This window comes from Fundulus heteroclitus, chromosome 20 (assembly GCF_011125445.2).
Source record: "Fundulus heteroclitus isolate FHET01 chromosome 20, MU-UCD_Fhet_4.1, whole genome shotgun sequence".
NCBI lineage: Eukaryota > Metazoa > Chordata > Actinopteri > Cyprinodontiformes > Fundulidae > Fundulus > Fundulus heteroclitus.
The window spans coordinates 43,601,574-43,884,073 of NC_046380.1; the positions used below are offsets into that span (position 1 = coordinate 43,601,574).

General features: G+C 40.6%; 5 protein-coding genes and 1 long non-coding RNA gene across 17 annotated transcripts in view; 2 read left to right on the plus strand and 4 right to left on the minus strand.

Moving 5' to 3' along the window:
• Positions 1-26,662: 26,662 nt before the first annotated feature.
• Positions 26,663-29,823, minus strand: LOC118556637. Its single transcript, XR_004927260.1, has 2 exons — positions 28,140-29,823; positions 26,663-28,042 (listed from the first exon to the last, which is right to left on the minus strand). It is a non-coding gene; the product is annotated as an uncharacterized LOC118556637 (long non-coding RNA).
• A 17,169-nt stretch (positions 29,824-46,992) lies between these two features.
• usp48 (ubiquitin specific peptidase 48) lies at positions 46,993-148,614 on the minus strand. 9 transcript variants are annotated; one of them, XM_021312774.2, is made up of 29 exons: positions 148,462-148,612; positions 147,856-148,037; positions 147,213-147,333; positions 146,915-147,056; positions 146,595-146,722; positions 146,082-146,206; positions 133,817-133,925; positions 128,326-128,459; positions 127,945-128,030; positions 122,272-122,451; positions 121,526-121,663; positions 121,202-121,351; positions 118,484-118,684; positions 115,314-115,425; positions 115,075-115,208; positions 100,438-100,512; positions 100,170-100,294; positions 89,574-89,696; positions 89,410-89,471; positions 88,683-88,793; positions 85,932-86,062; positions 83,916-84,022; positions 83,686-83,793; positions 82,890-83,072; positions 82,683-82,808; positions 82,535-82,583; positions 64,381-64,477; positions 61,820-61,846; positions 60,973-61,692 (listed from the first exon to the last, which is right to left on the minus strand). In XM_021312774.2, the coding sequence occupies exons 2-28, from the start codon at positions 147,987-147,989 to the stop codon at positions 61,834-61,836; spliced, it is 3,204 nt and encodes a 1,067-aa protein (XP_021168449.2). In that variant the 5' UTR covers positions 147,990-148,037; positions 148,462-148,612; the 3' UTR covers positions 60,973-61,692; positions 61,820-61,833. The 9 variants fall into 9 exon arrangements, 8 of the variants coding, with proteins under 8 accessions (XP_021168450.2, XP_021168449.2, XP_021168446.2 ...); XM_021312771.2 differs by having other exon boundaries at positions 115,075-115,211; positions 147,856-148,007; positions 148,462-148,611; XM_021312770.2 differs by having other exon boundaries at positions 115,075-115,211; positions 148,462-148,611.
• On the plus strand, positions 147,948-199,295 carry zbtb40 (zinc finger and BTB domain containing 40). Of its 4 annotated transcripts, none has more exons than XM_036151456.1 (12): positions 147,948-148,026; positions 151,409-151,591; positions 151,847-152,280; positions 153,390-153,583; positions 156,463-156,661; positions 156,738-157,121; positions 171,121-171,327; positions 171,461-171,625; positions 176,923-177,137; positions 177,331-177,487; positions 178,060-178,304; positions 198,161-199,295. In XM_036151456.1, the coding sequence occupies exons 2-12, from the start codon at positions 151,440-151,442 to the stop codon at positions 198,368-198,370; spliced, it is 2,562 nt and encodes an 853-aa protein (XP_036007349.1). In that variant the 5' UTR covers positions 147,948-148,026; positions 151,409-151,439; the 3' UTR covers positions 198,371-199,295. The 4 variants fall into 4 exon arrangements, with proteins under 4 accessions (XP_036007349.1, XP_036007348.1, XP_036007351.1 ...); XM_036151455.1 differs by lacking the exon at positions 147,948-148,026 and adding an exon at positions 149,704-149,799; XM_036151458.1 differs by lacking the exons at positions 147,948-148,026; positions 151,409-151,591 and adding an exon at positions 149,704-149,799.
• A 146-nt stretch (positions 199,296-199,441) lies between these two features.
• On the minus strand, positions 199,442-233,008 carry LOC105920685 (cytochrome b561 domain-containing protein 1). The gene is made up of 3 exons (XM_036151459.1): positions 232,439-233,008; positions 214,206-214,243; positions 199,442-208,221 (listed from the first exon to the last, which is right to left on the minus strand). The coding sequence occupies exons 1-3, from the start codon at positions 232,593-232,595 to the stop codon at positions 207,715-207,717; spliced, it is 702 nt and encodes a 233-aa protein (XP_036007352.1). The 5' UTR covers positions 232,596-233,008; the 3' UTR covers positions 199,442-207,714.
• A 14,489-nt stretch (positions 233,009-247,497) lies between these two features.
• The window catches only part of atxn7l2a (ataxin 7-like 2a), a 68,932-nt gene continuing 33,929 nt past the window's right edge, over positions 247,498-282,500 (minus strand). The window contains exons 6-10 of the mRNA XM_036151493.1: positions 280,013-280,224; positions 279,330-279,510; positions 275,688-275,809; positions 258,867-259,761; positions 247,498-247,640 (exon numbers count right to left, since the gene is read on the minus strand). Coding sequence (XP_036007386.1) covers positions 247,623-247,640; positions 258,867-259,761; positions 275,688-275,809; positions 279,330-279,510; positions 280,013-280,224 — 1,428 coding nt within the window. The 3' untranslated portion in view covers positions 247,498-247,622. The remainder of the gene's footprint in view (positions 247,641-258,866; positions 259,762-275,687; positions 275,810-279,329; positions 279,511-280,012; positions 280,225-282,500) is intronic.
• Positions 270,779-273,622, plus strand: LOC118567149. Its single transcript, XM_036151494.1, has 2 exons — positions 270,779-271,029; positions 271,223-273,622. The coding sequence occupies exons 1-2, from the start codon at positions 270,842-270,844 to the stop codon at positions 272,802-272,804; spliced, it is 1,770 nt and encodes a 589-aa protein (XP_036007387.1). The 5' UTR covers positions 270,779-270,841; the 3' UTR covers positions 272,805-273,622.

Below are 282,500 nucleotides of genomic sequence, written 5' to 3' on the forward strand. Positions count from 1 at the left end.
AACAGTCTCTCAGTTTGTACATCTATAAAAAGGTCTGTAAAAAATATATTAAAAAAAACATTTTAGTTCAATGATGATCAAATACAACTTAAGCTATTTCCTTTGTGTAAATAACAAGTAAAGGTACCTGACTTTATAAGGGTCCGTTTCCTGCTATCTAAAGTATTTTCATCGGTTTAACATTTAATGTATTAAAAATAATAACTAGCCTTTAGGAAACAGAAAAAAAAAACATACGAAATTAAAATACAGGAGATTGAAGATTTCGTTTCAAAAGACTGAATCATGTCTGTCAAACAGAATTTGTCTTTATTCTGTCCTGGTCAGACGTTTCTTCGACTCACAAAACGTAGGTTAACTAGGTTGTATCTCAGAAACTTAACGTTTTAAGACACTTTCAAACAAAATATCAACAGTTTCGAACATCAAACCAAGAAAATGATCGCATTCACGAATCTCAAATTCAGGGTTTGGATATGTTGTCAATGTGGCTCTTACCTGTCGAGAGTTGCAGACGCGGTGATTTCAGGTACCCAACCGTATGCCCGTCGCTGGCAGCCCTGGACTGTTGCTGCTCTTATCAGAGGGGTGATGGGGCGGAGCCTCATTCATTCAGGTCGCTCGGCTTGAAAATGTGCTTATTGTATGAAGGTTATTTTGTTCCAGAAGTATTTGTGCCTTGTAAGCATAGATTTGAAGTTGTAGAGAGAGTTTCATTCCAAGTTTTGTATTTGTGGAATAAAAAAAAAAAATGACAAGTACATATTTTTTTTTACACCGGTTCAAATAATTTTTTATATTTTTTTTCCTCCACACAAATACAAATCAATAAATACAACTGCACAAATCTGCTGCTGTGAGTCACAAATTCAACGTTACAAGCAGGGGTGGACTGGGACAAAAAATCGGCCCTGGCATTTTGGATTAGACTGGCCCACCACATTTTTTTGTGTACTGAATGTGTATACCAACTGTGCAATACCAACTGTGCAATACCTTGAGGCCAGGTTAATGGAAATTAGTGAGAGTGGACACTTAAAATACTTCCAAAATCTTAATTTATTAACACTGTAAAATGTAAACTCCACCACAGCACAGCAACAATTCTTAGATCAGAGAGAGAGAGAGAAAGAGAGGGTCACTCACACATATTATCACGTTACATCATTTAAGAAGTTATTGTAAGTTGCTCATCAGATCTATTCAGTCTTCCAGATACTGTAGGGTAACATTGGACTAATGTGCACTCACTGTGTAAAAAAGGATGCCAATAACAAAATGAACCAGAGTAATGCCTCACTTGTCATCATGGAAAGAAAGAAAATATATAATAAACAATATTAATATTAATACTCTAGCATTTGTAGTATTTAATTTATCTAATTTAATCAATTTTTTTTAATATTAATTTTTTTATAATTTTCTTATCATATTTTCTATTTTTCATTTAATTTTTTGTGAATAACTTGGTGGCGCTTCATAATGAAGCCGGTGAGGCCAGCGAGCTTGGCCTCCCCTGGGATTGCGCAATCCCATGTTAACTGCGCTGACTTCCATTCTGTGAATGCATCTTCCTGTCTCTAGATCATAAATTAAATTGTTCAAACAGTTATGAACTGATTTTCCACAATTTAATATATGTGGATTACGAATTGTGTTTTGGTCATCAAACTGTGTGCAGATAACATGTTTTTGTGGTGCTGGCCGATCATAAACAGCAAAGAACTGGTTGTAGGTGAGGCCGGCAGTTCCTTGACCGCTAGGCAGGGGGCGCTCAAGGGGCACCGCTCGTGATCCCCAAATAGTAGAGTCAAAACAAGTTATTGATGTTTTATTAGCGAGTTTTGCTAAACAAGTAAAGCACTAAAAAGACTCTAAACATACAGCTGGAACAGGACTGATCAGGGAAGGCTTTCCTCCCTGGCAGTGAGCTCCATTGAGACTGAGAGACTTTTAAAACTGAAGAAGATAAAGAGAACTTTTACCTGAAAGTGACCGATATTTTTGTTCAGAAAGAGCGCAGCTGTACTTCATTTATAAGTAGAGGTAAGACAGCGATAATTATTCATGTTTGTTTTTGCAATGAAATGTGCGTAATGTGGGTTATAGTTTTAGAATGTGTTACAAATGCAGAATCCATCATAACTCATAAACTGTTACCAATCAAATGACAATTTTTTTTCATCAACGAACCAACATTTTCCATGTATCTTGGTGAATTTATTTGGCTCAATCAGTCTCCTTCAGCACTTTGCAACGAGTCTACTCTGTAGAGTGTATATATTTGTAAATCTGACTCTGATGACGTCAGTGCCTCACCAGCTAGGAACCCTACCGCACGTCACTGACTACAACCACCACCACCACCACCATATTTTTACATCAGAACACCGGAGCAGATGAAGGGCCTGCTGTTAGGAACATGTCAGTCAGTTGTGACACATTTCGCAGCATCCGTTTGAAGAACTCGTTTCTTTTTTTCGTGCAGTTTCTCTGCGCCTCCCTTGCGTTTCTTATCCATTACTATTGTTGACACCGCTGCACAATGTTCCACATGGAGCGTGAAGGTGTTTTTCTACTTTTTGATTGGCCTAGCCCTTTAGACTGTCAGGGATGATAACTAATGGGCTGCAGTAGCCTGTGGTAAGGGCCGGATGATCGGAACAGACTCTTGCGCTGCTGATTTTATTTTTCTTCATGCATTATGCAAATATAACGAGGCAGATATATAAAATAATAATAATAATACATATTATTATATACATGTCGGTTCTGCCGGCCCAAACAGCACGTCGGCCCACCGGGAAAATGCCCGGTACGCCCGATTACCAGTCCATGCCTGGTTACAAGTTACGCCTTCATTTTACTTTTGACACAAATGTATGAGGTAAGATCACTGTCTAAATAGACTTGTACATAAAAGGATAGTTGTGTCCATATTAGTCAGAAGTTGTGCATAACAAACATTTGTAAACTCATAATAATTGAAAATCGCATTCAAAAGATACAACATACAGTTTATATGCATCACATCAGTTTTGCATCAGTAGTGAAACCCTTCAACAGTTTGAACGGATATTTCAGGCACTGTCACTTCATTTACAGGCTTTGGGCAGATTTGCACACTCTTGAAAAATGTCCAATTTTTCACAGGTGTTACATTTACAGTCTTTGGCAGGGCATGATTTATCGTGGCTTTGTGGGTCTGCAGAACCACATCTATAGAACGTGATAGCTCCGTCATTCTTCTGAGCGGTTTTGGCTTTTGGCTTGCGCGCCTTCTTTTGTACGTGAACGGCAAGCAACAGGCTTAGTTTCACTGACCGCTATGGCCTTTGCATCGGCTATGGCAGCTTCAGTGCGCCTAGCTATTTGCAATGCTTTGTCCAACATCAAATCTTTCTCCATTAACAGTCTTTCACGTATGCGGGGGTTAGTTGTTTTCTCTACAATCTGATCCCGTAGCATTTCATCCTCCATCCCTCCAAATTGACATTGTTTCACGAGCTCTCGTAATGCTGCGACATACAAATCAGTTGACTCACCCACAGCTTGTGCTCGTTGCCTAAAACGGTATCTTTCAGCGACAACGTTCAATTTGGGGCTGAAGTATTTTTCCAAAGCCTGTACTGATCCATCGTAATCATCACTTTCGAGTGGTAAGGTGCTGTAGATTCGGTTACCCTTCGTTCCCAGGCAGTGAATAAGCAGGGCCCTCTTCCTTCCTCGCAGCAGAAAAAACCGTCGCCCCCAATAGACCCTTTTCACGGTGACGTCATGCAACTTCCGTTCTGCGGTGAAGCAGGGTATCTTTATTTCAGCTTTCTCTCCGCGAGGGTATCTTTATTTCCGCTTTCTCTTCTATGTGTTTTTACATAGGGAATTCACACAGTCCCCTCACCAATCTACCTAAATTTCATTTGGGAGACGTGCACAGACTGGCACAAAAGCTTTTGGCCACAACCAGCCTCCAAACTCGACAAAGATTACAAGTTCTTTGTGGAACAATACCTTTTCGATTATGAAGGTAAGAGCTTTGTCTTCTTAGCCAGACCTCTCAACTTTTATTCAAAAGTTAAGAGTGAGATTATGCTAATTTTGGGGGCGTGGCTTGTTTGGGGCGGGGCTAACTGGACCCTGGAAGAGCCGGTGGAGTCTCAACTCCATCTCATTTAGACATGTATTACTTTTGTTAAAACGAGAAAGAGACGTATTAATACCTTATTGTTCAGTTAATGGATTAAAACATAAAAAAACACACAATTGTTCAAATAATACTGAATAAAATTAAGTAGTTTTAAGTTATTCACCGAATTATTACACTGTTACACATTAATCTATGGGTTTGTTTATCATTATCATCATAGATCTATAACCTGATTGGTGAATCAGGCTGAGTTTCATCAAGTCTTTGTGGTTAACATTACCCCTCAGCAGCAACACTAAAGCACACAGAGGTTCCCGCTGCGTCTTTATGCACGATCCAGCTGCTGATGTCTCCCTCTTTTCAGCTCAATGCACTTCTAGACTGTTACAGTTTATAACCAGCCCGTTGCCAAAAAACGCACCCCCCTGCTGTTTCATTGAAATATACACTTGCAGTTGATGTAACATTTTCTACGTGTTTACACATGTGTTCTGAACTACTAGTGTGAATTTCAGGTGTGGGGAGAATTTTTAGATTAAAAACATAGGGGGATGCCTTTTTTGGCAGCATCCCCTGCTATCTCAGAGGAGTTGACACTTGTATGACTGTATTCCTGTATATCCATCTGTAATTAAAGGACAAGGGTCAGCAAATGCAAATTCTGCCCTGTAAAACAATTACAGCGCAATTGTTGCTCTATGATCTGAAGCCCCATTTGGAGCTTTTAAACAGGCTTTGAAAAACTTTGATAATTTGCTGCTGTAATATTATAGATTTTTCAGAATAAAAAGCTAGCAGATGTGCAGAATCAAAACATAACAGAAATACAATTATAGAGCATTCAGTATTGTAAGAAAGCCCACATTGTTTCTGGATAAATACATTATTGTATGAGTTAAGTTATATTCCGTTTTATGCCTCTTTCCTTGTAAGTTTGAAATGTCCCATGCACCTGAATGCACCATAGCTTTCTGACGCTCACGAATGCATCCCACTGGTCTATGAACGCTGTGCTGTTTACTGTAGAAGCAGTCTGATCTTCCGTTTAAGACAAAGCTTTGCAGTTTCAAAACTCACGTCGGCTCTCACGGTTTATTGTTGTGTGTGAATGACAAGAGACCACAACAAATAAATCAGCCGTACCTCGGATAAAAACTTTGGATTTAATGTTGTTCATAACACCCGTACTTTTGTAAACGAATCTGCCAAATACACACAGTTTTTTTTTCACACTAGAAGTACATTTAAACGTTTTTATATAATTAATATAAGAACAAGTCGCTCCGTTGGTCGTATTTTAATTCGTTTTCCGTCGATATTCATTTGTACAGAGCGAGGCGCGCTCCCGCGACAGGGGATGCATATCTCAGGTAGGCATGCACACCGGCTCACTTTCACCACTGTGATTCTGCACATCTGCTAGCTTTTTATTCTGAAAAATCTATAATATTACAGCAGCAAATTATCAAAGTTTTTCAAAAGCCTGTTTAAAAGCTCCAAATGGAGCTTCAGATCATACAGCAACAATTGTGCTGTCATTGTTTTACAGGGCAGAATTTGCATTTGCATCACCCTCCATCCCATCAAACCTTCAATAAAGACTTTCATTTTAAGTCCCGTGTGTGTGGTTCTGGGTTCATCCATAGACAAATTGTGACGATTAGACTAAGACAACTTTATTTGTAATTTTTATGCACAGAGTGTGAATAGAATGAAATTTCATTTGCATACGGCTTGAGAATTACAGTAAACTACAGGATAAAGTGCAGCAGTGATTTAACAGTAAACAATTGAAATGTAAACAATGCAGGAGAAAGATACAGTGTGCGATCACAGTGTACAGGTCACTATTTTTAAAAACCATTTGTATGTGCAGAAATTAATTCATTTCTCAGATTAATTTCCTTTCATTAACAAATTGATTTTGACAGCTCTAATAAAAATGTATGTGGTGACTCACTGAAATTATCTTGGGAAAAGCTAAATAAACTTATAACTCAATTATCTTTAAGAAATAAGATGGAGTTTAATTTGTTAAAGACCACTTGCAGAAACGTAGGTCTCCTCGGAAGAGAAGTGCTGACTGCAGACGTAAGTGCTGCCGCGAAGGATTCTAAAATTTGGCCCCTCGTCTCTTCTTATTGCCGTCACCCAACAGGCACGAGTCTCAGCATCAGCCGGGAAGTCGTGAACACTGAGATATGGAAAGTTTTTTTTGTTGTTCGAACACTGTGGGACACTGCAGTAGCAGTTTCTCTGTGATTGTGCCATGCTTGGTGGATATGATGCTGCTGAGAGATGGACACAAGGAGGACAAGGGAAGAAATAATAGATTAATTATAATACTTTTAAAAACCTTTATTTAACCAGATAAACTCCCATTGAGATTAAGATCTCTTTTTCAAAGGTTGATCTGACTAAGAGGTCAGCAGCACATGTCATTACTAATACAGTATAAAAAAACAAATTCAGGCTTCTACTTAAAATATACAGTATTTTGCACAAAAACTAAGAAAAAAGTGCATTAATATAAGTGCAAATAATATTATGAAGAAAATTCATAATAATACACAGGAAATTTAGAAACAGAAGTACTGTCCAATAGACCCACGGCAATTTTTTTTGGAATGAACAAAAATATTCAAATGGAATAAGATCTTTTTAATTCAGTGACTGCAATTATATATAACAGGTCACCATGATCAAGTAAGGGGAACAATGTAGCAGATAAATGTCTCTTTTTTCACAAGAACAAGATTTATTTATATAATAGCAAAGCTACAGTAATCATTTTATAACATCTACATCAGATTAATGATAGGTAAAGTAAGCTAACAAGCTGCTGCATGTTAACTTTGATCTTCATGTTACTGTTCCAATCAAAGCATCTATATCACAGCAATGATCGCTACCAATACGAAGGGGGAAAAAAGATAGTCAATAAGACACGTTTAATATTGTGCTTTCAGTCTTACCTAATGAAATCGCGCTGATTTCTGATAGGTAAAAGTTTGGTAAGGTAAGCTAACAAGCTGCTGCATGTTAGCTTTGATCTATATGTTACTGTCCCCGATCAAAGCATCTATATAACAGCAATGATCGCTACAAATACTAAGGAAAATAAAGATAGTCAATGCGACACGCTTAATATTGTGGTCTCAGTCTTACCTTATGTAATTGCGCTGATAATCAGTGAAACAAGTCTTCACCTCCCAAATTTTCTATGTAAAAGTATGTACCAGATGTAAAGATACCCTGCTCCGCTTCAAAACGGAAGTTGAGTGACGTCATGTGAATAGGGTCTATGGCAAGAAAGTAGTTGTCGAACAACTTCTTCCACGTAGCAAATGGAAGTTTAGGTTCACCTGGGCAATCCAGGAACACGGCAGGCGGTTGCAAGGAGAGAAGAGCCATCACGTCTCCACTACTACTCTCGTCGCCAATTTGTTGTGGTTTTAGCTCGTCTTCAGACTCGGAAGAAGACATGAACACACACGCAGTCAGGAGCGGAGGGCCGCAGCCTCTTTATTCTTCTTCTCTTCCGCATCTCCTTACTTACAGTAATCAATGCAGTTAGAAACACAATGCATACAAGGCTAACAGACACAACAATGAGCCACTCTAACTATAAGCTTTGTCAAAAAGGAAAGTCCCAAGAGCCAGCTTCTAGTGGAGGAGTTCAAGTATCTTGGGGTCTTGTTCACGAATGAGGGGAAGATGGAGCGGGAGATCGACAGGCGGATTGGTGTGGCGTCTGCTGTGAAGCGGGCGCTGTACCGGTCCGTTGTGGTGAAGAGAGAGCTGAGCCAAAAGGCCAAGCTCTCGATTTACCAGTCGATCTACGTTCCTACCCTCATCTATGGTCAGGAGCTTTGGGTTGTGACCGAAAGAACGAGATCCCGGATACAAGCGGCCGAAATGAGTTTTCTCCATAGTGTGTCTGGGCTCACCCTTAGAGATAGGGTGAGGAGCTCAGTCATCCAGGGAGGACTCAGAGTAGAGCGCTGCTCCTTCACATTGAGAGGAGCCAGTTGAGGTGGCTCGGGCATCTGGTTAGGATGCCTTCTGGACGCATCCCTGGTGAGGTGTTCTGGGCACGTCCCACCGGGAGGAGGCCCAGGGGAAGACCCAGGACACGCTGGAGAGACTATGTTTTCTCTGCTGGCCTGGGAACACCTTGGGATTCCCCCCGGAGGAGGTGGCCCAAGTGGCTGGGGAGAGGGACGTCTGGGCCTCCCTACTGAAGCTGCTACCCCCGCGACTCGACCCAGGATAAGCGGAGGACGATGGATAGATGGATGGAAAAAGGAACGTTTTAAGATTAGTTTTAAAAGTAGACAGGGTGTCTGCCTCACGGAACAAAACTGGGAGTTGGTTCCACAGGAGAAGAGCCTAATAGCTAAAAGATCTGCCTACCATTCTGGTTTTAGAGACTTTAGGATAAACCAGAAGACCTGCAGTCTGAGATCAAAGTGCTCTGTTAGAACCATAAGGGGTAACCAGAGCTCTGATATATGATGGAGCTTGATTATTAAGGACGTTATACATTAGAAGAAGAATTTTAAATTCTATTTTTGATTTAACAATAAGCCAGTGAAGGAAGGCTAAAATTGGAGAAATATGATCCCTCTTGTTGATTTTCATCAGAACCCCTTCTGCAGCATTTTGGATCAGTTGAAGACTTAAACTGCATTTTGTGGACTTCCTGATAGTAGTAAATAATTACAATAGTCCAGCCTTGAAGTAACAAATGCATGGACTAGTTTTTCAGCATTACTCCTGGACAGAATGTTTCTAATTTAGAAGGTGAAAAAAGGAAACTCTGGAAACCTTTTTAATATAGGTTTTCAATGACCTGTCTTGGTCAAAAATAGCACCAAGATTTTTGACTTTATTACCAGATGCCACATGTGGAATATTGCTTAAGTAATATTTGACCTGCCTGGTTAAAAGGTTAAAATAAAATTTATTTGGTTTAAAACGGGTTGATTTACGTTGTCTATACAAACCGTCTTTTATCTTGAAAACCGGAAGTTATCGTGACGGTAAAAGGAAGTGATATGTAGGAAGAGAGATGGTGTTTTTTCCCTCGCTCACTGATGCACAGAGCGCAAGTCTACTCTCGTGTTGGTTGAAAAAAAAAAGAAAGAAAAGAGTACGTAGAGCGTTGAAGAAACACGTTTATTGCTGTTTTTCCTTTTTTAAGTTAAACTTCTTGGTAAGCTGGCACACATGTTCTTATTTAATGTGTTGGAACTGCTCCTAGCAGATAAGCTAACTTATTGTTTCGGTTTTTGCACATTTTCAGTTTTTGAAAGAATGTTTTGTGTTTAAAAAGCATTTATTTGATAATTTAACAAGTACATTCATAGTGATAAGCACTGCATAAATAAAAAGTGGAGCAAAAGAGATTGAAACTTTAAAGGAACTAGTCACACTTGCAAATTGTGACTGCAGCCAAAATACAAAGGTATTTTGGGATAAATTTTTAATTTTAAGTTATTTAAAATGGAAACTAAACAGCTAAGCTGTGATTTGTGTTACATTTTGTTTATTTACAATCTAAAATCCTCTTTAGAAGGGTTTTCATAAGAACTGCTGGTTACACATTATACTGTAAAAAGTAATGTGTTCGCTAGTGATGGGTCCGGCAACACCGATGCGTCGGCGCATGTGTCGGTGTCATAGAGCGAAACCCGTGTCGATGTGTGTACACAGACATATATACGTATATATATATATACTCTTATATTATGTCTATTTGTGTGTATTGCTACGGAAAAGTCACGTGACCGATAAAGGAACTGTTTCGGTCACGTGACCAATACAGCACCTGTTTCGAACTGGCTGACGCGCCAAACTGTTTCTGTTCCCTCTAAGCTGCACGCGTGTGCATTCGCGCACAGCAGCGCGCACAGCAAAGCTTATGCTGCGCAGTAAAGAAAATCCAAGCTGAACTGTAAACAAAATAACGGTTAATAATGGTTAATTTTTAACCATTTTGCCACTCTGGTGTGACGGTGTTGTACCACAGTCTCGCTCTGTGAGCGCAAGGTGCTGATCGGAGCGCACCACTGATGAATGGGTTGGGCAGACGCCTTTTTGGATGGGCGGGTTGTGTTGTGCGTCTTTGTTCTGAGCGTCGTTTCAGAAAAAACGGCTGATCTACACTGAGTAGAACGCTGCTACTCTGAGTAGTTCTTCCTCCCTTTGTCATACCCAGCATGTCCGATTTCAGAACAGATGATATCAGTCAGGTAACTAAACACAGCGCCCGATCAACCATTTGTAAAAAATAAAAAAGCCAGTCCACAAGCATCCTCCTTCACATTATTTATTGACTGTATCTAAAAAAAATCAAATATATGTTTAATTCAGATGAAAATATAAAATAATACAATGCAACATACAATGATTTAAATTGTATTGTGTATACTTAGTCATCAAATCAGTGTCAGTTAACTCTGTCAACCAGGTTGCCTGTAGGGGTTTTTAATGTCCAGCAGGTGTCAGTATTCAGTGACACAGTATCGGCACAGTATCAATACAGTTTGCCAATGTGTCGAAACGTTTCATGACGCCTCATCGACCCATCACTAGTGTTCGCCATATGTAAGTGAATTCATTGGTAAAATGTTATATTTCATTTTATTGTACATTTTATTTGTTAGAATTACATTTTGGCAACAATGGAGATTATATTTTGGAAATAACTCTAGTTAACCGATGTTAACTCCTGTTGGTTATTATTCCAACTGAGAATTTGAATTTCTGTTGTACAACACATTTAAATGATTATTTAATAATTTTTCTGAGCTTTAAGCAATTGCATATTGGAAAATTTGGACTATAAAACCTGTTTTGTTAATACAGGTCAGGTCTTTTGACTACGTAGAAATTGATGAATCCAGCCTTAATGTCCAACGAGGTTGATGAAAACTGATCCATTAATGGCGAGCCTTCCCAGTCGGATCGTGAGCTCTACAACATCATTCACCAGGGGTCCGTTCTTCGTACGTCGCTAACTCAGTTAGCTGGATTTCATTGTTGACGATTTGGCATGATCTTGGATCGTTTGGTTCTTCGAAACTCATCCCGGACTTGCTGTCATAGCAACATGTGCGCAAAGTTGAGCCTGCTCCCGAGCAGGTTTATTTCATGTAAACAGGATTAGATCGCAGCAGAGGAGATAGGGAAGTCTGTGTCTAGCCAGTGCACTTGGACCACCTAGTGGCAGAGGAAGGGACAGAATTGTGGAACACCATTTTTTTATGTTCAATAAAACACGAAACAAATAATGCTTTGTTCCTGTCGTTTTATTTAAACAATTATTTATAAAGAAAAGTCAGCAAGTCATCTTTTGCCTGCAGTAAGAGATAGTTATGTAAAGTCAGTAATACTACTATGTGCAAAATGGTGTATTAGAATTTACTCTGAAGGTCCTTTTGAAGCAACTAGATCTCTAGTGCAGTTTTTCTCTTTTTCACGTTGTGGAGTTCAATTTCTCCTCTTAATTTTTTTTTTTTTTTTTCAGGTCAAAATACTTTTTCTTTTGTTGAAGATGTCGTTAATATAGGGAACAGATGGCACCTTGAGTCATTTTGTGAAAAAAAAAGAAAAAGGGTTAAACATGTAAAAGTAAAAAGAACCCGATTTTTTTTCAACCTTCTTATTGGTGGCTGTTAAAAACAGACAAACACATAATTAAACAGTGGCTTTTAAAAAAGTGGAAGAAGTTGTTTTTTAAAATACAGTATAATTAAAGGCTATCATTTTGTAGAATATTCTTGTACTTCACTTTTTTCCCCATGTTCTAGTGGCTCCCATGGAGGCTCTGACATAAAAGAACAAAGTACTTATGAAATTATTAAAATACAAAAAATATATACTGTAGAAAGTGATAGAAACATCTATCATGGACAGTATTTATAATTTAATTTGTCTGCTGCTGTTTCCCAGCCCTCTCTCCTGGCTTTAGCAGTCTTTGAGGTGTTCCCTGTCGTTTTAATTGACTTAAATTCGGCATAACCTTCTTTTAAAAGCTCTTGTTCTGCTGGGAGAAAAACTGTGGGCGTTCTTTGGCCATGCTGAACAGCCAATAGTAGCGCTGCTGATCATTGTTTCTACTATCGATACATTTCCCCTTTTAAACAAATGCATGAACGCGCAGTTGTCTCAGATAACTCAATCCAGTGATACTAATCGTAAACAGCAGGTGTGTTCGAAGAACCCAATTAGCCGGATCATGATTAGCCGGATGAAATCATCTTGGATGTCTCATTTGATCTCGGATGTTTTAAGCAACGTACGAAGAACGGACCCCAGATTCTGTGGTAGGATTCTGTCAGTTCGTTGACAGACATCAAGAGAACCTACTTTGGATACAATCCCTGACTTGACTTATTCCCCTGACTGACTGACTAACGAACTTGAACAATTATTGAAGTTTGAAGCTACAAATTCCAGAAGAACATTCTCCAGAAGGACATTTTATTTTCTTAGTTTTATTTTGGGCCCATAGGTATTGTTGTTTTTGTATTGTACACTTTTAAATATCTGCTACTACAGGTACTATTAACTACAAATACTTGTGTCCATCACTTATTGCTATCTTCTCAGCTCCTATGAACCTAGAGCGTTAGACGTGTACATACCCTGAAATGGGTTACAAATACTTTAGCAATATTTCCAATTGATAAAGTGTTACTGTTACAGTATTTCTTTTGGGTGTTTATCCACCAATTTAACTGTCAAACGTTCATAAAAGCTGTTTTAATGCAAGAAACGAAACCCTTAAACACATGAAATAACAATTAACTTTAAAGAACTAAAAAGGTTTTGTTAACTTTTGACATAAAGCTGGATTACCAGCTAGTAAGATACCTTTGATTAAATCGGTATACTAATGTTTAAACCAGGGGTGTCAAACGTACGGCCCGTGGGCCGAATCCGGCCCACTGAACGCTTTAGTCCAGTCTGGTGGCCCAATGCATTTTCATTATTCAACGGCTGTACCTCCTCGCTGCATCGACCGATTTTCACCTGATTTTTTGTGAGTCGTGGGGGAGTGCTGCCCAACGCGTTCGTGTGAATCGCCTGGTGGACGGGCCGGAAAAATGCGTGACAACTTCTGTGGTGGCTGGCGACCGGCGGTGCGCGAACCCCTGCGGTGGCCAATAGGCCAGAGCGGCGCTTGGCTGCGAGGGCCGATCATCACTGCTTGCGGTTTTAATTTATCTTAGCATGGCAAACAAACTTCTTACATCATACATCTGAAGTGTAGATAACAGCTTCTCCTTACCAACATCCTCTCAGACAACTAATTATTTCCCTAACAAGAGTGAGTTGTCAATGTTTAAATGTGCAGTAAACCTTAATACATGAGGAGCATGGAGGACCCAATACTGTACTTTGAGTTTAGTGACACCAAAACTGATCTGATACATGAGTGGTTGTCCATTTCATCATTGAAATGAGAACATATTAATGTACTATTGGTATATACCAGTAAGACCATTAAACAACAGCAGATTTAAACTTTAAAATATGTAAAGGCCTATATCAACAGATTAAATCATTTTTACTTTTTTGGTGTACCAAATTACCCGTGTAATGATGAAATATGTTGTGGACTAAATCCCTGGTGATGAGAATGTCTAGCTCTGCCACTGGTTTGTACTCATTTACTAATGGACAGTGTGGAAACCTTTGCACAATAAAACCAATGTAAATGGTGTTCCTCGGTTTTATTTGTCTTTATTCTAATTCTAGAAGTAGAAATTGTGAAATAAATAGCACTATTATTATGTGGAATCCTTATTAGTCTAAACAAAATATAGCAGTTGTTTAGGTGGCATCTAGTGTTCTTATACTGTATATTATGTAAAATAAATTACACGTGCTATTAATGCCTGAACTGCCTCAAAGGGTCGACAATCAATGAAAGCAACAATAACAACGAAATATGGTAAAAAGGAAACCCTCACCTTTTCTTTTTCATGGCTGTGGCTAAGAATCTGAATTTTTAATAGCCTACAGTCTTTGCTTTTCCATCTTTCCAGCAGTCTTCAGAACTCCTGCCTGGCACAGAATATTTAGTTTTATAAAAGTGATAGAATTATTATTACTATGTCTACATATTTTATGTTATTTACTATTTTCATTTCATTTATCATATACATTTACTCTTTACTACTAAGAAGTTTTAAGGTTTTAGATCTCTCTCTTATATTTGCAGAAGGCCTGCAGAAAGCAGAGAAATATTTTGTGACTATGATAAGTGTTTTTTTTAACTCTATTCAGCCATCTGAAAAAACAAAATAGGATAACGGCGTCCTGATAATAGGCCGTGTAATTCGAGGCAGGGCGGCAGAGTCCTACAAAATTAAAGTCTGCATTGTGTGTTTGTGTGTATGACTGGAAAATTAAATACCACTAGGTATTTTCTTTTCATTTAAAAACAGTGGGATTGGAATTAACAAGCCTTTGTGGAGGTGTAGCAAGAATTCTCCACTCGAAAAAGTTGAAGTGAGAATTACCACAACAGGTATTTTATTGTTACCCCACGGTGTAAAAATTCCAGCCTATAGAATGTTGAAACAGCTACAGAGTAAAGACTGGAAATTCATTGAACAGCAGGACCCTGATAAAATAAAACCTTTAGCTTCATGGGTAAAAGAATACAATGCGGGTTTAAGGGGTGATTCAACAAACAAAAATAGCTAAAATTCCAGGAAGGTATTATTAATAAATGAAGAGATATTTTGGATTAATTTTCTGTAGTGTTAAAAAAGACGATACATTTGAACGTACTTGTGGACCAGCTCAACTATGACAGATGCGGGAGGGGGAGTGATAGATCATGTAGCCTAATCTTGATTTATTTATCATTTATTATTATTGTGACATCAGTGTTCACAAAATGAATAATGCATGGTCTTTCAACAATTTCAAGTAAATAATATAACAATATAAGAAAAATTTATTTTTGAAGCATGTGTCATGTGATAGGAATGTGCTAACAGAGAGATTTAGTCTCTTTTTAGACATTCTCAGATGCGAGTGAATACCAAAACGGTGCTGCAGTGACATGAGGGCTGATCCATGGGACAAAAGAGAAAAGTTGATGTCATTGACTTCAGCCTGATCCAGTTTTGAGTTTTATTTTGTCAGAGGCAAAGTTTGATTTATTTTTTAAATTATTTTATTTATTTTATGTTTGTCATGTTAGAGGGAACACAGCGGTTAAAATGTTTGTGACTGCTTTGCTGTAATTTCTTTTCAACCTATGGAGCGTTTCTTTGGCAAAAAATGCTGGCAGAATTCATTCTGTTTTTCAGTTGCGAGAACTGGAGGATGGACTCTTGAAGGGAAGGAGAATGTTGTGCTAAAGTCAGACATTGGACTGAAAATGGACAATGAAGGACTATGACCAAAGCATTGGACAACCTTCGACAACAAACACAGATGAGTTCTGCAGACACGACTTCATGCATTTCACTTCAGATTTTCTTGTACACAATTAAAACAAAACACACATTACGAAACACATTAAGATTATGTAAAGGTGAAAACTTTTAAAGAAGCAACTTGATGGAATCATAGAGCAACCTAATAAATTAAGTGGGTATTATATCAACAGTTGAATAAATAAAAGAATTAATTAGTTTTCACTATATAAGCAGAGTAACCTGAACTTTTAAATTAAAATTTAATTAAATGAACATCTTAGAGTATGCAGATTTCTGCCAATCCGGCAGGCATCAATAAAACAGTAACAAAAGGTTACTGGCTAAAATGGATAAGGTTGCAATAAAATTAGCATAATGACACATCCTACTAACTAACATGGGTAAATTTAGGATTAAAGCATCAGTGTACAATGGTTACAATATTTATGGAGATTTAATATCTCTCGACTAGAACAAATAACTCAATAGTTCTTTTAACTGGTTGTTAAAACATCCTAAGGGGAAAAACACATAACACTGAGTTTTAGCTAACTGTTAACCTGAGGGCTTTTAGATCAGGATAATTTAATGGTTATCGTCTTACATACAGAAAAGAAGTAAGATTAATTTAATTAGATTAAATTATGGGGACATTTTGGATCTGGTCAGGATTGCTGGGAGGCTGTGATGATAAAAGGGTAACAGCTTGAAGATGTATCAGTGAATGAAGGTTTTCTCTGAAGAACATCAAAGCAGCAAAAGACATACCCCATTGGAACTCCTGTTGTGTAAAGAACATCTTGAACGGGACGTAAGGTGAGATCCTTACAACGAGAGACGTTCCACACAGGGGGGGTGTGGAGACCCCTGGGGCATGGCACCCAGGACGAGCTGCTGTGGTCTGGCCCTGTTGTAAACTTGACACAGCTGGTGGAACCAGGTTGGAACCAAAGGAGACAATGACGTTGTCCCACAGGTTACCTGACACCTAACACTGACTGTAAAGGGTTCTGGGTTTTCAGAGTTGCTGAAAACAGAAAGCTTCAGAGAACCCTTAACCTTTCCTGGCCAGGCACTCACAACACATAGATCAGATTACCGATGACTAGACAAATAGGAACGCAGAGACACGTTCATACAATAACTTCTTAATCAAAGTCATTAATCCTCAGTTAAATAGAGACAAATAATCACATGTATGGTTTACTTTATTTTAAGATTAAATTGGGAACTAATTCTGATTTGCTTAAGTAGCTTTAGTTGTTCAACAATGTAAGAACATTTTCAAAAAGCTCTCCTGCTCACTGCTTTGTTTTGTAGAACCTTGGCATCCTTGAAGAGTTACAGAATGGTATAAATATTTTGTCTTCTCTGTGCAGAAAAAAAAAGGAGAGAGAGAGGGAAAAGCTTTCACATGGAAAGGCTTCCTTTTTCTCAGTTGGGGTTTTAAAATAAAACGGGAAATGACATGAAACGAATATGTTGATGAAATTATGTTGCAGAGAACTTCAACTGTCACACAATGAAAGTTAAGGCAAACATTGGATGCATTCTGTTAAGAATTATTAGGAAACTACTGCAAACACATTTGAACTTAAAGATTACTCTTTTAACTAATAATAAATTGCATAATTCTGGGAGCTAAATAATTGTGCACGGAAATATCTTGAATGTGAAAGTGCTTGGAGGATGTTTTTAAATACATGACACATGAATGTTTTTTTTTTTTATAAGAACACTAATTACACCTTGTTTCTGTTCCCCAATAGAAACAAGCTCTCGTGTCTGCAGACCATCTTCACAAAGTGTTTTATTAGAGAGAAATGCAAAATAAAATGCTCAGTGCCCATCCAGAACTGAACTCTTATTACCATCCAGCTCAATCGTCCAGCCTGCGAGGAGGAAACAAGAAGAGGACTGGGGATGAAGAAGCCAGAGAACTCTGATTTCTTATTCTTCAACGGTAGGAGTTGCCTGAAGAGACCCTAAGCGCGATTAGATTAATTTCTGCCTTGTGCCTGAAAGGCCTGAAGGCTTTCTTAACTTTGCGTTCTTGACGTTTTGGACTCTTCTCATATTGTGTTACTGTTTGTTTAACTGCTCTTTTCTACTGAATTACTTGTTTGATTTTTGGGTGTTAAGACATCTACACTGTGATGTTGCATTATGTTCAATATGATTTTATGGTAAAGAATGGAAACTGTTTGCTTCAGACACACAAAGACCTACGGTTTATACGTTTTTTTTGCTTTGATATAGGAAGAACCAGGGTCTGATTGGCTCTAAAGATCCTTTAATCTTAGCTGGTAATGGTACTTCTCGCTCAGATTGGCCGAGAGCGGGATTTCACCTGGGGTCAAATCAGTTTTTATCATCTTTTAGATAGGATGAATTTTTCTGATGACAAAGACCCAGCCTGCCCTCTGATGCCCCTCAGTGGTACTCCTGGATTTGTAAGGTATGAAAGTGATGGATGATTGTCCATGGGAATGGTAAATGGAGAACCAAGTAAGGGGTTTTACAGGGTGGGGGAAGAGTAGACGGATTCGACCTTGGTTACTGAACAGTTTTTTCTTATCTAGTCTAATGTAAAATTCAAATAATGTGCGCATAGGGACCTAAAACAGGCCTTACTTAATTAGATGAACCCTAAATTGTAAATAAAAGCTAAACCTTTCTTCTTGTGTGATGCAACTCTATGAAGCATTCATGTTGATCTGTACTAAAAGTTACAGCACTGCCTGGTTCCAACACGGGAACCTTCAATGTTGTGGAAAATATTATTCAGCTATACGGAATCTCATTGTTGTCTCTCCTTCTTGTGTTGTTAATGAATGTTTTAGGTGTTTCAACCTGACAAAAAGAGATTAGGTTTTTGCTGATAAATGCATTATACTTCAGAATTAGATGCTATTTTGAGATGCTAACGTTGGTTACTTACATTTCTCAAGTTCCACAAATTCAAAAAAAGTCTCTCCTGCTTCTTTACAGATCTAGACTGAGCTCTGGATGAACAGAGCTGTGAACGGATCATCCGCAGCCCAGATGGGTTTTGTTATTTTTGTTTTATTTGTTACAAACATTTGTTGGTTCTTCTGCAGCGACTCTCCTACTATTTCCACGGGAACCTCTGGGCTCCTCTGCATCATCTGCACCTTGTGACTGCATCTCTGCATAAGTGTTATCTTACTTATGAGAAAAAATAGGAGACAGGAAACATTGATATCAAGCTAACTGGTAGCCACACTGCCCCGCTCTGGCCGAACGCAGAGAACAAAGAGGCTCCGCCTTTATTGATTTTTATAAACACGTACGTAACCTTCCGCTCTACAAAGTAGTGCCAAAACATATACAACAGTGGCAAGCATCATACTCAACACCCCCACTTGATGGTGCCACAGACTTCAGCCATAACACTGTTCTCCAAACATATAAGAACAAAATTTTCCAATCTTGGCTCTTGTGGCAGATTTTGTGAACACATCTGCGACCATGTTTTCTGTTGGACAATAAGCCAAAACAATTTTGCCCTGCAAAACGTTTGATCTTATGAAGTGGTATTTAATGTCCACATGCTTGCTCCTCTGGCGATTCACAGGGTTCTTCGCAGTGCTCTCAACTCTCACGCATTGACCGTGTGACACACGCATTTCACTAACTTCACACGCTCACACGCAACACATGGCATTTCACACGCAAACATGGCATTTCTCACGCATAAAAATCACAAAGCCCGTCAGGGCAGCGGACGATAAAAACTCCGCCTTCTGCTGAGATGTTTCAGCTTCTTTCACAGCTTGTGGCCATCAGTAATTCCTGCTGCAGTTCATGTTAACAGAGCAGCAGGAAGAGTGATCAGAGTTATGAATAATTTTAGTCTTAACAGTGGTGAAAGTGAGCCGGTAAGGTCCTGTACCGCGTACACAGGAGGGGAGGGGGCGAGGGGAGAGCTGCTGCCAGATGACCGATTCATTCAGAACCAGTCATGGCTGCACGCTGGATCATAAAACAGTTCTGCTAACCAGATGCAGTTTAAAACGCCACTTGGTCTGTTTATACGTTTCGTTTTTATTAATTCTGCATTTTTTAACTACATGCACCGTATTTCTGTGCCTCCGCGCTTGCTCCCCCCCTGCTTTTCCCTCGGAGCAGGTGCTTTTATCACCGTTCACCATTCAAAACGTGAATCACTACGTTTAATTCCCTCACATCGGTAGCAACGTGTGCCAGTTAAAGTCAATAGGAGAGTTAGTAGCTGTGTTTCGCTGTTTTGTTTTTAACAACATAGAATCAGTGGCGCTTCGGTGGGCTGCTGCCTCGCGCTTTAATTCAGGTGCGCACTTTTAAGCGTCATTTTAAAGAACTTGTAACATCAGGGGCTTCATCTCAGATCTGTTAGTACCCCTGTTCCCTTTATAGAAGCACTTTACAGTATTTAGTTATGCATTTCCCCCGCAGCGCAACAACGGGGGTAAAATCCGCCCACCTCACCGCACCGCCGCACTGACGAGAGCAATAGAAATTTGTCTGGTCAGCGCGGCGACTGACTGAGAAACCTGTCACTGTGAAAGGTGATGAGAATGTTATAAACTGTAACAGTCTAGAAGTGCATTGAGCTGAAAAGAGGGAGACATCAGCAGCTGGATCGTGCGTAAAGACGCAGCGCGAACCTCTGTGTGCTTCAGTGTTGCTGCTGAGGGTAAAATGTTGACGATAAAGGCTTGATGAAACTCAGCCTGATCCACCAATCAGGTTATAGATTTACAATGATAAACAACCCATAGATGAATGTGTAACAGTGTAATAATTCGGTCAATAATTTAAAACTACTTAATTTTATTCAGTATTATTTGAACAATTGTGTATTTTTTATGTTTTAATCCATTAACTGAACACTAAAGTATTAATACGTCTCGTTCTCTTTTTAACAAAAGTAATACATGTCTACTTCATTGTCTGGTGGGATAAAAATGAGATGGAGTTGACGCCACCGGCTCTTCCAGGGTCCAGTTAGCCCCGCCCCCAAACAAGCCCCGCCCCCAAACAAGCCCCCCCCCCCCCCCCAAAATTAGCATAATCTCACTCTTAACTTTTGATAAAAGTTGAGAGGTCTGTTCTTCGCAAGGCGTATTGTCCCTTGGTTGTCTTCAAACACCTTTGCTGTTTGTTCAAAACTGTGGTCCATGTCCTTTAGTAGTTGGGATAGATAGAGCGCTTCTTGGATAGTAGCTGCTAATGCTACATACTCAGCCTCACATGTTGACAATGAAACTGTTTTCTGTTTCTTTGTTTTCCATGAAACAACAGCTCCACTTGAACTCAGACTAAAACAGTAGCCTGTAGTGCTCTTTCTGTCAAGAACATCGTTGGCCCAGTCGGCATCAGAGTACCCTATCAGCTTGAGTTCAGTGTCACTCTTATTATAACACAACTCATAGTTCTTAGTCCCTTGTAAGTATCTGTACACATGTTTTAAAGCTGTCATATGTTTCTCTCTAGGATCAGACATATGTTGCGACAGTCTGCTTACAATCCAGCTTATATCAGGCCTGGTGCAGGTCATGACGTAGATGAGGCTGCCCAGCATTTCTCTGTATTTTCTTTCGTCAGTTTGTTCACCTTCTGGAACCAGATCACATTTGATTTCACTAGGAGTGGCTCTGGGGACTTCCGGTTATGGCGTTGGGCTAGGTGGTCGCATAGCAGAGAGCTCCCGACCGAAAGTGTCAATACTAATAGTTGGACAATAATAAAATACTGCTTTGAGCACAAACATTCAGCCACTCTTGTGTTGAAACCGATTTAGCGACTAATATGCCGTCAAACAAGCCTCCTAAACCTCCGAAGACGACTACAAAGTTGGACGCCCCTTCTAGCCCAGCACGAGCAACAGATGCCGAGGCCAGTGGTAACTTGGCTAACTCCAGTGGAATCATCACTGCTATCGAAGCGATGAAACAAGATTTTGCGTCGAGATTTGATGCTCTTTTTGGCGCCATTCAAGGAGTACGAGGCGAGCTGAAAGAATTATCAGGACGCACGACAGAAGCCGAGGAGAGAATTAGCAGTAATGAAGACGAAATCACGTCCCTACGAGGTCAGTCTCAAACAATGAAAGCGACGTTGGAAGAGTTGACGCGAAAAGTGGATGATTTGGAAAACCGGGCTCGTCGTTCAAATCTTAGACTGGTTGGCCTCCCTGAAGGAAAAGAAGGGACTGATATGTGTGCTTTTCTTGAGAACATGATTCCCGAAGTGCTTGGTGAGTTCCCAAGGCCCTTACTTATCGAAAGGGCTCATCGAATAGGCAGCATGCAGGTGCAGTCTGACAACGAGCGAACCCCGGTACGTCCGAGAGTGATTATAATGAAGTTTTTAAACTATGCTGATAAGGAACGGGTCATGAGAGCTGCGAGAGATGCAGGCGAGATCAAATACGAGGAGAAGAGGATTATGTTTTTTCCTGACATCTCTGCTAACCTGCGCAAACGGCGGCAGGTCTTTGATCCGGTGAAAAAGCAACTGGCCGCCCTCTCCTACCCGACACTCCGCTTCGGTGTCATTCACCCTGCCACACTGCTCATCACCTTCCAGAAAAGACGACACAAGTTCGACAACGCATCGGAGGCAGAGAGGTTTGTCCAGCGGCTGATGGACACTGAGCGAGCTGACACGGAACAAGTTGATACTAGCGAAATGGCTGAATCAAACGTGGAGTAACCCCTTTTTGATGACTGTGCTGGCCATTTAAGGTAACAACAAAATGGACGATATAAGCGTTGTATAGCAGTACTCTTCAACTATCTGGCTAAATATGCTCTAAAACTTTTAAAGTTTGGTTGCACTTTTGGTGGGGCTCTGTGGAGCTCAACAGGTATGCTGTTCCTCACTGTATTTTGTGTATGGGTGGACCAGTTAACCTCCATAACCTGGCTCCACTATGGAGTCATTGAGAATATTCTTTGTGGGAGGGTTGTGTGTATTTCATTTGGGGAAATGCACAGGTTCAAGTTCATATTTTTCAGGTTCATAGGCACAGTTTATTTTTTGTGTGTATGTTTTTGTTTTTCTTCTCCCATCTCCCTTTGGCTCATTAGTCACTCTAGCAATAGGCCCACTACTTTCATATGAGGGATAAAGCGGTTTAGAAAATGGATGGATGGATATAATATTTCTACATGTCTTCTAAACTACAATTTACCTCCTGGAATGTAAGAGGTTTAAAAAAGCTGGTGAAGTTAAAACAAGTCATGAGTAGAATTAAACAAATCCAGGCTAAGATAGTGTTTCTCCAAGAGACCCACTTGACCCCTGATGATGTAATTAGAGTTAGAAGACGATGGCCTGGCCATGTCTTTTCTGCCTCATTCAGTTCACACGCACGTGGGGTAATAACTCTGATTCATAAGTCTGTGCCTTTTCAACTTATTAATGTGGCTGAAGATACATTTGGTAGATACATCATAGTTCAGTGTGAAATCCTGTCACAAAAATTAAACCTAGTCAACCTATATGGCCCCAATGATGATAACCCTTCTTTTTTCAGACACTTATTCTTAACCTTGGCTGAACTACCTGGTAGTTATATTATAGGTGGGGATTTCAATTGTGTTCTTCAACCTAAAAAAGACCGGTCTACAGGGATGGATGCCTCTCATAACCAGACCAGAAAGGAGATATTTTACTTTATAAAAGAACTCAATCTTATTGACATATGGAGAAAAGCTCACCCTGATAAGTCAATATATTCTTGCTATTCGAGCACTTATCAGGCCTTTTCTAGAATAGATTTTTTTTTTAGTCTCTGCCAATTTGACATCCTTAATTTCAGACAGCTGGTATGATAGTATAGTAATATCGGATCATGCCTCTGTTTCACTCAATTTAATTGCACCCAAAGCTTTTCTTTGGCCCACTAGATGGCGCCTCCAATCATTTTGGCTGAAGGATCCAGATTTTTTGAATTGTATCGGGGCACAAATTGATTGTTACTTTGAAATGAATACTCATCAAACGTCTGCTGCTGTACGTTGGGATGCCTTTAAAGCATTCTTGAGAGGTCAGATGATAAGCTACACTAGCTTTAAACATAAAAGTTGGAAGAAAGAGATGGAACAATTAGAACAAAATATTAAAAACATTCAAACAGATTATTTTAGAAACCCCTCTGAGGCATTATTTAAAGAACTGAATGAAAATAGAGCTAAGTATAATGTGCTGTCAATAAACAAGGCAACCAAAAGCCTAATGAAACTGAAACAATCTTACTATGAGCAAGGTGAAAAAGCCAGTAAGTTGTTAGCCTGGCGCATTAAACAGTTGGAAACCGAGAGAACAATCAATACAATTACAACTGAAGATGGTGTAGAAACTAGTGACCCACAGGAAATTAATAGAACTTTCAAAACATTTTACGAAGAATTATATCACGCAGACTGCTCATCTGCAACTGCTGTAACACAAAAGGAATTCTTAGATTCATTAAGTTTTGCAACTTTGGATGACGATTCTGTAAAATCCCTAGACCTGGAACTAAGTGCTGAGGATCTATCCCTGGCTATTTCCAGCATGAAGGGAGGGAAAAGTCCTGGACCTGACGGAATTCCTATTGAAATATATAAAATATTTAAGGATAAACTAATATATCCTCTATTGGATATGTATAATGAATCTTTGAATAATGGCTCCCTCCCTCCATCTCTAAACATGGCAGAAATCTCACTCTTGTTAAAACCAGGAAAACCATCCTCCCTGTGTACATCATACAGGCCAATCTCACTTCTTAACAATGATCTTAAAATTCTCTGTAAAGTGTTGGCTAGACGACTTGAAACACTCTTGCCACAGATGGTCCACTGTGACCAGAATGGGTTTGTTCAAGGAAGACAAGGTTTTCATAATATACGAAGAGTGCTTAACATACTCTTTGAAAAATCTGGTTGTCATGACACCGCCATTTTGTCTTTAGATGCCGAGAAGGCTTTTGACAGGGTCTCGTGGCAATACCTATTTGAAGTTATGCAAAGATATGGCATTAAAGGGAAATTTCTTAGTTGGATTAAACTAATATATGCTGATCCACAGGCCATGGTTTTAACCAACGGACTAACTTCCCAGCCTTTCCATCTGTTAAGGGGCACAAGACAAGGCTATCCTTTATCGCCACTGCTATTTACCCTGGCTATTGAACCACTGGCTATGGCTATCTGTAAAGATCCAAAATTAGAGGGCATAAAGGTTGGAGATGTAGAACATCGTATAGCACTTTACGCAGATGACATTCTTTTAGTTTGTTCTAATTTGAAATATACATTCCCCACCTTACTAGAACTGATTAAGTTATTTGGGTCTTTTTCAGGTTATAAGATTAATGATTCTAAATCAGCAATTATGTTCATGAATGAAAATGAGGCACAACATCCTCCAGTACACAGTCCTTTTCTGGTTTCCCCTAAAGGCTTCACTTATCTGGGCATTAAGATTTCTCCAAGCGTTGAAAAGGTTGTTCCTGAAAATTATAATCCAATTGTGGAAAAGGTCACTCAGCTTGTGAACAGATGGACAAAACTCCCTATCTCTATGATAGGACGAGTGAATGTTCTTAAGATGTCAATATTACCTAAGTTTTTATATCTCTTTCAATCAATCCCACTTGCGCCACCATCTTCTTTTTTTCCCTCATTACGAAAGCTTTTTTCTAACTTCATATGGAACAATAGGCGCCCCAGGCTCAGGTTATCACTTTTGTATCTACCATATGATAGAGGTGGACTAAAGCTTCCAAACCTTGAGTGGTATTATTGGGCTGCTCAAATCAGGGCAGGGATGTGTTATTTTGAAAAAACTAATCCTCGTCCTGGATTTCAATTGAATCACATCAAATCAAAATCTCCCCAAACTTATATATGTACTCTGCCAGTAAAAACACACTAATTAGCAAGACAAAAAATCCCTACCTTAAAAATACCATTTCAGTCTGGTTTAAAGTTTGTGCTCATTTAGCCGAGCCTCCACAAGCATTATCACAGTTTTCCCCCATTTATGGCAATAATGACTTTCAACCTGGTAGGTCTGATGCAGGATTTAAATTCTGGGCATCTCAAGGTATAGCTATGGTAGCTGATCTATATGATGATGGATCTGTCTTCATGTCATTTGAAGGACTTCAATCTAAGTACACAATCCCTTCCAAACACTTCTTTAAATACTTGCAACTGAGAAGCTTTATTCTAAGTTGCCAAGGTAGTAGCCTACAACTACCCCCTCTCTCTACTTTAGAAAAAATCATTCTCAATTTCTTACACTCCAGAGGACAGGTGTCTTTATTGTATAACCTCCTTGTGAATAAATCCTCAGAATCATCACATAATATTCTTCAAGCTTGGAAAGCAGACTTGCAGGAGGATATCACAGGGGAAGAATGGTCTGAAGCATATACTTTAGCTCAGTCACAAACCATAAATACAAATTCCAAATTACTACAATACAAATGGTTAAATAGACTATACATAACCCCAGCCAAGCTACATCGATTTAATCCCAATATTCCAGACACTTGTTTTAAATGTAAACATGACAAAGGGTCTCTATTTCATTGTATGTGGGAATGTCCACATTCCTTATCATTTTGGAAGAAAGTGACAGAGGTTGCTAGTCAGATCATTGAGGAAGAGGTGCCCCTTAAACCAAAACTATGCCTACTGCACATCTATCCAGAAGACTTTACCCCCTCTAATAATGTACAACGTCTGCTGAATATTTGTTTTTTGGAGGCTAAGCGCTGTTTGGCCAAAGAATGGAAAACAGAAGTGTCTTGTGTTTTGGCGCAGTGGTTGAAAGGAATGTGCTTTTATTTTGCTTTGGAGAGAATTAGTTATACCACAAAAGGCAAGCTAGAAAAGTTTTGGAAGATTTGGTACATATTTTGTGACTTTCTTGAAAATAATAATATTAAAGTAGAAGGCTGGGATACTGTTGGAATTTGAAATGAGCCCCCCCCCCCCCCCCCCCGTTTCCCTTATTTTACTGTATTCTGTTCTATTATTACTATTATTATTATTACAGCTTTGTTTTTTGTTTTTTTCATTGTATTTCTTTTTATGTATGTATGTATTGTCATGTTCTCTTTCAAGAATCCACAACCTTATCAGTACTTCACGGATTGTTTTTTGTTTGTGTATATTGCATTGAGGCTGAGACATGAATCAGCTAGACATATTACGTAAAGTACTCGAGCATACATTTGCATTGTTTTTGGACTACACAACAAGGACTTTCTATCTTCATGAGACTTTGTACCTTTATTGGGTATAAAGGTGGACTGTTATTAGGTGGACACTTTTATGGAGCTCATGCTTTCAGGGGGACTTTCTATATTATTCCAGTTTGTGCCTGGGGTTTGGGGTTGTTGTTTGTATAAAAGAACAAAACCACAATAAAGAAATGTTTAAAAAAAAAAGGAGTGGCTCTGGGTTTACACTCAGCCATACCAAACCTTTCCAGTATCTTCTCAATATATTTGGACTGGCTCATTTTGATAGAGCCTTCTTTTTGTGTGAAATTGATCCCGATAAAATGTGTGAGATGGCCAAGATCTTTCATTTTAAACTTTCTTTTCAGTTTCTCTTTGACCTCTCTTAAACACGTCTCATTGCTTGCAGCCACAACTATATCATCAACCCACACTAATAAAATCACTTTTCCTTTGTCAGAAAAGTTTGTGTAGATACAATGATCAGCTTGGCTCTGCACAAACTCATTCAATATCAGGAAATCATGGAGCATCATATTCCAGTTCCTCCCAGATTGTTTGAGCCCATAGATAGATTTGTTCAACTTACACACAAGTCACACGCCATTCTGTGATTTAACCTGGAAACCTTCGGGTTGATCCATGTATATTTCATGGTCAATGGGTGCATGTAAGTATGCGGCTTTAACGTCCATCTGGTTAAGTGTAAGGTCATGTTGTGCAGCTAATTGCATCAACATACGTAGTGATGTCAAGTTTGCAGTCGGAGAGAATGTCTCTGAATAGTCAAGTCCTTCTACCTGACTGTATCCCTTCACTACATACCTTGCTTTATATGTCTCATTCCCTTTATCATCCTCCTTGAGAGCATATACCCACCTTCCCCCCACTGTCTGCCTACCCTCTGGTAATGGTAGAAGTGTGAAGGTTGTCAGGATGCAGCGTGAGGGCTGCATGCTGAGCCTCTCTCCCTCTCTCTCGTTAATGCGCAGCCTGATGGGTTCCACCTGTCAGGCTGCAATTAACCCGCAACTGCCTCCACCTGGTCCCACCCCTATTTAAACATACCTCTCTCTGCTCTCGTTGCCGGCCCGTAGTGTTCACTCCCGTTCAGTCTCTGTCTGTTTCATCCTCTGTTGCGCCTCTGTCCAGAGATCCTCCCACGTCTGGTTGCCAGAGTTCCTGCGCCCTCACCTCCAAGAATCCTCTCGGCTGCACGGTGACGTCTTCGGCAACCAGAGACTTTCCCACGTCTGGTTGCCAGAGTTCCAGCGCCCGCTCCTGTCTGCACCTCCAAGAATCCTCTCGGCTGCACGGTGACGTCTTCGGCAACCAGAGACTTTCCCACGTCTGGTTGCCAGAGTTCCAGCGCCCGCGCCTGTCTGCACCTCCAAGAATCCTCTCGGCTGCACAGAAACATCTTCAGCAACCAGAGATTTTCCCACGTCTGGTTGCCAGAGTTCCTGCGCCCGCGCCTTTCTGCACCTCCAAGAATCCACTCAGCTCCACGGTCTTCGGCTCAGCTCAGTTCCACAGTCTTCAGCTCTACGGCTCAGCTCCACGGTCTTCTGCTCTGCAACTCTGCTCCACGGTCTTCAGCTCAGCGACTCTGCTCCACGGTCTTCAGCTCAGCGACTCTGCTTCACGATCTTCAGCTCAGCAACTCCGCTCCACGATCTTCAGTTCAGCAACTCCGCTCCACGATCTTCAGTTCAGCAACTCCGCTCCACGGTCTTCAGCTCTGCAACTCTGCTCCACGGTCTTCAGCTCCTCAGTTCTACGCTCTCCAGTCAGGCTACTCAGCTCAAGCCTTCAAGTCCTCCGCTCCCGAGTCTCCTCCGGGTCAGTCTCCCGTGCTCCTCCTGCCAGCCAGCTTCCGCACCCTTCACCTCCGTCCATAAAGACTCTGGTTCCACTCGTCATTCACTCATCATTCTGTGCAATAAAACTCACTTCAAGAACTAGCTCTGTGTGTGCGTGCTGTGTCCGGGTTCATCCAAAGACAAATCATGACAGTTACGGGCCGGCCCAAAGGATGAACCCGAGCACGCACAGAGCCTAGGTGCGGAAGCTGGTAGGATCCGCCCCGCCTCAGTTCCTGTCTGCGTGCTCAACTTCCTGTCCGTGTCTCAAGGTCCCCGCTCTCAACGTCCTGCGTGTCTCAGTTCCCACCTTAGATCTTAGTTACCTAGTTCAGTTTTATTTTTTCAGATTCTCGTTTTAGTTAGACTTCCAGTTCTCTAGTTGTTGTTTTTGAGTTATTTTGGTCCCGAGTTTTTGAATTACTTAGTATTCTTTGGTTTTACAGTTTTCTAGTGTTCCTCTAGAGTTCTTAAGTTGATTAGATTTTCAGTTTTTTGATAATTTATATAGGTTTGGTTTTTCTAGGAATTTTGTGTTTTGGAATTATTTAGCAGGTTTTTGTTCTCTTTAGAAGTATTTGAGTTTCTGTTTTGCTTTGGGTTTATTTTCTGTTCGGGTCAAGTGTTCTAGGTTTCCCTTTAGGCTTTCGTATTCTGGTCCTGAGTTTTAGTTTTCACCCTAGATTTCCTATCTTTCTCGAGTTTCTATTTTTTAGCTGTAGTTATTTAGTTTTTCTTCAGTTTAGTTGTACCAGCCCTCGTCTCCTTGTTTTACTTGGTTTATTAGTATTAGTTCTGGGTTTCGGTCCCTCTTCTAATTTTCGGGTTTGTTTTGGTTTTTCCGTTAGCCCCTGTAGATCCCCTCGAGCCCTGTCTTAGTCTTGTAGCCCCTGTCCTAGTCTTGTAGCCTCCGTCTTAGTTTCGTAAGCCCCCGTCCTAGTCCTGTAGCCACCGTCTTAGTCTAGTAGTCCCTGTCTTAATAGAGTAGTCCATTGTTTCCCTGGCCTAGTCCTCCTGTCTAGTCTTCCTCTGTGTTTAGGCGCTGCTTGAGCCCTCTGGCGCACTCGCCTGTTGTTGCTCGGCGCATTCCCTGAGTCTGGCGTGTTTGGACGCCCTCCGTTCGTGTTTTTGGGCGTGTTAGGACGCCCTCCGTTCGTGTTTTCTGGCGTGTTAGGACGCCCTCCGTTCGTGTTTTCTGGCGTGTTAGGACGCCCTCCGTTCGTGTTTTCTGGCGTGTTAGGACGCCTTCGTTCTTGCTTCCCCTGACGTTCCCATACGTCGGTTCTTTCCCCAGGTGTTACCATACACCAGTTGTGCTCCAGCGTCTCTATACGCTGTTGAGCCCTAGTGTTATGGTCCGCCTGTACCTTTTTCTGGCGTTTCCATACGCCAGTTCTTTCCCTGGCGTTTCCATACGCCCATCCTCCTCCTTGGCTTATCTGTATGCTAGTTGTGCTCCACCATTTCCGTACGCTGTTGAGCCCTAGCATATCAGTACGCCTGCACTTACCCCTTGGCGCTGCCATGCGCCTGTTCTGCCTCGGCGTTTTCCTCACGCCCCGGCGGTCTCTCCTTTGCGCCCCGGCGTTTTCCTCACGCCCCGGCGAGTTACTTACCCTTGCGCCCTGGCGTTTTCCTCACGCCCCGGCGAGTTTCTCCTTTGCGCCCCGGCGTTTCCCTCACGCCCCGGCGAGTTGCTTCCCTTGCGCCCCGGCGTTTCCCTCACGCCCCGGCGAGTTACTTCCCTTGCGCCCCGGCGTTTCCCTCACGCCCTGGCGATCTCGTCCCTTGGGCCCCAGCGCTTCCCTCACCCTCCGGCGTACCTTCCCCTTGGCGTTCCCATACGCCCGTTCCTTGCTCTTGGCGTTTTCGCACGCCCGTTCCTTACCCCCGGCGTCTCTGTACGTTAGTGGTGCTCCAGCGTTTCCTTGCGCTGTTGAGCTCCGACGTGTCAGTCCGCCTGTCCTTTCCCCCTTGGCGTTCCCATACGCCCGTTCCTTGCCCTTGGCGTTCCCATACGCCCGTTCCTTGCCCTTGGCGTTCCCATACGCCCGTTCCTTGCCCTTGGCGTTCCCATACGCCCGTTCCTTGCCCTTGGCGTTCCCATACGCCCATTCCTTGCCTTTGGCGCTCCCATACGCCCGTTCCTTGCTCTTGGCGTTTTCGCACGCCCTTTCCTTTCCCCCGGTGTCTCTGTACGTTATTGTGCTCCAGTGTTTTCTTGCGCTGTTGAGCTCTGACGTGTCAGCCCGCCTGTCCTTTCCCCCTTGGCGTTTCATACGCCCGTTACCTTCCTTAGCGCTGCTGTTGGCCCGTTCCTTCCCCTTTGGCGTTGTGTGCGCCCGTTCCTTCCCCTTTGGCGTTGTGTGCGCCCGTTCCTTCCCCTTTGGCGTTGTGCGCGCCCGTTCCTTGGCGTTTCCATACGCCCGTTCCTTCCCTTTGGCGTTTCCTTACGCCCGTTCCTTGGCGTTTCCGTACGCCCGTTCCTTGGCGTTTCCGTACGCCCGTTCCTTGGCGTTTCCGTACGCCCGTCCCTTGGCGTTTCCGTACGCCCGTCCCTTGGCGCTTCCGTACGCCCGTTCCTTGGCGTTGTGTACGCCCGATCCTTCCCTTTTGGCGTTGTGTACGCCCGTTCTTTCCCTTTGGCGCTGTGTGCGCCGTTCCTCCCCTTTGGCGCTGTCAAGCGCTCGCTCTTTCCCCCGGCGCTGTCAAGCGCTCGCTCTTTCCCCCGGCGCTGTCTAGCGCCTGCTCTTTCCTCCGGCGCTGTCAAGCGCTTGCTCTTTCCCCCGGCGCTGTCAAGCGCTCGGACCTTTCCCTGATGTGCCACGCCCTAGTCGTGCTCCGGCGCATCAGTGTTTTTAGCTCCTGGGTTCTCCCGTGTTCTCTAGCTCCTTGGTCCCCTAGTGTTCTCTAGCTCCTTGGTCCCCTAGTGTTCTCTAGCTCCTTGGTCCCCTAGTGTTCTCTAGCTCCTTGGTCCCCTGTATTCTCTAGCTCCTTGGTTCCCAGTGTTCTCTGACCCCTTTAGTTCCCCTAGTGTTCTCTGACCCCTTTAGTTCCCCTAGTGTTCTCTGACCCCTTTGGTTCCCCTAGTGTTCTCTGTCCCCTTTAGTTTCCCTAGTGTTCTCTGACCCCTTTGGGTCCCCTAGTGTTCTCTGACCCCTTTGGGTCCCCTAGTGTTCTCTGACCCCTTTGGGTCCCCTAGTGTTCTCTGGTCCTTTTGGTTCCCCTAGTGTTCTCTGGTCCCTTTGGTGCTTGCTGGCTCTTTGGTCTCTCAGTTTGACTCTTGCCCGCCTTCCTAGGCCCCCTCCACCCACCCAGCGTGGAGATTCTGGGCCGTCCGGTGTCCGGCCTTGGGGGGGGGGGGTACTGTCAGGATGCAGCGTGAGGGCTGCATGCTGAGCCTCTCTCCCTCTCTCTCGTTAATGCGCAGCCTGATGGGTTCCACCTGTCAGGCTGCAATTAACCCGCAACTGCCTCCACCTGGTCCCACCCCTATTTAAACATACCTCTCTCTGCTCTCGTTGCCGGCCCGTAGTGTTCACTCCCGTTCAGTCTCTGTCTGTTTCATCCTCTGTTGCGCCTCTGTCCAGAGATCCTCCCACGTCTGGTTGCCAGAGTTCCTGCGCCCTCACCTCCAAGAATCCTCTCGGCTGCACGGTGACGTCTTCGGCAACCAGAGACTTTCCCACGTCTGGTTGCCAGAGTTCCAGCGCCCGCTCCTGTCTGCACCTCCAAGAATCCTCTCGGCTGCACGGTGACGTCTTCGGCAACCAGAGACTTTCCCACGTCTGGTTGCCAGAGTTCCAGCGCCCGCGCCTGTCTGCACCTCCAAGAATCCTCTCGGCTGCACAGAAACATCTTCAGCAACCAGAGATTTTCCCACGTCTGGTTGCCAGAGTTCCTGCGCCCGCGCCTTTCTGCACCTCCAAGAATCCACTCAGCTCCACGGTCTTCGGCTCAGCTCAGTTCCACAGTCTTCAGCTCTACGGCTCAGCTCCACGGTCTTCTGCTCTGCAACTCTGCTCCACGGTCTTCAGCTCAGCGACTCTGCTCCACGGTCTTCAGCTCAGCGACTCTGCTTCACGATCTTCAGCTCAGCAACTCCGCTCCACGATCTTCAGTTCAGCAACTCCGCTCCACGATCTTCAGTTCAGCAACTCCGCTCCACGGTCTTCAGCTCTGCAACTCTGCTCCACGGTCTTCAGCTCCTCAGTTCTACGCTCTCCAGTCAGGCTACTCAGCTCAAGCCTTCAAGTCCTCCGCTCCCGAGTCTCCTCCGGGTCAGTCTCCCGTGCTCCTCCTGCCAGCCAGCTTCCGCACCCTTCACCTCCGTCCATAAAGACTCTGGTTCCACTCGTCATTCACTCATCATTCTGTGCAATAAAACTCACTTCAAGAACTAGCTCTGTGTGTGCGTGCTGTGTCCGGGTTCATCCAAAGACAAATCATGACAAAGGTGTTGTTCTCTTTTAATGAAGTCATTTCATCTTTCATTGCCTTTTTCCACATATCAGATTTAGGCGATTCTAAAGCTTCTTTATAGGTCTGTGGCAGCCCAACTGTAGCTCTGTAACAGTAGTCAATGGTTAAGTTACTGTTCTGCACTGTACATTCATAGTCCTCCAAATACTTAGGTTTCTTTCTGACTCTACCTGTAGTACGTGTAGTTTGTGTGTCAGTAGTTGAGTCTGTGTCCATTTCTGAGTCTTTCTCAATGTCTGTGTCCGTCTGTCCTGTTACTTCAATCAGTGGTTGACTGTTTTCACTAGGTGTATTTACCCACTCTATGTAGTGGTCCTCCGATTGGTCCCAGTCAGTCTGTGTCTGCCCCTCAGTCACATTCTTTTCCATAAAGTGGACCAGTCTGTGTTTCTGAACCTTGTTCATCTCTGGAAAATAAACCAAATAAGCAGGTGAATGACGATCAAAACCAACAAAAATTCCTATTTTGCCTTTAGGATCAAGCTTCTTTCTGTTTTGTTCATACACCATACATTCGGAACCAAACTTTTTCATCTTTGACAGATCTGGCCTCTTTCCGGTGAAAAGAAAGTAAGGTGTTTCCCCTGTTCTCTTACAGTAGCACCTGTTCCTTATGACTGTAGCTGTCCTGGCTGCATAAGGCCACAGCTCTTTGGGTAAACCTGATTCAATCAGCATGCATCGGACCATTTCAAATAATGTGCGCCAATTCCTCTCTGCAGTCCCATTTTGGTGGGGAGAGTAGGGGGCTGACCTCTCATGTTTGATAGCATTGTCCCTCAACAATGACTGGTACTCCTCTGACACAAATTCTGTCCCGTTATCAGATCGGAGGCGTTTTACTTTACCGTAAGGCGCCGTGTCTGCAAAGAACTGCTTAGTTGCCTCAACTGCCTTGTTTTTGTTCCTAAGAAAGTATACATAAGTAGCCCCAGAAAAGTCATCAGTGAAAGTGATGGCATACTTGTAGCCTTCAAAGGACTCTGGTGAAATAGGTCCACCCAGGTCTGTATGGACTAGCTCTAATGGCTCTTTGGCCCTCACATCACTTTGCCTGTTTCTGCTTTGTGAAAATTTACCCTCTAGACAAATTTCACATTGATTGGGTCTGGAGGTTTTGTCTTTGATTTTCATACCATTTACAACTGTTTCAAGTTTTACAATATCATCATAGTTGCAATGACCCATTATTTCATGCCATGTTTTTAGACCCAAAGATACATTGCAGGAGTCCTCACCATTTACATTATCCTCTGTGATAACGTCTAGGTAGTACAATCTGTCTTTTACCTTCATTTTACACATTGTGCCATCAGGAAGGATCATTTTGTTGTTATTCTTCTCAAAGTTGAATCTGGCTCCTTTTGAAGTTGCTGCATCCACCGATAGGATGTTTTGTGGGTATCCTGGAATCAGGAGTGCATCCGTGAGTTTGACACTCACAACTTTCCCGTCGCAGTCGGTCAGCTTGATCTGTGCATCTCCTTTCCTCAGGACATTGCCGGTGATCCGGGTCCCATCCGCCAGCTGCATGATGTGGTTCTTGGGCTGGAAAGTCTCATCAAATTTGATGAAAGCACTCTCATCAGTCATGATGTGGGCAGATGCACCACTGTCCACCAGTAGACCTTGCTGCTGTGTGTTGTGGGGTTGCCATTCACTCACCTGAAGCACAAACGTCTCTTCTTCATTTGTGGTTTTATGCTTGTCCTTCACACGAACAGTCCGTTGTCCAGTGTCTGTAACGGCGGCCACCTTGTTACTGTATTGTGCGTTGGTCCCCCTGCGCTGAGTTTTCTTCTCTTTGTTTCTGCAGTCTTTTGCTTTATGCCCCATTTTCTCACAAATAAAGCATTCTCTGTTGAAATATTTCTTCTCTTTAAACTTAGGCTTGGACGCTTTATAGTTTGCAGTCATTACTTCATCTGTTCGGGGCCTGCTACGGTAGCGCAGTGTGCATTCAAAGCTTCTCAGCCTCGCCTTGAACTCGTTGAAAGTTAGCGTTTCTTTTGTCTGGGTGACATGCACAGAAAATGGGTTGTAATCATTCGTGAGACCTTTTAACACCATCGCCGTCAGAAGTGCATCACTAAGGGTCTCTTTAGCTCTGTTTAATGCGGCCACTATCTTTTCAACACGGGCTAGATAGTCCGCTAATGCTTCCCCTTCAGCCATTAGCACATTGGTGAGCTCTGTGTATAGCCCGACAATTCGCGGCTTTTCTTCTGACTCAAAATGGCGCCTCAATATTTCCAGGCTTTTTTTGCTGTCATCTGGTGCTTCATACAGGATGAGCGTTAACGTCTTATCGTCCAAACAACCACACAGTTCTGCATACGCCAGTTCATTTCTCCTACCGATCTCTGTAGCTTCTTGTGCATCGGCTCCCGCTGTTGGCTCACTTCCCAGGATAGCATCTTTGAGACCGATGGTTTTTAAGTATGCTAAAAACCTTGCTTCCCAAATGTGGTAGCGGGCTTCGTCTCCGTCAAACCGAGGCGGCAATCCCCTTCCGTGCATTGGCATACTCGGAACTTGCCTGGGCCCATAACCTGTTGGTTCTTCTGCAGCGACTCTCCTACTATTTCCACGGGAACCTCTGGGCTCCTCTGCATCATCTGCACCTTGTGACTGCATCTCTGCATAAGTGTTATCTTACTTATGAGAAAAAATAGGAGACAGGAAACATTGATATCAAGTTAACTGGTAGCCACACTGCCCCGCTCTGGCCGAACGCAGAGAACAAAGAGGCTCCGCCTTTATTGCTTTTTATAAACACGTACGTAACCTTCCGCTCTACAAAGTAGTGCCAAAACATATACAACAGTGGCAAGCATCATACTCAACAACATTTACTCGCCATGTGGCAGCTAGCCCTCTGAAATTCACTCGCCAAACGGGAAATTTATTTGCATTTGGCGACTGGCAAGTGTTAATTTCGGACACTGCCTACAACTATCAGGACAGTGTTAGGCAAGCTCAGCAGACCCCTCGCAAGGTTATGCTGTCTTTATGCAGAACTCAGATGCCTCCGACCCTACCTCTGCAAGAAGAATGGTCCTTGGAACCCTATGGAGCTCGCGGTAAATGGGGATACCTCTTCAAGTACGAAACCGGCGAAATGTGTCTGTATCAGCTGGATGAAGGAGACGACAAGCTGCAAACTATCCACTCCTTGTGCATGTTAACGTCAAACGATTGGGCTGTTCTGAGACTTGTCATGCTCCGCAAACTAAACCCAGAAGACACGTACGCGGGATACCCCGCTGTGAATCATGAAGCCGATGACGCAATCGTGGATTCACCCATCGCTAGGCATTGCAAACGGGATCATCAAGAAACCATGGATGGGATCATGGATTCACCCGTCGCTAAACGCCGTAAGCGGGCTCATCAGGAAACCAAGGACAGAATCATGGATTCACCCGCCACTAAACGCTGCAAGCGGGCGCTGACCCACCTGAACGAAACTGACACAGATTCAACAAATAGGATCATCTCAGCAACATGGCAATCAAAGACAGGGGTTACAGGCCGATGTTTTTTCAGTGCAAGTCTGAGACAGGCTTAAGATAAAACAACCCCGGTTATCTTTGTGCTCGACTGTTATAATGCAGACTGCAGCGTGTTCAGAACCTTGTTAACCATTCCCTTTGATGCATGGCGTGACAAGATGACTGCAATAGCAGACCGGATGTCAACGCTGTTTCGCGACTGTCGCAACTGGAGAGACATTTTGGCGAACAAGAAAGCGCTGGCTTTTCAGACCCTCTCACAACATCCGATACCACCCCCTTCAACGTTAACCACACCCCTTCTCAGTATAAAAAACAGCCTAGCAGGCCGATTGGGACTCCATCCAACTTCACTGACCAGACTTCTAACATCTGAAACCATGAGCAGTGGTTTCAGATGTTAGGAGTGGTCCTACTCCACCGCCGTTTCCCTCAGCCCCTTCAACCGCTTCAGTATCATCACAGCACGGCTCCCCGGACAGCCATGTCGTCTCTGTCAGAGATTCACAGCTTCAGGACTCACAACTTCCCTCCGGTCAAGGAGATCCAGCCTCCCCGGGGGTATCCCAGGACTCGCAACTTCCCTCCGGCCAAGGAGATGCAGCCTCCCTGGACCTTTCTGAGCCCGAGGACACGCAAATTCCCCACAGCCAACCAGACGGTGAGAGCGGGGCGGTTGAATACGACGGATGGATTCGCTTTGGCTTCATCAAAGCTGTAAAAACTGTGGTGTTTCATCTTTTGAGCGCCGCCATCGAAATATACATGCATGGTAAATGTTATGGGTGTAACAATGACCGTCCTAGTCAGAGAGACCATGAATGTTCAGAGCTGCTTCAGAACGGATTATTTGAACGCAATTACTATGGTGTAATGCGAGTACTTTATAACGCGCATTTCTTCGATGCCGTTCAACGGTTTCTAACCGCTCGCAACATCCACCAAGACAACAACACAGTCAATGCTGTCGGACAGGCCCATCTGTATGAATTGACAATGGCCAAGCAGTTATTTCATACAATCGTTGACGGGTATGATCAGCTAGTTGAAGAAAACCATGAATTAAAAGATCAACTTGAAGCCATCATGCAGTACTTGCAAGGGGTCTTTAAACCAAAGCATACATGTTTTCTCTAGTCTTTCTTTTTATATATATTAATATGTTTTATCTACAATTAGTTAGTGACATCGTATTAAAAAGAGTGTCTTTTGAATGTATCTGTTTTATATATATAAAATGATTGTTTTACAATTAGTTTGTGGTATAATGAATGAATGTATTTTCCTTCCTAATTATGTTAATAAAAAATATAAAAACCCGATTACAGGCTTCTTTTCCTTCATTCAGCATCACTATGTGTGTGGGAAGGTATGGCTGAAGAAAAGTTAATGAAACGGGTATATTACACACCTGCTCACCCTGGTTCTTTTGGTGGAGTAAATAGATTACATAGAGCTATGGAAAGTGAAACTGGTAAGAAGGTACCGGTTGAAAAGGTTCAAAGCTTTTTTACTGAACAAGATGCTTATTTTTTGCATAAACCCACAAGAATTAGATTTCCTAGAAATAGAGTGTTTGTCACCAGGCCTCTGAAACAGTTCCAAGCCAATCTTTGTAATATGCAGAGCTTGTCTGAAGAAAATTACTGATGATAGGCGTATCATTAGTCTATTTATCTATGTTGGTTCCTATGGTTTGAACCAGTTTGGAAACTTTTTTCTCAAAGTGCATCAAGTGTTTGGGTCAGAAGTGGTAAGAGTAGTAGTAAAATACTCTTCTTCCAAAACAGCTAAAACCTTCCCTCCCATCATTTCTACAGTTTAGAAATCCTTTAATGAGACGCTTGACAAAGTGTCAGGGAAATGCAGTCATGCCCCTCCTTAACTAGTTGACTGAAAGAGGGCTTCTACACTTTTCTTTCAACTAGAAAAAAATCATCTGTTTGCAAAAACATTTACAGCCATGAGGTGGGAACTAACATGGCACCACTCATCATTCTTTTTGATGCAACAGTGTTTTGAAACTCCAAATGGTCAGCTAGGAGCACCGTGTATTTGTCATATGTTAAGCAGCTTTCTGAGTTACCACCCTCCCCTTAGATTGGTGGTGTCTAAACTTTTTCGCCCCACCGGGGCAAAACGGTCAAGTGGAAATTACTCCCGGGCTGCAAAATTGTATTTTTTATTTTTAAAATAGTATTCTCTGTTTCAGTTTTACCTGCTGTACAAGAAAACTGAGTTGTACGTAATCTGTGTCCATCTACCTCTAGTTTTGAGTTTTGGTTTCAAGCTAAATTTGTGCCATTTCTTGAATTGAGGTTGAAGAGAAATTCTTTTCAAGGGCTTCAAATGGCCCCTGGAAATAGTTTAGGCACTCCTGCCTTGGGCCGTTGCCTACTAGGCAATCCCGTGGAGGCGGTGTGGACAACTAAGATAACATCTGCAGATATTAGAATCACAACACATGTCCTCCACCGCACTTCTCCCCTTGCGCCTGTTCTCCGTCTACAAAAGTTACAAAAGAGAAGCCGGCATGCACCTATGCAAAACCCAGTAAAATAAATTAATTAATAACAGCTTTTATCTGCAGCTCATTTTCTGTTGTCTCCCTAGAGAGCTTGTCCATAAATTTGGGTTGTTTCTAAAAATTCCCGACTCCATCGTTCCACTTCCAGTGTTACTCCACAAAGAGCAGAATGACATAAGGGAATATTGTTTTGCACAACATGATATCTAGTGAAAACTTGAATTAAGTTTGAAGGGGTGTTTATTTAATAGCTTTTTAAAGTGAATGTTTTAAAAGAAAAAATAACTTGATACAAGCAGATCTGGAAATCAGTTAAGAGACCGGTGCAAAGTCTTAAAATCAGCATCTCTACATGTATGACAGCTATCCCGTCCCACAAGCACATTAGGGTATCAGATATTAAGCCTTTATTTAGTCTAACTGAAGCACAACTTCTCTTTTACGAGAGAGATGTGAAAGTGGGGTGGAGAACATGACAGGACACGTGACAGCTGTGTTTTTGATATTGATTTCAGAAGTCTTCTTGTTGCAAAACATTAGCGTTGGTTAATTATGAATGTAATTATATAATTAATGAATATAGGCTAAATATATTTCCTTTCATTGCTTGACGTCTGAAAACACTACATATCTTTTTTTTCTAATACCGACTACTTGTCATTTTTATGCAAATTATGATAATTTTGTTAGTAGTTCATGAGATAAACCCAATCAAGCAAATACTTCTAAGTATAAACATGTTAAAAGTTGAAGAACCTTTGCAACGGTGTATTTCTTTTCTAAGATGAAAATAAAACAGAGATAAAGACATAAATTCAGAATCAAAAAACTGTAATAATGCTTTGTATTATTTTTACCTCGGTAGAAACTGTCATGGTTTAGTTTTTTTTCCAGTTCCTCCTCTCACTCAGCTCACCCTCCACTCCCTCAGCAATCTGTCACACCTGTTGGGCACTAATTAGTCAGAACTCACTCCACCTGCAAGCCTCCCTACATAAGCCTCCCTTAGTCTTATTCTCTTTGCCGGTTCGTCTTCGGTCTCCACTCACTTCATGTCTGTCAGCCTGGTTTATTCCCTCTTTCAGCCGCTGGATTTTCCTGCCACCTCTGAGCTTCAATAGACCTCTGTTAGCTGCTGGGTTTCGTGCCTTCATCTTTGCCTCAAGCTTTGCTCGCTGCTTCATTGCCTGGATCTCTTGCTGCCCCCTGTACTACAACAACCCTACATCTCATCTACATTTCTCTTCTCATCTACATTTCTCATCTCATTCTGATTTCCTCATCCACTAATCATCTTTCTTTCAATAAACTATCAGAAAATAGTTCAGAAAAAGTTCATCCAAAGACAAACTTATGACAGAAACAAGTTTGTTTTTAGCTGAAAATGAAAAACTGCATTAGATCTGCCATATTTGTTTTAAGTATGTGGATTTAGTATGGTGAAAATATTTTAATTAAATGTTGTCAATGGAAAAAATAATGAGCAAGGTGGGACAAGAGAAGGTGAAAAAACATCCCTGCCATTTTTTAACACCAGAAGTAATTTCAATCATATATTAGTTACCCGTTTTTTTCTGTCTCCTTTTTGTTTTTTGTTTTTTTGAAAGCTGAACTGCACCACTTTTACGAAAGCATTTCTAAGCTTTACCAGAGCATAATTTTTTGTTATAATGTTACTGCTGGCTGGATTTTTCTATAGTGTTTTATGCAGTGTAACTACAAATACATGTAGTTTGTACAACTCAATATTGTACGCACAGTTTGGTAGGTTAACAAATTACTCCTAAACCACAATGTTGTTGGATTCAAACAGCATATAGGAAAACCAAAACCAGCCAGGTTAAACTTATTGAACGCAACTTCAAATATGTATTATGAACCATTACATTGCATATAATCTGTACACACACACATATATATATTTATATACCATAAACATGTATATGTAAATCTTAACAACTAATTTAATAACTCAAACTAATCTCTGTGACAAGATATAAACTCTTTTGTAAAAGCTAAAATGAACAGGAATTGGACATTTTTTAACCACTTTTCTTCGTGTATAATGTGCACAGATGCAACTGAGAACACATGAATGCTAGCCAACTTACAATGACTTTTGGAGTTCCATAAATGCAGCTGTATTACGGAAGCTGCAAAGAACTGCCTGGCAAAACAATGTTTTGAAATCTCGGTTTCGAAATCTGGAATTGCAAAAACCCTTTTGTTCATTCATGTTATTTGATGCAGTGATGGACTCACGATTGTATCATGAAATTCAATTGTTATAAGCAGGAAAGTTAAAAAGTCTGGCAAGTCCTTAGTTGTCTGGCAATAGATGTATAGCTGTGACCAGAGTTCACTGTAGCCAAAGCCTGAAGGACACAAAGACGGGTCTTAAAAAAACCCTACCCATAAAGAAATAGGCTACTTCAGACACCAGAAGTCTGGTTCTATTGCTAAATAGCACAAACATACATTTAATCACAGATTTGGATCGATGCTCTCATGGAACTAACATTGGGAAATGTGGTAGCAACCCCTCAGTTTTTGAGATTGCAACTATAAATCACAATTAACTTCCCAACCCCTCTAAAAACCACAATAAACAACGTGCGAATTCCCTATTTTTCTTTGGAAGGGAACCTACAAAATTTCAACATTTCTTTAACATCAGTGCTATTACTTCTGTTGCTGTCAGTAGGATGGTTTAACAAGAAATATCTATATTTGTACAACCTAGAAGAATCATGGAAGATTTACCTGTTTTATTTAGAATTAGGTATTTTTAGTTTGTGAGATACTTTTGTTTTTTACAATGGGTGAATGGTTTGTTTAAAAGTCTTTCCCCTGTTGTTTATCTGCCTTGCAGATATAGCAACTTTTATAGCAACATTATAAAAAAGTTCGAGTTTAATGCATCTGGTACCGTATTTCAAAGTTGACCTGCACGCTGCACATTTACCCCAGCGCTACAAAACAAATAGGTCCTATGCAACATTTGCATAGGACCTATTCCGGTACCCTATGCAGTCACTCTGCACAAATGAAGAGCAGTTTGCCTCGTCATGCTAAATACTTAGCCTGATAAGGGTGTGTGACTTATTTTGGGCAATAACTATTTTATTACTCAGGGGCATTAATGGACTGTGCATAATTATTAAACTTTCCATCCAATATTGTCAGTCAAAGAAACAGGAAACATTTTCAACTTTCTAATATGATTGCAATATTTGCTATACCCTGTCGTGCAATTGTGCATCCGCATTTTGTTTCGATAACATAGGAAAACCATGGGACGTTCACAGCAAAGGTCCTGATATAACATTTGTTAATCTCGCACTATGTCATACACATTCTTCTCTGATGCCAACATGCTGGATTTCTTAAAACTGCAAATAAAAGTGAGGGTAAACCTACTCTTTGATTAAGCCTGGTAATAATAATAGTACTTGGGGGCACTCACAGTTGCCAAATGGTCAGTCGATGCTTAAATATGAAAAAGTTAAACATGATTGTAATGTCCCAGTAAAAATATTGTACAATGCCTGACGTTGCAGGTCACTGAATTCCACACCCTTGATCTATACACATGCACTATTCAGAATAGATAAAACAGGAATGAATGTTTAGCAAATGTTCTTTTTTAATTTTGTTTGAAGGCCTGATGGACTCCGTACATTACATTTAAGAAAATTGTGATTTTCTTAAGCTGTACATGAGCTGTACAGGAGAGTTGATGTAAAGGAAGGGATGTTTTAAATCAATATGCTGTCCTATATTTGTTATCTAGAGAAGCTCTGAGTGAACCATGGCTGGTATGTTTGGCAATTTGTCTTCGTCATTCCAAATGGTTAATAAAGTACATACAGCAAAAGTTAATGCATGCAGACTAACCATGAATCATTGTTCTACCTGTCTTTCTCTCTGGAATTAAATGACAGGATTTTATGGGATTTCAAATAGTCCTCTTTTGACTTTTGTAAAAACTCTCCTTCATAAAAGTATGTAAGCACTTAACATAAAACACATAGGAATAGTTTTAAACAATTAGCCTACTAGCCTAAAAACGGGGGGAAAGTCTGTGACTCTGTGTTGTGCTTGACGTTGTGCCAGTTTGTTTGCCGGTGGTCAGAGTGACTCAGAGTGACTCAGAGTGACTCCTCTTTTTTTTCTGACCAACTACATGGATAAAGAAGATGCTTGGTGTTGTAAATAAAAGCTAAGCGTAATAAATTTGTCTAAATGTGAGGCTCTCACACAAACAATCAAGTTCAATATAGTTTGGAAGCAGAATGAACGGCGAGTTGATCCAAGCCCACACCACAATGTGAAAAATGTGTATGGAGTCGCAGAATTAGACATGTAAAAATGGAATATGGTAAAACTGGGATCTTTTTAGATTTTGCCTGTGAAACACAAAAACATTCACAGAGGAAGGGCAGTAAAAGAAAGCCTCTCTGAGTTACTCAAAGCTGCATGCTGCTGTAACACTAATTAATATTCATGACGTCCAAAGCAAAACGTTTTATTTATAAAGAGGACAATAATTCTTTCTGCAGGTTATGCGCACACATAAAATATTGGAATATGGTAAAACAAGATCGACCAGCAGGATATTATTCAGAAAAGTAGCCAAGGGCCCTTGGTAATACTGGAGGAGCTCCAGAAATCTGCAGCTAAGGTAGGAGAATCTGTAGATAAGAGAAGCATTGGTTGTGGATCAAACCAATCTGCCCTTTATGGTGAAACGGCAAGAAGAAAACCACTGTTCAGAGGATGACATAAGATGTTTGTGTTTTACTAAAAGCTGCATGTTGCTGTAACACTAATTAATATCCATGACGACCATGTTAAAACATTTAGCTTTTCCATGATGATAGCTCGTGTTAAGTTTATTTTTTCATATTTAATGCAGTTTCTTCATTAAACTTCACAACTGTTTTTCAGCCATTCCTCATAAATTACTTTCATTTATCTATATAACATTTTTCTCTCAGTTTAGTTATTTCTGCAGTTTTTTATGCTTGTCGGTTTTAACCTATGTGAGGCAGAACTGAAAAGTGCTTTACAAATAAAGTTTGTTTGGTTGATACTGCAGGCCAGAGATGAACTTTTAATAACATTTTAACAGAAACCCACTTCAAAAATCTTGAGCCACTCTTTTAATGTATAATTTATTGAGAAATAATGTCTGGATATTAATGCAAAATTGAATGAACAAGAAACAGCAGTAAGCACCATAAAGTTAAATAGCTACAATAACTTTTCAACAAGGATGGTGAGACTGTGCAGAAAGCTTAATTTTATACTGATTGTGAGCCTTGATGCTAACGATGCATGAATAAATTGGAAAAGAATAATCATACAATGAATAATAAAATCACATTTAAAGTGTTTAAGTGTTTAAATAACCTATACAGGTTACTATCCACACTCGTATTGTACGTTGGGTTCTTAATGCTAATTTTGGACTGTTCTTTTTCAGAGTGGACAGAAAATACAACTTTAGAAAATAAAAAAAACACACTCAGGTTTTCAAGTTTAAAATTGATATTTTTCCATTAATCTACATACAATACAATTTTACTAACACTATCAATCTGGCAGAAGCAGAGATACAAAAACAAAACAGAAACACTGATCCACAAATGGTTTTTACGTTAAAGAGGGTAATGGCGTCACAGCTAAACAGAATGCCAGGGTAGATGAACCTACTATGAAGAGAAAAAACAAAACAGAGAGAACATAAAGTTGAAATAACAACAAATAATGTGAAAAATAAAAAGGACCCAAAAGGGTGTAAGTGTTGACATGTTCACCTAAATGTTTCAACCAATGGTGCTGGTTCTAGATGTGTTTGGAAAGTAAATGAAAACTAAGAGAAACTTCCATCCACCACAAAATTCCCCCCTTAGTTCAGGGTTTGCAGCACTGGTTTGGCTGTTAGAGAGTCTGTTGTTCTGCGGTTGCCACTGATTTCCAAGCAAAATCCAACAATTTTTTGTTTGTCAAATAAAAGAGGAAGTTTAGACAATTACTGCCTTTATTCAGCAAGAAAATAGCCACTTCCAAACCGACTGATTTAACCTAAGTCAAGATAAGTGTTAGTACAAACAGACTGCGTGGTTTGTGTGACGACAGACAGCAGTGCCAATGTTGGCTCTACGGATTACCCACCAACAGGTATTGCTGACAGCAACCTCTGCAATGTTACTGTGCTGCAGGCTGGCCTGTACCCTGTATGGTGTTCTGTTGCTGCTCGCAGCCGCCTGATTATCAACAGCCTTTATATCCACCAAATAATGGATCAATGTTTATAACCGTAAAACCAAAAGATACTGACTCGATACTTCTGCCATCACAATTAGAAATCATATTCTTCTCACTTTGGTTACCTAACTTTTACTTGTCTGGTACAACACTATACTGTTCTGCTGTTTTTAATGGTGAAAAAGCAATATTTTGGTAAAAATCCCGCCGGCACAGTTAACCGCACACACCCCTCAACCCACCAAGACACCTACTGCAAAGATTAGCCCAAATACTGGGGAAACCCTGTGTCCCATAAAATTAACTATTGGGGGGCAGGCGAAATCAAAATATCTGTTTTTTAGTTTAAAGATGGAGATGACAAAGTGGAGCTCTTTCACTGCAGCATGAGCAGGTTCCAGTGAAAACCTGCAGAGTCTTATCAGAGCAATATATTTAGAGAAAAGTCTGGTTCTGTTCTGTGGAAGTCTTTGCAGTTTTTGTTAATTTGTGTAACAAAATATGTTTAATATTACATTACTCTGCAAATCAACTCGTTTTTTTAATTTTTATTTGACTTGGCGTTATGTATTAATAATTGCAGTTTGTTTTCTGTTTCTTCTGCTGTATGGCTTAACTTTAAATTGAGCTGTGTTCCATTTTAATCAGTATTGTCTGTAAGTCTGCTGTCACCTGAATCTCCCCACTGTGGGACGGTACAGCTATTTCCAAGTTAAAACTTGGTCAGAATGATATGAAATAAAAGGTAGTATTTATCATGCCTTAATTTAAGCTAGATGTTTACGTTATTTGATAAATGTGTCATTAACATTATATTATCATTTATAAACTAAAAAATAAGTTTAACTTTGCCCCTGCAGTACACTAGAAGGATCTGTTTTATATAAATAGAATAAATTCTATTCTAATCTAAAAAAGAAAAAACCCAGAATGTAAAGTACAGGTGGAACTTGATACTTTCTGTGACTATTTTCACTACAGAGGCTTCTGCACTGTTAAGTCAACCAGAAAGGGCTGAACTTGATCCTAGAACTTTTTTTAGTATCAGAGTGAATTATTCTCCGATTAGCAGTTTTTTTAATTTCTATTACTCATACAATAAGCTTAAGTACAGACGTATTAGTTTTAGGTATAGCTAATAATTCACAGATTTTTCCTTGTTGACCAGACTTCTTTAAATTCCACATCACATTTGGCTGAAACCTGTTGAGTCACATCTGGAGGTGTTCTACTGTCCTGCTGAAGTGGCAGCATCGATTGATTATCTACGGTTTAGTTACTACAGTGACAGCAACTTTGGTCAAAATTAGTTTATATGTAGAGATTTCAAGTGGCTCTTATTTTGAAAGTCCACATCACATTTGAATGAAAGTTGTTGAGCAATATCGGGAGGTTTTTTATTGTCATGCTGATGTTATAGTATTCGCAGAAAACATCCAATTCTATAGCAACATTTACAACAAAACAGGTCAAATTGAGTCAATGTAGAGATTTTTAAATGCCTTTATTTTTAAATCCCAAATCAGGTAGATGGACTTTGATGAATAACCTCTGGAGATCATCATCTGTCATCTGTAGGAGAAAGGAGTCACCTGTAAAGAAAATAAGTTGTTTTGAGTAATTTTTGAGGGTAAAGAGTGTGACCAAAATATACATTTCCATTTTCACCAGCAGACCAGAATAATAGAAAAAATGTCACATAAAGCATGAAAAAAATATGTCATAACTGATGTAAATATGTGTAAAAACACTTGGTCGACACACCGCGAGCATGTTGCTTTTATTTTGAAAAGTAGTCTCAGCCATCACTGCTGTAATCCTTAGTGTTTGCATGATTGTTCAAATTAATATGGGCCTGCTCCTGTTTATTTCTGAAGGCCCGTCTTACACCAGTTTAAGATTTGGCAGCAAAGGAGAAACAATTATCAGAGGAAAACATTTAAAATATGTATAATTCATTTGGAATTCCAAGAGACAAAGACTTACAAGCTAGTTTGTTACCCACGTCCTTCTCCCAGGCATTGCAGTTTTTGTCTATTCAAAGGTTCGCAAAGACATCCTTTTTATCACGCTAACTAACCCCTCCTGATTAGGTTGGGGGTGTGTGGGCCCAGACACCATGGCTCCAGGCACTATCTGCTCTCAAAACAAGGAAGCTCTTTTTCTCAAGGTCTTACATGCAGTACGGCTGATTTAGTACCCAAAATGTCGTATCAGGGGTCAAGCCAAATGACCTCGACAACAATAAACCAACAAACATCCTGTGAGCTGTGTGCTTTCTGCCTCAAAGGGGAGTTACAGTTTAGAGGCCAGGAGTACCTTTTATTATTCTCCATGCAAATACCTGATTAATATAACAACTATTGATATTTTCCACAACATGACCAACAAAAACAAGTGAGGGCTCCCTTGACCGCAGTCTCCTCTGGTACGCCACGGTTTGGCAGGAATCGCAGCAATGGGCTGTCCTTTTTAACCATCCTCTACACTTCAAGCAAAAATTTATTTGGAACGCCAACTGTCGCTTCCTTCCATGTTCTAAAAAAAACCTAAATTCCAACATAGGCCGTGGGTGGTAACAGGTGGTTTGATTTGCACGCACTTCAGACTTCATTGATTTGTAAAAATATGTGATTTATTTCTTGAAAGAATATAGACAAAATAACGACTAAAAAATGTCTTGCAACTTGTTGAAAACGAAAAATAATCTCAATTTACTGTTTGAAGCTCTAAAAGTGGTCAAAAAATCATTTACAAAACCGTACATCTTCCTAATATATTAAATAACACTACTATAAACCAATGTAACAGTGATTTTCCACAACAACTCACCTCTGCAGCAATCCTCTCATGGTCTTCTACACTGAGTGTCCGACGCTTCTTCACTGGCTGACTACTACCTACACTGCTTTGTCCAACCATGGAGTGGAGAGATCACTTGCCTGCTGCTGAATTTGTAAATTGGGACGATCCGGTCCAAGCTCCTTTATCCTGTTTTTTTCTTCAAGTGAACGCTTTGTAAAAGCATTTTTTTGTAAAGACAAAACAGAATTTTCTCTCATTTTGACACTACTCCACTTTGCAAACGTAAACGTGAATTGACCTAATGAACTGCAGCTGCGCTAATGAGTCGAATCGGGGATTGTCCAATCACACAATGTTTTTTAAAAAAATTAGCCAGTACTGACACTCTACCAGTAATGACACAACAGAATGGGTGTGTCCGGGACGCAGAGCGCTGCGCCCTGTGGAAAACCTTAAATAACCAATTAAAAGTCAGCCTCAGATCATGTACTTGCCAAAGTTGATGCGCCTACATACACTCTCATTAGAACGGCGCCCTGCACATAGGATAGGAAGTGTGCACAATGTGAGCAATTAAATAGAATTATGTATTTGCTATTATAATAAATTCTAACATGTCTATTGAACACACAGTATGAATAAATACATTTCTAAGTATTTTGCAGTTCAGAAATCATTTATTATCAAAACTATTTAAAGGGGGCGGCGCCCAAGCGCCCCCTACTGGCTAGCCGCCACTGCTGGGAGGATTCAAAACTCTTGTTCCAAGCTATTGAAGAATGTGTTACCAGGAAAGAACTTATGGAAACTATGAAACAAGGCAAAATAAAACTAATCCCCGATTAAAATCTTGTTTATTTGATCTAATTACCATAGTCCTACAAAATCTGTGTTTCTAAAAGAAAGATCTAATGGGAAGAGGACTTATCAGTCTGCTTTGAACAAAACTTCTGGGCTCAGATATGTCTAAGAACTTTCAAATTGACTAGAAGCACCAACTTACAACTAATACAATACAAAATCCTTTACAGAGTACACTACACAGGACATAAATTATTCAAGATGGGTTTGGCACAATCTAATATCTGTCCACACTGCATAGGCAATCATCCTGATAATTATATTCATGCGTTATGGTTATGCACACCAATCCAGAGGTTCTGGACACAGATATGTAAGGACTTATCAAAGTGCCTGAGTTGTAAAATTTCACCTTCCCCATCAGTTTGCTTGCTCAGTAACTTTGAGGAAAGCCCTCTGGAAAAAAAAATAGTTTACATGGTGTTCACTGCATTATGTATCGCAAAGAAAACTATCCTCATGAACTGGAAAAGTAAGGAAAATCTCAGTATAAATCAGTATAGAGATCTTTTGTTGGATCATATTAATCTTGAGACAGCATCTGCATCCACATCTGATCGATCTCTTTGGTCTTTGGGCTCTTTTGATCAGCACTATCACTTAGTGGAATGGGGGGGCAGTGGGTTGCTTCCTGCAGGGCGCAGTGGCTTGATGGGGGGGGGGGGGTTTGCTGGGGCTCTGGGGGGCACTCGGAGTGGGGCACTTGGTGGGTCTGACTCTGGGGTCTGTTGCCCCCATCTGGGAGGGGCTTGGGAGGCCTACGGGCGGCCTACAGCAGCCGTTTGCGGCGCTCCTGGGGAGTTCCATGGTGACAGACGTGGGTTACTGACCTGGTAGCTGTGCTGCCGCTGGGTGGGTCCGGGGTCTGCAAAGACCCCGGACTTTGCAGGCGTCCGGGGTCTTTGCAGGCGTCAACATCTGAGCAGGCGTAGGGAGGATCGGGGTCTTTTGCACAATCTTTTGCTCGTTTGGGCTGGCTAGCCAGGGTTACCCCTCTTATTTATCTATTTACTTACTTTTTTTGGGGGGGGGGGCGGCAGTAGGCTTTGTGGGTGGGCTGGGGGGGGGAGGTGTTGGTCCTGGTGGGTGGTTGGCTCGCGGGCCTCGTGGCCTCTCCCTGGCCCCCGGGCTATGGTGGTGCCACTGGCGGGGCCCCCTTCTCAGGGTGGGCTTTCGGGGAGCGGGGGTGCCTTTTGGAGTCAGAAGGGGAGCTGGCTCCCTGGGACGGCTCCCCAGTCCTTTTCTCCCCATCCACGGACTCCTCCCTCTGCCTGCTCCATCACGCTGCCACACATGTAGGGCCTTAAGGAGGGGGATGTTACTGGAGGTTGCCACTTTCTGATGACGTCCGTCTCCCCAAATTTATCAAGCATTTTAGAAACTTTCACTCCAAACATTTTCATATTGCACATTCAGGTAGGCCATGGTATGAGGGGGTGGGGGTGAAGACGTCTGTGTGAGCCTCGCCTCGGAAGGCTCCCTTCACCCCCTCTCGCATTTAGACATTGAGGGTTCTGATCAGTTGCTTGGAGGGGGAGCGCCGGCACCAGCTTTCTTTCGGAGGGGAGGTGGGCTGTGCTGGGCACCCCATTCAGCCCTCCCAGTTTTAAACACACTTGAGAACAACATGCAACAACACAACATCTGAGCAGGCGTAGGGAGGATCGGGGTCTTTTGCACAATCCCGATCTCCGATCACGGCACGGAGTCTGGGGCCTGGAGGAGGAGTGGGCCACCGGGTCCGGGGTCTTGGCGGGGGGCTGCTGTGGGGAGCGAGCGGCTTGCCGAGTCTGGGGCTGACACCTCTGCTCTCCCCAGAAAGGGGTGGGGGTGGCTAGGGTAAGGTGGGGGAGGGAGGGGGTTATTAGGTATTTAGGGGGTGAGGGGGGTTCTGGTTGGGTGGCCAGTATGGGTCGTGTTGCCCCCCCCCTCCCTGGGGGGCCTTGTTCGGGGGTCGGGCACAGGCAGGCGTATAGTTGGATTGTGGTGACCCCCCCGCCCCCCACTTGGGATTGTTGGTTGGGTGTGTTATGTGGGAATGTGTGTACAGCATCTTTTTTTCCTTTTTTTTGTTTTTTTGTAAGTCTGTGTGTGGTGAGTGGGGCACTAGGGAGGGATGGTGTGAATGAGTTTTTTTTTTCCAAGTTCGGGTCTAGTCCGCTCCCTCTCCCAAGAACATCTCAAGTCTCCGCTAGGTGCGAAGCCCATCCCCCCATGTCCTGCCCCCCTCTGCTGCGCTGGCAGGCGCCTTGGCCCGCTGGCGCATTGGCGGCCCTCGGGTTTGGGGCGGGTTCCCGGGTGGGTGCCGGCCCATTCCCAGTGGCTGCTTCGCGGGGCCTGGCCCCCCGGGGCTCGGCCGGGGCCCCTGCCGTGAGGGCAGGGCGCCCGTGGCCCTCGAGGCCCATGGCCGGGACCACTTCAGCGTAGCTGGCTGCCGGCGGAATCCACGGGCTTGTCCCTGTGGCTCCTGGGGGCTTCGGCATTGTGGTGGCTGGGGGGTTTCCTCGGGGTCGTCTCTCCTCTTACCTTGGGGGGGGGGGTGTGTGTGCAGATTTCCTGTGTTGGCCCCTCTTGGGCGCGCTGCTTTGGGAGTCCGGGGTTTTGGGTCCCCTGACTCCTGCCTCGGTGCTCGGGGAAGGCGGGCCTTTGGTTCTCCACAACCACTATCGAGCAATTTCCTTCTGGATAATTTTCACAAAAACTAGTGCACTCTTACAAACACCCACAGGTGCTGGGTTCCAGGTATTAAGTGTTCACTTATATACAGAAAGCCCATAATTTTTTTTTTCTTTCACTTTCTTTTCTCAGGTGTCACTTTACACATGTCAGCTTAAATAATAATACAAATGATTTAGCAATGGCATCAAGGTGTTGTTCTATTGTATCTGTTACAATATGCCTGTTTGGTTGTGCTGTTCTTTTTACATCTCTCTTTACAGGTGATGAAGCAGACGGAAGACATTTTATCATTCTTTCCCTTTTATCTCTTCTTTCTTTCACCTCTTCTCTTTCTTTTTTCTCTTCCTGTTCTTCCTTTACTCTCCTATTTTTCCATTGTAGTGTCCATATAATTTGAAATTCTCCCTGCAGGAATCACAGTAAAACTATTACATCCATAAATCAAGCGGAGCACTATGGCGAATGCCGATTGCTCCACTTGTGAAAGCAAAATCTGTCGAGCTCTATTTGGCATTAAAACATCAATTCTTATTGCCACATTGCTAGACAGGACACTGGGGGAAAATAAATAAATAAATAAATAAATAAAAGGAAGATCCATCCTTAACAGCATTTGCCTGGTTCAGGATCTTATTAATTATAGTCATTTAATTAAACACAATGGTCTTATCTTGTTTCTTGATTTTCGCAAATTAGATTTGGTGAAAGATATATTCATTGTCAACACATTGAGACATTTTGGATTTGGAAATGGGTTTCTTTTTATGATTACAATGTTAAACACCAAAATCAATAGTTGTTTCTCTGTCAAACGGCACATGTCGTAGATTTAAAGTATTTAAAGTAAGTAGAGGTATTAGACAGAGTTGCAGTATCTTGCCTGTTTTATTTATTTGAACTTCTAGTAATAACTATAAAAAATTTAAACATGAAAGGGTTGAAAATAATTAATTAGAAAACAATTATAAGCCAGTTTGCGGGTAATACAACAATATTCGTAAAGAACAAATACCGCTGGCTTTGAAGGAAATAGAGACGTTTTCTCAAGCCTCAGGCCTTCAGTTGAATCATAATGATTAATTTACAATATTCCAGTCAAAAAAGAAATTAAGTATTTGGGAATTTGGATCACTAAATTTACAGTTACTAGTGAAAGAAAAAACTTACAAGATAATATTGATAAATGTAGAAAGATTTTGAATAATTGGCTTCATAGAGATTTGACATTGTTTGATAGATCATTGTTGACAAAAACTGAATCTTTATCCATGCCTACATATCCTCCATATTCTCTAGCTTTCCCTCTGAGACTAATTAGAGATTAACAGAATACATTTCAGCTTTATTTGGAAAAATAAATATCACTACATATTTTTGACAAACCACTAGAAAAAGTGGTTTGTCAAAAATATTGAAGAAGGTGGTATCAAGGCAATTGATTTTGAATTTAATTATGAATGGAATATTAGATGGCTCCAATCCAAAATGGTAAAGCCATGATGAAATAATTGATGTCAGATTGAATTCTGACCATGTAACCGGAGGACAAATCAAAATGGATTGTGAGCAAGGAATTTCACCACACTGCTATGCAAGCTATGCCCGCTGCTGAAAGGACCAACGTATCAACTGCTCTTCCTTGGATGGCCAAAATGAACCGAACTCCCACAAGACACAGACAGGTTCGGCAGAGAAACCACAGGGAAAGTTGAAGGGTTTATTTGGGAAGTTTTGGTGTGATGTGGTTACATTCTGTTTTTACACACAAAGAGCTAACGGACGTAGCTCATGCTAGCATTCTGATACGGTGGCCTCCTCCCTGCCGTCAACCCTCCACACGCCTCCAACCACCAGCCCTCCAGAGACCTACCATACCCCCTTCCGCCACCCTCACCAACCCCCGACCCATTCACACCTTCGGTTCTGCCTTCCTCCCCCCTCACAGTCACACCAATGCAGGTGAGAGGTCAGCTGATGAGGCTTACACAGAGGAAAGCCTCAGGACCGGACAGCATCCCCCCCAGGCTGCTGAGGACCTGTGCAGATGAGCTCTGTGAGGTCCTCAGCTACATCTACAACCTGAGCCTCAGCCTGGGGGTGGTGCCCACCCTGTGGAAGACCTCCTGTGTGGTACCGGTTCCCAAAAACACAGCACGCCAGGGAACCGGCCCACTTCAGACCAGTCACCCTGACCTCCCACCAGATGAAGACCATGGAGCGCCTCATCCTAGCACACCTGCGCACCATGGTGAGCCCCACCCTGGACCTGCTGCAGTTTGCCTACCGGCCCAACATTGGAGTAGAGGATGCCATCATCTACCTGCTGCAACGGGTGCTCACCCACCTGGAGACCACCGGGAGCGCTGTGAGAGTCATGTTCTTTAACTTCACCTTGTCCTACTTTTGGCATCTTCTTCTGATTACTGAGCCGATGTGACAAGTGAATTTCTCCAATGTGAGATCAATAAAGCCTATCTTATCGTATCTTACAATAAACAATCATTTTGAGCAGAGTAAAGTTCAGGAAATTAAATATGAGAGGATTGGGCTCAGCAAAGCGAGTAATGCCACATATAATAATAAAGGGGAGAGTAATGCCCCCCCCCCCCCCCCCTTATTAGTTTTGTTAAAGAAAATATGCCAAAAATAATAATAAACATTTTTCATAAATATTAAACTATTGTTTTTTGCAAATTCATCAGCAGCTGCTATGGGGCAGAAAATCAATAGAGCAGACAGGAAGCATAACTGTCGCTTACCTTTTTTTGGAAACACAGCCACTTTCATCTGAATATTTTTTATTGAATTTCCTGTAAAATAAATCACTACCAATACACCAAGAAACAACCACAAATCCACACATACATAGCATGAACATATTAAAAAAAAACTTTAAAACTCGACTTTATGCAGAATTGTCTGGGAGTCAATGATATGGAACAAAGATATGGTACAATGGAAAGGTGTTGGCAGACCCCTGTATCACAAGTCTGTTTAACCTTGCGATGTGAGATATATCAAATATTGCCCTGAGTGGATTTGGGGGAATATTAATATTCCACGATCCAGAGTTTTAAAGACTGTTCTTCAGAAGGCCTGCACAGCCACTTCCAGATATAACAAACTCAACAAATAGACATGCAAAACATTACTTGCTTGCTTTCAGACATTTTAAAATGCAAACAAATGTCTGAAGAACGAATGTGTCATCTTGGAGACGTAATCTGTTTTACAGCATGTGTTAGTCTATAGGTGTCTTGAGCTGGTTAAGTGTAAGCATGCATCTAAATCACAGGGAGAGTTGTTCCAGCAAGAACTCCACACAGCCTATATGTAATTAGACTAGCTTTAGCTTTTAGCAAACGGTTACCCAATTTAAACAAACATTACAGAAAACAAGTAAAAAATAATAGACATTTGATATTTTTCCATAAATATTTGTTTATTGTATTTTTTACAACTTAGCTGCTGTGGAGCAAAACAAATCAACGGAGCTGACAGGAAGCATAAATGGTTGCTTATTTTTTTGGAAACAGTAATTTTCAGATAAAGCCAATAGACATGCGATACATAACTTGCTGCTTTCAAACATTTTACCTTGCATGAATCAAATAAACGTAACAAAACAGATAAAATAAAACTAAACTAAACCATTCTCTAAGGTCCTCTACTGCACTCTCATTACTCTCTCTTCCTTTACCCTCCAGTTCCATCATTTATAATATTTCACTGCAAGAGAAATACATATATTAACTTTATATTTAAAATGTATTGCTTTATGTTTAAAACAACATCTAAATTGAATAAAGTTAAAAGTCATTTCATCCATCCTTACAAAGGAAAGGGAACTTGTCATATATAAAAATAACCACTGTATGTGTTTTAAGAAATGTATATTGGTTATCAGTCATTTAATGTGCCAGTATGATTTTAAATGTAGTATAGGTCTTTTTACATTTAAAACAAATTGCACAACATATTTGGCTATTCAAATATGTTGTAGCTTGATTGCTCTCCATATTTCCACCTTGGTGTTCTATTTATTTTGGTCTTGCCCCTTCTCTACCAAATTATGGGAACATGTGCATCCTGATTTCTACCTGTGTTGAACCACATATTTCCTTTGCTTTGAACATATAGTTTGGCTGCTAAGAAAAAAACTTTTATTAATAATGTTATCATATACTTAGGGAAATGGTATATCCACAAATGCAGTTACACTAATAACATTACCTGTCATCTCCATTGTTTTTAAAATAAGGTCAAACAATATATTAAAACTATTACATATTATACCAATATGAAATCTGTTAAAACTTTTAATTCAAAGGATCTCTTTAATGTTTTTGTGTAATCTGATATTCTAATTTTGAATATTTGTAGCCCCCTGGTAGTTGTAATAAAACTGTATTCAACTGCACTGTCCCTGCATTGCATTTCTAAAAAAAAATCTTTACACAAAAAAATAACAACCTACTAGTTAAAAAAAACTTTACATGCTGCAATAAATTGTGGGTAGTATACTTCAACAAAGTTCCCATTGATGCATGCTTGGCCAAAGTGTGGATTAAGGACGCCAAGCGGGACGAGACGAAAGAACATTCTGGAGAATTGGGACACTAGGACTGTTGTCATTGAATCCATTTAGGGAAAGGATAGTCATTCAGCTAAATTTCCGAGCTGACTGGGTGAAGAGATACTGGCAGCCTCCTAAAGTTTGGTTTTACTAATCATGGTATCAAATGAAAATGCAAACAGCAGGCACCATTAGAAACTCCAAGTTACGCTGGTCAAGGCACTTTTTGCTGTCCTCCTTATAAAGATGAAATTGTGGATTCTGACAAAACACGTGATAGCAGAAGCTACACGTGCGTCTTCCAGCAAAGTCATATTTGTTTTGGTTCAGCTGTGGGCTTGGAAGCTCTTGCTTTCAACAGCTGTATGTCCTAAAATTAAACCATAATACTGCAACGTGATTGGCTGACTCGTGCTGGGTTGGTTCTCGAGTGGGACCAGATGGATTCATGTATGTAATACAGCAAGAATTCAGTTTGTAAGGCAAGGTTGTGTCACAACCCTGCTTTCAATTGTGGCTGGAGCTTAAAAAGAACTGTTTTGCACAGCTTCTTCCATGTGCCGACACTCGGATACTTAATTTTGTAATGTGATGCTGCCTTAGTTTGTGAAATACAGAACCAAAAAAATTACATAAGCATGAAATGATGGTTCTCAATTCTGAATTGGGTTTCTGCTCACCGAGTAAAAACATATCTTCTGAACCAATCTCAGCCCAAAGGAAATGATGATCCACACCGCACCATCTCCTTTCAATACTACATTGGTTTTGCAACTGCTGCACTATAGAGTAAGGCAGCTCTCAAAAAGATGTGTGCATGGTTCTAATCATTTGTACTTTTTATGTCAGAAGAATACTGTACACAATTCATATACGAGTCTGACAAATTGTGTGAATTAAGATTGTTTTTATGAGTATGAATCTGAAAACTGTGAGTCCAAAGTATTGTGAATTCAACTCTAATCTTTACTGCTATGGACACAAATTCAAATTTGTGGGTATGAGTAGACGTAGAAGTGTTGAAAAGATGTCACACTGGGGCGTAATTGAAAGAAGACCGCATCCGAAATGTTCTAATTCTTGTCATGGGTAGAAAAGGAGCTTTGGACTGCTGTGCCGATTTCAGACAGCCTTTCAGATGCTGCCATCATTATGTGATGGAAAAGCACATGAATGATTCTAGTGAAATCTAGGTTTACAGCCCGGTGCGGTGATAAGCTACATTGTAGCCACAACTGCCCTTTGGGCAGACTGACAGAAGTGAGGCTGCCATATATTGTCACCACATTTTGACAGTTTTGGATGGTAGGATATGTGCCCAAGGACACAATGACAGACAGTCGGAGCTCGGGATTGAATTGGCAACCAGCTGGAATTCCCTAATTCCTGCACCACTGTCTTATTGCCTTATTAAGTTAGCTATAAAACTCATGTTGGGTGGCTAATGATAATTTCTTTTACGTTATGACAATGTGATTGGGAAAGTGATCTTTGTGTGTGTATTCAGTTGCCTGATTGCAAATTTGAGGAGATGCCGTATGTGCACTTTTTCTTTGGTTTAGTGCTGTTGTTTGCAAATGGTGTTTTCTTTATCACGTGTGTAATGTAATGATGATTCTACGATTTTAACATGGTCCAGATTATTTTATTTATTTATTTATTTATTTCCCCAGTGTCCTGTCTAGCAATATGGCAATAGGAATTGATGTCTCAATGCCAGATAGAGCTCGACAGTTTTTGCTTTTACAAGTGGAGCGAACAGCTTTCGCCATAGTGCTCCACTTGATTTATGCTTGTAAATAGCTTTATTATGATTCCTGCAAGGAGAATTTCAAATTATATGAACATAACAATGGGAGAGTAAAGGAAGAACAAAAAGTGAAAGAGAAAGAAAAGAAAAAAGAGTAGAGGTGAAAGAAAGAGGAGATAAAAGGGAGAGAATGATAAAACCTTCTCCGTCTGCTCCGTCACCTGGAAAGACAGATGCAAAAAGAACAGCACAACCAACAGACATAAAGCAACAGATACAATCGAATAACACCTAGATGCCATTGCTAAATCATATGTATTATTATGTAAGCTGACATGTGTAATGTGATACTTGAAAAAAGAAAGTGAGAGAACATAAACAAATAAATAAATTATAAGATTACTGTATATAAGTGAACACTTAATACCTGGGACCCAGCACCTGTGGGAGATGTGAGAGTACACTAGTTTAGGTGAAAATTATCCAGAAATAGCTTGATAGTGATTGTGGAGAACCGAAGACCCACCTTCCCCGAGCACAGAGGCAGGCGTCAGGGGACCCGTAACCCCGGACTCCCTAAAGCAGGTCGCCCAGGAGGGGCCGACACAGGATATCTGCAACCCCCCCCCAAGGAAGGAGTAGAGACGTCCCCGAGGAAATCCCCCAGCCACCGCAATGCCGACGCCCTCAAGAGCCGCGGGGACGAGCCCGTGGGCTCCGCCGGCAGCTAGCCCCGCTGAAGTGGTCCCGGCCATGGGCCCTGAGGGCCAGAGGCCCCAGGGGCGCCCCGCCCCCGCGACGGGGGCCCCGGCCGCCCCCCGGGGGGCCAGGCCCCACGAAGAGGCCGCCGGGAGTGGGCCGGCGCACGCCCGGGAACCCGCCCCAAACCCGAAGCCAACCAATGCGCCAGAGGGCCAAGGCGCCCACCAACGAAGTGGAGGAGGGCAGGACGTGGGGGGATGGGCTCCGCACCTAGCGGAGACTTGAGATGTTCTTGGGAGAGGGAGCGGACCACACCCTTACCTGGGAAAAAAAAAAAAAAAAAAAAAAAGGAAATAAAAAAACACACCATCCCTCCCTTGTGCCCCACTCACCACACACAGAAAAAAAGAAAAAAAAAAAGACGCTGTCCACACATTCCCACATAACACTCACATCCAACACTGACCAGAGGGGGGGGGGTCCCCCCAAATCGACTATACGACTGCTTGTGCCCGGCCCCCGTCGCGGGGGCGGGGCGCCCCTGGGGCCTCTGGCCCTCAGGGCCCATGGCCGGGACCACTGCAGCGGGGCTAGCTGCCGGCGGAGCCCACGGGCTCGTCCCCACGGCTCTTGAGGGCGTCGGCATTGCGGTGGCTGGGGGATTTCCTCGGGGTCGTCTCTGCTCCTTCCTTGGGGGGGGGGGGGGGGGTTGCAGATATCCTGTGTCGGCCCCTCCTGGGCGACCTGCTTTAGGGAGTCCGGGGTTACGGGTCCCCTGACGCCTGCCTCTGTGCTCGGGGAAGGTGGGTCTTCGGTTCTCCACAATCACTATCAAGCTATTTCTGGATAATTTTCACCTAAACTAGTGTACTCTCACATCTCCCACAGGTGCTGGGTCCCAGGTATTAAGTGTTCACTTATATACAGTAATCTTATAATTTATTTATTTATTTATGTTCTCTCTTTCTTTTTTCAAGTATCACATTACACATGTCAGCTTACATAATAATACATATGATTTAGCAATGGCATCTAGGTGTTATTCGATTGTATCTGTTGCTTTATGTCTGTTGGTTGTGCTGTTCTTTTTGCATCTGTCTTTCCAGGTGACGGAGCAGACGGAGAAGGTTTTATGTGTCTGGTCCCCGGCCCCGGACCAGACGCCCCCCCGGAGCGGGCCCCCCCAAGAGGGCGGGCCAACACGACCCGCACGAGCCACCCGGCCAGAGCCCCCCTCACGCCCTAAATACCTATTAAACCCCCTCCCTCCCCCACCTTACCCTTGCCATCCCTGCTCCCCGCTCCTCCTGGGGGGAGCGGAGGCATCAGCCCCAGACCTGGCAAGCCGCTGACTACACACCTCAGCCCCCCGCCAAGACCCCGGATTTTATTTTTTTAAAGTTGCCCGAGTTTCACATAGTGTTTGGGCTGGAAACATTGGGCTGGGCTGACCAGATTTGTCAGATCTGACAAACCCGACTGTACTATCTCTGGTGGATGATCAGTTTAATGATTTACTCTGTAGAAAAAGTAAAATAAAATAAAAATAGATACAAAAAAAATCTTATGTTGAAATATTCATATTTTCTTACTTTGGTGAAAAAACCCAAATAACTTTGATAAAAGAAAAAACTTTATTACCAAACCAACTTTATTGGATTTATGTGATGTTTAGTGTCTTCATGTACATTTATTAGAGGTAATGGCTTTCGTCTGCATTGCTACTCAACAGCCACAGCAGCAAGGGAAATGCTTGTGTTTTTGCAGCCAGTCCTCTTTATACAGTTCTTAGAAAAAGTATTAATACTGTTTGAAGTACTTCATATTTTGTTAAGTTGCAAGGAGAAACTTCTATGTACTTTATGGGTATTTTAAATCATAGACCAACACATGGGAATGCATAGTTTTGGAATGCAGGGAAAAATACATGGTTTTTCCTTTTTTCTTTTCGCATTTGTATTTTCCTCCCAGCAAACCATACATGAAACAAGTTTTAACAACAGTCATATGTTAACGTGGTGTTCAAGGTATTCAAGGAATCCACATAGCTGAAACAAGGCAGTTGAGTTAAGAGAAATCAGGAGGTAACAGGGAGCCTTGAAAATAGCTTTATTGTCCATAAGAAATAACAGGGAAAAGAACTGGACATGTAACTATTTATATTAATTTTTTTACTTTTAATTCATATTTTACTGTTGAAACTTAAGGGGAAAAACTTCTACACATCTCTAGCAGTTTTTTTCCCCAAGTTTCTGAATGATAATGTGTATGGTACTGATTTGATGTTATGATGTCGAGCTAGTAAATGTTCCCACATTTAAGAGTTTTGCTAATTACATGTGCATTGTTTTTTACAATTCTGTAAATTGACCAGTAAGTACACAAGCCTCCACATAATGGAAAGATGAAACATTGTCTTACATTTTTCTTTACCTATAATTTAAAGAAAAAGAACTAGCTACTTTTCTTGGCCAACAGTCAAACTAAACTAAAGCCACAATCTGGAGAACAACAGGTTCTTTCCCTTTCTTTCAACTTGTTCAGATTGGTCAGCCTGAAGTAAGAACAAACACTTTAATTAACAAACTTTGAACTTTAAAAACTTTTTTAAAAAACCAGCCATCCTTATATAAAGGAAAACAGATTCTTTACAACATAGTCACAGTTTTATCAAAGAAAACCTAGCCATAACATAAAAAAAATAAAGCACTTATTTATATATTGACACTTCACATATTCAAGCATTTTTCCTCCAATTTCCATGGAATCTAGCTATGGCTACAGCAGTGTCAGTGCCCAAGGAGGCCTGTACCTAAAAGGGGACACAAATATGATTAAACATTTCTTAATATGAAGTTAATAATATTAAAATGACAAATCTATTATGTTTTTTCAGCACTCATAGCTGAAACATTTAACACCAAGTGAAAAAAACATACCTTTAAACCCCTCCTCAGGCATTCTCACTGTGAACAAATGAGACAACTCTAGGTAAATAAAAAGTGTATATATCTTTTCTATAGTCATGGTTTTCGCAGTAAGAAAATACATTTTCAGTTTACTGTTGACTGTTAAGACATTAGATTATTCTGCAGAGTGGTCAAATGGATAACACATTACCACAAGTTTTATTAAAGCATTAAATGATTATCTAACTGCGTGCCATTACAGTTATATGAACAGTACAGGTGAAGCTGGGTAAAGCCTGGTTTATGCTTGACGCATCCGCAAGGTCCGTGGCCTCTGCGTGGCCAAAAGTTTCTGCTCCGTGCACCTGGGAAAATGACTAACTATGTGGAGAGTACTGTTCGGAAAAACATGGCAGACGAACAAGCACTCCTGGCAGAGATTTGTAAATATAGACATCTTTATGTTATGGCCGATAAAGATCACCATGATCAACAAATTATAATGACTCCTGAACAGATATTGCTTTCACTCTTGTAAGAAAATAAGAGGCTTTAAAATGTTGGAAACAACTGTGTGTTCTACTTCTACATGTAGTGGTGGTGTAGTACATAGACATATATAAAGAGTAGACCCCGCATCGACCGCTCTCGCATATAGGCGCTGACATCATTTAGGGGCGCCATCCTGGGGCGGTCGACAACTCCGCTCAGTGTAATGTGTTAACCAGGTGCAGAATCAATTTTAGTCAACTATACTCGCTGATTATTGAACTAATTTTCACGTTGTTTTTTTCTGAAAACTTTAAAGCTATTATAACAAATGGTTCAGTGCATTTAAATGTTCTTAGTGTGGTTAAAAGTAATTGAATATTCTGACAGAATTTATGTATGCTGCAAAACACAGCCACAGCCACACACACACACACACACACACACACAAAATATATATCTATATATACATATCTATATATACATACAGTGTGCGATTTGCAAAAAAACCAGAGGGGGGGATCATTTCCTCGATTAATCACATAATGTCGATAGGTAACTCGAGATTAATTGCAAATTAATTGTATGTTTTATCCTTTTATTTCTGAAAGTGTAATAGCCTGTTTGGGCATTTTAATATGCAATTTTGCAATAAATGACACTAATAAAATACATGCTGGTACAAAAAATATTTTTATTTTGTTATTTTTCAAGCACTTTTGAGAATTGGAATGAAAACATCCTAGTGCCAAATGTTAAACTCTGGACTATGATGGCTAAATGACTAATCATGACGCCCTGATGTTTACACAATGTGTAAATAAATTTGTAAATAAATACTATGCCGATATATTTTTTTGCCTGTTAAACAAAGATAGACATGGTATTAGGCATTAATAAAAATTTTACATTTCAATAAAGTCATAAGTTTTATTGTTCGTTTTTTCACTCTCTCTCACACACACATCTAATTCTGAGCTTTCACACCAACAATAACTTCTTCGAATATTTTTGCTTGCTGTTTATATCCATATTCATACAGTTTAAGCCTGGAAAAAGGTTTTAAATCTCCAGGTCATTCCAGTCACTTTGCTTGCAACTGGGCAGGAGCTTAATACCCTGAAAGAGACTGTTTAGCAACTGTTTAGTAACTCCAGGTCCTTCGTGTGGCAACTTAATTCAGCCTTAGTTTATCAAATACAGAGAAAACAAATTAATAAGCATTAAAGTACGGTTAATGGGTTGGGTTTCTGCAATGTTCTCAGCATGTTAAAAGCTCATCTTCAGAACCAATGTCTGCTCAAAATGATGATCTGCACCAAGTAATCTACTTTCAGCAGTTATCACCAGTTATTGCACCGTAAACTGCAGAAAATACGTGCAGAGTTGCTCTGTCTGCCTTTACTACCATCAGCTCCTATGGCGGAGGGATATTTCAGCTGGATACACTCAGTGTCTAGTGAAGGCAGGTCTCTTAATAACCGCTGTTTCGTCACTTATTTTAGAGCCCAAATAACCGATTTCACTTTCAGAAACGTGCCCAAAAAAAATCCGCAACCCGTGACTTATAGAATTTACAAGTGCCTTTAGAATAAAACAAGCCCAAAGTCGCATGAAATGAACAGTCTGTGCAACAGTGAGCGCGGGTCTGTTTTGCTACAGCCTCTAGCTCTCTTGAAACTACGGAAAGCGCCGAGGGTAAAAGAAACCTCAGTCCGGGAGCGCGGTGGGGAAAACCATTAGGGAACGGTGTGTGTGTTTTGACGCGCGATTAACGGCGACAAAAAAAATGTCAGCGTTGTGGTCTAACGCGTTAAAACTGACAGCCCTAATTTATATACATGTTTAAATTCAGACCGGGGGGGGGGGGACGTATCCCCCCCAGGGATAAAACATGAATGACCAGAGGGGGGGACGTCACAAGCAGAGGGGGGGGGGGGAGGAGGGGTTAATCCCCCCCCGGCAAATCGCACCAAGTATACATATATATATTGTTACGGCCCAAGGCCTTTCCTCTGAGTCCCTGTGTAGAGCTAATAATTAATTGGTGCTGATTGGAAGTGGAGGCAGCTGGCCAGACTGACGGCAGCAAACTTCCTCACCTGACAGCCCAAGCTCCGCTCCAGCCCAAGCACCAGATGATCAACCCCAGCTGGGAGCAGCTCAGATCAGCCCAGGGGCCCGTTCTTCGTAGCTGCTCTGTGAAGGCATCAGAGCTTTGTTAGTCATTAGCAAATTATATATATATATATATATATATACCCCAATGTCTTTAGCTCTGATGCCCTCACGGAGTAGATGCAATTTTGGAGAGACTAAGTCACAAAAACTTGGACTTGTAGACCTGTATCTCTCTCTCTAATATTAGAAAAATCGCATTCTAATATAAACAATATCTTTTAATCGTACTTGTGAAAAGTTATCCCTCGAGCCCTGACGTCAATAGTCCTTCGATTTAAAAATAAATACACCGCAAAGTGCTGAGGTATCAGTGTGTTCAGCTTGAATCAGCAGGTTAGGGTAGCAGGTCGACCGCCCCAAGACGGCGGTCGTAATTCCTGCGCCGCGACAGTCAATGCGGGGTCTACTCTTGTATTATGTCTATGGTGTAGTATACTTGACGTAAGAGCACAATGCTGCCCTCTAACATCTAGGAGAATAGTGCTACTTTGGAGGAAAAGTTATACAGAGCATAAATGCTGCAGACGTTTCCGCTCATCTTATTTCCGCGCGGAACGTACGTGCGTCAAGCATAAACCAGCCCTAAGACTCCATTAGAAAATAACTCAATCTAATGATCAGATTACTATAATAGAGGAAAAGTTAGATTGATAAGCAGAAATCTCAATTTGTTAGACCAAACAATTATGAGATGCAAGTGGGTTCCAAACAGACAGGATTTGGTCCAAAGGATGTCAGTTGTAAAAGTTATCAGGAAAATGGTTCAACAGTTTCTCCGACCCTTCTTGGCTCCTCCCTACTTGGTTTATCTTCGCACGTTTTTTGTTTTGATCGGCCTAGAATGCCTGGAATAGGGAAACGCTTCCTGGGGGCGGCTTTAGCCCCCATGCCCCCATGTTTGTGACACTTCAAAGAAATCTGACAGAAAGGGTAAATTATTAAAAACTACATCATTATAGATTCAAGAAAAAAAATATATCTTGTATATGCAAGATTGTCTTGGATATTTTTAAGGAGTAATACACCTGTACAAATATCTGGATCACACATCAAATAATAAAATAAGGGGTTTAAGGGAAATGCTTTTTCCTTAATCCCTACTGTATGTTCAAGTCTTGAGTCTATGAGAATATTGTGATCAACTGCAGCCAATGCAGCCCTGAAATCTAACAGAACTGACACAAGTCCATTATCTGAAAACCATGAGAATCTCATCAGTGACCTTCACCAGAACTGTTTCAGTGCTATGATGAGCTCTGAAGCCTGACTGAAACTCTTCAAATAGGTCATTACTTTGTAAATGTTCACATACTTGATTAGCAACTACGTTCTCAAGAATTTTAGATATAGGTCTGTAAATTGTTAAGTCATCTTGATCAAGAGCTGGTTTCATAAGGTTTAATAACAGCTACTTTAAAAGCCTGCGTTGCATATCAGTTCTATTTTTTAAGAATAGAACGGAAATATGCTTTATTGTTCCTCAAGCCCCTTTTCCACCAGCTTTCTTTGGCCAGGCTCTACTCTGCTCTGTCTGCTTGCGAGCATTTCAACAACAGTTTTTTTTTTTTTTTTAAGTGCCAGCCCAGGTTTCTCCAGGCCTGCTCAGGAGCAGGTTCAAACCGAGTGGACCCGTATGGAGTTTCGACAGGAACATACTGCCTTTCAGTGATTGGCCAAAGGCAAGAAGCAATCTGAAGGTTTTCTACAAGGAAGCCCAGAAAAAATTGAAGAACACGGACATTGAGCCCTTTTCCATTAGACCTCAAAAGCCCAGCTTAAATTTCCATTTCCATATGGGGGGGGGGGGGGGGGTGCAGTTTCCCTGGGCTTTACTTCCATGGGAAAAGTGTCCTGGCCTCAGGGTAGGACTTTTCAACAAGTCTGGGGCTTTGTTCAATGGGCAGGGTTATGTGCAGCAAAAAAAAAAACTGCCAGCCACAAGGGGGAGTAAGAAGCAGTAAGGACATGACGAGTTTACAAACCTATCAAATTTATACGCCTAAAGGAAATAGCTACATGTTCAACCCCTCCCGGCCAGTAGATGGCCCACTTATGCTCACCCACTCTTGCTCCAACCTTCGGTACTAATGATCAAACGGAGCCCTGTCATTTTCCTCGTTCACACAAAGCACATTTCCCTAACACTGACTTTTTATGTGAACTCTTTTACTATTAACAAACCATGAACCATGTCTGAAGGAAAAAATAATAAATAAATAAAAGACACTGCAGGTTTTTAGAAGCAGACGGGGATCCATTATTTATTTCAGATCCATGGATTTATAGGGCGTGGGCCAGAATCTGTAGGATGACTTTTCGTATGAACTGTCAGGGGGCAACTTTCTTGCACTGGGATCAGTTGCTAAGTATAGCAGTGATCTCAAAACACCAATGTTCCCACGTTTTCACTTGCACATTAATAAGTTATAGTCGATAAAAAATATAAACCGTTGCGCTCTAATAGCATTTTCTGGTGCCAGTTGGCAAAGATCTTGATGGCAAGGAAAAAAAATAGCCCAGTCCATCCATCCATTCATTTTCCGACACGCTTATCCCTGCTGGGTTAGCAAGGGGTGCCGGTGCTGATCTCCAGCTGTCAATGGGCGAGAGGCAGGCTACAACCTGGACAGGTCGCCAGTCCATCGCAGGGCAGAAATAGCCCAGTCTTTTGCCCAATTTACTGTGATATCACCAAGACCTGCTGCGCTAGGATACCACAGGTGTCGTGCCAAACGACTCATCCCCGCCAGAATTTGTATCTCCTGCATCAGGAGAGTGCTTGAAATCAATAAAACTTTTAACCTCCAGCGTTGTGAAGTCTAAATATTTTCAAACATCACATTCTAATAAAATGAAATAGATTTTTTAAACTCCTCATATTGTTCTATTTTTAAAAGCGACATGTCTCGTTTTCTTAATATGGTTAATCTCTCTAGATTGTTCTTGGTTGAAATAAAATCTTATCTGATCATTTTGGCTGTACCTTTATTCAGTGTTCATTTGATCACACGTGAAATACTCTTTATATGATCTATTCATGCGGGTCTAGCTACCAAAAAAGAAAAAGAAAAAAGACAAACAAGTAGACAGCTGTGATCTGCCTACTTGACTCGGGAAGGTGGATTTTTGGTTTCAGCAGACAGACTTGCAATAATCTAATAACGTAAAGCTGATATTTTCGTGACATCTGGAAATGACCACAGAGCCGTTTACTTTCTCAGAACGTGTTTTACTGAGTGATCAATCGAGTTTTAACCGACATAGCAATCCTTATGATAGCATTAACAAGTGTTACATTTTCAGTTTTAACCCACTAACTGAACAATAATGTAACGATACCATTGCTTTATTTAATTAAGAAGACTAAAACATCTTAATTTCCACTTCTAATAGGTTGGAAATGAGGCGGAGTTGACTGGATTCATTCTTCCAGCTGAATGCGCTCCCGACGCAGGGGATACAAATTCTGGTGGGGATGAGTCGTTTGGCACGACACCTGTGGTATCCTAGCGCAGCAGGTCTTGGTGATACCACAGTAAATTGGGCAAAAGATTGGGCTATTTCTGCCGTGCGATGGACTGGCAATCTGTCCAGGTTGGACCCTGCCTCTTGCCTATTAACAGCTGAAGATCGGCACCAGCACCCCTCGCGGACCCAGCAGGGATGAGCGTGTAGGAAAATGAATGGATGGATGGACTGGGCTATTTCTTTTTCCATGCCATCAAGATCTCTGCCAACTGGCACCAGAAAATGCTACTATTGGGCTTTCTTCGTCTGGAAACGGATGCATACAAACATCTTACGGGTATAGCCATGATGAACTGGTTTAACTCGCACAGCTGACAATACGCCGATCTGATTGGCTGAGCAGCAAAGCTCGAATCACGTGACATCTTTAGACCGAAGTGCAAAAGTTTATATTTTTTATCAGCAATAACTTATTAATGTGCAAGTGAAAACGTGGGAACATTGGTGTTTTGAGATCACTGCTATCTGTAGCAACTGATCCAACTGTAAGAAAGTTGCCCCCTGACAGTTCATACGAAAGTGCTTAGGGAGACATCCTACAGATTCCGCTCCACGGGCTATTTTGAGGATTTCTCTAATTTTACAAGCACTGAAAGTTTTGTATGAAGATAATTTTGTGTCAAAACTATTTGTGCATTGTGTGATTTTGAAGTTGCAGAGAGAGTTACGTTGTAGACCAGTTAATTTTTATTGTTTTGATGCGGGTTTTTCACGCATGCGCGCCGGACTGGTAGGCAAAAGGCGAACACAATGGCGGACGCAAAACAGAGAAACTGACGAGTTCTCCACATATTTTTCTTCTTTAGATAACGTATCACAAGATCGTTTAAAGAGTAAGTTGATGGTTTTTGGTATCAGATTGCCAGATCCACACAGCAAAAGCCTGAAGGGACGGAGCAAGTCTGTGAAATGCTGGCCAAGTCCGTACCGTGACATATACAGCTGCCTTATAAACACGCAGGCCAGTACACACGAGAGAGCACGAAAGCCCCTGAAACCACTGGACGGCTACAATTATTTTATATCGGGACATAGGCACCAGCAACTCCCGCGACCCCATGAGGGATTAAGCGGGTCAGAGAATGGATGGACATTCAGACATGTGTAACAGCAGAAAGCGGAGTCGGACACAGACCGCGCCTCAGCAGAGAGGAAGACCCGCCCGGTAGGTTAAAAAAAACATGTTCACTACGGATTATTTTGGTGTTTTTGTCTTGTTAAAATGGGTGGGGGTGTCGGCGACGTTGCAGCGTAAACACAGACGTACTAGCGCGCGTGAACAGGGGCGTAATGCAGCCGCTGTCTGGTGAACACTATTGCACACTGATTGCACCAAGAAAACTAAAATGACGTGGCGTGCTGCTGCTGCAGCGCATCGACTCCGCTTCTCCCGGCCCCGTCTAGCGATCGCCACCTCCACTCCACCACTATTTAAGTAGAACAATGACTAGAGCAGAATTAAGTTGTATTTACCGGAGATGAAGTGTAGACTGCAAATTCTGTCGTGGTACGATGGCTCCCACAGTCCATTGGGATTGTCTGCCTGCGCTCTTTTCATTGAAATTATCCATTTCTTTCTTCTTTTTTCGTCCTTCGGTAAACAAAAGAAACGTACATCCGACGATTTGGAATGCCTCTGTGTGCAACCGGTAGCACAACAAGTCGTAGGTAATGTTTAGATTCCAAAATTAAACTAACTAAAAATACGCTAACCCGTTTTGTCATGTAGTAGACGAGAAAAGTACTGTTTTTGCCTACCCGCGGGACCCGGATGTAGCGCTGACGTCACGCGTGAACTGGTCTATAAGTTTTGTAGTTGTAGAGTAAAAAAAAAAAAAAAAAAATCACAAGTACATTTTTTTTTACCTGTTCAAATTTTAAGTACAAGTACACAAATTATGTTCTACAAGTTGCACATCAAAAACCTCTTACATTCTCAGTTTTGCTCCAAATGGTCCAGAACTATTGTTGCAAACTATTTGTGCATTGTAACTTTGGAGCTTTGTAATAATAGATTTTTTTATCTGTCACAATTACAAAAAAAAAATGTTACACCTCTTCAAATTCTTGAGTACAAGTACACATTGTTTTCTGTGAGTTACACATCATGTCTTCCATTCAGTTTTGCTGCAGTTCATGTAAAACAAATGGTGAAAAACGAATTCAAACACATGTATTAAAATCTTCACAATTTTTTTATATTGTTTTTTCAAAAATACAATTCAATAAATACAACTGCATGAATCTGCTGCTGTGAGTCACAAATTCAACTTTACAAGTTACACCTTCATTTTCACTTTTGACCCAAATGTCACACCAGTAAAAATTATCCGTGACTTGTGGATAGTACCCTTGATCATACAGCAGAGGGCACTGCCTGCTCGGTATGTCTGTATCAACTGGAGATGCATATATGGCCTACTGCACTATTTGTGCATTATAACTTTGGAACTTTGTAATTGTTCTGTGCAGCTCAACAAATTTCATCCATATCTAATATTGTCACTGTTAATATTCTGAATGGGTAGCATGTAGCTATTGTTGAAGAAGAATGTGATGTAAAACACACCTTAACAATCATATTTAATAAATACTTTTCTTTTGATAACAGATTTGTTACTTTTAAAAATTTATGGGACTTTTTGACCAACTTCACATTTTTAAAAGTAACAAATCTGTTATCAAAAGAAAAGCATTTATTGAATCAGAATGTTAAGGTGTTTTTTACATTGATCACATTATTCTTCAACAATAGCTGCATGCTACCCATTCAGAATATTAACAGTGACAACATCAGTGGATGAAATTTGTTGAGCAGCATCTAGAGGTGTTCTACTGTCATGCTGAAGTAACAGTATCCACTGAAGACATACGGTGTAGTAGTGACATTGACAGCAACTTAGTTCAAAGTGACTTAACGTAGAGATTTTGGAGGGCTATAATTCAGAAATTCCACATCATGTAGATGGATTATTATGAGTAACATCTTGAGATCTTAATTTGTCGTCTGTAAGGGAAAGTAGTCACTTGGAAAAACCAATTGTTTTAGTATCCCTGTGTAAATTCTCAGTTATTCGGGTCATCGCAACAGCAAGCATGTTTAAGCCTGTTTGCTATTGTTTTAGTAGTTATTCAGGCCAAACAGTGACTAACCAAAATAAATATTTCCATATTCACCAGCAGACCTGAAGAAAAATAAATATTACATAAAGCTGTAAGAAATTATATGAACTAACTGAAGTCGATATGTGTAAAAAACAAAGAATAGGTTAATACACGTCAAACACATTGCTTTTATTTTGAAAAGTAGTCACAGGCATTAGTAACCACATCCGGTCTCGGAATATGAACTAATGAGCCTTTTTTTCGTTTCTGTTTAAAAGCATTTTTGTTTTATGTTACCCGAAATGGAAAATTCAATTCAAATCATTTTTCAAATTTTACTTTTCCCTTTTTGACAATGAAAAAGAGAAATGCTTTGTATTTTCTTTTTTGTATTTTAAAACAAAAATCAAATCACCATTTGTTTTTGTTTTTTTTAATTCCAGTTTCTGAAAAGAAAATCCAATGACCAAAACATACACGCCCCTTGAAACATGATAAAATACTATAAATATCAATGGCTGCATTCTTCAAAAGGTCTACGTGGGCTGGGTCCAGTGCCGGCCCGAGCCTCTTGGGGGCCCTAAGCAGAATTTGATTTGGGGGCCCCCCTCCCACCACACAGAATCACCTATGCTAGAAGATTATTGACACAAATGTCACACTACAATGTTATAGTGAATATTATAAACGAATACAGTGAGGTTATGTATTAATACAAAATAAATAAATAAACAATACTTAACATACTTCTCTTTTATTAAAACTTTTGAATACAAACATATTAAGTAAATTATTTGCAAATGTGCATTAAATGTGCAAACTTTTAAATAAAACAAAAATAGACAAATGTTAATATAATCAAAAATAGAATGTTACAAAAAATACTTGTCTTTTATTAAAACTTTTGAATACAAACGTTAAGTAAATTATTTGTAAATGCGCATTAAACGTGCAAACTTTTAAATAAAACCAAAATAGACAAACATTTTTATAATCAAAAATAGAATGTTACAAAAAACCTTCTTTTATTAAAACTTTACAATACAAACATATTAAGTAAATTATTTGCAAATGTGCATTAAATGTGCAAACTTTTAAATAAAACAAAAATAGACAAACGTTAATATAATCAAAAATACAATGTTACAAAAAATACTTGTCTCTTATTAAAACTTTTGAATACAAACATATTAAATAAATTATTTGCAAATGTGCATTAATTGTGCAAACTTTTAAGTAAAACCAAAATAGACAAGCATTAAAGGTATACTATGCAACCGGCGTTGATTTTCCAGCGAGGCTCCCCCCAGAGGGCGAAAGTAAAAGTGCACTGTCGTAAATATGCTCAGCTGTTCTCCTGGTTTCTCCGTCAAGCCAGGCGCGGTTGTTTTAAGCTTAGCAGACAGGCGAACACAACGAATACAAAAGTCGAAAAAACGGCAGTACAAACAATGACTAACACAGTGAAAGTATGAACATGCACAGAGAGAGAGAGAAACCACTCCAATGCAGTGTTTCCCCTAGGAATTTGCTTACCGGACGACCGGCGGAGCGGGGAGAGAGAGACAAACTTTGCGCCGATGACCGGCTGAGCGGAGCGGGGGGGGGACAAGCTTTGCGCGATCTGCAGAGCGGGGGGAGACAAGCTTTGCGCCGATAACCGGCTGAGCGGAGCGGGGGGAGACAAGCTTTGCGCGACCGACGGAGCGGGGGGGAGACAAGCTTTGCGTGCATATCGAGTAAGTTTTATTTTTTATTATTATTTTTTTGGAATGTCGGCGAGGCCGTAGCGTGAGGGAAACCCTACAATGTTACTTACAATCGCATCAGCAGAAACGCGAGGTCCGCGCCAGCCTTGCAGCTTTCTTTTTCTTTTAGCTCTCGCCATTTGGAAATAGCTTGCCCGATGTTCACCCGTGTACGACTCCTCTCTCTGTCCAGAGCCTTTTTGCTCTTTCTTGCCTGCTCTGACATGGGCTTTCGCTGTTTTGTCGCTAGTTCCGCCATGATAACTGCACAAATATCGCCACTGCGCTAGCAACGAGCATGCCTTTCATTGGGGGCGTGTAGCAGTTCTCGCCGTAAAGCAAGACCGACTCTCGCGATCTTGCACGAGATTCTGAGCCTGTGGGTGCGAGCCGAGGGCTCCTGCAATAGGGGGTTTTCACTGACGTCACTGGCCAACTTCCGGTCCGCCATATTGGGTGGCACACTTCCTTATCTCTAGTTGTCGTACATGTATTATCTATCGCGAATGGATAAGTACGCCAGCACGCTAGAGCGACCAGATAAGGACGTATATCTGAGGAAATGTTCCGTGATCGACCATATGGACCCCTATGCCCTCCACGGTGTCTTGTTTAGCCGTAATCCAGATGATTGGCCAAATGTAGAGCACAGCGACATAGTGCATTACCTGGTGTTCGGTGAAAACCCTCTGCACACTCTTGAGGAAATGAGAGCTTACAAGGGTCTAGAGGCTCACAACCAGTTCACATCTGGTTATGTACATCAAGGAAATCGCCATCATACGTGGACGGGTGAGTTTTAATAAGATGGTAAAAATGTAAACAATCCGACGCAAATGTGTTGCATGCTTCTGCGGTGGCTGGCGCGGTGCGCGAAGGCGCTTGGCTGCAGGGCCGATCGACGCCGCTCGCGGCTTTAATTATTTAAGCAGAACAATGACCAGTGAAAAATTAAGTTGTATTTACCGTATTGGCGCCGGTAGGAGCTGCAGATCATAAAGCCAGCAAACAGTGGGAACACAGCAACTCGTTCAAAGGTAAGCTGCGCTCAGACGGGCTCTGGCACATGCTAGTTTAGTAGCTGCTAACCGTCAGTGCTAACAACCACTCGCGCATGTAATGTACTTTTAACTTGCTGCTATGTGTTTCAAACGTTTAGAACACACTCTCATTGACATCGGGATACTGTGGAAAGTTATGTTCGGTCGACTTACAGCCGCGATCCAAGCGAGCCGACGACTCTTTGTTATCTCTGTAACTCGTTCAAAGGTAAGCTGCGCTCAGACGGGCTCTGGCACATGCTAACCGTTAGTGCTAACAACCACTCACGCATGTAATGTACTTTTAACTAGCTGCTATGTGTTTCAAACGTTTAGAACACACTCTCACTGACATCGGGATACTGTGGAAAGTTATGTTCGGTCGACTTACAGCCGCGATCCAAGCGAGCCGACGACTCTTTGTTATTGCTAACAGTTGTTCTCCGTGGTTGCGCCTCCAGGCAGGAAAGCGGTGGAAAATTAATCTGTTTCTATGTTTTTCCCATGGCGATCATGTGTTGCGCTGTTACAGCCCACAATACAGCAACGGTTTACCATGGTTGAAATCAAGTGAAGGTGAAATTAATCAAATTAAAACACGGCTGAGAGAGGGAGTACAGTACGCGGTAGTCATAGGCAGTAGAGGCGGCGGAGGCAGTCAACATGACAGCTGCGGAAAGTAATAAGTCATAACGCCCAAGCCCTATTATTAATATACATATCTTACATGTTTTAAATACTTAACAGTTAATTACCTGTGACAAAGTGAGCACCGCAGACTCTGGCGTATTCCAGCTTAACACCGTCCAAATCGGACCTGGATATCCGTGTCAGCCATAGGTGACGGCGTTGTTCAGACAACTGTTTTGTTTTTTCACACTGATTCACTATTACGGCTGGTAGGCGATAGAAAGAGCGTTGATCTCCACCTCCACGGGCCGTGCAACCAACCATTAAACACGTTTTCCCCATTGTTCACTTCCAATACTGCCTAAGGCGTCATACAACGCAGGTCAACGGTGCGAAACGACTGCCACCCAATATGGCGGACGCGCTGAGTAGTCACGTGAGCGTGACGTCAGCTGAAAACCCCCTATTGCAAGTACGGTATTTCCCCCACAGACCACCAGGGCGGCTGAGAAAACCTTTGTTCAACCTGAAATGACTCATTTAATCATCCAAAACGGTATGGAACACATTAATTAACTGAAAAATGTTGCATAGTATGCCTTTAATATAATCAAAAATAGAATGTTACAAAAAAATTTAAATAATGAAAGCAAACATAAGAACTGCAAGGATTTAACAATGACCTCAAAATCGTTCCTACCTAGCTTTTCTGGAGGCAAAGTCACTGATGACATCATTGTAAGGTACTGCTTGGCCAACTTTGTTATTAATACTAATAACTGCAAGTCCACTTAGTCTTTCCTGGGCCATTGATGATGTCAAGTATGTTTTTATTAATTTGAGCTTGGAAAAGCTCCTCTCTGCTGAGGCAACTGTCACAGGCAGAGTGCAGGCTATCCTGAGAGCTACCCAGAGATTTGAGTAAAGCTCACACATCTCATTTTGTGAGAGGTATATGAGAAGTTCAAAGGCAGACTTCATAGTTTGGGGAAGTTCAGGAAGACTCTCCATCTCTAATGCCAGTGCGCTACCATCAATATCAGCCTCCTCTCCACAAGAGAGTTGTTCCCCAAGAAGCTCACATTGTTCCCTCCGGACCTTTTGATCTAGCTCCCTAAAATTGAGCAGCACTCCAAAGATATCTTTAACCTCACTTAGAGATGTAAATCTATCTTCCAATGACTGAATGCTACAGTCCACTACAGCATTAAAAAATGACACTTCAAGCCTCTTCATAGCATCCACTAGCGGCTCATCTGCAGCCTCATAGGCAAAGTGCCTTTTTGTATAACGCCATCGCTTTTCTTTCAGCACTGCTTCTGTGTTCATCCGCTCAGAAATTTCTTTAGCAGATGTCTGTGCATCACAGAAGCCTGTTTTTTCAGTAACTGATAAGTTCGCCTTTGTTCTTTTTTACGAGGTTAACCGCTACATAAAGCTGCATGTTGGTTGACTGTAGAATTTTGCTTGTGACGTTAATTTTAGACAAAATGTCACACCAGACAATGCAACAAATCTGGAACCTAAATTAACCTATCTCTTCCGCTAGGGAGTTGGCTTCAACAGCCACTACAGGGTCAGTTGCTTTACTTTTCACTTCTAGCAGTGCTTCCCTCACCTTCTCTGACTGGTAGCGCAAAGCTTCAATACTTTTTATCCGGCTTTCCCAACGTGTCTCACTCCACGACTTGAGGGTGATGTCAACAAATTTCCTTAAGATGTCCCACCTTTGAGTGGACCCAGCGAACAAATTGTACAACTTCTCCACATTTCCAAAAAAACAAGAAGCATCCGTTGATGCTTTAGCTGCATCTGAGACTGTCAGATTTAGTGTATGGGAACTGCAAGGCACATAAAAAGCTCTTGGATTTTTAACCAATAGCCTAGCCTGCACACCTTTGTTTTTTCCCTTCATATTAGCCCCATTGTCATAGGACTGCCCCCGACAATCCTGAAAAGGGATGTTCAATTCCTCAAGCCTGTTGAGGATTAGATTGGACAAACCCAGGCCAGTGGATTCTGGAGCTATCAGAAATCCTAAAAAGTGCTGTTTTATTTCTGGTGTTGTGCCCAGAGTGACTGTGCGCACCACAACAGATATTTGTTCACAGTGACTAACATCGGGTGTACAGTCTAAAATTATTGAATAATATTTGCAGTCCTTGATTTCTGCCACCATTACCTCAAGTATTTTGTCACTGACACACTATCAGCTCATTCTGGATAGTTTTACCCAGGTACGTGTTGTGTTGCATACCACTATCAATTCGTCTGATGTGGTCTTTTAACACCGGGTCAAATTTTGCAATCAGTTCCACCTCTTTAAGGAAGTTCCCATTGTTGGCCTGATGCAAAGTATCGACAGACCCCCTGAGTGCAAGATTTCTCTCTACCAAAGACTGAATGATACTAATCAAACGGATAAGAATATCTCTCCAACGATTTCTTTCTGCCTCCAAAAGGGCCATTTCTGTTGCATCAATAGTCTTTTGCTTAGAAAGACCGAGGGCAAAGTCTTTCTACTTCACCATATTATTGCAATGATCTTTACTATTCTCATGCCGTTTCAGCAAACCCCCTACATCTACCTAATCCCGCTGTCCCTCTGTTGACAGTTTTGTGGACTTTCTCGAGAATAAATTGCAACAGAAGCAGTAAACCGCATCATTTTTCTTTGAATATATTAGCCAGCTTTGCTTGATTTTTTCCCCATTAACTAATTGTCTGTATGTATAGTGATAATGAAAGCTTTGTCCATCTGATTTCTTGGGGAAGGTAAAGGTGTCACTTATTGGCACTGACCCTCTTCTTACCAGATCAGTCCTTTCTGAGTCTGACAGGAAAGCTGACCATTCAACTGGATCAATTGGAGGAGCTGTTGATCTATCTTGATAGCTGGAGCTTGTTGAGGGAGTGTTGAGGGATGGGAAATTTATAGCAGTGGGTGCAGATGTAGAAGGACCTGGAGGGACATTATATTAAATAAAAAAGAATAGTAAAATACCATAACAGAATATTTTATAGCAGGGATTTTCAATAGGTGAGGTGCGCCTCCCCTGGGGGGCGCCAAAGAGTCACAGGGGAGGCGCGACAAGACAGAGAAGAAGATAGCGCTGCTGCTCAACTCTGTGAAACTATGTAGCAATATTTGTGCCTTCTGTTTGAGCACGCAGGTACCAATCCAAGAGCGCAGTGAGACAACTCTCAACGCTCAAAACCGGTCTGGCACGCGCTCAACTCTGGAAAACTCTTCTCAACCCACTGTCCTTGCGGTGAGTTCCATCTCTGCTCACGCGCGCCTGCTCGTTCCATGCTCAACACCAGCTGTGCGTTGCTTATTTTAGCCTAAAATATTTAGGCTAAAATATTAGAGTTACTAAGTGAGGTGTGAAAAATGTTTTTGTCTCTTTTCTTTCCAGCTTCTGGGAGGTGATGCAAAAGTTTATTCTGATCATAATCATCATCAATGTCATCATTATTAAAAGAGCACTTTAACACGAGGTAAAACAAAGTTCCAAACATCAGAAATACATCAGACATGAGATAACATCTAATAAAATGCTTGTTTGTTAAAATAGCAATAGGTCTAAATTGTGTATAATTAGCCTAAAAAGTACATTGGAATATGTTGACGTTGAGTTCAGTTTGACATTGGCATCTGTTTAGTTCAGTTTGTCTGCATAACAATCGTTTATGAATTTGCTCTAATGACAGCTCAATTTTAAAACTAAGCCCTCTGTCCATGATGTTTCAGTAAAAATAGCATGTAAGATGGAAATATTTGGATGGATATTTTATGAATAGGCCTTTTTTTATGAATGTACTTTGTTAAAAGAAATACAATAAAAAAAACACGTGTTGGGCCATCAGTTGTTTTTGAAACACAGCATTCTAGGAACACAAAATAAAGATGCATTTACTGCAGGGACCTGTGTAGGGTAGGTATGTGGTTGGGATGGGGGTGGGGGACGTGGTTATCTTTACCTATTCCAAGGGGAGGCTCACATTCAATGAATTTGAAAACCCCTGTTTTATAGTAAAGCTAACACAAAACAAAAACTTTGAAAACTATGTAACCATTTGCCATCAAGAAAACCCTCACCTGCTGTATCATCAGCTGTGGAGGCACTGACACTTGACACATTAGGAGCAGGTAGAGTTGGTTGTGCTCCAAAGTACTTCAACAATGTTCCTGGAAAAAAATAGCATTGAATATGTGCATAGTTTATTGAGCAGAATGAGTTTATTTTGCCATCATTACTTGCACCACAAGAAATTCCACACCATATCTAACAATTAATATTCTACTGGCAAATGAGACATAATTGCAGTGTGGTGAAAACTTAACATGGTGATCTACTGCAGCCTATAAATATGAGGAAAGCACTGCTGCATCATGCACCACCATATTAATAAATTTGAAGTCTGTTTTCATTTTTTGGTATATTTTTTCGTCCGTCCGTCCGTTTTCTTCCGCTTATCTGGGGTCGGGTCGTGGGGCTATCAGCTTCAGTAGGGAGGCCCAGACGTCTCTCTCCCCAGCCACTTTGGCCAGCTCCTACCGGGGAATCCAAAGGCGTTCCCAGGCCAGCCGTGAGACATAGTCCCTCAAGCGTGTCCTGGGTCTTCCCCTGGGCCTCCTCCCTATTTTTGTTTCATAAAAATAAATACCTTCTCTCACCAAAGATCTTAGAGCAGAGAGCACACGTGCTTTGCTCATGATGAAGGTACATTCACTTCAAAACAAACACTGATGCTAGCTAAGATGGCATTGCTGTTTTTCCCAAATTAAACCGATATCTATCAATACACGAAATACACACCTACTACCTAGATAATTTTATGTATATTAATAACGGGAGATATTTCACTGTTAATGGCGGGGATTTCGCTCTGGTGAAGGATGGCTGATAAATATCACGACATGAGTCGTGACTAGCTAGCTGCTACCTCAAGTGACATGAGCACAATTTGCGCTCCTGCTGCACAAAACATACCGTAAATAATCATGCAAACATACCTTTATCTTGCTCTTTTTTCTCCTCTGTTCTTTTCTTTTTTCGGCACCAGAGGGATACGTCCTTTCTTGTGACATGGCCTAGGCTTATTTATTATTGTAACGTGCCCTGCGCATCCGTGTGAATTGTCAATGCACGCGAGCAGCGCGCGGCAGCCGTCGCAAAGTGTATGCACTTGAGCAGTTGTAGACAAATTAGATTTTTTTCTCTTGAATTTTTTATTCATTAATTCATATTCATTAATTTATATCACTGATTTAAGTTATTTAATTGTTAAATTTTTTTTTTTTTTACCAGGGCCTGGTCAATCATTTTTGGGGGCCCCCTGGTCACCAGGGGGGCCCAAGCGGCCACTTAGTTCGCTTTTGCCTCGGGCCGGCCCTGGCTGGGTCCTTGGAAGACAACATGGCAGTAGGCCATGTTGCCATTTCCGGTTGATACAGACTGACTGAGCAGGCAGCGCCCTCTGCTGTACGATCAAGGGTACTACCCACAAGTCGCGGATCATTTTTACCGGTGTGACATTTGTGTCAAAAGTGAAAATGAAGGTGTAACTCGTAAAGTTGAAATTGTGACTCACAGCAGCAGATTTGTGCAGTTGCATTCATTGGATTGTATTTGTGTGAAAAAATAAAATTAATAATAAAATGTGAAGATTTGAATACACATGTTTGAATTTGTTTTGCACCATTTGTTTTGAATCAACTGGAGCAAAACTGAATGGAAAATATTTATGATGTGCAATTCACAGAAAACAATTTGTATACTTGTACTCAAGAATTTGAAGAAGAGGTGTAACTTTTTTTGTATTTGTGACAGATAAAAAAAAATCTACATTTACAAAGCTCCAAAGTTACAACGCACAAATAGTTTTGCAACAACAGTTCTGGACCATTTGGAGCAAAACTGAGAATGTAAGAGGTTTTTGATGTGCAACTTGTAGAACATAATTTGTGTACTTGTACTTAAAATTTGAACAGGTAAAACAAAATTGTACTTGTGATTTTTTTTTTATTCTACAACTACAAAACTATTAACGTTACTCTCTCTGCAACTTCAAATTCACACTAACAATGCACAAATAGTTTTGATACAAAATTACCTTCAGAGTCTGTCTTACGTACATAGGCTGTCTCTAGAGTGCACCGGCCACTAATCCAACCACTGTGTGTGTGTGTGTGTGTGTGTGTGTGTGTGTGTATGTATGTGTGTGTATTTGGAATACACTACCATGTGGAGTAGAGAAAGTGGAGGAAGAGCTGAATCTGCACAGCATGTATATCCTATAACCTATAGAAATTATTTTGTTGCAATCAAAAGTCCACGGTATTGTACTTAAAAATCATCTTTATCATGGCTGAGGAAAAACATACTCTAAAGGCCCGTTTACACTACACTTTTTTAACCGAGCCGAGCCGAGCCCAGTCTGAGCTTGGATCAGTTAACCAAGCCGAGACGACCGTTTACACACCACACTATCCCGGTTCCTTGGTTGCTCCTCGCCTCCTAGTGACGATCTGCAGTACTGCTGCTCTCTGGGATTGAAGGCGGGACCGAGCAAATCAAAATGGCGGCACCCGTAACATTCAGGATGTTATGGTTAGACAGAGTCGGCTTTTGGGACGTGGATAAGACAAACAAACGTCTAATAAGGATTTACAGACGCAGGAAACAACAATAGACACTGAGGTTCATCACACTGCTAAGCAGAATCATCACTGGAAATCGTGTGGCATGGTAAGGAAGCTAGTATTATTATGAATGTCTGAAATTTGTCTGAATGGAGTGTGAATCGGGACGTGCAGCCAGACACGCCAGAAAAACCACGGACGGTCAGCTGACTGTAAGGGGATGACGCGGTCTGCTCATGCGCTCTTCGTTATCTTTGTTATCAGATAATCGGGATTAAAAAAAAAACAGCCTGAGACCTACTCAGGAACTGGTCTCCAGTTAGCGTGGTCCGGTTATGTCTAGCGCTGTCCAGTTCAGTATGCTGAGCATTTACACACAAGAGTTATCTCGGTTACCGAGCTCGGACTGGTCTCGGCTGGGTTAAAAAAGTGTAGTGTAAACGGGCCTTTAAAGCTCTAAATTTTAACTCTGAGGCAAAATTTGGAGCACAGATCACAGTCCCGTCTAGTTTAAATCTAGAAGAAGATCTAGATTTGTCTCGTCTCCCTCTCTCTCTCTCAAAGACACACACACGGGCGCGCAAGCATGCACGCACACACACACACACACACACACAAACACAGGCAGAGAGAAGCTGTGCCTTACTGTATTATTAGTTCAGGCTGATGTGTGTTCCAGATATTTATCTTGGTGGATTATTTTATCCTTACAAAATACTCAAGACAATCTTGCTTATACAATAATATGAGCATTATTTGTATTATTTGTTATATTTATGTTTTTCAATATAATAATTTTTTTTACTTGTTATAGTTTAACGTTTTTTGCAGATTTCTTTAGAGTTAATGTTGCAAACAAGACATGGGATGGGGGTTAAAGGCCACACCTCCAGGATGCGTTTCCCTCTTCCAGGCATTCTAGGCTAGTTGAAAAAAAAAAATCCTGTTCCAATTAAAGCCATGTTGTGCAGAGTTGACTAGGGCGGGCAAAATTGAGTAAGGTTAGTGGAAAAGGGGCTTTAGTGGTGAATTTCTGGTGTACCAGCAACCACATGACAGACTATGAAGCAGGTAAACAGACACAACGGTAAAAAATAAATAAAAATTAGGATGAGATTTTACAGTAAGGGGACATTTACAATATAGGAAAGAGCAAACTTAAATTAAAGAAGCGTGCCAATGTGTGGGGTGATTTAAGAAATGGTGTAAAACATGTAGGTATATTTATGCACAACATGTTAACAGGATTGTGTTTTTCACTAAACCATAGAAATAAAAAAAAATTAAAACAACAAACCACATAGAAACATTTGTGTCACCACCAAGACTTTTCACCACTATGGTACACAACAGAAGATCCCATAAAGCCACTCACCCTGATAGGCATCATCCATTGCGGCATAATCTGTTACTGGTTCATCAGCCTGGGAAGAAACCGAAGTGATATATTAACAAAAGATTTACAGTTGCTGGCATTAATGTTGCTGATGTCCCCAGTCATAGCGTCATGATGCAAAGCAAACCTTCAAACAGATGATGCATTCTGGGATAACACCCAGGCTGCCTAATGTGGCCGAGTCATCTGTAAGACCTTTTCCGTCGATAGAGAGGTTCTGGTCGAATGGAGCCACAGAAAAGGCGTGCATAATCTATAATCCCATACACAGTAGAGTTAACGATGCAAAACAGACAAACATAAATCACAATATTCTGTCAAGAGAAGCCCTCACTTGAATCTTCAGCTCTTTTAGTGTCTGATTTGCTGAAACAATGAGTGCTTTCTCTCCTCTAAGTTTCCTGTGGCGGGTACTTCTTCTGATTCCTCCTGATTTGATCATACTGGTTCCAGAAATAGTAGCTGCTGAAGCCTCACAGCTGTCATTCAATTTCATCCGCTTTGCACCATCTTGTGACTACAGAAAAAGAGATTTTAAGATATTATTGGATAATTCACTATTTTTGGTAACATCCTAAAAATTAACATCAGACCCAATTATCAGTCTAACAGATATAAAGGGAAGTCTTCTAATGAGAACCAGCTTTATCTGCCAGGTGTGAGTACACATTTGAGAAATTTGACTCTGGATTGTACAATGCTTCTAATGTGGTTTACTTATACAATAATCCAATAACACAATGATGCAGTACACAACACAGGCTACACTTTGGAGAACACATACTGTATATACACATTATAAACAAAACAGACAGATTGAGACAATATTGCAATGGTGCAATGAGCAGAGTGCACAGGATGCAGCAGTAAATATTGTGTACATGTTGGAGGTGGAAGTGATATACAGGTGCACACACACATACAAACACATGTCCACAGTGTGATCAGTGCAGAGAATGGGAGTGCTTCAAGAAATATTATGCCCTATGTACTATTATATTAGCCTCGAAGAGTGAGTCATGGATCTGTTACTGCGACAGCTGTTACTGTTTTTGTGTTTTTAATAAGCAACAGCTCCTAGCAGTCAGGCTGATGTAAAACATTGAACTATGTCACAGCAGTGTAATTACCTGACTGAAGTCTGGGTCTTTGTCTCCATCCACTTTTGGAAGCTCTTCCCTCTCCTCTTCTGCTTCAGAGCTGCAAGCATTCAGTTCTGGGGTACCATCTTTTGCTGTCTATGGAGATGACATTATGATAGGCCAAATATATGTAAACTGTGCCTTCTAAAGATCTTTGGGTCTTATAAAACAAAACTAATTGTGATTGTGAAATATGTTCTTTCATATGTGTTTTCTACCATTTTGTCTTCAATGACTTTGCGTATGTAGACAGTTGCCTGGGTATACTCTCTCAGGTCCCTCTGCTGCTGGAACAGGAAGCTCTCTCTGCACTCCCAGCATAGATCTAATTAGAAAAAATACATTTTAGGAAAAATACCAAATGAACCAAGAAAAATCTGCCAGACACAAACTGGTATATTGGGACCTAAAAGGGCTTATGACTTTTTTAAACAAATCTGGCATAAATGACCGCATAGATGAACATTAACAGAGTTGCATGAGTTGTGTTAGCTGGTTATGTAAATAGTAAACATGCCATTTGTTCTGATAAAAAGATCATAGGTTGGTCTTGTTTAGCTTGGTCTAAGTGAGGTACCAACAAGTAGCAGGGTTGCCACAATACTAAGTAAAATACTCAATACCATTTATGATACTGTGGCAACAATTTTCTGAAAGTACAAGATTCTTTCTAGTTAAGAGCAAAAACAAGATTAATTACAGTATGACAATATTTCAATTCCCTTGATGAGGACTAAATAACAGGTAGTATTTAGTGTTAAAATCCTTATTAAAGTGTGTATCTTTGATTCAGTTGTGCAAATACGTTTCTAGAAATTAAAATAGCAGCCAGCTGCATTATGTGATAAGGTACTCGACACAAACTGAGCGCAGCTTGTCTGATAACACACACATATTAGAAGAAGAGATCAAAGTTAATAGACAGTCTCTTTCCATTGCAGGGACTTTAACCATTACCCAGGATTCTGAAAGCTCTCTGTGCAGTTCGACACAATTATATCAGACTAATTTCAATTTTCTGAGTCCACACTTCCAAGATAAATGTTCTGATCTCAGAGTAAGACCTTTTTAGATTGCCCAGGGGCAGGGTTGAAGCATATTGTTCAAACGGAAGTGCAATAGTGGAAGAGAGCAGCAACAGATGTGATTAAAGTTGAATATATTACGCCTTCTTTGAACGCCTAGGAGGATAGGCCTCTATGTCCTTTTAAAACAGCAGCGCAGCAACTGCAGGTTGCTCAAGTGCAAAGCCAGCAGAATTGACAAAGACTCCAAGATAGGCGTCAAAACGTTTTCAGAAAGAACTGAGCGAAAGTCCGGTTGCCTCCGACTCAGGTAAATACAGGCTCTTTTGGTGGAAAAGGGGCTAATGACAGGCTCAATCACCACCGAAGCGAAGTACAAGTCCGAATCATGAAATCCTCCCACCATTTTTTTTAAAATAAGCAATCATTGTAAATTTTTTAACATCAACCGTTGCATTGAACTCCAGAAGAGTCCTTGTACAAGCAAATTATAATCTTCAATACATTCTCAATGAAGAAATGTAGTTTTGTGCCGTTTTCCTCCATTCTCATATAAACAAACATGCATAATTTTTTTAACTCAATAGAAAGCACCTCTGAACAATGCTTTTGTTTGCCTTCTGCTAAGTTGTTTTCTGCCTGTACTCGACATGTTAGCAGAGTTTAATCTTCCAGCCGGTGGTCAGGTGAGCGACTGCAGGGAGGGGAGGGGCTGAGGTTCTGTTGTTGTAGCACTGCGGCTGGAAGAAGTGCAACCATTTGGGCAAATATGAAAGAGTCGCTAACAAGTAGTGGCTTTCAAAACTCAGTGAAAAGAAAATCACAATTTTCTTTCCATTGTTCTGATGACGATCATTTCATATTTTTTTGGGACCTCAAGTCACAAAGAACCCTAAAATCTTTATATACCTCAAGGACTATTGATTGATTGAGGACTGATTTAGAAAAGTTTTCTCATCTTCAGGTAAATCACTCATAATTATTGTTAGGCCAAATATTTAAATTAGGCCCCTGGCTTTCTCACTCATATAAACTGATCTAACCTTAGATTAGTCAACTCTACCTTTTTTTTACTACAACAGTAGGTAAAAAAAACTTTCAGAAAGTTTCAATACATAAATGCAGAAAATGTGAATCCTAATAAAATCTAAAATACAGCTGTGAGGGAAAAAAAACGGTAAGAAGTTTTCTCACAATTGGAAATCTTACCAGGCTGGGTGGTGTATTGCGTGGTGGAGCTATCTGCTGTGGTCTGTCTCACACAGTGGATAACTATTGGCTTGTCAACGATGAAGAGTCTGCTGATCACTTCCCATTCGTTAGGCCACAACAGAGCTATACTGTGCGAAACAAACAGCAAAATGTGAGACCATCCCTTAGCTCAGTGCTTTTAATATAAAATGTTGTCATTTTGTAGGTTTCCCTAACAGTTATGTTTTACTGTCCTATAAAACAGGGCAGCTTCCCAGATCTTGACTGACCAACAAATTGTTATCTAGCATCCACTCAGACTAGGTCAAGGTTCAGAAAGCCCTTCTTTTGGGGTATTTAAGTCACAAATAGGGTTGCCAACCGTCCCTTGAAAAATAGAATTGTCCCATATTTATAATCCAAAGTACGTGTCCTGTAAAGAGCTAAAACAGGACGCACCTAGTCCTATAATTTCGTGAGAATCAAAATCTCTAAAATGACAGTGGAATTAATAAATGATGGTGCACTTTATATTTAGTATTATGGTAAATTCTTTCCCAGCCACATCCTGCTTTGTGACCAATGACTAACAGGCCCTCACACCAACGTATGATGATACAAATCGGATTCACCTCATTGGTCTAGGTACTGTTGCTTTACAAAAGATACAAGAAGACATGAGATGAACACACAAAGCAGCAGGGAGTTGTACGACAGGAATTCATCGGCTCCAAACACTGCTGAGGTTTTAGCTGTGAGCAGTAACCCGACCACTACCCGACCAAATGAAAAAACTGCAAAAATACAGAGTTGAGAGGGAAAAGGAACAGGCAAGATTTCTCTGCAATACCTACAAAGCGCACTGCAAATTTCTGTCAGCACACTTTTTCTGTTGCTCACGATGGACAATATGATGTAAAACAGCATGCTTCCAGTGTTGGACATAGAAGAAACAGGAGAGACAACAGAAACAGAAAAAACCCTAGACCAGTTTGTTCTTCACCAGGGAACACCAGAGTCAGACATGGTATGTAAAAAATATTTTAATCTTATTAGTATAGGGAAATATTATGAATGGGAACATTTAGGCTAAAGACAACATATTTAGTGCCATAAACAACAATATAAAGATAAAGACAATAAGAATTCTTTGTTATTATTTACAGGTGACTGCTGCAGAGGTAGCCCATAAATACCACACTGTGAAACATGGTTTAAGTGTTTTTTATATATATTTTTTTTAGTCTGGTAATTTTATTTAACTAAAAAACAATACAAATATTTATTAAATAGTTTAATAATTTGTTTTCCATGTATGTTTGTATCACTCAAAACATTCCTGTAATTAAACTGAGGTTCAAGTCAATTATCTACAAATTAACCAGGATAGGGTGAAGACAGTGAGATTAGACGACCCTAACAGGAGGTGTCCCTTATTTATTTTTAAAGGAGTTGGCAACCCTAGTCACAAGTGCAGGATCAATCATTGTTTAACAAGGTGTTTTTTTTCGTCAGGAAAAGACATTTAGAAATTGGAATAACGATGATTACGTAGTTTTCTTTTTGTTGAGCATTTCTTTAAAATACAGTCTAATTTGTGTGAAAGTGTAAATACTCTACAAACCCTGTAGCTCGTGTTAAGGATTGCAGGGGGAACCTATACGCACAGCTGTGACCACTCAACAGAATTAATGACAATGTGTGAGCTGTATACGTCACAGGGGTTAAAAAGCACTTGAGTAGCACTGCCCCCCTGTATGTTCAAAACATTCACTGTGAATAAAGTGTCTTCATAAATTTTCAAGTCCAAGTGGTTAGTTCGGGACAATAAACTGGAGCATTGGATGCTCTGCCAGATAGTTTGGTTTAATCAGCAAGGATGGTATTGAACATATACTAGCCAATCCCAGCTATCATGAGCAGGGGGGAATGAGATGTCCTTCAAAGGTCAACGGCCCATCACAAGTTGTTACAGGGTCAATTAAGACCTCAACTGGACCTCAGATGCTGATCAAGGCAAAAATGATTTGCTGATTGATGATTTCTTAAGTGAACTCGATTAATTACAATACCTGACATAGTTGGATCATTAGTCTGCTGTTAATTGTAACTGCTACAAAACCAAAAATGGCCACTGTAGCATTTCTCAAGTATGTAGCCATGCACGATTCAATATACCGTTCTGGTAACAGCTTTATATAACTTTGAAAAAAGATGGATCAAACGATTTATGAGAATGCATTTAACAAATCTGTGTTTATAAAAACATATTCTAAAGTACTGCTCATCATTTAGAGTTGTTGCTTGTTTCTTTATATTTAATTATCAATGAGCCAAAGATTGATTTAATCTTTTTATGAGATTCTCCGCAGTAGTTTTTCAGAGTTTTTTTAATACACTGGTTGCATTTTCACTTATTTGGATCCAGTTCCTGATCATTTTCAGAGGAATAATTTTTATGACACTGAACTCTCAAATCTGAATCATAGAGGCTCTCGTGATTTTCTTTTTAACTTTTTATAAAAGTTCATATCTTTACATTGCAATATTCATTGCAATGTAAAGATATATGATGATGATTTAATGTAATGACAGAAACTGGGTGATAAAACAGCCACATCCACAGAAAAAACATTGAAAATCCCGGAGAATGCTGAGAACTATACTCAAAATCAACACAAAAAACCTGGTTACTGAACATTGCACAGTACTGTAAAAGTGATTTTTCATATGTTTTGACAGGCAACACATTTAACAAGCAGAACTCACTGTTGGGCCTCTCCATTGATGAGGGAGTCAAAGGTGAACATGAAGCCGCCGTGAGGACAGAGAAGCAATGAGTTGCCCACATTAGACACTGGAGAAGATTTTGTGGGTCTCCTGAAAAAATATGTGTGTTTATGATAAAATAACACCTGAGGAGGGAGTTACTCACATCAGTAAGTAAAGGGGTAAAATTATCATTGGGTAAACAGCCATCTTAAACATCATAACACTTAACTTTATCTGAATAGCTTGCTTTAGTCCATCCCATTAACAAAAATCGTATATTGTTGCCAATATTGTGCAGTTAAGTCAAATATACACCATCAGTCAAAGGTTTGGATTCACCTTCTCATTCAATGGCTTGTCTTTATTTCTATTAGAACCTCAGAGAACACCTTCAAGACAGTTGGAAAACCATATCAGGTGACTAACCTCATGAAGCTCATCAAGAGGGGGGTGGGATGTTGGGTATTTAGAAAAGGCTAAAATGTACAAGATGTTTTTAGTTATTTCACCATTTTGTGCTCTATAACTCTATATACTTTTCTGTCATAGTTTTGATGTCTTCACTATGTATCTGCAATGTAGAAAGTCTTAAAAACAAGGAGAAGTCATTGAATGACAAAGGTGAGTCCAAACCTTTGACTGGTAGTGTATATTTTTTTACAGGACCATTTTTAAAATTAGATGACAAACATTTTTCTCATTTGACGCTAAACGAAAAACATACCTGATAAACTTTCTCCACTCTTCCACAAAAAACAGAGGAACGATGTAAAGTCTATCTGTGCCCTGGAGAAACCAACCACAGAGGTATTAATGTATTAGCAAGCCACATGAACTAAAAGTCAAAGCCTTCAGAACTGACAAGTTCAGCTTTTTCTTTGCTTTCACCTGAGGCCACTTGATGAGCGTCGGCCGGTTCTTTTCATGGAAGAGGTTGAGTAGCTGGTTCTTCTGGTCAAGAGCCATCATTTTACTGACTGCCTCGTTGTCCTTTTCCTCCTGCTCTAAAGTCTGAGTACACAAGAGCAAAAAGTTTACAACATGGTGATAAAGGGACATCTCTATCATCCCTCCCACACACTGCAGTCTTTTCACACAAATTTCTACAGATTTTCATGTTTGACCTGCAAATAAATGACAAAATTAAGTCAATTTAGATCTTAATCAACAACACTAAAAAGTAAGTTAGAGTTGAAAAACTACTTTTAATTCAAACATTCATGTACATGCATTGAAGGGATTAATCTGTCTGTGCAGTTATGTGTGTATTTGCTATCCCATTGCATTCCCATCAGTTACTATTTGCATTTTCACCTCTTAAAACAAACTATCTTACAAATAAACAAACAAATGTGAGCCCGACATTGGTTACTATCAATGGAAGTATAAATAGTATTGGAAAGCATTGTGGTCCATCTGTATTAGGGCTATTACGATTCATCAAATTATTCGAAGACCTCGATTCACAAAATTCATTAAGGCAAAATTATCTGGCTCGAAGCAATGTTACAGTAGCTATGTTTAAATGCACAAAATTTTAGGATAAAATTAAAATGTATTCAGAATTAAATAATCGGATTGTACACAATCAATGCTGGTGGTTCCTAGAGTCTCTAAAAGTAGAATGGGAGGCAGATCCTTTAGCTATCAGGCTCCTCTCCTGTGGAACCAACTCCCAGTTTTGGTCCGTGAGGCAGACACCCTGTCTACTTTTAAGACTAATCTTAAAACTTTACTTTTTGACAAAGCTTATAGTTAGAGTGGCTCATGTTACCCTGAGCTACCTCTATAGTTGTGATGCTATAGGCTTAGGCTACTGGAGGACATCAGGGTCTATTTTTCTCACTCTACTGATTTCTACTGTTCTCTAGTTTTGCATTGCATTGCATTGAAATGACTTGTCATTTCAGCTTTTAACTTTTTGTTCTCTTTTTTCTTCATAGTAGGTACACCTGGTCTGGCGCTCTGTTAGTTGTGACATCATCCAGGGAAGACAGATCACCCGCTATTACCATCTAATGTAGAACAGATTACTTGATCAATGTGTGCTTCTGTGCTTTTTTGTCTGTCTTGTTGTGTCTTTGCTCTGTCTTCTCTAGCCCCCAGTCGGTCGAGGCAGATGACTGTTTATACTGAGCCCTGTTCTGCTGGAGGGTTTTCGTTTCTGTTAATGGGGAGTTTTTCTTTCCGCTGTTGTTTCATGCTTGCTCAGTATGAGGGATTGCTGCAAAGCCATTGACAATGCAGACGACTCTCCCTGTGGCTCTACGCTTCCCAGGAGTGAATGCTGCCTTTCGGGACTTTGATGCAATCAACTGGTTCCCTTATATAGGAAATTTTTGACCAATCTGTATAATCTGACCCAATCTGTATAATATGATTGAATTTGACTTTGTAAAGTGCCTTGAGATGACATGTTTCATGAATTGGGGCTATATAAATAAAATTGAATTGAATTGAATTAATCCAATCATAATGTGCGTGTATATGCACCTGGCTTTATTCAGTATATAAACCACTCTGACATGTGCAGTTATCATATGGCCCTAAAATAATGCAAAAGAAGTACTTCTGTCTTTGCTAAACAACAAAAAATAGTAAACAAAGCAGTATTGTACCAGTTAGTTTGTTTTCAGAGTACCATGGCTGGACTTCCACGATGTTCCAATTACGGTTGAAACATTACAGAGTAAGCAACAATTTTGAGCCGTTTTATTTTTTCGAATAGAAAAGTTGTATCGGGAGCCCCAACAGTTTTGCTCCCAACGTATTTCCAACACTCAATGCGAAAATATGTCCCATTTACGTTGGGGACAACAATTTTATTCCGATTGAGCTTATTCCGATTGACTTGTTTACATGACGTATTCCTATTCGGATAGGCCCTTTATTATGATTACTTTTGTCTATGTAAACGTAGCTATTGTTTATTTATTCAGCATACTGTGTTCCGACCAGGCAGCTAATGATAGCCAAGATACATGGATGCCAAATGCAGTTATCAACTATGGAGACAGAAAGCAACGGGCTTTCCGTCTCTATTTAGCAAGCTGCCTGGTATCGACTGAGCTTTTAGCTGCTAAAGATTAGTGCTTCTACTCGCAGCTCAGCCCACATTTCCTCTTTTGCCAGAACTTGTTTTGATTGGTCAACAAGGCACCCATGTGGCCAATCATGTAAGGGCCATAACAGTATATTAAAATGGTATTGGGTGAGTAGAGGGTGAGTTTGTTAGGTTGTCCTATAAAATTAACTATGAGGAACAGGCGAAAACAAAGGCTCTGGTTTTTAGTTTAAAGACGTTTACTTAACTACTAACTAAAACTACTTTAAACTACTTTGGGACAACAAAGCAAAGCTCTTTCACTTGAATGAAAATAGGAGCAGGTTCCACTACAAACCTGGGAAGACATATCAGAGCTGTCAATTTAGAGAAAAGTTTCGTTCTGGTTCTGTTCAGTGCAGTTTTTTGTTAATTTGTGCAACTTTTTTTTTCTAAAATGAGACATGGTTCTGTAAATCAGCTGCGGTTTTTTTCTTCAATTTTTAACTTAAACACTTAATGGTTATCTGGATATGCCTTAATATCTATTAATATTCTTGTGTGTAAGTCTAGTGTCTAGGCCCACCTGTGTTTGCCACTGTTACACCCAGATTTCACCACTGTGGGACAGTATAGGTATTTCTATTCTATTAAACACAGGTAATTCAATTCAATTTTATCTATATAGCGCCAATTCATGATACATGTCATCTCAAGGCATTTTACAAAGTCAATCAAATCATACAGATTGGTCAAAAGGTTTCCTATCTAAGGAAACCCAGTAGATTGCATTAAGTCTTGACAAGCAGCTTTCAGTCCTCATGAAAGAGCGTAGAGCCACAGGGAGAGTTGTCTGCAATGTCGATGGCTTTGCAGCAATCCCTTATACTGAGCAAGCATGAAGCAACAGTGGAGAAGAAAACTCTTCTTTAACAGGGCGGAAAAGCTCCAGCACAACCAGGCTCAGTGTAAACGGTCATCTGCATGGACCGACTACAGCTGCATAACTTTAGAGATAGCTCATGGTAACCTAATCCACTAACTATAAGCTTTGTCAAAAAGGAACATTTTAAGCCTAGTCTTAAAAGTAGAGAGAGTGTTTGCCTCATGGACCAAGACTGTGAGTCGGTTCCACAGGAGAGGCGCCTGATAAAAAGATCTGCCTCCCATTCTACTTTTAGGGCCCCTGGGAACCACCAGCAGACCTGCAGTCTGAGAGTGAAGTGCTCTGTTAAGCCGGGCGTACACTGTACGAGTTTTTCAGTCGTGGTACTTATATACATCTCAAACTGTGCGACGGAACCGCGGGGTTTAAAAAGTTCACCGCTCACGATCTGTGCAGCGCGACGCTCGGACGAGACCGGACTGCTCACACTGTACGTCGTGTCCCCTCTGGGACCGCTCGCTGTGGTGGCAGAGGCAGGCGAGCGACGGTAGGTGACAGGGACCCAGAGCAGGGGTTCGAGCCCAGCTCTGGCGAGGCCCGCAGGAGGCACCGGGCGTCGGGGGAACGGAGGGGAGAGAGGAGGGACGAGACGCACCGGCGGCCGCGCGGCACGGCAGGTCGCCCGGCCCGCACCCCCCCCGCGAGCGGAGGAGTGCCGAAACAGGCGGCGGACCGCGGAGGAGTGCCGAAACAGGCAGCCAGCGCGGACCGCAGAGGACCGCGGAGGAGTGCCGAAACAGGCGGCGGACCGCGGAGGAGTGCTGAAACAGGCAGCCAGCGCCAGCGCGTTGCCGCCCTCCCCAATGCCCCCGCGAGCGGGCCGGGCGGAGGTTGCTTCAGGGACGCCTGCTCCCCTCCCTCCGCTGGCGGGGACGGAGAGGAGGGGAGGGCGCCCCCTCGTAGCTCTGCTTGAACAGCAGGATGCGCTCAGGAAAACCTCACGACAGCCGACTGAATTTCAAACATGATTGATTTTCACCGACCGTCCGATTTCTGATCGGGAGGTAGTCGTGAGAAGCCATCCCCCCTCCTCCCCCCCTCTACGATCAAGCTGAAATTCGGCCCGATTCAAAAAATGCTCGCACGACTGAAGAATCGGCCCGAAAAGGGGAAAAACTCGTACAGTGTACGCCCGGCTTTAGGTGTCACGGCTGTTGCCGTCACATTTGTGTTTCCCCCTTTTTCTTTCTCATTTCTACTAAGTAGGCTGCTTGTCCCTGTGGAAAGACTCGCCTACTTCCTGGTTTCTGGGGTGCTGACCTCAGTTCCATCCATTGGTTCCCTCGGTTCCACCTCAACCAATGGCTCGTCACCACCTACAATGACCTCCTGTTCATAAGGAGAGCCAACCCGTTGATTGAGGCAGCTTGTCACAGCCAGTTGACTTGTGTGCCTCATGTAAACCAGACATTGTTAGTTAGCAGCTGCATTCGTGCTAAGTGGAGTGGCTTGTTTAAGTTTATGGTTACCCATTTTGGTTTGTGTTTAGTAGCCTGTGCCAGTATCTTTTGTTGTGTTTGGTTGATGTGCATTTATTAACTTGAGGCCAGAAAGAGGGTGGAATTAGGGCCAGAGTCCTCACTGACTGCAACACTGAGTTTTCCTATGTTAGTTTCATTAGGTGTAGTGGTTGCTGTGCTCTCTGTGTTTTTTAGTAAGAATCTCCTCTGTTTAAATGTATAGTTAGGCACAATCCTCCTTTTGAGGATCTCTTATTTAACTTGGTTTGTTATTTTCACCGCACCCTCATCCACCCTTCTTTTGTTTGTGTATTGCCTGCAACTCTTGTTACCAAATAAATTATCATTTTATAAGAACTTACCGGTTTTTGCCTATATGTTTATGACCCCACTCCCCTTGACCAACAGGGGGTCGTAACATATATGGGGGGTAATCAGTCCTCTGATATATAATGGAGCTTGATTATTAAGGGCTTTATACATGAGAAGGAGAATTTTAAATTCTATTCTTGAATGGAATTATGAATGGAGGTAAGAATGGTTTTAAAAAGGTATTTATTATGCCTGAATTTAAATTAGCTGCTTAAATTTTTGATGAATGTGTAATTATTTTTATTGTTTAACGTAACCCTGAAGTACACTAGAAGGGTTCTTTTTTATTTGAATAGGATTCGGATTTTTTATCTAAAAAAAATCCAGAATGCAATATGCAAGTGAAACTTTATGCATTTTTTTGTTTGTGACAATTTTCACTACAGAGGCAGCTAGCCCTGTATTGATGTCAAGTCATCCAGAAAGGGCTGAGTTTTTAACATTTTGATCCTAGAACCTTTTTAGATAAAAAAAAGATGTATCATTATTCAAATAATAATAAAAAGTAATTTTTTTCATTTATTTCTGTTACTCATAAAATAAGTTGGAGTAATTAATGAAGAATCAGCAGAATGTTTAAATTTTTTATCGGATTACTCGATTAGTCGTCAGAATAATCGATTACTAAAATAATAATTTATGACAGCCCTAATCTGTATAAAAATCAAAAGGTAAAGATACCAGCCAAGACTGGCAACACAAAATGTAATATATCGAAACTGAAGTGGTATCTGCCAATGTCCCACTGCTTTTGAGTAAAAGGTTATTGAAGAGGGCAAGAACAGTTTTGGATATGGGAAGGGACAGAGCAGTGATGTTTAACCAGCCTGTCAAACTAGACTTCATCTGCTCTGGGCACTACTGTATGAACATTGTGGACATTAAAAATAAAAGTCCTGCTCACTCTGATCAGATATTAGCTACTATGTGCTAATATCTGATTAAAGTTTAAAGTTTTGGAGAAACTTCATAAGCAGTTTGTAAATTCCTCAGCTTCTGAATAACTGGCAACAATAACACAGAATGTAGGAGTCTCCTGCATGACATCATAAACCGGTGTGAAGTGTGTCAGAAATATTGCTAGACCAAACCTAAGCCTGCTGTCGGCCTGCCACTAGTACGGACATATAATGAGACTGTAGCTGTGGATCTACATGAGCTTGAACATGGAGTGTGCTATGTACACATTATTGACCAGTTTACCCGTTTCAGTGCTGATAGTGTTTTGACCACAAAAAGGTCAGGATTAGTGTGCATGGCCCACCACAAAGGTTATTCAGTTCAATAATGAAGTGAGAGACATGGCTGAGACCTTTAATATTGAAGTCAAGACAACACCTGCTTACAGCTCCTGGAGCAATGGGCTGTAGAACGACATAATCAGCCATGGACTGGGCCCTAATGGCAAAGAACTGTATGCAAAACATCTGTGGATACAGCCCACTAGGGCTGTACAATTTTGCCAGAAATCTAAATTGTGATGTACAGTATTTCAACCATAATTGCGATTTAATTTAGACTTTTCTCTGCATTAACCTCAAGCAACAAAATGGCCTGTAGATAAAGATGTTTGTAAGCACATTTCAGCTCTACTTGCAAGAAAAGCTTTTACAGAATCAGAGTATTCAGAAAGAATACGCAGAGCTCTATAGAAACAGCTGCGACCCACAGACGAACAATACGAAACTGAAGATAAAGTCTTCTATAAATGAGTGGATTGTTCAAAATGGAAAGGAAAGGAGTGGTTATTGGGCAAGATGGAGATGAAGTTGTTTTTGTTAGACATGGAGGCACCAGTTTCAGAGTGCAACAACTTAGGTTGAGATAGGTTACTCATAAGCATGAAGAACCTCAGATTACTTGTGATGACAACAATCAAGGACAACATACAATTAACGTTAATGAAGTGGAGACAGAAGCAAATCCTGGACACACAAGCACAGACCGATAGCATGCAGACACGTAAAGACAGCATGCTGGCAGCATCAACATAAAGCCTGGTCAGATTGTGACATTCACAAATGCAGAGAGTGTATCAAAAACAGTAAAGGTTTTGGGACGTGTTGGTAAAGCAACTGGAAAATCCAAAAACTGGTATAACCTTGAACTACTTGAGCCTACAGTAGGCTGGTAACAGTAAATCAGCAGCTCTATCACGGTTAGAGCAAGAATGTAACTGGTGTGCCATATAAAATCATGTTGATGATTTTATACGGGGTGGATCCCATTTTTTTCCAGAGTCAGTCATATCTCACCTTAGATCACGGTTTAATGTCGGTCATGAAGCTCACGATACCTTTTCCTATGTAGGTGTGGACCTTGTTACTTTGGGTACCAAGGTACAAATACATCAACAGATATACATACAACACCTGCAGCCCATACACCTCTCACCCTCTGGAGCAGCAGAGTCAGCTTCACCCCTCACTGAGGAGGAGAGAGAGAGCAGCTCAGGTCAAAGAACTGTTGTGAGTGGCGAGACAGAGCAGGCCTGATATCATGTTTGATGTAAGTAATTTGGCATCTAGTCTGAAACAGGCTGCAGTACAGACCATCTGTGAAGCAAACAGAGTTGTATGTAAACTCAACGGCAAGTCAGTTAAACTGAATTTTTAGCCTCTTGGGGAAAACAGTAACTTAAAGATGGTTATGTTTACTGATGCATCTTTTGGGAACATTTCAGATGGAGGTACTCAAGGTGGGAACCTCATTGTTTTGATGGGTGACAATGGGCGATTTTCTCCCATTTCGTGGCAGTCAAAGAGGATTAAGAGAATTGTCAGAAGCACACTTGCAGGTGAAATGCTGGCTGTGTCAGAGGGGACTGATAATGCTATCTTTATCTTCACACTCTTTTTTGAACTCAATGCTGGTAATACTGCACATCATTTGCCAATAACATGTGTCACTGATAACTTCTCTCTTGTTGATGCACTTAAGTCAACAAAGTTTATTGATGAGAAAAGGATAAGCCTGTATACCAGTTATATTAAAGAACAGATCCAAACTAAGAGTCCATCAGGTTTTGTGGTCACAAACGAAATATCAACTTGCTGGCTGTTTGACAAAGAAGGGGGCGTCCACAACCTTGTTACTTAAGGCACTTTATGAAGGACGTTGGACCGTACCATAAATTTAGTAATAAGTTATGTCATCCACCTATGTTATTAAAAGGAAAGAAGTGTTCTAACAATATTGTTTAACAGATGTGTATCGCCATGTGTTGTTTTCATGCATACACTGTTTTTAATTCATTTATTTTATTATTATATATTTTTTTAAGAAGAGAGGAAGATTGTTACTCTTTTGCTTATGGTCAGATCTCATGCCAGTCGTGTAGGGGGCTCTAGAGCATGGGTTAAAGCAAAAATAATCAGTTTGACTGAATTTTTTTCCGAGTCAGCCCATATATTCCCGGGACCGTGGACATCATGCCGCCCGCATTAGTTACCTCACTTGCCTATTGTGCAAAGTGAACTTTAACCAAATCTGGTAGTTTTACAATATGCAATGACCATTCCTGTCTCTGTCACACCTTTCAGCTTCAGAGCCTTGGTGTCATCCTGGACTGCCTCACCATCCTCTCCTTCACTTTCTAAATCCATAACATCACCTGGTTAACTTTCATATTTGCAGCATCAAGCAAGTTCTTCCTTCGGACTTTCAGCTCCCTTCTCTCCCTGTCCTCCAGAAAACCTTCATAAATTATAACTAGTACAAAGACGGCAGCTTCATCATCACATCTTCTACTTCACACCTGAACATTAACTCCACTGGCTCCCTGTCACATTCAGTATAAATTAATCCTATGAACATACAAGGCCAACCACAACCTGGACAAAGCAGGTCACATATCTAACACTATGATGACGTCATAGATTTTAATTTAACACAGATCGCACATTACAATAATCAGTCTCTGCTTTGCCCGTTATTGCACAGCAATTAATTATCACAACTCATGAGTTTATAGAAAGGCATTATTAAACTTAAATAAAACTGTTAAATCTTAGCCCACTGACTGGAGACCTGTCCAGGATGGACGAGTCCCCACCCCCCAGGACCCTGTGTGACGTCGAGCTGTGTTTCCCCATCAGATACTGCTTGACGTCACACCTGTAGGCAAAAGCCGGCATAGAAAATTGATGAAGGATGGGATGTGACATTGTTAAAAAGTTTAATAAAATTGCTCAAAGTTTATCAGAAAAAACATAACTTGCTTTTAAATATGAACATTAGCAAAATTAGCAAAATGTTCTTAATGTATTTCGTAAAGTTAAATATAGTTAAAGGTAATCTTGGCTGGTAGATGTTTTGGACTTGGAGTAAAATGAGTCCATTGATCTACAGACAGGAGGCTTTTTCACATGTTTCTAGTGCAACTTGCTTCTCCAGTGAAGCTTCACATCGCGCTCCACTCCGTGTAAAAATAAAAAATAATTTCATAAAAGCTCTCTGAGAATCACCTCTGGCCTCACCCAGTTAGAACCCGCTCTCCAGTCCATGTTGTAGCTGCAGTTTCTTTTTTGATGTAGTTTCCTTAATCTGTATACATCAAAATCCTTGTCATTTTATTAAGAGTGTCCTGGTGCGCAGCAGCTCATCATCAGGTGGAGCTGCTGTATATTGAGCTCTGACTGCAGCTCTGCCTTCTTTGGTTCAGAAAAAACACAGGTGAAATTATTTTTTTTATTTTTTTACTTTTTCCAAATTGGACCCAGTCGAATGCGGAACATTGTTTTCACAATTCCGACCCTTCTTCTTTTTCTTCTTAAAAAAAAAAAAAGCGCGTCATGCTAAATTAGCCTGAGCTAGTGCTTTGCTCCTCGAGTTTTAAATAAAACGTAACAGCGAATCTTGAGGAGATCCCAGGTTAGTCGCCGCATTTATCAGCTAAGTTGCTGGAAGCGAGGGAATAAACGCTGAAAGGCGACATGGCCACAGGTGGAAATAATTCATTAATTAACTGCAGGAGCAGCGACATACATGCTTACCGATGAAGTTGTTGTCAGATGGTCAATCCGCTCTACTTCCTGACCTGCTGGTTTGCATAAACCCAAAGAAACCTTTGACCACCACTACTTTCATTCATACCATCTGTGGCCAATTTGAGATGCTCTTCCAAAAGTTATGATTGAACACCGATAAACCTCAGACTGGCAATGTCCGCATTGCAAAGACCCGTCCAACTCTCTTTCTGATTGGCTAATGTCCCGGCTCTGCCAGGTTTCATTAGTTGAGCGCAGCTTCAGTTTAAAACCTTGAATAAAAAGTCTAGACGGAACAATTTGTGCTTATTTTCCAAATGACGGAAATCCGTCGCAGCGACGGAGAACTTTAACCCCTGCTCTAGAGGATAGCTTACGTTATATGTCAGTTAAGATAGCGGTGGTGGATGTACTTGTGTTCATGCAGAAGAGGGATTAAATGTTTTTCTTGAACTCATCGCAAAGTGGAGTTATCTTTGAGTTAACACAAAAATCCAAACTACCCCTTTCACGATTAAACACATTCAAAACTCTTGCAATGGGACAACTTTACATGGCATTTACTGAACCTTCAAAAATGACTTCTATTAAAGGAATGCAGACAAAGGGTTAGAAAATATGCAATTCAATAGGTGGATCAATGCGGGAAAATATAAACCATCAAATTTCCCTCACCAGACACTGCCGACATGGCTCTTGAATGTGAGGGAATTCTGGGGCTTTGGGAAAGTATTCTCTCAGTTTAGTCCAAACTTCAGTCGATACCAACTTCCGCTCAGCCTCCAGAATACTCAGCCCTCCTGCAGCAGGAAAACAAACATCATGAGTAAATATACAGCTGATATTATAGTCTTAAAAATGTTTACACTTTTAGTGTAAAAAAATGTGTAGAAAGTTATTGGTAGAAAGTAAAGTAAACATTATGTTTGATGCTGAAAAATACCATGATTGCAAATAATATCTTCATTGAACGTCTCGGTCTCATCTTCAGCACCACCTGAGACATCCAGGTCAAACTCTATAAAAGGAAAATAGAAGAAAGAAAATGCTCACACAACCTAGTCAAACTGTAACATGGACTCACAGAATCCACCCCCCAAATCAGGATTAGCGTATTTATCGGGTGCCTGACAACAGTCTACTAACAGCATTATGCTGTAGGCAGTGTTTCCCCCAGGAATTTGCTTATGTGAGGCGTTCAGTTGTCGGAGCGGCGGAGGGGGGGTGGGGGGTAGGGTGGGAGAAGACAAGCTTTGCGCGGACGACCGGCGGAGCAGGGGGGGTGGGGTATTGAAGAGAAGCTTTGCGCGGACGACCGGCGGGGCGGAGCGCCTGTTTTTTCACTGCCATTCACTATATGTACGCGCGAAAGCAACAGCAAAAAAAAAAAAAAAACGCCTGTTACCGTCAAATAAACATGCAAGCATACCAAATTAGTTTATTTTATTTTATTTATTTATTGGAAGTTTGGCGAGGCGGTAGCGTGAGTTTGGCGAGGCGGCCGCCTCGCCAAGATAGCGCTGCGGGAAACACTGGCTGTAGGCTTAAAGGACAAATGCCATGTAATATCCTGAGGAGTACTTTTGGTACCATTGATTAGCCCTGAGCTTAATATTAGCCTTTAGAAGTGTCCTGATCAGTAACTATTACTCATGTTGGCTGTAGTACAGTGTGCACGTTGAAGCATCCTTTCCTCAGAGCCCATGACGTTAATATGCAGGTCAGATCAGACTGTTTCAGACATGTTATGAATGTTTTTGTTTGTGCCCCAATCTAAGTATCTAATGCCGAGATGACTTTGTTCTGTGAGAACATTTTAGAGGAAAAAAAAAATGTATCTATTGTTTCAGCCATATGAAACTAAAGTTAAAATCAGTTAGAAACCCTTAAAATTGCCCTATATTACATGTTATGATGCGTCACAAGCCTGTCTAGTTGACATCTACACAGTGTCAAGATTTGTCTCTGGATGAACCCGGACACAGCACGCACACACAGAGCTAGTTTTAAGAGAGTTTATTGCACAAGGTGGATGATAGATGACTTGAGGAACCAGAGTCTTTATCAAACGTAGTTGTAGGGTGCAGAAGCTGGCTGGCAGGTACAGCGTGGAGAGACTGACCAGGAAGGAACACTGGAGCCGAGAACTTGAGACCTGGACGGAACCCAGGAGCCGGTGACTTGAGACCAAGGTGGAGCACCGGAGCGGTTGACTGGAGACCAAGGTGGAGCACCGGAGCGGTTGACTGGAGACCAAGGTGGAGCACCGGAGCGGTTGACTGGAGACCAAGGTGGAGCACCGGAGCGGTTGACTGGAGACCAAGGCAAAGCGCTGGAGCCGGTGACTGGAGACCAAGGCAGAGCGCCGGAGGACAGCCGTGGTGAAGGAGTAGCTGAACCTAGACTGCGGGCTGAACTGGAATAGAGTTACTGGCTGTGGAAGGAGTGGGAATTGAACCTTTACGGGCAAGCGAACGAGAGCAAACTGGGGTGAGTTTAAATAGTTGTGTCAGCAGGTGAAATGAGACCAGGGCTAATTGCAGCCTGACAGGTGAACCCAATCAGGCTGTGCTGGAAAGGGAAGAGGCAGGAAAGCTCAGAATGCAGACTTCAGGCTGCATCCTGACACACAGGGCATTGTAAAATCTGCTTTATTTTCCACCCAAAATTGTTGTTTTTAAATTTTTATTTATTGGATTTCCCCATTTTGTAAACAATAAACTCATTGTTTAACCAGAAAGGATAACTTTAGATCATTAATGAATAAAATTTCAAATATTTTATGCAAACAATTGCTTAGAATTGAATAAAATTTAATGATTTTTTATGAAGTTTCTAAAAATCTATATATCAGTAATTGTATTTCATGAGTAAAGAAACAGTCCTTTTGTAAATTAAAGGTTTTCCAGATGCAAACATCAAATTTAGACATTTTGTCATTATTACGTAGTCCATTTAGATTGTGTTGGACTCCGTGTACTTACCAATGATGTGCTCAGCAAAGTATTGTGTTGTTTTTTTAACGACTGAATTTGTTTACACTGGAGCTTCTGTAGAACAGCTTTTCTTTAACTGGGTTATAGAACGTTACTGTAATGTTCCTACATAAAAAGAAGACAAAAACCCATATAATTCATCTTCAAATAAAACAATATTTGCCAAGTGACGCAATAGTGTTTACTTGTCCTGTTTGAGCCTGAAACGCACTTTGCAGCAGACACGATCAGCAGACATAAACACTAGCTAAGTTTACATGGACAAAAGTAAATCGGAATACAGGGCCGATCGGAATAAAAAAAACTGCTATGTAAACACACTAATCGGAATATTATGATCGGATTATGCTCAATAATCTGAATGACAGTGGTGGTTTATGCTGATTGATAATCCAATCAACATGCATATAAATGCTTGTCAGGCTCAAGTTGTTCTGAATGCGGCAAACTGACCCGTGTGCGCATGTGCGCCCGATGTAAACGTGACGTATTTCTGCGTTGGTGAGTGGCGGAAATACCTCAGGATCCAAAACTGTCAGGGCTCCCCATACAACCTATCTGTTTGAAAAAATAAAAGAGCTCAAAATTGTTGCTTCCAGTGCAGATGTAAGACCAACCCGATCAACAGGGTTAATGTTACTTACGCTTTCCTTTTAAACCTCTGCTAGACGTTACTCACTTACTCGGCTCCATCAAAGACATATATACGTGGATGCCTTGTTGAGAGCTGAATTGCACGTTGACAGAGAAGATGTCTTATTCATGTGCTGCGTGGAATTGTACCAACCGACTCACAGTAAAAACCACATCAACTGGCATTATCTTTTACAGATAAGAATAAACTTATAAATGTATTAATTCATTATAACATTGTTTATAACATTATATATTTGTCTTTGTGCTCTATTGCTTCCTCTTGTTTACTCATTGTGTGCATGCACAATATTGTACTTCCTGTCACGTGATCTTGCTTTGCTAGATATACACAAAAGCACTTTGTTTACTAACAAATAGAGCAAAAACAAAGTATAAAACACAGAAATGAAATATGACAAACCAACAGGTATACAACCAGAATGAGAAATTCATAGTCATATCATAGCCCCTATTCCATTGCCACCGAAAAGCCTGGCGCTTTTGAGAAGCCTGGGACTTTGCAAATCACGGGTAGTGTTTCCATACACATTTACCCGACTAATTTAATTTACACGTGCTTTACTTTCCCGGGGCTTTAGTCCCCCAACTGACCCAGTATTGCGGAAAAACTGTCCGCCACAAGGGTGGAATAAGGAGATGAGGAGTTTACAAACCTATCAATTTTATAATCTTAATTCATCACAAAGGTTGTTTTAAGGTGATTTTAGGCGAGAAAGTACACCTCCAAACTTCATCTGTGCAGTCAGTTCATCAGGATCATGAGCCAATTTTAATTTTGCTTGGACTTGTCGGGAGCGGCAGAGGCCCATTGTTAGGTCAGGGTTCATACAGGAAGTAGTAACTCTAATTTAATGCTTTTTAATGCTCTTTTAATGCTCTTAGAAAATGTTTTAATGCCATGAACAAGTACCTATGACTCATATATATTAGGGCTGTCAATCGATTAAAAAAATTAATCTAATTAATTACATACTTTGTAATTAATTAATCTAAATTAATTAATCTAAATTAATTGCATATAATTTTTGCTGTGAAAGTATTTAAAATATTTAAATTCAAATGATTCAATGAATAATCAGCATTAGATACATTAAAGTGCTGTTTTCAACAGCAGACAAACTGAACTAAACAGATGCCAATGTCAAACTGAACTCAAGTCAACAGGAGACGTCAACTGAAATAATAATAAAAAAGATAACCTGAATTTAACAGACGTCAACATATTCCATATTCCAATGTACTTTTTAGGCTAATTATACATAATTAAGACCTAGTGCTATTTTAACAAACAAGCATTTTATTAGTTATCTCTTATCTGATGTATTTCTGATGTTTGGCACTTTGTTTTACCTCGTCTTAAAGTGCTCTTAAAATAATGATGACATTAATGATGATTATGATCAGAATAAACTTTTGCATCACCTCCCATAAGCTGGAAAGAAGAGACAAAAACATATTTCACACCTCACTTAGGAACTCTAATATTTGAATCTAAATACTTTGGCCTCAATATTTTAGGCTAAAATATTACACTTTGTATTTGTTTTTCTTTAATCCCTCGGTGATGTTTAGTAATTTCTGCCAAAGGCTGCAGCATTTTGATTTAATTCATCTGAATGCAATATTTGCAAGCCATACTCTGATTGGATGGAAAAAAACCAATCTGTAATTGGCTTTAACAGCCGAGCGAGCGCACAGCTGGTGTTGAGCGTGAAACAAGCAGGTACGCGCGAGCAAAGTAGCGCACGAGCAGAGATGGAACTTACCGCGAGGACAGTGGGTTGAGAAGAGTTTTTCAGACCGTGCCAGACCGGTTTTGAGTGTTGAGAGTTGTTTCGCTGCGCGCTTGGATTGGTTCCTGCGCGCTCAAACAGAAGGCACGAATATCGCTACATAGTTTCACAGAGTTGAGCGGCAGCGCTGTCTTCTTCTCTGTCTTCATGCACCTCCCCTGTGACTCTTTGGCGCCCCCCAGGGGAGGCGCGCCTCACCTATTGAAAACCCCTATACGACATTGATTAATCTGCGTTATTTTTTTTGATCCATTAATTTCTTAAAAATTAATTAATCGAAATTAACGCGTTATTTTGACAGCCCTAATATATATATATATATATATATATATATATATATATATATATATATATATATATATATATTTTAAAACTTGACAGTCAAAAAAGGACCTCAGTTAAGTTGTTGGAAAAATGTGAATGTAATCATTTTATTTCTATCAAGTTACAGGTATTTGGCTTGTTTTAAGAGTTTGCTTTCAGGAAGGTTCTGTTGTATTTAACCTTAGACAGGAATAACAAATAATTCTCTCAGATAAGGAATCCCTTGCTCCCTTCTTTGCTTTCCACCCCCATGTTGTAAAATTCCTGAAACCTCCTGACCCAAACCTTCTGACCCAACCCTCCTGACCCCCTCTTTGATGTGTGATAATAAAGACAGAAGGACAGAGATGACCCGGCGCAGACGTTCCTAAACCTTAAGGGAGTGTAGTTCTCCGTTTGGGTATCCTCTGTCCTTTTCTATAGAAATGTTTAAAACTTGTGTTGTGTGGTTTTCATTCTAGGATAAAAGGGGTTATCTTTAATAACCCTATCATAAGTAATTTTTATCATTTAAGAAACAAAGCAAAGGTAAAACCTATTCTTTCAAGGCAAAAATATGGAATATCACCAAAAATTAGAAACATTCTGTCTAGGGGTGATGCTGAAAAACTAGTCCATGCATTTGTTACTTCAAGGCTGGACTATTGTAATTCTTTACTATCAGGAAGTCCACATAATGCAGTTCAAAGTCTTCAGCTGATCCAAAATGCTGCAGCAAGAGTTCTGATGAAAATCAACAAGAGGGATCATATTCCTCCTATTTAAGCTTCCCTTCATTGGCTTCCTGTTAAATCAAGAATAGAATTTAAAATGCTTCTTCTAACGTATATCAGAGCTCTGATAACCCCGTATGTTCCTAACAGAGAACTTCGCTCTCAGACTGCAGGTCTGCTGATGGTACCTAGAGTCTCTAAAAGTAGAATGGGAGGCAGATCCTTTAGCTATCAGGCTCCTCTCCTGTAGAACCAACTCCCAGTTTTGGTCCGTGAGGCAGACACGCGGTCTACTTTTAAGACTAATCTTAAAACTTTCCTTTTTGACAAAGCTTATAGTTAGAGTGGCTCATGTTACCCTGAGCTACCTCTATAGTTATGCTGCTATAGGCTTAGGCTACTGGAGGACATCAGGGTCTATTTTTCTCACTCTACTGATTTCTACTGTTCTCCAGTCTACTGTTCTCCAGTTATGCATTGCATCACATTGAAATGACCGTTGTCATTTCAGCTTTTAACTTTTTGCTCTCTCTCTTTTTTCTTCATAGTAGGTACACCTGGTCTAACATTCTGTTAACTGCGACATCATCCAGGGAAGACAGATCATCCGCTATTACCATCTAATGTAGAACAGATTACTGGATCAATGTGTGCTTCTGTGCTTTTTTGTCTGTCTTGTTGTGTCTCTGCTCTGTCTTCTGTAACCCCCAGTCGGTCGAGGCAGATGACCGTTCATACTGAGCCCGGTTCTGCTGGAGGTTTTTCCTTCCCGCTAATGGGTGGTTTTTCTTTCCACTGTCGCTTCATGCTTGCTCAGTATGAGGGATTGCTGCAAAGCCATGGACAATGCAGATGACTCTCCTTGTAGCTCTACGCTTCTCCAGTAGTGAATGCTGCTTGTCAGAACTTTGAAGCAATCAACTGGTTCCCTTATATAGGAAATTTTTGACCAATCTGTAAAATATGATTGATTTTGACTTTGTAAAGTGCCTCGAGATGGCATGTTTCAGGAATTGGCGCTATATAAATAAAATTTTATTGAATTGAAACACTACTCCAAGCCTTCATTCATCATGGCTGAATTAGTGTCATGGTTTAAGTTGTCTGGCTTCTTTCTTGTTTTGTAGTTCACCCAGCTCTCCCTCCCACAGCCATTAGTCACACCTACTCTAATTAGTTTTCATTCCCGTCACCTGCCAGGCTCCCTTTATAAACTCACCTCTGTTGTCTCCTCGCCGCTGGCTCGTAGTGTTTGTTGCCCTCCTTCGTGTCTGCCTGCACCTGTTCCCCGTCCGTCAAGTTTTGGTTTTGTTGGGCTGCGCTGATGGCTTCAGTCTCTTCGTCTTGGTCTCGTCTCTGGTCCTGCAGCAGCCCAGCTCCTCTCTGTCTCGTGGACTCTGTACCTGCCAGTCAGCTCCTGCATCATTCACCTCCGTCTGGTAACAACTCTGGTTCCTCATGTCACTACCATCCACCTGCAATAAACTCTTTTAAATCCTACTCTGTGTGTGCGTGCTGTGTCCGGGTTCACCCTCGACAAAATCATGACAGTACGAGCCAGCCACAGGGTGAACCCGAGCACGCACAGAGTCACGATGCAGGAGCTGGCAGGATCTGCTCCGCCTCAGTTAGATGTCTCCATGGGTGCCTTCGCCGCTGGATGAGTTCCGCTGGAGGGATCGTTCTCCGCGGAGCCCACCTCCGACGCAGCCCAGCGTCTCTAGTTCCTGTCAGCGTCTCAGTTCCTGTCTGCGTGCTCAACTTCCTGTCCGCGTCTCAGGATCCTCGCTCTCAAGTTCCTGTCTGCGTGCTCAACTTCCTGTCCGCGTCTCAAGATCCTTGCTTTCAAGTTCCTGTCTGCGTCTCAAGTTCCTGCCTGCGATCTCAAGTTCCTGTCTGCGCGCTCAAGTTCCTGCCTTAGATCTTTAGTTTCCTAGTTTAGCTTTATTTTTCCAGATTTATTTTCCAGATTCCAGTTTTCTAGTTAGACATCTAGTTCTCTAGTTTCTGTTGTTGTTTTGAGTTATTTTTGCCCTGGGGTTTTGAGTTACTTAATCTTTGGTTTTAGAGTTTTTTCAGTGTTCCTTAGAGTTTTTCTTAGAGTTCTTTAGTTTCGGTTTGGTTTCCTGTTTAGATTACTTGAGATTTTGTCTTGCTTGGGGTTTTATTTCTTTCAGCTCAGTTCTATTGTTCTGGGTTTGTCTTTAGTCTTTTGTGTTTTGTTTCTGAATTCTAGTTTTACCTTAGATTTTCTGTTTGTGTTCTTTTTTCTAGTTTTAGTTATCTAGTTGTTTATTAGTTGAGCTGCCCCTGCCCTCGTCTCCCTGTTTGGCTTAGTCTCATAGTTTACTTTAGGTTTTGGTCCCCTTCCTAGTGTTCTGGTTTGTTTCGGTTTCCTAGCTGTAGTCCCTGTAGTTCTTGTTTGGCCAGTAGTTTTCTATTTTTCCCTGTGGATCCCTGTCTAGTTTGTCAATTCAGGTCTTAGTTTCGTATCTGCTCTTAGTTTTGTTGTTTTATCCCCTTAATGTCTGTGTCATAGTTCCTGCGCTGTCTGGGTTCCTGCGCTGTCTGGGTTTCTGCGCTCTAAAGAGGTTCCCTGCGCTCTAAGGAGGTTCCCTGCGCTCTTAAAGGTTCCCTGCGCTCTAAAGAGTCTCTACACCCTTAGTTCCCCTGTTTAGTTAGTTTGATGTTTCCGAGCCCCATTAGTTTCATTTTAGACTTCCCTGTTTCTTTTTATTTCCTTGTTGTGCCCTGGTTTAGTTCGGTTAGTCCCCTTTAGTCCTCTGATTCCGTTTAGTTTGGCATCCCAAGGTCTCTGGTTTCCGATCACCTTTTTCTGTTTTCTTCCCCTCCCCAGGAGGTGGCGCCAGAGCCCTCCAACGCACCTTTATGCCGGCTGAGCCCTCTGGTCCTCTCGGCCTGTCGCTGCCCAGTTTAGGTACCGCTGCCAGAGCCCTCCGACGTTCATTAATCGTCGGCTGTGCCCTCTGGTGTACCCGGTCAGTCGCTGCCCAGCATACGCAGGTCGCCACCAGAGCCCTCCGGCGCTTCTGTGTCGTCGTCTGTGCCCTCTGGTGTACCTGGTCAGTTGCTGCCCAGCGCATGCTTGTCGCTGCCAGAGCCCTCCGGTGCATCCGTGTCACCGTGTGTGCCCTCTGGCGCGCCTGGCCTGTTGCTGCCTAGTTCCTGGTGTTTAGGTTTTTCTTGGTTTCTCGGCGTGTTTAGACGCCCTCCGTTCTTGGTTCCCCGGCGTGTTAGGACGCCCTCTGACTCCTAGTGCTTGGTTTTCGTGTTCCCGGCGTGTTAGGACGCCCTCTGACTCCTAGTCTTTAGATTTCTTCTTCCCGGCGTGTTAGGACGCCCTCTGGTCCCTGGTATTTTGTAGAAATTCCCCTCAAGCCCCGGCAATTTCTTCCCTTGCGCCTCGGTGTTTCCCTCACGCCCTGGCGATCTTTCCCTAGCGCCCCGGCGTTTTCCTTCACGCCCCGGCGAACTTCTCCCTTGCGCCCCGGCGGTTCCCTCACGCCCTGGCGAACTTCTCCCTTGCGCCCCGGCGGTTCCCTCACGCCCCAGCGATCTCGTCCCTTGGGCCCCAGCGTTTCCCTCACGCTCCGGCGGTGTCTTCCCTTGGCGTTTCCACACGCCCGTCCCTCTCCCTTGGCGTTTCCACACGCCCGTTCCTCTCCCTTGGCGTTTCCATACGCCCGTTCCTTCCCTTGCCGTTTCCGCACGCCCGTTCTTTCCCTTGGCGTTTCTGTACGTTAGTTGTGCCCCAGCGTTTCCTTGCGCTGTTGAGCCCTAACGTATCAGTCCGCCTGTCCTTCCCCCCTTGGCGTTTCCATACGCCCGTTCCTTCCCCTTGGCGTTTCCGTACGCCTGTTCATTTCCTTGGGGTTTCCGTACGCCCGTTCTTTGCCCTTGGCGTTTCCGCACGCCCGTTCTTTCCCCCGGCGTCCTTACGCTGTTGAGCCCTAACGTATCAGTCCGCCTGTCCTTCCCCCCTCTGGCGTTTCCATATGCCTGTTCCTTTCCTTGGCGTTTCCGCACGCCCGTTCTTTCCCTCGGCGTTTCTGTACGTTAGTTGTGCCCCAGCGTTTCCTTGCGCTGTTGAGCCCTGACGTGTCAGTCCGCCTGTCCTTCCCCCCTTGGCGTTTCCATACGCCCGTTCCTTCCCTTTGGCGTCGTGTACGCCCGTTCCTTCCCTTTAGCGCTGCCGTTGGCCCGTGCCTCCCCTTTGGCGCTGTCGTGCGCCCGTTCCTTCCCTTTTGGCGCTGTCGTGCGCCCGTTCTTTCCCTCTGGCGTTGTGTGCGCCCGTTCCTTCCCTTTGGCGCTGTGTTGCGCTCGCTCTTCCCCTGGCGCTGTCAAGCGCCCGTACCTTTCCCTGATGTGCCGCACCCTGGTTGTGCTCTGGCACGTCTGTGTTCTCTTGGCCCCTTTGGTTCCTCCGTGTCTCTTGGCCCCTTTGGTTCCTCCGTGTCTCTTGGCCCCTTTGGTTCCTCCGTGTCTCTTGGCCCCTTTGGTTCCTCCGTGTCTCTTGCCCCCTTTGGTTCCTCCGTGTCTCATGGCCCCTTTGGTTCCCCAGTGTTCTCTAGCTCCCTTGGTTCCCCAGTGTTCTTGGCCCCTTTGGTTCCTCCGTGTCTCTTGGCCCCTTTGGTTCCTCCGTGTCTCTTGGCCCCTTTGGTTCCTCCGTGTCTCTTGGCCCCTTTGGTTCCTCAGTGTCTCTTGGCCCCTTTGGTTCCTCAGTGTCTCTTGGCCCCTTTGGTTCCTCAGTGTCTCTTGGCCCCTTTGGTTCCTCCGTGTCTCTTGGCCCCTTTGGTTCCTCCGTGTCTCTTGGCCCCTTTGGGTCCTCCGTGTCTCTTGGCCCCTTTGGTTCCTCCGTGTCTCTTGGCCCCTTTGGTTCCTCCGTGTCTCTTGGCCCCTTTGGTTCCCCAGTGTTCTCTAGCCCCTTGGTTCCCCAGTGTTCTCTAGCCCCTTGGTTCCCCCAGTGTTCTCTAGCTCCCTTGGATCCCCCAGTGTTCTCTAGCTCCCTTGGATCCCCCAGTGTTCTCTAGCTCCCTTGGATCCCCCAGTGTTCTCTAGCTCCCTTGGATCCCCCAGTGTTCTCTAGCTCCCTTGGATCCCCCAGTGTTCTCTAGCTCCCTTGGATCCCCCAGTGTTCTCTAGCTCCCTTGGTTCCCCAGTGTTCTCTAGCTCCCTTGGTTCCCCAGTGTTCTCTAGCTCCCTTGGTTCACCAGTGTTCTCTAGCTCCCTTGGTTCCCCAGTGTTCTCTAGCTCCCTTGGTTCCCCAGTGTTCTCTAGCTCCCTTGGTTCCCCAGTGTTCTCTAGCTCCCTTGGTTCCCCAGTGTTCTCTAGCTCCCTTGGTTCCCCAGTGTTCTTGACCTTTTGGTTCCTTAGTTTCTCGTTTTTGACTCGGATTTAAATAGCTTTGCCCACCTTACTTAAATGAGCTTCTCCTTCACCTTTACACCCCTGCTTGCTCATTCACATCTGCTGACCAACTGCTCAGTCATTCACAGTTCTGAGCAGAAGCTAAGAGAGAACAGGGCATTTTTTATTGGGGCCCCTAAGTTATAGAATGACTTACCTTTGTACATTTGACAGGCCACTCCACTGTCCAGTTTTAAAACCTGTCTTATAAATTATTTTTACTCATTGGCCTTCAACCTTGCTGAGATTTTATCTTTCTCAATTTTTCTTGGTACTCGTATTTCTGCTGTGCCGGCTGGTTCTATTATGTTTGATATTAAGTTTTTATTATAATAATTATTATTGTTATTATTGTTGTTGTTTTAAACTGTTGAGTCTTTATCCAAGTCATTTTATCAAATGTTATTTTGTTTTAACTCGTGTTAAAGTGGCATTTAAATAATGATGACAGTGATGATGATTATGATCACAAGAAACTTTTGCATCATCTTCCGAGCGAGCGGACAAACCATAGACTGCGTATTAAATATTATGTCTACGGGAGAAACAGCCGAGCGAGCGCACAGCTGGTGTTGAGTGTGGAGCAGCAGGTCGAGCGCGTCAACAGACACGGAACCGAGCGCGAGGCTAGTGGGTTGAGAAGAGTTTATCAGAGTTGAGCGCGTGCGTGATGTTTAAACGCTGAATACCTGTCTCATTGTGCACTCAAACAAAAGACACAAATATCGCTCCGGAAGTTGGTATACGCAACGGTGACCGAAAAATAAGTGGGTATACGCCGTATACCCGCACACACCCTGGACTACACCACTGCCTGTCTGACTTCATGTGAGACCGTAAAGCATTGACACCCATTGTGCAAAGCTGAATTTTTTTTACAAACACGCCAAAATCCTTCGTCATCTTTACTGTCGATAGGCTACAGCCATGTCCCGATTTCCTCTTTTTCCACTCACTTTTGTTGAAATGTGCATTTTCCCATTCTCTAGCTCTTTCTCTGCCTCAAGCTTCTTTTCCGAACATCTTAAAAACATATGGGTTTACGATCAACCGGAAGCAGTTCTGCGCAAACACGCGGAATCAGTTATATCTGATCTGAGATCTGTTGAGTAGGACAAGATGTTGTTATCCCAATTGATACCTAAGGCACCGACGAGACACTGTGGCCATCAAGTGGGTGATGGCATCCATTGGGTTCTCAAGTGGGCGCCCTCCTTCTTGAGTGTTTCGCTGATAGGCCCACGACACCTCCCCAGAGAGTTCAGCAGTGAATCCCAGCGTCCCAGGTTCACTCCCATCAACCATCACACACTTGAGCCCCAGGCCAGGTCCTTCCTGTAATATATCTGACGAAACTGTTTTAATGAACGTATTTTTTTAAGAAAAAATAATGCCACCGATAATCACATTGAATGACTTTTAATGCCAATCAAGGCCTTCATTTAAAAAAAAAAATGTAATGACTTTTAATGCTTTTTAAAGACCGGCGGAAACCCTGCAGGTGAGCCTGGTGGGGAAGACTGTTGTGTTACAGCCACTGTGGCTGCATTATTATTCGGCCAAATAGTACTGTAGTTTTTCATCACTATGGCCCATACCTCATTAGGTTAATTTACATAAATGGACCCTAGATAATGGAAACAGGAAAACCCAAAAGCCCTAGGTATTCGTTTACTGGGGTAATACAAAGCCTGGGGCTTTCAATGGAAAAAGGACTTATGTGACTAGTGTTTCAGAACATCAAGCAAGTTTAAATACTAGTCAAAGACAAAACAAGTCGGCTCTCCAGGGAAGGTTCACCACTGTTCCATGTTTTCACCATCTGTGGATAATGGCTCTAACTGTGGTTCACTGGAGTCTCAAAGCTTTAAAAATGGCTTTGGAACCCTTTCCAGACTGACAGACCTCAATGACTCAATTCTCATTTGTTCGTAAATTTCTTTGGATCTCAGCATGATGTCTAGCTTTTGAGGATCTTCTGCTGTTCTTCACTTTGTCAAGCAGGTCCTATTCAAGTGATTTCCTGATTGAGAACAGGCAGTAATCAGGTCTGGGTGTGGCAAGAGAAGGTGAACTGAGGTGTGATAAACCACAGATGTGTTGGGAAATCCCGTTTTCATACAGGACCATGTAGATTTAGATTTTTCCCCTTAAAGTTGTAGTAGGGAGTTTTTGAACAAGCTTGCTCTCTGCTTCGCTGGAGCCCTTTCTCCACAGCTCCACGGCAGAACCTGCCATGCTACTACAATGTTTACCTGTCTTTGTTTTCTGAGCAGGTGCCACTCCAAAAATTGGCAATTTTCCTGGAAAGTTTCTCCACCATTTCTCAGCACAGCTGCAGAGAAATGATTGCTGCAGCCTGCAGCCCAGCAGCAATCTTGAGCTTGAATGCAGTGCTGTGTGGGGCAGGGGCTGTGAGCAGTGCATACAAAAGAGTGAGTGACGTTGCTAACAACCAATCAGACCCAGTCATTCCACCTATTTATTTTACTGTCAAGACATAGCGACAGTTTTAACAGATATGTAAAAAATGAATGTACACAAAAGTTACCTAATGCAGCTTTAATAATAAAAACTTTCATTTGTCATATTTTGCGTTTACTTGTGTTGTCTTTGACTAAGATTTAAATTTGTTTTGAAACACTTGTGTGTAAAAAATTTGAACTCAGGAAGTGTCTGGACTTGCCATACAGAAATACAAAATCTTAATTGAACACATCTTGCTTGTGATTATGATCTCTGCATGTGGGGCAGTTTACGTAAAGGCTAAGCTAAGGTTAGTATTGTTACGCCAGTTCAGATGTGACAGCCTGCATTAGTTCAGGATGTGACAGACTGCATTTCCCATGATGCAATGTGGTGAAAATGGCCACCAACTCCCATCATGCAACACGGCCCAAAATGGCCGCCGCCCCTAACAACGGTTGACAGATAACGTTACTACAGGGAAGGTATTTACTGAAACAATGAATTGCCTTTGGTTCAATAAAGCAACAACTTGTGCAATAGAAATCGTTGTGTTCATTCCAATTCACAGTTGCATGGTATTTCAGAAAATAGAGTTACCACTTTTCGTGTTTAACATCTGACATTAAAACAGAGACAATATCATTGGATTGGTAATAAGGAATAAGGATTTAAACTCTAATTGCAGTTATATTGGGGTCTCATAGCTTGCTGGATAAATCTCTTCGGTCAGGAGCTGATCGGATAATCTTGTTCCGGCATAAATGAGTTCATAACAGCTAATTAATAAATGCATTAGTGTTATAAATTATTACAAGCTTACCGCTGGTATCACCACCATTTGAGTCATATTTTGTTAAAGTTACTATTTGAGTTTGAATGACCTATTATTACAAATTATAATACCAAATTCTAATTAATAATAATACAAATAATCATAATCAAACAGCCTCTGGCATAACAACATCTTTACTCTCAGTTTTAGTATTACTGTGATAATTCTGCATGTACCATGTTTTCAGGCAGTTAGTGTTTATTTTATGTGGAAAAACCATTGAAGAAGGGTTGTTCAACTCCTCCACAAACTAAATGCAGAAAGGTGTTTGGTTAGCTTGACACTTCCTGATTTTAGTTTGGCTAACAGTTAACTGAAAAGGATCTAATATGTATTAAAAGTCAAGAGAAGCGGTCTGCCTAAACTTACTGTTGTTAGTGTATGGTCCCTGGCCATTGGTCTGGCCATTGCTGTGTCTGGATTCATGATCATCTTCTTCTAGTTGTTCCAAAGCCAACTGCCTCCAGCTACGCAAAGATGCCTTGCCCACCCAGTAGCCCTCACTACTAAAACACACATAATGATATGAAGATAAAGGATAGCATTACATTATGTCACATGAACCTAACGTGATTATACTTTATGTGTTTCAACAGCTTTTTTGTTACCTGGGCATGCGTTTTACTAGATTTGAAATTTCCTTGTAGTCTTCATCAAGTTGCTTTTTTAGCCGCAGAACCCTGCATCGCTCGCTGACGCAGTCTCTACACAGAGAGGAACCTGACAAAAAACAAAAAAACTTAACATTCAGATCTCTATACAATTATTTTTCTCTGACATCAAACAAGATAAGCTACCTAAATATTGGCTAAAGACTTTTTATTCTTTTCCGAACTTCACAAATTTAGATGATATATCCTGATGCAGCTCAACATTCCAGGTAGAAAAATACCAAAAAGGATTGAATAGGTCCTCTAAATGGGTTCTTATTTGCTGAAACATTTCGTCTCTTCAAAAAGAGACTTCATCAGTTTGAAGAGTTAAAGGTAAACTCTTCAAACTTATTGTACTCTTCGGACTATAAGGCGCACTTAAAATCCTTAATTTTTCTCCAAAATGGATGGTGCGTTTTATAATCCGGTGCGTCTTATATATGATTACTGTTGTACTTACTGCCTGATTTTATGTGATACAATACGCTCACAAATCTGTTAAAATGTTTAAGTATGACTTTGGCAAGCAATGAAGCCGCTCCACTCAATGGATATTCTGAGCATTACGGTACACTGTGTCATTACCTGATCGGCCCTCTGAGCAGTCTACAAGACTGCCTGAATGTAATGTCTAAACTGGAAGAGCATCTATGTAAGGCAGCCCTCGTCGGAGTACGCACTAGCAACAATAAATCAAGTAAGTTAATTCAATATAAAATTTACGTTTATTTTGGCTTTATGTTAGAAACAGGGCAGTGTAGTCGAACTACTCTGTCCTCCCAACACAGATGGATACCATACCATACCATCTTTATTTATAAAGGGCTTAAAAAAAGCCAAAAAGTTCCTGAAGAAGTTTACGGCTGTATTATTCATAAAGAATCCTAAGACTAATGCCCATTTTGGCCCGGCTAAACCTGGCCGGGCTCTACTTGGCTCCGCACACTTTGCGAACATTTCGATTACAGTTTTTCAAACTGGGCTGGCTTTTTTCATCCCTCCTCAGGAAGTAGTATGGTGAGAGCTCATAGGGCTGAAATGTGATGTGAGGAGACTGCTGTTTACTGATTGGCCATGGGACAAGGAGAAACAAGGTTTTCCCAGACAAAAAAATTGCAGTGAAAAGTTAAACTGAAAACTTATGACATTAATATTAAAGCAGCACCGTGTGACGTTTAGCCACTAGGGGCCCTAGATCTGTAACTTCCAGGTTTAGCACCCCTGAAGACCACTGACAAAAATGCACCGTTGCAAAATGAATGTGTTCCTCTGTGTTTTGGAATCTAATAGCAGACCACTTTGGACCAGCAGATTGAGAAGTTAATTATATATTATCATCAGTTTTAAAGACAAGACCACATTCATCCCTCTAAATTAAATCCTGCATCAGAAAAAATATATCTGATGGGCTAAGTGTTTTGTTTTGTTGTTACCACAGCCTGCAAGGGGCCTCCATATGCTCCAAGTGCATAAATGACCTGAAAAATTATTTAGTATATATCAAATTAAACACTTGGGTCAAAATACCTTGCTGATTTAGGATCCACTATGAACAAACCGAAAAATGATTTTACTAAAACACGGAACAATTTTACTATTTACAAACCATGATACACGCTAGAAGCAAACAAAAGAAAAAGGACACTTCAGCTTTCTCTACACAGATGGGCGTGCTAGATTTAATAACCTAACTCAGATCTACAGTCTTAGCTAGTATTTCTCAGATTTTATACATACATACTATTAAGTTATGTCTCTAAAGAGTATTTGGTTCAAAAATTTGTTCATGACTGTTTATCCCAACACTGTGTGCGTGAAGAGGGAGGAGACAGCGGGCAGCAGTCTGCTGCAGCAGATCTAACCCAAAGAGCACTCCACCAAATCAGCCCAGCACAAATATTCAATATCCAACATATAAAAATAATTTCACAGCCGTCAAAAGTCCTTTTTGCGCTTTAAAGTCCTGACCGCTGTTCATGCCATGGCTGAGGCAAAACAGAGCTTTCTCCCGCTTTGCACCCAATACTGACACCTTTTCTAACTTCAAGTCTAAACTCAAAGCCCATCTGTTCAAGAATGCCTAATCACTACAATTGGCAGTTAATTGAAACTTCTTAATGTGTGTTGCTTTTATCAGGATTTGCTGTTGATGTATTGTTGAATTTGTAGTGTCCTTGGGTGCTCTGAAAAGTGCTTTCAAATAAAATATATTATTAATATTATGATTTTATCCTTGAAACATATTCAAGATTCCTTGAATATACAATGATTTGCATACAATGATACAAACATTGCTTTTTTATATATTTTTATAATATTTTTTTGTTTTATTTGTGGTTTATTTATAATGCGCATCATACTACGAGAGAATTTGCAGTCTACACTTCATCTCCGGTAAATACAACTTAATTCTGCTCTATTCATTGTTCTACTTAAATAGCGGCGGAGGGGAGGTAGCGATCGCTACACGGGCCGGAGAAGCCGCTGTTGCTGCTGTAGCGATCGTTACACTGGCCGGAGAGCCGCCGCTGTCTGAAGCAGCAGACAGCAGCGGCTCTCCGGCCCGTGTAGCGATCGCTACACGGGCCGGAGAGCCGCTGTTGTTGTTGTAGCCGCCGCTGTCTGGAGCGGCACCTGCTTCCTGCTGCTCCAGACAGCAGCGGCTCTCCGGCCCGTGTAACGATCGCCACCTCCCCTCCGCCCGTTCACGGGCGCTAGTACTTATGTGTTTACGCTGCAATGTCGCCGACACCCCCACCCATTTTAACAAGACAAAAACACCTAAATAATCCGTAGTGAGTGATGTTTTTTTAACCTACCGGCCTATCCAATCTAATCGGGTAATTTCTCTCTATTGATTACAAAGAGAGCAGTTGTGTTTTTTTGGTTTGTTTCTTGTATCAACCAATCACAGCTCTTAGAAGACAGCCTATTTAACCTATCTAATCACTAAGATAAAAAATTCTGTGCTCTCCTTACTCAAAGTCGCTCTCAGCAGCATCTGAATCACTCTGAAGCTAAGACTTCTTCACAAGATTTTTAGGCTAAAATAGGAGCTCTCTGAGAGGACTTTGTGAATACGGGCACTGGATTTTAGTTTAGACCAAACACTTTGCATCACTAACCATCAAGTCTTGGCCCACCCCCGTAGCGTTCATACAGGAGTTTTGCAGCTTGCAGCGAAACCCTCTTGATTTCTCCCATCTTGTCTGGGTGCAGTTTTCCATGAGAACAAAGAAAGATGGAGGTATCAATTTCTTTTGTTGCAGTTGAGTCGTCAAGCCATTTCTTCAGCCAGTCCAGGGGAATAAATTCATATGGTTCTCCTATAGAGGGAAAGCATAGAAACACATAAAGCATTAAGAGAACAATCCAGGCAATATTTGTTCTAAAATATCCTTCTCTGTGCACTAACTCTGACGCATAGCTCCAAAACAAACTGTTTTGGATTTAGCATTTTAGGGATGGGCATTTTTAAAGTTATACTGCTCAAACTTACTGGTAAGTGTTTGATTATTATCCAAAGAAATAATTGATATGAACAACTTAGAACTTTAAATCAGCAAGAGCTAATCGTACTGACCAGTTTATGATCTAGTACTATTTTGTAGTTTTCTTCCAAGTTATAAAACACAAAAAATTATGTTCATGTAGCCAACAGGAGGAATTGAGTGAAAATAATCTATTTATAAGTCCTGCCATACACAGAAAAAACTCTGATAGAAGCATGTATATGTTTGCCGTTGCTAATTCTTCTGCTATGGGTTTTTTGAGTATGTTTCACCCCAACGAAAATCACAGCTAAAACTGGATCAAAGGTCACAAGCATCATCTTAGTTTTCCTAAGACCGATAATGAGGCTCAACCATTGCTTAAAGTGACTTTCAATTAATTATAAGTTATATTCAAAAGTCAGCAGCACAAACAGTACTCCGTTATCTGCCATTATTGATATTTTCTTCTGTATTTTTTATTGAAGGTAGCCATTATGCTGTGCATGTGTGCATTCCTTTCTATTGATTTCTGTCATACTGCGCATGAGCCTTGCAAGAAAAATTCCAGTTTTCCTGTTTACACGACAAAGAGACCAGGACATCATTACACTTTGGAACACGTTTTCAAATTGTCCCATTGTCAGAGAAAACAGTTAGCGCTGTCATGTGAATGAACAGCAAAACTGCAACCAAACTTTTCCATTTTTGATCAGAAAATGTTGTGTAAACGGGGCCTTAGGTTTCATGCTCTGGGAGGGGTCAGTAGATATGGAGGATAATCTCACTGGAATAAAATCCCAGTGAGATAATCCAGTGAGATGCAAACTTGCACAGTGTATGTATGCAAGTTTGCAGCACTTTCTCTTGCTCCAGCAAAAGTATGTTTAGTTTTGGATCCATGTGCTACAACCATCCATTTTAAGAATAACCTTTATGAAGTACCAACTCTGACAGACTTAAAAATACATAAGCAAATAAATGCTCAGTAAATGTACATTTTGTATACTTATAGAAATGTAAAAAGAACAGGCAGAAATAAATAGAATTTAAGAAAAAACATAGGGTAAAAAAATACAAAAGAACAAAACAGACAAAAATATTAAAACAAACAGAAATAAATACATGTAAAAATAAGTAATGAATAAATAATTAATAAATCAAAACAGAAAATAAATAAATTAGGTAATTATCACAAAGGTGAATAAGGAAAGAAGCTAATTAAAAGAGATATACATTTGTTTTTTGTATAATTTAATTACTGCATACATTTATTTATTTACTGTATTTCTGTTCATTTAATTGTATTATTAATTTAATCAGCATTTAAATAGTTCTGTATTTATTTTTAAATCTGTCAAAGTTGGTCCTCCATTAACCTTGGGCAATACGTGGAATATAACAGATGGCTCTTGTGGAGACAAGGCTGCATGACCAAGAGATGAGGAAACAGTGGAAAATGGTGTTTGTAGGATTCGGAGTGCTTGGAGACAGAGGCTGGGCAGCAGGGGAAAAAAACATAACTGTAGTTAAAAACGACATATTTACATGGAGTTGATTTAACTAATATTTGAAGATTTTTCAGTTCACTACTCACAAAAGGTTATGGATATTTGGCTTTCTAATAGAATTCTCACATTGTACCAAAAATGTAATATATTCTTTACAGGTAAAATAAATTAGACATCTTAATTTTTGAATGGGACTGTCCAATTGTTCAGTGTTTTAGTACTTATTGCACTCACAATAATTACTAAACAATTGGGTACCTCAAAAGGAACATATTGCACTTTCTCCAGACCTGAATCTCATTACCAACCTAGGGAATAAACTAAGTTGTTGTGAAGAGGGCTGTAACCCTTCAACACAGAACCTCAATGAAGACCTTTAAGAAGAGCAAAATGCTAAGCCTCAACAGACAATAATTGAGGCTCAAGGACATATCACGTTACTGAGACAAACATTTTGCTCCTGTTGTATACCCAAAAACATTTGCTTCAAGACATTTATGAGAAAAATATATGACCAATGATACATCTAGTAAAACTCCAGACTTTCATGATACACTATCATTACAGTATGAACGCTGATATTTTTCATACAGAACTTGAATATTCTAACTTTTCGTGAATAGTGTATGGTAAGTGTTGTGGTAGATAATACTGTTTATGTATGACAGTATTCAGATGCAAATGTATATCAATTAATATTAGTATTGAAATATTATCCTCCATATGTTAGTCTTACTTTGTTTCTGTTATACTGCTCACATTTTTGATTTCTCCAAGCTCAGTCACAACCATTGTGTACACTTTCTGTGAAGTGGAGTCATAAAGGAATATTTTTACCAACCATCTTTTGCAGGTAAAAGGTCGTAGAGCTCTTTCACCTCTTCATGCTTGGCCCTGCCCTTATCCACACTCAGTTTTCTCATGTTGGCCATCTCCATGCACCACTCTTCGAATTTATGGTTATCTTGGTCTACCAATTTCTGAAGGAATGCTAATATCAAAGATACATAGAAAGGAACATCAGAAAACAAAGAAAATAAAACAAGATAAATTCTTGCTGCAAACAAAGTGAAAAACAAACAAAAAAAAAAACCTGTTTATGTCATGGCTGGGATTTTTGCTTAGGAGACAAATTTGCCACCAAAAGATGAGATCAGCTACTCACATGGGACTTCAACATTTGTCCTCAAGGAATCCGAGCTCTCCTCTTCCTGGAGTTTATACACCAGCATGTAGGCATTTCTAGAGCAGTGGTAGCCTTTACTGCATTTTGGTTTTCGTGATTGTGTTTTGCCAGTCTCAGCTACATAAAAAGAAAAGGAAACGAAAAGACGCAAAGAAAGAGTTTACATTTATCAACATGCACCCAATATCAATGTAGTCAGAAGTTTACATACACTCAACAATGGTGTAAGTATTTTTATTAATTTGCTATTTGATTATTTACCTTTGATCTGTTCAGGGTATGATAATACAACAAACAACTTCAATACATTCAATACATACCCTGACAGACTTAGAGTTTAAGTTATCTCGTAAGACTTGTTTTCATTTTATTTTACTTTGCATCTCGTTTTTTTCTCTTTTCTCATGAATGATTTCTTTCGTGATGGTTTTTGACATGTTTCACTTTGTTGTACAGCACCTTAGTCCCACCTAGTGGTTAAACTAGGACATGTCATTTAAATCCCATATTAAACAGGTTTGTAGGGTTTCCTTTTTTCACTTCTGGAATATTTCCAAAATTAGAAATATTTTTTCCAGGAGTGACGCTAAAAATCCTGACAACATTTGAGCTAGTCATTTTGTATTATCAGGTTTGTTATGAGAAAGTGTCTGGTCACAGGTCAAACTCTTGTCTGATGACACATTACAAAGAGTACTATGATTTTCAAGAATTGGGATACTCACCAATGTCCTCTTCGATACCAAGCTGGAGCTTCTTTCCTTCCATTTTTTCTATCTCTTCATCATTGAATTTGTACCAGTCACCAGTTAGAGCATCCTTCACATGGGCAATGTAGTGTCCAGAGTAGGCACTGATTCCTCGGTGGATTAGCACTGCACTTAGCTCGTAGACACATTTCTGGTCTGAGGAAACAGACAAATGAAGTATGGAATGACAACAGCAGAGTCTTTAATACCTTAGGTTCATCAACTGAACATATTTGTTATAAAAGGACAACAAGAATCTTTATTGTCATTTAAGCCGCAAGCAGCGATATGCAGCCCTTGCTGCTAAGCACCTCTCTGGCCTCTCAGGCCTCTTTCGCGACCGTGGGAGTACAGCTTTGTCGCCTAAGCTCCTCCTCATGACTCGCCTGCAGTTCCGCATACTGCAACCAGAAAGTACCACGAGCAAGCCTGCACAATCCCCTTAACCAGGCTTAGATGTGCTCTGGTGAGGAAATCTGGCTGAAATATGATGTTCCTGTTGGAAGCTGCGGTCACTTGATTGATAGCGAAGGATTAATAAAGACTTACTGTTCTGTTTTTAAAATGTTGCCTTAAATAATTATCTGATGTCAGTTAATATTTTATTTAATATCACATTTTGTTGTCACTTGCTCAGAATGCAGATAGATTACACATAACACGCAGAAATTATAAGACATAATGCTTTCACTTTTCACTTTTTTTTTGATTGCAACAATAACACATCCTGAGAAGCCTCAAGCATGCAAATAGTCCTTAGCATTCAATAAGATTCATGTTTGAGTCAAAAAAAACAGATAGCTGTTTACAGAAGATGTAAATCTTCTTCAGACTCTAGGGTCACTTGTGGAGTACCACAGGGCTCAGTCCTTGGGCCAGTTCTCTTTACTACATATATGCTTCTCATTGGTCAAATTATCAGACAGCATGGGATTAATTTCTATTAATATCTAATAGCTATATTTATCCATAAATCCTGATGAATCCAATCAATTACTTTGATTACAGGCATGTCTTGTTGATGACATCAAAACCTGGATGACTTTAAATGTCCTGCTTTTAAATTCTGACAAGACAGAAGATGTAATCCTTGGACCAGAGTCCTTAAAAATACACTTGTTCATCAATCACTTAATCTGAATGGCATTAAATTGGCCTCTGGTACTAAACTAAAAAACCTTAGTGTTATTTTTGACCAAGACATGTCATTAAAAAAAGTTCCACCATATATCAGAGCTTTGATTACCCCATATGTTCCTAACAGCACTTCGCTCTCAGTCTCCCGGTCTACTGGTGGTTCCTAGAGGCTCTAAATGTAGAAAGGGAGGCAGATCCTTTAGTTATCAGGCTCCTCTCCTGTGGAATACAAGTTTTGGTCCGTGAGGGAGACACCGTGTCTACTTTTAAGACTAGACTTAAAACTTTCCTTTTTGACAAAGCTTATAGTTAGAGTGGCTTAGGTTACCCTGAGCTATCATTGTAGTTAGGCTTAGTCTGCTGGAGGACATCAGGGTCTACTTTTCTCACTCTGCTGAGTTATCCTACTGTACTCCAATTTGCATTGTTGTTATTTCAACTTTTTGTTCTCTGTTATTTTTTTCTTCATAGAAAGTAAACCTGGTCTGAAGTTCTGTTAGCTGTGACATCATCCAGGGGAGACAGATCCTCTTCTATTACCATATAACATAGAAAGGATTCCTGGATCAATGTGTGCTTCTGTGCTTTTGTGTCTTTGCTGTATCTTCTCAAACCTCCAGTCGGTCAAAGGCAGATGAGCGTTCACACTGAGCCTGGTTCTGCTGGAGCTTTTCCTCCCTGTTAAAGGGGAGTTTTCCACTCCACTGTCGCTTCATGCATGCTCAGTATGAGGCATTGCTGCAAAGCCATCAACAATATAGATAGAGACATTTTCTGACTCCTGCTCGTTTTCTTCTCCTGGATCCATTACAATTCCCTCGTCTGTTGCCTCCGATTCCTCTCGCTCTCTCTTGGTTCCTCTCCTCCTTCATCACTAACTTTGACCTTAAATGTCAAACCTCACAGTTTCCCTGATTTCAGCCAATTGGACATATTTGCGAGAATGAATGAAGTTGAGGCCACAAGCTAGGGGCGCATGTACACTACAATGCGTAGAAGATAACTTCCTCTATATTTCATCTTAAAATGAAGCATAGAAGAAGACTTCTTCTAAATAAATAGATTTTCGTGTGAATACATTTTAGCATCACACTGCCCCCACTATGTTTGACTGTGGGGATGGAATTTTCGGGTGATGGGATGTTTTGAGTTTGCTTGCACCAAACATAGCGCTTGGTGGCCTAAAAGTTAAATTTGAGTGTTATCTACCCAGAGTACCTTCCTCCATAGATTTGGGGAGTCACTCACATGCCTTTAGGCAAACCCAAACGTGCCTTCTTATTTTAATACCAAGTAATAGCTATTTTTCTGGCCACCCCTACATCAAGCCCAGCTCTATGGAGCGTAGGGCTTATTATGGTCGTTTAGACAGATCCTCCAGTCTCTGCTGTGGAGCGATCAAGCTCCTTTATGGTGACCTTTAGTCTCTGGACCACCGTCTGATCTCAGCTGGACAATAGGCCAAAGTGGGCAGCAAATTCAGACACTGTGTAAAAGACTGGGCAGACCAGGATGTACTTTTTAAGAAGGCTGGCCTTTTTCAAGGTCTGCTCTAAGTTATTGCATGTTTTATCAGTCCATGGTGTCCAGTGTACTTTTTATGGTGTTGTGTGTTGGGGGGCAGCACTAAGAAAAAGGACATTCTGAGACAGGCTCTGTGGTGGGACTGCGTCTAGACCAGGGGTGTCAAACATACGGCCCGTGGGCCGGTTCCGGCCCGCCAAACAATTTAGTCCGGCCCGGTGGCTAAATGCATTATCATTATAAAAAAAAAAAAAAATTAAAAAAAAATATATTTTTTTTTTGTTTCCCAGTGTCCTGTCTGGCAATGTGGCAATAAGAATTGTTGTCTTAATGCCAAAAAGAGCTCATCAGATTTCACGTTCACAAGTGGAGCAGCACTGCTTTTGTCATACTGCTCCGCTTGATTTATGAATGCGAATAGTTTTATTATGATTCATGCAGGGATTATCTCAAATGATATGGACACTACAATGGAAAAGTAGGAGAGGAAAGGAAGAACAAGAAGAAAAAAGAAAAGGTGAAAGAAAGAGGAGATAAAAGGAAGAGAATGATAAAAGAATTATTGAAACAAACATGTACTTCGTTTTTTTTTTTTATCTGCAGTTCCTATATTGTCCACGAGGGCTGTGTTTTAATCAGCAGATGGTAGCACTGAGCTTCAGATGTGGAATATTGATTTTAAATCATTTCTTAATTTTTATCTGTTTGATGTATTTTGTCATGCAGGACAGTGTTTTTAAGTTCCAAAAAATGTGAATAAATGTTTTTCAACATTGTACAATCACTGTCATCCGTTCTTATGCATAATGCACAAGTATGTTACTCAGTTTTAACTGTTTAACTGAGTTTACTCAGTTTAACTGAGTAAAAGTATTGTTGAAATTGCACATTCTTTTCTTAAAAACGCTGAGGTTATTCATAATATATTGTGTAAAAGTGAAATTCATTTAATATAAAATCAACAACAACTCCACTTTTATTAGTTCTATTTAATCTTGCAATGAGTTTACTCGTGTGGCCCTCTTGAGATCAGATTAAGCTGTATGCGGCCCCTAAACCAAAATGAGCTTGACACCCCTGGTCTAGACTCTGTAGTAGGTAGGATGGTAATGAAGTAAAGGCCACTCTCCAAGATTTGGGCAATCTTGTCCAATCAGAGCCACCCCTTGAACTTGACTTTTTTTCCCCACCAGAAAAGGTCCGTTAGCTCTTCCTTTCGCTGCAGTGTTCCACTGAGACTGAATAACCCATTTGTCCCTCGTGTCATTAGGCGGTATAATGCAGCCACTGACAAGAGAAGTCAGCTGGTAATGCCCCAAATATGTAACCTGACAACAGCCAGCTGTATGTATCGCTCCGCCTAGCTCCACTCACATACATCTGGGACACGGCTGATTGAAAGTGATTTCCCCAACCAAATTTTTGGTCTGGCCAATCAGGACGCAGGGCGGGTGTTTCATGGATGTGACGTAGTGGAGAAGCCACCGTGAGATTCCAACAACAATGGCAGCTCGCATCGAGGAAGCAAGCGTTAGTATTGATGCTGCTATTTCTTCCGTGTTGTCCAATCTACCTAATATTGTTTCATTAAAAGAACATCAGAGAACGCCTCTGAAGGCTTTTGTTGGTGGAAACCATGTTTTCGCCCTTCCCCCGACCGGATTTGGCAAGTTTTGTTTTCCGGGACGCGGACGCGCCTCGGAGCGGTTAGCGCGAATCATGTTAGGAGGCCTTTAGTCCTCAACGCGGTCAGCCCGGGATCGACTCTGACCCGCGGCGCTTTGCCGCCTGTCTTCCCCCCTCCTCCTGTCAGCTCACTGTCAATAAAAGGTGTGCCACTACAGTGTTTCCCGCAGCAATTTCCCCCGCGAGTCGGGGGAGTCACCCCCCCCCCCCCCCCGACTCGCGGAGCGGGGGGGGGGGGGGGGGGGGGGGGGTGGATGACTTTTTCTCTGCGGAGCGGGGGGGGGGGGGTGGACGACACGTTTTCCGCGGCCGCCTCGCCAAGATAGTGCTGCGGGAAACCCTGCACTAGAGCCGCAAACACATAAAAAAAAAAAAAAAAGTTTTTTTTTTTCCGGCGTCGGTCTCATCAGCGTCACGGGTTAGCTTCGGTGTGACTGGTTGAAATAGCACGTTGATAAAGATGACAGACAAGTGGCTTATCCAATCATATGCAAGGAGTTTTGATAAGGCCCAGCCTTCAGTAAAGGCAATGCCTATGGCGGTGTCCCAGATGTATGTGAGTGGAGCTAGGCGGAGCGATACATACAGCTGGCTGTTGTCAGGTTACCAAATATGGTCTAAAGTGCCTAAACTCATGACAGTTAAATAAAAAATTTTTGTGTTGACTTTTCTAGTGTTATTTATTAATATTCTTACTTCTTTTATCCTGTTGATTTTTGTTATTATTATTATTTCATTAATCATGTTACTTTTAAAGGTAATTGAAATTTTCACCAAAAAATTTTAGGGGCTTCATAGAAAAGGGGTTGAATACATATGCACATCAGTTTTCAGTTTATTTTATTTTTTGACATAAATTTTTCTAAATATTTTTCTTATTTTGCACCACCAATTTTGACTATTTTATGTGATAATCACAATATTGAAACAATATTTAAGTTACAGGTTGAAATGTAACAAAAAAGGGGGTGAATACTGTACATTGGACAGCTTAATTTCACTTCTTTCTACAGAAAAAAGTGAAATGAAGATGACTTTCTAAAGTAAAAAAATGGCTTAATACATAAATAAAATCTCATTATAAATAACAGTTAAAATTGCAAAACATAGGACTTTACTAACAATGACATACACAGGGCTGCAGACTCTGAGATTTGAGAGAAACTGTGAGGTAGCTAAAAAAACATCTAGTTTTTATTTAAAACCTAATCATGTTTTAACAGATCTGCTTTTCAGAATGGGGGTAAGAGAAACATCAGTCACAACACGATTTCTAAATGCCCAAAAGTAAATCATTAATACCTAGTTTTCGTTCCAAGAACGGTTCCATGTCCAGTTGCTCAGGAAAGTTGATGAAAGTGTTCAGCTTCTTCTTAAGACCGGTTTGTCTGTAGATGAAAGCAAATAAAAAACTTTAGGGTGGTAAGTTATGAAGTTTATATGTGTTTCCTGTTAAAATTATCAAGCAAATATTTTTTCACATATTGTGCAGGAGCAAAAAAAAGCATGGTCTTCCCATCCAAAACAGAGATTTGCCACAAGTAATTCTATCTCTTTATGATTCCAAAATAAAAATAAAAAACATTAATAAAAAAGTAGTTGACCATCAAGATCTAACAAATAGGGTGCATGTTTCACTTATTTCGTCAGTGACAACAGTTCCTTTCCAACCCAGTTACTGACCTATCAAAGACAAAGCGCATGAGCTGCAGGTTAAGCGTTGGAGGAAGGCTGTGGAGTCTGATCCTGCGGGTGGCTTTTTGTTTACTCTGGCAATTTTCACAGAAGTAGCGGTTCTCTCCATCCAGCTTTTCTTCCTACAAGGTTAAAAGCAGAGGAATCAGAACAATCACACAACTCTGTTATTTACCACTGGGTACACAAATGCAAATTCCAATGCCATATGGATGAATTCAACAATTTATTATAAGTATCCAATTTGAAATGAAATTAAAGTCTATTTACATAGCATGTTATAACTGCTGTTCAAAATGCTTTACATGTTTGGGATGCTTAAACAGGAAAAAATAAAAGTGAGGGTGAGATGATGGAACATACCAAATGGAAATTAAAAGGAAAAGAAATAGAATAAAAAAAAAAAAAAAATTAAAATAGATAAACAGTCTGGCTTTTGCCCCCACCATTGCACTAAAACAGCCTTAATTAAAATCATCAATGATCTTCTCTAGGCCGCTGACTCCAACCTTCTCTCCCTCCTGATACTTCTTTATCTGAGTGCAGCGTCCAATACCATTTCACACTCCCTCCCTCCAGGACTCTTTTTTTTAACATTGAAATTTGGATTAATTTTTGCTCAATACAAAATGCACACTCAAGGCCAGTGCCCTACAAAACATACATACAAGAACAATATGAACAGGAGGAAGCAAATATTACATCAGCATAAATAGATCTACTCAGTGCTCCTCAGTGATTCTTTGTAGTAAATCCATTAGTCCCACTTGCCCTGAAATACTGTTTCATTGAGTCTTAGAGTGAAAGTAATTTTTTCCATTATAAATATTTCTTGTACAATATTAACCCACTGATTATTTGTGTGTGTGCTTTGAACTTAAGCCATTTCCTGGTTATTACTTTTCTTGCTGCTGTCAAAAGTATTTTAACCAAGTACTGATCATCCATTCTGACCACCCTAGCAATATTGACAAAATATAAGGTTGTACATGTCATGGGTATAGAATATGTTAAAATTGTATTTAGGGTCACATACACAATTTTCCAGAACTGTTTATTTTTTTAGGCAATTCCAAAAAACATGAATATGGTTTGCATCCACCGAACCACATTGCCTCCAACAGACTTGTGACATTGCTAAATGTTTGCCCTTAATAGATGGTAATAAAAATGTGAACAAGATTCAATTGAATTCTCGCCTCCTTAGTGAAAAGGTAGAAGTCTGTGTAACCTTGCATATCTGAAACCATTCTTTGTCAGAGTGTGACACACATCTCTTGTTCCCATTTCTCTTTAACAAACACAGTAGAATGTTTTTGACTAACCATTAGGCTAACATATAATTTAGGGGGAAAGAATTGTGTTTTTGAATCATATGTTACCAACAATACTTCCAAAACTGCATTAGGTTCACTACCCTTGTCATATTTAATTTATTTACTATAATATTCTCTGAGCTGCAAATAAATAAATAAATAAGTCCTGATTACAAAGTCCAAATTGATCCTTCAATTCTTGAAAACTCTTCATCTCAGAATCTTTAACTATGGTACAAAAGGCTGTTAGATCCTTGTAGATCCAATTCTTGAATATTGAGTCAAGCATACCTGTCTTAAAATCCCTGTCTAAAGCTATCCATTTTAGTATTTTCCTTTTCTTGTTCAATTTCAGTTGTCTTGCTGTCTTGAACTAAGTATCCAATGTGTACTTTGGTCACGGGGTTAAGAGCATTTTTTAAAGGATGAAGTATACTGTCCTCTCCCTGGAAAGTCTGTACCTGTTGCCGAGGGATACATGTCTCAACTTATTTCCATCTGCCAAAATAATTAGGGTCACTCAGCAACACAGATAACAAAGTTGTGCTGCGTAAAAATACAATTTCAAATTAGGAAGGGCCATACCACCTTTGTCCTTAGGTAACTGTAATGTTGAATACCTAATTTTGGGCCTGTTACCACCCCAAATAAATCTTGATATCATCTTATCCTACTCTAAGAATTGTTTAGATGGTACGTCAACAGGGAGAGCTTGGAATAAATAAAGCAGTCTTGGTAGAAGATTAATTTTTGTCACATTTATCCTACTTGTAAAGCCTAATAGGTATGTGGACCATCTATCAATATCTGCTTTTAGATTTTGATTAATTGGGTTATAATTATCCTCATATAATAGTGATAAATCCTAAGTCAAAAATACTCAGAGATATTAAATTTCTTTTTCACATTTATTCACCACTGCAGCAGAGGGGGCAGGATTGAAATGTAAAATTTGGGTTTTTGAGATATTCAACTTATATCCAGCATATGTATTAAATTCTTGTAATAGATCCATTAGTCTAGGTAAGGAGGTATTAATATCTTCAAGGTACAACAAGACATAATCAGCACACGATCCAATCTTTTGCTCTCTTCCACCTCACTTTTACTCTTGCTGTGGGTTTTTGATAGATAACTTTTATACACCTAAATGAGTCTTCATTTCTAACGTTTGATATAAAAAGTCCCAATTCACTTGATCAAACATTCCAATGAAATTTGTTCTCTGCATTTAACCCATCCCCTTGGGGAGCAGTGGGCTGCCACAGTGCGGCGCCCGGGGAGAAACCTGGGGATAAGGGTCTTGCTGAGGGACCCAGAGTGGCAGTGTGTAGGAGTTGAACCCAGAACCTCCAGGACACAAGCGCAATGCTCTAACAACTAGGCCACCACTCCCCTAATCCAGGATCTAGATAGTGCACTTGGACTCGGCTTTAATGCGAGTGAGCTGTGTGCTTGGTGTGTTTGCAGATCTGTCCTGTCTATCATTAACTTCTCATCTATTATCAGTTTCTTCACAAACTGAGGACCCCTTCAGGCACCCCATAAATTCTCAAGTTATTCCTCCTTGAGCTCGATTCTAAGTTGTCGATGTTGTTTGTCAGCATCCTCTGGTCTTTAAGTGTTTGTTGAAGTGCAGTATGTACCGTGGCTGACCATGTTTCCACCTCGTCAATTTGAGCAGTCGCTTCTCCATGTTTTTCCATTAGTCTTGAATTGAAAGCGTTGTGGTTGATCTCTGCTGATCAATCTGCTGCTTAAGTTTGTTCTGCTCCTTCTTTCATATCTTGTTTGAAGTCAACTCTATGTCTGTCCAGGTTTGTTTTTAGCTCAGTTCAAAGTGAAGTAGTTTGTTCACTTATTTTTTTTTTAAAGATGCGTAAACGGATTCTGTCAAGTCACCACCATGTTCTGTCCCCTTAGCATTAGCATTAACTGCAGTTTCTTTGCCTGGACATGGTGTTTCTTTCTCTGCTTTTTCTGGCATCCTTTTGCTCATGGATTTGGTTACCCCACTCATATTTGAATAGTAAGTCGCAAAATGTCTTTTATTAGATGAATGAGAGTGGGTTAAACAGCCCAACTGCGTGGATCTCTCCCTTCAGGCATCCATCTTCCTCCGTTGCCAACCGAAAGTCCCAGAGATTTTCTTTTATCAACATAACAGGTTAAACCATCTCCTGGTTCTGTTCATACCTAACTAACTGCACTTTCAATTGAAAGTCTTCCATTCCACTCACTCTCCTATTACTTCTGATGTGCCCCATGTCTCTGTCCTTGGCCCGTTCCTTTTTATTATTTATCTCTTCCCCCTCAGCACCATCCTTGGCCACTTTAATATCAGGTATTACTGCTATGCCGATGACACCCAGCTTTACCTATCTTTTCAACCATCTGCACCATTACCCCTTCTCTCCTCTCCTCTTGCATCTATGCTATTGACTCCTGGTTCACTGCAAACTTTCTTAAACAAAATTCTGATAAAACAGAAATTCTTCTGATCGGTACCAATTCAACCATCTCTAAAGCCAGTAACTTTTCTTTATTGACAGTTCCTCAATCTCCCCTTCTCTTCAGGCAAAATGTTTTTGTGTCATCTTCGATAGCACCCTTTCCTTTCAGTCCCACATTAATAACATTATTCGCTTTGCTTATTTTCACTTTCGCTCCATAAACCACCTACGTCCTTCCCACAGTCCCCAATCCACCTCTGTCCTTATTCATAGCCTAGTCACCTCCCGACTTGACTATTGTAGCTCTCTCCTCTACAATCTCCCACAGAAAACCCTCAATAAACTTCAGTTGGTTCAGAATTCTGTTCCCCGTATCATGACCCTAACCTCCTCTTCCTAACCCCCGTTCTACAACAGCTACACTAGCTTCCCCTCCAATTAAGGATCCAGTTTAAGTTTCCTCACTTTCAAGGCCATCCATAACCTTATTTGTCCGAAGTTTTCCATATTCACACTCCCTCTAGCTCTCTCAGGTCTCCCTCTTCCATGTGTCTCTCTGTCCCCTCTATCTGCCTCAAGACCAAGGGTGGCAGAGCGTTTTACTATTCTGCTCCCCAGCTATGGAATCATCTGCCTCCTGATGAGGCAGATGATTCCAGAGCTGATTCCACAGTTTAAAGCGAGAAATGAGAACTGCATGATCTACAATGTCAAAGGCCGCTGTAAGGTACAACATTACAAGTACACCTGCAGTATTAGTGTCTACCATACCTTGTTTTTTTGTATAAACAAAAAAACTAAAATAAAGGTAACTTTCATACATAAACTCATTGTGCTTATTAATGCTTAATTAATTATGCATATGAACCATTTTCACTTAATTTCAACAAATTTCTTTGAAATAAGAATTGGATACACAAGTTTGAATTTATTGAGTTTTCTCAAATCCAGTCTAAATTATACACAGGCTAAATTACACACATACACCACTAATGGGTCAATAAGACTAATATCCCTTAATGGGTCAATAAGACTAATATCCCTTAGCAAAGTGCCCTGTGACAACCTGCTTTTTGTTACCATCAAACTTGTAGCTTAATGCTGACTGAATATTTCTACTCCTCTTTGTAGAAATGAAAAACATTTAATTGGTTCCCTGGTAGCTGAGGTTTTATCCCTATGGACTGACAGGATGCTGAAAGAAGCCCCAAAAATCAACATCAACCAAAATGGTCAAATAGGAAAAAGGAAAAAGCTCTATGGTCAAAATGAGAAGAGGTTTGTTTGGAAGAGTCACAATGAGATATTCAAGCTTATGAAAACTGTACTAACCGTCAAGCATGTTGGTGGAACAATCATGTCATGTGGGATTTGCTGCCAGTGGTACAGGCACAAAAAACAAAGTGGCTGGAATAATGTAAATCTTTAATTTAAACTCAACAGCAAGCCAGCTAAAACTTACACAAAAACTAGGTATGTTAACATCAACTCTGTATCTCTATTGTCTGACCCTGTCTGTTTGGATTATATAAATCAAAAATTGATTTAAACTTGTGCATCAAATTCTTGTTTTTAAAAATCATTAAAGTTATATGTTGTATTTTTAGTTCCATTTGTTAAAATAGTTCAAATAAATCAACAGTCCAAATGTAATTGCATTACTCATCATTCTGTGTTTCATACTGGTACTGTAATAGGAAAAAAAGCCACCTTGAGGAACTCTGTGATGCATTCTGTGAGGTTTTTGTGGCCCTGAATATTCAGCTCCAGCTCATAGAACCGGGATGGCAAAGCAGATGATCTTCCACACTGATTACATCTGGAAACAAAGGAAAACAATTTCAAATAACCCACACAAAATTCAGTCAGGTTTTTACAAATATATTTTTCAAGAAAATACTACTTGACAAAAGTCTTATTTAAATGTATAGTGGACAATCCTTTTTTGGCTTCAAGTTCCAGGGGAATCATCTTATGTATTTGTGTTTTCTCCCATGCCCATCTTTGTGATGTGCTCACCTAACTTCAATGTGATTGCTTTTTCATGGCTAGTAGTCTCCTTTTGGTGTGCATGCGCACTTCTAGTGTTTACGTATCCAGTGAGCTTCGGTTTCAGCTATTCATTGTAGCTCTACTACTCTCACCTTTATTTTGAAAATGTCAGAAAGTCGCAAGAAGCAAACCATCTAACAAGTTTATAAGTAGAAGAGGAAGGACTCATAAGAAAGAAATAAGATTAGGGTTTATTTGGGAGATTCTTTCATGCGTTGGAGGAAGAGCGGGTAGGATGGTCTTGCGCACACGCAGTTATTCAAAAAGTGACTTGGTGGTCGCTTACCTACATTTCCAGAAAAAATATATAAATCTTGTCATCTTCATAGCACTTAGCCGAATTAAAGAATTCATTAAAAAGCTATGATTAATCATAAAATTATCAGAATATTCTCAGATTACAATGACTATGTAAGGTATAATATGCATTATATATAATGTCCCTATAGACATGTATGTCTTTAAAAATGATAACTGCCAATGCTTGGTATTAGCATTACAGACCCAAAGTCTTAAAAATCACAAAAATCCAAGGTTTGTCCTAAAAATCTCAAAATATTTACAAAGTACCTCCTTTATGTCATAAATATTCCTATCAATGAACTTAAGAATTACTTTATCAAAATAAAATTATATTGTGAAACATAGAATAGCATATATAATTATCAATTTATATTACATAAATGGCTAATCCTAACTAAATATTTACAGGGTATAAAGCAATTACTGTACTTAGAAAGTATACAAATTTACATGTGGATTGGCCAAACGGATTTGGAGATACAGCTGCTAGCCTTATAAGCTAACTTTGTAAATAATAGCAATCTCCTTTGAGATAGAACTGCATGTTGCCATGCAGACAGACGGTCCTGGGTTCAAGTCCTACCCAGTTTTCTGCATGGAGTTTGGATGTTCTCCCTGTGCATGCATGGGTTCCCTCCCATAATGACCTCCCACAGTCCAAAAAACATGACTGTTAAGTTAATTGGCCTCCCTAAATTCTCCTTAGGTGCGAGTGTGTGCGAGAATGGTTGTTTGTCCTGTTTATCCCGGTGTTGTCCTGCGATAGACTGGCGCCCTGCCCGCCTCCTGACAGCTGGAGATAGGCACCTGCACCCCTTGCAACCCCACAAGGAATAAACATGTTAGAAAATGGATGGATGGATAGATAGAACTTAAATAAGAATGGCAATGTTTAGTGGTTATGCAGGGAATCCATCCTAAAAGTTTAAACATTCTTGGTACGACGAGTGATTTTTGGTGAATTTTGGGATGAGTGGAAGGTCACAGGAACATCGGTATGAAAATTATTCAAAACTATTTAAAAACTCACTCAATTTAGCATAACTCAAGGAACGTGTAGAGTTTATGTCCTTTTTCTGGTAGGTGTAGAGAAAACCACCAAAATGCAATTTCTGTCATAAAAAGCACCATCTAGTGGTCAAACTGAGCAACTTTTTTAGTATTCATAGGGGGTCCCATTCTATATGTGACCTGTGATTTGCCCGACAAAATCTTTGAAATTGACCGAGTTCAATGGTCAAAAGTGAGATAGTATATAAGCCACATCCACTTCATTCTCATATTTAAGATATATTTTCCGGGAAAGGTCTTGAACATATGTACCAAGTTTCATGTTTATCTATCAAGCGGTTATGCTGATCTAAACTTTTCAAACCTGTAGCGCCCACTATTTCAAAACTTATAAAATTTATTATATAGGCTTAGCAGCCCACCCCTATCAGAATCCTGAATTTTGTCCTAAAATCTTTAAATATGATTGAGATATGGTCTATTAAATTTTGTGCTAGCTTTTGAAAAAATGTTTTTTCGCGCACCACATCAACAACGTTCAAATATTTGAAAGGATTTTCACATCATTTCTTACGCTATATCTTTAGATGATTTGCCCCAAGCTTTATGGCAATCGAGAGTAAAATGTAGGATTAGTTCATGAAAAGAGGTTTTGCCTATGCAGTGACATAGCAAAAAATCTAGTTAGATAGAAATGGGCGTGGGCTATATCACGTGATGCAGAATCATCCAAGGACTAATGTTATATGCAGTTTTTGAGTGTGAGACCTACGATTTGGGAGACATAACCCAAACCCATTGTCCTTTGTAATCGTGCCCCCTAGTTATTGGGAGGTCTGAAATGTATTATCTGAATAGTGGTACCGTTTTCCAACTAGGCTACCATACCAGTTTTTTCCAGCATTTTCTGGTTCTTACTAAGGCTGGGTATTGTTAGGAACCTCACGATTCGATTTTGATTATGGGAGTTGAGATTCGATTCGACACCGATTTAAAGGCTTTAATTTTCATTTAGTAAAAAGTAGTAAGACAAAAATAATAAGTTCCTGTTGAGATTTTGCAAATACTTCTTTTCATGCCCATGTAAACATATGAATGTGACCTCACATTTCTGAGCAAATAAAAATTACAATTAGCACATTATCAAGAACTACTTTGCGTAAAAGAATATCAGAAAACTGTTCTGTATAAACAATACAAAATAAAGTGGATGTAAAGTATACATAAGGACTGCCTATCTCCTGGAAGGGATAATGTAAAGATAATATAAATCGAAAATGCACTTTAATAATGCATTTGTGCATATTAGTGCAGACTTAAACACAAATCACAGATTTGTATGCACTGAACAAGTTTGATGTTTGTAAACATTCTTACCAAATGAACATGTGTACAGTGTCAGCATGGCAACTTCTGTCATGTGTTGGTATTGTGTAGTGTGGTTCGAGTGTCTTTTTTTTTTTTTTTGATTTTTTGCGGCTTCCTAGTGGCTCGCTTTTATTGACAGTAGACTGACAGGAAAGGGGTGTAAGAAGGGGAGACATGCAGCAAAGGACCGCAGGTCGGATTCGAAGAGCTTACAAACTACCTTGCTGTTGTTGATCTCCTGATTTCCAGATTTACACGTGAATTCAAAAGGAGCCCAAACATCGGACTTAAAAGTTGATGGAGTTGGCTTCTGCTGCTGCACGCCATGACTGTTGTTATGCGATCTAATTTGGCCTCCGTACTAAGGTGCTTACAACGATAATCAAATGCACAGCGCCCCCTCATGGGTCAGGAGGTGAATCAATTTAGAGTAGCTCCAAAATCGGTTATGAATTGGGAGTGCAAAGCATCGATTTCTCAATTATTTTACCCAACCCTAGTTCTTACAGCCAAGGTCGTTTACCGGAGAATAACACTATTGAGGATAACAAATAATGAAAAAAAAAACATAGAATTACAAGCTACATCTTTTTTTGGATTCTGATTGTGCTATGCTTATAAATAGGGGATAAAGACAAGTTGAGAAGCTGTTTTCCGTTCGACCAGGGGTTAGCTCTGGACCCTCCACAATGGCTGTCAACTTTGGCTAAAAATGACAGCTAACCAACTTACAGTTAGGCCCAGAAATATTTGGACAGTGACACAATCTTCATGATTTGGGCTCTGCACACCACCATGTTGGATTTGAAATGAAATAACTACAATGTAACTGAAGTGCAGACTTTAAGGTTTAATTCAAGGGGTTGAACAAAAATTGATGTATAAAAATAGCTACAATTGCTACATGTTTAACCAAGTGCTCCTCTTTTCAGGGGCTCAAAAGTAATTGGACAAATAAACATAACCCTACGTAAAATTTTACTTTTCAGTATTTTGTTGAGAATCTTTTGCAGGCAATGACTGCCTGAAGTCTGGAACCCATGTACATCACCAAACACTGGGTTTCCTCCTTTGTGATGCTTTGCCAGGACTTTACTGCAACTGTCTTCAGTTGGTGGGTCTTACTGCCTTAAGTTTTGTCTTGAGCAATGCATGCTTGATTGGGTTGAGATCTGGTGATTGACTTGGCCATTGCAGAATATTCAACTTCTTTGCTTTAAAAAAATCTTGGGTTAAATAACCCCCTATACACTTCAGAATTCATCTGACTGTGTCTGTCTTTTGTCACATCATCAATAAACACAAGTGATCCAGTGCCATTGGAGGCCATGCATGCCCATGCCACTGCACTGCCTCCACCGTGTTTTGGATCATGAAATGTTCCAATTCTTCTCTAAACTTTTTTCTTCCCAACATTCTGGTACAGGTTGATATTTGTCTCAACTGTCCAAAGAATGCTGTTCCAGAACTGGGCTGGCTTCTTCAGGTGCTTTTTGGCAAAGTCAATTCTGGCCTGATTAATGGTTTGCACCTTGTGGTGAATCCTTTGTATTTACTCTCATGAAGTCTTCTTTTTATGGTAGACTTATACCCCGTTTACACTACCCTTTGTAAACGGTAAGCAGACTGAACTGAACCGGGCTAGACATAACCAAACCGCGCTAGATGCAGACTAGTTCCAGATGTGGTCTCGGCCTGGTTTTTTCTGTCCCGGTTATCTGATAACGAAGAGCGCATGAGCAGACCGCATCATGCCCTTACAGTCAGCTGACTGTCCGCGGTTTTTCCGGTGTGTCTGGCTGCACGTCCCGATTCACACTCCATTCAGACAAGTTAACGAGGGAAGAGCCCATGCAGCGTTGTTATTTATTCTTCAGTCTTCTGAGTCAATCGTCCAATTACTTTTGGTCCCTTGGAAAAGAGGTGGCTACGTATTAAAGAGCTGTAATTCCTAAACCCTTCCTCCAATTTGGATGCGAGTACTCTCAAATTACAACTTAGAGTCTGGACTTTAAACCCATATTGATTATATAATTGTATCCTGAATATGTTTTCATAAACAGATAAAATAACAAAACTTGTGTCACTGTCCAAATATTTCTGGACCTGTCTTTCCACACAGTGGACATGCGATTAAAACATGCTATGCGCCTCTGCTAGTTGGCTGGTAACCATGGAATGTATTTCTCTAACAGAGCTGTGTTACATTTCATGAGAACCCTCTTCTGTTTAGGAAATCCATTCTACAGTTGGCAGCCAGCTAGCAGAACAGCCAACAGAGACACTAGAGACTTTCCAGCAGAAAACATTAATGCGCAGACAGCTTATAGATCAGAAATGTCAGCAGGTTGAATCGGAACTTTCCAACCCGTAAAATACATCAGTAACTTCATTAACTGATTGGGTCGTTTCTCAGTTCAATTGAGGAGGTCAGCGCACGTCAGTCGCCATTGGAACCCCCATGTTCTGTTGTGAATCTGAATGAAGCACTGACTACCATAAGTGATTCATTCTACTGCTTCCTCTCATAAGGAAAACACTCTCATGTCACTGGGATTGGTATCCGTTTCTCCTGCCAATCAGGAGTCAAGTCACATGAAAACAAACACACATGCCTGTTGCCCCCAGTCCTTATTTTAACAGACACATAAAGCCCATTTCCACTGCCTCGGTTTGGCGCGCTCTAGTCCGCTCTGCCCGCTTTGTACCGTATTTTTCACACTGAGGCACACTCAAAATCCTTAAATCTTCTAAAAAATTGATGGTGCGCCTTACATATGGTTAAAGTTGTGATTACTGACAGATTTTATGTGGTACAATGCGCTCAAAAATCTGTTAAAATGTGTAAGTCACCACTCTGCTCAATGGATATGGGGAACATTACGGTACACTGTGTCACTATCTGATCGGACCCCTGATTGGACCCCTGAGCCGACTACAAGACTTCCTGAAAGTAATGTCGAAACTAGAAATGCATTCACGTAAAGCCCACATACTCGGCTGTATTTCACTCCACGGAGGTCCGCGTGTACTCGAGGCAGACTCCACGCATATAGGTATGTGTCACACTATAAACTTCTCAGAAGCAAGGAATCTCTACATCAAACTGTTTTACATGTGGCACGGAGCTTGATACATTAAGCTCCTCCAAGCAGGCAGTCAAAAGGACGTGTAGCATCACAGTCCCTCTCTGTTCTCACTGACAGGTGTGCGGTGGGAGCCTGGTGGAAAACAAATGACTCTAGGTGCTCAGCTAGCTAATCACACATTCTACCATTCGTTCTGCAGCTTCGTCCCACTGGCAGAAAGTGTGGATTTGAATGCTCCTTGTCAAGACTTGATGCAATTTGCTGGGTTACCTTAGATAGGAAACATTTTTACCAATCTGTATGATTTGATTGAATTTGACTTTGTAAAGTGCTTTGAGATGACATGTGTTGTGAATTGGCGCTATATATATATATATATATATATATATATATATATATATATATATAAAATTTAATTGAATTGAAAATAAAAAGCCCACAAATGTGACCTAAGCCACGCGGATTGGATTAATGTGTTTATGTGCGTCTTTCTCCACAAATAAGGCACACTGGATTATAAGGCACAATAAATATTCTTCCCAAGTGTGTCAGGGTTTATACAGGAATGAGTAATCCTAATTTAATGCTTTTTAATGCTCTTTTAATGCTCGTAGAAATAAATTCAATGCCATCAACAAGTAGATAGATAGATAGATAGATAGATAGATAGATAGATAGATAGATAGATAGATAGATAGATAGATAGATAGATAGATAGATAGATAGATAGATAGATAGATAGATAGATAGATAGATAGATAACTTCTTGATGGCTGTGTTCAGACAACAGAGCACCTCCGCATGCAGTGTTGCATTGGATCCAAATGTTGTTCGAAGACCGTCTGGTTTCCCGACGTTAATGGCGGTAGAGCTTGCTCCAGCTGCTGCTGTGCTGTTTGCGGTAGCTAATGCGGACGTGACTGCGTTGGTTACAGAAAAGTCACTTGACATTGTTAGCTGTTGTCTGCCCCTTGCAGCTGATCTGTGGCTATCTGCAGTGGTGTAGTGGTCCCTGGAGAAGTGGGTATACTCTAAATGCCCTTTTAGACCCAGCTCAGAAAAATGCTGTTTTAAAAACAATGACATGTAACACTGCTCTATTTAGTTTACCCAAAAATCCTTTACCAGGGTTTACTCATTTTAGCCTAAAATATTTAGCCTAAAACATTTAGATTAAAATATTTCCTTGAGCTACTACCGGTACGTGAGGTGTGAAAATACTATTGTCTCTTTTTTTAAAGATTTTATCCAGCTTCTGGCAGGTAATGTAAAATTTATTTGGTTTATATTGAAGGAATTCCTACACTACATCCATGAAATGTTGATACATTTCATTACTTTACTGTGGGTTTTTCAATTTAGACCTAGATAAGGCATATGGAAAGTCCTAAATTGAATGAGAAAGAGAATCTATAGAAAGAAAGAAAGTTAATGATGAGGAGAACATCAAGACTCAAATCTCTTTGTCTTTGCAAATCATGAATTGTCAAATATACTTGTTGAAACATCCAAAGAAGTGTTGATCCTGTTGATTTAGACACCCTGACAATGAATGTTTAGCCCCTCGATTTTAAAATTGACGGTGATTTTAAACTTGACAGTCAAAAAGGGACCTCAGTTAAGTAATTTTTATCAAGTAAGGAACAAAGCAAAGGTAAAACCTATTCTACCTACTCTAAGCCTTCATTTCATCATGGCTTGATTAGTGTAATTCTCTTAATCTCTGAATCGGTCAGTCCTCACACAAATGTCTGCAGCTGGTTCAAATGCTGCTGCACACCTTTTAAAACATAAAAGAAAGCACATTACCCCATCCTGGACTCCCTTCACTGGTTGCCTGTTTATTTTAGAGTTGAGTTTAAAGAACTTCTGTTTGATTTTAAGGATTTAAACAGCTTATTATTATTGTTTTTGTTGTTGCTTTAAACTGTTGAGTTTTTACTCAAGTCATTTTATTAGATGTTATTTTGTTTTACCTCGTGTTAAAGTGCTCATTAAATAATGATGACAATGATGATGATTATGATCACAAGTAACTTTTGCATCATCACCCAGAAGCTGAAAAGAAAAGAGACAACAAGATTTTTCACACCTCACTTAGTAACTCAAGTAATTATTTTAAACTAAATATTTTACGCTAAAATATGAAACTGTTTATTGGTTGTTGTTTTTCTTATATCCCACCGTTATGTTTAGTAATTTCTGCCAAAAGCTGCAGCATTTTCATTTAATCCATCTGAATGCAGTATTTGCAAGCCCTACTCTGATTGGATGGAAAGAAACCTGTCTGTGATTGGCTGGTTAGGAGGACAGTTTTTGAAGTAAGAGCACACAGAATCCAGCGAGCCGCGCACAGCTGGTGTTGAGCGTGAAAGTAGCAGGTCACGGGCAGACGCGGAACCGAGCGCGAGCGAGCATAGTGGATTGAAAAGAGTTTATCAGTTTTGAGCGTGCGCGCGTGTGATGTTTAAACGCTGAATAGCTGTCTCTCTGCACGCTCAAACAAAAGACACTAATACCGCTCCAGAAGTGGGTATAAGGAATTCTGACTGGAAAATAAGCAGGTATACGCCTCATACCCGCATCCGACTTCATGTGAGATCGTAAAGCATTGACACACATTGTGCAGCTTAATTTTTTTACAAACACGGCGAAATCCTTGGTCATCTTTACAGTCGACAGGCTAAAGCCATGTCCCGAATTCCTCGTTTTCCATCCGCTTTTGTTGAAATTAGCATTTTCCCATTCTCTAGCTCTTTCTCCGCCTCGAGGCCCTTTCCCGAACATTGTAAAAACAAACGGCTTTACAATCAACCGAAAGCAGTTCCCCGCACAACATGGAATCAGTTATATCTGATAATACATCTGACAAAACTGTTTTTATGACCGTACTTTTGATTTTAGAAAAAAATAAGGCATTTTTAATGCCACAGATAATCACATTTAATGAATTTCAATGCCCTGCGGAAACCCTGTGAAACCCTGTGTGTAATATCACTCCACTCCTTCACGTACACAGCTCTTTCCTGAGAGAGAGAGCTACCTGTTTCTGTCGGGAGGACAGTATAGTTGGACTACACTGCCCTAATTCTAACATAAGCCCAAAATAAATGCAACTTTTATATTGAATTAACTTACTAAGTTTATTGTTGCAAGAGCATACTCCGGGTGCGGGCTGTCTAAAGGCTCCCACATACTCGGGCACACTGTGCGCACACAGGGTCCGAAATTAACACTTGCCAGACGTCAAATGCAAGTAAATTTTCCGTGTGGGGAATAAATTTCAATAATGGGCCTCCTGTTTTCCGGTATTCCTCATCATCTATCTGCTGTCAACTGGTTTAGCTCACTACAATCATTAGCTGTATAATCGAAGGATGATAATATTAGTGAAAATAATACCCTGTCTTGTGGTCGAGCAGCAGTACTTGACCAGAGCTTTCCATAAGTTCACTAGAGATAGATGATGTGTACCGGAAAAACGGATGGCCCATGAAGCTGTCCCTGTTTTAGCTCCATATAGCTCTGGTGAAATTCCCTCTGCTCTCTATCCCTCATCATGACCACTCTGATGATGCTTATTAGAGTAAACTTCCACATGGTTTCTTGCTAAATGAATAAGTGATGAGCTGTACCTTACAATTAGCCCATTCTTAGACAGCTGTCAGTTTAACTTCACCCAGCTGCTCTGCTTCCACCTGTTCCCAAGATCATGCACAAGCCAGGCTTGCAATCTCTGACTGGCAATGGGGTATACTTGCATTTGTAGCTCCTCTTAAATAAGCCGGCTTCCCCTTTGTAGCTATGTTATAGGCATTCAGGGTAACTTGTTGGGTAACGAACAATTTACCAATCTGCACCAGCTTCACCATGCTCCTGCGCACAAATTACCATTTTTTTATGTACTTTTTCTTTTGACTGACTGATTTTTTTGATTTTGTGAAGCAGACAGACATGAGATAAAGTATAAACTAAGCAGCTTGCTTTGAAATGAGCATTGGGAATCATAAAGACATGTGGGTGTCTTAATGTATCTTTTTAAATTGACATGTATCTTTTTAAATTGACATGTATTTTTAAATGCAGGGCAGTCAAAAGTAGCCGGTCAACGGCGGCAAATCGCTGTCTATAGCAGCTCTTGCTGCCGCCTACATTTCCCCGATTATACATCCCAAAAATCACCTTTGTATCTGTCTCCACTGAGAGCAACATTAACGAGTGATTGGGTTCCTTGTTCCAACCGAGATGTTACTTTTCCGATCAAAACACAGACCGGTGTTATGCCGAAAAGTGCATCCCTGCTGAGATATGCATCCCCTGTCGCTCTGTACAACCGAATATCGACGAAGAAAACAGATTGAAATGTGACCAACGCAGTTACTTGTTCTTAAATTAATGATATCAAAACGTTTTATTAAACCTCTTGTGGGAAAAAAAATTGTTATTTGGCAGATTCGTTTACAAAATTACGGGTGTTATGAACAACATTAAATCCAAAGTTTTTATCCGAGGTACGGAAGATTTATTTGTTGTGGTCTCTTGTCATTCACACACAACAATAAACCGTGAGAGCCGACGGGAGTTTTGAAACTGCAAAGCTTTGTCTTAAGTGGAAGATCAAGCGTGCATCTACACAGCACAGCGTTCATAGACCAGTGTGATGCATTCGGAAGCGTCAGAAAGCTATGGTGCATTCAGGAGCATGGGACATTTCAAACTTACAAGGAAAGAGGCATAAAACGGAATAGAACTTAACTCATACAGTAATGTACTTATCCAGAAACAGTGTGGGCTTTCTGACAATACTGAATGCTCTATAATTGTATTTCTGCTATTTTTTGATTATGCACATCTGTTAGCTTTTTATTCTGAAAAATCTATAATATTACAGTGTTTCCCGCAGCACTATCTTTATATTGAATATAATATACGCTACCGCCTCGGCAACATTCCAAAAAAAAAAAAAAAAAAAAACTAACTCGATATGCTTGCATGTTTATTTGACGTTAACACGTGTTTTTTTGTTGTTGCTTTCTCGCGTGCATATAGTGAATGGCAGGGAAAAAACAGGCAAAAATACATGGATACTTTGAAGCGAGAAGCAGGTCGACTTCACCGTTGGCGTCTGCATCGAGCCGCCCCCCTCGCCAGTCATCCGCGCAAAACTTGTTCCAGCCGACAACTCACCGACTCGCCTAAGCAAATTCCTGCGGGAAACACTGTATTACATATAATATAATATAATATAATATAATATTACAGCAGCAAATTATCAAAGTTTTTCAAGGGATGCATTTTGTGTTCGTCTCTAGAATCGTCGGCAATGATATGATATCGTGTGTGTGATGAGTGCAAGTGAAATTAAACTGAGATAAGAGATTTCGAAAGAGCGATATGACTGAAATAAATTCAACATGTAAATTCAATTTCAAATTCCAACCCTGTATTTTTAATCATAAAAATTTGACTTTGTCCGTGAAGAAATGTTACGGTCGTTTTTAGAACAGAACTGTGAATAATAATTATAAGATAAATAGCCCTCAGCTAATCTGATCTATTTTATGTTGTGCTAGTAATTCAAATTAAACTAATTTTATGCAAATGGAGAGCCCCTTTGATTAAATGTTGTGTACCTTACCTTGTTAAAACATGATAACATCATTTGAAAAAAATAATGTTTTAAGAATAATAATAAAAAAAACAAAGGTTGTTTTTGAAGAATTGATCATTCACTTCTTTTTTTGCCTTTTATTCAATTTGAAACATGCACTCTGACTCTATTGTTTAAATAATCACCTGTCTTGAAAGCTTCCAAAATACATCAGGGAGACTCTATTTTTCAAAATTCTCCCCTCCAGGGATTGGGCACCGGCATAAGTGCACCCTCCTACCTGATAGTGTGGGGCCTCCTTTTAATGAGATCCGAGCAATCTGGGCTGAAGCCCCAGGAGCACAGGTCAAACACCACCTATGTGGTGTACTATGAACACTAATCCATTCATCTCAACCTGGCTTAACCAAAAGAAATTCACATCTTAGCGACAAGTCATAATACAGTGGGACATAAATAAATAGTTTCTGGAATTGGTGTCTTGAGATGAAAAAAAAAAAATTTTTCTTGTATTTGAAGCACAGAATATAGTTGGCCTTACATTGTGACATAGAAGAACTGCCCACAGAATTGCTGTTGGATGAGATTTTGCAAGTTGGGATTCTTCTCCTTGGACAATGTCTCCTCCAACAAGGACAAGAAAAGATTGGAAAACTCCTGGGCATCCTGGTGATAAAAATAGATGATATTTAGAGATCTGACTTAAAAGAAACCCTAATTAATTAGCTTAGTGATTCTAAAATGTATCAGTAAACAAAATAAATACATTAAAATTCAGTCAAAACGATTTGCTGCAGTGCTGCTTAGTCAGTAGTTTAGTGGAAGTTATTAAAAAATACCTAAATCTAATAAAAATTATACACTGCAATTACAACACAGTTCCTTATCAAATTATTAGTGAATACAATGGGTTTACTACAGAGAAAAACATTACTGTTATCTATTACACATCAGTAAATCAGATTTTTTTTAAGTCTTCAAAACATGACTCCAGCATGATATTACAGTTTATTTCTGAAATAAAATTAGGACCAACAATTTGTGTCTTATTCACCTGTTGCTGTCCTGTATCCAAACCCAGTGCTTTGACCAGCCCTGAGGGGTCGATGTACTTTCTGTTGCTATTTTGCAGAAGTGCAAATAGATACTGTAGATGCTCACATATTGACTGGGGCTCATAATCTGGGAGAAACAAAGTTAAATAGAGAAAAGGTCTAAGGTTTTTTGAGATAATTAATGCTCTTGACATATAGACTTCAAGTTATCATAGTTTACATCTGCTTAAAATTTGGCAATTCCAAATATTTTCTATTCAATTTATTTATATAAAAATAACTTCCAAAGAACAGGCTCAAATGTAGCTTTTAGATATACCAGAATCAATATTGTGTTCCTGTGCCCTTGAATTTTGGCACTTATAAAGGCTCCTACGAAGCTCCAGGTTATGGAACCACACTTGCAGGAATGTGTTGACGTAACAAGTTGCACCGAGGTTGGTCAGGCCAACAAATATGTTCTGGAAGCAGGCAAAGAAATAAATAAATACAGAAAAGGTCAACTAGAGTATCTTCTAAAATTATTTCATGAATGGCACTATAACATCCTACTAAAGAACATTAGATAAAGAATATTATATAGGTATTAATAACGGGTTTATAACTTAAAATAATACCTTTTCTCTGCGTTCTGAATTTGGATCATCAATGTTATGGAAAGTGTTTTCATCAATCTCTCCAAGCCACACCTGTTCCCCAATACCCACAAGACAGTTTGGGTTCCCCTTGCAATTCCTCCTACAAAGAAAAATCATGACCATTGCCTTCCTTTCATTGACGCCACTTTAACTATCATAGTTTCTCTGATAAATGGAAATAATATCATGATATAACTGAATTTAGATGCTCTTTAGACGCAATAATCTCAATAAACGTTTATTATGTTGTCAAATGCCAGACTTGACAATAGTAAATACACAGCAGAAGTTGAAAGTAACACTAACTAATAATCATTTACTGGTATCACAGGTTGGGAGGGGGTAAAGCTACTAAGATTTACATGAACAAAGTGAATGTGTAGTATACCTCTATAAAGAGTACAAAATCAATCTACATACATGACACAGTTCTAAAGAAATGTATCTGAGGAAGCAAAAAGACAACAGAACTTTACCACATTACCACGATGAACAGAAAGTCGAAGCATGAAAACGCAGCTTTTTTGTTAACATCTCTATACAAAGAGAACCATCGAGTTCAACTTTAAATGTAACTTTCTTTCTGCACACACTCGAATAGTTTCAAATGTCCACATTGTACCTGCAGATTCCTCTGTTGCAGGCCGGGATGTTGATCCGATATGCTAGCTCTACATGTTCCTGCTTTATGTCTTCTGGTTTTACAGTTTCCACCCACAGCCAAGCGGCTTTCTCCAGTTTTACGCGGGGTGCCATTTTCCAAGGATGTAACGTCTACACCAGAATCAGAAAAGTAAGAAAAGGCTAAAAAAGAGAGACAACATTAAAAAGATAATTATTTCAACTACCAAACTATTCCATGGACATGCTAACACGGTCAGTTAGCCGAAGCTAAATTATAGCATGCAGCTCAATAAGAAATGCTCCTGTTCTCAGTATGCTACTTATTTTTGGCCCAACTAATGTAGGTTGATTTTAACTGTCACAGCAAAGTTGAACTTTGCAAAACAAACATACTCCACACCCCTATAGATCAAACGTTAAAATACGATAGCTACCAACAAATGGTAAATTGAAGCGCCTCCGCTGGACACTAAACTCGTGAAGTTAGCTGGCTAGCCAAAATTTAGCTAGCCCGACTGTTTGCGCTAGCAGCAAGACGTTCAGTTTCTCGCCATCTAACGCAGATGTAAACAGTTTATTGTGTTAATGATGGATATTATCGAACCTCTCATGCGTGAAGCTGCTTCATCGGTATATGCATAATGGATTATTACATCTTATTTGCGGTTTATTTTAGATTTAGCGCCCTTGCGTCAGTTTATAAATAAATAATTCCTCCACTCGAAATCAACGCGACGTCAACAAGTGACGCAAGCGACGTAAGATAAAGAAGAAGGCGTATGGGCATAACCACAGACATCATATACGTAGACGCGTCATAGGGCGCAGGTTCGCACGTCAACGTCACCGCCATATTGTATGTGGCAGAAAAAAGTTGAGTTCTGTTATTGTGAACGTGGATCAGAGAAGATGCCTCATTCCTGTGCTGCAATAAATACACACACACACACACACGTATATATATATATATATATATATATATATATATATATATTTGTGTGTGTATGTGTTATGAATATAAGAATCAATTTAGTAAATCTAAACATTGTGGTCTTCATTATTTCATAAAAACCGTTTCACATGTGAACCTTTAGGAACAGACTTTTTGGGTGAGTGTTAAAGAGGTTAAATTAATAATATGAGGGAAAAAAAGTCCTAGGTCAATAAAGTAAAAATAAACAAACAAACACAAAAGTGATAATGTTATGAGAAAAACGTCATATTATGAGAATTAAGAGGGAACATTTCCAGAATAGTCAGTTTGCAGAATTATTTCACTCCTGGAGTAATAGGGCCAGGTTAGATTATTTTAAATATTTTATTCTTTAGGAGAATAAATTCAGGAGAATGAAGCTAAAGGGATCCGAAAATAAATTAGTAATATTACAAAAACAAAAATACTACGAATACAAAGTATATTCAGAGATTAAAGTCCCTCTGATACTGTTTAAGTGACTGAGTAACTGCAGATTTGCCACATTTAAGATGGCGGACGCTCTGACGCATCGCAGCATAGGCAGAACCCGCCCAATGACGCGTCTACTCTTATATTATGTCTATGGGCATAACGATGGAGCGCCTGCAGCCGCGAACACTGCAAACCACGCCCTTTGTCCTACTAAACATAGCCATTTGTGCTACAGTGGCCTAAGATGCAACAATGTGCATTGACGTTAAAAGGTTAAAACACTATTAAACCCAATAACTTTTAGGTCTAAGTATCAAACCCACTTTTTGAGTAAGAGGTGTGTTTGGTGGCAGGGGAAGGGCATAGATATCCATATGGATGTCTATGGGGAAGGGGGCGTGTTTTGTAGCTGCTGCGCCTAATATCTTCTCAGCTTCCGTACCGCTCGTCGCCATTTTTTAAAACGACTGCTTGTACACACTGGAATTGTTCACCAAAGAAGTTTAAATAAAGCGCTGGGACTTTGAATAAAAGGTAAAGAGGACTGGCTGGAATATGGCCGATCTGTATCTAATAGATGTCTCAATTCTTTGTCCCTTTAGTATGTAGCTTTTTGAAAAGTTGCTTCATTCATATAATAGCATTTTTAGCTAATGCTAGCCGCTGACTGATTACAGACACGGAGACCGTTTTCATTTAGGTATAGACATGACGTAGACGTTCCTCTATTGCTCCTGTAACACGACCCAGAGGTGATGTAGCTGAGTTTGTGTCCCTCTATGTTCACAGGTGAAATTACATGAGCTGTGCAAATATTTTAAAAGGGGAGATATAATTTCAACAGTTTTAGCTTCCCTTCATTGGTAACCATCCACTGTAAATCATATATAAGGTTCTGAATTATCAAATTCCGTCATACATCAGAGCTGTGATTGCCTCATATGTTCCTAACAGAGCACTTTGGTCTCAGACTACAGGTCTGCTGGAGGTTCTACATGTAGAATGTCAGGCAGTTCTTTTAGTTACCAATTTTAGTTCGTGAGGCAGGTACACTGTTTACATTTAAGACCAGGCTTAAAACTTTCCTTTTTGATTAAGCTTATAGTTGGGGTGGCTTAAGTTATCCTAGACTATCTCTGTATTAGTGCTGCTGTAGTGTCAAACTGGATGTCTGTTGGTGAAGATTCTCAGTCATCCAGGTCATGATCAATACAAAAAAAGGTTTAAAAAAAAAAATAAAACAACTGGACTTCTATTCTTAGCTGAAGACGTCGGGTGAAGGAGGCCATTTAAGTAAAGCGAGAGTTCAGGTTTCAACTATCAAAAACTTCCAACACAGCAATAGGTTTGATTCCTGCCAAGTTTCACCCCAAATCACACCATACTTGCATGTGACCTGTGAGCCAGGCAAACTGAGCCTAACGACTCTTCATTGTGAGGGGCGATCAGTTCCAGGTAAATCTACATACGAGTCCAAGCTCTAACTAGGCCTTGTCAGCAGGTCCATAAAGCTTGGAACTCCGCACTACTGCAGACATTTTGAATTGAGAAAGCTTCTTGGATGGGAAACAAAACATCTTCAGCTTCAGAATAGAAGTCCAGTTTTATTTTTTTAACCTTTTTTTATTGTCAAAAAGGCTGTTCACCAGCTTACCAACAATTAACATTGAAAAGTCCAAACCTGCACCTAAATCTGGTTTTCCTGTCTGTCATTTACATCCTCAGCCTGAGAGGCGAGGCCTCTCCAATCATCCACTGCTCTAAAGGTTGGATGCAAAAAGGATCTTTACTTTAAAATAGTAAAGATCCTTGGGGTTGTGGGAAGAAATAGTTAAGAGATAGAGTCAAAATCTCTTCTGCTTCGAGCTGGAGGTTGATCTTTGACCCAAGTTAAGGTCCTGACACTGGTGTCGATGGCGTATAATGTAGGAGGTTCATCATGATCTGGGAGACTTAAAAAAAAAATACTTCTTCTAGGAGAGGAGTTTTTGAACATCCTGCCTGATTCCCTTTTTCTAAATTCCGTAAAAGACCCAAAGCAATCTATATTTACTCTTGTATTTCTGTTGCTGTTTTTTATATGGTAATATATAATAATATTGGTTTGAACTGAACAGAATAAACCTGAGCCTATGTGTTGCAGTCATCAGTTGAACTTGATATCTGTCATCACGATGATGGAGCTCCCTAACTTCAGCAGACAGCTAATGCAGCAGCTGTGGTCCCTGAGGAAGGAGGGTCTGTTCTGTGACTGCACTATCCTGGTGGGAGACAGTCCTCACCATGCTCATAAAGTTGTTTTGGCTGCCTCCAGCATGCTCTTCAGGTAGAGGTGAAAAGACTTATCTGCAGAGGATTCATTAAAATGAAGGAAAATTCTGAATTATCAGTACGTTTTACAATTGTACTTCTAGCTTCTGTGAATGGATCAGTTTTTTGTGAAACAATTAAATGCTGGTAATCAAATGTTGACAGGATAACAAAGTGTAAAAACAGTTGAGTAAAAGAAAAGTTGTAATTAGTAGATTAGTTTGAAACATTTTGAAATGGAATCAGTAAAAACACTGTGCCCTTTATACAGGTCCCTTTTAGATGGCTCTGACACTATCTCCATTGACACAACCGTTGCGTCCTCCCAGGAGTTTGGCTCGCTCTTGGAAATGCTCTACACTGGCAGGTTGCCTTTGGGGAAACACAACGCGAGCCGGATTGTTGCCGCCGCAGACAGCCTGCAAATGTTCGATGTAGCTGTAGGCTTTAAAAAAGTTCTCAACTCTCTGGTGAGTCAGAATGCCCCACTTCTGGACAATTCTAGGAAGACAACCAGCCAAGTTGAGACCTGCAAAACCAGGAGTGAGAACCCAGAAGTGTCATCCTCATCAAATAAGGATAACTCAGCTTCAGAGAAGATGGAGACAACAGCTGATCCGGAAAACAAATGTTGCCATGACAAGAAACAGGATCCAGAAGAACCAGTTTGTAAAAGATCCCGTGAGGAGCTCTCTGACACCTTAGGTTTGTTTCCACACATTACATCAAGTTAATATGTCTTTGAAATTCTCAATAAGTGCAGCAAGCATGACATCAGTACAATATAATGTTCAACAGAAATCCAGAGTAAAGAGGCCACAGTTATTTTTCACCCTAAGTAAAGACATATTTAAAAGTTTAAAATTAGTGAATATTCAGTCATTGAAAGTCTAACCGAATGCTGGAGATAGGCACCAGCAACCCCCGCGACCCCATGAGGGATTAAGTGGGTCAGAAAATGGATGCATAGATAGATGGATGAAAGTCGCACCTTAACTTAAAGACATTTCTTCAAGAAACTTAAAATACTATCTAAGGAAATGGTTGTTGTTTTGTTTAATGTTTTTTTTTTTTTTTTTAAACGATGTCCCCAGTATTACCATTTTGGTTCCCTTGCTATCAGCAACTTGTACAACCCCCTGTTTTCAATTTCAAAAGGTTGGAGCATGCAGGTAGATGGATCTCTGACCATTCTTTGCACAATCTCCCTAGACTGTCCAGATTCCTAGCCCCTTTCTCATGCTGTTCTCTCTTCAGCTCAGCCCACAGGCTTTCTACAGTATTTGGGTATGGGGCAGAAGCAATAAGGGTAATTTTGTGTCTGGTAAATCATTTCTGTGATTAGTCCACGGTAATTTTCTGGCTCAAAGACACAATGACGACCCTTTTTAGTTTCCCATCCGAAATGGACAAATGTTTAGAATATATTGGCATGCAGAATTGGCAGGGGAGCCATTTCAAATATAATATGCTGCCAAATATTGCATCCAGGGAGTGATTACAGTATTAGTGTGGTGGCCAAGTGGTTGGAGCGAGGCATTTGTGTCTTGGAGAGGCCAGAAAGGCCACCTGTTTGAAACTCCGTCTGTCACTCTGGGTTCCTGAGCAAGACCCTTGATCACAAATTGCTTCCCTGCACCACTCAGTGTGGCAGCTGCCTGCTCCCTAAGGGATGGGTTAACTGCAGAGAATGTTTCCACTCTGTGGGACTATAAAGGGAAATATTTGATTATTTAAATGCTATTATTGCAATTAAGATTACAGTTCAATAACACTGGACTCTTCTCAGCTGAAAGATGTATGATCTTTTACAGGACCCGTAAAGGCCAAAACATCTGGGAGTGCAGCAGAAGAAAACAGAACATCAAGAGCAGAAGGGTCAAGGGGACCAGCTGCTCAGCTGCTGCAGCATTCCTCTCAGATGGTGGAGCTCCTAAGCAACATGCCTTCTTTCCTTGAGCTGCTGAGCCAGGCAGCGCATACCAGTCTCAATGAACAGGACAGACAGGTACAACTGGTCCTCCCCACCCTCATTTCATCGCTTCAGTCTTACCACCCAGGCAAAAAGACATCTTGTTCACATTGGCCTTTTCATTCTGCTTGTATACTTCCTTTCTGTTGCCAAATCTAAATTGATTGGCAGCCATTCATTCAAAGGCAAAAACTTATCATAGCATGATAATTCAAGATGTTGTAATGGACCAACAAAGATGCAAAAATTCCTGCTAGAGGAATGTAAGAAATATAAAAAAAATCATAATTTATGTGACTTCATCTAAAAGACATTTTGTTTCACTGTGAGTGTTTAGGTCCTACATGTTAATAATTATACCCTATTTCTGTTGTCTGTTATGCACACTTACTGAATTAAATATGCATATATCTGACATTAAAGCTGCAAGATGCTTTTCAATTTAACAGCCTCAAATATGTTTTCATTGCAAAAGCTTGGCTTAAAAACACAAGTTAAGCCAACTTGTTAGCACTTATAAGCACTTTAAAAACAGCACAGCTGACCAAAGTGTTGAGCAGATATGTACAGCATACATAAACTCATTAAAGATCTTATAAGCAACTAGAGTAAAATACAATAAAAAAAACACATACAACATGTAAGTAAATTGAATAAAATGGATAAAGTGAGCTCTGTTATGGTACATCAAAAGCTAATGAGAAAAGGGTGTTTTTTCACAGCAGATTTAGAAACAGATAGTGAAGAGGCTTGTCTGATTCAATTCAATTTTATTTATATAGCGCAAATTTAAGAAACATGTCATCTCGAGGCACTTTACAAAGACAAATCAATCATATTATACAGATTGGTCAAAAAATTCCTATATAAGGGAACCAGTTGATTGCTTCAAAGTCCTGACAAGCAGCATTCACTCCTGGAGAAGCGTAGAGCTACAGGGAGAGTCATCTGCATTGTCCATGGCTTTGCAGCAATCCCTCATACTGAGCAAGCATAAAGCGACAGTGGAAAGAAAAACCACCTATTAGCGGGAAGGAAAAACCTCCAGCAGAACCGGGCTCAGTATGAACGGTCATCTGCCTCGACCCACTGGGGGTTACAGAAGACAGTGCAGAGACACAACAAGACAGACAAACAAGCACAGAAGCACACATTGATCCAGTAATCTGTTCTACATTAGATGGTAATAGCCGGTGATCTGTCTTCTCTGGATGATGTCACAGTTAACAGAACGTCAGACCAGGTGTACCTACTATGAAGAAAAAAGAGAACAAAAAGTTAAAAGCTGAAATGACAACAGTCATTTCAATGTAATGCAATGCAAATCTGGAGAACAGTAGAAATCAGTAGAGTGAGAAAAATAGGCCCTGATGTCTTCCAGTAGCCTAAGCCTATTGCAGCATAACTATAGAGGTAGCTCAGGGTAACATGAGCCACTCTAACTATAAGCTTTGTCAAAAAGGAAAGTTTTAAGATTAGTCTTAAAAGAAGACAGGTTGTCTGCCTCACGGACCAAAACTGCGAGTTGGTTCCACAGGAGAGGAGCCTGATAGCTAATGGATCTGCCTCCCATTCTACTTTTAGAGACTCTGGACTCTGATGTGTAATGTCAGTATGTTCCAAGGCCTTGGAGCTGCCACAGAAAAACCTGCTTCCGCTGCATCTTCAGCACATTCAGTAGAAGCTAGTTCGCTGACCTGAGTGGGTGGGAAGGGCAATGCACTTGCTAAAGCTCTTAGAGGAAGGGTGGGCCCAGACCATTTCAAGATTTACAAACAGATAAAAATAATTTTAAAATGAACTAAACTGAACAGGCAACCAGGGTCAATGAGGCTAAATCAGGAGTTATGTGCTCTTTCTCTTATTACAACCAAGATGTAACCAGCTTCATGACAAATGCATGGTAGAGTTTAGTAAATAGAAATAAAAACTGGATTACTCTGCGTCTATTAAATTCAATTTTCAATTCAATTTCATTTATATAGCGGCAATTAATGAAACATGTCATCTCAAGGCACTTTACAAATCTGTATATAATACACTGCACCAAAAAAGTTAAGCTTGTGAAAACTTACTTATACTTATAGTAAACAAAACATATTTAAAATAAAAATATTTAAAGCATGTTACTACATTAAGCAATACAAAAATATTCATGATCATGATACATCAGGGAAACAAAGCAGCCACTGGCCAACATGATGACCCAGCAGCATCATCAGGCCAAGATTCTGTGATTTACACTCATCTGCAGGCCAGCAGTAACTCTGTCAGAGATAAAGATGTTCTCATCCTGGATGGGTAAATGGACTGAATCTATATAGCACACATTCATGCACCGCACATCGACATGTGACGGGGGGAAGCTGGAACCCACAACCTTCCAATTGCAAGACAACTGCTCAACACATTGAGCCACAGTTGCCCAGATAGGGAAGGGCATTGGTTTGAGAGGGCAGTAAAGCAGCCATTTTTGTAAAGAGAATTCACCCGTCTTTAAACAGGGATGGAGGCCTCCGGGTCCACTTGTCCCCCTCTTAGAATGCAGTTATTATGAGCATGACACAGACCCCTGGGAACAATAAGAGGCAATCAGAGCACTAAGGATTGGACTGTAGGCTGATGGTTCTCTTTTGCACACGAGCAACCAGTTTTGATTGTCACAGTTTAACTTGTTGATCCACTATGCAATGGTTCTGCTGATAAGGCTGAGTTTACCTTGAACTCCTCAGACTGAAGAGGTCTCTTGGAGAAGAAACAAAATGTTTCAACAAAGAACCCGTCCAGACAACCTACTGAACTTTTTTTTCTACCTGGATTATTGAGATGCATCAGGATATGTTCTTTAAACTTTTTTCAACAGAAACAGTCCTGCTTCTCTCTGATCTTCAGTGTTAACTGTCTGTTTGTGTCAGGTTGTCACTCAGTGCTATGAGGACACAGACCCTTTCTCAGTGTTGGAAAAGCTGATAGGCAGATTGAGGAATGGAAGAATCAGTGAGGGGTCGTTCCTTCATCTGCTCTGGAAGATTCAGAAGAAAGCTCTGCTGAGTTTCCCTGCTCCACTGCTCTCTCTGCTGGAGGATCTGGACAGAAATACACTCCAAAGTGAAGGTGGAGAAAAGTACTTTGATCTGTTAGCTGTTTTTTGTGCTTTTTCATATGTCTGACCCTTCTCTGTATTTTATAGTTCGTGTAGAACAGCCACATGACTCCACTAAGGAAATAAAGTTAGAGAAAAAGGCAGACATTGATACCAATGAGGGACAGAGCAACAAGGATGAGACACATGCAAATGCTGGAGCAGAATCTTCATCCTCTGCCTCCTCCATCTCCAAGCGCTACCCTTGCCAATGGTGCAAGAAGACTTTTAACTTTAAGTGCCGCATGCTAGCACATGTGAAGCGTTGTTCCATGTCACAGGAGTGTGAGGTTCAGTGCCCACAGTGCCCCAACAAACTGCCAAGTCAGCGAGCTCTGCAGCGCCACCGGGGTGAGGTTCACCGTAACACAGCACGGGTGAAGAAAAGGGTGGCATGTGACATCTGTGGCCGCAATTTCGCCCACCCATCAGGTGAGAGTCTTGAATGACACCTGACATATTGTCTCTGTTGTCACGGGAACTTTTAAAATAAGTTAAATAAAATGATTACAGGGATTACAAATACTTAAGAAGGGTTGGAAAAAAATCCTACTTTATAAATGTATCAATTGCTTATAGATGCGGGAAACCAGAAAGATACATACACTACACACCTGTAATCTTTTTCCTCACTGTGTGACATTAAATCAGACTAATCTTTTCTTCTTTAGGTCAGTTGGGGTTTCCTACGTTATTTCTATTTGCTAAATGCCAAAAAGAACTTAGAGATGTTTTACTTTCTTCTAAATCAGATGTTTGCACACAATTTCGTAGATTCTTAGATTACTTTGTTAGAATTACCTTTAAACTGAATGACATGTTCCCTTCCTTGGGTTTCCTTCCACAGGCTTCTGAATAATTTGCTGGAAATTGTCTCATTCCTCCTGACAGAAGCGGTGTACCGGGAACCGGGTGCTAAGCCATTCAGGGATTTATTGACTAACAGAAGTATTTTAAAGTCTATTCTCTGAAATACAGGGAGCCAGTGTAAGGACTTTAGAACTGGGGTGATGCGCTCTACTTAGTCTTAGTGAAGACACGGGCAGCAGCGTTCTGGATCAGCGGGAGCTGTCTGATCCACTTTTTAGGCAGACCTGTGAAAACACCGTTGAAGTAATCAATCCGACTAAAAATAAACACATGGATTAGGTTTTCCAGATCCTGCTGAGACATTAATCCTTTAATTATGGAAATGTTCTTCAGGTGATAGAAGGCCGACCTTGTAATTGTCTTTAGATGCTTTTGGAGGTTCAGGTCTGAGTCCATCACTACACCCAGATTTCGGGCTTGATCAGTGGTTTCTAGCTGAAGCAACTGAAGCTGTGTGCTTACTTTTAATCGCTCTTCTATTGGTCCAAAAATGATTACTTCAGTTTTGTTTTTATTCAATTTAAGAACATTGTGGCACATCCATTCATTGATTTCTTCTAGGCATTTACTCAGTGCTTGAACTGGTTCATAGTTACCTGGTGACATAGTGATGTAGAGCTGTGTGTCGTCGGCATAGTTATAGTAACTGATGTTGTTTTTTATGATCTCAGCTAGAGGGAGCAAGTAGATATTGAATAGGAGGGTACCCAGGATGGGACCCATGGGGAACTCCACATGCGATTTTTGTCATCTCTGATGTAAAGTTACCTACTGACACAAAACAAGTCCCTGTCCTTTAAGTAGGATTTAAACCAGTTGAGTGCTGTACCAGAAAGGCCGACACAGTTTTCCAGGAGTTCTAACAGAATGGAGTGATTGACAGTATCGAATGCTGCACTGAGATCCAATAGTACCAGCACTGTGGTTCTTCCACAGTCTGTATTTATATGGATGTCATTAAACACCCTGATAAGGGCGGTCTCTGTACTGTGGTGGGCACGGAAACCTGACTAGAAAACGTCAAAGTGGCTGGTTATTGATAAGAAGGTGTTTAATTGCTGAAACACAGCTTTTTCAATAATCTTACTGATAAAGAGGAGGTTTGAGATGGGCCTGTAGTTCTGGAATAGTAGTTTGTCTAAATTGTTCTTTTTCAGCAGTGGTTTGATAATTACTGTTTTAAGGAACTGGGGGAAACACCTGACAGAAGGGACGTGTTTATTATATGAGTCAAATCAGACGCTATGACAGACAAAACTTTCTTAAAGAAAGCTGTGGGTAGAACATCAAGGCAGCAGGAGGAGGAGCAGTACTTGGCTGCTGAATGATCTCTAAGCTTTTGTAGTTTATTTGGCTGAATTGGGACAAGATTTGTCAAGATAAGTTCTAGTTAGATACAGCTTTGGTTCTGGAGTTGATATGTATGTAGAAACTGATCCTCTAATCTTTAGGATTTTCTCAGTAAAGAAGTTAGCAAATTCATTGCAGGCCCTGGTGAAGTGGAGTTCAGAAGCCACGGACACAGGGAATTTGTTAACCTGTCAACTGTGGCAAATAAGGCACGATTATTATCAATGTTTTTGTTGATGATCTCAGAGAAGAAATATTCCCTTGCATTTTTCAGTTATAAGTTATATCTGTAAAGTCTCTCTTTACAGATGTCACAGTGAACCTGGAGTTTAGTCTTTCTCCACCTGCGTTCAGCTTCTTGACGCTCCCTTTTTTTACTTACAACTGCTGAAGCATTTCTCCAAGGAGATTTTTTTCTTCCTGGAAAAAAACATCACTTTAACTGGAGCAATGCAGTCAATGATATCTGAAACTTTAGAATTAAAACTATCTACTAGCTCATCTACTGAGTTGCAGCACAAGGTAAGCTTGGATAAAAGTTTCCGTGTGACTGTCCTTAAAGGTGCGTTTTTACCTTTTACTCATTTAACCTTTGGCTAAATGAGTCGCTGGAAATGATGCTTTCAAAGGTAACAGAAAAGTGATCAGATAGGGCAACATCAGTTACATTGACGCTCGAAATCTTTAGACCTTTAGTGATGATCAAGTCTAAAATATGTCCCTAAAAAACAAAGTTTTTAAGTGTGTCACAGTTCTTTTGCACTTCTGTCTTTAGGGTTGTCAGCGTGAAATTTGAAGTCTCCCACAATAATTAAACAGTCCTAATCAGCACATATCACAGATAGGAGGTCACTAGGATCATTAAAAAAGTTTGATGTGGACTTAGGAGGCCTGTAAACATTCAGAAACATAGTTCATACCGGGCTCTTTAGCTGGAGAGCCAGATCTTCAAAAGAGTTGAATTTTCCCCAAAACACCTTTACACTTTAGTGAATCATTAAACAAATTTGCTACTCCTCCACCTTTCCTTTGCTGTCTGCTCTCACAAAGAAAAGTGTAGTTTGGAGGAGGCGACTCCATCAGACAAGCTGCTTCATTAAATTAATGAAGCAGCTTGCAGCCTTTGGAAGATGCTAGTTTAGTCACATAGCTGGGATTGTCAGAATGGCTATGTAGAGAGTATGTCAACTGTAGGCCAATCTTGAAAACTTTGTTCATGTTATGAGAAAATTCCAGAAAAGGAACATCTGGGCTTTGTGGAAAAGAGGGGGAGGTGGGTGAAGTCTTGACCGGTGTTTGTGGGGATGGAGGTTTTTGGTTCTCTTTGGAAGTTTAAGGGGAGTCCTATTTTTGCTCTGTTGAGATCTGGGATGAATCCTCCTGTAATTCTGATGTTGCCTCTTTCTGTGTCATCTTTCTGGCTATCTTTATCTTGGCCTGTTCAGACTGTAGTGGGCTTATCATTTATTTTAGCACTGGTTGAGCTTTGTTTTGGGACAAAGTTGATGGGGCATGGTTCACAGAAAAGAAGATGTTTGAAATCAGGCATTTGCACCTGACCTATTTAGAGAGAAACCTTCTCTGTTGAACAGATGTCTCCTCTCCCAAAAGATGTTAAAGTTGTCTATGAAGGTTACAGCTGTTTGTTTGCATGTTTTCTTTTCAGCCATTTGTTTAGCATCAGAACTCTTGAAAAAAAAATAATCTCCACAATGAATGGGCACGAGAGGGCCACTGAGAAACACCTTGACATTAAGGCCATCAACTAAATTTAGCAAACGAATGTAATCCTCTTTTAATACTTCTGATTTTCTTATCTGGATGGCGTCACCCAAGGCTTCAGCTTGTACTACGAGTTTTTCCAGGGTCGGGCATTCTTTCATGGTCCTTGGAAGGATGTCTGATATATTAAACACCAGGCAATAGTTTAAATGATTATACATCAACACCTCTATTGTTTTTCCATTACAGAAGTATTTATTCCCACTTACAGATCCATTGCATAATATTAGGGTTCTTGGCCTTGTGGCTTGTTTTTCCCCTGGTAGTTTAGAGCGAAGATTGTTGACATACCTTTGATTGTTGTCGTGATCCTCCTGGGTCTCATGTTGGAGTGGAATGAATCTGTTTAGTAATGGAATTCCAACATTTTCAGCAGGTTTACTCCTATCATTTGTTGTGAGAACAGCCCGATGTTGTTTCACCTTTCTTGGCACACTTCTCTGTAGTATTGGCCAGGTTTCTTTGTCTAGGTGTGGGGTTCATTGATCTTTTTTTGCCTTGCACCCAGAGTGGTCCAGGGATTCTCATTTTCCTCAGGGAACTGTTTGTTCGCTGAGTTGCTGGGCTGGTGGTCACCGTTCGGAATCACAGCCAGGAATGTTTCGTTTCCATACGCGGCATTTACATCATAATCCACTTCGAGTCCGCGAATTTTCAGCTCCATAACAGCTATTTTTTGTAGAAGCGTGTCAAAGTCCTCTGTGGTGAAGGCAGGCAACTTTGGAATCAGGTGGTTCTTCTCCAAATCCACTTCATGTTTAATTCTTTCCATAACAGCATTGTTTCTGAGAACTGACTCCTCTCGGGTGTAAAGAGGCAGCTTGTGTGGATTAGCTCAAAACTGAAATAGTCCACATGGGGGAAAAAATCTAAATCAAAAATAAATAAAAAAAAATAAATAAAATAACTAGGGCTGGGCAAGGTAACGCGTTAATTTCGCGTTAATTCATTAGACTATTAACGGCGATATTTATTTTATCGCGCATTAACGCATGTTGCTCACATGCTTTCAGTCAGTGTCAGTCAGCACGCGCGCTGACTGCAGCGCGCTGACTGCAGCAGCACTCTCCCGCTCCCCCTCCCCTCTCATACATGGCTCAGCGGCGCCAGCCAATCAGCACGCAGGCTCAGCCTGGCCCGCCCACTCAGCTCTCACACAAACTTAATACACAAACAGCTGAGAGAGACAGCAGCAGCGGAAAAACACGAACAGGGGAAGTAGCACCGTTTGGCTTTATTTTAATACCGTAAATGAAATCAAGCTGTATGTTTTGTAAAAAGCCGGTTCATTTCCGTGGAAACACAACAAATTTATCTAAGCACGTGAAAAAACATGAAAACGTCGAGCCACAGAAACTGAGAGAGGAGAGGAAACTTCTGTCATTGCCCCGACAGACCCACAGACGTCACTGACTGAGGCGTTTCAGTCCTCCAGGGAACATCCAGGTAGATCAGTGGATGGATGGATGGATGTTACTGGAGCCCACACATAACATGTAGGACCTTGAAAGAACCCAGTACATATATTAAAAAGTGTTATTTAAGATAAGATAACATTAGCTAATCCTTTTTTTATCCCACGACGGGGAAATTTATAGGATTAAAGCAACAGGCAGGTGCACACAACACAGACAAAATTACATAAGGATTGAAATATATAAGAGGTGGATTAGCGAAAAAACACTGAACATTATTATTATTATTATTATTATTATTATTTAATTGTAATAATAAAATAAAAACCACAAAACCCAAAAGGTCAACAGTTTCATGATACATCAAGCTTAGGGACTGGCTAATATACAGCAGGTCAAAAAAGGCCATATTTTGGCTGCAGTGCTTGCTGTTCTCTTATGAAGAAAAGATCAACTAGTGCACTAAATTCAATAGATGGGTTGAAAATATCCAGTATAAAATAAGTGCTACAAATGTTACAACACTTTTGTTCATATGGCAGCAGAACATTAAAATAAAAGTGCTCTTTACACTACTTTTGAATTCATTCTTGGAGTTTGTAAATACAATGCGATTAATCGCGATTAATCGCGATTAATCAGGGCGATTAATCGCGATTAAATATTTTAATCGTTGCCCAGCCCTAAATATAACTAAACCCAACTTTATGTAGTTTTGGCTAAGGGATAAAAAGGAGAAAAAAGTCAAAGGCAGGAACTTGCAAGCAAGCAGGGAGCAGAGAAAAAAGCGTCCGAGCAGGCAGAGAGGCGAAGGCAAGTACCCCGCCTCTTGCCCATTGACAGCTGGAGATAGGCACCAGCAACCCTAGCGACCCCACAAGGGATAAGCGTGTTAGATAATGGATGGATGAATCTCATACCTCACCCTGTTTTTACTTCTTCTATTAGTCGCTGGTTTGTTGTGTTAATCCAGTTTATTGCTGACTGATTATTCTGAAGGTTCTAGCTTCCTATCAACTTGATTTAGCAATAAGAAAAATAATGGCAGCTTTCAAAGTTAATGGGCATTGGAAAGTAGTTTAGGATGCAACTACTCATGTTAAGCCCAGACATGAATATTTCGTTGATCTGGAAGAGAGATTTTAAATAAAGATCGACCCTGAAGCTGAGAAACATTTGTTTCTCAGGCCATAATCAATTAATTACATCTGCAGGATCCAGGTGAAAAACTGAAGATGTTTCAGACTTAGTTAGAAAGGTGAGGGCAAGAGCAGAATTTAAACTTGACAAATGAAGTACAGGAGTAAGAACGAATTGTTGAACATGGACTAGTTTTTGTATTCAATTCAATTCAATTTTATTTATATAGCGCCAATTCATGAAACATGTCATCTCGAGGCACTTTACAAAGTCAAAATCAATCATATTATATAGATTGGTCAAAAAGGTCCTATATAAGGAAACCAGTTGATTGCTTCAAAGTCTCGACAAGCAGCATTCAGTCCTTGAAAAAGACCACAGGGAGAGTCTCTGCATTGTCCATGGCTTTGCAGCAATCCCTCATACTGAGCAAGCATGAAGCGACAGTGGAAAGAAAAACCACCCATTAGCGGGAAGGAAAAACCTCCGGCAGAACCGGGCTCAGTATGAACGGTCATCTGCCTCAACCGACTGGGGGTTACAGAAGACAGAACAGAGACACAACAAGACAGACAAACAAGCACAGAAGCACACATTGATCAAGTAATCTATTCTATATTATATGATAATAGCCGGTGATCTGTCTTCTCTGGATGATGTCTCAGATAACAGAACGCCAGACCAGATGTACCTACTATGAAGAAAAAAAAGAGAAAGAACAAAAAGTTATAAGCAGAAATGATGACAAGCATAATTGAAGAACAGTAGAACTCGATAGAGTGAGAAAAATAGATCCTGATGTCCTCCAGTAGCCTAAGCCCATAGAAGCACATCCTCATAGGTAGGTCAGGGCAACATAAGCCAATCTAGTTGTAAGCTTTGTCAAAAAGTAAAGTTTTAAGATTAGTCTTAAAAATAGACAGGGTGTCTGCCTCACGGACCAAAACTGGGAGTTGGCTCCACAGGAGAGGAGCCTGATAGCTAAAGGATCTGCCTCCCATTCTACTTTTAGAGACTCTAGGAACCACCAGCAGACCTGCAGTCTGAGAGCGAAGTGCTCTGTTAGGAACATACGGGGTAATTAGAGCTCTGATATATGATGGAGCTTGATTATTATGGGCTTTATACGTTAGAAGAAGAATTTTAAATTCTATTCTTGATTTAACAGGAAGCCAATGAAGGGAAGCTAAAATTGGAGAAATATGATCCCTTTTGTTGATTTTCATCAGAACTCTTGCTGCAGCATTTTGGATCAGCTGAAGACTTTGAACTGCATTTTGAGGACTTCCTGATAGTAAAGAATTACAATAGTCCAGCCTTGAAGTAACAAATGCATGGACTAGTTTTTCAGCATCACCCCTGGACAGAATGTTTCTAATTTTGTCAATATTCCGGAGGTGAAAAAAGGAAACTCTGGAAACCTGTTTAATATGGGATTTAAATGACATGTCTTGGTCGAAAACAACACCAAGATTTTTTACTTTATTACCAGAGACCAAGTTAATGCCATCCAGATTAAGTGATTGATTAAGAACTTTATTTTTTGAGGACTCTGGTCCATAGATCACAACTTCTGTCTTGTCAGAATTTAAGTGCAGGAAATTTAAAGTCATCCAGCTTTTGATGTCATCAAGACATGACTGCAGTCGAAGTAACTGATTGGATTTATGGATAAATATAGCTGAGTGTCATCAGCATAACAGTGGAAATTAATCCTATGCTGTCTGATAATTTTGCCAATCTGAAGCATTTATATATATATATATATATATATATATATATATATATATATATATAGTAAAGAGAATTGGTCCAAGGACTGAACCCTGTGGTACTCCACAAGTGACCCTAGAGTTTGAGGAAGATTGGGTCCAACATGCAGGTAGAAGGTTTAGATGAAGCTAAAATTTTAGATAGCTCAGAAAACTCTACTGCTTTTAAACAGTTCAGACACTGTGCAGGTTCTAAAGATTCCGCTGCCTCACTTACTGAGGGTGAGGTAATCGTGTTTGGGATTATTTTATTTTTAATGGCATCAATTTTATTTATGAAGAATCCCATAAAATCATTACTGCTAAGAGCTATATGAATGGATGGATCAACGGAGCTATAACAGTTTGGCAACTGTACTGAAGAGAAATCTAGGATTATTTTTGTTCTCCTCAATTAATGATGAAAAATATGCTGCTCTAACTCTGCGAAGGCTCTTTTTATACAACAATAGACTGTCTTTCCAGATTAGGTAGGATTCCTCTTGGTGTGTAGAGCGCCATTTTCTCTCCAATTTCCTAACATTGTGCTTCAAGGAACGCAGCTCTGAATTAAAACAGGGAGCCAGCTTCCTGTGAATGATCACCTTCTTTTTCAAGGGAGCTACATTGTCTAATGGAGAACGCAATGAGGAAGTCACACCATTAACAAAGGTGTCGATTTGTGAATGGGAAGAAATGGCATGGCTGCCATCTACAGGGAATTTCTGCAATACTGAGGATATTAAAAGGGGGACAGACTCTTTAAGTTTTTATACAGCATTATCCGATCAAGATCTACTATAATGGAACGCTCTTTTGGGGGTGGAGAACTCAGTTAGATTATTAAAAAATTATCAGATAGGACAGGGTTGTGAGGAAATATCGTTAATTCTTCACAATCAATGCCATATGTCAGCACAAGGTCTAAAGTATGTAACCAAGAGTGCGTCTGTTTATGCACATTTTGAACAAAACCAATTGAATCTAGGATAGTTTTAAAGGCTACACTAAGGTTATCACATTCAGTGTCAACATGAATGTTAAAATCACCCACTATAATAACCTTGTCAGTGTTAACACCAAATCAGATAGGAAGTCTGATAACTGATCCAGAAACTGAGTGTAACGGCCTGGTGAACGATACAAATCAACAAACAGAAGAGGTTTTATTGCTTTGCAATTTGGATGAGGGAAACTGAGGGTTAAATGTTCAAAAGAACTGTAGTTAATAATTGGCCTGGGACTAATTAATAAATCAGACTGAAAGATGGTTGCCCCTCCTCCTCCTCTTCCCACAGATCTGGGAATGTGGAAATTTGGATAATTGGAGGGAGTTGACTCATTTATACTAACGTAGACCTCTTGTAGCCAGGTTTCTGTGAGGCAAAATAAATCAATCTGATTATTGGAAATCAATTCATTAACTAACAAAGTCTTTGGAGGGAGAGACCTTATATTTAATAAACCACATTTAATTGTTTTATTTTTTGGTCCAAAGTGAGCCATAATGATTTTTATTAGATTATTGTACCATCACTTCTGGATAGAATAATTCTAATTTTGGCAATATTCCAAAGGTTAAAAAAGTAAACTGTGTAATAAGGAATTTAAAAGAGCAATAAGCGAAATTTCACCACTAGGTAAGGCTTGAGCACTGCCTGTAGACCAAAATAAGATGTGTAACAAGCCGCGCCTCTCTACCTCTGCTCCAGCTTCAACCTTCGTTTAAATACACAGCAAAACAACATCACCTTTCAGAGTAACATGTATAGTGAAGAAGTAACTAACTAATTACTTTATAATGCTGTTAGCAAGAGAACATTTTGATCCGCTGGGCATGCTCTTGACCATTTTGTGCCTGGCGGTGGCATTATACAGGCTGGGAGCGGCTTAGCCCTCAGTGGCAGCTGTTTACATGCACACACATGCACCCAGTGGAGGAGGAGGGGGACTGGAAAACAACACAACGAGATTGTGTGTGACGTTATACCATAGTCCATCTGAAAAGATACATTTAGTTACTCATAACATTTTTTTAGTTCTTTCTATCTGAAATAACATTTAGCTTATTGCCCCTTTACATGACAAGTCCTGGTTAAAAATAACACAAAAGTGTTTTTACTTGATTACCAGCAGAAGATATAATGGCATCCAGAATAAGTGATTGATTAAGAAGTTTATTTTTTAAGGACTCTGGTCAAAAGATGACAACATCTGTCTTGATAGAATTTAAGCGCAGAAAATCTTAAATCATCCAGACATGCCTGTAGTCTAAGTAATTGACTGGATTTGTTAGGAGTAATAGATAAATACAGTTGAGTGTCATCAGGTAACAGTGGAAGTGAATTCCATGCTGTCTGATCATTTTAGCAACTTGAAGCATATATATTTCAAATAAAACATTTATTTTAAACACACCGAATAACACAAAAGATAATTTCCTCGTAAACCCCCCCACAGTAAAGAAAGTACTCTTCAGCCACTAAAGGCAAATCACATCTGAACATGACAGAAAACTGGTAGCCATACTAAAACAAAAACTTCAAAACACCTGCACAGGTACTAAACAAAATAGCCGGCATATAAAAGAAAATACCCCAAAATAAATCGTTGCAGGCCTGTTAACTGTTTTAGCTAAAGAAATAGTCCTTTTCCAACTGTCCTTTACTCACAGTGAAATGGGAAAAACCCTGTGTCCGCGCCGCACGAGATGTCCGACCGAGTGGCTGAGGAAGTCCCTCTCTCATCGCCGGAGGAGCCTCTGGCTTTCCTGGCCACCAGGGTGCTATCCGGGCAGTGTTGCTCCCACGCCGGCTACTTCAATTCAATGCAGTTCAATTTTATTTATATAGGGCCAAATCATGAAACATGTCATCTCAAGGCACTTTACAAAATCAAGTTCAATCATATTATACAGATTGGGTCAGATTATACAGATTGGTCAAAAATGTCCTATATAAGGAAACCAGTTGATTGCATCAAAGTCCTGACAAGCAGCATTCACTCCTGGGGAACCGTAGAGCCACAGGGAGAGTCGTCTGCATTGTACATGGCTTTGCTGCAATCCCTCATACTGAGCAAGCATGAAGCGACAGTGGGAAGAAAAACTCCCCATTAACGGGAAGGAAAACCTCCGGCAGAACCGGGCTCAGTATGAACGGTCATCTGCCTCGACCGACTGGGGTTACAGAAGACAGAGCAGAGACACAACAACAGAGACAAAAAAGCACAGAAGCACACATTGATCTAGTAATCTGTTCTACATTAGATGGTAGTAGCGGGTGAGCCGTCTTCTCTGGATGATGTCACAGTTAACAGAACGCCAGACCAGGTGTACCTACTATGAAGAAAAAGAGAGAGAGCAAAAAGTTAAAAGCTGAAATGACGACAGTCATTTCAATGTAATACAATGCAAAACTGGAGAACAGTAGACTGAAGAACAGTAGAAATCAGTAAAGTGAGAAAATTAGACCCTGATGTCCTCCAGCAGCCTAGGCCTATCACAGCACAACTATAGAGATAGCCCAGGGTAACATGAGCCACTCTAGCTATAAGCTTTGTCAAAAAGGAAAGTTTTAAGATTAGTCTTAAAAATAGATAGGGTATCTGCCTCACGGACCAAAACTGGGAGTTGGTTCCACAGGAGAGGAGCCTGATAGCTAAAGGATCTGCCTCCCATTCTACTTTAAGAGACTCTAGGAACCACCAGCAGACCTGCAGTCTGAGAGTGGAACCACTGGCTGTTCGGAAACCAGGGCGCTAACTTGAGTAGCTACGAGCCGCATCTGGCAGTGACTAACTTTTCTGAGCCTGCCTTGCGCTGGGTTGAGGCGCATCCACTCGGCGAACATGTAAACTATAGTCCAAACACTCAATGCAACTATGCCCCGCAGAGCAGATAGCAAATGCGGTGGTTCTCCGGCAGCGTTTTTTTCCCTCCGAGCAAAATGTCTCTTTTTCTACATTCTTTTACTCTCACCTAGCAGAGAAGAACAGGACTGCACACCGCAAAAAATATGGGGTCTCACTCCCTTTTTCGTCTCCTCCGTCCTTAACTCCACCCTCTCCCCAGCTCTTCCAGTGCATTCCCAGCTAAATGTCCCTCTGGCATGCATGACATTTTTAACTCATACACAGACAGGTTTATACAGCACACTTATAACAATTTTGTCCTGTTTCTGTTTCTTGCTTTTTAAATGAAATACTGGTAAAGTAAATCTCTGCAACATATTTAAATGCATAACACATGAAAATAAACAAACTGGATCATACAGGAGTTATGAATTATATAAGACCATTGATGTCTTAACAGAATACGTTCCTTTTTAACAAAACAAAACAAAAAACACACCCTCAGTAACACCTGGGTTACACACATATATATATATATATATATATATATATATATATATGTGTGTGTGTGTGTGTATATATATATATATGTGTATATATATATATATGACACAGGGTTTTTCCCATTTCACTGTGAGTAAAGGACAGTTGGAAAAGGACTATTTCTTCAGCTAAAACAGTTAACAGGCCTGCAACGATTTGACCAATCTGTATAATCTGACCCAATCTGTATAATATGATTGAACTTGACTTTGTAAAGTGCCTTGAGATGACATGTTTCATGATTTGGCGCTATATAAATAAAATTGAATTGAATTGAATTGAATTGTTTCCCGCAGCGCTATCTTGGCGAAGCGGCCAAGATAGACTCACTCTACCGCCTCACCAACATTCCAAAAAAAAAAAAAAAACTAACTCGATATGCTTGCAAGTTTATTTGACGTTAACACGCATTTTTTTGTTGTTGCTTTTGCGCGATAACATGCAAATTCAACCGAAACAGGTCCACCCCTTAGTAATGGGCGGTCGTTAAAGCCATTAAGCCAGCATGTTATCTAAGCCATTACAAGGCCTTTGTTTACATAGTAGTAGCATGGTAGTAGTATAAAGCTTGTTACTCCACATTACTCCAGACTTTTTGAATTGAGAAAGCTTCCTGGAGAGGAAGCGAAACGTCTTCAACTACGAAAAACAAGTCCAGTTGCTTTGTTTTTTACTTTTTTGGAATGACCATGACCTGGATGACTTAGAACCTTGACCAGCATTCCCATGCAGTTTTCAGTTGGGTGTTGTATCTGTAAAGTTTCTCTTTATAGATGTAATTGTGAACATGGAGTCCGGTCTCTCGCTACAAGCATTCACCTTTGCAACACTCCTTTTTTCACTTCTAACAGGTGGAGCACTTTCTGCACGGAGATTTTTCTTCTCCTTAAAGCCGTTTAATTGGAGCAATGAAATCAATTATGTCTAAAACCTTAGACTGAAAGTTATCTACTAGTTAATTTACTCAGTTACAGAACAAAGTGGAAGTAGAAGATTACGCTTGTTTAAAGGTTTCAGTAGCATTGTCTTTAAAGATGTGTTTTCTTATGTCACTTTGGCTGGCTCAGTCATTATCCTTTCAAAGATAACAGCAAGGTGATCAGATAGGGCAACATCAGTTATACGGACCTTGGAAATGTTTAGACCTTTAGTGATGATCAAGTCTAAAATATGTCCCTGTTTGTGTGTTGTTGTGGGTTGTTTAAAATATTGAGTTAAGCAAAAATGTCACATAGTTCTTTTGCACTTCTGTCTTCAAGGTTGTCAACATGATAGTTAAAATCTCCTACAATAATTAAAGAGTTGTAATTAACACAAATCACAGATAGGTGGTCATTAAAACGTTTTAAAACGTTTGATTTAGACTTATGAGGCCTATAAACATTCAAGAACATAGTCTGTACCGGGCTATTTACCTGGAGAGTGAAATTTCACCAGAAACACTTTTTTACAATTTTGTGAATCATAAAAAGATCTGTTTCAGTGACACTTAATATTTGTCACAATGGATGGTTTAAACTTGGTTTCAAAGTTTCCTATCTTTAAATTATTTCTAAGAACAATGTAAATATTATTATACTTACAATAAGATTTCTGCAGCTAACTGTGATGTTGGTATCGTGGTCACAATAGTTCAGTTTAGCTATTAAAAAACTACAATTACTGCATATTTCTAGGAAAAAAATTATTCATCCAAATCCACTTCCAACTAAACATGTGATGTTTCAGGTTTGGTTTACCACAAGCAAGCAGAGCACTTTGAAGTGAAGCCATTTGCCTGCGAGGAATGTGGTGCAATGTTTGGAGCCAACTCTTCTCTGAAGAATCACATGAGACTCCATACAGGAGAGAAACCCTACCACTGCCAACACTGTGACATGAGCTTCACTGTAGCAGCTGCACTTGCTTACCACACCAAGAAGAAACACTCTGAGGGTAGGATAATTTGACCCGTATGGCTTACTAGCAACATGTTGGAATTATTTCTAGGTTAAATATGTCTTACCTGATTGAAATTTTTTTTTCATCAGCTGGGTTTTGTATACTGAATGTTGTGCTTTTTTTCCAGGAAAAATGTATGTGTGTCAGTATTGTAAGGCTGTCTTCGCCCAATCCATTGAGCTCACACGTCATGTACGGACACACACTGGTGACCGGCCTTATGTGTGTCGAGAATGTGGGAAGGGCTACAGCCAGGCCAGCGGACTTACTGTGCACCTGCAAACCTTTCATAGTAAGAAACCTAAAGTACATTTTCATCTTTTCCTTCATTTAGACTCACAGTGTTATGTTTAGCATCAAAGATCATTAAAGGTACACAAAGGTTTGTCATTAAGGGTTGTATCTCTCTATGTAATGAAGCATTTAGGTTGTTCTGAAGTCTGAGTGAACTGGATCAAAGACTTCTCCTACACATAGGGATGTATTAATAAGTGAATTGCGCATTGCGTTTGCGCATACACGAGTCATACGAGTTTGAAGATTTCTGGGTAAAAAACCTTACTGTCACTGCAATTTGTGTGGAGTGTGGGTAGCAGACATGAACATAAGGCTCAAAGGCATTGGTTTTAAGGCATTAAAAGCCTTAATATACGTGCCGTACAATGACCGATGCACTTTGTGCCGTACAATGACCAGTGCACTTTGTGCCATGTTCAATTGCTCTAATATGGAATTTATAGACTTTAACGGTGGCAGGAAACACACAATTGCAAGGCTCCACCGAGTTCATCCAAGACAGAAAGAAGAAATGCGTTGTAAACCTCTGTTCACTCTTCACAATTTCACGACAGAAAAGAAAGATCCAGATGTACGTAAAAGATGGATGTGCTGTCACACATCTAATATATGCCGTCAGTATATATCCCCATGCCCTGGGGCATCTCGAGACCATCAACCTGTACTTTGCTTCAGAGGTGCGAGTCACAAGACCACCGCGGTGAACGTAGTACCTGCTTCCAGCCCCTTCACCCCTCACTGAAGAAAATACCTGTCTCTCCCTCACCTGTGTGGCTCTCTGTTTTTTGCCACCCCCATCTCTTAAGACTAGAATTGAACTTTATTGTCATTGCCCTTCCCTGGGCAGCCATGTTATCGTGGTAGAGGGGTTTGAGTGTCCCAATGACCCTAGGAGCTATGCTGTCAGGGTCTTTATGCCCCCAGCAGGGTCACTCAAGGCAGACAGGTCCTAGGTGAGGGACAAGCAAAGAGCAGCCCAAAGACCCCTTATGATGAGTACGATAAATGGACGTAGCGTTCCTTCACCTGGACGTGGGTCACAGAGGCCCCACTCTGGAGCCAGGCCTGGAGGTGGGGCACGCTGGCGAGCACCTGGTGGCCGGGCTTGTACCCGAAGAGGAACATGGGTTCCCCTTCGAATGGGCTCACCATTTATCGGAGGGGCCAAAGGGATCAGTGTGTTGTGTAATGGCTGGCGGTCGAGGGCGGGGACCTTGGAGTTCCGATCCTTGGCTGCAGAAGCTGGCTCTTGGGATGTGGAATGTTAGCTCTCTGGTGGGGAAGGAGCCTGAGCTAGTGCGTGAACAAATACATGGACTAGTTTTTCAGCATCACTCCTGGACAAAATCTTTTTAATTTTGGCAATATTCCAGAGGTTACAAAACGAAACCCTGGAAACCTGTTTAATATGGGATTTAAATTACATGTCTTGGTAAAAAAATAACACCAAGATTTTTTACTTTATTACCAGAGACCAAGTTAATGCCATCCAGATTAAGTGAATGATTAAGAAGTAATTTTTTTGAGGACTCTGGTCCAAATATGACAACTTCTGTCTTGTCAGAATTTAAAAGCAGGAAAGCAGGTTTTGAAGTCATCAAGACATGCCTGTGGTCGAAGTAATTGATTGGATTTATCAGGATTTATTGATAAATATAGCTGAGTGTCATCAGCATAACTGTGGAAATTAATCCCATGCTGTCTGATAATTTTACCAATCGGAAGCATATATATATATATATATATATATATATAGTAAAGAGAACTGGCCCAAGAGCTGAACCCTGTGGTACTCCATGAGTGACCCTAGAGTTTAAAGATTTATTATTAACATGAACAAACTGGAATCTGTCAGACAGATAAGATTTAAACCAGCCTAATGCTTTCCCTTAATCCCTACAGTATGTTCAAGTCTTTCTACGAGAATATTGTGATCAACTGCAGCCAATGCAGCCCTGAGATCTAACAGAACTGACACAAGTCCATTATCTGAAAGCCATGAGAATATCATCACTGACCTTCACCAGAGCTCCTTCTGCGCTATGATGAGCTCTGAAGCCTGACTGAAACCCTTCAAATAGGTCGTTACTTTGTAAATGTTGACATACTTAATTAGCAACTACTTTCTCAAGAATTTTAGATAATGAAAGAAGATTAGAGATTGGTCTGTAATTTATTAAATAATTTTAATCAAGAGAGGGACCCTTAAGTAAAGGTTTAATAACTGCTACTTTTAAAGCCTGTGGCACTGCAAAAACGAAACTTAAAATAAGTAAAGTTTTCTTAAAATATCTGTCCTTGATTTGAGCTGGTAAATAAGATGATCTGCCAATGGAATAAGATTTTTGCACTTAAAATCAGAGCAACTTATCTCCATCGTCTTATTTCAAGTGCAAGATGTCTAATTATCTTATTTTAGAGGTCAAAATACTCATTCCATTGGCAGATAATATCATTTACCTGCTCAAATCAAGGGCAAAAACACAAATTTTAAGAACATTTTACTTATTTTTAGGTCTGTTTTTGCAGTGGGTACGTATCTATAGATTAGGATAGATTCTTAGTGGTCCTACTGCCATTTTCAGAAATGCACCCCTCCTGGTCAGAAATAACCAATCACCCAAAATAATGTCCAATAAAGGTTTTTGCATATGTATCAAGCAGAGCACTATAGCAAAAGCAAAAATTTTCCACTTTTGAAAGTTTATCTGTTGGGCTCTCTTTGGCATTAAGAAAGCAATTCTTAGTGCTACACTGCCAGACAGAACACATTAAAAAATTAGAAAAAAAGAAACAACTAACCAAGGCCTTAAAAATGGCTGGCTCTGACACTGATTGATTAAAACTGTTAGCAGTGTCAGTCACTCACTCCCCCACACAGCATTACTGGCATTCAAGCTCAAGTTTTCTAGTGGGTTGCAGCTGTGCTGAGAAATGGTGGAGAAACAACCTCCTTTATAGAGAAAATGCCAATTTCTGAAGTGGCATCTGCTCAGAAAACAAAACACAGGTGAACATTGTAGTAGCATGGCTGGCTCCGCTGGTGGGGAGGAGCTGTGGAGAAAGGGCTGCAGCAAAGCAGAGAGCAAGGGGTAGGGACCTGTAAGTTGTGCTTATTCAAATTTTCAGGCTAAGTCCACAGTTTTCTCAAAACTGCCATCTGCAGGAATCAGCCATGTTTACCCTATAAATAGATTACTTTGCCAGTGATGATGATGATCATGTTTACCTTCAGATTCATTTGGAAAAGTTACACAAAAGTTACATGTAAAGACTACTTATGATCACTAAGATGATACATCCAGTGATAATTCCTTTCTTCAAACTTGTGCCACTCTGGGATGGTTGATTCAGGTGAGACTCTCCGGTGAGAAGTTTAAAGCTTGTGAGATATGGAACCATGGCCTTTGCGAAGTCCAGCCACAAGGCAGCCAGGTCTTCCTTGTTTTCTCTGGCTCCCCTGTCTAGTACAAACGGCTGTGTGACATCCCAGTACCTTTTGAATCCCTCCTTTCTGAAATATGAGTGAGTTCCTAAGGACACAGTTGGTACACAGACCTATTGATTCGAATCCTTAAACTGCAGTCTTAGGAATGGTAAAACCTTTGGAAACCCAAACAGAATGCAGGATGATGTTATTTACATGCCTTCTTGCTCAGAAACTAGTTTTGATGAACTGGAAGCAAGCAGTGTCCCCTACCTATGCAAACTGGTTGAGAGATGCACCTGGACTTGGAGAAGATCAAGTTTAGTTTACTAGGACGAAAGGACTAATTTGCGAGAGTAGGGACACTTTTTTAACCACTTTAGAAAGGCAAACATTTTATAAAAGTATGCATTGTTATGATTTAATGTTTTAACGCTATGTATTGGGCTATATAACATAAGATAGGCTATCATGCACCTCTTCAGTTGTTTTTTGTTTTTGGTTTGTGGCGTTTCCTGGCTCTCCAAATGTAATCAAGTGTTCAGAATCCTTACAAGATATCACATTAAACAATAAAAATATATGCACTTACATGTATCCTGTAACCTCAGTTGAGTTGTTTTTGTAACCTGTCCAAAAAAAAAAAAAAAAACAATAAAAAAAACATTTGAAAAAAAAAAAAGAATCCCTAAAGAGATAGTCTGTCAGCCGTGTGACTACAACACTGAAGAATATTTTCGCCTCAACACTTAGCACCAAGATGGCCCTGGACTGATGAATTTTATGTGACCCTTAAAATCCAGAGCTGGGACAGGTGGTTCTGTCATAAACTCACATGGGCCCAGGACTTGCTACTGGAGGACATCAGGGTCTATTTCTGTCTCTCTGCTGAGTTCTCCTACTGTTTTCCAATTTGCATTGCTTGTTGTCATTTCAGCTTTTAACTTTTTGTTCTGTCTTTTTTTTCTTCATAGTAGATAAAACTGGTCTGGCCTTCTGTTAGTTGTGACATCATCCAGGGAACACAGATCATTCATTATTACCATCTAATGTAGAACAGATTCCTGGATCAATGTGTGCTTCTGTGCTTGTTTGTCTCTCTTGTTGTGTCTTTGCTCTGTCTTCTCTAACTTCCAGTCGGTCGAGGCAGATGACCGTTCATACTTAGCCCGGTTCTGCTGGAGGTTTTGCTTCCCGTTAAAGGGGAGTTTTTCTTTCCGCTGTCGCTTCATGCTTGCTCAGTATGAGGGATTGCTGCAAAGCCATGGACAATGCAGACGACTCTCCCTGTGGCTCTACGCTTCTTCACGAGGAGTGAATGCTGCTTGTCAGGACTTTGATGCAATTATCTCTTTTCCCTTAGATAGGAAACTTTTTTGAGCAATCTGTATAATCTGACCCAATCTGTATAATCAGTACAGTCTTTTCCCATCTGCTACCGGCCTTATGAACAAGGCCAAGAGCCGCCCGTGAAACTGGACACTGTCTCTCTCCCCCGTTCAGGACTTACAAGCTTCTGTGTTACATTAACACACAGTCTACTGAGTGTTATAGCTTCTGTATATATATCCTTTTTATTTTATTGTATTATTTTTTTGTCTGCACCATCAACAACAAGTCAAATTCCTTGTAGGTGCAAACCTACTTGGCGATTAAACTTGATACTGATTCATTCTGATTCTGGTCCTTTAAATATAAATAAACCTATTAGAATGGGCATTTTGTCATCAACAAAAGAATGTTTATTGTTGGAATACTGGTTTTTGTTTTAGTTGGGTGTGAAATTTTTTGAAAATGTGAGTAAATGCAGTAAACGGACTTATTATGGTGTGTGTGCTGACTCAGTTTCCTGCTTTCGTTATCAGACCTGTCAGAACCTCATGACTGTAAGAAGTGTTGCCTCAGCTTCTCTACCCTGGAGCAGCATCAGAAACACATTCAGGAGTTCCACCCAAAGGAGTTCCATAAGTGCAGCACATGCAGCAAGGTGTTCCAGAGCGTTGCCCTGCTTGACAAACATAAAGCAACTCACTCTGGAAGCAAGCCATTCAGCTGTCAGCTCTGCAACAAATCATACCAGGTAAGATGATCTGGATCAGTCTGATGGAGTCTGGTCTGTTTTATTTATTTGAATTTCAATTGCTATAGAAAGATGGTCATAGTGAAGGCATATAATTCAATGGAAAAGGATCCAAAGTGATCTCTCTCTCTCTCTCTCTCTCTCTCTCTCTCTCTTTTCTCTCTCTCTCTTTTTTTTTTTTTTTTTTCCACAGCAACTGTCAGGGCTGTGGTACCACAACAGAACCAATCATCCTGATGTTTTTGCCAGCCACACCGGGAAGCTCAAGACTTTGGTTCAGTGTGAGCTCTGCTTCAAGTTCTTTCCTGATGCTGCCAGTTTGTCCACACATCAGACCACCGCACACCAAGGTGAGAACTGTCTCATTGCTGCAGAGATGCTCTGCTCCTATGAAACTTCTCTCTCAGTAGGATATCCCACTGTTTATTTGTGTAACAGCATAATTAAAAAACACTTGGATGCTTCATTTTTGAATCTCCCAGTTGCACAGTCAGGATGTGAGATCAACATTAGAATCTGTGTGGTTTTGTGCCAATGATATAAAACAGGTAAAGTTAAAAAAAAAACAAAAAAAAAAAAACAGAACATTAAGTGGTCAGCAACTAGAAATGAAAAAATCTATTTTTCTCCCAGTGTTTTTTAAGTCTTATAATGTTAATTACATTAAAGAACATTACACATTGATATTCAGGGACAAACATGAACACATGAACATGGTCTTTCTGGAAGTATTTGGAACAAATGTTCTATCAGAGACACACTTCTCAGACATGCTGTCCAGATTTGTACCTTAACTCCTCATTAAAAAGTCCCACAGGCCGATTCTACGATGACCCAACATTTGTCTTCACTTTTGAAAATTTAGACTGTAGAAGATAAAGCAGCGTCCATGCAGTCCTCACATATATGTGCTCATCTTTAGCCTCAGAGTCGGCGACTGTGTGCTGTTTCTACTGTAAGGCCGAGCTGGGCAGTGGAGATAAATCACAGGAGCACATCTGTAGTCGGCCCATCGGACAGGGTACAGATGGGTTCTGCTGCCCCCTGTGCTCTCTGATCTGCGTCTCCCAGCTGGAGCTTCAGGAGCACCTGCTGTCCTGTCACATGGAGCTGGAGCCAGAGAGCACTACGGCAGGAGCCGAGGCAAACACCTCCACCACTTACACGGTAACACCAGCTTCAAACTGATTTCTCCCTTTTGTTAGTTAGACAAATGGTCATTATTGCTCTGAGTGGTTAAAAAGCTTGCTGATAAGTTGCTAAGAGATCTTTAGAGAACAGTCTAAACCTTTTTGAGATTATTATTAATCTGGTTAGGGCTGCATATGTACTGTATTTTTCGGACTATAAGGTGCGTTTAAAATCCTTAAATCTTCTGAAAAATGTATGGTGTGCCTTATAGACGATTAAAGTTGTGCTTACTGACCCATTTTATGTTGTACAATGCACTCAACAATCTGTTAAAATGTGTAAGTACGACTTTGGTAAGCAACGAAGCCGTTCCACTCAATGAATATTCGGAGCATTACGGTGTAGGTACCAGATCGACTCGGGTGGTAAGATCGGCTCGAGCGCTTCCCGATGACGTCATCATATGGCAAATCCACTCAAACAAACAAACATTATGCCCGCGGTCTCCATTTGTTACAAATCAATTTTATTTTGTTAATTTACCGTTATTTTCCAGTAACTTAATCAACGCATGAAAACTTTGAACATCTTTTTGGAATGCTTCTGTGGTAGTCTGACAATTTAATCTGTAATTTTGCCGGATCAAAGTTACATCTTAAGAGAAATTTCCTTCCTCCAATTTTTTTTTAAAAGTTGTGAAGGGAAAATAAACCATAAACTCTTTTAATTTTTAATAAAAGTCTGCAGCCATTTTAATTTAATCACGGCATTCATCACTTTAAAATCAATACCGTTTATTCCTCCTTTTTCTACTGATATTACTATGTCGTTCTTTCTGATCACATGTTTTTTATTATTCCAGATGAAATTGTGATGAATTTGATTAATTTTTTATTGTAGTATTTGGTATATTTAAGATATATTAATCTGGCTATCCCTTCCGTTTTTGTTAACAATATTCTTCCAAAAATTGAGCCAACTGTCAAAAATTTGTTGATTTTTTTGTAAAATGGCTTGAATATTTGTTGTAACATTTCCAGTGTGGTCCTTGTTAATCATTATAGCTAAATATTTTACCTAATTTTTATCAATTAAAGTGGGTTGATTATTTTGAATTGCTAAGATTTCACATTTTCTATGTTCATCTTTAAGCCTGAAGCTTTTGAGAAAAAAGAAACCGTTAAATTAACTAGATAAAATTGATTCGTTACAAATGCAGAGCGCGGGCTCAATGTAGTTTGTTTGAGTGGCGTTGCCATAATGTGACGTCATCGGGAGGCGCAAGGCCCATGGAGACTTGGTGACGTCATCGGAAGGCGCAGGGACCATGGAGAATTTCTTCGTAAAATTGTCCGTTTACAAACCGCAATCCCGCTCTCGAATAAAACCTACACCCCGCTATAATTACTTTAGTAAGTTGTCCAGACCAATCACAATGTTTTGCACAATTGTGCAAACGTTAAACCAATCATTTATAGTGACGTCATCAGAAGGTGCAGGCCCCCAAGCCGATCTGACCACCCGAGTCGATCTGGTACCTACAACGGTACACTGTGTCACTACCTGATCAGACCCCTGAGCTGTCTACAAGACTGCCTGACTGTAATGTCGAAACAAGAAGTGCATTCATGTAAACGCCCCCACATACTTGGGTGTAGTTCACGGAGGTCCGCGCATACTCAAGGTGTACTAAAGGTGGACTCCTACTGAGGAGTCCGTGTACTCCTAACGACCAGGAGTCGTTAGGCTCATCGTCTGCCTGGCTCACAGGAGAAATTTCTATTGCAGATGTCTGTGCATCACAGAAGCCTGTTTTTCGTTAACTGATTAGTTCGCCTTTGTTCTTTTTTACAAGGTTAACCGTTACATCAAGCTGCATGTTGGTTGACTGTAGAAGCTTGCTTGTGATGTTAATTTTAGACAAAATGTCACAACAGACAACACAACAAATCTGAAACCTAAATGAACCTATCTCCTCCGCTAGGGAGTTGGCTTCAACAGCCACTACAGGGTCAGTTGCTTTACTTCTCACTTCTAGCAGGGCTTCCCTCACCCTTCTCCCTTCTCGGACTGGTAGCGCAAAGCTTCAATACTTTTTATCTGGCTTTCCCAGTGTGTCTCACTCCAGGACCTGAGGGTGATGTCAACAAACTTCCTTGAGATGTCCCACCTTTGAGTGGATCCAGCGAACAAATTGTACACCTTCTCCACATTTCCAAAAAAACAGAAGCATCCTTTTTTGTTGCAGTCTCAGATGCTTTAGCCGCATCTGAGACTGTCAGATTTAGTGTATGAGAAGGCACTTAAAAAGCTCTTGGATTCTTAACCAATAGCCTAGCCTGCACACAGTGTTTCCCGCAGCACTATCTTGGCGAGGCGGGCGCCTCGCCAAACTCACGCTATCGCCTCGCCAACATTCCAAAATAAAAAAATAAAAACAAAGTTATAATTCATTGCCAGGCCCAGACAATTTTCTTTGATCATTCGAGGAGACGTGTGGGGGGAAAAAAACGTCTTCATCGTCATCATCATCATCATCGGTGAACTATATGTGGAAAGGTAAGTAGTTAATTAAAACTGCAGGGCAGTCAAAAGTAACCGGTCAACGGCGACAAATCGCCGTCTATAACAACTATTGCCGCCGCCTACATTTCCCCGATTATACATCCCAAAAATCACCTTTGCATCTGTCTCCACTGAGAGCAACATTAACAAGTGATTGGGCTCCTTGTTCCAACCGAGATGCTACTTTTCCGATCAAAACACAGATTGGTGTTAAGCCGAAAAGTGCATCCCTGCCGAGATATGCATTCCCTGTCATGGGAGCACGCCTCGCTCTGTACAACTGAATATCGAAGAAGAAAACGGATTAAAATGTGACCAATGCAGTTACTTGTTCTTAAATTAATGATATCAAAACGTTTTATTAAACCTCTTGTGGGGAAAAAAACTGGTGTTATTTGCAGATTCGTTTACAAAATTACGGGTGTTATCCATCCATCCATCCATCCATCCTATTTCTGATCCGCTTAATCCCTCATGGGGTCGCGTGGGTTGCTGGTGCCTATCTCCAGCGTTCACCGGGCGAGAGGCGGGGTTCACCCTGCACCAGTCTGTCGCAGGGCTACGGGTGTTATGAACAACATTAAATCCAAAGTTTTTATCCGAGGTACGGCTGATTTATTTGTTGTGGTCTCTTGTCATTCACACACAACAATAAACCGTGAGAGCCGACGTGAGTTTTGAAACTGCAAAGCTTTGTCTTAAGCGGAAGATCAAACGTGCATCTACACAGCACAGCGTTCATAGACCAGTGTGATGCCTTCGCGAGCGTCAGAAAGCTATGGTGCATTCAGGAGCATGGGACATTTCAAACTTACAAGGAAAGAGGCATAAAACGGAATAGAACTGAACTCATACAGTAATTATACAGTAATTAGTAATTTATCCACAAACAGTGTGGGCTTTCTTACAATACTGAATGCTCTATAATTGTATTTCTGATATTTTTTGATTATGCACATCTGTTAGCTTTTTATTCTGAAAAATCTATAATGTTACATATAATATAATATTACAGCAGCAAATTATCAAAGTTTTTCAGGAGATGCATTTTGTGTTCGTCTCTAGAATCCTCGCTGATGATATGATATCATGTGTGTGATGAGTGCAAGTGAAATTAAACTGAGATAAGAGATTTCGAAAGAGCCATTTGACTGAAATAAATTCAACATGTAAATTCAATTTGAAATTCCAACACTGTATTTTTATCATAAAAATTCGACTTTGTTTGTGAAGAAATGTTACAATCATTTTTAGAACAGAACTGTGAACAATAATAATAAGATGAATAGGAAACACGGAAACTGCGGGAAACACTGCCTGCACACCTTTGTTTTTTTCCCTTCATATTAGTCCCATTGCCATAGGACTGCCCCTGACAGTCCTGAAAAGGCATCTAATCCTTAAGCCTGTTGAGGATTAGATTGGACAAACCCAGGCCAGTGGATTCTGGAGCTATCAGATATCCTAAAAAGTGCTCTTTTATTTCTGGTGTTGTCCCCAGAGTGACTGTGCGCACCGCAACAGACATTTGTTAATGGTGACTAACATCAGGTGTACAGTCTAAAATTCTTGAATAATATTAGCAGTCCTTGATTTCTGCCACCATTACCTCAATTATTTTGTCACTGACACACTTTATCAGCTCATTCTGGATACTCTTACCCAGGTACGTGTTGTGCTGCATACCACTATCAATTCGTCTGATGTGGTCTTTTAACACCGGGTCAAATTTTGCCATTAGTTCCACCTCTTTATCAACCCTCCAGACCACTATGGTCGTCTGGCCTCAGCCTTCTCTGCATACCTAGAGCCAGAACCAAACACGGAGAAGCAGCATTTAGTTCCTATGCTCCACTTATCTGGAACAAACTTCCAGAAAATTGTAAAAGTACTGAAAGCCTGAGTTCCTTTAAATCAAGATTAAAAACACATTTGTTTAGGATTGCCTTTGACTGTTCTAACTGAACTGTATTACTGAAATATAATTAGTTTACTTTGCATTCCAACTGTTTTTACTTGTTTGCTTTTAATTTTTATTTTTCCATGTTCTATTTTGTTTCTGCATTTTATTCCTGCTTGTTTTTATTCTGTTTTATTTTCCTATATTTTAATCATGTAAAGCACTTTGCATTGTCTCTGTACTGAAATGTGCTATATAAATAAATTTGCCTTGCCTTGCCTTTAACGAAGTTCCCATTGTTGGCCTGATGCAAAGTATCAACAAACCTCCTAAGTGCAAGATTCCTTTCTGCCAAAGACTGAATGATACTAGTCAAACGGATGAGAACATCTCTCCAACGATTTCTTTCTGCCTCCAAAAGGGCCATTTCTGTTGCATCAATAGTCTTCTGCTGAGAAAGATGGAGGGCAAAGGCTTTCCACTTCACCATATTATTGCAATGATCTTGACTATTCTCATGCTGTTTCAGTAAAGCACCTACATTTACCCAATCACGGTGTCCCTCTGTTGACAGTTTTGTGGACTTTCTCGAGAATAATTTGCAACAAAAGCAGTAAACCGCATCATTTTTCTTTGACTAAATTAACCAGCTTCGCTTGATTTTTTTCCACATTAACTAATTGTCTGTATGTATAGTGGTAGTGAAAGCTTTGTCCATCTGATTTCTTGGGGAAGGTAAAGGTATCACTCATTGGCACTGGCCAACTTCTTACCAGATCAATCCTTTCTGAGTCAGACAGGAATGCTGACCATTCAACTGGGTCAATTGGAGGAGCTGTTGATCTATTTTGATGGCTGGAGCTTATTGAGGGAGTGGATGGGAAATCTATAGCAGTGGGTGCAGATGTAGAAGGATCTGTAGGGACATTAGATTAAAAAAATAGAATAATAAAATAACATAACAGAATATTTTATAGTAAAGCCAACACAAAACAAAACCTTTTAGATTAACTGACCTATCATGCCAGCTGAGGTTGAAACCGATGTATCGGTGAATGTAAGTGCTTGTAACTGCTCCTCGCTTTCAGTCGCTTGTGCAGTGGATGAACCTGCAATGATAAAACAAACAAGTACATAAAAAGATAAATGTGTCATGTCATGTTAACAGTCTATGTAATCATTTGCCATCAAGAAAACCCTCACCTGCTGTATCATCAGCTGTGGAGGCACTGACACTCAATGAAACATTAGGGCCAGGTAGAGTTGGTTGTGCTCCAAAGTACTTCAACAGTGTTGCTGGAAAAAAAAAATAGCATTGCATAAGGGCATAATTGATTGAGCTGAATGAGTTTATTTTGCCATCATTACTTGCACGACAAGAAATTCCACACCACAGCTAATATTCATATTCTATTGGCAAATGAGGCATAATTGCAGTATAGTAAAAACTTAACATGGTGATCTACTGCATCTTATTAATATGAGGATAGCACTGCTACATCACTCACCACCATATTAATAACATTTAAGTCTATTTTCATTTTTTGGTATATTTTCTCATAAAGATCAATACCATCTCTCACCCAAGATCTTAATTAAATTCAATTCAGTTTCAGACCTGCAGTCTGAGAGCGAAGTGCTCTGTTAGGAACATACGGGGTAATCAGAGCTCTGATATATGATGGAGCTTGATTATTAAGGGCTTTATACGTTAGAAGAAGAATTTTAAATTATATTCTTGATTTAACAGGAAGCCAATGAAGGGAAGCTAAATTAGGAGAAATATGATCCTTCTTGTTGATTTTCATCAGAACTCTTGCTGCAGCATTTTGGATCAGCTGAAGACTTTGAACTGCATTTTGTAGACTTCATGATAGTAAAGAATTACAATAGTCCAGCCTTGAAGTAACAAATGTGGACTAGTTTTTCAGCATCAACCCTAGACAGAATGTTTCTAATTTTGGCGATATTCCTGAGGTGAAAAAAGGAAACTCTGGAAACCTGTTTAATATGGGATTTAAATGACATGTCTTGGTCGAAAACAACACCAAGATTTTTTACTTTATTACCAGAGACCAAGTTAATGCCATCCAGATTAAGTGATTGATTAAGAACTTTATTTTTTGAGGACTCTGGTCCAAAGATTACAACTTCTGTCTTGTCAGAATTTAAGTGCAGGAAATTTAAAGTCCAGCTTTTGATGTTATCAAGACATGACTGCAGTCGAAGTAACTGATTGGATTCATCAGGATTTATGGATAAATTTAGCTGAGTGTCATCAGCATAACAGTGGAAATTAATCCCATGCTGTCTGATAATTTTGCCAATCGGAAGCATATATATAGTAAAGAGAATTGGTCCAAGGACTGAACCCTGTGGTACTCCACAGGTGACCCTAGAGTTTGAGGAAGAGTTATTATTAACATGAACAAACTGGAATCTGTCCGACAGATAAGATTTAAACCAGCCTAATGCTTTTCCCTTAATCCCTACAGTATGCTCAAGTCTTTGTAGGAGAATATTGTGATCAACTGTATCAAATGCAGCACTGAGATCTAACAGGACAAGTATATACACAAGTCCATTATCTGAGGCCATGAGAATATCATTAGTGACCTTCACCAGAGCTGTTTCAGTGCTATGATGAGCTCTAAAGCCTGACTGAAACTCCTCAAGTAGGTCATTACTTTGTAAATGTTCACATAGTTGATTAGCAAATACTTTCTCAAGAATTTTAGATAAGAAAAGAGGATTAGATATAGGTCTGCAATTTACTAACTCATCTTGATCAAGAGATGGTTTCTTAAGTAAAGGTTTGATAACAGCTACTTTAAAAGCCTGTGGTACATATCCATTTACCAAGGATAGATTAGTCATGTCTAAAATAGGACCACTGATCAGAGGGAATACCTCCTTAAACAACTTGGTTGGGATTGGGTCTAACATGTAGAAGGTTTAGATGAAGCTAAAATTTTAGATAGCTCAGAAAGCTCTACTGCTTCTAAACAGTTCAGACACTGTGCAAGTTCTAAAAATTCCTCCAACGCTGCCTCACTTACTGAGGACGAGGTAATCATGTTTGGGAGGATGCCAATTGTTTTATTTTTAATGGAATCTTGTTAATCTTGTTATACAACAATAGACTGTCCTTCCAGATTAGGTAGGATTGCTCTTGGTGTGTAGAGCGCCATTTTCTCTCCAATTTCCTAACATTGTGCTTCAAGGAACGCAGCTCTGAATTAAAACAGGGAGCCAGCTTCCTGTGAAAGATCACCTTCTTTTTCAAGGGAGCTACATTGTCTAATGCAGAACGCAATGACAAAGTAATACCGTTAACAAAGACATTAATTTGTGAATGGGAAGAAACATTGCTGCTATCTGCAGGGTGTTTCTGCAATACTGAATATATTAAAAGGGGGACAGACTCCTAAAGTTTGATGCAGTATTGTCCGATAAAGATCTACTATAATGGAACCCTCTTTTGGGGGTGGAGAACTCAGTTAGATTAAACTCAAATGTTATTAAAAATGATAAGATAGGACAGGGTTGTGAGGAAATACTGTTAATTCTTCACAATCAATGCCATATGTCAGCACAAGGTCTAAAGTATGGAGCCAAGAGTGCGTTGGTTTATGCACATTTTGAGCAAAACCAATTGAATCTAGGATAGTTTTAAAGGCTACACTATGGTTATCACATTCTGTGTCAACATGAATGTTAAAATCACCCACTATAATAACCTTGTCAGTGTTTATCACCAAATCAGATAAGAAGCCTGACAACTGATCCAAAAACTGAGAGTAAGGGCCTGGTGGACGATACAAAACAACAAACTGTTACTGTTGTGTTTCACCGTGCCGTGTCTACGGTGAAGCACCCTCGGTGGACCCAGTTCGTTTTACCCAGTCAGGCGACCCCCACTTACTTTACTACCTTGAATGTAGGACGCATTAAACAGACAAGTATGCTTTTAGTTATATTTTATCTAGGTAAAGACAGAGAAATAGTTACAGTCACACCAGCGCTGATGGGCCCCTGATCGGCAGGAGGCCCCGAGTGCTCATCACACAAACATTATAAAGGGATCTCGGGACACACCCATACAAGGGCGGTACACATCCAAACTGTGACATCAGCAGGGAAGCTGTGTCACCTCCGGGGTGGTATCTGATAGATATGTGCCGGGATAAACAGCTTGTTCCACTTGACCTTGTTGATATCCTAACAGACCCCCTGATGATGTGTCATTATGGCACATCACCAAAGATGATCAACCAGTGGAACGACAGCTCTCAGTCTGTCTCTCTCCCAGAACAGTCGGTCATTCCGTCCAGTCCAAGCAATCCACGCACGTCAGCTTCCAGAGTCCATCCATCTGTGATCTCCATGGCAGTCGATAGTGCGGTTCAGTCTCTGGGGTCACACAATCTCTGCTGGTGTGACTGAAAAGCACTTTGTAAAAACCAGTCCAGTTGTCCGTTAGCCCCCCCTGTTGGTGTGCCCCAAAGGCACATCACAACGAAAACAGTTCCAAGGAATGGGCCGGACAAACCACAATGGAAACATCTTAGCATCAGTCAGCATGAATACTTCATAATTCAGCATTTTTTACTCAACACCACAGTCCAAGCCTTTTAACTACAATTTAGGGTTCAACTATTTGAGCTAGGCCTGTTTTAGGTTCCTATGCACACATTATTTTAAGTTTACTTTAGACTAGATAAGCTAAAGATGTACCTTAATCAAGGCCAAATTCGTCTACTCTACCCCCACCCCAAGAAACCTCCTACTCGGTCCTCCACTCTCCATTCCTATGGACAACCATCCATCACCTTCATACCTCACAAATCCAAGAGTACCAGCAGGGGGCATCAGAGGGCAGGCTGAGTCTTCATCACAAAAAACCATCTCTAAGAAATGGCAAAAAAGTGATGGAGCCCAGTCTAGGGGAATCCCACTCTGGGCCAATCTGAGCGAGAAGACACCCTGTATTGAATCTAAAAATTAGCCTTACCAAGTAATTTATGGATCTGTGATAGCCATCAGATCCTGGTTCTCTATATAACAAAGCAAAAAGATTGCAAGAACTGCAGGTCTTGGTGTGTGTGTCTGTAACAGAGAGTTTTCATTCTTAGTCATAAAGCCATAGCGATCAACATAATGCAACATCACAGTATAAACATCATAACACATAAAATCAAACATGGTGATGGAAGTCAGTGGAGAAGAGAAAGGAAAAAATCAGTTTTGTGATATAAAAAGAGTCTGTACGTCAATAACGCAAGTAAAAAACGTCAGGCCAGTCTGAGCACGTGGCAGACATGAATCTATTCGCGCATAAGTGGTCAGCTCAGTGTTCTCAGGCAACAGCTCCTTCATGGCAAACAGAAAGAAGAAAACATTAAAAAAAATCATAGGTCTCTGGCATGTACTCCCAAACTTCTTAAGTCCTCTTCTTGTTCCTCAGCATGGACAAAAACGATTTAGTTGGATGGTAATGAGAGTCCTGTCCTTTTTCAGGCAATAAGCATTTTATCCCCAGGAAAATGCTCTGTTGAGATGGTTGGCAGACACCAGGCCTTGTTTACTGTTGGATAACAGAAACAAGGTGTAATTAGTGTTCTTATCAAGACTCCCAATCCTTTTTACATTTACCTTCTTCAAACACTTTCACATCCAGATATTTCCGTTCACAATTATTATGCTCTTAGCTTAACCTCCTTTACTGTAATCATTAGATCTTGCATTACTCTTATATAAAAGAGAAATCTGAAAGTTCAACGTTATCTGCAGCAGCATTTCTCTATAATTCTTTCCCATGTGTGTCTCACCTTACAATTGTCCAACAGTTGAAAAGATCTCTGCAATAGAAATTTATCATCATATGTTTCATGGCTACTGTGAAACGGTTCATCTCAATTTATCTAGCACACAGGCAATTGTACTAAAACCTTTCAGAAACTTCTTACTGAACCAGCTCTAAAATACTTCACATTTTTCTAAAAAGTCCAACAAAAAAACCTTTAAGTTTGTAAAAGAAAGCTCTACTATATATATTTGCAGAATAATGTTGTGATATTAATAAGAAGCAGCCCTATGTACTTCTTGTCTTATTTTGAAAAGCTCAGCTAAGAGAAAGGAAGTGTGTGCATGCCCCTCGCCCACACGGAGTTGTGATTGGTTGCTATTCAGGAAGTGGGTGTAGCCCAGGGCGGAGACAGGAAGTAGTTCTGTGAATCACTTTCAGCTTGACATGCATCAACCCAAAAGACTTGTAGTTGAATGCGCCCTCCACCTAGAGCGAAGAGCAATTCTAACCCCATTAATTCCTGATTTTTTAATCACTTCTGGTTGTTTTAACAGACAGCTTTTGTAAGCGACCCTGGTTTTATCTTATGTCCCCCTGTTTGAATCTTGTTTGAAACAAACCTTTAAACTGTAGTATGCTGTGAGCAGTAAGTCATTGTTGCTTATTAGACACATCGCCCCCTGACCATGTAAGAAGCTCCATACTGCTCTAGGTCTTTAAACCTTTTTCAGTCATTCAACGTTAGTTTAATTGATAATACATCCAAGCATAACTATATCCCCAAGTAAATCAACCCTTTAACAAGTATCTAATTCTTGTTCTCATGTGTTTAGTTTATACCTGAAAAACTTTAAGCAGACATTACTCCGAGTGATTTTCTTACATTATTATTCATTTATTATTATTACCTTTGTGATCTTATATCACCCAGTGATCTATAAATCCTTATTTTATGTTTGCACCGTCTTGTCCCAGCAGATTAAAAATTCCCATTTTAGAATTTGCCTTTTTGTTTCATCAACCACTGTCTGTTGTAATCATTCAAGAAATTGTGCACTTCCTTTAAACCCTCTTAAATATTGACTACCCATTGGTAAATGATCAGCTTTAAGTCTTGCCCCTCTTTTAATTCTTTGTTTAGCCTTAGTATCTGCACCTTAAATTGACGAATAGTGGAATTCTTTGTATAAACACTTCTCTGTGCCCGTATTTGTTTTGGCCTCTATAATTTTGTTCTTTGCATTTTAAGTGTGAACCTGGTCAGGATAGAGAAAGTCATCTCCGATGCTGCTTTTGGCAACCCCAGCAAACCCAAACATAAAATTGTTCACAGTCAGTGTTAGGTTACAGGTAATCCCTGTGGGAACACGACGTCATCTCCTTTGTTCCAAGCGCCTGGGACATCGAAACACTCCACCACCTGCGACAAATCTTTGACATTTTCAAACCACAGCAGCAATTCCTGGGTGTCCACACCCCCTGTCTGAAATGTCTCTCGTCGTAAGCCCAGGCTTTCAGTTTATCTCCTGTTAAGTGTCCCCCTTTAGAGCCCATTTACCCCAAAGAGTCCAAGAGTGTGTTCTAGGTACGTTTCCTGAACGCCAACCCCTCCATGTCATGTTCGTGAAACCTTGTAGTTGAATTCCATCACCTGTGAAGCAAAGCAGTCATGCATAGTCCTTTTCAAGATGTTCTTTAGCACAGCAGGAGTGTCACTGTCTGATGCCATTGCAGCTCTGATGTTCCTCAGAGCCAACCTTCATGCATTGATATCATGTTGAAGCTGTTATCCTCCTATCATCATCATCTTGTGTCCAGGAGTCACTTCTGCTGTCCTGACCAGATACCAAATGTCCAACTAATCTAATTGACCTCATTACCTTTCTGCATGTACAAGAGGACGATCGTTAGATTATCCTGGTCTAAAAGACCACTAGATTAATAGATGGCTAAACTATGTTTATGTGTTTTTTTCTTCTGGATGTTTTAACATTTAGTTAAAGAACAACTATTGTGCTATTTTGTGTTCAAACAGATAGTTGTTAAGTCTCCTCACACCTTTTAGGTAACTGCGTACAATTCCAAACTATTTACACTGGTGCTTTAATCCCTAATTTACCCAAGTTATTTATTAGAATAAGGCATTATTCTAAACTTGCAGTTTTATCCATTCAAGTCCTTAACCTTTGTGTTGCTTTACATCCTAATAATTAATTTCTTAGTTGCGCCTCTGCTTACTTTAAGATACCCAGTAAATGTTGTGCTCACAATTTCTCCTTCGCTTGAACAAGGTTAAAAGGTTTAGAGTTTATTCTGCTTATATTGAAAAATTAGCTTGCTCACTCGTTCGTTCATTCGTTTATGCTATTAACTGTTGCTGTAATGCCTACTTTAACTTTTTCGCCCACTAGTTTTTTCATGATCACATTTATCGCCCATTGATGTAATGGCATACAATGTTCTTATCCACTTTCCTTTTACGTTTAAACGGCCCCTCTATGTAATCCCCTTACTGTAATCCCCAATATAAGTTGTCAAACCTTTTAGGTTTAGCATAATTACTTAAGCTGCTCTATGCTCTCATCCCGTAACTTAATATTTTTGTGCAAAATGGATGTCTTTTAGCGGTTCCCCCCTATTTCTTCTCATGCATGATGTATTTTATGAAGCTTATTGTATCTTAAAGGTGCCTCTTTGAATCTTATTCAAAACCCCCTGTGGGGTTAATAAAATTCCAAAACATATCTATATGTATTTTAAATGATTTAAATAAAAACTTTGTTAGAAAAGTAAAAGAAAATCCTTCTTATCAGCGGCCCAAAATCTCTACCAGCTTTTTTTCCAGACCAGTACCACTTGTCCGAATGCGTTTGACCCTCTTATCGCTCGCTAATAACAGCTCTGACTTAAAACAATTAACATCCTAGGGGTTTAATAATAATCTTGATTGCTTTTAATCTGAAAGTTTTCTTCTAAGCGCATCCACCAATGTGTATGTTTCTAATGTGTGTTTTGTGTTTTAATTATGTGCAGGAAAATCTGATGTGAAATGCAGAAGGGGTGTCTGCCAACTCATCTTTGTTTCGTGTTGTGGTCCATTGAAGGTTTTCCGATGCCTCTGTCTTTGCCCCTGCAATTAGTTGTCCATTTTCAGTCCTCATGTCTCAGTTCAGCAGCACAACATCTTTCCAGGACGAGCTTTGTCCATGAATCTTCTTTCTCCAATCGTTGTGTCTGAAACCACAAGGAATTCTGCCAGCATTTTGCCAATATGGATTTTGTCCAAAATCAAATTGTCTAATAAAACAATTGTCCATCTTCATCCGTAGTGTAGTGTAAATAAGTTGAAAAGAAAAAATCAAAACAAAAATTACAAGAAAACTGTCTCAAAACAAAATCAACCACATCGTTCCCTCTAAAACAAAATTATTCTTGAAGTTCTTCACCTTTACCCCAGATCTTGATCCCTTAAAAATTTATCCAAGCAAAATATTTTACAGACAGTTCAACCTCTTTGTATAAGTTCATTAATAAAAAACATTTCTCTTAACCTTGTAGCATCACATTCCCCATTAAACCTCTATGCAGCTTCTGCAAAAATTACTGATTTTCTGTCCAAAATTTGATCAAAAACTGGATTAGGCAGGAGTCAAGTACATCACCTTTTTCTCTGTCCCCTGGCCCACTTTGGCACCGCTTGGTACTAACTTGTCTCTGAGAATGCCTAAGAAAAGAGACTAAAATCTCTCCGTTAGCACATTCCAATTATATATGACCAGGTTTCCTTGCAAGAAAAAAGCAGAAAACAGGATAGAAATGTTAATGTGAGTCAGTGGAGAGGGCAGCAGTGGGAAGGGCTACATGAACAATTTCCAAAGCCACCTTCTTACCTCTAGAAGGATACTGAATACTGAATTGTACTTTATAACTAAATTTGCCTTGCCTTGCCTAGAAGGTCTCAATATTACCTGTCATAAGTTTGTTAAACTTAGCATAATTTAGTCACTTTTGTCAATCCCTGCATGTCCATTTTAGATCATGACTTCGTACCATACGGCCTGAAAGAGCTCACTTTCCAGAGTCTTCTGTCGGAACAAGGTGGCTTTACAGTTTCATCTCACATCATCTGAAAGAAGTAACTCAGAGAAAAACAATTCTGTTAGTGACAAAAGAAAACCTGGTCTTTCTAGTGTCTTGGTTCTTAACGTGATGTGTCTAAGTTCTTGGTTGGTCCAGGGGAGGTAGGAATCTCTCGTTCCTTTACTTTCATCATTTTGTATTAAAACTTCTCATCTTCTTAAATTATCTGCCGAACAACCTTGAATGTTGTCACTTTTTTGCCACTGGTGATGCAAAAATTAAAGCAAAAGGAATCATTTAACAAAGAAATAATCAAAAAAGCACAAAACAATAAAAACCCGAAAGTAAAAAGTCTCCCAAGGAGTGCAATCTGTGTGTTCCAATATCTTATAGCATTCTTTTGATTTCTTTCTAGCTCTTTCGATCATGCAAACTTAGTTATTAATGCTTTTCAATCTTAATTGGTCAAGGGTGAAACTTTAAAGCAACCATTTCCTCTTTCAGTGTTTTGAGCTTCTGGTGTTTTTCTATACATGATAAGAGTTTTCCCCGTAATTCAGCACATTGAGAAAGCTACCCAGAATTTAACCCTTCACAAGCTGGCTTTATTTTATTTTTTCCCTCTGACATAGTTTTCGTGCCCCCAGGCCAGAACACACAGACCCAGCCTTGCCATAACATTCAGATGTTTACATCATGGTCAGATTTGTTTATCATATCTTTTGTCCTGTTTCAGGTTAAACTGACCCTCTGAGGCTTGCCTCAGCTCAGCATAACTAATAACATCAGATGCTTTTGTAACCGATGACATGCTTAATGTGGCCTTGTGATATCTTGACACTTCTCAAAATTTCTCATTAGCTGCATTCAAATCCCCAGTAAAAAGAAATAAAATAAATTAATACAGAACCCTTAGAAAAGCAACCATATTTAGTCCCATACAGTTTGTTTAAAGCACAGTTTGTCTCATCTATTTAAATCAAAAATCATGTATATCTTAATGCTCTTAAATTCTTCTTTTTAGGCAGTTGTAAAATCCTTAGTTAAAAATCTCCCCTTAAACATATCCCATCCGGTTCCATTTCTCCCAAACATTCTCCCATATGCTCCCCATATGCTGTTTGCCATTTTATTAATGTTCTAAAATTACAATATAAAAGCTTTTACTCTGTTATTATTTCAGCTGTCATGAATTCATTGACAAACACAAGCCAAACGCAATCTAATAGCATAACTGAATACACCCCAACGCCTCTGTTTGCTGTAATGCATAATTAAGCTCCAAACTAAAAAACTTTATCCCCAGTCCCAAGTATTTCCTACAGCCCTGGGATATTTTCTGTTTAAGACACTTTAGCATATCTCAGTGTAACAATTTAATTTGGCCAGATATTTAATGTTAAAAAAAAAAACTTTGTTATTTAAATCTCTCTTTTACTTTTACCTTTTTGTTAACCTAGTCCATGCTTAAAAATGTCATTTGAATTACGGAGCTGCAGTTCTCCCAAAACAAATGATCATCTTGAAACCATGAACAATAATTTTAACCGAATTAATTAATTCACACAGAAGAACGTTTAGTTACAAACGACACATACATACGTACAGTTACATACAGTTACATACATACAGATACATAGAAACTGACGACATTCAGACAAACAAACACACGCAGGCCTTTACTTCTGACAGAGAGGAAGGGCTGGTCAGATCTTAACGACGGTTAGGGCAGCTTCTTTCAAAATGCCCTGGGTAACCACACGTCCAGCACAAGGGCATATCATAACCTTTGGTTGGTCCCTTTCTATGATTTCTGTACTGCTGTGTATCTCTGCTGGGAATTTGTCCCCATGGAGGACTCTGATACATCTGAAATGGGACATCTGGAGGGAGGGATCCCACAAACTGGTCTGAACCAAACACAGGTGTCGGGGCCATAACCATCTGAGCTTTTGCAACATTCTTCTTCCTCCTCCTCCTTTTACTTTGATTGTCTCTCAGCTGTTTTAGCTGTTCAGCTACGAGTTGTTGTTTTAAGTTCTGTATATCACTGCTAAGTTGCTTCATGTTTTTTTCATCTATATCCAGCTGATGAACCAAAGCTGCCATCCATTGATCTAAAGGCATATCATAACTCGCAACCATTCTATACATGTTCTGCTTAACATCCTGTGCCTGGCCCTTTAACATTGCTTGTTTAAAGAGTTGCTGCAGCGTGACTGATAACGGGCAAGAGCCCGTCTGGTCTTCCCATACTTTCAACATTCTGTTCACATATGCTAAAGCCGACTCCCCTGCACAACGTGTAGTGTCATTTAAAAGGCCAGAATCCGTACTTACCGGATAAAACGCCCTCAGTGTGCTCCAAAGTTGCCGTGCTACTGGGTCCAGAGGGGCAGCTGCTCCTAGTCCGTCAGTTCCAGCAGAAACTTCAACCGCATGTACCTCATGTGGTTCCAGGTATGCTGATAAGCTAGTCCTCACATCACCAAAAGCCAATACATACCCGCTTAAAGTCTCCACGAATGCTTTGATCCAAAGGTGCGCCCCTTTTCTGGGATCAGGGAACATGTGCCTCAGATGAACGTTGTCAGCACATGAAAGAGGGCTGTAACCAGCTGCATTCACCTGTCCTGTAGCACTGTGAGTCTGAAACAATGGCAGTTGCACACTTTGTTTTGTTGCAGGTAAAGAAAGATCAGTTTCGCTAGAATGCCGGCTACATCTGGGTCTTACGTCACAGCTTACCTGTCCCCCACATAATTCTATACCAGGCACATGCACCGAAGGGTCTGATGGAAGTCACCACACTCCTGGCCTTGGATAACAGTTCTGCACTATCACCACACAGATTGTTTTGCATAACCGCGGCTGCACCAGAAGCAGACATCTCTGGAATAACAGGGGCTGTGTACTTATCTTCTTGTTTGAAAGAAGATGATTCCCTTACCCCCTGCAGATTTTCACTCTCTTGTTGTTTGTCGAGGCCTGAGAAGCAAATGCTGAAATAATGTTCAGTTAGTTTTATCAAGCCTGCTATTTTGATTTCCTCTTTTTGGCATTTTTCTCTAGCAAACTCACCTGCATTAGCCGTTTCTACTTGTGCTTGGGCTAGTCTATTTTTTAACATTTGCAAATATTAAGTGCACATTTGGGCATCGGGTGGAGGTCCTTTTGTATCACCAAAAACCCCGTCTCTCCTCATTTTTTCACACCACTCCTCAAATTGTTTTAAATGGTTTTCAGCATCTCTGTGTGGAAAGCTTGCCATTATGCTCCCTTTTCCTGTCTCCAACAGTGTTCCTAAAGAACACCCCTGGAGCTCATTTTCTGCCTGATTCTCAGCGATTCCAGCACTCACACGTTTTGGCCAACCTGCTGGGACAGCGTCCTGACCCCGGTCCAATGAGAGCTTATTTTTTTTATCTCTCAGACACCAAAACTTATTATGTTCCTATATGCCTTATAATTGTGTTTTTACACGGCAGTTTCAATGAGCCAGTGTACTCAGGATGAGCAGGTTATATGTCACCTGAACAGGTGCACCCTTACCCTTCACTTCCAAAGGCTCAATGTAGTAACGTGTCTCACACACACACACACACACACACACACACACACACACACACACACTCTGGCCAATCTTTAGTTAACTCAGTAGGTACCTCCGGTCTCAATCTCATACGCGCTCGTTTTTCGAAAAAGGCTGCTTTTATATTACCGCAAAAACGAAGATCTTTATGTTCGTCCTCGCGGAAAATAAGGGAGCTCTAAACCCACATTTTCTAGGCTACACGATGTTTTAGAAGCCACGCGTGTTCTCAGTCTCATACGCGCTCGTTTTTCGAAAAAGGCTGCTTTTATATTACCGCAAAGACGAAGATTTTTATGTTCGTCCTCGCGGAAAATAAGGGAGCTCTAAACCCACATTTTCTAGGCTACACAATGTTTAAGAAGCCACGCGTAACGGCGTGCCTGTCAGAATGGCCGCTTTTATGCTACACACAGAGGAACACGTTTTCCTCTGTGCCTAACAAGGGGACCTTTTAAACCCTAAATTCTCAAGGTACACAGTATTTTCAGAAGCCTGGCCAAAGCTTCCCGGACTTTCACCTCTGTGACCGCACGCAAATCCCAAGTTCTTATCGACACGTTTGCAAACAATTATCCTCAAACCTTTCTCTGCCTTTAGAAATACAAAAAGTCGGCCCTCCGGGAAGAAAAAGACACTAGGAGATGAATGAAATCTCCTTACCTTTTGTGCGGCCGCGGGCTGTGTGTTTTTCTTCCGGAATGACGTCCTGGCCGGAAAACGGAAGGTGGTACGCCGCCTTTTGGGACCAGGCGGAAACACCAATTTGTTACTGTTTCACCGTGCCGTGTCTACGGTGAAGCACCCTCGGTGGACCCTGTTCGTTTTACCCAGTCAGGCGACCCCCACTTACTTTACTACCTTTAATGTAGGACGCATAATACAGACAAGTATGCTATTAGTTATATTTTATCTAGTTAAAGACAGAGAAATAGTTACAGTCACACCAGCGCTGATGGGCCCCTGATCGGCAGGAGGCCCCGAGTGCTCATCACACAAACATTATAAAGGGATGTCGGGACACACCCATACAAGGGCGGTACACATCCAAACTGTGACATCAGCAGGGAAGCTGTGTCACCTCCGGGGTGGTATCTGATAGATATGTGCCGGGATAAACAGCTTGTTCCACTTGACCTTGTTGATATCCTAACAAAACAGAAGAGGTTTTATTGCTTCGCAATTTGGATTAGGAAAATTGAGGATTAAATGTTCAAAAGAGCTGTAGTTATTAGTTGGCCTGGGACTAATTAATAAATCAGAGCAGAGATCGCACGTGCTTTGCCTATGAAGCTAGAACATTCATTTCAACACAAACAGCAATGCTAGCTAAGCTGGCATCGCTGTTTTCTCCAACTTAAACCGATATCTATCAATAAGTGAAATACACACCTACCTAGATAAATGTATATTAATAATGGGAGATATTTCACTGTTGATGGCGGGGATTTAGCTCTGGTGATGGATGGCTGATAAATATCTTGACATGAGTCATGACTAGCTAGCTGCTACCTCAAGTGACAAGAGCACAATTTGTGCTGCTGCTGCACAAAACATACCGTAAATAATCATGCAAACATACCTTTATCTTGCTCTTTTTTCTCCTCCTCTGTCCTTTTCTTTTTTCGGCACCAGAGGGATATGTCCTTTTTTGTGACATGGCTTAGGCTTATTTATTATCATGACGTGCGTGCCTGTGCAAATGTAATTATCAATGCGAGTTGCGAGGTGTCTAGTGTATGCGCATGAGCAGTTGTCGACAAATCAGAATTTTCTTATCTTGAATTATTCATTTACTAATTCATCTTAATTCATGCCATCATTTATATTACTTGTTTAAGTTATATATTTGTTAATAAAATAACACTGATACCAGAGCCGGCCCTGCTCTGGTGTCAGTGATCCGAAATGTTTACTGTACCAACCCAACTGTTCTGTCCCATCAGGTGATTTCAGCTGAAGACAAAGAGGACGGGACAGACATGCTGTCTGAGGAGCAAAGCCACATTGGAGCTGACCAGCATGTGCCTGTAGCTCTCAGCAGGGGAGGTGGGAGCAGATCATCAGGTGAGGTGGTGAAGGTTAACATCAACGAGCTGCTGAGCAGCAACGTCGCCTTCATATGCGAGGACAAAAAGTCTACTCCGAACACCTAAGAAAAGATCCTTGGGGACTCTGTTGTAGCTGTCAGCAGATGTGTTTTTAGGAGGAACTTTGTGTTGGAGGTCCAGCTATAGATCTGTTTGCATGGAGCTGCTTTTGATGTTTAAATTCATTTAGTTTCTGATTACTGCGAAATTCTGGGGCCAGTTCAGTACTAAGGATCAGATAAACTCTATACTAAATTGCACCTTTGTATTACCCTTCTGATCACCTCCCAAACCAGAACATTTTTTTACTCTACAGAGGACTGACACATTTTGATAACTGCAGTTAGGCTTAAGGATATGTGCTACACTGAGCGTGTATACATTGTAAAACATGCTCAAATAAAATTTACCCCCATAAAGTTAATTATTAATATTAATTTGGAATTTTAGTTTACGACAAAGAGGTCATAAGGAGCAATAAGTGAAATTTCAATATTTTAGAAAGAACTAAAAGTATCTTTTTAGATGGACTATCATATAATGTCACACACCATCTCTCTGTGTTGTTCTCCAGTCTCTTGTTTACATAGCCAGGCCAGCCACACGTACACGTATGTGCATATGAACACCTGCCACTCAGCTGCCCCACCTAGTGTGAAAAATCGCTTATTGCTCCTTTAATGAAAGTACCATGCAAAGTCATGGGGTAGGGACTAGAATTACTCAGATTATCTTCGGGGAGGTGGGACCACAGTCACCATGACAACCATTAGTAACCCACATCACTGCAATGGACAGAGATCCTGCAGTGCCCACAAGGCACCCCTGCTCAAGAAATGTCTGATGTCAGAGCTAACAAGCACTATGTTGTTGTTTTTTTAGGATTAAAAACTTATTTCACTCAGTCTTAACACAAATTAACTTATCAGCCTTTATGGCTTTTGTTGATATTCTGTCTGTGTTAAAATAAAATATTCACTTTACAAAGTAACAAACAGTCCATAAGGAGGTGTTTTTTTTTCCACCACTGCAAACAAAGGTTTTATCTTTGTGCAAGAAAAGTCCTGCTGTCTTGATATGTTCTGTAGCAGCAGCCAGTTCTGTAACCCAGAAACATTAAAGACATGAACACCACAATTTGAACAACTGATAGATACATGTTTATTACAAGTCCTTAAAGACTTTAGACACCCACAGGACCAAAGTGCTATACACAATCATAAGATACAAATGATCAATCATAAAACAATAAGCAAAATGGTATATAAAAATAGTAATAAAGTAAAACACTGTAAAATAAAGTCAACATCTTGAATTGTGTCAAAGCCAAAGAAAAGAGATGGGTCTTAAGAAGAGATTTAAAAATCACAAAGTGAAAAGGCCTGTCTAATGCCCAAGGGAAGGTCATTCCACAGCTTGGGAGCTGCTACAGAAAAAGCACAACACACAAACTCTTGATTAGTTCTCAGTGCAAGTGCTGTCCACATGTCCTCTATATGTGGCCAGAAGCTGGTTCAGACTCCCTGAAACCAGAACAGCAACATCTTTTCTCTTATTTATTGCTTAAGTGTTGTAAACAAGTCAAACACAACATAACAAAAACAAGCACAGAAAACGTATATACTTTCTATTTTAATTTTGTTCTAAAAACTGAACTGGTGCAGGTCAATCACTTTATTTACACAACTCTTCACTCTCTAAAAAGGCAACAAAGTGCTTTACAGCAGCAAAATTACAAAAACCCTGAGCCATAAAGAACAGAAACCAATAAACACAAGTAAGATTTTACCTCTATGGACCAAAGACATAACATGGTTAGAAATCAAAAATAAGTTTTAATGTTTCATAGTTCTATAAGAAAACCCTAGGACTGTTTCACAAAACAGAATTTAGAAATCCAGCATAAGAGATAAACCCAGTCTTGACCTAGTATGATCAGTGCATCCTGGCTCTGTTTGTTTCACAAAGGCCAAACCAGGCTCAGGAGATCCGACTATGTCAAACCCAGTTCAGGTTTTTCAGATAAATGTGTGTCCGCAGTTTTCTTCAAGAGACCATGAAGTTGATCACAATTTCCTTGTTGCTGCAATGATGCCAAACCAAATGAGCAACATCTGTTGATGGACGCTAGGAATTGAAGCACAAAATACTCAAGAAAGCAAACATGGCCGCAATTATAAATTAAAATCTGTTTGGAGCTACAGGTGTTACACCATCTTCTGCAACCTATCAGATTCTGTGACTTGAGGGCGCTGTTTCACTGACCCCTCCATAACTTCTCAAAAAAAGCGGTAGAGGGACAAAGCTTTGTCAGCAGACAGCCTTTATAAAACAATGTTTTATTATTTGAGTTTAATAACATTAAGCATAATGCACTGCGTTAGTTCTGGAGGAGTCAGCAAAACAGCGCCCTCTAGAGTCCCAGAATCTGATAGTTCATCGCGGAAAATTGTGTAACACCCTCAACACATGCAGTAGTCTATTAAAGTCCTTTATGTCAAACTTGGAATAACAGAAGTCTTATAAAACACAACCAAACAGTAACAATGCCCACATTGATAATTATAAAGTTAATAAATTAGTGAATCCATGTGCATTGGGTTCTCCTGAGCCATTTCTAATTGTTCTACATTCAATTCAGTGTATGTAGCACTAATTCAGTTTATACTGTCCTTAAATCTGAACACAAAAATAGAACTCAGTCTGCAGGTAAATGAGGTGACTGTTGAAAGAATATGAAAAAAAAATCTTGATGTCATTGATGATAAACCTAACTGGAAACCTCCTATTAGACATATTCAAAATGAACTGTCAAAAAACATTTCAGTGTTAATTAAAGCTAAACATGGTCTAGATCACATTCTGTACTGTTCCTTAGTTTCACTGTACTTAAGTCATTGTGCCAAGATTTGGGGTAAGAATTACAAAACAATAATACAAAGATAGACATCTGGATCATACTAAGCTAACATTCATAAAATCACATTTTATAAAATTTCCTGACATTGTTAATCTACAAACAACTCTTTAAAGCCAGTGATGAAACTGTCACATTCAAAGAATGCTGAAGAAAGGCTTTACAGATTAAGCGGTACCAGTTTCAAACCTGTAGAATCAGAACCACCTGGAAGACTTTCTGTATTTGAACATTGCTGTAGTTCCACATTAATCAGCTCACTTGACTGTTACATGTTTGACAGCCCTTAATTTAATCCACCCAATCAGACAAACTGAAATTGAAGTAAATATGTTCCAAGTGGACTTCCGGTTATGGCGGCCATGTGAGAAGGCGCATCGCACATCGCCCAGCAGTTTGTTGCTTTAAAAAGAGGGAAAATAATCGCTGCCCACAAAGATTTATATAAAAAAAGGGACAATCTGATGTATAATGTCAAGCTCAACTAGACAACATAAAGGGAAAAGAGAAACATCCAAGCAAACAAAGTTATTCGAACACAACCTCCGTGGAGAAGCTAGCAAGGACAAAAACATGGCTGCGCATGAGGGGAAAAGTGAACCGGATAATAGTAAGTCGGATCAAATCCTAGCTGCACTGGAGTCATTGAGAAACGAATTCTCCGTGAAACTTGATGGAGTGATGGTGACAATGCAAGATGTAAAACAGGAACTGAAAGACTATAATGAACGTATGTCACAGGCGGAGGACCGCATTTCTACCGCGGAAGACGAAGTGGCTAACCTAAAAGCTAACGTGAGCTCCCTGCAGGCTAAAAATAAATCTATGGAGGACAAACTCATGGACTTGGAAACAAGATCTCGCCTGAACAACTTGAGACTCGTGAATTTGCCAGAAGGAGCCGAGGGTCCCGATCTGTGTGCTTTTTTGGAGAAGTGGATACCGGAGGCGTTGGGGAATAAGGCGCTGCAACCCTCGGTGAGCCTGGAAAGAGCTCACAGATTAGGACAGAGAGCGGACGGAGCTTCCCGACCAAGAACCCTGATAATGAGGTTCCTCAACCACCGAGAAAGGCAAGCCGTCATTCGAGCTGCACGGGAAAAGAAGGACGTCTTCTACAAGGAACAACGGGTCCGCTTCTACCCCGACCTGGCCACCGAGCTTCACCAGCTGAGGAAAAAGTTTGATCCGATCCGTGAAGAGCTGCGTAAATTGGGCATTCGCAACGGAATAACTCATCCTGCAACGCTTCTAGTGACTCATGAAAACAAAACACAGGCATTCAAAACACCTGGGGACGCAAGGGAGTTTCTCAAGAAAATCCAAGGGGGCTCAGGACCCATAGAACACTAAGTAAAGAATGAAGCTTCAGATGGAGTGTAAAGTAAGATAAACAATTCATTGAAATCCATCATATGATACCATATAGTTAAAGCGGTCTCATGTTATCTGGGAATTTTCTTGGTAATTCAATATGTGACTTGATTGATTATATTTCAATGTTGCTTAACATGTTACATATCCACGTTAGCAAATTTATAATAATAAAGCGTAAGGTAACACAGTCCCTAAAGATATTTTTTTCAATTTCAGTGGGCAGGAATCATAAGCTATAAGCAACAACAAGGGCATTTCCTGCAGAATAGTGGTTTTGCAGATCCTCACTGGTTGTGGATCGGCTTTTTGCTATAAGGGGAGTCTAATGTATGTGGGTGGGATTCTCCCAGTGTGGAGAAGGGAAATGGTAGAAAGGGTTTTTTTTTTCGGTTTGTGTATTGGATGTATGTTCTAGCATCTGACTTTGTTGCCCCTCTCATTTCTATACAGTAAAGCGTCCAAATACCTCTATTACTTTATGCCTCAAACTGTAAAATTTTATTTTGTTTCATGGAACTGCAGGGGACTTCAACGTCTCCAAAAAGTCAAGCAGGTTATGAATAGACTGAAAGAAATGGACTCTAAGATTATATTTCTTCAAGAAACACATCTTCTTGATGAGAACATCTTAAAGGTTAGGAGGAGGTGGAGGGGCAACATATATACGGCACCATTCTCAACTCATTCTAGAAGAGTTATGACTCTAATACATGATTCAGTGCCCCTGCAAATTAAAAACATTATTAAAGACAAAAGAGGAAGGTACTTAATTCTCCAAGGCTCCTTAATGTCGGAAAATTTAATTCTAACCAATATATATAGACCCAATGAGGATGACAGTAACTTTTACAACAACCTACTCCTCACTCTTTCGACGCTTAAAGGATTACATATAATAGGGGGAGACTTCAATTGTACATTAAACCCAAACATGGACAGATCAACTGGACAAGACCAATCACATTCTAACTGTAGAGCAGCAATTCATTGTATGATGAAGGAGCTGAAGCTGCTAGATGTTTGGAGAGAAAAAAACCCAACTAATAAAACATACTCCTGTTACTCAAGTACTTTCAAAACTTACTCCAGAATAGATTACTTTTTAATTTCCACAGAATTAAAGTTTAAAATTCAGGACTGCTCCTATGACAATATTGCAATTTCTGATCATGCTCCATGTTGTTTGAGCTACAAAGATGATCAATTAAGGTGAGATACACCGAGATGGCAATTTCAACATAAATGGCTACAAGACCGAAATTTTGAGGAGTATATCAAGATATTACAACAGAAGAAATAGGACAAGCCATTGACAATATGCAACTAGGGAAAAGAGCAGGCCCAGATGGAATTCCAATAGATTTATATAAGATCCTCAAAGACAAGCTCCTGTCCCCATTATTAGATATGTTTAAAGAAATTTTTCACTCAAATTATTTACCTTCCTCAATAAATGCCACCATGATAATCCTACTGCCGAAGCCAGGTAGAGCTCCAAATAAATGTGAGAACTTTAGGCCGATTAGTTTATTGAATTTAGACCTAAAAATAATCTCCAAGTTGTTAGCACGACGATTGCAAAAAGTTTTAACAAAGACAATTGATCAAGACCAAAATGGGTTTATTTTGGGGAGGCAAGGCTTTCATAACGTGAGCAGACTATTAAATATAATTCACTATAATAAAGGTGCCCCAGACTCAGCCCTTTTGTCATTAGATGCCGAAAAGGCATTTGACAGAGTCCACTGGGATTATCTTTTTCAAGTTATGGGTAATTTCAACTGTGGAAACAACTTTGTAAAATGGGTCAAAATATGATACAGTAATGCCTCAGCTGAAATATTAACTAATAGAAATATTTCCAAACCAATAAAGATAAATAGAGGCTGTAGGCAGGGCTGCCCTTTATCGCCTTTACTATTCACTCTGGCAATAGAGCCCTTTGCTATTGCGATTCGCTCAAACCCCCATCTCACTGGAATTACTGTTGGACCTACAGAGCACAGGATTTCTTTGTTTGCAGATGATGTGATTTTGTTCATATCAAAATTAAATCAATCAATACAAACTGTCATGGAAATAATTAAATCATTTAGTGAAATTTCTGGATACAAAAAAAACAAAAACAAGTCTTCTAATTTCTTAATGAACGCAAATGAAAGAAACAACCCTCCCTCAGATGTCTTGCAGTTCAAAATAGTCAGCGATTTCAAATATTTAGGGGTACAAATCTTTTCTGACCTTGATCAGGTCGTTGTGTCAAATTACAATCACATATTGAATGAAGTAGACAAGTTATTTGAAAGATGGATGACCTTACCAATATCTTTAGTTGGAAGAATAAATATAATTAAAATTAATATATTGCCAAAGGTGCTTTATGTGTTTCAGAATATTGCTCTTCCGCCTCCTCCTGAATTCTTCTCACAAATAAAGAAGAAGATGTTACGCTTCTTATGGAACAACAGGAAGCCCAGACTGCGTCTGTCTCTACTGTATCTCCCTTATGACCGGGGAGGCTTGAAGTGCCCGAATTTCCGCTTGTATTATTATGCTGTCCAGCTAAGGTCTATGATGTTTTACTACAGTAACCATTCTCCACATTGGATTGAAATGGAGACTCAGAATTTAAATTTAACTCTCCCCTCATACTTGTATTCAAATTCAATACTAAAGCTTCTAAAACACGCTAAAAATCCATTTCTTAAAAATATGATAAGAGTGTGGAAAGATGTAAGAAGAACCTTAAACGAACCAAATAGTCTGTCTTTATTCAGCCCGGTGTGGGGAAACCAGCTCTTTGTACCTGGAAGAACTGACCCAACATTCAAACTATGGAAAGACAAAGGACTCCAAATGATTCAGAATTGTTATGAGTCAACTCAGACATACTAATGAGCTTTCAGGATTTACAGCATAAATTTCATCTGGATAAGAAACATTTCTTCAAATATCTCCAACTTAGGAACTTCATACGAACAAATCAGAACAATGAGTTAACAAAGCCTGTCATGTCAACGTTAGAAAAAATGTTAACGAAGGACAGTTTGAAGAAAGGAATCATAACTGACTTTTATCACTTAATGATGTCGCATACTTCAGAGGGATCTCAGGATAGACTTCAGGCTTGGAAAGAAGACTTATCGATAGAGTTAGTAGAAGAAGATTGGCAAACAGCTTGTAAATTGGCCCACACCAGCTCTATTAATACAGCCCTTAAGCTTATTCAATTCAAATGGTTAATGCGGGTGTACATAACACCGGTGGACCTCAACAGATATAACAAGGAGATACCTGATGTATGTCCAAAATGCACAGAAGGCAGAGGAACTCTGGTCCACTGTATGTGGCAGTGCAGGGAAATTATACAGTTCTGGAAAGAGGTAAAGCATAGCATTGAAAAAATAATTTCCAAACAGATAATCTTCGAGCCAAAGCTATTTGTGTTTGGATTATACCCAGGAAAACATACGTATACAAAAAATGAACGAGTGTTTATAAACTTAAGTTTACTTAATGCAAAGAGGTGTATATCGATCTGTTGGAAGAAGATTCACAGACCGACCATCAACCAATGGCTGCAGCAGATGTTATCTGTCCTCCCTTTGGAAAGAATTACGTATATATTGAAAGGCAAACAGGACCTGTTTGAATCTATCTGGAATTCCTTCATCACATATGTCAAGCATTTAAATATTTCAGAAGAGGGTGATAATGATTGAAGAGCAAGTGTATTGCAGTTCTCAAAGACAATTTATTGAAGGACTTTTACTGTTAAACTTAATTCCCAATATAAAGTAATACGAAAGGTGACCAGCTGTACTAGAACAGATACTATGAGAGGACATTTGTTAGTCTTTTTTTCTTTTTTTTCTACTGTTTTTGTCTGTACTTCACTTTGGTGTGAACAAGGAATACTATTATTTCTGTTGTCATATTGTATACACTGTTCAAGATGTCTACTTAAACAGTTAAAACTTAAATAAATATATTTTGGGGAAAAAAATATGTTCCAAGTCATCCTGGTTGGAATCTAATGCTTTTTAGTTCAATTTATTTTAGCAACCAGGAACAACTCTGTCCTTAACCTAATGCTGTGGTTTGAAGTTGTTCTGTAGCTGCTTTGCAGGATCTAAACAAAGCCATGCATGGCTGACCGAGGCCAACAAGAAGACATATCTCAGTGTTGGAGGGTGATGCACAAAGAAGCACTGAATCCAATGTTCAAGAAAGACTGAGCATCCACTCTGGTTTTTATTACTCAGCTTGGCTATCTTTTGTTCCAGCTGTTATCATCCAATCAGAACAAGGAATTCTCCAACTTTCAGAACAAAATGTTATTTAGAGACATGAGCCTTCCTCAGAAATAAAAAAGCTTTTCTTGAATCCTTTAGTGTTCATCAATTACCAGGTTAGATTTTTTTTTTTACTCAAACAACTGTTAAAGGGAATTATCTTTTGGTTTTGTACTACACTGCTGGCATCACATCTAAAGAATATTTTCAATGTTTCACAGCATAGTGACCGTTACTGGAAATAAGCTGTACACATATGGGCTGATGGTATGTTACCATGAACAACACTTTAGTTCAGATGGAACTTTCATATTGAAGTAATTCCTGTAACATTTATTAAAGTCCCTAGAAATATAAAGCAACACATTGATCTTATTGGTTTCAAGTAACATGTTTTCATTTATATTTTACAGCCTTTACCATAAATACACATTTTATTCAGTGTTCCACAAGTAAACTGTTAATGTGCTAAAAACTGCTGTATCATCCACCTACCTAGTTGTGCTTTCAGACATTCAGAAGTCTACACTTTCATCCATGAGACTCAAATATGCAGAGATAAAGACAACTGAAGATCTTCATGATGCAATTCCCCCACTCACCACCAGGTGTTTGCTGTGTGGACTTAAAGCTGTATGCAGAGGAACATTTTGGACACACTGCTCAGACTTAGTGCCTCACCAAATTCTGAAACAGTTTTTTTTAAGTTTATAAAACGGCTGACCTCAACACAAGGTCACTTGAAAAACTGTACAGTTGATTCCTCTGATTCTCAACCTCTGTACAGTCCAACACACACACTGAATGATGTCTTAAGGGGTCTAGCTGCTCATTTTCTTACGTGGCAGGTAGGCATTGGTGATCTGGTTCATTGCCACCAGGGCAGGGAAGAGGGGTACCACAGCAAAAACCCACCATGCTACCCCCTTCACTGTTGCCTGGAACCAGTCTGAGAACATGGCCAACATGACCGTTGCCGTGGACAGCAAGTAGACCACCAGGCCACAGGTGGCATGGTACAGTCTAAGTCTGGCCGGGGAGGGGGAGAGGTGCAGCTGGTTGTGGAAGATCACGCAGATGCCGCAGGCTGCTTGAAGCAGGGAGGCAGCAAGTGTGCAGGAACCCAGTAGGCTGTGCCAGGACACCAGGTGGGGCAGCTCAGACACATTCTTGCTGGCCAGTATGAAACTGAGCCCAACTGCTGCAGCTATCAGGGCCAGAGCCTGGCACAACCAGTGGAAACGGATTTTATTCTTCCGAGACTTGAGGCAGAAGATGGTCCCCTCAGCAGAGAAAAGGAGGATTCCTTCAGTCATACACAAGCAGTACTGCAGAAAGAAAAAAACAGTGTCAGTCATCCCAGTGGAAACAGGAAATAAAAACAGAGATTTATACAATGTGATTTTGCACTCTGACTAATGTCATTTTAATCTACAGTATCTCTGAATACCTTTATGTATAAATGTTTACTTGTTCATACAATTATTACAGCAAAGTTAGTTTTCACAGGATATGATTTTGAACCGTAAATATTTATATATTTACGGATCTGTAATGACTGTAATGGAAGAGAATGGTACCAGAATGTGTAGAAGAGGAAATGGGAACAAAGTCATTCAGGTGTTTTATGGTTAAATTATTGATATAATAATTAAACTAAAACCGGTGTGAATGACTTAGCAAAATGTACAAAAATGTAAAAATGAAATTTGAAATAAATAATATAAAATAAACAGGAGAGAAATATGGAGTATTAGATATCAGAATGCAATATAATATTCTTTATAGACTCCACTTTTCTCATTTTAATTTGTGTTTTCTTTTTCATGAGTGTTCGGTCAGCTTTTGAAGATAACAGAACCACAGTAGCTAATGACTCTGACCCACTGGCTTTGGTTCTGTCTGCTTCCAGGGTGCATTTCTGAAGTACAACAGACATAACTGCAACATCCCATGATAAACATGGTGATCAAATTAGGCTGAGGATCATAGAATTTGGACACTTGTACGTGTGTGTGTCACTGAATGCTACTGCTGAAACATCCATGATTAGCTTCCAGTTCAGGGATGAGCTGTTCCTGACAGAACAGAGAGGTATCAGTAACTGTATGTAGCCGAAGCAGTGCTTGCTGTTAGCCTTCCTCTCCGTCCAGCAGCATCAATTATTTACAGTGGAAAGATGACAGAGATACAACGATTGGATGCTCTAAATGGGGAAGGACTGCTAGTCACCAGAAAGCCTACTACTCATGGAGCTATTTCAACTAGTTTTACTCATTAGTACAGCTATGCAAATAGAAAATGTCATATGTGGTGAAACCCAAATCAGTTAAACTCTCTTAAACGTCAAAGAAGTAACGCTGTCATTATTCATAAGGTACTGTATGAATGAATGGGACTTCAGAGACCCGTTAAGTTATTCTTCCAACGGCCAGGGTTTGGAAGTCAAGAAGAATAAGGTGTATTTAACAAAGGTGAAATCAAATAATAAAGCACACATCATAACTGACAACTTTCTTGATTGTCAATGTCATGGTTTAGTTTTGGTCTGGCTTTTTCTCTGTTATTTTTCAGTTCCTCCTCCTGTCACTCAGCAATCAGTCACACCTGTTAGGCCCTAATCAGTGTGAACTCACTCCACCTGCCAGCCTCCCTATATAAGCTCCCTTCAGTTTGCTCCTGGTCGCCGGCTCGTCTTCAGTAATCACTACCACCAAACCTGTCAGCTTCAGTTCGCTTCTGTCTCCCTCACAACTAAGCCTGACTGTTCCAGTCGTCCGTCACATCTTGCTCCTCATCGGTCAAGCTAAGTACCGGTTTGCTGCGCTGCTGGATTTTGCTCCGTCATCTTCGTTGTCCTCTGTCCTACAGTCCTGGTTCTGCAGCAGCCCAGCTCCCTCCAGATTTCTCCCCGCTCCATTCCTATCAGCCAGCTCCTACACCCTTCAACTCCCGTCCGGTAACAGACTCTGGTTCTCATCATCCACTACCCACTGTTTACAATAAACTCTCAAAGCCAGCTCTGTGTGTGCGTGTTCTGTCCGGGTTCATCTAAGACAAATCATGACAGTCAAAAGAACATGCTAATAATTAAGGGCTAAAAGTCTTTGATGTTTTTTGTTTTTTTTTTAAAACTGCAGGCCTTGATTTCCGTGCCTTACTAATATATATTCAGCTGCATAAAGGAAGATTTTCCATACAGCACCATCCACTTCTCTAACACGTCTAACCAAACACATCTACTTTGAAACAGAGCTTCATTAAGCCAGTTATAAAATGGCAGCAGCATTCGTATTATGTGTGTTTCCTGGAGGAGCTGGTTTAATACGTGTTCATTTTAAAATTGCTTAATCAGCAGGAGGGATTATCTTTGAGTTAATAACACAATTTAGGTGACACCGCCTGTCAACCAATCTTGGAGGATCACCAGTAACTGACCAATCAGCGATTGCAATTTGTCCCAAAGTGAAACGCCCCTTAGCACAGGGAGCTGACCTCATCAAAAGCCTTGAGATATTTGTTAGTTTGCTACTATGAACATTTTTTCCTGATTTCAAATTTAGACAGGAAAATCACATTTTTTTAACATTATTTAAGAATATAACAAATCCAACATATATGTACAAATGTATCTTCATATATGCAACTACAAAAAACATAAAAAAATAAATAAATAAAATAAATAAATAACATAAAAAGGGATGGGCTCAGCAAACATTCAGATCTGTTTCAGCAATTGACAGTTCTTAGAGGGGTCTTCGTTAGCTCCCACAGACATGAGGTGTATATGTCTAGTGTACCATAAAAAGGGGGGAGATACAAACAACGGGGGCTGACACCATTTTTTTTTTTGTTTAGCTTATGAGGCTCTTTATCCGTGTGGCCATCCAAAGTGGGGCCCACACTCCCAAGAATGTGTCCATTTTAACATGAAGTTTTGCTGTTATCTTCTTCATTCTTCAACCTTTCTGGCCATTGTTGAAGGGTTGGGGGCAAAGGTTTAAGCCAAGACAGAGTTATCATTTTCCTTGCAACCAATAGCAGAATCTGTAGTAGTTGGGCTTCCCTTTTCCCAACGTTTTCTTTTGGGATCAAACCTAATATATAGTACAGCGGGTTCAGTGGTAAAGTAAACTCAAGTATTCTTTTAATTTCTGTCTGGATCCCTTGCCAAAATTGAATCAGTACTGGACAATCCCAAAAAATGTGAGTGTGGTCCCTAACCTGATTACAGTTCCTCCAGCATAAGTTTGAGACATTTCTGTCATATATTGAAATACTGAAAGGTGTTTTAAAAAAAATCTCATTCTTAATTTCCAGTTGAATTCTTTCCATCCTGGGCTGTGGGTGATCTTAAAACCTTTTTCTGAAATCTCCTCCCATTCCTCATCTTCAATAACGATGTGCATTTCTAGTTCCCACTTTTGCTTTATATCTATAGAATTGTCGGAGAAGTGTCCCTGTATATGTTCATATACATTAGATATAATCCTCTCTTTATTATTTTCCTCTACACATTTTATCAGAAATAGTTCCAAAGTAGGCCATTCTTTGTGTGATAAGAGGTAATCCCTTAATTGTAAGTACTTATAGAAGTCTTTTGAATGTAAACCATATTTATCTTGTAGTTGTTTAAACGACTTCAGGGTTTCTCCACTAAATAACTGATTAATTATTATTAATCCTTTCTGTGCCCATCTTTGATACCCCATATCCAATTTGTTTGGGAGAAAGTCGATGATCATAGTTATTTTTATTAATCAACCAATCAATCAATCAATCAATTTTATTAGTCAAGTGCAATTTGCATTACAATCGAAAATTCAGTTCCAGTACAACCGTCCATCACATACACTTAACAAACATTTTGGGGGAACGATTGACTGAGGCCTTGCGTTGCCAGGAACACAGCCAGTCGGCCGCTGCTAAAAAGCGCAGCCGTTAGGTGCGTTCCCCAAACTGCCCCAGACCCCGCTTTACACGGGGTCCCCAGGCGCTGCCCTTGAAACTCTCGAAGAAAGAGCAACAACATGGGGGAAAGAGGGGAGGGAGAAAAAAAAGAGACAGATGTTTGCCTATTTATGCTCTCACCTATAAAGAGACAACCGACACAAAAAAACCCTCATAGCACAAAAGCACAAATAAACACAAGACAACATGTATGCAGAAGGTAAACATTTGAGACCTGTCGCGTGTGCGTAATTCATCAGTTTTATGAGTATCAGTTATGCGTGTGTGTTATATCTCCGTGAACACTCTCCAGAGGCCATTGTCCTTGATGTTATCAGCCGGCCCACAGTTCAGAGAAGCATCCCAGGTGTCAGCGGGGGAGGGGGGTAGCCGGGGGCTTTTCTGGGCACTCTCCGCCATAACAATCCAGGAGATGAGATAAGGAGGGAATCCAAATATGTTATTTGTTATGAGACAAGCTGCACTGCCTTTCCTGTCAGCTTTTAAGTCTTTTGCTGGCTCCACATAAATCCAATTTTCCAAATTATTGGGCTTTTTCGCGCTTCACTCCCAGATTTTATCCCATCTCCCCTTGAGTTCAACCACCAAAGTCAGTCTGCGTTCCAACACAGGCAGCTTTTCGGCTTCGCTCCATTCACCTGCCAGGTTTGTCCGTTCACAGCCATAGTGAGCGCGTCATGCAGTCGGCAGCCTGATCAAGGCCAAATGGCTCCGACATCCGCTGTATTTGCCGATACTTCAAAAATCCACAAAAAACAATAAGTAGAGATCCCAGTATCCTTAATCCAATGTGAAAATTTCAAACGTCCAGGAATGACAAGGTCGAAAGACACACCGTTTTCCTCCAGGAATTTAGGGTGTATCTCACAAAATAAGTCAAATCAGGACCGGACGGGTCCCCCTTCAGTTGCCTACCCGTCGAAAAAAATTTATCAGTAGTATTGAGAGACCAGCTTACCAGATCCATGTTTTTCAGAGTTCGGTTGATATGAAGAAAGTGCTCAGAAAGACAAGACATAGCAAAGCAAAGCAGGAGGGGGGTGGGGGGGTAAAAGCTGCAGAGAGAGAAAAGACACGACCGACCTCGGAGAGAGACAGAGAGAAATGAACGTGATATTGTTAAAGGAGCTCCTATTTTCTTCCTCATATGAGACCAAACTCTGTATGTACAGTTAATCCACTCATTTTCAATCTTTAGGTCCTTTAAATTTTTCCCTTCCATAAATGGCAACGCCTCAAGAGGTACCTGCGGGCATCCATTGTTCTCCAACCCAATCCAGTTTGTCTACTCATCCTGTACCAGCCATTCAACCACGCCGCGGAGTTGTGCTGCCCAGTAATGAAATTTCAGATTGAGAAGCCCGAGGCCACCTTTTTCTCTTGCACTCAATAATAATTTCTGTCTGATTCTCGGTTTCCTCCTTTGCCAAATAAATGTATTAATAATTTTATCCAAAGTTTTAAAAGTGGAGGCAGGTATCCAAATAGGTAGTGCCTGGAACAGGTATATTAATCGTGGGAGTATATTCATTCTTACTGTTTCTATTCTGCCCAGGAGGGACAGAGGGAGAATCTCCCATCTGGATGTATCCAACTTTATCTGTGTAATTAGTCTATTATAATTTCCCTCAAATAGTTGTGAAGTTTGTGGTGTAATCATCACGCCTAAATATTTGAATCCCCTCCTGGGCCAATTGAATGTGACCTCTTTATCTAAGCTTGTGGGCCATTTTCCCACCAGCATCATAGCTTCTGACTTAGTTTATAGCCTGAAATTTCTCCAAAATCTTTTAAATTAGTCATAAGCCTGGGGATTGAGTTCAGGGGGTTAGAAACATAAAATAATGTTGTCCGTGTATAACGAAATTTTGTAGGTGACCCCACCTGCTACTATCCCGTGAATTCTAGGGTCTCCCCGTATTCTTTCCGCCAGGGGCTCGATGCTAATTGCAAATAGTAAAGGTGAGAGGGGACATCCCTGCCTAGTTCCTCTTTTTAAACTAAACTTTGTCGATGTGTATCGGTTCACGCGTACTTTAGAAGTGGGGCCCGAGTATAACACACTAATCCATTTAATAAAGTCTCTGTGAAGTAACATTTCTTCCAGTGTGTGGAATGATAATGCATTTAGCCACAGGGCCGGACTAAATTGTTCGGCGGGCCGGATCCGGCCCGCGGGCCGTATGTTTGACACCCCTGGTCTAGACTGTAGTTCTGATTCATTTAATTATTTTAACTGAAGGAAATAGTTTGATATTTAAAATATTAGGACATTTCGAACTGACCCCAAACTTATGAGCAGTAGGGAGATCGTGTGTAGATAAATAAACTGGAAACTTACTGCAACAGACATGCACAGCGGATGCCAAGAAAACAGACCTGCAAAACAGAGAAACATCAGTTAGTCTTTGACATCCTGAATGTCCATGGAGGTCAATTAAACTAAACTAAAAACTAAGAATTTGGCAACATTTCTTCTCCTGCAATTACGACACTGAAGAAGAAAAAACTCGTTCAGCTGAGCTGAAAAGAACTGTGGCTGCAATAAATCCCTACATATTCCACATTATTATCCAAGATAACCAACAGGTGAAATTGTTGAGTGGTGTTCAGAAAACATTGTCACCTACAGATTGTTTCTTCTTCGAGCTCTTAACGTTAGTTATAAATAGGAATTTGTGAAGTAAATTTTCCTAATCAACTCTTGTTGGTGATATTAAATATATGCTTTGGTAAAAAGACTTGGACAGAAAAGTCTTGCTCACCAGCACAGTGTGAAGCTACAGAGTAGGCTCCATCTAAAAGAAGTGTTCATCTGGGCTCTAAGCACACTGAACAGTAAAATAGCATTTCTAATCTCTATGAAACTGTTACCTGGATTAATAAAGGACAGAGAAACAGCCGCTATTCTCACCACATACTTTAGGAAGAAGGTTTTAAAGCAAACTGCGGCCTCAATATGTTGTTATATTCAAACAATGGGGGTTGAGAATTTTCTTTGTTCATCAAATTCAGAAACTCTTTATCATAGATGTAGGCGCCATATGCTTATTTTATGCATGGTTTGAATTTACTTATATTGTGTGAATTTGATATTTCATTTACATTCACGAGTGACATTAATAATTTAAGTTAAAACATATGTATAAGTTTAAAAATGTGAATTTACAGCAATTATAGGACGTTACTTAGTGGGCCTTTGATGACGTGTTAATACGGCGCGAGGGGGACGAGAAAAGAAGGAAGCGGAGGGAGAAAAGTCGGGGAGAAGGGTTGGTGCCTCACGGTTTTCGGACCGTGTTATACGGATTGTGCTCGTGATATGCCCGTGTCATACACTTGCTGTTACTATGTGGAGCCTTGGATTTAGATTTGTGAAAGTTTAAAGAGGCATTTTTCATTTGCATTCGTTCTTTTTGTTATCGCCTTTGTTCAAAATAAAATGCAAAACGTGACGTCGGAGGATGCTATGGTTTTTTCTTTTGGATCCTGGAACACGCGTCAGCCACAAAGCTCCAACCTGTAAAGGATTTAATTGAGACTTTTGGAAATGCCAAACAATAGAGAAAGGGGGAATTTAAAGACTGCCTTTACTCAGGGTTTTTTTCTTACAGTTGTAGCTCTGGCAAAATCATATGTGGCCCTGCAATTAGAAGAGACGTGAGAAAAAAAGTATGACAACCACTTTATTATATACACCTGTTCAAACACTTATCAATACAAATAGCAAATCAGCCAATCACATGGCAGCAACTCAATGTATTTCATCCTGTGAAAGTGGTGAAGACAGCTTGCTGAATTTGGAACAGAACATTAGAATGGGGAAGAAAGAGGATTTATGGGTGCATTCACACTAGCCTTGTTTAGTCCGCTTTAATCAGACTCTGGTTTGTTTGCAGAAAGTTTGGTTCATTTGGGGAGGTGTGAATGCGTAATCAACTTCTGGTACGGACCAAAAAAAGTGAACTTGGGTCTGCCTCACAACCAAGGTCTCAGCTCAGTTAAACTGAACACTGGAGCAATTCGAATACATATGGGACTGCCAAGCAGAACAGAGATTGCTTCAAAAGCAGGAAGCGGAGTACAGCACGGGGCAATCTGGGTAAATATAATTGTAATTGAGCAATAATACTAATGAAGTAAATTCTATATTTTAAATACCTTGCTCAATATCTGTGTAAGCGTGACATCAGTTCATTGAAGCTGTGTGCACCATTGCTCGCACGCCGCCGCCTCATGTGCAGCTGTCTTGCCCGCCTTGTGTAAAATGTAACAATCTCCGTGGTCCTCTGCCTCTTCCTCCGCTCATGATGAGCCCACTGCTGAATTGTGCTCGTCTGGCACACTTGCCAAAGAAAGAATGGCAATAACAGGGCTAAAATCTGTTGTCACGTTATTAGGCCCGAGCAGCAAAGCGCTGCGAAGGCCTATTGTATCTGTAGTGCTAATTATTAGGCCCGAGCAGCTAGGCGCTGCGAAGGCCTATTGTATCGGTAGTGTTAATTAGGCCCGAGCAGCGAAGCGCTGCATTGTATCTGTATCATAAATTATTAGGCCCGAGCAGCGAAGCGCTGCAAAGCGCTGCGAAGGCCTATTGTATCTGTAGTGTTAATTAGGCCCGAGCAGCGAAGCGCTGCGAAGGCCTATTGTATCTGTAGTGTTAATTAGGCCCGAGCAGCTAAGTGCTGCGAAGGCCTATTGTATCTGTAGTGTTAATTATTTGCTCAAACCTGTCCACCGGGTGACAGCAAGAGACCACAAATAAACCACAAACCAAGTTGTCTTGTTCAGTAAGGCAAGGCAAGGCAAATTTATTTATATAGCACAATTCAGTACAAAGACAATGCAAAGTGCTTTACATGATTAAAATATAGCAAAATAAAACTGAATAAAAGCAAGTAGGAATAAAATGTAGATAGAAAAAAGAACAAAAAAGTGGTGATTCAGTTAACTAGAACAGTTGAAGGCAATCCTAAACAAATGTGTTTTTAATCTTGATTTAAAGGAACTCAGGCTTTCCGCACCTTTACAATTTTCTGGAAGTTTGTTCCAGATCAGTGGAGCATAGGAACTAAATGCTGCTTCTCCTTGTTTAGTTCTGGTTCTAGGTATGCAGAGTAGGCTAGAGCCAGAAGACCTTAATGGTCTGGATGGTTCATACACTGATAACAAGTCTGATGTATTTAGGTGCTAAGCCATTCAGGGATTTATAGACAAACAGAAGTTTTTAAAGTCTATTCTCTGATATACAGGGAGCCATGGAAGGACTTTAGAACTGGGCTGATGTGCTCTACTTTCTTAGTCTTAGTGAGGACGCGGGCAGCAGCGTTCTGGATCAGCTGCAGCTGTCTGATCCACTTTTTAGGCAGGCCTGTGAAAACACTGTTGCAGTAATCAATTCTACTAAATATAAACGCATGGATTCGTTTTTCCAGATCCTGCTGAGACATTAGTCCTTTAATCCTGGAAATGTTTTTCAGGTGATAGAAAGCTGACCTTGTAACTGTCTTTAGATGCTTTTGGAGGTTCAGGTCTGAGACCATTACTACTCCCAGATTTCGGGCCTGATCAGTGGTTCCTAGCTGAAGCGACTGAAGCTGTGTGCTAACCTTTGATCTCTCCTCTATTGGTCCAAAAATTATTACTTCTGTTTTGTTTTTATTCAACTGAAGAAAATTTTGGCACATCTACGTATTGATTTCTTCTAGGCATTTACTCAGTGCTTGAACTGGTTCATAGTCACCTGGTGACATGGTGATGTAGAGCTGTGTGTCGTCTGCATAGTTATGGTAGCTGATGTTGTTGTTTCTTATGATCTGAGCTAGAGGAGCATGTCGATATTGAATAGGAGGGGACCCAGGATGGACTCTTGGGGAACCCCACATGTGATTTTTGTAATCTTCGATGTAAAGTTACCTACTGATACAAAAAAGTCCCTGTCCTTTAAGTAGGATTTAAACCAGTGGAGAGCTGTACCACAGAGGCCGACCCAGTTCTCCAGGCGCTCTAACAGAATGGAGTGATCAACAGTATCAAATGCTGCACTGAGGTCCAACAGAACCAGCATGGTGGTTTTTCCGCAGTCTGTATTTATATGGATGTCATTAAACACCTTGATAAGGGCGGTCTCTGTACTGTGGTGAGCACGGAAGCCAGACTGGAAAACGTCAAAGCGGCTGGTCGTTGTTAAGAAGGTGTTTAATTGTTGAAACACAGCTTTTTCAATAATCTTACTGATAAAGGGGAGGTTTGAGATGGGCCTGTAGTTCTGGAGTAGTAGTTTGTCTAAATTGTTCTTTTTTAACAGTGGTTTGATAATTGCTGTTTTTAGGGACTGGGGGGAAACACCTGACAGAAGGGACGTGTTTATTATCTGAGTCAAATCAGACGCTATGACAGGCAAAACTTTCTTAAGGAAAACTGTGGGTAGAGCATCAAGACAGCATGAGGAGGAACTTAGCTGCTGAATGATCTCCTCTAAGCTTTCGGAGTTTATTTGGCTGAATTGGGACATTTTGTCAGGATAAGTTCCAGCTGAATACGGCTTTGGTTCTAGAGTTGGTGTGGATGTACAAACTGATCTTCTAATTATCAATTTATTTATTTTTTAGACTAGTTCCATATGAGAGGTTGTAAGAAAACTTGTAACTTTACTGAATTTGCAGCTTAAGAAGATTGGGTTTGACAGACAACACCAACTGTCCCCTCAATCCAGTGCACACAATACCACAACAGACCTCATCACGCTCTACAGTACATCAAGAAAACTAAATCAACTAAAACAAGTTCACGAGTGCACATGAAATGAAGTTAATACACATTTTGTGTGTCAGGGTGTCTAAGCACTGTCCAGAATTTGACATCTCAGCAGAACCTGTAATAATTATAGAAAGTAACGTTATAGTTGTTCTGCCTTTTGTTAAGACAGCAAGGAATTCATGTCGTGAATACATTACATAAATAAGATATAAATTAATTATTAGTCAGAGGGAATCCATGGTAAAAACAGTTAGAAACGTTTTGGGTTCATATTTAATCAGAGTGAGACATCACAACTTTGTTAGATCTCTATGTGAATTACGTGAGATAGTGAGTGCTCTCACCTTAAATAAAAGATCTTTGACGTATTTTGCTCTGGTAAAAGCTGCTTTTCAGCGATGACGCTAGGGAAACTGCTAATGTTGAAGTTGAATTTGTTCTACACGCTTCTGCCTTGGAAAATATTCGTCTTTTTACAAAAAGAATGTTTAAAGCCAGATTTGTGAATAAAGGTTATTCAGAGAACGCAAGAAAAGGAAGCTTTGTGTGGGGAACTTTTGTCCCAGCTGTCTAGCTGCATATGGCCCCAGGACAGCACAATAGTTTTCTTGAAGTATAATTTTGGAGAAGTAGAAACAAGTATTAATTTCAAAAGGTAGGTAAAAGAGGAAAAAAGTTTTTACAAAATCTTAAAATGTTGGATAGTTGTTATTTCCATCTTGCTGTGAAAATTGGTGAAATATTATCATTTTTAATGCTTAGATATAAAATTGCGAGGCAATTACTAAAATTGCCGTTTCTTGAAATTTTTTTTTGGCATGCCATACTTTATATTTATAGGTAGCCTAGATGTGCATAATAAAAGAGTGGAACTAAAAGCTGGTCTAAAATTTTTATGGAGCTTTAACTTGCTTAGAGTAATAACGTTAGATGATTATATCTTTAAAATGAGATAACTGTCTCATAAAATGTGATAGTTTACTTGGTCTAAAGAGATGATTCAATTCAATGTTATTTATATAGCGCCAATTCATGAAATATGTCATCTCAAGGCACTTTACAAAGTCAAAATCAATCAGATTATACAGATTGGGTCATATTATACACATTGGTCAAAAAAATTCCTATATAAGGGAACCAGTTCATTGCATCAAAGTCTTGACAAGTAGCATTCTCTCTTAAAGAAGCGTAGAGCCACAGGGAGAGTCGTCTACATTGTCCATGGCTTTGCAGCAATCCTACCTACTGAGCAAGCATGAAGCAACAGCGGGGAAAAAAACTCCCCATTAACGGGAAGGAAAACCTCCAGCAGAACCGGGCTCAGTATGAACGGTCATCTGCCTCGACAGACTGGGGGTTACAGAAGACAGAGCAGAGACACAACAAGACAGACAAAAAAGCACAGAAGTTCTACATTAGATGGTAGTAGCGGGTGATCTGTCTTCCCTGGATGATGCCACAGCTAACAGAACGCCGGACCAGGTGTACCTACTATGAAGAAAAAAGAAAAATCAAAAAGTTAAAAGCTGAAATGACAACAGTCATTCAAAATTGAAGAACAATAGACCCTGATGTCCTGCAGTAGCCTAAACGTATAGCAGCATAACTATAGAGGTAGCTCAGGGTAACATGAGCCACTCTAACTATAAGCTTTTTAAAAAAGGAAAGTCCAAAGAGCCAGCTTCTAGTGGAGAAGTTCAAGTATCTTGGGGTCTTGTTCATGAATGAGGGGAAGATGGAGCGGGAGATCGACAGGCGGATTGGTGCAGCGTCTGCTGTGAAGCGGGCGCTGTACTGGTCCGTTGTGGTGAAGAGAGAGCTGAGCCAAAAGGCGAAGCTCTCGATTTACCGGTCGATCTACGTTCCTACCCTCATCTATGGTCACGAGCTTTGGGTCGTGACCGAAAGAACGAGATCCCGGATACAAGATCCCGAAATTAGTTTTCTCCATAGTGTGTGTGAGCTCTCCCTTAGAGATAAGGTGAGGAGCTCAGTCATCTGGGGAGGACTCAGAGTAGAGCCACTGCTTCTTCATGTCGAGAGGAGCCAGTTGAGGTGGCTTGTGCATCTGGTTAGGATGCCTCCTGGATGCCTCCCTGGTGAGGTGTTCTGGGCACGTCCCACCGGGAGGAGGCCCAGGGGAAGACCCAGGACACGCTGGAGGGACTATGTCTCTCGGCTGGCCTGCGAACGCCTTGGGATTCCCCCAGAGAAGCTGGCCCAAGTGGCTGGGGAGAGGAATGTCTGGGCCTCCTTTATAAAGCTGCTACCCCCGCGATATTGCTAAAGTGTTCCTTTGGCAATAGTCCAATTGCTAAAGTGTTACTTTTACATTACTTTTGGGTGTGTATCCACCGATTTAGATGTTAAATTTTCATAAAAGCTGTCTTAATGCAAGAAACAAAACCCTTAGACACATGAAATAGCAAGTAACTTTAAAAAACTAAAATGGTTTTGTTAACTTTTCACATTAAGCTGGATTAACAGCTAGTAAGATACCTTTGATTAAATTGGTATACTAATGTTTAATTATTATTATTATTATTCTGCCCCCCTAAAGAGGGGCCTTTTTGGGGGCTTTATCATACTCAAAAACTCACCAAACTTTGCAGATGCATGGTGACTAATTAAAAATTTTGTATTTTAAGGTCGTCACAAAAATCAAAAGAAAAATGCCTCAACGGCGCCACCTAGCAATTTTCAAAGGACCCTTTGCTATTCACTTACTTCATCGTAGAGACATGAGATTTGGTACAGTGGTAGAGCTCACCAAGACGCTCAGAATTTACAATTAATGTCATAGTGCAAATATCACAGGAAGTCGGTCATTTTAGATTGAAGGTCTGATTTTGACCCCATTTTTGACGTGTACAGCATTGGTATTTGATCGAACTCCTCCTAGAGATTTTGAGCGAGCGGCTTGAAACTCGGTCAGTCTGATCATAAGGCATGGCCACTTAAGTTATCAAAACGGTGAGTTTTTGAGCTTGTTGAAGGGGCGTTAGCAGGGGTCAAAGTTCACCTACTCGCCACAAAAAAAATAAAACTGTTATATCTCCTACACAGAAACACACAGAGGCACCAAACTTTCCTTGATTGATCATCATCGGGTCTTCTTTAATATCCAATGGTCAAATGATGACATTACTTAGGCCACTTCCCCTGACAACAGGAAGTGTCATGTTTTGCTGTAAACGGTCGCAATGTTACCCCTCTGAGCTAATCAACATGAAACTGTGTCCAAAGACAGAAGACATGTTGTTGTGTTGTGGATTCCAGCCCCAAGTGGATTCGATGGAGCAGGAGAGTGTGGCGGCGTGGTGAAGTCACCTCAAACGCCGCTGCCATACGTTTGGCTCTGAATTCCACAGTTTTGGGCCGAGCTGCTTAAAACTCACTTGGATGCATCCTTATCCACCCCCCAACAGGAATCCATAACAAACTTTAGTGAGCAGGACTTAGTTTCTCTATAGCGCCACCAAGCAATTTTCAAAGGACCCTTTGCTATTCACTTAGTTCATCGTAGAGTAATGAAATTTTGTACAATTGTAGATCTCAGCAAGACGCTCAGAATTTACAATTAATGTCATAGTGCAAGTATCACAGGAAGTAAGCCATTTTAGATTGAAATCTAAATTTTGACACCATGTTGACATGTAAAGCATTTGGATTTGATCAAACTTGTCCAGCAGGTGGCAGCAAGAGACCACAAATAAACCCAAAGGAATTTCTCTTGGTAAGTAAGTGATCTTAACTCTTTGGTTTTCTTTATATATTTAAGTTGAACAGATATACAAATCCTGCTTGAAAACTGACAAACTTACTCTTGTTCAATACATTTCAGTTTTTATTTATATAGCGCCAAATCATGAAACATGTCATCAGGGGTGGACTGGGACAAAAAATCGGCCCTGGCATTTTGGATTAGACTGGCCCACCACATTTGTTTTGTGTACTGAATGTGTATATCAACTGTGCAATACCAACTGTGCAATACTTTGAGGCCAGGTTAATGGAAATTAGTGAGAGTGGACACTTAAAATACTTCCAAAATCTTAATTTATTAACACTGTAAAATGTAAACTCCACCACAGCACAGCAACAATTCTTAGATCAGAAAGGGGAGAGAGAAAGAGAGGTTTCACGGTCAATCACACATATTATCACGTTACATCATTATAAGAAGTTATTGTAAGTTGCTCATCAGATCTAATCAGTCTTTCAGATACTGTAGGCTAACATTGGACTAATGTGCACTCACTGTGTAAAAAAGGATGCCTATGACAAAATGAACCAGAGAATGCCTCACTTGTCATCATGGAATGAAAGAAAATATATAATAACATAATATAAATTTTGATTTACTCAGTCATTTGTAATAAGTATTTTATTTATCTAATTTCCTAATTTTTGATCCTATTTTCTTTAAAATCGCAGACTTTTCGCTATTTTTCATGTAAATCCTTGGTGGCGCTTCATAGCGAAGGCGGTGAGGCCGCAGCGAGCTTGGCCTCCCCTGGGATTGTGCAATCCCATGTTAACTGCGCTGACTTCCATTCTATGAATGCATCTTCCTGTCTCTAGATCATAAATTCAATTGTTCAAACAGTTATGAACAGATTTTCCACAATTTAATGTATGTGGATTACGAATTGTGTTTTGGTCATCAAACTGTGTGCAGATAACATGTTTTCGTGGTGCTGGCCGATCATAAACAGCAAAGAACTGGTTGTAGGTGAGGTCGGCAGTTCCTTGGCCGCTAGGCAGGGGGCGCTCAAGGGGCACTGCTCGTGATCCCCAAATAGTAGAGTCAAAACAAGTTATTGATGTTTTATTAGCGAGTTTTGCTAAACAAGTAAAGCACTAAAAAGACTCTAAACATACAGCTGGAACAAGACTGATCAGGGAAGGCTTTCTTCCCTGGCAGTGAGCTCCATTGAGACTGAGAGACTTTTAAAACTGAAGAAGATAAAGAGAACTTTTACCGGAAAATTATAATATTTTTGTTCAGACAGAGCGCCGCAGGGACTTCAATTATACGTAGAGGTAAGACAGCGATACTTATTCATGTTTTGTTTTTGTGATAAAATGTGCGTAATGTGGGTTATAGTTTTAGAATGTGTTACAAATGCAGAAATCCATCATAACTCATAAACTGTTACAGTCAAATGACAAATAATTTATTTTTATTTTTTCATCAAATAATCAATATTTTTCCATGTCTCTTGGTGAATTAATTTGGCTCAATCAGTCTCCTTCAGCACTTTGCAGCGAGTCTACTCTGCAGAGTGTATATATTTGTAAATCTGACACTGATGACGTCAGTGCCTCACCAGCTATGAACCCTACCGTACGTCACTGACTACAACCACCACCACCACCACCATATTTTACATCAGACAACGGAGCAGATGAAGGGCCTGCTGTTGGGAACATGTCAGTCAGTCTGACACTTCGCAGCGTCCGTTTGAAGAACTTGTTTCTTTTTTTCGTGCAGTTTCTCTGCGCCTCCCTTGCGTTTCTTATCCATTACTAATGTGAACACCGCTGCACAAAGTTCCACATGGAGCGTGAAGGTGTTTTTCTACTTTATGATTGGCCTAGCCCTTTAGACTGTCAGGGATGATAATCAATGGGCTGCAGTAGCCTGTGGTAAGGGCCGGATGATCAGAACAGACTCTTGCTCTGCTGATTTTATTTTTCTTCAATGATGCAAATATAACAAGACAGATATATAAAATAATAATAATAATACATATTATTAATATACATGTCGGGTCTGCCGGCCCAAACAGCATGTCGGCCCACCGGGAAAATGCCCGGTACGCCCGATTACCAGTCCATGCCTGCATGTCATCTAAAGGGAGTTTACAATGTCAAAATCAATCAGATTATACATATTAAGTCAGATTATCCAGATTGGTAAAAGAAATTCCTATATAAGGGAACCAGTTGATTGCATCAAAGTCGTAACAAGCAGCATTCACTCCTGAAGAAGCGTAGAGCCACAGGGAGAGTCGTTTGCATTGTCCATGGCTTTGCAGCAATCCCTCATACTGATCAAGCATGAAGTGACAGCAGAAAGAAAAACTCCCCATTAACAGAAAGGAAAAACCTCCAGCAGAACCGGGCTCAGTATGAACGGTAATCTGCCTTGACCGACTGGGGGTTACAAAAGAGAGAGAAGAGACACAAGACAGACAAAAAAGCACAGAAGCACACATTGATCCAGTAATCTGTTTTACATTAGATGGTAATAACAGGTGATCTGCCTTCCCTGGATGATGCCACAGCTAACAGAATGCAGTCGTCTGCATTGTCCATGGCTTTGCAGCAATCCCTCATACTGAGGAAGCATGAAGCGACAGTGGGGAAAAAAACTCCCCATTATCGGGAAGGAAAAATCTCCAGCAGAACCGGGCTCAGTATTAACGGTCATCTGCCTCGATCGACTGGGGGTTACAAAAGACAGAGAAGAGACATAACGCAGCTGTTTAGAGCATTGAGCTTGGGTCCCAGATGTTCTGAGTTCAACTCCCACAGACTGCCACTCTGGGTCCCTGAGCAAGACCCTTAATCCCTGATTGCTCCCCAGGCGCCGCACAGTGGCAGGAGCTACCAACAGAAGGCTCAGGAGCTACCAACAGCAGGCCCAGGAGCTACCAACAGCAGGCCCAGGAGCTACCAACAGCAGGCCCAGGAGCTACCAACAGCAGGCCCAGGAGCTACCAACAGCAGGCCCAGGAGCTACCAACAGAAGGCTCAGGAGCTACCAACAGCAGGCTCAGGAGCTACCAACAACAGACCCAGGAGCTACCAACAGCAGGCCCTGGAGCTACCAACAGCAGGCCCAGGAGCTACCAACAGCAGGCCCAGGTGCTAACAACATGCTAGCTGTTATCTCTGCTTGCTAAACGACTTCTCATCTTATTACATTGTCAAAATTCCCTGACCTCCAAGAACAATTGAAGAGAGGACATGTCATTTGATCAGATAAGTACAATGAGATTCTTTCTGATATTGCTCTTAGGTGTTTACACCTTTGAAAATGCACCAAAGTCTTCTGAGGATTTATATAATAACTTAGCTCACTCCTTCAAGAATTACTCCAGATTCATGACATTCGATGAGACAATTTGGACTCCTTCAGATTTTATTACCCACTGGCACGACTTAAATCATATACCAACAGATAACTTAGTTCCCTTAATGTGCTTGTCTGTTTTAAGGAACTGTTTTGTGTTAAATAAATTATCTCTTATACACCTTGCTCAGAACAAGAGTACCAGTCTGGTATCAAATGTAAATGGTAAATGGAAAAGACTCATTCTTCTTTTACTTTTACTGTCAGGTAATGTGCAACCGAATCCAGGTCCAACTTTCAATAACTTTGACACACCTGAAGAATTCAAAACCAGATCAGGTCTTGGTATTTTACATATTAACTCTCGTAGTCTCTTGCCCAAGATAGACCTGATTAAAATCTGGATTGAATCTACCAATACAGATATCTTAGTCTTGACGGAAACATGGTTAAACAAATCCATTACAAATAAAAATATTTCCTTAGAAGGTTACAATGTTTTTCGCTGTGATCGCCTTAAGAAAGGTGGTGGTGTTGCCATCTTTGTAAGGAGCAATTTTCATGTCACACTTTTATCCTCTGTATCTATTCCTAAACAATTTGATTTTCTAGCCCTAAAAATTGAATTCACTAAGGCTCAGAATATTACAGTTATAGGGTGTTATCGACTAGCCTCGTGAGACCATCCTGATCTCGCGAGCTTTCAAGGTTTCACTCGCAGATCAGTCTGGCTACTCTCCGTTAAAGAAAATTTGGAGCCGTTCACCAAACGAACGTCCAATCAGCGTTGGCTTTGAGGCGAGTTGAGGTGTGACGCAACGGGAAGTGCGACAGTTCAGTCTAAAGAACATGGCGGCTTCAGCCGATGAAACTAGCGTTAGCGTGGCTATCGAGCAAGTTTTATCGGAATTACAGAGTATTTCTTTGCTGAGCTAACGAGCCTTTACCTGCAGCAGCAAGAGTAGCTTGGCTTGTGGTTGTGTTTTCATCGTCGCTCTGTTACGAGCGACGACGAATCTGATTGGTTTATTTGGCCCGTCTATCACCAACATAGGCCAATCAGCTAACCAGTATTTTCGCCCCTTCCCAAAATTACTTCAACGGAAGGTTTCCAGATGGATATGCGAAGCAAATCTATCTGGCGGAGTCAGGTAAGTTATCGACCACCTTCTGCTGTCTGTGATGCACTTCCAAATTTGTACAAATATCTAGCTGACCTAAATAATAATGAATTTGTTTTATTAGGAGATTTAAATCTAGACTCGTTGACAGCATCTTCAGATAGTTTAAAAACTATCTGTGATTCTTTAAATATCACCCAGTTAATAAACTACCCCACTCGACCCAATAACAAATGCCCATCAAAATCATCACTCCTTGACTTAATTATGACAAATGCTCCGCATAAATATACAGGGACAGGAGTTTTTGCAAATGATCTTAGTGATCATTGTGCTGTAGGTATAGTTAGAAATCTCAAGTTACCAAAATCTAAGCCTCGTATTTTGAGCAAAAGAGATTTAAAACACTTAAATGAGCAAGCTTTTATTCACGATTTGATACTTTTTAACTGGAATAGGGTTTCTCTTTTTGATAATGTAGACCTTGCCTGGCAGTATTTTTATGAAGAATTTTTAAGACTAATAAATAAACATGCTCCTGTACGTAAAATTAGGGTGAAGAGAAGAAATAATCCATGGTTTTCCCCAGCTATTGGGGCTCTGCTTAAACAAAGAGATACAGCTTGGGCTAGAGCAAGAAAATTCAATACTGAGGAGAGCTGGCTTTGTTTTAGGAAATTGAGGAATAATTGTACATCATCAGTTAAGAAAGCAAAGTCAGACTATTTCCTTGCCGAAATGACAAAAAATTTAAATGATCCAAAGAAATTTTGGAAAACAGTTAAATCAGCTACTGAACAGGCGCCACTGAGTGACTTTCCTAATTTTGTTTGGAAAAAAAGTAAAATGGTGTCTGATAAATTAGCAATTTTATATTATTTTAATGAGCATTTTATTTCTGTAGGTTCTCTATTTGATGACTTAAATTAATTCGGCCAAAATGCAAATAACTATGAACTGTTTTTGAATAATAATGGTAACTCCACCTCTTTTAACTTTTCCCCTATTTGTACAACTGAGGTTCTTAGAGAACTGAGGAACATAGACACCAGAAAAGCGGCAGGGCCAGATAACCTGGATCCATTTTTTCTAAAGTTGGCTGCAGAGTTTATAGCAGAGCCATTGTCTCATATTTTTAATCTAAGTCTAATCACTAATAAAATCCCTAGTGTCTGGAAATCAGCATTTGTTTTGCCTCTGTTCAAGGGTGGGGAGTCATCGCAGGTAAACAATTACAGACCAATTTCTAAATTATGTATCCTAGCAAAAATTTTTGAAAAGTTAGTTGCAGATCAACTAAAGAATTTTTTAGATTCCAATTGTATTTTACAAAATGTACAGTCCGGTTTTAGAAAAAAACATAGTACTGTTACTGCAACTTTAAAGGTTTTCAATGATCTGATCCAGGCTCATGATAACAAAAAACATTGTGTTGCTTTGTTTATCGATCTATCAAAGGCATTTGACACAGTAAATTACACGCTTTTAATCGAAATTCTACACAAAATTGGGCTTTCACATCAAGCTATCATGTGGATAGTTGATTACTTGTCAAACAGAACCCAGAGAGTCCAATTAGCTGGCTACACGTCTTCTAATTTAACTAAATTAAATGGCGTACCTCAAGGCTCAATTCTGGGTCCACTTTTATTCTCCATTTATATAAATAATTTGTGCATCAACTTGTCAAATGCTTTTTATCATTTTTATGCTGATGACTTAATAATGTACTGCAACTCTTCATCATTATCACAGGCACTACAGTATTTACAGTCTGCTTTTAATGTAGTTCAAACACGGTTACAAACTTTGAAGTTGGTTTTGAATGTGGATAAGACTAAGGCAATGGTTTTCTCCCACTCTGCTAAACTACCAGAAATCCCTCTATTCCTTACCACTGCAGTAGGTGCACAAATTGAGTTTGTTAGTAATTATAAATATCTTGGTTTTATTCTAGATAATGAACTTTCTTTTAAAAATCATATAGCAAATCTATTACGAACATTGAAAATGAAGATTGGGTTTTATTATCGAAATGGACCGTGTTTCTCACTCAAAGCCAGAAGTAAATTGGTTGCAGCAACATTCCTGCCACTTCTGGATTATGGAGATGTTTTATATATGAATGCTTCAACCAAATGTCTGAAATCTTTGAATACTGTTTATCATTGTGCTTTAAGGTTTATAACTGGGAGTAGACGTTTGACACATCATTGTGATTTGTATGCAAAAGCTGATTGGCCTCCTTTAAGTGTTCGGAGAAACAATCATTTGATGATTCTGATCTATAAATCTCTACTTGGACTAACACCAACTTACTTAAGCTCTCTTTTGCATAGATCTAGTAGTTCACATGCTTTACACTCAAATGACTTTATCCTTCTACATGTTCCTCGTGTTCGAACTGATAAAGGAAAGAAAGCATTCAGTGTGTTGGCTCCTATAGCGTGGAATCAGCTCCAGTCTGAGCTCAAGATGTCAGAAACTATTTCATTGGACTTATTTTGAACGGTTCTTAAAGATAGACAACAAGCTTGTATGAAACAGTGTCACTGCTTTTAAATTGTTTTTATTGTTTTATATTTGTGCATATGTATTAATTGGTTTTATTTTTGTAACCAGGTTGTAGTGTTTTTGCAGATTTCTGCCCAGGTCCCCCTTGAAAATGAGATCCAGATCTCAACGGGGTTTACCTGGTTAAATAAAGGAAATAAAAAAAACCATCCACTGCTCTCCAAGTGGATGGGTTAAAATACAGAAGTGAATTTCTTCATTGTGAGATCAATAAAGTTCAATTAATATTATAACTATAGAGGTAGCTCAGGGTAACATGAGCCACTCTAACTATAAGCTTTGTCAAAAAGGAAAGTTTTAAGCTTAGTCCTAAAAGTAGACAGGGTGTCTGCATTACAGACCAAAACTGGGAGTTGGTTCTACAGGAGAGGAGCCTGATAGCTAAAGGATCTGCCTCCCATTCTACTTTTAGAGACTCTAGTAACCACCAGCAGACCTGCAGTCTGAAAGCAAAGTGCTCTGTTAGGAACATAAGGGGTAATCAGAGCTCTGATATATGATGGAGCTTGATTATTAAGGGCTTTATGCGTTAGTAGAAGAATTTTAAATTCTATTTTTGATTTAACAGTAAGCCAGTCAAGGAAGGCTAAAATTTGAGAAATATGATCCCTCTTGTTGATTTTCATCAGAACTCCTTCTGCAGCATTTTGGATCAGTTGAAGACTTTAAACTGCATTTTGTGGACTTCCTTATAGTAGTAAAGAATTATAGTCCAGCCTTCAAGTAACAAATGCATAGACTAGTTTTTGAGCATTGCTCCTGGACAGAATGTTTCTAATTTAGAACGTGAAAAAAGGAAACCCTGGGAACCTTTTTAATATGGGATTTCAATGATCTGTCTTGGTCAAAAATAGCACCGAATCCGGCCCGCTGAACGCTTCAGCCTGGTCCGGTGGCCCAATGCATTTTCATTATTCAACGGCTGTATCTCCTCGCTGCATCGACCGATCTTTTTTTTTTTTTCCCAGTGTCCTGTCTAGCAATGTAGCAATAAGAATTGATATCTTAATGCCAAATAGAGCTCGACAGATTTTGCTTTCACAAGTGGAGCAAACAGCTTTCGCCATAATGCTCCGCTTGATTTGTGCATGTAAATAGCTTTATTGTGATTCTTGCAGGGAGAATTTCAAATTATATGGACACTACAATGGGAAAGTAAGAGAGTAAAAGAAAAACAAGAAGAGAAAAAAAAAGAAAGAGAAGAGGTGAAAGAAAGAAGAGATAAAAGGAAGAGAATGACCGATCTTCACCAGATTTTTTGTGAGTCATGGGGGAGCGCTGCCCAATGCGTTCGTGTGAATCGCCCGGTGGACGGGCGGAAAAAATGCGTGACAACTTCTGTGGTGGCTGGCGACCGGCGGTGCGCGAACCCCTACGGTGGCCAATAGGCCAGAGCGGCGCTTGGCTGCGAGGGCCGATCATCACCGCTTGCAGTTTTAATTTTGTTTACATTTTTGCGAAAAAGGAAGTTGTGCTGTGTTGCTGATCAACTTTGTTCCTTCAGTAGTTGGATGGGTACAGCATCACCCCAGCACCACTAAATGTGAGGGGTGGAGCAGGCTGGTCATAAGGTTTGGTTCGTTTCACAAACTGCTGCGTGAAAGCAAACAGCACCAGCTAAATATTTGCAATTAGGTCCTCAATCGAACCAAGTCTACTATCAAGGTGTAAAAATTATCAACGTGACTGCTGGTGAAAGACAGCCTGTCAGTGTATTTTAGAAACTGCTGATCACATGAGATTTTCACAGAACAAGCTCTCAAGTTTACAGAGAAGATGTCCAAGAAGGTGCATTGATGTAAAAAAAAAAATGCCTTGTTGATGTCAGAGGTGAATGGGCAGATTGGATTGCAATAACAGAAGAGCGACAGGTAGCTTAAAGGTTACCTATTATGAAAAAATACTTTTGCACGTTTTTGTTCTTCCATTTGGGTTGTTACTGTTTCAAGAAGCAGTCCAACCACTGAAAAACAAACAAAACAAATCCAGCCATTTTTTGGCAATACATAAATATTTGTTGGTGTCTGGAAAATGAGCTGTTTTAAAAATGTCACAATTATTACGTCACAATCGGCACAGGCACGGCCTCTCACCAAGCAACGCCAGACAAGCACAGCCCTTCACCTAGCAACCCAAGTGGAGCTCCTCCCTCTTCCATCAGCTGGTTTTATTTCTGTATGTGCTGTACAATGGTTGTTCAGCATAATGAACATCATTTGTCATTTAGCACAAGCTAACACTAAGACTACTGACAGCCCTGTGTCCATTTAGAGACATACCATTCAGAAAATACCATTCTTAGCTGCTGGGTCTGACTCAGGGTCAAAGATTGTTTGTTGAACCATTGTGCATCTGTTTGCACCCATTTTCACGAGTAGAAACTGCTAGTGTAAACACTGAGTTGAGGGGTGTGGCCAGCTACAGGTGAATAAAATTGAGAGAGCCCTAAAAACAGCTGAAAGCAGCTCAAAACAGGTGGGACTGGGGAGGTGAAATCTCATTATCTGAGAATGATTTTGTGCAAAACATTTACATTAACATGTTTGGTGTACAGCCCATGGACGTCCCAGTTCAAAATTCTCAGTTATCTGGGTCATCGTAATAGCAAACAGGCTTTAATCGGAGGCAATCAGTTCTTTCTGAAAACATTTTTGTTCCGAGTTGTGTTGTTTTACCTCTTAGTTTGTCCTAAATGTTTCTTCTATATGGTCCTGCTTTATATATTCAGAAATCCAGTTTTAAATCCAGCACAGTACATTGGCATTGTATAGGTGCCAATGTACTGTAGTGGCCCCAGCACAACAGTGCTCCTGCAGGGACACTACACAGTAACTACAAACACCCCATGTGCCGCATCTTCCTATCCCCTTAGCATCCTTTCTGTTGGAAACCTGTAGAGAACTGAAGGATGCAGCTGCTGAAGAACACAGCAAACTAATTACATGTTTAAGGTTGTTATGGTCTTTACAAAAAACGAACCATCAGTTCTGGCTGCTGACCGAGTTTGACCAATGAAAACGCCTTAAATACACTCACTGGTTCCGGGCCTGGACGGCACAGAGATGATGAGGGTAAGGGCAAGACCGGAGACATGAGCTGCGATCAGAGCTGCTCTACGAAGCCAAACGTAGAGCCAGAAGTCCCGCATCCCCAGACCCTCTCCCACGGGGCTGTACTCCACGTCAGACGGCATGCTGCTGCCGGCTCGGTCCCATTTACCCTGCTGGATGCAAGTGGGGCTCTAGAAGGCTGAGATGTGGCGATGTGACGGTCTTTGCGTTGCATCGTTCTGTGGGAGAAGGAAGATCCGATCCGCGGCAAAGGGATAGGAAACCTGCCGCGAGTTCCGGTGTTGTCACAACAGTGTTGTGCGCAATGCTGTTCCCCCGTGAAAATCTGTTCCCCCTGTGTCGGGAGGGAGCGCGCTTTGCAGTCGTTTTCACGGCGCTTGTAATTGATTTCTCGGTAAAACAACTCCTATAATCACGTCAAGGTTGTAACATTTAGGTTAATCGGCAGCTGTTTACAAAATTGTAAAATAAAAATAAATAAACGGGTCTTTCAGACATCTGAAATATCCATTATCTCCTCTCCTCCCCCGAAAACTTTGGGAAATAGCAAATGTTTCCAAATTCTCAAAAATTATGTGTGATAGCATGTAGTATACTAGAACTTTCCTTAATCCAGTAAACTGTCATATTTTACATTACAACAGGATTTACAGGGAAGTCTGCACTCTCGTCTTTTCAGGAAGTCTTAGGCTGTTTCTCAATTCACGAGAATGCGAGTCCGTACTCGCGTTCTCGTCAAGTCTGTTCTCGTTAAGAACACAGGAAGATCGGCACGTATTGTTGTTGTTGTTTTTTTGTTTGTTTTTTGTTTTTTATTGATAATAAAGGGGTTTACAAACAAGCAAAATTAACAATAAATAAATAAATGAAAAATTAACTCAGAAAGATATTAAAGTAAGAGCACAAATCCATTGTCTTAATGGCTTTTCTATTTTTTGAATATTCAAGAGATCTAATATATTGTTTGAATTCCTCTCTAAAGGCTGCAAAGCGAGGTTTTTGATTTGAAAATTTAGATTTATGTATATGATATTTGGCAACGAATAAAATTAGATTGATAATATTAAAAAAAAATTGTTTTATTAGTGCGATAAGAGAAGAATCCAAACAACACATTTATATAGTTAAGAAAAAAGCCATCAAGAATTGTTTGGGAAATAAATGTACAAATATCTTGCCAGAAAATATATGAGAAATTACATGACCAGAATAAATGACAGAGATCTTCTTCATGGAGTTGGCAGAATGAACAGTTTGTGTCAATGTCTTTTTGTATCGTTGCAGGAAAAATTTACAGGGATAAAAACGATGGATCATCTTAAAAGATACTTCATTGATCTTATTAATAATCAAATATTTAGATGGAAGACACCAGATTTTTCCCCAGTCCAGGTTGGAGGCAAAGTTATTCCAATACGAAATAGCATTTGGAGCAGAGACAATGTCCTTCTGGAATAAGGCACGTATATCACGGTTGTTCTTTCGTTTTATAGTAGAAAAACAGATTTGACCAACATTAGTGTTAGCAGGGTCCAGATACGGTGGACTCAGAACAGAAGTTCTAGAAGATTTAAAAAGCATTATGACACCAGACGGGATGGCATCAAAAACAAGTGCATATTCTTTAGGAGGTATGGGGAGACCAAACTTTTCTAGAAGTTCAGAATATGACATTAAGACTCCATCAGGACTGAAAAGCTGCTGAACTAAAATGATTCCACGTTCAAACCAATTTTGCAAGAACAAAGATTTATGTTTGTACAGAATGTCTCCATTGTTCCAAATATGATATCGATGGGGCGAAAAATTGTGTTTGTAAATTAGAGACCAGGAAAGAAGCATTTGTTTGTGGAAATTAGATAACTTTATAGGGAGTTTTTCAATGTTGTAGTTGCAAAGAAGAATAAATTTAAGTTTTGAGAATAAATAGTTTGGTATAAAATTCCAGATTGAGGATGAATTTTTAAGAAACTGTTTAATCCAATTTATTTTGAATGTGTTGTTTAAGGTCGAAAAATCAAGAAAATTAAGGCCACCAAGTTCCAATGAGTTCATTAAAACTGATTTCCTGATATAATGAATTCTATTTTTCCATACAAATCTGTAAAGCATTTTATCAATGATGTCAGATGTTTGTTTATTTACAGAAAGAGACAAAGCTGGATAAGTTAAACGGGAGATACCTTCTGCTTTTGCTAATAAAATTCTTCCTTGAATTGATAAATCTCTTTGGAGCCAAGAATTGAGTTTCTTTTGTACATTTTCTATAATAGGGTTAAAATTCAGTACATTTCTAGAGGTTTGATCTTTGTTGATCTTTATGCCGAGATAGGTGACTGTTGTGGGAGTTTTGGGTGGAATTCTAAGCAATAGTAACTGAGTTCCCATCTTTACTAAATGACGAGACGGTGGTATAACGTTCCAGCACTTTTATTGAGAAACAGAGCAGAGATTCACATAGTTGGAAAGTAATCGCACCCCACGGTCCCGCTGCAGTCTCTGTCTGCCCTGTCTCTGTCTGCCTCGCTTTCGGGCTTCCCCTAATACTGCACCGTGGCCTTCCCATGAGACAAAACAAAGACAGTTTATCGTAAACAATCAGTATCCCTCAGCAGCTGCAGCATTTGGCCTTGCAATCAGAAAACAGTGGATCTTATACACAAACATCAGGTCTCCAGGCCTCCTCTGTCCGAGTGGTGTGAGGCCATAGTGACTTCAGAATAATAATTCTTATAACATTCCTCTCTTTTTTTTTTTTTTTGATGATGGCGTCGTCAGCATCAAGACAAAACAAGATGACCCATCATATGAAAATGTGAACAAAGCACAGAGGAACCATTTCTGTAAACTCGTAAAGTGGGACCCAAAGGGTTCCCGTGTTGGAACCGGGTAGTGCTGGAACTTTTAGTACAGATCAACATGAATGCTTCAAAGAGGTTTAACACACAAGATCAAAGATTTAGCTTTTGTCTACAATTTAGGATTCATCTAATTAGGTAAGGCCTGTTTTAGGTACCTATGCGCACATTATTTTAAAATTACATTAGACTATGGTAAGCTAAACCCTGTTCAGTAACCAAGGTCGAATCCGTCTACTCTGACCCACCCTGAATACCCTCCTACTCCTTTCTCCACTCACCCCTACGATGGACAATAATCCACCACTCCAAACTTACAACACCAGGAGCAAAGGCAGGAGAGGTTCAGTGCGGGCAGGGGAAACGCAAGAAAAAGCTACCCCTAGGGGGCAGTAAAAACTGGCAACGTTAAAAAAAAAAAAAAAAAAAAAGAGAGGAATGTTATAAGAATTATTATTCTGAAGTCACTATGGCCTCACACCACTCGGACAGAGGAGGCCTGGAGACCTGATGTCTGTGTATGAGATCCACTGTTTTCTGATTGCAAGGCCAAATGCTGCAGCTGCTGAGGGATACTGATTGTTTACGATAGACTGTCTTTGTTTTGTCTCATGGGAAGGCCACGGTGCAGTATTAGGGGAAGCCCGAAAAGTGACACAGACAGAGACAGGGCAGACAGAGACTGCAGCGGGACCGTGGGGTGCGATTACTTTCCAACTATGTGAATCTCTGCTCTGTTTCTCAATAAAAGTGCTGGAACGTTATACCACCGTCTCGTCATTTAGTAAAGATGGGAACTCAGTTACTATTGTTCAATATTCCACCCAAAACTCCCATAACAGTGACAGAGTCTTTTACAGGAATATTATAGATGGAGGATGTGTTACAATTTTTAAGGGCTAAAAGTTCACATTTACTAATGTTAAGGTAGAGTCCAGACGCTCTAGAAAATTTCTCAACTGTATTAATTGCTAAAGAAACCTGAGAAGCATCTTTTAAGAATAAAGTGGTATCGTCAGCTAATTGACTAATTATAATCTCTTTTTCAGCAATAGTGATACCTTTCAAGTGGTTGAGTTTAATGAAATCTGTAAGTAATTGAGAGCAGATCAAAAAGAGGTATGGGGACACCGGGCAACCTTGCCTGACTCCTCGCTTAATAAGATCAAATCTGGGAGAAGTACCAGTATGAAGCTTGATTGCTGCACAAAAGTCAGGGCCAAAACCAAATTTCTCTCATGTTTTCCCCCGGTGGAGGAACGGGGCCAGTTGATCTGCAAAGGTGATTAAAACTCTGAAGTTAGGCCATCAACTCCTGGAGATTTATTGAGTTTTAGGTGCTTGATGGCAGACAGGACTTCAGCAGGAGAAAGGGGACTAACATATATATCTCTTTGGTCATCATTAATTGATTTAGTTTCAGTAAGATATGTAAAGAAAGTTTCAGATTCAGATTTATTGTATTGTGATTCATACAACTCACTGTAAAAAGTGGGGCAATACTTTGCTATTGTTTTGGGATCATCAGTGATAAAGTTGTAAAGTTGTTAAGTTTTTGAACTGAGTTGAATTGACCACGGGTTTTTTCTAATTGAAAGAAATATGCAGTGTTTTGTTCCCCTTTCTCCAGCCATTTTCCCCTCGATCTCCTTCTGTATATTTCATTTAATTTGTTCTGTTGAATGGTTAAATCCTTTAAATCATTTTCAGATAAATTTTGAGGTAAGATTTGAGTAATTGCGGTTATTCTGAATATTACATTTGTTTCTTCATCTTTCCTGGATTTATATGGAGGACCAAGTCTTCCATAATTAAAAATAAATACAGAAATAAATAAATGCTCAATAAATAAATATGCATACAATTATGTGCCACCAAAAATATAATAAACAAATGTAGGTAGAAAATAAATTATACAGTGAGACAAAATGTATATATCTCCTTTAATTAGTCACTTTATTTATTAATTACTTTTTTTTTTAGTATTTATTTATGTGCATGTTATAATATTTTTGTCTGTTTTATTCTTTCTTTGTATTTTTTTGCCCTATTTATTGCTCCGATGCTATTTATTTCTGCCTGTCCTTTTTACATTTCTGTTTGTCTTTTTTACATTTCTGTCTGTCCTTTTTACATTTCTGTTTCTCGTTTTTACATTTCTGTCTGTCCTTTCTACATTTCTGTTTGCCGTTTTTACATTTCTGTCTGTCCTTTTTACATTTCTGTTTCTCGTTTTTACATTTCTGTCTGTCCTTTTTACATTTCTGTTTCTCGTTTTTACATTTCTGTCTCTCGTTTTTACATTTCTGCCTGTCCTTTTTACATTTCTGCAGACCCGGCTGCAGAAACAAATCACAGGGGGGGCATTCCATTTTTTTAGGGGGGCACACTTTTAAAAGTTTTTTATTACTTATTTATTACTTTATATATATATATATATATATATATATATATATATATATATATATATATATAGCAATAGTGTAGTCAGTTTTGTCAAATTAGGCAGGCTTCACAGCAATTAGGCATTTGAACACAAAAGCCTAATTTTTGTTCCAATTAGCTGGAACAAAAATAGTTAATGGGCAGGTTGTAAAAAAATTGGGAAGCTTTTCACAGCATTTGTTGGGCTTTTAGAAAGAATTACTAACAAAATATATCAAAATAGTTGTCAACGTCGGACAGGAAACCAAAACATTTTAATAAAATGCCATCTCCTACAACTCATACTGGTCAATTTATTTTTTTAAATAAGTCGAATCTGTCGATCTGACATAATCATTGAATAGTAGTAATAATGAATAATATTGATTGGTATGATAAAACAAGAAAAGAATAATGGTTAATCAAGTGTTTGGTCAGTGTAAACGCCCAAGGGGGGTTGAGGGTTGAGTTCTACTTATCTACTTAAAAATATTTCATGACTGCATGTAAGAGATATGTTTAATTGACCTATACTGAGAGAAATTAAGTTTATATTAAGGTAGATTTACAACTCATGTTGGGAAGCTATTTATAAATAATTTTTTTCCGGTTGATATATCATGATTGTTAAAGAGATCGGGTGTGTTATTTGGTTGTCTGATTGCATATTTTGTTCGGAGGCCGTATGCACAGTTTTTTTCTTTGCTTCAGTGCAGTTGTGTGCTAATGGCATATTCTTATGTTTAATAGTTCTTATGTGTTTAATAGTTCTGTGCTTTAAACGTGAGAGTTTGAGATTTGGGCTTTTTTTTTTTTCTTTTAAGTTGGGCAGGTTTTATGTTGGGTTACTGGAAACTATCAGTGAGATAGGGTAACCTGTAGCGCTGTGTCTTGACTCAAAGTCCAGCATAAGCGACACGCTTATTAGCAGGAGATCAGGCTGAACACTGACTGAAGTAAAAATTCACACTAAAAGAGGTTCTGTAATTACAGCAGGTATGGAGCAGAACAAAGCAGAGTTCCCTTCTGTCTGCAAGTAACCCAAGTTTCTCCAGTTTGGCAGTAGATCTGCTCCTGGTGCTGCTAGCTGTCGTAGCTAACCCTCCTAGCGTCAATGTTTACTCCACTTTAGACTTCAGTGCTGACATTTCAAACAGTAATTAATAACGCTGCTTCCAGCTCGCTCTTGTCTGCTTCGTTGTCACTTTTTGTAATTGTTTGGTAATCAGACCAAATTTCCATTCCGCTCTACCGACACCGACGGTGACCACAGCCGAACACCGCGTCGGCGACTGAAGGCTATAACTCAGTGTCCCGCCCCACTCCATCTGTGATTGGCTAGCATGTTGCCTTCAGTCGTTGATTTGATTGGTTAAATTGTATGATTGACACATCAAAGATAGTACTAATAGAACGATGGCCACTCCGAGGTATATATATAAAAACAAAAGACAGCTTCCAGTCCAGGGCGGGCACAGCTGGCTCACAGGGCGGGCACGCCCCCCCAATGCCCGCCCATGCCGCCGGGTCTGGGTAGTCATAGGCAGTAGTCTGAGTAGCGGCGGCGGAGGCATTCAATATGGCGGCCACACAAAGTAATACGTCATGACGCCCAAGCCCTATTGTCTGAAAGCACTCTGTTAGTTTTATTGCTTGTTCAAACAGGACTGTAAAAAATATTTAATCCTTAATTATACTGTGAATTTCGTTATACAAACAATCTTGTTCTAAACATTTATTTTATGAGAAAGTTAAAATTATCGATTGAGAAATTAGCGCCCTCTGGTGTACACATCATAAACTAGAGAAGACCTCGTGATTATAGTAGCCGCATTGTTTTATTTTTATTTTTTTTTACGAAAACAAACAGGGAATAGAACAAAGAACACACACAAACGAAGGCATACCTTATTAAAATACATTTATTAAGCACAAAATACATACATATGCAAATCAAATACATGATAAAAAAAACTTCAAAAAAAAAATCTAAATCAAATACGTTTCTGTACTCCTATATGTGTTTATAGCTGGGGGTTTATGTACTGAAATGGTTTATATATTTTTATTTTATATATTTATATTTTTATAAACCCCTGCCTCGAAAAAATACAAAAGAATGAAAAAGTAAGAAAAACAAAATATTTCCCACCGGAAGTTATTCTGTTCGCGCAAGCACAAATGAGCTGATGGTACGGATCGTGCTACCGGTACGGATCGGGTAGTGACAGCATAGATATATGGAACCAGATTAGTATGGGGCCAGAATAGTAGCTTTAACATTTGCAAATGTGTGTGGAGAGTTGTGTGTTTGTATCTCGATTTGTGCGTGTGCAGTGGGATTTGTAAATGTGTGAGAAAATTTGTGTGTCTGTACAACAATCTGCAAATGTGTAAAACTACTTGTGTGTAATCCGTTTTGCAAATGTGTAAAAAATCCACAAATCTGTATTCAGATCTGCAAATGTGTACAGAGATATTCAAATGTATAAAAAATCCACAAACCTGTATTCAGATCTGCAAATGTGTACAGAGATTTGCAAATGTGTAAAAAATCCACAAACCTGTATTCAGATCTGCAAATATGTACAGAGATTTGCAAATGTGTAAAAAATCCACAAATCTGTATTCAGATCTGCAAATGTGTACTGAGATTCGCAAATGTGTAGATCAATCTGTAAGCACACACAGAGACACTTGTGTCTGAAGTGTTTTTGCTTCAAGACCCAGAAACACAGACAAATCATTGGTTACAAGTCAAGCGGTTTTTCGGTTGGCTCTCTTTACACACGTGATTTTTGCTACTGTTCTGCCGCGTGAGATGCACAAATGCGTGGAAGGATTTGTATGCGTATCTTTTCGATTTGTGTCCCCTTGCGCAGACTCACAGGCTCAAAGGCTCACATACTGCCCTGAGCGCAGGCTCACAGGCACACAGGCTGCCTCTTCCGGCTGTGGGAGGTCACGTGACTTTCAAGGATTTTACCAAAGCGTTTTGCTTCCAGACGGCTGATAAGGCAACTTGTTATAACTATATAACTTTCTCCCTTTAACGGCAAAGGTTTCTTGTTTTAATGAGAGACTTATCTTGCTAAAACCAGATAATTGTCTTCTCATAACAACGCAACATCCCACAGCCGGAAGAGGCAGCCTGTGTGCCAGTGAGCCTGCGCTCAGGGCAGTATGTGAGCCTTTGAGCCTGTGAGTCTGCGCCAGGGGACACAAATCGAAAAGATACGCATACAAATCCTTCCACGCATTTGTGCATCTCACGCGGCAGAACAGTAGCAAAAATCACGTGTGTAAAGAGAGCCAACCGAAAAACCGCTTGACTTGTAACCAATGATTTGTCTGTGTTTCTGGGTCTTGAAGCAAAAACACTTCAGACACAAGTGTCTCTGTGTGTGCTTACAGATTGATCTACACATTTGCGAATCTCTGTACACATTTGCAGATCTGAATACAGATTTGTGGATTTTTTACACATTTGCAAAACGGATTACACACAAGTAGTTTTACACATTTGCAGATTGTTGTACAGACACACAAATCTTCTCACACATTTACAAATCCCACTGCACACGCACAAATCGAGATACAGACACACAACTCTCCACACACATTTGCAAATGTTAAAGCTACTATTCTGGCCCCATACCATAGACATATATAAAGAGTAGACCCCACATCGACCGCTGAGATTTAGGAGCGCCATCTTGGGGCGGTCGAGAACTCAGCTCAGTTTAATGTGTTAACCAGGTGCAGAATCAGTTTAAGTCAACTATTCTCGCTGATTATTTAACAAATTTTCACGTTGATTTTTTCCTGAAAACTTTAAAGCTATAGCTATTATAATAAATGGTTCAGTGCATTTAAATGTTCTTAGTGTGGTTACATTTTGTGTTATTACTATATACAAAAACACAATTACTGTATAAACATATACATATATATATATACACGCCCGCCGACAGGGGGGGACAAACGGGTCAGTTGTCCCGGGCCCAGGGCAGAGGAGGGGGCCCAGAACGGACCCTCTGATCATTAAAATGGTCAGTGTCAGTCAGCGCGCCGCTAACTGTTGCAGCAGTCTGTGAGTCGCGGCTCTCTGCTGCTCCCCCTCCCCTCTCGTACATGGCTCAGTGGCGCCAGCCAATCAGCACGCAGGCTCACTCTGGCCCGCCCACTCAGCTTCTCTTCACTCAACACACACACACAACCACGCGGCTCCTGACCCTCACCAATCTACCCAAATTTCGTTTGGGAGATGTGCACAGACTGGTACAAAAGCTTTCGGCCACACCAGCCTCCAAACTCGACAAAGATTACAAGTTCTTTGTGGAACATTTTCGATTATGAAGGTAAGAGCTTTGTCTTCTTAACTCTGTTGTTAGCATAGATGCTAGGATAATGATAGGTATGCTACCAACAGGACATATGTCATTTATTAGTTTTCCATTTCTCCATTATATTGCTACGCTAGCTTTATTGCTATATCAGCTATTCTGTTTCACAGCTTTTAGCCAATGAGTCACACCAGGGATATACTTGATGTATAATGTTGAGCCTTTTCATACTTTGTTTTGGAACAGTGTCAATGCTGTTGGCCACTTGGTCACAGGTAGAGCTCGCTGTCACAGCTCTATGAATAAAGATGAGGAGCCTCATTCACTTCAACTTTTTCTTTTTGTGTAGTATTTTACTGCAGTTGCAGACTTTGCAGTATCCCACAAAATTCCTCTGTGGGTTCAGTGTGTTTCTCAGTCTCGTCAGTAGATTTGGAGCCTCAATTAATAAAATAATTCTGCCCATTACTGTTAAAACTGTGATAGTTTAGGACATCATAGACTGAGAAAGATGCTGTCAATAATGTTGCATGAACACTGCATGCACACTAATAATCAGTTCATTATAGTATTCATGGATTATGCTGCTGTCGGGGCAAACCCCTTGTGTCCTATACTGTTATTTTTCAGGAACTAACCAAAAAAACATGGATTTTAAAAAACTTCAGAGATCACACTTCATATAGTTATTTATTACATAGATACTTCATAGCAGCTCTGTCCATTTTACCTGTCCTGTTTATCCTGCTGCCTTGCTCCGGTTCCCCTTTGCCTTACAGAAGAGCCTGCTGCTGAGCTCTGGTGGGTTCTCCCCTGAACTGTCAATTCTCTGCCGAGCTGTGGACCCTGCTGCCTGTTCCTGGTTCCAAGAAGTCTCTCTCCGGGTCGTCAGCTCCTGCCAACACCATCACCCTATTCCCATGCAGTTCTACCTCGCTGGTTACATCACCCTCCATCCCATCAAACCTTCAATAAAGACTTTCATTTTAAGTCCCGTGTGTGTGGTTCTGGGTTCATCCATAGACAAATCGTGACAATTAGACTTAGACAACTTTATTTGTCATTTTGTATGCACAGAGTGCGTACAGAACGAAATTTCGTTTGCATACAGCTTGAGAATTACAGTAAATTACAGGATAAAGTGCAGCAGTGATTTAACAGTAAACAATTGAAATGTAAACAATGCAGGAGAAAGAGACAGTGTGCGATCACAGTGTACAGGTAAGTATTTTTAAAAACCATTTGTATGTGCAGAAATTAATTTCTCCGATTAATTTCCTTTCATTAACAAATTGATTTTGACAGCTCTAATAAAAATGTACGTGGTGACCCACTGAAATTATCTTGGAAAAAGCTAAATAAACTTATAACTCAATTATCTTTAAGAAAGAAAGATGGAGTTTAATTTGTTAAAGACCACTTGCAGAAACGTAGGTCTCCTCGGAAGAGAAGTGCTGACTGCAGACGTAAGTGCTGCCGTGAAGGATTTTAAAATTTGGCCCCTCGTGTCTTCTTATTGCCGTCACCCAACGGGCTCGAGTCTCAGCATCAGCCGGACAGTCGTGAAAACTGAGATATGGAAAGTTTTTTTTGTTGTTTGAGCACTGTGGGACACTGCAGTAGCAGTTTCTCTGTGATTGTGCCATGCTTGGTGGATATGATGCTGCTGAGAGATGGACACAAGGAGGACAAGGAAAGAAAAAATAGATTAATTATAATACTTTTTAAAACCTTTATTTAACCAGATAAACTCCCATTGAGATTAAGATCTCTTTTTCAAAGGTTGATCTGACTAAGAGGTCAGCAGCACATGTCATTACTAATACAGAATAATAAAACAATTTCAGGCTTCTACTTAAAATATACAGTATTTTGCACAAAAACTAAGAAAAAATGCATTAATATAAGTGCAAATAATATTATGAAGAAAATTCATAATAATACACAGAAAATACAGAAACAGAAATACTGTCCAATAGACCCACGGTAATTTTTTTTTAGGAATGAACAAAAAGATTCAAATGGAATAAGATCTTTTTAATTCAGTGACTGCAATTATATATAACACGTCACCATAATAAAGGAAGGGGAACAATGTAGCAGATAAATGTCTCTTTTTTCACTCAGTGAACAAGATTTATTTCTATAAAAACACAGAGACACTAATAATTCTACATTCTACATAATCTACATCAGATTAATGATAGGTAAAGTAAGCTAACAAGCTGCTGCATGTTAGCTTTGATCTTCATGTTACTGTCCCAATCAAAGCATCTATATAACAGCAATGATCGCTACAATTACTAAAGGGAAAAAAAAGATAATCAATAAGACACGTTTAACATTGTGCTTTCAGTCTTACCTAATGAAATCGCGCTGATTTCTGATAGGTAAAAGTTTGGTAAGGTAAGCTAACAAGCTGCTGCATGTTAGCTTTGATCTACATGTTACTGTCCCGATCAAAGCATCTATATAACAGCAATGATCACTACTGATACTAAGGAGAATAAAGACAGTCAATACGACACGCTTAATTTTGTGGTCTAAGTCTTACCTTATGAAATTGCGCTGATTATCAGTGAAACACGTCTTCACCTCCCGAATTTTCTACATAAAAGCATGTAGCCGGATGTAAAGATACCCTGCTCCGCTTCAAAACGGGAGTTGAGTGACGTCATGTGAAACGAGCCACCTGTGTTCACATCTATTTATTCTCACCTCATTCTGTTCTCGTTGCCGGTCCATAGTGTTCTTCTCCAGCTCAGTTTTTTGTTTTAGTCAGCCAGAAGACTTCACTTCAGCTTTATTCCAGCTAGCCTCAACCCAAGACACGTTTCCGTCCTGTTCTCAACTCCTGTGTTCCGCCCTGGTCTCAAGTCCTCGGCTCCAGCGTTTCGTCCTGGTCTCAAGTGCTCCGCCCTGGTCTCAAGTCTTCAGCTCCGGTGTTCCTTCCTGGTCAGTCTCCCCGCACTCCTCCTGTCGGCCAGCTTCTGCACCCTTCATCTCCGTCCAAGGACCGCGGAACCGGTAGGGCCGGTAGGGCCGTGGCCCTACCTACTTTTGATGATCAAACATGTAAAATAATATATATAAATAAAATTAAATTATTCAATAGCTATTTTTTCAAATGCACAATAGTCTATGGCAGCAGCATCATTCTCCAATGAGAAAGCGATAAATCATCCCATCTAAAAATGTATAGGGTAGTTCACTGCTATTGTTTTCATCCGGGTTTTTCGCGCATGCGCGACTGGTAGGCAAAAGGCGAACACAATGGCGGACGCAAACAGAGAAACTGCTCCAGACAGCCGCAGAAGCGGCTGCTGCTGCTGTAGCAGCCGCTTCTGCGGCCCGTGTAGCGATCGCCACCTCCCCTCCGCTGCTATTTAAGTAGAACAATGACTAGAGCAGAATTAAGTTGTATTTACCGGAGATGAAGAGTAGACTGCAAATTCTGTCGTAGTATGATGGCTCCCCCAGTCCATTGGGAGTGTCTGCCTGCGCTCTTTTCATTGAAAATATCCATTTCTTTCTTCGTCCTTGCAATTCTGTTCCCCCATGGAAATCTGTTTCCCCTGTGTCGGGAGCACGCATTGCAGCGAGGGAGGCTGGGCTGAACACTGTCACGTCCCTTCTGATAGATTTCTCGGTTAAAACCAAAAATTAAAAAAACTCAAGTCAAGGTTTTAAAATTTACTTTAATCGGTAGCTGTTTCCAAAATTATAAAATACACACCACAAATTAATAAAACAAGGTCTTTAAACATTTTCTTAACAGTAAAAAATCACGTGATGCACATTTGCATTATGGATTGAAGGACTAGCAAGTCCGCTGGGTTAACTCGCCACTTCTTCTAAAAAACAGCGTAGGAAGAGCCTGCTTTATTACTTTGTGGTGTGTATTTTATAAATTTGGAAACAGCTACCCATTAAAGTAAATTTTACAACCTTGACTTGAGTTTTTTTTTTTAACGAGAAATCTATCAGAAGTGAAGTGAAAGACCTAAAAATAGCATAAGAAGACCCTGTTTTATTAATTTGTGGTGTGCGCACAACACCGGACCTGGACGTAGCGCTGACGTCACGCGTGAACTACCCTATTGGCTGATTGTGTCATGTGATGTAAACAAAATGACCGCTACTTCGTTTGCTTCGTTAGCTTAGCTAGCTTTAAGGCTGTGTCCACTGCAAGTGCTGAGAGGTGTTTCTCGTCCCTCCGTCGTATTAAGACCTATCTGAGATCAACAATGACCCAGAAAAGACTAAATAGCTTGATGTGCGCCCACACACACAGGGATCTTTTGACCATAGTGGATGCTTTGAGGATAGCCAGGGACTTCATCCAGCATAATGACAGAGGTGGACACTTTTTCGGGAATATTTAGAGCGGGGGTGAGTTTGACTTTTCTTTTTAAAGTATTTTTATTCTGTAAATATTGTGTTAGCTGTAATATAATGATTGTAAGTGGAAATAAATACGGGGCGTGTGTGCTGGAACGTCAGAAAAAAAAAAGTTAAATAAATGGGTAGTTCACTTTCATCCGGGTTTTTCGCGCATGCGCGCCGGACTGATGGGCCCGACCAATTTGAAACGCGTTCCGCGGTCCATGTCTCCGTCAGTAAAAAGACTCTGGTTCCTCTCGTCATCAATCATCCATCCTGTTCAATAAACTCACTTTAAGAACCAGCTCTGTGTGTGCGTGCTGTGTCTTGGTTCATCCTAAGACAAATCATGACACACACCTTGTCACAATAATCTGTGGCAGATGTCACCCTGTTTCCAGTTTTTAAGTAGGGCTTAGCCCTTTTAGTTAATTTCTATCATTACGTTAGATTAATGATTGTTATTTCACACATTTGATGTTTGATACAATTTCAAAGAGCAAATTAGTGACCTGTCCAGGGTGTACCCTGTCTCTCACCCAACAGACAATAGATGGATGGAAATTACAATATGTTGGTATTCTTCAAGTCAAAGCATGTTATGGCAAATCTCTGCTGTCAAACCAATGTGATAAATGAACTATTATATTTTAAATATATAAAACACAAACAAGCAAGCTTTTTGCATGTTGGCTAATACAGTCACAAAAGAATTTTGCAACATTAAGATGTGAGCTACATAGCTACCTGTAGATAAACTGGACCAAAAGGACCCGTACAGTCCTGACGGAGGACGGGTACCAACATGAATAAGTCTCAGACACAGAAACCAGGTGAAAATTACATTTTTAATAAATTTTTTTTAATAAACCAACATATTCAATTTAGCAGCATAACCAGATGGTCTTGAGGTATTTCTAAATCCAAACTTTAGGTTTCATCCCAGTCTCCTGCTCCATGATCATCCATACAGCACATCAACACGTCCTTACGGTACAAACACCACCCAGTCCATTCATACCGGAGCGGACGCTGAGCAGACGACATGCAAACACACCCACGCAAACAGAGTCCTGTTGGCTCAGTCACAGACGGAGTGGAGCTGGCTCCCTCATAGTGGCTTGTAAGGCAAGCACACTTAATGGTGCAGTTTTGGCTGTAAGACAAAAGAAAACGGTTCAGTTAGCAGTGGGTTGGTGGGAAACAACTTCATAATAAGGCACAAGCTAGAACAGAGGACTGTGCTGCTGTTCTACATTCAGCAGAAACATTTTCTGTGAAAGCACTGGATTTAAAAAGCACTTTACTTCCTGCATAACACCCTAACAGAGGTTTAGCTCAGACAAAGCTTGGTATTATGTTGAACAACCTGTTAGACCTACGGTTAATCTCTATATATTTTGCAGCAAAACATTCATCTGTTTTTAGCAGATTTGTAATTGAATAGGTTGCCAATCGTACTACTTTTGTATGGTGATAGCAAAAATCATAGCAGCACCTGAAAGTCAGTAACTCTTATGCACATTCATTTATTGATTCAATTCAATTCAATTTTATTTATATAGCGCCAATTCATGAAACATGTCATCTCGAGGCACTTTGCAAAGTCAAATTCAATCATATTATACAGATTGGTCAAAAACCTCCTATATAAGGGAACCAGTTGATTGCTTCAAAGTCCCGACAAGCAGCATTCACTCCTGGAGAAGCGTCGAGCTACAGGGAGAGTTGTCTGCATTGTCCATGGCTTTGCAGCAATCCCTCATACTGAGCAAGCATGGAGCGACAGCGGAAAGAAAAACTCCCCATTAACGGGAAGGAAAATCTCCAGCAGAACCGGGCTCAGTATGAATGGTCATCTGCCTCGACCGACTGGGGGCTAGAGAAGACAGAGCAGAGACACAACAAGAGAGACAAAAAAGCACAGAAGCACACATTGATCCAGTAATCTGTTCTACATTAGATGGTAATAGCGGGTGATCTGTCTTCCCAGACCAGGTGTACCTACTATGAAGAAAAAAAGAGAGCAAAAAGTAAAAAGTTGAAATGACAATAGTCATTTCAATGCAATGCAAAACTAGAGAACAGTAGACTGGAGTGAGAAAAATAGGCCCTGATGTCCCCCAGTAGCCTAAGCCTATAGCAGCATAACTATAGAGGTAGCTCAGGGTAACATGAGCCACTCTAACTATAAGCTTTCTCAAAAAGGAAAGTTTTAAGATTAGTCTTAAAAGTAGACGGGGTGTCTGCCTCACGGACCAAAACTGGGAGTTGGTTCCACAGGAGAGGAGCCTGATAGCTAAAGGATCTGCCTCCCATTCTACTTTTAGAGACTCTAGGAACCACCAGCAGACCTGCAGCCTGAGAGTGAAGTGTTGTGTTAGGAACATACGGGGTAATCAGAGCTCTGATATATGATGGAGCTTGATTATTAAGGGCTTTATACGTTAGAAGAAGAATTTTAAATTCTATTCTTGATTTAACAGGAAGCCAATGAAGGGAAGCTAAAATTGGAGAAATATGATTCCTCTTGTTGATTTTCTTCAGAACTCAGATGTATCCAACCACAACACATCTTAGTTTGTAATGAGGGGATTTATATTCCCTTATGAAGTTGCTTTTTGTATTGTGGTGAAGATTTGTATTTAGAAGTAAAAGTTTTAGTATTTTTGATTTTATTTCTAGTAGTTTATTATTTCAACAAACCTAACTGTAATGTGTAGTTTTCTTGTAGGTAATTAACTTTAGTAACCCCTGTTGTGTCTCAATGGTCTGATCAGCTAGTCTATACCCTGGTGTCCTTTCTTTGTTAGGTCAGTCATGATAATGTAGTTAAACTATAAACTAGACTTTTCAAAATTGTTAAATGTGAGATCATGTTACTGCAATAAAAGATTTTGCAAACATACAATTCTAGATTACTTATTGCGTGCCAATACATGTGGACGGGATTGCAAGTAAATTTGCTTCAACATGCTGTTTGGTTGAGTTCACATGTCAAAACAAAGAAAAAAGGCCAAGAGCAACTGCACCATCCCAAACAGCGCATGGATGCAGATCATTTGAATAAATGGAAATAACTGGTTGCCATGTTGACTACTATCTCTGTTTTAAATGTACGGTTCTCTCTGTAGCAGGTCACAGAGACAATAATTGTAATTCATAAACAGTAACTCCCTGATTTTTTTAACAGACAAATTATAAAAGTTATCAAACACACCAGCAACAGCCCATAAATCTGGAGTCATTTCAAACTTTGTGTTGTCGGTTGACACAAGGTTTTAAAGAAAGTATTGTACTACAAAGCAAGCTTAATTCTTTTAATGATGAAATATATTTTGAAACAAAGCATTTTAAACCTTTTGGGCTTAATAAATGAAAAGCACTTCTAAATGAGTCTTCCGTCTTCAAACATCCCACAGAAACACACTGCCTTGTTCTTTCAGGTTTTACATTACGGTCCTGAGAAACAGAAGAAACTGGATCATCTCTTGCTGATTGACAGTATCTCATCTGAACTACGTACTTCAGGAATCAGGTGTTGTAATGAAATAGCCTCCCAACAATCCGGCCTACCTCAATGGAGTGCAGGCACAGAAAAATGTGGGGGGAAGAGCGTCTATATTGGCGTAGCTATTATTACCAGGTGGAGTGGAGGCAATTCTGAGGGAGCGCTGACAGGCAAGTAAATTTAATATAACAGTGAAGTTTATTTTTAGCGTTATGTTAGAAACAGGGAAGTGTAGTTCAGCAACTACTCTGTCCTCCTGGCAGAAACGGGTCATTTTGTTCGCCTCTCTCTCCCCCTGAGAGAAGGTCTGTATGTACAGTAACCGGAGGGATATAGGCAGGCCAATTCATTTGTTTGTAGCGCAGCAGTAAAACCTCTGTATGACTGTTTATATTATTTTAGACCCTAAATAAGCGACTGCATGTTCAGAAACGAGCCCAAAAAACTGTGACTCACGGAATTTACTAGCGACTTTAGAAAAAAACAAAGCAGACTTGACAACTTTGCCAAAAACTATTTCAGACAATGACCGTAGCTATTAGCAGTAGCTGTGGTAACAAATACATGGAGAACATATTGACATTGTCACCTTACACTCCGGGGCTTCTGTAGTAGCTATTACAGCAAAGTCGTCAAACCATCAGTTTGACAAGCAGCTTAGATCTAGAAAATGCTTTAGTTTCACCTGTTTTAAGTCCGTGTCAGGTATTCACCCCCACTGGCTTTTTACCTACTTTTCTACATTCCAAGCTGTAATTGAAATGTTTTTTTTTATTTTATTTTGTTTAACATTCTAAGTTGTTGAGTGAAATGAGAAAAGTACACATAAAAAAAAAAAAAAATCGAAACTACAATCCAAGCGTCACATAATCTGTCAGGATAAATATCTTTTCTGAAACGCCCCAAACTAAAATGGAACTTTTCAGTCACCAAGGATGTCTTGTGCAAACTCAACACATCCCATCACCACAAGAATATCATTCTACAGTGAAACATGGTGGTGGCAGCATCATGCTGTGGGGATGTCGTTCAATAGCAGGGACCGAGGTTCACCTTTACCTTCCAGCAGGACAATGACCCAAAGTATCCACAAAAGCAACTTAGTCATGTGTTGGAGGGCCTAGTCAATGTACAGCAATACAATTGAAAGTCTGTGGTTAAGGAATAGACATATATTTGGAGTGGCTTAGGTTATCCTGAGCTATTTCTGTAGTTATGCTGCTATAGGCTGCTGAAACACATAATGACTACTTGTCCTCACTCTGTTACATTCTTATATTCTCCTCCTCGTTGCCACCAATTCCACCCTATCCAAAATCAATAGTTTCACAATACCCATAGACAACTCCTTGGTCTCCCCCTTCTCTCAGGTCAAGAGTCTGGGTGTCATCCTTGGATCCTCCCTATCCTTTCAGCCACACATAAATAACATTAGCCGGTCTGCATACTTCCACCTTCGCAACATTAACCGCCTCCGTTCCTCCCTTATCGCTCACACGGCCTCTATCGTTACCCACAGCCTCATCACCTCCCGTCTTGATTATTGTAACTCCCTTTTTTTCGGCCTCCCTCATAAATCTCTCCATAAACTCAAACTTCTTCAGAACTCAGCAGTTCGTGTCATCACCAAAACCCCCTCTTTTCATCATATTTCTCCTGTCCTTCAGCAGCTCCATTGGCTCCCAGTTCAATTCAGAATACAATTTAAAATCCTTCTATATACTTTCAAAGCCATCCATAACCTTGCTGCTCCATATCTATCAGACCTCCTTCATATCGCCTCCTCCTCCCGCTCCCCCAGATCCTCCTCTCCATCCTCCTTACTACAGTCATGGCCAAAAGTATTGAGAATGATTCAAATGTTAATATTTACAAAGCCTACTGCTTCAGTTTTTATAACGGCAATTTGCATATACTCCAGAATGTTAAACACTCCACCAAATCAGCTCAATAAAATTTCAACAGAATTTTAAGTTTGTTGATCCCATCCTGTAATACAATGCGGGAAATAACTACGATAATATATAATTGTACTGATCCTGTCCTCCACTGCTTCGGCAGCACGAGGTACGGACATTCCTTGAGCCAGCGGCTCAAATTGATAAGGCTCTGGCCCGCTGGGCTCCACAAAGGCTTCCTCAACCCCCAGTGATGAGGGGGGTGATAAATCCTCCACCTGAAAAGACCAAACCGTGGAGTAACTACCAGCGTCACTCTGGTAGTTACTCCACCCCCGCGCAAAGTGGGTGTGGTGGAGTAGAGCAAAACAAACCGAGGCGGTAGAAATGGAGCAATTGATATTTCTCGCAGTATAGTATACTCATTGTGTATGTATAAATTTAGGGTTAGGACCCAGGAGATTTACCTGACTCCGCCAGATGGATTTGCTCCGCATATCCATCTGGAAACCTTCCGTTGAAGTAATTTTGGGAAGGGGCGAAAATACTGGTTAGCTGATTGGCCTATGTTGGTGATAGACGGGCCAAATAAACCAATCAGATTCGTCGTCGCTCTGTTACGAGCGACGACGAAAACACAACCACAAGCCAAGCTACTCTTGCTGCTGCAGGTAAAGGCTCGTTAGCTCAGCAAATAAATACTCTGTAATTCCGATAAAACTTGCTCGATAGCCACGCTAACGCTAGTTTCATCGGCTGAAGCCGCCATGTTCTATAGACTGAACTGTCGTGCTTCCGGTTGCGTCACACCTCAACCCGCCTCAAAGCCAACGCTGATTGGACGTTCGTTTGGTGAACGGCTCCAAATTTTCTTTAACGGAGAGTATCCAGACTGATCTGCGAGTGAAACCTTGAAAGCTCGCGAGATCAGGATGGTCTCACGAGGCTACCAGGAGATTGTTGTGGAGTGTAAACCACTGATGCTAGTAACACACCATCAACGCTGATGACGAGGAGATTTTTAATGACATTCTAAAGCGTGCAACTGATGCAGATACGTAGGAGACTACGCAGGCAGAGCGAATGTTTACCATGTGGAGGTTTAGCATAGTGCAGCTAAAGTAACCACAGCAGAGACGTACTAAATCATGAACAGAATAGTTACTGGATTAAGAGTTCAGAGCACATTCTTGCCGTTTCTGATGGCTGATCCTTGCAGTTCATGTTTCCAAGCCAGGCTTGCCAAAGCTCAACATTCAACTCCTTTGTTTGTGGTCTTTCATATTTTCAATCAATTTTATTTCTAATGTGCTTTACAACAATCACAAATTGACCAAAGTGCTGTACAGAACAAAGAGAGCTCCAGATTTTGGGCCCTGCTACTGCAAAGGCATGATCACAAAGGCAAGATTTTCTGGATGTAGTAAAAACTGTGCTTTGCCAAAGCATCTGCACAGTTGGAACATCTTTTCACTCAACATGAAATAATCACTACAAGATTTGTAAATAAAAATAAAATAAATACTCCCCCATAAAATCAATGACATTTAATTTACAATATGTATGACCCCCAAGTGAAGAGGTTTTGGACATTGTACACTGTATTCTTACTTATAATCACGTTGAGAGTTTGGAACATGTATTTCAGGTTTGTGACTTTTAAAATGAGAGCCAAAGTTGGCTGTAATCTAAAAATCTTGACAGACAATATCAGGGTTTTCGTCATTGTATTTCAGCGTAACGGGCCATTACACTTAACCTGACTCCGCCAGATGGATTTGCTCCGCATATCCATCTGGAAACCTTCCGTTGAAGTAATTTTGGGAAGGGGCGAAAATACTTGTTAGCTGACTGGCTTTTGTTGGTGATAGACGGGCCAAATAAACCAATCAGATCAACGAAGCATATGACGTACTAACAGAGCGACTATGAAAACACAACCACAAGCTCTTGCCGAAACCAGTCGGGAGAAGAGCAGTGTTTTGCTCTTCTTTCAGCGAAGAAATACTCAGTAATTCCGATAAAACTTGCTCGATAGCCATGCTAACGCTAGTTTCATCGGCTGAAGCCGCCTTGTTCTTTAGACTGAACTGTCGCGCTTCTCGTTGCGTCACACCTCAACCCGCCTCAAAGGCAACGCTGATTGGACGTTCGTTTGGTGAACTGCTCCAAATTTTCTTTAACGGAAAGTAGCCAGACTGATCTGCGAGTGAAACCTTGAAAGCTCGCGGGATCAGGATGGTCTCACGAGGCTACATTACACTGTCAATTGTCTAAATTACGCTGTAATTAGGCCATTACACTGACGGCTCTTTGGCTGACATCTGGGCTTCCTTTCCAATCTGACCAACTTGTCGCACTTCTTTCAACAGCAGCAGTGCAGAGATACTCCAGTCTCCTCCCTGCAGTTGCAAACTCAACCCGAGTAATGAGCAGCTGCTGGAAATTTTAAAGTCTGCCAACATGTTGTGAACGGCCAGCAGAAAATATGCAACCGTCTATATGGACGACAAACAAAAAAGCGTTGTTTGGGGAAACTTTCCCAGGCGGACAGACAAGAAAAACGAAACGCTGAACGGTGCTACGTTCAAAGCCAACAGTACGACACTGATGTGTCAGAGGAACATAAAAAGACTAGCAAAGCTCCTGTATATCATAGACATAATATAAGAGTAGACCCCGCATTGACTGTCGATGCGCATGAATTAGAGCCGCCATCTTGGAGCGGTTGACCTGCTGCCCAATCCTAATGATTCTAGCTGAACACACTAATGATGCCTCAGCACTGTGCGGCTCATTTTTGTTTAAATTGAGGGACTATGTCAGGGCTCGAGGGATAACTTTTCACAAGATGAAAAGATATTGTTTATATTTTTGATTAGAATGTGATTTTTCTAATATTAGAGATACAGGTCTACACGTCAAAGTCTTTGTGACTTAGTCTCTCCAAAACTCCACCTGCTCTGTGAAGGCATCAGAGCTTTGTTAGACATTAGTGAATAAACAGCATATTATATATATATATATATATATATATATATATATATATATATATATATATATATATATATATATATATATATATATATATATATATATATGGGCTGTCAAAATAACGCGTTAATTTCGATTAATTTAAAAAAGAGTCACAGGGGAGGCGCGAGAAGACAGCGCTGCCGCTCAACTCTGTGAAACAGTGTAGCGATATTCGTGCCTTCTGTTTGAGCGCGCAGGAACCAATCCAACTGCGCAGTGAAACAACCCTCAATGCTTAAAACCGGTCTGGCACGGTCTGAAAAACTCTTCTCAACCCACTGTCCTCGCGGTGAGCTCCATCTCTGCTTGCGCGCTACACCAGCTGTGCTCTCTCTCGGCTGTTAAAGCCAATCACAGGTAGTTTTTTTTCATCCAAACAGAGTATGGCTTGCAAATACTGCATTCAGATGAATTAAATCAAAATGCTGCAGCCTTTGGCAGAAATTACTAAACATCACCGAGGGATTGAAGAAAAACAAAAAGTGTAATATTTTAGCCTAAAATATTTAGGCTAAAGTATTTAAACAAAAATATTAGAGTTATTAAGTGAGGTGTGAAAAGGAGACAAAATGTTTTTGTCTCTTTTCTTTCCAGCTTCTGGGAGGTGATGGAAAAGTTTATTCTGATCATAATCATCATGAATGTCATCATTATTTAAAGAGCACTTTAACACGAAAGTGTTAAAGTGCCAAACATCAGAAATACATCAGATAAGAGATAACAACAAATAAAATGCCTATTTGTTAAAATAGCACTAGTTCTAAATTGTGTATAATTAGCCTAAAAAGTAGATTTGAATATGGAATATGTTGACGTCTGTTAAATTCAGGTTATCTTTTTTATTATTATTTCAGTTAATGTCTCCTGTTGACGTGAGTTCAGTTTGACATTGGCATCTGTTTAGTTCAGTTTGTCTGCTGTTGAAAACAATTGTTTATGAATTTGCTCTAATGACAGCTCAATTTTAAAACTAAGCCCTCTCTCTATGTTATGTTTTAGTAAAAGTAGCATGTAATATGGAAATATTTGGATGTATATTTTATGAATAGGCCTTTTTTATGATTTTTTTTTACTTTGTTAAAAGAATGCTGATTATTCATTGAATCATTTGAATTTAAATATTTAAAATACTTTCACAGCAAAAATTATATGCGATTAATTTAGATTAATTACAGAGTATGTAATTAGATAATTTTTTTTATCGATTGACAGCCCTTATATATATATATATATATATATATATATATATATATGGGCAAGTTAACGCGTTAATTTCGCGTTACTCATTAGACTATTAACGGCGATATTTTCTTTAACGCGCGTTAACGCATGTTGCTCACATGCTTTTATTTTGTGAAGGTCTGTTGCTGCGGTGTAGGGGTTTGAATCAGAACAGTAGGTGGCGATAATGCGGCAATAACCTCGCTGTCAGCCAAGCCTCGGATTCAGAGGAAGAAAGGTGCTGGCCGGAAAAAAACAAAGCAGACATGCGGAAGGCGGTGTTTCCCGCAGGAATAGCGTACCGCGCACGTGACGTCACCGTCTCAAGAGCAACGCCCCTTTTGCCGCTTAGGTAGGACATACAGGTAGAGAACGCCCGTAGCAACCAGCTATTACACGCGCAACAGAAACAGCGATATGACCGACTTTATAGCCGTTAAACTTTCCCAAGACGATGTCCCAGGCGCACGGATTACTGGCCGCACTGTCGAAGAACACACCAACCTTCAGCTCAAACGATGGCTTCAGTGTCGAGGGCTTAAAAAACCGGAAAACGGGCCGACTTGATCGAACGGTAAGCTTTGTTTTTTTTTTTCCTGCGCGGCGATCATGGCGTCCGTCCAGGGATCGGTATATGTTTAATGTTTGTCTTATTTGAAATGTTTTTGAGTAAGCTATCCTGGTAGCAGGGTATCATGTTAGCGCATGCTACCATGATAGCCTATATGCTATCATGGTAGCAAGCGCTTCATTATTAACATGTCGGCCACCAAAATACTCTTACCTGTTCACTACTTGATGTCGCTGGAATTGGGTCAGGATGTTCTTCGGTTGGGCCCTTTCCTCCAACAAAATGCTTGCTACATACGTACTTGAATTTGGTAACTTTTTCCGGGTTGAACTGTTGTGTAGGCTGACCGCACTGGTGTACCCAGCGCACACATTTCTCCTTGGCAGTCTTGAAGAAAACATCCTTCATATGCGGCCGATCAGCGTACCTCGAGTCGCTGTTGCCCGTTCCATAGCAACAATGTTTAAAAACCATGGTCTTAGATTTGGAAAAAGCAGTCGTTTACCGAGTAAAACCAAGGGTAACGCACGTCTCTTTTACAGCGAAACAGCGACGGACTATGCAAGCTTGCCCTACTGCGTACCACGTGATGTGACGTTACGTTTCTAAAAATAGCTCGGTCGTGGTACGCTATTTGCTTAGGCGAGGCGGTGAGTTGGCGAACGGAACAAGTTTTGTGCGGAGCGGGGGGTCTGCTTAGACGCCGTCGGTGAAGTCGCTTCGCGTTTCAAATGTGTTTTTGCCTGTTTTTCCCTGCCATTCACTATATGCACGCGAGAAAGCAACAAAAAAACACGTGTCAACGTCAAATAAACGCAAGCAACGCAAGCATATCGAGTTAGCAAGCATTTCAGTTTAAAGTTCTTCCAGCAACGAATATGACAGAAACAAGTTAGTTGTAACCACTGCCAAGTTAAACTTTGGTATTGAACATAAAATGGTAATGCTGCTCCCTGCTGTTACCTCAGAAATTGCCTGTTTTTGGTAGATTTTTCCCCATAAAGAGAATTCCCTGTCAGTGGCAATAAGCTTTAATTTATTATTATTGCTATTTTTTTGTTTTACATGTTTAAGTTGAGCTTTACACTAAATATGTGTTACTGATAAGTGCTACAAATGTTACAACACTTTTGTTCATATGGCAGCAGAACATTAAAACAAAAGTGCTCTTTACACTACTTTTGAATTCATTCTTGGAGTTTGTAAATACAATGCGATTAATCACGATTAATCGCGATTAATCAGGGCGATTAATCGCGATTAAATATTTTAATTGTTGCCCAGCCCTAATATATATATACACACACACACACATACATATACATATATATATATATATATATATATATATATATATATACATATATATATACATATATATATATACATATATATATATATATATATACATATATATATATATATATATATATACATATATATACACATATATATATATATATATATATATATATATATATATGAGTACATGTACAAATGTGTTTGTTTATATAGTAATATGAAACATACATACAGAATATTCTATTACTTTTAGCCACACTAAGATTATTTAAAGGCACTGAACAATTTGTTATAATAGCTATAGTTTTAAAGTTTTAAGCAAAAAAAAAAAAAAAAAAAAAAAAAGTGAAAATTAGTTCAATATTCATAGTTATAGTTGATTAGAATTGATTCTGCCTGGTCAACACATCACACTGAGCTGAGCTGTCGACCGCCCCAAGATGGCGCCCCCAAATCCCCTCAGCGCCCATAGGCGAAAGCGGTCGATGCAGGGTCTACTCTTATATTATGTCTATGCTGCACATGCATCAGTGACACTGTAAACCTGTCAGACAACATCAGCTAATGGTAATGCTAGCTGTTAGCTTGACGGAATGCCCAATGACGGGGTTCTGTTGGTCTGACCTCCCCCTTTGGGCGGAGGTCAGATGGCGTGGTAACAAATACATGTTCTCCATGTATTTGTTACCAAGCTCTGCTGTGTTGTTGAATAAATGCTGAAGCAATGAAACAACAAACCAGTTTATTTTTTATTTTTTTTCAATAAGCTCTATTTAATGTGTTTTAGTCTTAAATATCTGTTTCTGAAATCAGGTCATTCTGAAAAACTTTGTTTAAACCCACCTTCTGTGTGCCCAATTTCTTCTCCATCTCCCCATCCAGACTCCCACTCTTAGTGTCCTTCCAAGGGTAGAAATTGGAGCGTGGAGAAGAAGAGGTGGCAGAGCTAGAGGATGAAGGCAGGCGCTGCACTGAGAGTTTGGATGAGGGGGAGTGTTCCTCTATGCCACCCCCCTTTCGTCTCTTCAGTCCCTGATGTTCCAAAAAGGTTCTCCCGCTCCCTTGCCCATGAAGTCCTGAGTCCCCCACACTGGTACGATTGTGGGAATTAGTAGCAGAGGAAGGATCTAGAGGTGAGGAATGGTTCAGAGGAGGATGTGTCCGTTTGTAAGTCCAAAGTGCCTTAACAGCAGGGGAGTGGGACTCTGGGGCGGGAGGCTGTGGACGTGGTTTACTACTGGGGGACAGAGTGCCATTGGTCTGTCCATGAGGGAGAAAAGAAGTGGGGGCTTTGGAAGAGGAAGAAGATGATGATGAGGCAGCAGAAGATGGGGGGCCCCTGTCCTGCAGGATGATGCAGTTCCTGTCAGGGCCAGAATGTTCTCCTTCTTGGCACGGAGCTTTCCGTTTGCGGAAGGCAGCGGCAGCAGCAGCCTCCTCTCGCAGCTTCAGCATTTGCTTGCTAGGGCGCCCAACTGGATTCTTAGGTCTGCTTGCACCCACCCGACGTACCACGGCAGGTTTTTCCAGAGACATAGGATGAGAACCCACAAAACTGCTGCTGCCCCCAGAGTTCTCTGATTGCATGGCTGTTAGTCTCCCTGCTCCACGATTGGGTGAGCTTATATGACTTCCTGCACAAGCTTTAGAATGAAATGAGGAGGATGAGGTTGCTATGGAGACAGAAGAGGACTTGGCTGAAGAAGTTGGTGACAGGTCTGCAGCTTGAGGTATTTTCCTGGAAGAAGCAAAAAAAAAAAAAAACAAAAACAAAAAAGGACCAATTAATAAATCTGAGATGGATCTTTTGGAAAAAACAGGAGGGTGTTTGCTACGCGCGGTGGAGTCTGTTCTGTCAGGTCAACATATATATTGTCAGATGATCTGCTCCCTATCTTCCAAATCCTCCACATTGGGATTATGCTTTCAGCAGGAAGAGTGGACTGTGCCTCATTTGCAACCATCAAGGAGTGGAACTATTACTTTTGCTTTTGTTGAAAAGTGAAAGATAAGTGTTTTTACTTTTTCGTTCAGTTAGTGGGTTACAATAGAAAAGGACACATTGGTCGTTCTCACGTGGAATCACACGTGATTATTTAAACATACCGAAAATGTTTGCCTAATATGAGGATGATCATCTCTGTTTAAACTTGATTCATATAAACATTAACACTCAATATTCCATGTCCTCAAGAAGTAAACAACTCTGTGGTCGTTTCCAGATGTCCTGCAAAAATACTATTTGCTCTGATTGTCACACATTTCCAGAAATTCTGTCTGCTGCAACCAAAAATCCACCTTCCCGAGTCCATCACTGAAAACAACTGTCTGCTCTATTATAAAACACATTTTTGTTGCCTGATAGACCTGACAAATGAATCTTATGAAGCAAATTTTAAATGTGATCAAAAAACACTGGATAACGTTACAGCCAAAGTTATTCTTAACTGGTAGATCTAGATATCAAGAAGTAGGAAGGAAATAGAACAGGTATCTTTCAAAATCTAATTTTAAATAAAAAACTGTGACATGATGGTTAGATAGAGACTCATAAAAAGGTGTAGAAACAGAAACCTACAAAAAGAGAGATATGGAGAGAGACAGAAGCAGGCTGTATCAAATGACATTAATGGAAAGCTGAGCAGAAGAAAAAATCTCTGTGACCCCCAAAAGAAAAGTCAGCCAGCATCACAAAGTAGACATGTAGATTCTTCGAGAGAAAAAAAAAACATCTTGCACTGGTGCGCAAAAGATTTCTCTCTTAGGTGCACCAACATAAAAGTTAGGTGTGCCAAAATTACATAACTAGAGTCTCTAAAAGTAGAATGGGTGGCAGACTTTTTACCCATCAGGCTCCTCTCCTACGGAACCAACCTCCCAGTTTTGGTCCATGAGGCAGACACGCCGTCTACTTTTAAGACTAATCTTAAAACATTCCTTTTTGACAAAGTTTATAGTTAGAGTGGCCTAGGTTACCCTGAGCCATCTCTATAGTTATGCTGCTATAGGCTTAGACTACTGGAGGACATCAGGGTCTATTTCTCTCACTCTGCCGAGTTCTCCTACTGTTCTCCGATTTGCATTGCTTGTTGTCATTTCATCTTTTACCTTTTTGTTCTCTGTAATTATTTTTTTGTTCATAGTAGGTACACCTGGTCTGGCGTTCTGTTTGCCGTGACATCATCCAGGGAAGACAGATAATCCACTATTACCATATAACAGAAAAGTGTGCTTTTTTTCCCGCTAAAGGGAAGTTTTCCTTTCCACTGTTGCTTCATTCTTGCTCAGTATGAGGGATTGCTGCAAAGTCATCGACAATGCAGAAGACCGTCCACTGTGGCTCTATGCTCTTTCAGGAGGATTGAATGCTGCTCGTCATGACCTGATGCAATCTGCTGGGTTTCCTTAGATCGGAAACTTTTTGGCCAATCTCTATAATTTGATTGAATTTGACAGAGCTTTGAGATGCTATGTGCTGTGAATTGGCGCTATATAAATAAAAATTAATTGTGGAATTCTTTCTCTCGCAAGAGAGAAAGCTTAAATTTAAGCTTTATAACAATACAAAAGACTAAAAATAATGAATATATAATTAGCTGCTCTTCCGACTGAATGTGCGCTCCAGATGCAGGGGAAATAAATTCTGTTTTCTGTTTGGCAAAACAGTAGTCAAGATAGCACTTTAAGTTTTAATGTCCACTATGGATTTACCCCCTCACTAACATATGTTGTAAACAGGCATTTGCTGTTTTTAAAGTAATTGAGAATTTGGGGAAAGATTTAAGTTTATCTGTATTTGATGTAACTTTATGAACTCGTTTTGTTCTCACCACTCTTTTTCTTTAAGGTCACCTGGTCAGGTGTTGCCATGGAAGCGCGCCCATGAGCAGTACTAATAAGGACGTGGTGTTGTCAATCAGCCTCATCCAAAAATTCATTTTGATTGAGATGGAGGCCAGATGTTTTGAGTTTTGTCTAGGATTTGGAGTATTGTTTTGATGAAGTTGAATGTAAATTGTTTTTTTGTTTTTCCTCTAGAGGTTTTAATTTAGTTTGGTCCTTAAATAGAAATTGTAAATGTTGTAAAGGTTTTCACCCCTGTTTCTTTTTAGTTGGTACAGGCTGGTGCTTTAAAAGCTGGGTTGTTTCAATGTGGGAGTGTCTGTTTTTTTTTTTTTTGGTTGTCCTGCACTGTTGGAGAAAGTGGAATCCCTGCTCCTCTGCTGTATAATGTAAGGTTTGTCTTTTCACATTTTTTGCAAATCTCTATAAAAAAAGAAACGGAGCTCTACAATTTTTGGACAGTCTGATTTTTTTTCCTTTTTTGTGTGTTTTCTGCACTATACCGGTCATTTTGAAGTCCCTAAGGTTTTTGCTTTGCCCTGCAAATCCTTACAATGCACCTTTGATTCAGTCATGTCATTTATTTTTTGTAATTGCTTAATTTAGTGAGCCAGTGTATGCCACCATTGTCCTATTTGCCTGGTACAGGCAAATATATTCATCTGAAGCCCTATATAAATTCTGTCGTTCTGGTAACTTTGCTGAATATTGTTCTTCTGCTCTAGCAGCAGAAAATAGAAAATAGGCTCAGTTTTAGCCGATTTTTAACACCACAGGTGCATGACTACTCCTTGTCCAGCATGGTTTTTCCCAGCTCTGCAGTCATTTATTTTTCCTGATTATTGTTTAAATCGTTTGTGTTTCTAAGTTACTCTTTGCTAAATGTCAATGCGATTTACTGTACACGTATGGCCAAAAGTGAGAATGATTCAAATGTTAATATATACAAAGTCTACTGCTTCAGGTTTTATAATGGCAATTTGCATATACTCCAGAATGTATAAAAAGTGATCAGCGTAACAGCAATTAATTGCAAAGTCAATATTTGCCAAGAAAATTAACTTTATCCCCCAAAACACATTTCAACGTCATTGCAGCCCTGCCTTAAAAGGACCAGCTTACATCGTTTAAGTGATTGCTCCATTAACACATGTGTGGGTGGTGATGAGGACAGGGCTGGAGAGCAATCTGTAATGATTAAGTAAGAATGACACCACTGGACACTTTAAAAAGAGGCTGGTGCTTGGCAGGCATGGACTGGCAATCGGGCGTACCGGGCATTTTCCCGGTGGGCCGACGTGCTGTTTGGGCCGGCAGACCCGACATGTATATTAATAATATGTATTATTATTATTATTATTATTTTATATATCTGCCTCGTTATATTTGCATAATGCATGAAGAAAAATAAAATCAGCAGCGCAAGAGTCTGTTCCGATCATCCGGCCCTTACCACAGGCTACTGCAGCCCATTGGTTATCATCCCTGACAGTCTAAAGGGCTAGGCCAATCATAAAGTAGAAAAACACCTTCACGCTCCATGTGGAACTTTGTGCAGCGGTGTTCACAGTAGAAACGGATAAGAAACGCAAGGGAGGCGCAGAGAAACTGCATAAAAAAAAAGAAACGAGTTCTTCAAACGGATGCTGCGAAATGTGTCAAACTGACTGACATGTTTCCAACAGCAGGCCCTTCATCTGCTCCGGTGTCTGATGTAAAATATGGTGGTGGTGGTGGTGGTTGTAGTCAGTGACGTGCGGTAGGGTTCATAGCTGGTGAGGCACTGACGTCATCAGTCAGATTTACAAATATATACACTCTACAGAGTAGACTCGTTGCAAAGTGCTGAAGGAGACTGATTGAGCCAAATAAATTCACCAAGATACATGGAAAAATATTGGTTCTTTGATGAAAAAAAATGTGTCATTTCATTGGTAACAGTTTATGAGTTATGATGGATTTCTGCATTTGTAACACATTCTAAAACTATAACCCACATTACGCCCATTTTATCACAAAAACAAAACATTAATAAGTATCGCTGTCTTACCTCTACTTATAATTTAAGTCCTTGCGGCGCTCTTTCTGAACGAAAATATCATCATTTTCCGGTAAAAGTTCTCTTTATCTTCTTCAGTTTTAAAAGTCTCTCAGTCTCAATGGAGCTCACTGCCAGGGAGGAAAGCCTTCCCTGATCAGTCCTGTTCCAGCTGTATGTTTAGAGTCTTTTTAGTGCTTTACTTGTTTAGCAAAACTCGCTAATAAAACATCAATGACTTGTTTTGACTCTACTATTTGGGGATCACGAGCGGTGCCCCTTGAGCGCCCCCTGCCTAGCAGCCAAGGAACTGCCGGCCTCACCTACAACCAGTTCTTTGCTGTTTATGATCGGCCAGCACCACGAAAACATGTTATCTGCACACAGTTTGATGACCAAAACACAATTCGTAATCCACATATATTAAATTGTGGAAAATCAGTTCATAACTGTTTGAACAATTGAATTTATGATCTAGAGACAGGAAGATGCATTCACAGAATGGAAGTCAGCGCAGTTAACATGGGATTGCGCAATCCCAGGGGAGGCCAAGCTCACTGCGGCCTCACCGGCTTCGCTATGAAGCGCCACCAAGGATTTACATGAAAAATAGCGAAAAGTCTGCGATTTTAAAGAAAATATGATCAAAAATTAGGAAATTAGATAAATAAAATACTTATTACAAATGACTGAGTAAATCAAAATTTATATTATGTTATTATATATTTTCTTTCATTCCATGATGACAAGTGAGGCATTTCTCTGGTTCATTTTGTCATTGGCATCCTTTTTTACACAGTGAGTGCACATTAGTCCAATGTTACCCAACAGTATCTGGAAGACTGAATAGATCTGATGAGCAACTTACAATAACTTCTTATAATGATGTAACGTGATAATATGTGTGATTGACCGTGACACCTCTCTTTCTCTCTCTCTGATCTAAGAATTGTTGCTGTGCTGTGGTGGAGTTTACATTTTACAGTGTTAATAAATTAAGATTTTGGAAGTATTTTAAGTGTCCACTCTCACTAATTTCCATTAACCTGGCCTCAAGGTATTGCACAGTTGGTATACACATTCAGTACACAAAAAAAATGTGGTGGGCCAGTCTAATCCAAAATGCCAGGGCCGATTTTTTTGTCCCAGTCCACCCCTGGTGCTTGGCATCATTGTTTCTCTTCTGTGAACCATGGTTATCTCTAAAGAAACACGTGCAGTCATCATTGCACTGCACAAAAAAGGCCTAACAGGAAAGAGAATCGCAGCTAGAAAGATTGCACCCGAGTCAATAATCTATCGCATCATCAAGAACTTCAAGGAGAGAGATTTCATCCATTGTTGCCAAAAAGGATCCAGGGCGCCAAAGAAAGACCAGCAAGCGCCAGGACCGTCTCTTAAAAGTGTTTCAGCTGCGGGATCGGGCTACCAGCAGTGCAGAGCTTGCTCAGGAATGGCAGCAGGCAGGTGTGAGTTCATCTGCACACACTGTGAGGCGGAGACTCTTGGAGCAAGGCCTGGTCTCAAGGAGGGCAGAAAAGAAGCCACTTCTCTCCAGGAAAAACATCAGGGACAGACGGATATTCTGCAAAAGGTACAGGAAGTGGACTGCTGAGGACTGGGGTAAAGTCATTTTCTCTGATGAATCGCCTTTCTGATTGTTTGGGACATCTGCAAAACAGCTTGTTCAGAGAAGACGAGGTGAGCGCTACCACCAGTCTTGTCTCATGCCAACTGTAAAGCATCCTGAAACCATTCATGTTTGGGATTGCTTCTCAGCCAAGGGAGTCGGCTCTCTCACAGTCTTACCTAAAAACACAGCCATGAATAAAGAATGGTACCAGAATGTCCTCCGAGAGAAACTTCTCCCAACCGTCCAAGAGCAGTTTGGTGATGAACAATGCCTTTTCCAGCATGATGGAGCACCTTGCCATAAAGCAAAGGTGATATCTAAATGGCTCAGGGAACAAAACAGAGATTTTGGGTCCATGGCCTGGAAACTCCCCTGATCTTAATCCTATTGAAAACTTGTGGTCAATCGTCAAGAGACGGGTGGAAAAACGAAAACCTAGGAATTCTGACAAAATGCAACCATTGATTGTGCAAGAATGGACTGCTATCAGTCAGGATTTGGTCCAGAAGTTGATTGAGAGCATGCCAGGGACAATTGCAGAGGTCCTGAAGAAGAGGGGTCAACACTGCAAATATTGACTTGCTGCATTAACTCATTCTGTCATTAAAAGCTTTTGTTACTCATAATATGATTGCAATTGTATTTCTGTACGTATGTGATGACATCTGACATACACACATGAAAACTAGAGAAAAGCAGATCATGCGAAAATATAATATTTTTGCTTTTGTATTTGTATATTATAATATACAAATACTTTTGGCCATGACTAGGGCTGGACGATAATTCAATAACAATATATATCGATCGATAGACGTGTGGTGCGATAGGAAAAATCAGGGTCGATGAAACTTCGATAGACAGTTTTCCTTCCTTTCTTTCAGCCTATCATATTAGGTGATGCTAAAGTCGCTACTTCCTCTCGACCAATCGTAATCGCGGACCCAGGCACGCCGTCACAAAGCGCCGCCCTCTCAAACCACAACACGTGAATATGTCGCAGCAAGGAGCGGCGGAGGAAACGGTCCCAAAACGGGGTTTTACTAGTTCGCCAGTCTGACAGAAATAAACCACAGTGATTTGTAAAACTTGCAAGGAACCGGTAAAAACAAAGTCTGGTAATGTAACCAACTTGTTTCATCACGTAAGCCGCTCACACCCGCAGCAGCGCGAGCCGTTTTAGCCCCGCGCCGCATCATCTTCGGAGAAATCTTACGGAGCTTCTTCCAAAACAAAGTAGGTATAGCAGCTAAACTGGGCCCCCTTCTTTGTGATAAAATGGTATTGGTATATTTATTTTGGTCATTTTACTGGTCTCTTTAGTTTATTCTTTGTCATTATTTAATAACATAACTCAGGTTTCTTTAGTTATTTTTCTTTAAAAAAAAATCTGTTAAAAAAGTTGGTTAAATAAAGATTTAATTGGAATTCTGTGGTTGTGTTCTTTATTAAAATTAAATCATTTAGCAATATCATAAAATGTCCAGGCAGAGCTGCACATAAAATATGGTTTTAAATATTTTCAATAATTATCTATATCGATCAATATGCATTTTTTTATCGATAAGCTTTTTTTCTATATCGTCCAGCCCAAGCCATGACTGTACTTGGTGTCTGTGGAGAATATAAGCGACTCGAGGCTTCACTCAAACTTTCATTTCTTCAATATAAACCTTCTTTGGTTAATATTGAAGGAATTCCTACACTACATCCAGAATCAACATTTCATTACTGTAGGTTTTTCAATATAGACCTATAAGGCATATGGAAAGTCCTAAATTGAATGAGATAAAGGTAATGACGAGGAGAACATCAAAACTCAAATCTCTGTCTTTGCAAATCATGAATTGTCAAATATACCAGTTGAAAAACTCAAATAACTGTTGATCCTGTTGATTTAGACACCCTGACAATGAATGTTTAGCCCCTCGATTTTAAAATGGACGGTGATTTTAAACTTGACAGTCAAAAAAGGACCTCAGTTAAGTCATTTTTATCATGCAAGGAATAAAGCAAAGGTAAAACCTATTCCTTCAAGGCAACAATATGGAAACACTACTCTAAGCCTTCATTTCACTATGGCTGGATTAGTGCAATTCTCTTCATCTCTAAATCGGTCAGTCCTCACTCAAATGTCTGCAGCTGGTTCAAATGCTGCTGCACACCTTTTAATGGAAAAACATAAAATAAAGCATACTACCCCATTCTGGCCTCCCTTCACTGGTTGCCTGTTTATCTTAGAGTTCAGTTTAAGGAACATCTGTTTGTTTTTAAGGATTTAAACAGCTTATTATTATTGTTGTTTTAAATTGTTAAGTCTTTACCCAAGTCATTTTATTAGATGTTATTTTGTTTTACCTCCTGTTAAAGTGCTCTTTACATAATGATGACAATGATGATGATTATGATCACAAGAAGCTTTTGCATCATCACCCAGAAGCTGGAAAGAAAAGACAAAAAGATTTTTCACACTTCACTTAGTAACTCAAAGAATTATTTTAAACTAAATATTTTAGGCTAAAATATGAATATGGTTTTTCTTCAATCCCACCGTTATGTTTAGTAATTTCTGCCAAAAGCTGCAGCATTTTGATTTAATCCATCTGAATGCAGTATTTGCAAGCCCTACTCTGATTGGACGGAAAGAAACCTGTCTGTGATTGGCTGGTGAGGTGTACAGTTTTTAAAGTCAGGAGCGCACAGACAGAATCCAGCGAGCGCACAGCTGGTATTGAGCGTGGAAGTAGCAGGTCACGGGCAGACACGGAACCAAGCACAAGCATAGTGGATTGAGAAGAGTTTATCAGTTCTCTTTCATAGCATTCGTTTCGTGTCTCACATTGGGAACGCCTTCAGCGTGACCTCATCAGAAGCTCCTTTTACATTACGCCAGCCAGGATTGGCTGGAAAATAAGCCTGTCAGTGTCAGAGAGGGCAGGGTCCCTCCCCCCCTATATAAGGGGCTGACACCACGCTGACAGTTATTCAAAAACCTCTTCTCGCAACGAGCAGAAGTTCCTAATTAGCTCTCTCTCTGATACTGTCCCGCTTTTTCTTGGAGCCTAGCTTAACTGTCCGTAGATCCGAGCGCAAGCTCGATCGCTGGGCGCTTTGCTCTGAGTTGGGTTCAGTATCACGGTGAAGCTATCCTGGTAGAAATACCATAACGCGAGTAGCAATACTCAAAGTCAACTACCGCCTCACGGTTGTACGTTGATCGGTTCAGAGTAGCAATACTCTCGAGCTACACCCCGGGTGGCCGAAATGCTGTCCCCATCCTAGCCACGCCTGGCTAGCCTAGCTGTCAAAAGCTAATTTTTGTGTAGCCTCACAACGAATCTCCCTGAAATAATGGAGACCGTTATATCCCCTGCGAAAGCGGAGGTGAGCCCAAAGGGACGGACTTGCCCGTGTGGCAATAAAATTTCGAGCTGGGATACCAACCTTTCATGTGTGGTATGTCTGGGTCTGAAACACACCCAGGCAGCCCTCGAGTCCACGGAGGAGTGCTCGCACTGTAGCCGGTTCTCCCTGAAGGTTCTCCGTCGCCGCTTGGCTTGTAAATCGACGATGTCCGCTAACGACCCGGTGATTGCTTCTACGGCATCCGCTCAAGAACCAGCCGACCAGGCTGTCTCCTTTTCCTCCGGTGCAGAAGCCGGACCAAGCTGGGGAGAAATCCTCGATGCCGTGGACCCACTTCAACAGGGAATGCCCGAGCTCGGTCTCACTTCAAGCCTGCTCGGCTTGCTGCCTGAAGGGGACGAGGAGCTCTCTGACTGGGAGTCGGAGCTGCCCTTCTCGGACAACGATGAGGACTATGACCCATCTCCCGCGCCCTCGCTGCGAGTTGCGAGTGCAAAACCCGCTCCCGTGGGCTTTGGCCAACCTGGTCAAGACGGGCCCTCATCGGAGCTGGATTTTGACTTGCACGACGTGTGCAAACGCGCCGCTGCAAAGCTTGAAATCCAGTGGCCAGAGGTCCAATCTGAAGCTCCCCGCTCCTGTTTCGATGGAAAAAGGCTGCCGAAGACCCGCAAAACGTCCAGACAGCTCCTACTGATTTTCCCGGAGCTCCTGGAAGAATTGGCCGTCTCCTGGCGCAGCAAGCCATTTAAGGAGAAGCACCCAGTGGCCGGCAGTTCGGTCCTGGATTGCGACAGGATGGAAAATAGCGGCCTCCGCCAAATACCACCCGTTGAGCCGGCCGTCGCAACGCACCTGCACCCGAAAACCTCCATGTCAGCCGGAGGCCCCGCCCTTCCATCAAGAGCGGACCGCTTTCAGTCGAGCCTGACTGATAAGTCCTACAGGGCAGCCGCGCTCTCAGTCCGCGCTCTGAATACGTCGTCTCTGCTGATGGCCTATCAAGCAGAGTTGGAAGAGCAAATGACTGCCGCTCCAGACGCTGCGCTTTGGGAGGAGGTGTGCGTCATTACCGATCACTGCCTGCACCTTCATAAGGTAGCGATCCAAGCGTTGGGCAGATCCATGGGACTCATGGTTCTGCAGGAGAGAGCCAGGTGGCTGAACCTCACAACTCTGGTGACTAAGGAGAAGGAGGACCTCCTGGACACACCCATATCACCCCAAGGGCTGTTCGGAGAGGTGGTAACCTCGATGCAAAAGAGGTGGGAGGAGAAGAAAAGGGACAACGAAGCCCTAAAGCTGTGCCTTCCCAGACGCATGTTTGCCACTGGGACTGCGGCCCCGGCCCCCCAGCACCAGACCTTTGCCCAGGCAGCAGCCCGCTTTCCTCCTGCTTTCATGATCCCAAAGCTCCCAAAGGCTCAAGGAGCTTCGCAAGGCGCGCAGAAGACGCCTGCCCCCAAGGCTCACTGGCAGAAAAAGCCTGAAGGTCCTCGCACAGACCAACCACCCCCCACCTCCACCACGGTGGTAAGGAGGAGGAAGCGACCGGCCTAACACCTGCCCTGATGGAAAGAGCGAGGAGGGGTCACTCTCCTCCGTGGCTCCGTTCCTGAGCCTGTTCAAAGAGTTCAACCAAACACAGCGTGTGGTCGAGAGGACGTTCCATCCCGCTTATCGCGCCAAGAAGTCCAAAGACTCTGTTCAGGGCAGGGGTATCCAGAGCGAACCCCAATTATGTGTCACAAGCACATCTTCATGCTCTGAAGAAATAAATGCTTGCAGACTGGCGCATCCAGGTCTAGAACCAAGGGCGCAGTCAAAAATGTTGAAAAACAAACAAAATTTCACTTGGGGATCTGGTCCCTTCTTTTTCGGAGGAAGTGAGACTTATCCCAGCGTGAATAGCCCTGCAGCGCACCTGACGCCTTGCGCATGCGCAGTGCAGTACGGGGTTGTTTACGACCCTACACCCAAAGAGGGAGCTCTCGGCTCGCCATCAGACTGGCCAGTCAGCCAGCTGACAGTGAAAATCCACCGTTGGGCGAAATGCACAAACTCAGAGTGGATTTTGAGAACTCTCAGGAGGGGATACAGACTGCAATTCACTGCAGTTCCCCCAGGTTTCAGAGGAATAATTCGATAACGGGCAGAGGGACAAGCCGCTCGGTTCCTGCAGGACGAGATTTCCTCGTTATTGGAAAAGAGAGCGATACGACTGGTTCAACCAGAACACAGCAGCGAAGGTTTTTATTCACGTTATTTCCTCGTGCCGAAGAAAGGCGGCCGAGGAATGCGTGCAATTTTAGACCTCAGAGCGTTGAACAAGCATCTGAGAAAATACAAATTCAAGATGCTGACACATGCTTCTCTGCTACGCTTCCTGCGTCCAGGCGATTGGTTTACATCAATCAACCTCAAGGATGCTTATTTTCACATCCCCATTTACCCTCCACACAGAAAATACCTGAGATTTGCTTTTCGAGGGAATTCTTACGAATACCTTGTCCTCCCTTTCGGACTCTCTCTGAGCCCGAGGGTGTTTGTGAAGTGCACAGAGACAGCGGTGGGTCCACTCAGGAGGCGAGGAATACGTGTGGCAACTTACATAGACGACTGGCTGATTGCCTCGTCGTCCCACCAGGAAGCTACACAACACACAGCTGTGATAAAACAGCACTTGATGGATCTGGGTTTCAAAATAAACCCGGAAAAGAGTTCTCTGCTGCCCTCTCAGAGAACATCCTTCATAGGTCTCTCTCTGAACTCAATCCATGCCACAGAAAGCCTAACGGAGGACAGGGTGAAAGCAATGGTCAACTGTCTGTCCAGGTTTCAAAGAGGAAACCTGGTATCATTCAGACTCTGCAGAAGACTGTTGGGACTGATGGTCGCAGCATTAGTGGTAATCCCTCTGGGACGTCTCCACATGAGAGGAATCCAGCGATGGGTAGCCTCTCAGAGGTTAAAGCCACATACTCCTCAGCACATGCTGAGAGTTACCGCAGCCTGCACAGCAGCGCTGCGCCCATGGCGGAACAGAGATGCACTGACTCAGGGGGTCCCAATGGGAGTCGTGCAGAACAGAAAAGTTGTCACAACAGATGCCTCCTTGTCAGGCTGGGGAGGTATATGCGAACGCCAAATGGTGAATGGAACCTGGGGTCCAAAGATGCAGTTCAAGCACATAAATTACATGGAGCTCAAGGCTGTTCACCTAACGTTAAAACATTTTCTCCCCATTCTGAGAGCTCACCATGTGCTGATCAGATCAGACAACACAACAGTGGTGGCTTATATCAACAGGCAGGGGGGGCTAAGATCACTGAGGCTCCACACGCTGGCTCACAAACTAATAATTTGGAGCAGCAGACATTTTCTGTCTCTGAGGGCCACTCATGTCCCGGGAGTGTTGAACTGCGGAGCAGATCTTCTCTCCAGGGGGAATCCCACATACGCAGAGTGGAAGCTCCACCCAGAGGTGGCGAGGATGATTTGGCAGAGGTTCGGTCAACCATCCGTGGACCTTTTTGCTTCTCAAGAGAACAATCAGTGTCCCATGTTCTTCTCCCTGCACGATCGGAATTCACCTCTTGGGGTAGATGCACTAGCCCACCCCTGGCCTCGCACTCTGCTGTATGAGTTTCCCCCTATAGCTCTCATTTCACCTACACTAGCCAGGGTACGAGCAGAGAGTCTGACGATGATCCTCATTGCACCCAATTGGCCAGCGAAACATTGGTTAGCAGAGATAACACAGCTCCTCTGGCAGGAGCCGTGGCCGCTTCCTGCACGCAGGGATCTGCTGTCTCAGGCACGGGGACAGATTTTTCACCCCCACCCAGAAAGACTGGCTCTATGGGCTTGGCCCGTGAGTGGTTTAACCTACAGTCCGTAGGGCTCCCACAAAATATTATCGAGACGATACAGGATGCTAGAGCTCCTGCAACACGCTCTCTGTACGGGTACAAATGGTTGGTTTTTGAAAAATGGTGCTCGGAAACGCAAGAAATACCTTTTCAGTGTTCCGTGGCTGTGATTCTAACCTTCCTACAGAACCTGATTGATAAAGGAAAAGCTTTTTCCACTATTAAGGTCTATCTAGCAGCAATTTCAGCCTGCCACGTAGGCTTTGAGGGGAGAACGGTCGGCCAACACCCCTTGGTCTGCCGCTTCATGCGGGGAGCTCGCAGGAAGCTCCCTGTTTCCAGACCCATCGCTCCATCGTGGGATCTACCCTTGGTGTTGGATGCTCTCACAACCACACCCTTTCAACCAATGGATCAGGTGGAACTAAAGATAGTAGCTCTAAAAACAGCACTTCTAATAGCACTGGTGTCTACAAAGCGCGTGGGTGAAATTCACGCTTTATCAGTGCATCCATCATGCATGAAATTCTCTCCAAACGGGACCAAAGTAGTTTTACTTCCCAACCCAGCTTTTGAGCCTAAAGTGTTGGGGTCATACTCTCCCATTGAGTTGATGGCTTTTCATCCAAACATGGCAAAATCCTTCATCATCCTTACCGTTGACAGGCTGCAGCCATGTCCCGAATTCCTCGTTTTCCATCCACTTTTGTTGAAATTTGCATTTTCCCCTTTCTCCAGCTCTTTCTCCGCCTCGAGCTCCTTTTCCGAACATTGTAAAAACATACGATCAACCGGAAGCAGTTCCGCGCAAACACGCGGAATCAGTTATATCTGATAATATATCTGACGAAACTGTTTTTATGACTGTATTTTTTAAATCTTTTTTAAAAGGCATTTTAATGCCACAGATAATCACATTTAATGACTTTTAATGCCAATTAAGGACTTCGTTTTAAAAAAATTCATTTAATGACTTTTAATGCCCCGCGGAAACCCTGAGAAACAAAGTAGTAAGTAATAAAATAAATAAAACACTAATACAGTGCTGCACAGTAGTATTCCCACAAATGGGGTGCTACTCCACCCTGTTCCCTTGATAAAAGCAACTTCGAGTATTTTATTCTCTGCCTCTTGCCATTCCAGATAAATCTGGAGATAATCATGTCCAGTATTTAAATGTCTCTGGAGGGATTTTAACTGGAAGGGCCTGGAAAAGGGATAACAACTTGGGACAGATGTTCATTTTTATAATGGAAATTCTTGGATTTAGATCTAATGCAGGATCTGTCCATCTGTTTAAGTCCTGTCAAATATGAAAGTTAATAGTGTCATAATCAGCATTATAATTATTATTACGTTTTTTAGTTATTATTATGACAAGATATTTTATCTTAAATTTGGTTCTGATCTCTTCAGATGGATTGCAATTAAATGATAACACCTAGTGCTGTCAAACGATTAAAAATCTTAATCGCGATTAATCGCATAATGTCGATAGTTAACTCGAGATTAATCGCAATTAATCGCATATTTTATCCTTTTATTTCTGAAAGTGTAATAGCCTGTTTGGGCATTTTAATATGCAATTTTGCAATAAATGACACTAATAAAATACATGCTTGTACAAAACATATTTTTATGTTATTTTTCAAGCACTTTTCAGAATTGGAATGAAAACATCCTGGTGCCAAATGTTAAACTCTGGACTATAATGGCTAAATGACTAATCATGACGCCCTGATGTTTACACAATGTGTAAACAAATGTTTAAATAAATACCTGTTTTCATGCCGATATATATTTTTTGCCTCTTAAACAAAGCTAGACATGGTATTATGCATAAACATATAAATTTATAAAAATTGTACATTTCAATAAAGTCATAAGTTTTGTTCATTTCTTCACTCTCTTTCTCTCACACATCTAATTCTGAGCTTTCACACCAACAACAATAATTTCTTTGAATATTTTTGCTTGCTGTTTATATCCATATTCATAGAGTTTAAGCCTGGAAAAAGGTTTTAAATCTCCAGGTCATTCCAGTCTTACACTTTGCTTGCAACTGGGCAGGAGCTTAATACCCTGAAAGAGACTGTTTAGCAACTGTTTAGTAACTCCAGGTCCTTCGTTTGGCAACATAATTCAGCCTTAGTTTGTCAAATACAGAGAAAACAAATTAATAAGGATTAAAGTACGGTTTATGGGTTGGGTTTCTGCAATTTTATCAACGTGTAAAAGCTCATCTTCAGAACCAATGTCTGATAAAATGGTGATCTGCACCATGTAATCTACTTTCAGCAGTTATCACCGGTTATTGCACTGTGAACTGCAGAAAATACGGGCAGAGTTGCTCTCTCTGCCTTTACTACCGTCGGCCCCTATGGCGGAGGGATATTTCAGCTGGATACAAAGTGTGGGCAGTGCAGGCAGGTCTCATAATAACCGCTGTTTCGTCACTTATTTTAGAGTTTTGATAACATTAATTGATGATTAGTGCGTTTAATGCAATGGGACATTATCCAACTAGTCCACAGATTTTCCTCTGTAGGGTCCAGGTATCGCCTCACAGTACCAGCAGTGACATTGACCTGGGCCAAACTATTGAAGAGCAGTCTAAACAAAATCAGGGAAAATGTCTGAGGCCTCCACTAGTAGAACTGTTCTTGTTTTTGGGGTTGTCTCATTGTTGCCCTTTTAGTTCATTTGTTGTTAAATTCATTAACACCATACTAGCCGACACTGATTATCCCGATCAACAATCCCCCTTACTACTGAACTGACCAGATTAATATTCCACAAATTGAATTTACTTCATGTTAGGCACAGATAAAATTTTTATTGATAAGTGGCTTCCAACCACTCATAAGGTTAAGATCACAGAAAAACACAGTAGGATCTCAGGGGATTCTTACTTCCATAGATGGGCACTGATGTGCTGCTCCAGCATGCTGCTGAGAGCTGATCTCACATGGTGAAGCCTTCTGTCAAACGTGTATATCCCGTGACCCAATGAATAGCTCCCGAATGAACAGACCTGAAGAGAGATGATTTGCTGTTAAAACACTTGACCCCACTTCAAAGTCTCGGTCAATATCAGCAACTATTGCTGAATGCATAGATTTTATGTAAGGCACTGCCTAAAGCAGAAAGAATGGTTTGAAATAAATTATTTGCTAGGTGTGAAATAAATTATTTCAATCTATACCAGAAACTAAAGAATAATCTGGATCAGGACATCTTAATTAATATAGGCTACGAAGATACACACTAGAGTTTGGCATTCTTTTCACATGCTCAGGAAGTCTCTAATATGCTTTCAGATGCAAAAACTTCAAGATCTAATGTGCCGTTTTAAATATTTAAAAGATAAACAATACAATAAAACAAACCAGTTCCCATGTTCACATAGATTCAGAATCTTCGCCTAAAAATTCCTATCTAGGAGTTTTAGTTTCAGAGCGATTAGGACGCTGCTGAGAGCGACTGAGTAAGGAGATGACAGACATTTCTTTCTTAGTGAGGTTGGCCCAGTTGCTAGGTGTGATGCTGTCTTTTAAGAGCTGTGATTGGTTGATAGTACAAGAAAAAAAAAAACGGGAAAAAAAACACTAATGCACACCTAGTAATACAAGGAAAGAAATTAACCAATTAGACTGGATGAAGAAATGTGTGTCATGATGATGAAACTATTTACATCCACATTATTTTGATTTGCTTATTTTTTTTACTCGCCAGTCATTTTACTACTTTATCTATATTAATGCAAACTCACTCATCAGCATTTTACTGACTGCCTGCTTGTATAAAGCGGTTGGATTTGGCAAAATGACCGACATAAAATGGAGAAAAATGGTGGGGGAAAAAAATCAGCAGCGCTGCCCAGCGCACAGTTCTCAGAGGAGAATAGAGGAGTGCTTTAAAGTAAATTGGTCCCTGGATCAAGGTGTAAATACCTGGACTTTTACGCGTATTGTCGCAGATCAATGCATCACTTTCTCTGCTTTTACAAACCGGCCTGGTGAGAAGCGCTCCGTGCGCAATCAAAAGTGTGTAGATGGCATCACACAAGCAAACTTCTAGATACCTTTTAGGCTACTGAAATGATCATGCAATACAGAAAATACATCATCACCCCTTTTATATATAGTCATGGCCAAAAGTATTGAGAATGACAAATGTTATATTTTCACATGATCTGCTGCCCTCTGGTTTTCATGTATGTATGTCAGATATTGTCATCACATACGTACAGAAATACAATTGCAATCATATTATGAGTAACAAAAGCTTTTAATGACAGAATGAGTTAATGCAGCAAGTCAATATTTGCAGTGTTGACCCCTCTTCTTCAGGACCTCTGCAATTGTCCCTGGCATGCTCTCAATCAACTTCTGGACCAAATCCTGACTGATAGCAGTCCATTCTTGCACAATCAATGGTTGCATTTTGTCAGAATTCCTAGGTTTTCGTTTTTCCACCCGTCTCTTGACGATTGACCACAAGTTTTCATCAGGATTAAGATCAGGGGAGTTTCCAGGCCATGGACCCAAAATCTCTATGTTTTGTTCCCTGAGCCAGTTAGATATCACCTTTGCTTTATGGCAAGGTGCTCCATCATGCTGGAAAACGCATTGTTCATCACCAAACTGCTCTTGGACGGTTGGGAGAAGTTGCTCTCGGAGGACATTCTGGTACCATTCTTTATTCATGGCTGTGTTTTTAGGTAAGACTGTGAGAGAGCCAACTCCCTTGGCTGAGAAGCAACCCCACACATGAATGGTTTCAGGATGCTTTACAGTTGGCATGAGACAAGACTGGTGGTAGCGCTCACCTCGTCTTCTCTGAACAAGCTGTTTTGCAGAAGTCCCAAACAATCGGAAAGGGGATTCATCAGAGAAAATTACTTTACCCCAGTCCTCAGCAGTCCACTTCCTGTACCTTTTGCAGAATATCAGTCTGTCCCTGATGTTTTTCCTGGAGAGAAGTGGCTTCTTTTCTGCCCTCCTTGAGACCAGTCCTTGCTCCAAGAGTCTCTGCCTCACAGTGTGTGCAGATGAACTCACACCTGCCTGCTGCCATTCCTGAGCAAGCTCTGCACTGCTGGTAGCCCGATCCCGCAGCTGAAACACTTTTAAGAGACGGTCCTGGCGCTTGCTGGTCTTTCTTTGGCGCCCTGGAGCCTTATTAGCAACAATGGATGAAATCTCTCTCCTTGAAGTTCTTGATGATGCGATAGATTGTTGACTGAGGTGCAATCTTTCTAGCTGCGATTCTCTTTCCTGTTAGGCCATTTTTGTGCAGTGCAATGATGACTGCACGTGTTTCTTTAAAGATAACCATGGTTCACAGAAGAGAAACAATGATGCCAAGCACCAGCCTCTTTTTAAAGTGTCCAGTGGTGTCATTCTTATTTAATCATGACAGATTGATCGTTATAAATACTGAAGCAGTAGACTTTGTAAATATTAACATGTGAATCATTCTCAATACTTTTGGCCTTGACTGTATATTCATGATCATTCAATATTTTGTAATATTTTTTTATCCTCAATAAAATGACGTTACTAGAGCGACAACTTTAACCTGTCGGGCTGCTAAAACTAATTAATTTCCCTCTATGATGATGATAAAGTTTATCTCATCTACAAATTAATAATTGTATTATTGTTAAATAAGAAATGTATGTGCTCATTTCCTCCACTGTTTAGACGGTGGATCAGCCAATCGGTTCTCTCTGTTTCCACCATCTTCCCTGCTTAAGACACTCTCAGGCTCGCTAAAAGTCCTCCTCACCATTAACACTTGTTCACTTCAGGGTGCTCTTCAAGGAGCAACATCTAAAAAATAGTGAAATCTAAAAAACTGGATTCTTTTAGATAGAAAGAACTAAAAAATAGTTTTGTGAAGAACTAAAGGTATCTTTTTAGATCGTCTATGGTTAACGTTACACACCATCTCTCTTTGTTGTTCTCTAATCTCATACATAATTTACATAGCCAGGCCGGCCACGCATAGGTGAACAGCTGCCACTCAAGGCGTACCCACTCCCTACCCATAAAATGCCACCACCTGGCACAAAATGGTGGAGAGCACTCCAGTCATATCAAAACGTCCTCTTGCTAACAGCATTATAAAGTTTTGAGTTTCTTCTTCACTAGGCATGTTCCTCTGAAAGGTGATGCTGTTCTGCTGTGTATTTATCATTTTTAAATATGCTCATATGAGCCAATGGGTGAGAAGGGGAAATGGGTGCCCAGTGCTGGAGCAGAGATAGTGAGAAGCATGGCTTGATACATGTCTTGTTTTGGTCTACAGACAGTGCTCAAGGTCCAGATATCCCTTATTGCTCCTTTAAAACTTAATATTTTTTGTGAACAACTTTTATTTTAAAGAGGTAAAATTCTAAGAATTGTAAGATTTCTCCTCTTAGGATTCTTTGAGAATACGGACACAGGTTATAAAAAAAAATGTCCTCCCGTCTCTACAAAGATCAAATGAGTAGCTGTTTTAGCTAGAAATCCATGCTCGGCTTTTCTGCAGTTCCGAAGCTTTACCGCTATGGGTCTGGGATGTGCAGTAGATGATGGGAAGTCTGACAGTTCCTCAGGTGCTTCTGCCTCACTGTCATCACTGGAGATGTGTCCATGGACCAGAGGTGAAGGGGCTTGGAGGCCAGTCTCATCCTGCCATTGTTTCTCCTCTTCTGGGGTGAACTCTGACACTGCCATGGAGCGACTGGAAAACAGTCAGTCATTTGGTTTAAAAGTACATCCAACAAATGAGCTTTAAAATAAATACTTAAAACCCATCTCAGTAATAGCCCTGCAGCAGCATTCATTTTCTATGTTTTTATCTTTGTTATTTAGCAACTTCACAGGTGGCTCACCAAACACTTTGAGATTCCTATTTCAAAGAGGCAGTCTGAGGATTAACAGGTTGTGGAATTTGTAATCCACTCCAACAAAGAAACTGCCGAGCTTTTCTTCTTGTAATGTTCAAGTCCAACAATTTTCCTGATTATCCAACAATTCTTTGTAAAGATGATCTATATATTGGAATTATGTCCCACTGCTAACTTACACTGTGAAATGATTACAACAGCTCGTTGGTGCATGTCACACTGTGGACCAACAGGCTAAGAGAAAAATGAAATGGTGATCTCACTCATTGAGACTAGGACTAAAACTTAAATGTAAATAAAAGATGCTGGATCATTAGCTGTAGTAATCTCCCAAACCTGAAAGCAGGAAGGCTGGCCAGAGGTCTCCTGCAGTGTGGAACACCAGCCTGCTCCCTTGGGGCCTCCGGACTGGGGGACCCTCCAGTAGAGAAGGCTCCATCTAAGGCTTGGGTCCCCTTCTCTCGAACCTTCATTTTAAGTTCTGCTACTAGCTGGTCAAAGTTCTTGCTGCGACCCACCACCTTCCGGCGCTGGTGGATGGAATGGATCTAAGGAGAATAAGTGAGAACTTATTATTGTGGATCAGACCTGTCCAATGTTTATATCCCAAAACACACCACAGAGCTGGCTTTAAAAATAAGATAAAAGGCATGCTGGGAAACTGCTGTTTGTGAAACAAAGTGCAGCTCAGTTAGATGATCAGTTTTTTATGTCACTTTTATTTCCTACTTAGGAACTAGATGATGGCACAAAGCTTGTAACTTGAGGTTTCTGCTCACTAGGAAAGCAAAAGTGTCATTAAAAACTTGCCAGTAAACACTTTCCTTCAGTAGACTGTTTTCATGGTTACTGGCTAAACATTTTTTTTTAAAATTTAATTTCAGTCCTAAATACTCATCTAGCCATCCTAGAATCAAGAATCTTTTGTTGTCACCGCGTGATACTGTTGAGATTCTTTTTTCGAGACAGACCGCAGCTTAGGATTCACACAAACAGTTTGTACAGGTGGACACAACAGAGACATTTTTTTAAACAGGAATTAGAGGCTCAAGCGTGCTAAACAGTTTTTATGGTCTGCTAGGACTAATACAGAGTTCCAAAAGTCAAAGTTGTTTTTTAAAATATGATTTAATGTGTTGCATAAATTAATCATGCAAAGCTTCTCTGATGATCTATTCATGCCAGCAATGGATAAATAAGACAATCCCCCCCTGAAATGCAGAGATCAGTACCACAGATATGGTAGTTTGACAAAAGACTTCAAGTCTCATATTTTCACCATGAAAAACTGTAGAATTTTTTCATAAAGTTCTACAGAAGCTGTAAAGGCAAATGAGTTGCAAGGATTTAAAGCAGAGTGTGGCTGTCAGAAACAAATATTTTAGTAATCAGGTACTTTTTAGTAATTTATCCGACAATAAATCGAGTAATCTGATAAAACAAATTGGCAGATTCTGCAGATTTATCACTTAATTATAAGCCTAATTTATGAGCAATAGTAATAAATGAAAACATGCAAATAGTTCAGTTCCTTTTTTCAATAATAAGGATGGCTCTACAGCTAAAAAAAAAAAGTTCTAACATCAATCTGTTAAAAGCTCAGCCCTTTCTGGTTGACCTAACATCAATACAGTGCAGATGCCTCAGTAGTGAAAATGCTCACAAACAAAAATGTTTCAATCTAGATTGCATTTTGCATTCAGTTTTTTTTTTACATTAAAAAGCATAATTCTATTTATTAATTCTATTTCTGAAGTTCTTCGCCAAGGCGGTAGGACATAAAGAGGTTTTCACAAGTGATGTTATGACCTTGCAGCCCTTCACTCATCTCCAGCACCACACACATCCCCTGATTCTTCTCAGCTTTTCCTCCAGGTAGCTTTCCAGTATATACTTGCATATTCCATGCATAGCTGGATTTTGCATCACAGGCTGCCCATACTTTGATGCCGTACTTGGCAGGCTCGTTGGGCATGTACTGTCGGAAAGGACAGCGCCCCCTGAATGGAACAAGATGCTCATCTACAAAAACATAGAGACCAGGATTGTACAACAAAAGTCAAATCTCAACCCATTTATCCCACACATCTCTGAATGCAGCTAGTTTGTCTCTTTCATGTCGACCAGCTCTTGTATCGCGGTTGTCAAAGCGGATCACACGAGATATCATGTGGAATGTCTCCAAGGACATTGTTGCACAAAAGATTGGCCTTCCATTCTCTTCATTCCATAGACTTGCAGTTGCTTCTCCCTTTGACCTGTACACTCCAGCTAATAACAGGACTCCTATGTAAGCATTCAAGTCAGTCCGATCCAGTGGCTTCCATTTCTTTTGAAACACATGTCTCCCCTCCAAGTTGGTCATTTCCAGTATAATCCTTTCTATTGGTCGGGATACGAAGAGCTGAAATGCTGACTGAATCTCATCAATTTGTGTGATGGCAAATCTTGTAGGACCAGGAGTCAATTTTATTACATTAGTTGATGACAGTTTGCCTCAACTCTGGTGTGGTGATGTTGACCATTTTATATTACCGTCCTTAGATGTCCATGTCACCTCTCTGGAAGATGATTGCCGCATTTCTGGGTTTTCATCTGTTGGGGGGACAATGGCAGACTAGTCCTCTGAATCGTCCTCATCGTAGGAAAACTGATCATCTAGATCAACAATAACATTGTCTTCTGATTCTGAAAGATTCTCTGTCTCAGAAACCGCTTCCTCCACATCACTATCCCAGTTCAAAATTTGTGATAAAGCCTCCTCAGCTGTAATCCTTCGGGAGCTCATTTTTGATGAGTTTGGAATAAAGATGACGTGAGAGCA

Bases quoted from the DNA above. Each gene is read 5' to 3' on its own strand.
- LOC118567149 (XM_036151494.1), top strand. From the start codon at position 270,842: ATGCGCAGTGCAGTACGGGGTTGTTTACGACCCTACACCCAAAGAGGG. The intron at 271,030-271,222 runs GTTTCAGAGGAA...TTTAGACCTCAG, and splicing joins ATTCACTGCAGTTCCCCCAG to AGCGTTGAACAAGCATCTGA.
- LOC105920685 (XM_036151459.1), bottom strand. From the start codon at position 232,595: ATGCCGTCTGACGTGGAGTACAGCCCCGTGGGAGAGGGTCTGGGGATG. The intron at 214,244-232,438 runs GTGAGTGTATTT...TCTGTTTTGCAG, and splicing joins GCCGTCCAGGCCCGGAACCA to GTCTGTTTTCTTGGCATCCG. The intron at 208,222-214,205 runs GTAAGTTTCCAG...TTCTTTCTGCAG, and splicing joins CGCTGTGCATGTCTGTTGCA to TACTGCTTGTGTATGACTGA.
- usp48 (XM_021312771.2), bottom strand. From the start codon at position 147,989: ATGGCACCCCGCGTAAAACTGGAGAAAGCCGCTTGGCTGTGGGTGGAA. The intron at 115,212-115,313 runs GTAACAAAAAAG...TGTGTGTTTTAG, and splicing joins CTAGTAAAACGCATGCCCAG to TAGTGAGGGCTACTGGGTGG. The intron at 89,697-100,169 runs GTGAGGGAAATT...TTGTGTACTCAG, and splicing joins AGCCATGTCGGCAGTGTCTG to ACTTTAGAGCAGGAGGAAAA.
- zbtb40 (XM_036151456.1), top strand. From the start codon at position 151,440: ATGATGGAGCTCCCTAACTTCAGCAGACAGCTAATGCAGCAGCTGTGG. The intron at 177,138-177,330 runs GTAAGATGATCT...TTTTTTCCACAG, and splicing joins TCTGCAACAAATCATACCAG to CAACTGTCAGGGCTGTGGTA. The intron at 177,488-178,059 runs GTGAGAACTGTC...GCTCATCTTTAG, and splicing joins TCAGACCACCGCACACCAAG to CCTCAGAGTCGGCGACTGTG.